General features: G+C 40.5%; 1 protein-coding gene across 1 annotated transcript; it reads right to left on the bottom strand.

The window, feature by feature from the left end:
* Positions 1-49,066: 49,066 nt before the first annotated feature.
* On the bottom strand, positions 49,067-221,573 carry ADAMTS18 (ADAM metallopeptidase with thrombospondin type 1 motif 18). Its single transcript, XM_064273760.1, has 23 exons — positions 221,484-221,573; positions 221,297-221,384; positions 218,156-218,472; positions 129,182-129,464; positions 126,886-127,079; positions 126,523-126,606; positions 124,445-124,604; positions 120,796-120,901; positions 118,381-118,518; positions 115,401-115,554; positions 111,928-112,023; positions 101,642-101,790; positions 92,103-92,275; positions 89,047-89,177; positions 88,125-88,248; positions 86,732-86,976; positions 66,071-66,212; positions 63,444-63,570; positions 60,013-60,217; positions 56,536-56,721; positions 55,740-55,952; positions 52,802-52,949; positions 49,067-49,194 (listed from the first exon to the last, which is right to left on the bottom strand). Exons 1-23 carry the CDS (start codon positions 221,571-221,573, stop codon positions 49,079-49,081), a joined length of 3,669 nt encoding a protein of 1,222 aa, XP_064129830.1. The 3' UTR covers positions 49,067-49,078.
* Between the last annotated feature and the right edge of the window lie 18,077 nt (positions 221,574-239,650).

Genomic DNA, 239,650 nt, shown 5'->3' with positions numbered 1-239,650 from the left:
ACTTGAAGATAAATCACTTGGCACTAATATATTTGAAGAAAAATCAGACAAAAGAATTAAAAAAAAAATGAAGAAACCTTAAGAATCATGTGGGACTCTATCAAGAGAAATAACCTACAAGTGATTGGAGGGAACAGGGAGGGATTACAGAAAATACAGAGAGAATTGTAGATTTGTTGGCAGAAGACTTCCCTGATATCATGAAAGATGAGGAGATATCTATCCAAGATGCTCAACGAACTCCACATAAGGTAGATGTTAAAAGAAAGTCACCAAGACATATTATAATCAAACTTGCCAAAACCAAAGATAAAGAGAGAATTTTAACAGCAGCTAGGAATAAACGAAGTCACCTACAAAGGAGCGTCAATAAGAATAAGCTCAAACTACTTGGCAGAAACCATGTAGGCAAGAAGGCAATGGGATGACATATTTAAAAAATTGAAGGAGAAAAATTGCCCACCAAGAATCATATATCCAGCAAAACTGTCTTAAATATGAAGGTGAAATTAGGACATTTACAGATAAACAGAATATTAGGGAATTCGTAAAAACCAAACCCAAACTACAAGAAATACTAAAGGGAGCTCTTTGGTTAGAAAATCAATAATATCAGGTATCAACCCAAGACTAGAACACTTGGCAGAGCAATCCCAAGTCATCCCAGACAGGGAAATCAAAAAAACAAAGCAAGATTATAAAAAAAAAGCTCAAAACAGGGTAACAGCAATGTTATTATATACAAGAAGACAACATTAAAACAATAAAGAGGAACTAAGAAATGTAATCATAGATCTTCCATATGGAGAAGAAGATAACGGCGATACAAAGAAATAAAAGTTAGTTTTAAATTTAGAAAAATAAAAAAAAAAGAATAAGGTAACCACAAAGGAGACAAACTATCCTACTGATCAAAATAAAATACAAGAAAAAGACACTCAGCAGAAACAAAATCAACAACAATGAATATGAGGACATGACAATATATAAAGATAATCTACTCAGCACATAAAATTAAGTGGGAGAAAGAAACTGTCAACAACACATTAAAAAAGACATCAAAATGATAGCACTAAATTCATGGCAAAAGAATCAGTTGTTCATGGAGGCAATTAGACACACATCCCATTTCCTTCTCCTATTCCTGACTCTCCTTCCTCTGTTGCTCCAGACAAATAGAGACCAATTGTTGTTCCTTGACTGGCTGCTTACAGGCTTCTAAGACTTTAGGCACTGCACAATGAACTAAGAGAACAGAAGCAGTAACACATTATTAGGTCACGTAACTGGGATATCCCAGGAAACCATGACCCTAAACCTGCAAACCAAGGAGTCAAATCCCATGAGGTGTTTGGTTGTATATAAGCAGACTCAGCAGCTCCTCTTTATTTTTTTGTAGTTGTTGTAAATACATCTATCACAAACCTTTTGTCAATTCAACTTTTCGCAGGTATACAACTTACTGACAATTAAAATAATCAACTGTGCAATCCTACCCTTAAACAATGTGATTTTTCCATCACCATTAATTCCCCTTTTCCCCTCCCTTCCACCCCTATTAACCACTAATAAACTTTTTTCTCTGTACATTTGCTTTTTATTGTGAGGTCATACAATATTTGTCCTTTTGTGATTGACTTATTTTGCTTAGCATAGTGTCTTCAAGCTCCATCCATACTGTAGCATGTATCAAGATTTCATGTCTCCTACTGGTTGAGTAGTATTCCATTTTATGTACGTACCTCACTTTGTTTATCCATTCATCTGTTGAAGGGCATTTAGGTTGTTTCCACCTTTGGCTATTTTGAATAGTGCTGCAATGAATGTTGGTATACAAGTCTCTTTTTAAGTCCCTGCTTTTGGGTATATACCCAGGAGTGGAATTGCTGGGTCTTAAGGTAGTTGTATTTATAGTGTTTTGCGAGAAACCACCACACTGTTTTCTACAATGGCTGTACCATTTTACATTCCCACCAGCAATGGATAAGGGTTATAATTTCCCCACATCCTTGCCAGCATTTATGATTATTATTTTTTTAATCTTAGTCATCCTAGTTGAAGTGAAATGGTACCTCATTGTGTTTTGCTTTGCATCTCTCTGATGGCTAATGGCGCTGAACATCTTTCCATGTGTCTGGTGGCCATTTGAATGTCCTCTTTGGTGAAATGTCTGTTCAAGTTCTTTGATCATTTTATGATTAGGTTATTTGTCTTTTTGTTGTTAAGTTGTCAAAGTTTTATATATATATAGGCTATTAGATTCTCATCAGATATGTGGTTTCTGAAGATATACTCCTATTCAGTAACTTACCTTTTTGGTAAAGTCTTTTGATGAACAAAAATTTTTAATTTATACGAGGCCTCATTTATTTATTTTGTCTTTTGCTGTTTGTGCTTTTGTTATTATATTAGGTAATCCACTGTTAAAAGCTAGGCCTGATAGAGTTGCCCCTGTATTTTCTTCTAAGAGTTTTATGGTTTTAGTTTGCTCATTTTGGTCTTAATCCATTTTGAATTTTTTTTTGTTTGTTTTAAGACATGGGCCCTGTTTCATTTTTCTGTATGTGGAAATCCTATTTTCCCAACATCATTCATTGAAGAGATTCTCCTTTCCACATCAGATGGGCTTGGCACCCTTATCAAAAGTCAGCTAACTATAGATGTATGGGTTTATTTCTGGACTCTCAGTTTTATTCTGTTGGTCTATGTGTCTGTTGTTATACCAGTAGCAGGCACTTTTGAGTGCTGTAGCTGTATAGTATGTTTTAAAATCAGGAAATGTGAGTCCTTCTACTTTGTTCTTTCAACACTTCTTTACCTATTTGAGGCCTCTTGCCATTCTGTATAAAGTTGAGGATTAGTTTTTCTATTTCTGTAAAGAGACCGTTGGTCCTCTTTTTTTTTTTTTTTGTTTTTGTTGTTACTGCCTTTTATTATCAGTATCTTTATAAACTGAGTCTTTGTCTTTGGGGGTTGGAAACATTATATATAAACTTATAAATATATTTTAACATTGTATGTAGTATATGTTGCTCTGGTGATGCAGTGATTAAGAGCTTGGCTGCTAACCAAGAGGTCGGCTGCTTGAATCCATGAGCCATTCATTGAAACCCTATGGGGCAGTTTTACTCTGTCCTGTGGGGTTGCTATGAGTTGGAATCGACTCGATGGCAATGGCTTTGGTTTGGTTGGGCTATGTAGTACATGTTACTAATTATAAGATCTACAAAAACAAAAAAAAAACAGATGGTCATAAGTATGGTTTGTCACAACTAGAATACATCGTAAGCTGGGGACTACCTGTATTCACACACAAGACCTGAATAAGCCACACTTGACATCAGATGTCCTTACAAAGAGGTAATAGAATAAATACAGCATGCGCCAGGACAGTGTCAGGCATTTATCTTCAGTGGGAACCTCCTTACAGAAATCCACACAGCCATTCAGAAGAACAGCAATAGGGCATACTCTGGGGTTATTATAGTGGGGTGCCCTTACCACTCCTGGGCTTGAAGAAGGAAAGGGAAGGATTAGGTTTCAGAATCCACATATGGAGGGAGCTATTGGAAAGGACCACATAGAGGAGCGTAGCCTTCAACCAAGGGCTGCAGCTTTGCAAGGAGGAAGCTAGGGGATTCAGTACCCCAACATCAATCTTATCCCTCCTGACCTTTTACTGGCTCCCCATTGGTGGAACCAACCACAAGGAAGAGAGAAAGGGAGACCATTAATGCTAGGTCAGCCTTATCTGCTACAGATCAGGGTAAAGAAGTTGAAGAGGGAATCTGGAGAGTCAAAATGAAGATATCTGGTATAACATAATATATTCACTTCTATTTTCTATCTCCCTAGGCCTTTGGATTCCTTCCTTTGTGTTATACCAGGAAAGCTCTTGCACCTCGACCTTGTTAAATGTAGACAGCACTAAAAGCTGACACTGGGACTGATCTTTCTGACCCTGTTGCCTCACACAGGCGTCTCCTGGTGCCTACTCTTTGCGTGAACCTGGACTATTGCTAGAAGTAGGTAAAGAGGTTTCTCTGTCTCAGGAGAGGGTGGCTCCTAGAAATTGCTACTCGGAGACTCTTTGGAATGAAGGGAATTGTTTCCAGACATATTTTTCCACTTTATTTTTCACCTGGGCACAGCTTTGCAGGTGCATGGACCCAAGGCAGGGAGAGTTCCCAGAGCTCCTTATAAAAGAAATAAAGGCAGTGACAGGAAACAAGCCAGAAGCCTCCCTAGTCACAGTAAGGACACAGGATGATCTCCTAGGACTATAAATGTTGTTATATACCAGCTGTGTGCTTCTGGCACTGCCCTTGTCCTGGACACGGGCCTGACACACACCGTGTAGTATTACATGAGGCAAGGAATGGAGCGAATTAAGCTCTGCACAGATAGTAGATTCTCCCAGCAGAGGGCTGAGGCCGTAGGCCCCACTGCAGCTCTGCCTGCGGTTCAGCACGCCACAGAGGTGACCCTGCTGCAATGCCCCCTCTAATTGTTTTATTTCTATTTCATCAGCTCCCAGTGTCTGTGTGCAGTGAATATGACATCTTCTGCTTCTGGCAGCGAAACCCTGTTTTTATAGGGACAGAGATCTCGCTATTGGTGGGCTCTTCTCCATTTATACACTGGCAAAGGACGATGCAGACTGATGGAAACATTTTAACATAAATCCAAGTGCCAATATTTATTTTGACCAGTAGATTCTTTCTCCTTAAAAATAAATTTTTTTTCCTTGATGATTATTGAAGATGTTCACGGGAGGTGCAGACAGACAAAACCATGAGTACTGAAAGCCTACATTGACTTCCCAGGCCCTGCTGTACCTTTTCTTTCCATCTATGCTCATTGCTTGTTTCCCATCAAAGCAGGAAAAAGAAACTGCCACTTTTCTTCTTCTAGGCCTTGATGTAGAGCCGGAAATAAACATTTTGAAAATTAAAAACGGGCAGTTTGATTCTGATTCACTAAGTTCTCCAGGAACATTGGTGACCTAGTTATCAAAGGCTACTGTCCTTTAATTTTTACATTTTACTTTTTAGACTGTGTTTTTACTTCAAGTGTTAGGTAAACTGTACCCTGGTTTTTTTAAATCACCAAATGCTCATCCATTTCCTGAATTATTATTCTTTTCTTAATGAATTTAAATATCTTCTTTACTATAAATTGTTATTCTGTTATGTCATTGGATAATTTTCTGGATTTCTACTCTATTCCCTTGATTTAACTGTCTAGTCTGATACGGATGCCATATTACTTTATCTATTTTAGCTTATAAATTATTGCCCTTGGTCAGACAGGTCTCACTAATTATCTTTTTAAAATAGTTCCTTTGAGACTTTTTTGGACCTGACATAAAAATAAAAGGCCTCTGATGAGACACTGACTGCACTTTTCTTAAATTTTATAAATACATTTGGAGAAAACCGATAGGTTTACAAAATCCAGCCTTCCTTCACAGCCACACGTAAGGCGTAGCTCTCTCCATCGGTGTGCTGCCTCTTTTGTGTTCAGCAGACGCTTCAGTAGCTTTCTCCAAATAATTCCTACACAACTTCTGTTTAGCTTAGTTATAAACAGTTCATAAGCATTTTTGCTGATGTGAATGCAGTCTTTATTAAGTTTCTTAACCACTAATTGTTGATACATATTTAAAGCCGCTTATGTAATCATATTTACTTATTAAATGGCCCCCTAAACTGAATGCAGTCATTGTTGTGATAGCTTTTTTAGTTGATTTAGGTTGAATTTTTCCTATGATAAGCAAAAGATTATATTTGTTTTCACCTTTATCTTTCTTATGCCTATTAATGTATTTTATAATTTATCGACTAACATTTAGAGTATCGTAAAATTACTAGGGTGAGAGCAGGCATACTTAATTTCTTCCTGATTTTAAAAGAAACACTTCTAGTATAGTAGGTCTCAACATTGTAGAGTTTGATGCTATTGTAAATGGTTCCTATTGTAATTTGCATTTTAATATTTGGTGGAGTGGAGGAATATCCACCAATTGGGTCAAATGCCACACAGTTTTAATTATTGTACCTACGTTTTTACATCTGGTCAAACCAACTCTCCACTCATTTTACTATTTTCATAATTAATTTTCCTATCTACTCATGCTTATTTACTTTTTAATTTAATCTTTAGGATCAGTTTATATAGCTTTTAAAGACCCTGTTGTTATTTTTTTTTAATTGTGGCAAAAATATACATAACAAAATATTTGCCAATTCAACCAATTTTACATGTATAATTCAGTGACACTGATTACAGTCTTCATATTGTACAGCCATTATCACTCTCCTTTTCTGAATCATTCCACCACCATTGAAAGAAACTCCCTGTCCCCTAAGCAGTAATTCTTCTTTTCCTCCTCCCTCCCATCTCTGGTAACCACTAATAAGCTTTGGTTTCTATAAACTTACCTATTTCATATAAGTAAGATCCTGTTATTATTTTAATAGAGATAAAATTTAATACACACATTAGCTTAGAAAGAACTAACTACTGAATCAATGGCATCTAGAACAGTGTCAAGCCCACAGGAGACAATATCAAATATTATTGAATAAATGAATCAATATCTTTAATATCTTGAGTCTTCCTCTGCAGAACATGGTATGACTTCATTGTTTGATTCATTTTTAGTGATTTTCAGGTGATTTTAAATATTTTCTCTTTGTACCTCAGGTATATTTCTTGCTAAGTTTATTCCTATGAACCGTGTCTTTTTTACTGCTTAGCAGTTGATTTAGCCATATTTTTATAATGTGAAATAAAAGCATGAAGAGTAATTTCTAATGTTTGTATTGCTTAGTAGATACTTGATGTCCATACCCTCAGGCATTGATTACATTCATCATTTGCCTCTGCTTCTTTATTTTTATCAAGGATGTCATGGTTGTCCTTTTGTGAGGACCCTGATATCTTTGCTCAGTTTCTCAGTTTCACTGAGACAGCAGAGCCAAAGGCTGAATTAGTCAAGGGTTCAAGCCTCTGAATGCCCAGCCACTACACAAGACTTTTCTCTTAATACATGACCATTCCTTGTACACGCTTTGTACCTTCCTGGTCCTTCATGATCTGTAGGATTGACATTGACATTTCAGCCCCATCTCACCCTCTCCTTTCTCACACTTACCTCCTACAATGTACCAGTAACCAAATGAAGTGGCTTAAGAGTGAAAAATTGGTTCAAAATTATTCTTTGCATCCCCCCTCAACTATAATTTCATTACCCCTTGAACACTAAAATCACCGCTAGTCCCTAAGTTAGGCTTCCTCTACTCACATTAACTCTAAATTCCAAGGTCATGGGAGCCACACACTGACTGAGCCAGCTGGGCCTTACCTTCTCATACGTGACATTTTCGACTTGGTTGAGGCGGTAACCCTGAAGCACAGGGACTGAATCTTATTCCTAACACACTCCCTTCAATACAGGTGGATGTTCAAGCATTACTGGTGTGTTCTGGCCTTTGTGTTTGCCATTGAGGAGATCAACAAAAACTCTCTTTTGTTTGTTACCCATTGTCTCCCTGGGATACTATGTTTACAATGTCTACCACAGTGATCAAAGGACCATGGAGAGTACCCTGATGTGGCTGTCAGGACAGGGACAGACCATTCCTCATTATGCCTGTGACAGGCAGAACAAGTCCAGGCAGTCGTAGCAGGAACCACACCAGCATTTTCCACTCAGATGGAGACATTGCTGGAATTCTGCAAATTCCCACAGGTGAGGCTTAATGTGGGGTGCAGCAGGGATAAAATATTAACTTCTCTACTTCCATGCACTGAGAGTTCAACAGACAAAAGAAAACAGAGACCAATCTTTCCCCAAAGTGTACAACTAGAACACACAGCATTCTTGGAGTGGTATTCGTTGTTTGGGAGGCAGATGAGAGGTAAGGAGAAAGAACAATAAGGTAGATGCATTATTGGCTGAAGAAGATCACTGTAGTTAACAGGAACTGTGCTTTCAGACAATTGTTTCCCAGATATTTTATAAATGATGATTAGAAAAAGAACAGTGAGAAAAATCTGCCTCTTTCACTTCTTCTTGTGGGAAATGATGCTTAACACCCACAGATTCCACCCCCCCACCAGTAACAGAATATTAAAAACATAATGATTCAAGCTTCATAATAATCTTTTCCCTTGTATTGCTTCCACTAACTCAAAATGGACTATTTTTTATCTTACCTTATTCAGATTTCATGTAAACCTTTTGATCTAACCCTGAGTAATATAGGCCAGTTTCCATCTCTATATCAGATGGCCACCAAGGAATTTCCCTTAGCCTTAGGCACTGGTCTCATTGTTGCTGTATTTTGGCTGGATGTGGGTAGGTGTGTTTGTCTCAGATGACATGAAAAATGAGCACTTTCCCTGGGACCTGAAAAAAGAAATGCTTATAAAAGGTGTCTGTGATGGCTTTATGGAGAGGATGCCGGCCACCAAACAATTTCAGTCTATTTTAGGCTGGAATTTCCTCTTGAGGGTTGCAGATTCATCAATAAATGTAAATACTGCTTGTGGTAACACCAGGTCACTTATAACCCTCAGTGTGATCGGATTGAATCTTATAACAATACGGAAGGTGTGGATCACTACATCCCAGGGGATTTCACCATCAGTGGAACCAATTCCACGTTTGACGGTTTCCATGGGACCCTTGCCTTTTCATACCAGATCAGTAAGATTCCTGGTTTAAAGCCTTTTCTCCAAACAGTGAACCCTTCTAAATATTCACATGTTTACCGTAACCATGTATGGCATTCATATTTTGATTACATGCTCTCTGACTTTGACTGCATGACATTGGAGCCATGTCCACCTAACGTTTCCTTAGACTCCTTGCCTCAGCATTATTTTGACATGGTACTGTCAGACTCTATAACAGACATCTATAACACTGTATATGCTCTGGGTCATGCCCTCCATGAAATGCTTCTTATAAGAGCAGAATTGGAATTTATGGGAAATGTAGAAAGACCAGGATTTCACCCGTGGCAGGTAATGATTTTTTCATTATAGAATGACTTCTACTGATTGACCAGGTGGCCTCAGACCTGTAGTTAATTGGCATTCTAGCCATATGTTCAAGGAGGGCTCAAGTGAAATTATTTCTCTTCTACCTTTAACCACCTGCCTCCAAATTAGTGATGCTTATAACTGATGTAGTTTGTAGATACGGGCACAGCAACAGAGCGATTTAAGTGTCACCCATTCACATAGAAATGGTTATCAAGTTAAAAGTGATAGTGGAGAGGGGAAATTCTGTCAGCTTTGAAGTCATGATGAACACTTCACTCCACATAAGGCACTTAAAATTTTTTACCCTTTTTTCTTGCTGTCTAATTTTTCCAGTTCCGTCTTACTTTGTCATAAATTTACAACATGTAAGGACTTATTTCTGTGAGATCTTTCTTTGTAAAATCACTATCTTAAGTAATTCTAAACTCTTATTTAATTTTTCAATATCATTAAGAAATACTGTTCTATAAATTTTAAATAGGAGGAACTTGATGCTTAGAGAGGTTAAGTAAACCATTTGTGATCACAATGCTACAATTAATAAGTCTGGATTTGACTCCAAATTTATCTGAATCCATACCCTATGAGTGGAGTTAGAGCAAGAAACGTTAGCTGTCATGACTGAAACACCCCAAAATCTCAGCAACTTAACGTAAAAATGGTACTCCACCATGGCTCACAGAAACTCAGGCTGCCTTCCTTCATCTGGCAGGTAGGCCATATAGGACACATGCTTTCAAGGCTGCTGTAGCAGGGGATGAGAGAGTTGAGGGCTGGGGAATATTTTTAAGGACCAGATCTAAAAGTAACCTACATCACTTCCACCTACAACTCTCTGTCCTAAACTCAGTCAGATGGACCCGGTCTACGCAGGGGAGGCTGGGGATTGTAAAAAAGCACATGGATGTTTATGAGCAGTAATGTTTTAATCACAAATCCCTTTTCCTTAAGTATCATGAAGTGGGCTTTGGTTCACAATTGAGCACATTAACCACTGCACCACCAGAGATCCTTCACGTTTATATATGTGTGTGTATTTATGTATACATATATATATGCACACACACACAAATAACAGAGAGAGAGAGAGAGAGATTTATATCAAATAAATATCTCATGCAGTTGTGTAGCCTGGAAAGTCCCAAGCCTGTGGGTCAAGGATCAGGCTGGAGGCTTCTCCTGAGTCAAGTAGTTGCAGGGCCTGATGAACCCAAGATTATTAGGTCAGATGGTAGGCTGCTGGTTCACAGGCTGCAGAGGCTGATGAATCCAAGATCGGTAGGTAAGACAGTAGGCTGCTGGCCCAAGTCCCCAGAAACAGAGTTCAGATGATGATGAGCCAAATGCAGGACTCAGAGCATAGCAAAAAGCCAGCAAGCTTTCCCGGAAAGTCCAAATATATTGGATTCAGGCTAGACCCCCAAGGAAACTCCCTTTCAACTGACTGACTACTTATAGCAGATCTCATCATAGAAGTGATTACGTTATATCAGATCTCATCATGGAGGTGATTACATCATTACATAACTGCCAAACTACATCATAATTGCCAAACCACTGAGAATCATGGCCCACCAAGTTAAAACACAACCTTAACCACCACACAGAGAAAATACTGAATTTGTCAAGGTTTTCATTTTACTTGGATCCACAATTAACACCCATGGAAGCAGCAGTCAAGAAATCAAACAAAGTATTGCACTGAGCAAATCTGCTGCAGAAGACTTCTTTGAAGTGTTAAAAAGTAAAAATGTCACTTTGATGACTAGGATGTGCCTGATCCAAGCCATGGTATTTTCAGTCACCTTATATGCGTGCAAACTCTGGGCAATGAATAAGGAAGACTGAAGAAGAATTGAAGCCTTTGAATTACGGTGATGGTGAAAAATATTGAATACATCACAGACTGCCAGAAGAATGAACAAATCTGTCTTGGAAGAAGTACAGCCAGAATGCTCCTTAGAAGTGAAGATGGCGAGACTTCATCTCACGTACATTAGACATGTTATCGGGAAGGACCAGAGCTTGGAGAAGGACATCGTGCTTAGTCAGGTAGAAGGTCATCAAGAAAGAGGAAGACCCTCAATGAGATGGATTGACACAGTAGCTGCAGCAGTGAACTCAAGCACAGCGATGACTGTGAGAATGGCGAAGGACTGGGCAGTGTTTTGTTCTGTTGTACCCTTGATCGCTATTGAGTTAGAACCGATTCTATGGACCTAACAACTAGGAAATACAATATTTGTCCTTTTATGTCTGCCGTATTTTACTTAGTATGTTTTCAAGGTCCATCCATGTCGTAACATGTATCTGAACTTCGTTTCTCTTCATGGCTGAATAATATTCCATTATATGCATATACTATATTTTGGTTAACCCTTCATTCATTGGTGCACACTTGAGTTGTTTCTACCTTTCAGTTATTTGTGAATAGTTCTTGTTATGGATTGAATTGTATCTCCTCAGAATGTGTATCATCTTCATTAGGCCATGATTCTCAATATTGTGTGGTTGTTCACCATTTTGTGATCTGATGTTATTATCCTATGTTTTGTAAATCCTAACCTCTGTGATGTTAATGAGGCAGGACTCAATCGACAGGATTAGGTTGTAACTTGAGTCAATTTTTTTGAGATATGAAAGAGAGAATAGAACAGAGAGGAGAGGGAACTCATACCACCAAGAAAGAAGTGCTAGGAGCAGAGCGTATTGTTTGGACCCAGAGTCCCTGCACTGAGAAGCTCTTAGACCAGGGGAAGACTGAATGACGAGGACCTTCCCCAAGAACTGACAGAGAAAGGCTTTCCTGGGAGCTGGTGCCCTGAATTCAGACTTCTAGCCTCCAAAGCTTCGAGAGAATAAATTGATGTTTTTCAAAGCCATCCATTTATGGTATTTCTGTTATAGCAGCACTAGATAACATTGGCGTACAAGTATTGAGTCTCTGCTTTTATTCTTTTTGGGTATATACCCAGGAGTGGAATTGCTGGGTCTTATGGTAATTTTAAGTTTTACTTTTAGAGGAATCTAATGAAATTTTTTATCCATTAGGAATTTAGGAAATCTTGTATGAATTTTTACTTTTAATTTAGGATTTTTTTTTTTTTTTTTTTTTTGGTGCAAGTTGAACAGATACCTTTGGTTTACTATTTATTTAAATTATAGTTTTATGTGTTTTGAATTTTATAGTTTTGTAATTGTGGATATTGTCAGGAATAGAAAGATAGACTTTTGAAATGACTCCGCATGTGCCTGCAGGTTCTGTGATATTGCAAATTATGTTTGTGACTCAATCTCATTGTGAAATATTTCTAAGATAGTTAAAAAGATGATTTATCCACAGTTCCATATGTACCCTAACATAAATGCAGTTGTAATTTTTCAGAGATTTTAGTTTTTCACTGCATACCTCTTTTTGCCCTGATTTCCAGAGAAACTATACCACTGTTGGCAGCAGCCTGATAGGACCCTGGGGTCACAACAGTAAAGAAAGCTTTATGAAATACTCCAGACACCTGTGTGGCAGATATCCAAACAGCACCTGGAGCACACTGAAGGAGGCGGGTTGTAATAGTTTAATATTTAACTATGTCTTTTGTTGCCCTCTGGTGGCTAACTTTGAGAATACACACTAACGTGAGAAAAAAAACTAAACTCGCTTCCCTGAAATTACAGATTAGAAAGGTGGGGGTAGGAGGGGGGGCAGGTACAGATTACCCAATAAGCAAGGTACACTTGTCCTTACTTGTGCTTACTTACTTACTCACTGAGCTCCTAACTGGGCCAGAGATTTGTTCTGAGGCACCTGACCCTGTCCTCAGAGGCAACTTCCTGAACAGAGTTCAGCCAACCCTTTTGACCTACCTGAACCACGCCGACAGTCCCACGCAGATCCCCAGGATGTTGCTTGGAGGCCACTTCTCCAAGGGGGTTCCAACCAGATAGAGGGAAATTGTAGACCTTCTGGATCTGCTCACCCCACTAGGAAATGAGAAAGGGAATTTACAATTAGATGGCAATAGAAACTCTTATGGAAATTAGTAAGATCGTGAAAGCATAGCCATTACTGTGGAGACAGACGTGTAAATGTTCCACATATATTGATGATATTAAGAGCTCGATTTAATGCTGATGAGGATATAAATACTCAGTAAATGCCGTTATTATTATAAGATAAAGATCCCCAGGAGTGGTAAAACTAAGTGTGTTTATTCATTCTTTACTCAAAAAATTATACACATAACAAACAACTCGAAATATTAGGCATTCCTGATATTGAAAAGGCCACGCTGTCACTGTGGCTTTCTCCTTAATTAGAACACCCAGGTTGAGTTTTATCCTTTTACTTCCTAGTTGTCCTCTGCCTACTCTCTTTCTCCCTCTCCTTGTTTGCTCTTTTCCTTCCAGACTCCCTCTGGTAGCACTAAATACTTTCCACTCTCTCTTAGAGCAATGTAATTCACAACCCCAAACTCACCTCTATTTCTGTTTTTGTATTTTTAAAACCAAACAGAAAGTCACCTGCATTATAATGTCTTTTCATAGTTTCTCTTTTTTTAAATAATACTTTGTTGTGTTTTAGGTGAAAAGTTTGCACAGCAAATTAGGTTTCCCTTTAAAGATTTTTATACAGATTGCTCTGTGCCATCGGTGACAATTTTTACAGGGTGTCAGCATTCTCATTATTCCCATTCTCTTTGTCCTGTTTCCATTGATCTAGCTTTCCTTCCTTTTCTTGCCTACTCACCTTTGCTTTTGGGTAAATGCTGACTGTTTGGTCTCCTATGGTTAATTGTTTAAGGAAATACATTTCTCATGGGTGATATTTTTTATTTTATAACCCAATCTGTTATTCGGCTGAAAGGTAACCTCCAGAAATAATTTCAAATCTAAGTTCAAAGGTTATCTTAGGGGAATAGTCTTGGGAGTTCCTCTAGTCTCTTTTGGTCCAGTAGGTCTGGCCTTTTTAAGGAATTTGAGTTTTGTTCTACATTTTTCTCCCATTCTAATCTGGGACCTTCTATTGTGGCCCTGGCCAGAATGGTTGGTAGTGGTAGTTGGGCACCATCTAGTTCTTCTAGCCTCAGTCTAGAAGAGGCTATGGTTTGCGTGAGATATTAGTTCCATAGACTAGTTTCTTCTTTGAGCCTTTTATTTCCTTCATTCTGTTTTGCGCCACGAGAGGAGACCAATAGTTGTATCTTAGATGGCTGCTTACAAGCTTTTAAGACCCCAGACGCTACTCACCACTCTAGGAGTAGAACATTAAAATTGTGAACTATGTTATGCCAATTGACTAAGTCGTCCCCCAAGACTATGATCCCAAGCGTTCTAACCCCATAAACCAATCCTGCTAGTTGCTTGGATATGTCTAGGAAATCTCTGTAACTGTGTCCCCTATGTGTTTGTTACATACATGGATATATATGTAGCTCACACAAACGTGTATATACATATGCCTACGAAAACAAAAACCGAACTTGTTGCAGTTGAGTTGATTCTGACTTATAGTGACCCTACAGGACAGAGTAGAACTGCCCCACAGGGTTTCCAAGGAGTAGCTGGTGGATTCAAACTGCTGACCTTTTTGTTAGCAACTGAGCTCTTAACTGCTGTGTCACCAGGGCCCCACATATGCCTACAGATCCGCCTATACATGCATGTGTGTTTACTCACTCAACGCCATTCTATACACATATAACGCATCCATATCTACCCACGTAACTGTATGCATGTTTTGGTTGTTTTTACCATTGTTGTGAAATTGTACATATTATAGTATTTCCTAAATTGTCCCTTTTTATGGTGTACTTTTAGTGTATTTACCTTGGTCGGGTTGTGCTGAGTTTACTCATATTTGGTTTTGTCTGTCCCATCACCACAAGTAACAAGTGCCTGCTATCTAGGTAGTGATTTCTCCACCTCCTCCCTTCCATCCCTGATAACCATCCAAGAGCTTTGCTTTCTGCGTGTATATCTATTCTTGATTTTTTATAATAGTGGGACCATAAAATATTTGTATTTTTGTAATTGACTTATTTTACTCAGCATAATATCCTACAGATTCATCCATGTTAAAAGATGTTTCACAGACTTCATTTTTCTTTATAGTTGCATAGTATTCAACCATATGTATTTACCACGGTTTGTTTATCCATTCCTCCACTGATGGGCACTCTAGGTTGTTTCCATCTTTTTGCTATTGTGAATAACGCATTGATGAACATGGGTGTGCCTGTGTCTACTCATATTACTGCTCTTATATCTCTAGGATATATACCTAGGAGTGGAATTGCTGGGTCATGTTTCTATCTCTCATAAAGAGCATTTTAAAAATAAACAGTTTCTCTTTTAACCTTCACACAAATGATGCCTTAAATCAAACACTCAACAGTTTCCCTCATCAGGAGATGCTCAATTCTCATGAATAGCCCAGGCCTACAGCACTTTGAATTTGTGTGGCTCCAGCTCAGTTCCGCCTCTTCTACGTTTTGTCATCCTACTCTTTTACTCTTTTCGTTTGTCATAGTGGTTTACTGCCAGAATATATGTTGCTGGTGCCATGTCTACTCGTATAAAGCAAATGACTTAGTATTAGACCAGTACTCAGAAGACACCAGAAGATCTGATTTCAATGTGTACCTGTTACCAACTGAGCTAACTCCTCTGAGCCTTGATTTCCTCCTCTGTTTAATGGGTACCTACGTAAAAAAAAAGTTTCTTAAACTCATGAGATGTTTCTTGAATGCTTAATATGACAATGTGACAAAACTCAATCTCTGCTTTAAACGATGTAATGATCTAGTATAGGAGAAAAAACATAAGAGGGACAACCAAATACTGCAGTAAGTGCTCTGATAGGGAAAGTAGAGTGCACTCTGAGAGCAGAGATGGAGGTGCTAAGTCATTTTGGGGGGTGGCTGGAGGTGTTAGAAATAGCTTCCCATGGGAATTCAGAAGCAGGAGATAACTAGATCCTTTCTACTCAAAGTGTGACCTGTCACTCCTCTGCAGCACCTTTGGGAAGCTCAGGCTCCACCTTGTTGTTGTCAGGTGCCATCCATAGGGTTTTTAGGCTGTAATCATTACAGGAGCAGATTACCAGGTCGTTTCTCCCTCAGAGCCACTGGGTGTATTTGAATAGTCAGTCATTCAATTAGTAGCTGAGTGCTTAACTATTGCGCCACCAGGGCTCTACCTTAGCGCTAGTGAACCAAAGCCTGCAGTTTATAAGACCCAGAGGTAATTTGTTTGCACATTACGTTTTAAGAAGCACTGACTTGGACAAAGAGGAGAGGAAAATCATATTCACTGAAAACAGAAAAAATAGGCACGAAGGCCTAGAGTTAAGAAAAATTGTGGTTTGAAAACTCACTGTGATACTGGATGTAAAGTCACAATTCAACCATAAAGCTATTTTTGATCAGAGCCCTAGAGTGCACCAAGCCCCTAAAGCTCAGGCATCAAGGGACTAGATTTTCGTACTGGTTTTGCCACTAACTAGCTCTGAGACCATGGGCAAGCCCCTTCCCCTCTCTGAGCTTCGGTCTTCTTACCTGCAAAAGGGAGGAAGCTGCCAAGACCATCTCCAAGGCTCTTTTTCATCCATAGTGGTAAAACGGTTCCACAACTTTCTTCAGTATGGCACAAAGAAACAACTTTTCTCGACAGCGCGCCTTGATACAACTGCTGCTCTTTAACAGTAGCAGCAGCTGCAGCAGGAACCACGTCTGAGGCACCCAGCCTGATGCCTGGCACGTGGTAAGTGCTTTCTATGCACTTGCTCATTAAGCCCCACCATTACCCCACCCATTCTGCATTAAGAAAATCCTTTTACAATAAAGAAAACCACACAGGTGTAAGAGACAGAGCTGACATTCAAACCCAGACAGGTACCACAACAATAGTCTAATAACTTAATCATTGTAGAGTGCTACAGAGCACTGAACTAGCCTCTTAAACCTCCTTTAGTCATAGTGATATCTTACAGATGGCACCGAGAGATGGGACTAACCTAGCTGAATAAACCTCCACCCAGCTCCTGCTTGATCTTAGATTAGCAGTCTCAGGAATCTATCAGCTTCTCCACTACAGTTTGGGAAATCCTGATTTAGTCCAGGATTGGTCTCTGAGTTACTTAAGCAATACCATCAGAAGCCTATATTCAGAGTACCTGCCATAGTCCTTTCCATGAGTCTCTGAGACGGTGCCTCTTTGCTGAAGGTGAAGTGCTCTGGTCTGCAGTTGAATGTAAGCACTTTCATGGAAGCATCAAAATAAAGCTCTCTGTAGGTACCAGCCCCAAGCCTGTGATATTTCAATATTTGTAAAAACACTCAAAATGAAAGAAAAGGGCAATTCCTGACTCCACTGTTAGCTCCTTTCCTGGAATTTTGCTAACATACAGCTCTCTAAATAATCACAGACTAACAGATGGCACTGCAAAGCTATTACTTGTTTGGCTCCACATTTTTCTTAAATTTCTTCACCTTCCAAGATCATGAGATTTCAGTTGTAGACTGTTGAAGGATGCGATTGGCCTGGAGTGGGAAGGAAGCCACAGGCAGCCATGTGAGAGACTGAGCTGGAGATAAAGTGAGGAAGGTCATGATTTCCAGGTTCCCCGGCCCCTTGTTGGTGCTCCCTAGAATAGAAAGGAAGTGGGGCTAGGTCTAGAAAAGCTTATGTTTCCAAGCCTATTCAAAACTCTTCTATTTTCAAAAAAAAAAAAAAAGCCTAGTCATTAGATGGCTAACAAGATTTTATTGTAAAGTACTCTCACTCAGTGTTATGGATGGAATTGTGTCTCCCAAACTTTATGTTAAAGTCCTAGTGCTCCCCCCAGTACCTGTGAATGTGAATTTGTTTGGAAATAGAGTCTTTGAGAATGTTGCAGTTAACTTCAGAGGTCCTGACTGAGTAGGGGGTCCTCATCCAATCTGAGTGGAATCTTACCAAAGAGGAGAAGAGACGTGTAAAGATGAAGCTACAAGCCAAGGAAGGGCAAGGAACTTCTGGGGCTTCTAAAAGCTAGAAGAGACAAGGAAGGCTCTTCCCTAGAGCGGATAAAGAAAGCATGGCATTACTGACAGCCTGAATTTGGACTCTTAGCCCCTGGGTGAATTTGAACCACCAAACTTTCAGTTGGTAGCTGAACACTCAATCATTTGTACCACCCACAAACTCCTCATCTTCTCTTACATATGAAGAAACTGAGGCTCTGAGAAGATTCACAAGTAGCTGAAGTTCTCATAGCTAATAAACCCACTAAATTCAGGTCTGTCAATCTTCACAGCCCATCTCTGTGCCCTCTTCTGAACTCTGTTGCTACAAAAATGCATTTCACGAATGCGTTCTCTTTATGGTCTCTGGCTGAAGTCACCAGCCACTAGTGTGGGCGAGAGCTTGAGCACTTTGCTGCCAACCCTGCTGCCAAACCAACACCCCCTCTACCCCCAGTACACTCAACAGAGTACATCTGAGCTGAAATGCTTACTGACAACTGTGGTGAACATTGTGCTTCACCACTCAGATCCCACTTCAGAAATGAAGGAATTATTCCTCCAGCTGCTGGGGTGGTTGCTGACAAGCTGCCCTCAGCTGTTAGTTCCCTTCAGAGATTTCCCTCAGCAAAAGAGAGTCAACTTAATTAACATCCCACTTCTTCCTTCCTGGGGCAACCCGCATCCAATAACCGATTGACTTGCAAGTACAAAAGCCCATGGGGAATAAAGACCTGTTCACGGTTAGGACAGCTGTGAAAGGTCATCCCATCTTTAGAACGCCCCATGAGGCTGGCAGGTGCTTTCACTGAGACTTCTCTCTCTGCTCAGCCTGGCTTCCTTCCCTTCTCTTCCTTTCCCTGCCATAGGTATTGATCCCAAGAGCAGTCCCTCATACATCCACTATGCTAATCTCCATGCCAGGATCTGCTTCATCAGTCAACTAAAAAATTCTCAGCCTTGCACCTTCCCATGTGGCTTGTGTTCTGTTTCAGGATCTAAATAAATAAAGGATCTAAATAAATAAAGGATCTGGCTACTGAATACTCATTCATTCATTCATAACCCATTGCCATTAAGTCGATTCTGACTCATGGTGGCCCCATATGTTACAGAGTAGAACTGAGCTCCATAGGGGTTTCTTGGCTGTAATCTTTATGGAAGCTGATCTCCAGGCCTTTGTTCCATGGCACTGCTGGGTGAGTTCAAACTGCCAACCTTTCAGTGAGTAGCAAACCTTTTGCACCACCCGGGGACCTAATTCATTCATAGATTCTTTTATCTCCCAAGTGCTTATCAACCCTCCCAATTTGTGCCAGTGAGTGCTCTAGGTACTATTAGGGGTACAGCAGTGCACAAGGATTCTGTCTGAGCCCTCAAAGAACTCTGAGGCTAGTAGAGAAAAAAGCCATTAAATAACTAGTTACGTAATGAATGATGCAGCGACGTTATGGAAGGTGTTTTGGGGAACTTGCAGGGGCACTGCCAGTGCTATTACAGGAGTCTAAGGGAAATCAGTGGAGGTTCTCCTAAGGAAGTGACGTTTAATCTGAAGGCTGAGGGGGATTACTCAGCTGTGGGGTGTGTGTGTGTGTGTGTAGGGCTTGTTGTGTACATGTATGAGTGTGTGTATGGGGAGTAACTGGGGTCATTTTAAAAAGAAGTAACATCATGAGACAGGAAGGGTGTTTGCATATTTGAGAAAAAGAAGCCTGGGTGGCAGAAGCATAGTGAGAAAGGGCAAGAGAAAGGCCAAAAATGAGACTTGGATAGGTATTGTAGGGACTTAAATGTTCATCGGAGCCCTGGTGGCGCAGTGGTTAAGAGCTTGGCTGCTAACTAAAAGGTCGGCAGCTCAAATCCACCAGCCTCTGCTTGGAAACTGTATGGGGCAGTTCTACTCTGTCCTATAGGGTCACTATGAGTCCAAATTGACTAGAAGGCAACAGGTTAGTTATCTGTTCATTACTTTTTTTAAATTACAATTATATATATTATATATGCAGAAAATAGAGCTTTATTATGTGACTTGGAGTGTGATGTTATTTCCATTACTTATTTCAATTAACACTACCAACAGCTTTGTGCATTGCTATTCCCCATTTCCCCATTTTTATAGGTAGGTGTGGATATTGAATTTTTGTGAAATTTGTGCTTTGTCTAAAGTCAGTGAGAAAACTGAGCATAGGCCACTTTGAAAAGTAAAGGCAGAGATTTGTGTAGAGAAGCATGGGCCAGAGTATGTTCTGAGGGCATTAGGGGCTCTGCTGTCAGCTGGCCTACTTTATCTTTGTGTTTTCATGTCTTCCAAAAGCAGAGTCCGGCCTGCCTGGAATCCTTACAAAATGCCGCCTAGAACTTTCTGGGATTGGCTAAATGTGGCTTTAACCAGTAGATGGCAGCATCTACCCACAGATGCTCCAGCCAGCCTTGGCTACCTTTGCATAGCATGGAATACGCTGGAAGAATACTAGAAGACTCCAAGGCCTCAATACCTGTTATAGAGTGGGGCTGGTTTAGGGCTCTCCTTGTAAGGAGCATGACTCCACCCTACAAAACAGATATACACACACTCATTCCTCTAAGCCCACTCACAAGGAGTCCTGTGGCCATTTATACAGGTGTGACTATCACGCACATACATCCCAACCCACCAGATTTCCAAGCTGGGACAAGGCCACCGAGCTACCAAATCTCAAGTTTCACAGGGAGGTTTTGTCAGCACTTTACCTCCTCCTTTAGGCTTCAGCAGTCACAGGGACTGGCCTACATCACAACATGTTTCAGTGGCAGGCCTTACTAGACATCTGAGGTCAACCAGGGCACCAGTTAGGTAAGGGCTGTACTCAGCATATTCAGTACGGAACAACAAGCCAATAAAGAACTAGGGTTAACTGTGAGCTTCTATGTTCTCAACACGGAGCCCTGGTGGCACAGTGGTTAAGTGCTCAGCTGCGAACTGAAAATTCAGCAGTTCGAACCTACTGGCCACTCTGTGGGAGAGATATGTGGCAGTCTGCTTCCATGAAGATTTATGGCCTTGGAAACCCTGTGGAGCAGTTCTACCCTGTCCTATAGGGTCTCTATGAGTTGAATCAACTCGATGGCAATGGGTTTGTGTTTATGTGCCCAGCATGGGGATCATGAATATATCAAATGAGATTATATATATATATATACACACAGACACAGATATATATATATAATTTTATATTGTGGAAGAAATAAACAACTGACAAGTGGCTTAGTCACTTCTCTACTGTCATGTAACTACCTAGTGGTAGAAAAGAGACTCAAATGTAACGTTGCCTGACTCCAAACCCTCTATTCTTCCTACAGCCCTAACTTTCCCTAAAACGCTGGAACAACGAGAGTATCAATTCTCTGAAAGGTATTTAGTGTCACTTGTAACTGTTTTTCCTTTTCCAAATACCATACAGTTGAATAAAACAAAGGATTTTGCCAAGCGCTAAACAGAAACTTTTCTACCAAAGGCAGGTTCTGGTTAAGTGGAAGGCAATGTGAAATTGTAGCTTAATGTGAATTCTCAGGAGTGTTGCATAATACACAGTTTTCTGTAATTACAATTGCGCCTGCCTAGAAAGTCCAATTCCTATGTACATTTTAAAACAAGGGGAAATGGAAATTGCAGTGCTTATTCCTTAAAATGTTAATAAACTACACCTTGAGGTAAAACGTGAATTAATGCTGACCCAGAAGTCTTTTTTACACAGCCAACAGCTGGCTGTAAGATTATAATCAGCAAAACGTGGCTACCCAGTAAATCCATATGAGCTTAAGCAACATTAATAAAGGAATAAAGTTCTAAACAATGGATGTGATAACTCTCCTCTGCTCTACCTTGGTCAGACTACTCCTGGTGATGCTAAGTTCTTGTTATGACATTTTGATTTCGAAGATGGGTTTTGGCAACCAGAAATCATGCAAGAGAAACTGGATGGTCAGATACTACTTGAGGCCAGACATCCCCAGGGCCCTTAGCTCTTATACCACAGGCTGAAGAAGAGATAATTTAAAGGAGAAGATACCACATGTATTCAAATATGGAAAGATGCAGGGGATGTTTTGGTGGCTCTCAGTGAACAGATGTAGGTCTGTGAACAGAATGTATAGAAGTGGAGTATATCTCATTTAAGGAAGAGCTGCCTTACATAGGAATAGGTGGTCTGGTATGGGGATCAAAACAATACATAAGCAGATAATCCCCTTCACATATGCCATGTGCTAGGCCAAATGCTAGGAGTACAATAATGACTGAGGCAGGTTCTATCCCTGCCCTGTTTGAGCTTTAGGTCTGATGGTAAACACAGGCAATATGTACAACTGTGGAGTGTGAAATGTACTGTATTAGGGGAAGGAACAGGGTATTAGGGAGCCCATCAGAGAGATACCTAATCCAGTCTCAGGGGCATTAGAGAAGAATTCCCAAAAAAAGATTGGTTAATTTGAGACCTGAATAGTCAATAAGAGTTGGATAAAGAGAGTTTGAGAAAGAGAATTTTCCCCCTGGGAACAATCCATCTTCCCAAACACAAAGGTTCCTCTGACTTTCTATATATATGTGACCTTTCCAACACACACACACACACACACACACAATTCTATTTATCCATTATCTGTTGCTGCCTAAATCACCCCAAAATGTTGCAGTTTAGAACCATAATCATTTATTTGCTCTTGACTCTGCAGTTTGTTTTGGGCTTAGCTGGGTGGTTCTTCCTTTAGGTTGTCTGGGGTCACTTGTGGGGCCATAATCATCTGTTAGCTCAACTGGGGTGGATGGTTCAGATGGCCTCACATTTCCCGCAGTCGATGCTGGCATTTGCTATTGCACCTTGGTCATGTCCACATGGGCTCTCATTGTCCAACAGGCTAGACAGAGTTTCTTTATATGGTGGTCTCAGGGCAGCATTCTAAGAGGTCAAAGCAGGACATTTCAAAGCATCTTGGACTAGCCCTAAAGCTCACATACAGTCACCTTTGCCACATTCTATTGGTCAAAGCAAGTTCAAGCTAGCCCAGATCTGAAAAAAAAAAAAAAGACTCTTTTTTTCATGGGAGGAGCTGCAAAATATTGTGGCCATCTTTTTTAATCTACTACAACCATGCTGAGAAAACCCAAACTAGAGTCCATTAAAGGAAACTACAGAGAGGTAAAGCTTGAGTTCAGTCTTGAAGGATGAGTAATATTTTATTAATGAAAGCAGTGGAGGGTGCAACCTGGAAGGGAGAGGTTGGAGTGCACAGATGGCCTATTTGGAGAAATTCACGTGGTTTGTATCAAAGGATCATAGAACAAATTGTGGGAAAGGACACAGCAGGAGAGCACCCTCGCACACCTAGCAGTGTCTTATAATGCATTGAGTGGCCTATGAGAGGATCAATAAATATTGATCTTATCCAGACAATCATAAGCTCAAGGAGGGCCTTGGAGGATCAATGTAAGAATTTGGCAAGATAAAATTCATATCAGGAGATTCAGACAATTAATTTTATCTTTAGATATCTGAGCTATTATTTCAAGGACGCTGCCTAAAGAAGCCCCTGAACAATTTCATTTTTATAGATTTCATCAGAACTTGAATTATTGGTTTTGTGTCCCCTGGTTTGATCATCCCTATGAGCTCTGATTCTTTGTTTTGATCGTATTACTTCACTCGCGGTAGAGGAGAGGTGTAATTTTCTCAGGAGGTTGCAGAGTCCCCAGCTGACTTCCTGGTGGACACCAAGACCAGAGACCCCAAGAACCATTATAAGAGCATGTCAACCTCAGCATATGAAGGCAGGAAGCACATAAGCCAACAGACAGGACCCACTGCCAGTTGGATTTTTTTTTTTTTTAATTTATCTTTAATTGTTAAGGAGAAGACATATTATTACTGAAAAGCTGAGAGAGGAAGAACTGAAACAGCAATCAACTTTTTGGCAAAGCCAAGATCGAGGTGACTTAGATCGCCCAGGGTCATTTGATGGCCAAATGATCTCAGCCACTGGGGACAGATAGCAAACATTTCCTCACATATTTGGTTGCTCTGTGGGCAGGAACAAAGCATGCTTTAAAATTAAAGTGCAAACTCTCGCTTTTGAGCAAATCCTTCTGTCATTTTGAGGCGGCTGGCAACCATCTAGCCTTTATGCTCAGAAAGTCTTTTCAAAATCAAGCAGAGACACGTTCTTGAAGCACTAGCAAGCATAACAAGTGTCTTCCGCTTCCTAAGTATATCTCTTTGTTCCTTTATCCCAAAGGAGCATCTGTAGAAATATAAATCAATAACCCAACAACGTTTAATAGTTATCACTTGGAATGTATGTTATTCAGTCACCCTTAATGCTGGCAAAAGCTACTCTTTTGTTTTGCTGTGGGGCGAGGTGGCAGGAAGAAAGACCTGTAGATCCAATGCATTTTGTGTTAGATGAGCTAGGCTCTATGAAATAACATGCCCCTGAGCCTCAGGTTGCCTTTGTTTTGCTAAGATAGGAAGGATTCCCTCAGGGTCAGACAGGCCTGGGGCTCATTATGCTGCAGGGTAAATTCATTACTAAATCTTCTTGCTAACAAAGACAAATTACCTCATGCGTTTTACAAGGCCCTAAAAAATTAGGTGAGTGAATCTAATGTCCAGCCAACACATGAGCCCAGAGTCAGCAAAATGGCACCCGGCCAGAGGGACTCCTCATTGTTGGTTTGCATAGAAGAAAAGAACAGGCAGCAGCATTGGCAGACACACTATGGTCTTATCGGATCTCCCTGCAGTCATTGAGAGGGAGGCATCATTATTACCTTCATTTGCAGACGAGGAAACTGAGGTTCAGAAACCTCAGAATCACAAGGTAGAAAAGCCTGGGTTTTGCAGACCTACAACTCTTAGCTCCAATTCTGTCTCCACCACTCATTTTCCGTGTGACTTTTGGCAGGTTTTTAAACCTCTCTAAACCTCAGTCTCTTCAGCTGTGTAATGGGGATGATAATGCTTACCTCATAGGCTTTTGACAATCAAAGGAGAATTTACTTACACTCTCTCTCTCTCTCTCTCTCACACACACACACACACAATACATGGCACTTGAAAATATTTTTATTTTATCAAGTGGTTATTAAGCAGTGGACTCTAGAGTTAGACTCTTTGAGTTCAATCTCTAGCTCTGATATCTGCCAGAAATCACAACTCAAAGAACTCGTTTAGCCTCTCTGTGCCACATTTCCTTATCTAAAAAAATGAGGACAATAATAGCAGCTTCCCCAATGGTTGGTTGTGCAGTTTAAAGCTGATCGTGGTAGGTAAAGTCAATAATAAGCATTTAACAAATGATGATGGTGATAGTGGTGATTGTCTTATCACTGAAATGATTTGCCCAGGGTCACACAGCACATAAGGGCCAGAGCCAGGGTCCAACTCCAGGTTTCCTAACTATAGATTCTAGTCTTTTTCTACTTTGAGACAGATCCACAGAACTAAAGGGAAGGGTGGGAAATAATTTGAAATCCCAAGAGATCTGTGATGGCAGAAAAGACTTCCACTCTCAAGAGACAATGAACACATGGGAGGGCTGGCTTAATGCCTTCTTTATGCCAGAACAGCAAACTGTCTTCCCATGGATTATTCCTCTGGACATGTAGAACTAGGTGATCTCCTGAGGGCCTTTTCAACTTCGACAGTCTTTTCTCTCTCTACCAACATCACCTATGTTTAGTGCTCATGTCTGTAGTTTCGGCCTTAGGTACAAGCAGGAATGTTCTTCTTGTTGATAGGAGCCACGCCTGTTAATATTAAACCCCATGGCACAGGCAGCTAACGTGTCCATATTTACACAGAGCCACATGGATAAAATCCACACCCATCAGTGAATGCACCAAGAAGATGATAATACGTAAGGTCTAAAAACGCACTTGACAACATTCTTATGCTGCCAATACTCTGCTTTTTCACTGTTCCCTGGGCAGCCTTTTCTTTGCGAATCATATGCCAGTTTTCTCACCCAAATGGAAAGAAAACCTTGGAACCAGAAGTCTGTCCTTGCCTTCTGAGTAGTGGGCCAAATAATAGTGATGGTCTAGAAACCAGAAAGTTTGGATTCTAATTATGCCTGGGCTGTGAACTTGACCTTGATTTGGAGCAAGCCACCTGTCCAATCAAATCCTGCATTTCTCTGTCTGGAAAATGAGGGAGTTCAGCTAGATGCTTCTCTGTGTTCTCCCCCAGCATGAGATATGATTTCTTTTTGGATAAATGACATCCAAAAGCTGCTTCTGATCCAGCAGTTCCATGGTTTGTCGCTACCGCCTCCAGTAGTAGCCATCTGATCCTGCATGGTTTGCATTAGCCTCCTGTACCAACAAGAAGGAGCTGGGGATGGGAATAGCTGAGCCACTGTGATTCTGCTACAGGGGCTGCACCTCACCCCTCATTGTCCATACCCACACCAATTCTCCCTCACTCTTTGGGAAAATGCCCTCTCCTTCTAATGGGACGGCCTGTGTCCACTAGATCAATGGCCTTTCTTTTTTGGGGTTTTCTCTCTTTTTTAAATTTCTTTTGTAAGGGGGAAAAAAAATACCAACAAGAATCCTAATTTAAGTTATGAAAGGTTTTACTTAAATCCACAAAAGCAATGAGAACCAGACCTGGGCCTGCAAGTGGGGCCAGACACAATGGCTTAGATTAAGGCATGAGAATCAGCTTCAATTTTGAGCTTAAAGATTGTTCTTTCTTTTGTGGCTCCGTGAGATCCTTAACATCACTTAAGCATAATTGATTTGGGGAAACTGAATGCTGTGAATGTGTACATTGGCTTCTCTTTTCCCAAAACTATGTTTAAAAAAAAAAAAAAATGTTTTAAAGGAGCTCACAATTCCTTGAACAGTTGAGCACAGAGAATCTCTCCCCAGTAAAAGCCTTGACTTCAGTTTTACTAAGCCTTCTTCCTGGCCCACCTGCAGGGTCAGCTGATTGAGGCCTGCCTGAGGCTTGTTTGGATCACCTCAGTAGCTCCCTGTGGGGGACGGGTTGAAGACTTGCAGGTAGAGGAACATCCAAGACCTGAGCTGTGTCTCTGGTTGGCTTAGTGGCTTTACCATTCTATGACCTTGGGCCAGGTGTTTCACCTCTCTGGGCCCCAGTCAGCTTCCTCCACTGTAAAGTGCAGTTGATAATCCCTGCCATAGCACTCTCGGGACTACTCTGCTGGGATACTTTTTGACCCTCCCTAATTTGTTCTGTCCTATCTGTGGAACACCTATAGCTTTTCTGACTCTCCATTGTTATCTAGTGTCTTTGAGACTTGGCAAGGGCTGCTCTGTCTTCTGCTTGGTGAACTTTTACTCATTATTCCAGACTCAGATCAAGTGTTTTCGCCTCCAGGTAGTTTTTCCTGACATTCTAGGCTCATGTCCCTCTTCTGTGCTCACCTGACACCCTGTATTTACATTCGTGTTGTTATTTTTGTTATTGTTGTTCGGTGCCTTTGAGTATGTTTTTGACCCATAGTGACTCCACTTGACAGAGTAGAACTGCTCCACAGGGTTTTCTAGGCTGTAATCTTTATGGGAGCAGATCTGCCAGGTCTTTCTCCTAAGGAATTGCTGGGTGAGTTTGAACCACCAACCTTTCCATTAGCAGCCAAGAGCTTAACCATTGTGCCACCAGAAAACCCAAAGCCCATACCCTTAAGGTGCTCACAGACTTGTTGCTGATGTGTGATGTTCTTCTGTAATTGTCCGTTTTCAGCACTTCACCCCTACGGTGGTTAACACTGTTGCATGCTTGTTGTCGTTGGTGAGTGAAATCGAAGAATATGTCTTATTTCAACACACTGATGGCAGAGAAGGTCCTACTAGCGAGATAACAAGTGAAGAAAAAAACTTGGTGGTAGCCTATTATGAGTCAGAACACTTTATGTATTTTACTTCAATGAATCTCTTCAAATTCTGATGATGTATATGGTAGTAATGTAATTTGAAAGATGAAGACATTGAATCCGAATGAGTTTAAGTAACTTCCTTTGTCAGCTGGGTCCTTTGGGAAGCAGACACTGAGATGGAGTTAGCAATGCAAGTGGAGTGGAATTATTTTGGGTGTTTATAGTGGCGCCACTTTTGAAAGATAAAAAGGGGAGGAAGAAGAATTCGGCAGGGAACTCCTCAGATTGCAGTGTGGATCTACACCTGTGAAATAAAAGAGGGGAACACACAGGATTTGGCACAAAGATCCACAGCCCACGGTGTAGCTCTGACAAAGTCTTGGCCGATACAACAGGGAGCTCTGGATCAAAGACCGCCCATTGCAGGTATGCCACGTTGGACAGAAACAGCCATGCTGTAATATCCCCAACTGTGCTCAGAAGCTGTGATGGACTCTGAAGAACTGCAGCTGGAAGCTGTCAGCTAACTGCACTCCTTGCTACACTTATTCTAGATGTTCCAGCAAAGCCATAATTTGAAAGTGGGTCAGTCTGACTTTAAAGTCCATTTTTTACTACACTACACTTCTGAAACTTAAGGGGCCTTCTATTACATGTCCTGAAATAAAGCTTCAAAGATCAAATACCAAGCAAGATTAGCATGATAGCAACAGAAATATGACAGGAATGCCTATGGTCCTATGTAAAGCAAGATACAAGATGACCTTCTGGTTCACAGTCTTGCTTCCATTACTCTTTTCCCCTCTCCTGAAACTGTGTGTGGGCAGGACCTACATGGCACATATAGTATACCGAAAGATGAAAACTTATTAAACCCCCCAGATGATTGAGCCGACTGATTGTAAGGAACAATTTTGATGTCCAAATCACCCAACAGGGCTTTGGGGGCCGCCAAGTGTTGTAACCCTGGGCTGGAGAGGCAAGGGATTTATTCAAATAGGATTGCTTCTCATGCTTCTACCAGAGCTTGGGCTGAGCCAAGTCTTGATTAGCCATGACCTCATCTTCATCACAGACAGCCTGGGATTTCAACCTTTCAACTACCTCCATTGAGGACCATCAGAGTAGGATGGGATGGCATGGGATCCATTGCAGTATGAATTTTCTGGACTATTCAGAACTCTAAATCAATACAGTCTCTTCTTTCAATCCAGTGCTTTTCCAAATCCTTAAAATAGCTGCAAATAAGATGTCAAGTAGAGAGATTGAGATGGGTTCAGCCTTTCCCCAGATAATTCTGAAGCACCGTTTTTGTAAACTCAGGCCTATACTTCCTTCTAGGAATGGGAAATGGAGGGAATGAGAAAAGGGATAGAGAGAGAACACGAACTTTTTCAAGCCCGACCTCAAATTTAAGTTGTAATCTTGCTCTGGGTAGCTTTAGAAACCATTGAAAGCTCCTGTCTTATTTCTCTGTGACCTTTACCATCCCAAATCAGTGCAACTGGTTCTCATTGTCAATAATTATGCCAAGTTTAACATGAATTTTAAACGTCCCTGGATGAGGAGAAGGAGAATAAGGGATTCTTGTGTCTTAGTTATCTAGTGTCGCTACAACAAAAATACCACAAATGGGTGTTTTTAACAAACAGAAATTTATACTGTCACAGTTTTGGAGGCTAGAAGCCCAAATTGAGGGTACCTGCTGTAGGGAAAGACTCCCTCTCTCTGTCAGCTCTGGAGGAAGGTCCTTGTGTCTTTGAGCTTTTGCTCCCAGAAGATCTTCATGGGTCTTAGCATCTCTCTTTCCCCATTTTTACTTCTCGCTTACTTAACCTTTTTTATATTTCTAAAGAGATTGATTAAGACTCACCTAATACTGTCTCATTAACATAACAAAGGCAACCCCTTCCCAAATGGGACTATGGCTACAGGCGTAACCCATTGCCATGGAGTCCATTCCAACACATAGCAACCCTGTAGGACTTAGTAGAAATGCCCTACAGAGTTTCCAAGGAGCACCTGGTGGATTCAGACTGTTAACTTTTTGATTAGCAGCCGTAGCACTTAACCATCAACCTACCAGGGTTTCCAACCACAGGTATGAGTGTTAAGATTTACAACACTTATTTTGGGGGGCCCGCAAACAGCCCCATTGTACCAGACCCACCACTAAGCTGTAGGCAGAACATTTACAGCTAACATCATCACAACAGTGACAGACATCTAAAAAGGTTTGGATTGGAGTTTGACAAGCTTCCCGAGGATCACTTCCCCCCATCCTTTTTGTGTCTCATGTCAGTGCAGCAACTAATGCTCAGCACAGATGTTTCCAATCTCTACTTGTTGAACCCACCCAGGGCAGCTAAATAAATTGTTTTGGCAATTGCACTTTCAGGCCACTTACACAATAGGCTGAAGTCATTCTTAGATTTTCAGTAAGAATGGAAACCATCGTAAAATTACAGAAGAAGAGCCCTTAAATGACTCATCTACAGTGTTGTTGGGACAGAATCAGTGGTTCCCAGCCCTGCTGCATATTGGAATAAAAACGAACTTGCAGCTCCACCACAAATCAATGGAAGCAGAATCTGGAGATGGGGCATGGGCATAACATTTTTACACTCTCCACAGGTTATCATAGTGTAAATTCAGGCTGAAGAATCACAAAATCAGATGATATCCACGCTCCAAGAGGGGATGAGATTAAGCCAGGTTCATGCCGAGAATTAGTGCAGAGTGAAGTCTAGACCTCAGGTTTTTTGGTTTCAGTGTGGTCTTCTTCCCACTTCATCATTTTACCTTCTTCTTAGTAATGTCCACTTTATCAATTTAAGGAGACGACAGTATGTCTTAAGGTCTCTTGCCTTTAGGCAAGGATGCTCAATTGCATCCAGGATCCTTTGTCACCAGAATATTGGGCTCCATTTCTTATTGTGGAGAATTGGTGTGAATTTATTCTTTTTGAGATGAAGCAGAGTCCAATGAAAGCACATGGGACTGGAAGTCAAGAAAAACTAGATTCTAATCTCATCTTTGCCATAGACTAACCATGTGACTTAGGTTAAATGGCATGGTTGTCTATCTTGCTTGCACACCAGAATCACTCCTGTAAGTTTAAGAGATACAAAAGCTGGTACCACTCCCGTGTATTTGGAGTTAGGAGATCCACAGTGGCCCAAAACAAAAATCAAAACCCATTGCTGCTGAGTCGATTCAACTCACAGCGACCCTATGGGACAGAGTAGAACTGGCCCATACAGTTATCGAGGAGCGCTTAGTGCATTCGAATTGCCAACCTTTTGGTTAGCAGCCATAGCTCTTAACCACTATGCCACCAGGGTTTCCTACAGTGGCCCAGGAATATGTAGTTTAGAAGATCCTCTTGTGACCCTGATGTCCATCCCTGATTGAAATCCCCTGGACTAGGTGATCTCCAGAGAACTTTTTTTTTAACTAGTTAAACTCTCTGGGCCTGGAGTTGCCTTTGTGGGAAATTTTTTTTTTTTTTTTTAATTGTGCTTTAAATGAAAGTTTACAATTCAAGTCAGTTTCTCATAGAAAAACTTGTACACACATTGTTATATGACCCTAGTTGCTCTCGCTACAATGTGACAGCACACTCCTTCTCTCCACCCTGTATTTCCCGTGTCCTTTTTTTTTTTATTATTCAATCAGCTCCTGTCCCCCTGTCTTCTCATCTCACCTCCAGACAGGAGCGGCGGCACAGCCTTATATGTCCCCTTGAGCTAAGAAGCACACTCCTCATCAGTATCATTTTATGTCTTATAGTCCAGTCTAATCTTTGTCTGAAGGGTTGGCTTCGGGAATGGTTTTAGTTTTGGGCTAACAGAGAGTCCAGGGGCCATGACTCTGGGGTCTCTCTAGTCTCAAACCGTTAAGTCCGGTCTTTTTATTAGAATTTGAGGTCTGCATCCCACTTTCCTCCTGCTCCATCAGGGATTCTATGGGGAAGTTTTTGATAATGAAAATTCAATTTCTTTAAAAGATATAGAGCAATTTAGATTTTTCATTTTATCGTGTAACAATTTTGGTAAGTTCCATTTTTCAAGGAATTTAAAAATTTAACTTGTTAAGCTTTTGGTATAAAGTTATCACAAAATTATCTCACTATCCTTTAATATTCTTTGGGACTGGTAGTGATTATCCCTCCTTTTATTCTTGATATTGGTGAATTATGTTCTTACTCTTTTTTCTTGATTAGTCTGGTTAGGATTTTGTCAATTTTATCGATTCAAAAAAACAACATTTGTCTTTGTTAATTTTCTTTATTGTTTCTTTTCTATGTTGTCGAGTTCTACTCTTTACTTAGTAGTTCATTACTTTTAGTTACTTTGGGATCACTTTGCTCTTCTTTGTCTAGCTTCTTAAAATGGAACCTCTTGATTATGATTTTTATAACTCTCTTATTTTAATATGAGCATTTTATTGCTATTACAAAAAAATCAAACTCATTGCCATCAAGTCGATTCTGACTCATAGCCACCCTATAGGACAGAGTAGAACTGCCTCATAGGGTTCCCAAGGACCAACCGGTAGATTCCAATTGCCAACCTTTTTGATTAGCAGCCATAACTCTTAACCACTGTGCCACCAGGGCTCCTTATTGCTATTAGTTCCCCTTTGAGCAATGCTTTAGCTGTATTTTGCAATATAATTCAGTACAAAATATGTTGTAATTATTCTTGTGATGCTTTCTTTGACCCATGGATTATTTAGAATTGTGTTGTTTAATTTCTAAATATTTGGGTTTTTCATATATACCTTATTATTTATTCTTAATTTACTTCTATTTTGTAAAAGAACATGCTCTGCATGGCTTCAGTTTTTAAATGTATTAAGACTTTTTTATGGCCCGAATATGGTCCACCTTTGTGAATATACCGCGTGCATGTGTAAAAATATGTGCTCTACATTTGCTGAGTGTAGTGTTTTGTAAATATCACTTAGGTCAAAGCTGATAGTGTTGTTTAAATCTTCTATGTTTTTACTGATTATCTGTCTAGTTTTATCAGTTGCTGAGATAGTGGTATTAAAATATTTTGCTATAATTATGTAATTGTTTGTTTCTCTTGTTGCTGTTGTGTGTCTTCAAGTTGATTCCGACTCATAGCAACCTTAAATAAGAGCACTGCTCCATAGGGTTTTCTAAGCTGTAATCTATGAGTTGAAACCGACTCGACACCACCTAACAACAACAACACAACAATCTTTATGGAAGAAGCCCTGATGGTGCAATCGTTAAGCACTCAGCTGCTAATAGGAAGGTCAACAGTTCAAACCCACCAGCTGCTCAGTGGGAGAAAAGACCTGGAGATCCGCTTCTATAAAGATTTTGGCCTAGGAAACCCTATGGGGCAGTTGTATTCTGTTCTACAGGGTCACTATGATTCAGAATTGACTTGACGGCTGTCTTTGTCATCTAGTGCTGCCATCACAGAAATACCACAAGTGGATGGCTTTAACAAAGAGAAATTTATTTCCTCACAGTACAGTAGGCTAAAAGTCCAAATTCAAGGTGTCAGCTCCAGCAGAAGGCTTTCTGTCTCTGTCAGCTCTGGAAGAAGTTCCTTGTCTTCAATCTTCCCATGGTCAAGGAGCTTGTCAGGCGCAGGTACCCTGGGTTTAAAGGATGAAGTCTGCTCCTGGTGCTGCTTTCTTGGTGGTACGAGGTCCTCCATCTCTACGCTTGCTTCTATCTTTTATATCTCAAGAGACTGCCTCAAGACACAATCCAATCCTGTAGGTTGAGTCCTGCCTGACTAACACAACTGCCACCTTTCTTCCCTCATAAACATCATAGAGGCAGGATTTATAACATAGAGGAAACTCACACAATACCGGGAATCACCGCCCAGCCCAACTGATACACACATTTTGGGGGGGGGACATAATTCAGTCCATGACAATGGCACACAACAACAGCCTTTATGGGAGCAGATTGTGAGGTCCTTATTCTGCGGAGTGGCTGGTGCATTCTAACCACCCACCTTTTGGTTAGCAGCCGAGTGCTTGACTGTCGAACCACCAGGGCTCCTTTTTGTCTCTTGAATTCTGTCCATTTTTTGCTTCATGCATTTTGAGGCTCTCTTATTAAGCACATACACATTTATAATTGTTATGTTTTCCTGATACTTTTTCCTTTTTGTCATCATGAAATGAAATTTTTTATCTCTGGTAATGCTCTCTGCTTCGAAGTCTATTTTATATGATAGTAATTCAGCAATTCTCATCTTCTTGTGCTTACCATTCGCATCATTTTTCATCCCTTTAATTTCAACATAACTGTGTTTTTATATTTAAACTGTGTCTACTCTAGAAAGTATATAGCTGGGTCTTGCTTTTCTTAATGCATTCAGTTAATCGCTTTCCCTCCACTTTGTTTTGTCATAGCTGTGTTTTTGTTTAAAGTGTGGCACTTGTAAAAAGTACATAGTTGAGTCTAGCTTTTAAAAAATTTTTAATTTATATATTTTTTATTTATCTCTGTCTTTTAACATTTATGCCAATAAATATTAAATATTGGTCTGTAGGAGGTTTATATCCTTACACTAAAAGCAGAAGTCACAGGGCAATTTTTAAGCAAATCTTATTATTTGTTTATTTTCTTAAAATTGGCTTCTTCTTCCTTAAGTGGAAAGATCTTGTTATATCAAACAGGCCTGTGTTCTACACCCAGTAATGTCATTTGTCGCTGTGTGACTTTAAGTAAGTTATTTACTTTTACCGAGTCTCAATTTACTCATTCTTAAAAGGGAGGAAATAATAAGAGATCTGATGTGAGAATTAAAGGAAAGAATGTAGATAAAGTCCTGAGGAAAGTACTTGACACATAGTAGGGGCTTAGTAAGCATCAGCCCCCTTTTCTCAGGGTAGCAGCAGAGGTGGAAATGAATTGAACTAGATGGTGACTATCTGGCTACTGCGTTTGAAGGCAGTAAAACCAAAGTTTGAATGATCTAGGCTGATAAGATTATCTAGATCACTGCTAAATCTCCCTGCCACTTTGTACTTGGGGATACTGAGACACCAAGCTCCTAAACATAATCTTCCAAAAAGTACCCTTTCCAGGCTGACTCTGAAAGACTCTTTGTTCAAGTAAACAATACGCAGAGTGTGCCTTCCTGATAGACAATCTGGTGCAGCAGCACGTTAATCTCCCCCAAATCCTATTTCACATCTTCCGGACCTTGCAGAGGGGAGATGCGTGGAAACAATCAATCCATTGAGAACCACAGGCTGACCTCCAACTGAGGCCGCTACCTGGGTGAGTAAATTTGGATGGAGAACAAGTGCTTTGGCCCCAGCCAAAGGTTGTTTCCTGTTCCTTGGCTGAGCCTGGCTGCAGTTCAGTTATGGAATCTGCAAAGCACAACTGTGCGGCTGGAAAAGATGTTAAGAGTGCCCACCCGGTCGGGATTTAATTAATAGTCACACAGGAACCCACTTCCTCCCACCCTGGGGGAAGGGGATCTTGGCAGCCAGGCCCTCCCAGGCTGCCAGCTCTCAGCCCTTTGGGGACCTCAGGCACGAACCTGTGCCAGGAGGCTGGCAGCTGAGGTTCACATGATCCTGGGTCCCAAGAAATCTTGGCCATGAATGGCCCTGCTTATCGAGTTATTTCCTGAAAAACTTCAAGATCATGAAACTCTTCTACTACCCTGAAAAATCTTGTTAGCTGTTTTAAGAGCACCTGGTACCTTCTTCACTATTCCGTTCTTTTCCTTGATTGTTAGTTTTATAGCTACCATTTCTTTGTGGTTCAGTAGTAGAAGTCTCACCTTCTTTGTGGGGAAGGAGGCGGCAGGGGAGGGAAGAGCCAGGTTTGATTCCCAGCCAGCGTGCCTCATCACAGCCACCACTTGTCTGTCAGTGAAGGCTTGTGTATTGCCATGATGCTGAACAGGTTTCAGCGGACCTTCCAGACTAAGATGTACCAGGAAGAAAGGCCTGGTGATCTACTTCCAAAAATCAGCCAGTGAAAGCTCCGTAAGTCACAATGGTTTGCTCGGCAACAAGTCACGGAGATGGAATTTCATTCTGTTGTGCATGGTGTCACCATGAGTCAGCGCCAATTCCGTGGCCTCTGACAACAAAAATAGCACTATGTGTCAGGCACTCACCTTTAGTACACAATATCTCCTTGAACATTCAAAACAATTCTAGTTACAGGCATACCTCAGAGATTGCAGGTTCGGTTCCAGACTACCACAATAAAGCGAGTATCACAGTAAAGTGAGTCACACAAATTTTTTGGTTTCCCAGTACATATAAAAGTTATGTTTACATTATATAGTCATCTGGGAGCCCTGGTGGTACCGTGGTTAAGCGTTCAGCTGCTAACCAAAAGGTTGGCAGTTTGAATCCACCAGCTGCTTCTTGGAAACCCTGTGGGGCAGTTCTACTCTGTCCTACAGGGTCACTACGAGTTGGAATAAATTTGACAGCAATGGGTTTGGCCTGCTATACTGTAGTCTATTAAATGTGCAATAATATTATGTATAAAAATACAATGTACATACCTTAATTAAAATATGCCTTATTGTGAAAAAATGCTAACCATCATCTGAGCCTTCACTGAGTCATAATCTTTTTGCTGGTGGAGGGTCTTGCATCAATGTTGATGGCTGCTGACTGATCAGGGTGGTAGTTGCTGAAGGCTGGGGTGGCTGCAGCAATTTCTTAAAATAAGACAACAATGAAGTTTGCCGAATTGATTGATTCAACAATGTCCACAGCATCTTTACCAGGGCTAGTTTCCTTCTCAAGAAACTATTTCTTTTTCTCACCCATAAGAAGCAATTCCTCATCTGTTAAAGTTTTATCATGAGATTACAGCAATTCAGTCACATCTTCAGGCTCCACTTCTAATTCTAGTTCTCTTGCTATTTCTACCACATCTGCGTTTACTTCCTCCACTGAAGTCTTGAATCCCTCAAAGTAATCAATGAGGGTTGAAATCAACTTCTTCTAAATTCCTGTTAATATTGATATTTTGACCTCCTCCCATGAATCATGAATGTTCTTAAAGACATCTAGAATGGTGAATCCTTTCTAGAAGGTTTTCAATTTACTTGGTCCAGATCCATCAGAGGAATCACTACCTATGGCAGCTATAGCTGGATGAAATGTATTTCTTAAATAATGAGACTTGAAAGTTGAAACTACTCCTTGATCCATGGGCTGCAGAATGCATGTTGTGTTAGCAGGCACGAAAACAACATTAATCTCCTTGTACATCTCTGTAAGAGCTCTTGGGTGACCAGGTACACTGTCAATGAGCAGTAATATTTTGAAAGGAATCTTTTTTCTGATCAGCAGGTCTCAACAGTGGGCTTAAAATATTCAGGAAACCATATTGTAAACAGCTATGCACTGATCCAGTCTTGATGTTCCATTAATAGAACATAGGCAGAGTAGATTTTGCATAATTCTTAAGGGCCCTAGGATTTTCAGAATGGTAAGTGAGCATTGACTTCATCTTAAAATCACCAGCAGCAATTAGCTCCTAACAAGAGAATCAGCCTGTCCTTTGGTGCTTTAAAGCCAGGCAACGACTTCTCTCCAGCTATGAAAGTCCTAGATGGCACCTTTTTCCATTATAAGGCTATTTTATGTACACCGAAAATCTGTTGTTTACTGTAGCCACCTTCACCAATTAGCTAGATCTTCTGGATAACTTGCTGCAGTTCTACACCAGCATTTGCTGATGCGCCTTTCACTTTTATGTTGTGGAGACAGCTTCTTTCCTTAAACCTCAGGAGCCAATCTCTGCTAGCTTCAAACTTTTCTTCTGCAGCTTCTTCACCTCTCTCAGCTTTCAGAGAATTGAAGAGAGTTAGGGCCTTGCTCTGGAATAGTCTTTGGATTAAGGGAGTGTTGTGGCTGGTTTGATCTTTCATGCAGACCACTAAAACTTTCTCTATATGAGCAATAGGCTGTTTCACTTTCTTATCTTTCATGTGTACACTGGAGTAGCACTTTTAATTTCCTTCAAGAACTTTTCCTTTGTGTTCACAACTTGGCTAACTGTTTGGTGCAAGAGGCCTAGCTTTCAACCTATCTCAGCTTTCGACATGCCTTCCTCACTAAGCTTAATCATTTCTAACTTTTGATTTAAAGTGAGAGACGTGGGACTCTTCCTTCCACTTGAATCCTTAGAGGCCATTGTAGGGTTATTAACTGGGCTAATTTCTATGTTGTGTCTCGGGGTAGGGAGGCACAAGGGACAGGGATAAGGAGAGAGATGGGGGAACAGCCAGTTGATGAAACACTCAGAATGTATACAACATTTATCGATTAAGTTCACCATCTTGTATGGGTGAGGTTCATGACACCCAAAACCAATTACAATAGTAACATCAAAGATCATTGATCACAGATCACCATAACAGATATAATAATAATGAAAAAGTTTGAAATATTTCAAGAATTATTAAAATGTGACAAAGAGACATGAAGTGAACATACGTTGTTGGAAAAATGGTGCCGACAGACTTGCTTGACCCAGGGTTGCCACAAACTTTCTGTTTATGAAAAATCCAATATCTGCAAAGCACAATAAAGTGAAGTGCCATAAAATGAGGTATGTCTGTATAGAGCTACTCCTGATTTGGTCAGTCACCAATGAATGACATATTGGTTGAGGATCTGCCTAGGCTGGGGTGGAGGAGTACATTCCTACCCTCTTCTGGCTTTCTGGGAGTGAGAACAGGCCTCTGGAGAAGAAATGCAAACGCTGGCTTTGGGAGTAAAATCACACCTCAGACTGGTGTTCAAAAAAATAGCTAAGGAACCCAAGCAGATACAGGTGGAGCACTAACAGCTTCCGCTACAACTGCACATCTTTCCTGCTTATCCTTTGCCACAGTTGTAATTCTATGTTTGTCTGTGAGATACCTTGGTTGACAGCTGTTTGCATTCATGGGTTGTAAGCCCAAGGAAAGCGGAAACCTTATTTATTTCTGCTCACCTTTGTAGTATCTGGAAACCCTGGTGGCATAGTGGTTAAGTGCTATGACTGCTAACCAAAAAGTCAGCAGTTCAAATCCACCAGGAGCTCCTTGGAAACTTGATGGGGCAGTTCTACTCTGTCCTGTAGGGTCACTATGAGTTGGAATCGACTTGACAGCAACAGGTTTGGTTTTTTGGGTTTTGTAGTATCTGCCAGTGGTGCTATCTTGTTGAATAAATGACTAAATGCCTATTCCTAGATGAAGATATTAAAGCTCAAAGAAGTGAAGTCACATGGACATTGACGAGATGTGCTCTTTGAGGAACTCAGGATACAAACTTCCGGTCTGTCTGGATGCACATTCTGTGCTCTTATTGAACATAATAGTGTCTCTATGAATCTAAAGTCATCATATGGAATGTGATGCATATTAAGAAACCTTGGTTTCTTAATATTCAAAATAAGGAGAGTTGATAATGATTACTTTGTTTTTTTTTTAAAGATTCAGTTAATCATGGAAATTCAGATTAATATATGAAAAATACAAAGCATATTCCTTGCACATAGCAGATACACATTAATTTAATTGTCATCATCGTCATTACAGCATCACTGCCTCTTCCCGCTCTGCCCACTCTTAACTGCTAGTGTTCAGGAGCCCTAGCATCTTAATTCATTATTATCCTTAATTTTCTAAATAGGTCCTAGGAAAATTGTATAAAAATAAGCAAAACGTTTAAAATTTCACCAAATGACTCTGAGCACATATAGATTTTTAAAAATCTGTGTCATAAAATGCATAAGCTATTACAGAACACTGTGTCTAAATTACTTTCCCCCAGGTAGACCTCTTTTTGTTTTTTAATGCATGGAATAGAAAGAAGGGAGTAAGACTGAATTCCAGTTTTCCCTAACTTCCACCCTCTCCAGCCCCACCCTCGTCATGAGGTCCTATACATTTCCCTGGGGATGGAAGTGGCTACAAATGCAGATGTAGCTGCGCCTGCCACATGCTTAAAGGGTAGTTTTATCCAAACAGGATAGTTATAATATCAACAGTCATTCCCCATCCTTCTACACATATTCTGCAACCAGAGATCAGAATCTTTACAGTGCTTTCCATCCCACTCTTGTCCAGCAGAAACAGGCTTGCTCCTGACAGGTCTCTATCCTTTAAGGACCAAACCAAAAAAACCAAACCAGTTGCTGTCAAGTTAATTTCGACTCATGGCAACCCCATGTGTCTTAGAGTAGAACTGCACTCCATAGAGTTTTCATGTCTGTGACCTTTTGGAAGTAGGTCACCAGGCTTTTCTTCCGAGGTACCTATGGGCAGATTCCATCTGCCAACCTTTTGGTTAGTAGCCGAATGCTTAACCATTTGCACCACCCAAAACCTGTTGCCATTGAGTTGATTCTGACTCATAGCAACCCTATGAGACAGAGCAGAAATGCCCTATAGAGTTTCCAAGGAGTGCCTGGTGGATTCGAACTGCTGACCTTTTGGATAATAGCCATAGCTCTTAACCACTACACCACCAGGGTTTCCTGCACCACTCAGGGACTCCCAAAAATGAAGTGTTACCCCTCATCTGTTTCATTTCCTCATATGATCCAGTCAGGCACAAGAGGGCTTAATTATCATTGTGCCATTGTTCCATGTCTTCCAAGCGGACAAACTTAGTAAATTGAATTACTCTTCTGAATGGGTATATTTGTCCAGTTCAAACAGATCATAGATTCATGATTTGGGGAGAAAACATGCTTACTCCCTGCACCCTAAACGTAGGTACTATAAATGTTGCTTCCTTTCTAAGAGGTGTAGAGAATCAATTCAGAAAACTTTTGAAACAAATACTAACATCAAGTTTATCATTTTTGTCTCAGTCATCAAATTAAAAAATCACAAAGAGAGCTTAAAAAAGAAATCTCAGTTAGTGCTTCTCTTCTGAGCCCACAGAGTTCTCTGTCATGTTGTTGCTGCCACTGAGTTGATTCCAACTTACGGTGATTTCATTGTGCACAGTAGAACTGCTCCATAGAGTTTCTACGGCTGTGAAATTTGGAAGCAGATTTCCAGGCCCATCTTCCAAGGTGCCTCTGGGTGGGTTTGAACTGCCAACCTTTCGGCCAATAGTCAAGAGCTTAACCATTTATGCTACCCACAGATGCAAAGGAAAGTGAGTCAGACAGTTTTAAAAGTGGCACCTTATGAGGTCACTTTTGCACTACACAGAGGACGGCAACATTCTTCTGCTTCTCCTAGTACCAGAACACTTTTTGTGGGTGGGGAAAGGGAGGGTTAAGTTAATATCGTATTGCCCATATGAACGCAGTCATTTTTTAGTAGGCTTATATTTGAAACTCATTATTCATTAAACTTGTCTTTAAATCCAATAAAATTTTTTGCCAGTCAAATATCAATAACTACTTCCTAATACAGTGAAAAGTGTTCTCGCCTGAAAATCATTCTAACCAGCTCTACATTTGGACTTCCCATTACCTCACTGGGTAATTTAGGAAAGTCTCTACAAGGCTTTGGGTTTCAACTTCGCACATGTGCAACAGGAGAGAGAATGAAATGATCCCTGAAGTCTCTTCCAGTTCTGAATTTCTAGAAATCAGTTTGTATGTGGGCCACTCTGCTTAATGTTAGAGTTTTGTAGTTTTGTTATTTTACATGGGAAGAAACACTTCTGTAGGGTCCTGATTTGCATACATTATGCTGACAATAACACAGACCAAATCCAAGTATTATTGAATGCTGACTATGGAGCCCTCGTGGTGTAGTGGTTAAGAGCTCAGCTGCTAACCAAAAGGTTGGCAGTTTGAATCCACCAGCTGCTCCTTGGAAACCCTATAGAGCATTTCTACTCTGTCCTATAGAGTCACTATGAGTCATAATCGGCTCAAAACCAATGGGTTAAAGGGTATGGTGAATGTAAAAGTGATTTTATTATTCTGAGAACAGAGATGAGGAATTAAAAAAAAAATCTTAGGACTGTATGTCCTTGAATATTGTCTAATTGTTGGATGAAGAGACATCCAATATCTACAAGTATAAGGTCCCTCGGTGGTGCAAACAATTTGTGCTCGGCTACTAACCGAAAGGTTGGCAATTCAGATCCACTCAGCAGTGCTGTGGATAAATGGCCTGGTGATCTAGTTCCATAAGATTACAGCCATTGAATCCCTATGGAATGAAGTTCTATTCTGACACACATGGGCTCAACATAAGTTGGAATCTAGCTGATGGAAATGTTTTTATTTATTTTTATTTTCAAGTGTAAATACCTTGAGTCAGGAGCAAGATCTTTTTCTATGCTTGGCTCTCACATTGCATACAGTGCTTAATAAATGCTTGCTGAAAGAATGAATGTATTTAGTTAGCAAAATGCAGAAACAATTTTTGGGCCAGACAGAGCAAACTGCAAAAAAGTGAGTGTGACTATGTCAAAGGGACTTTTAACATTAAAAAAAAAAAAAAAAAACCCGACCTCTAAGAAAATACGAAATGTCTGTCCCCTTAGGATAACTACCTGCAAAAAATAAAATGTGGGCATCATAAGAAAGGAAGACATTTGCTGAATACAATAACAATTACTCCTTTATTGGCTTAGGACTATGTAGATATATAAATACACAACATGTTAATTTTAAACATCTGGAACCAATTTTTAAAAAGCTGTGAATTAATGAAATCAGCCATTAAACAGAGACATTGGAGGCCTAGAACAGAACAAACCATGAAATTAACTTATTTATACTTCAGCTTGGCCACAAAGCATTATTCTAGAAGCAGGTCTTCCCTATATCTTCAAAGATGTCATTTTTTTTTTTGTCTCCCATTGTACACAAGCTGAAGTCACCGTATTCACTCAGTCAAGTCAACCATTGCATTTCCGGCAATTTATAAGGAAAGTGATAGTTGGCTAAATATATAAAAAGGATTAGTTCACCTCTTGGCACCCAAGACCAGGGAGGGAATAGGGCAGCAGCCTTTATTCTGTCTTGACTCTGGATCTCAGGACCATAACCTGTTTTCAGGGTATCACTGATGCCCTGCCAGTAATTTGCAAAAGGACATGGTCTGATGGGGATTCCACTGGTTCCCCTATTGTATGACCTTTCTTTTTTAAAGTAACATATTACTTTAGCTCCTGGGTATTAAAGTTTGACTGAGGGAAGTGTCTGGTTGCTCCCTACACTGCCTGCTTTACCACCCAAACTCTGGCTGTGTTGTAGAATGAGAAATTGAGATAAAGATGAACAGGATGCTGGGTCCCTGCCTATGAATACTTTCCTTGACCCACATGTACCACCCCAAGAGTTTCCCTGTTGAAAAACACAGGCAGAAGATGGAAATAGGCAAAGGGCCATTTTATCATTAGCTGAGTTTGGCCCCATCCATTGCTGGGCTGCCCAGATGGTGCCAAGGATACTTCTTTGCCTATACCAGGAAGAAAGATCCAAGGCCCTTCCTGTTTTGCCCAAGACCAGGGATTCCAAAACTATGTGTTCCTCAGAGAAACTTGAGTGTTTTTTTTAAAAATGCAAATTCCCAGATCTAACTCCCTGTCTAAATGAATTAAAATTCCTTAAAATATCCTTAAGTGACGATGATATGACTATTTACTTAGAAACCATTGCCCTAGGATTTAGTCTAGATTCAACCTGACTTTCAAAGTAGATGGGGGACGAGGAGAGAGAAATCTTTTTCCAAGAAAGAGGAAACATAGCTGCACTGTATTTGAACAGTTCATCAGGAACAGAGGGGCACACTAAAGAACAGTAGAGCTAGCTAGGCCTTCTGCCAAGAGGGGCTGCCCAGTCCTTCTGTACCCCAGCCACATGAAAGGAGAGCAGCGAGTCAAAGGGAGAAACATGCTTGGGCCTTGTCTTCATCAGGAACAGCCCCTGGCCCTGGTTCACCTTCAAAAGACCATCCTCCAGGGTTCTCTGATTATTAATTTATCACAGTGAAAGCACCTCTCTTTGTACTACACACCAATTAAATCAAATCAATTAGCCATGGATTGGCACAGTGGCTACAACAATGGGCTCAAGCATCACAATGGCGCAGGACTGGGCAGTGTTTCATTCTGTTGTACATAGGGCCACTATGAGTTGGAACTGACTCCATGGCACCTAACAGCAACATTAGCCATGAGGATGGAGGGTTGAGGAGTACTGAGTGCTTCCATCAAGTGTTTTCCATCATGTGGTATGGGCATTGTGGTGCAACACTAGGTGATATCCTGAGCCTTATGGGGAAGAGGCAGCCTAAACCAGGAGGCCGTATAGGGGAAGGAGAGAAAAGCAGGAATAGAAAGAAACAGAGAGGGTAGGGAGAATTGACCTACGGGGCCTTTTTTCCTGGTTTCTGGCTATCGGTGCCTCCTCCTCATTCCAATTAGGATGCTGAGAATAACCCTTGAACCTCACTTGTCCATTTAACCAACCAACAAATTTCCTTTTGTTATTGAATGACTTGATTATGAACTCAAGTGTGTCCTTTGCTTAACATCGTTGAGGAAAACAGTTAGGAATACCTTAAAAGTATCTCTTCATGATATCCAAACAGCATAGTGGTTGTGTGAATGGGTAAGGAAGTATGCCATTACTTTGCAGAAACTGATAACTAGACACATTCGGAACACATTGTGAACATTGCTACTGATGGTTTCTCTACACAAAGATTCGCTGAACAGAATTCACATCTTAATTCTCAATGTCCAACTCTACCGGTAAATGTACAATTAAATGGATGTAATTTTCCCTTTCTAATGTACAAATGTGAATTGGAATTCAGGATAAAAAATAATCTTATTGACAGAAAACTCCATCTTTATCCTAAAGTTAGTGATGCTAAACGGAATATTCCTGATAAATCATGAACAGTTCACTTACTCTCATTAAATTTTTTTTAGATATATACATTTTAAACCAATTATAGTGACTATATTTTATTTTTAATTAAAATAAAAAATTTAAATGTTATTTATCACACTTTTATGCCTATCTTTTACTTAGGGCAAATGATACAGATTTTCCATCTTAAGGAGTTATAAAAAGTTCACTTTTTAAACATTTTCTTTATGTCAAGTCATATTTTTACTTAGATAAATCAGTATTAAAAATTAGTAGAGGTGATACATGCTTATGGGAAAATTCACGATGACAGTGAATGAATGACAGCAGTTTAAGAATCATTCCTCACTGTGGTCCTCTCTGGAGGAGGAAGATACAATCGCCCAGTTTAGGGGTGACTGCCTGTTAAGATCCTTAGCATCAGTGGAGACCATGCTTGTGTTCAAGGTCTTAAGATCTTACGGGAAAGATGAAGTAAGGCAGACAAAACATGGACGCTTACACGTTTTAACATTTTCTAAAACCACATAGCACATAAATAGATGACATTTTACAATCACATTTAGCTACGATGGGCTCTATGCTATTAATTCCATAAACCGTCCTTTGCATGATGGAGACTGTTGTGGGATCATCCTTCCCTATAGTTGGCATGTAGAATCGATGCCAAGAGTGTTTCACTCACTGGCTCTCTCTCTCCATTCTAATGGACTTGGAGTTGTAGGCTTCAAACACTCAGATCCTATCTACTAAAAACACTTATCATTCCAAAGAAGCAGTAATTAGGGAATAGAGACACTTGGATAGGCGATAAGTATTTAAGTATTCTTTATTGAAAAGACTATGCTAAGTGGGAAATTTGTTACCTCCTACACCCAATTCTCAGAAACTCTGGTGGTGTAGTGGTTAAGAGCTATATTTTTTAATCAAAAGGTTGGCAGTTCGAATCCACCATGTGCTCCTTGGATACTCTTTGGGGCATTTCTACTCTGCCCTATAGAGTCACTATGAGTCAGAATGGACTTCATGGCAATGGGTTGTTTTGTTTGTTTACACCCAGTTCTCAAGGTTCCTCGAATGGCACAAATAGTTTGTGCTTGGCTACTACCAGAAAGGTTGGTGGTTCGAATCTACCTAGTGGAGCTGCAAAAGAAAGGCCTGGAGATCTACTCTCATAAGATTACAGCCAATGAACACCCTACGAACAGTAGTTCTACTCTGACACACATGGGGTCACCATAAGTTGGAATTGACTCAATGGCAATGGGTATACCCAATTCTCCATCTTAAATCACCCTAACTCTGACCATAATTCATTGTTAAATCACTTATTGCCAAACCCTCTTCACACGCACCTCAGGGGCCATTAACAGTAGAGTTCTAAGGCTGAGATGTCCTTCAGGTTCTTTTTCTCTCTCCCTTGGCAATGCAACACACTGACCAAGAGAATGGCCATCCAAGTTTGATGGACCTGGGCTTGAGTTCTGACTCCATCACTTGATGTCTGTGTGCCTGTGGGTCAGATATGTAATCTCTCTGAATCCCAGAGTCCTCACGTGCAAAGTAAATATAACAGCAGCATCCTTCTAATTGGCTGTTGCGAGGATTAAATGAGGTAACATATATAAAGGGTCTAGCACCACACGTGGCACCCATTAAACACCTAATATATGAATGTGTTAATAATATTTTATTATCAAAGTCACTTTCTTTTTTCTGCCATGTCTTTAATCTGCCATCCATTCTATTTTCCATTCTTAACTATACTTTCTTCTTTTTTTAAATTAGGTCTGCCAATTATAACTCATAAAATTATCTTAAAATATATTTTAGACATATATGTGCGTAACTATATGTATATATATATACACATATATATATGCATGTAATCACAGATTGAAGGAAAAAATAGTGTATATTCAAGTCAATTGGACGAACTTTGCCCAGATAGTTTTCATTCTTCACTGGTATGATAATTGAAAAGTTAGAAAACCTGAGAGCGATGGCTTTTTAATGTGGTTTTTAGTTTTTTCCTCCTTTTCTTCTTCCAGTCCTGTCCCTCCTTCTCCTCTCCTGTTTGTTTCCTCCTTTCTCTCTTTTTTTACAAAGAAAGTTTACTAGAATATCCTTAGAATAGAAAAAACCCCCCAAAATTACAGTTTTTGTTAGCTGTATGCAACTTAGACAATTTTCGTAAATAAATGTTTGCACGCCTGTTACAGTAGAACAAAGTAAAAACGTCTCCTCAAGACTTTAAATGTGTCGTCTATTTCACTCAAGCACTCTATGCCTTCTGATTGTCTCACGAACAAGAAAAATCATTAATTATTCAATATCTTTCCTCCTCAATGAAGTTAACTCTCTGAGATTCTTAACATTTAAACAGCTAAATTACCTTGGAAATAACTGAATTCCCACCAACTTACTCAAGAACTTACCAAGCTTCAAAGATAAAGAAACAGAATACTTTATTATAGAACTTATAAAATAATTAAATATTACACATATATTTTGACTTTTCTCTATAATCCATAGTTTTATTCAACATTTTCCCTCAGAATTCATTATCACTTACTCAGAGAAGCAAGTGAGAACACATAAGAACAGGCTATTAATTAATAAATTAATTTTTCCATAAAATAATAAAATGATACTTATATAAGGAAACAAATAACTTGCAGTTTTTCAGAAGGCAAGGGTGTGGTGGTGTGGGACCATTTTTTTGTGTGTGTGATGATAAAAATGGCCACCATTCCAAGTCAAGCCACGTAGAATGACAGAAGCTTCTAATCATAATTTCTCTGCAGTTCGAGAAGGTATGATTTTCATTAGAATGGGAACAAAGGGTGCTGCTAAATTTAACTGACCACTGTCTAGATGTTTGCGCTGAGTTGGCTAATCCTTGTTTGAAATGAGACCTTTTAAAGAAGTAAAATTGGGTTATATTCATCAAAGAAGTTGAGGAATAGACTAGAATTATAAAAATATGCCCTTTATAACCACTTCTCAAAAAATGACAGGAGGACATGTAAATTACTTTGGTTTTGGCAAAACAGAATGGTGTTTTTCCAATTGAGAATAATTTAGAACTCATTATTGCCTACCAACTGCTGGCTTTCAAAGACTGAAAATATTATTTGAAAGACTTTTAAATACTTGTATTCATGGATGGGTCTTGGCATATTATGATTTATTAATATTAATGTGGCAGAAGATAGATGAATTTTTTTTATTGCCACTATTTTTTTTTTCTTGTTAATTTTGTTCATGTCAATTGGTAGGAAAAAGCCACAAGTGGTCTTTAATTTTCCAAGTAGTTCTTATAATATGTAGGGAACATTATAAAGGTTGGTCTCTTCTCTTTCAAAACACTGCTATTTAAAATTTAGCTCCTCCTAGGTGTTTACCAGAAAGGAACATCTCATCAATTCTTATTCCCAAACAGCAGACTTTAGGCTCCCATATATATATTCAGCTAGCACCAAAAGTTAAAAGGTTGGTATAATGTGAAGAGTGTCAATATTGGTCTTTCATGAGAGTTTTTTCAGTGTGTGAATTTCAATTAGATGAAGATCTTAAATGGTCCATGTTGCCCTGGGAATACTTTTCAAGTTGTTAATTTTAGTCTTTGAGACTCTCTATGAAAAGAATATACTTACACACGCGCGCGCGCACACACACACACCACACACTAAATAAACATAACATGAAGCTTGCAGTCCAGCAGCAAGCACAATAGTGAGCACCATTTGACTTCTCATACGATTCCTGGTTTGGGGTGTTCAGAGTCATAATCAAACTGTGAACTCCAAGCAACAGTGAGGCAAGGCGTCCCATCCATGTTTGATTGATCCAAGTATCACCAGTCTTTGACCTGAAGGCTTAAAGGGCCTTTTCAAAAGAGCTGTCTTTGCCATTGAACCCTTTGAAGTCCAAAAGGAGATCTGTCGCAAAGTTGACAAGATTTCTCCTTGTCAAAATTAAAATTCAACATATCTCAGTGTGATTCATCACTCCTTTCATGTATCAGTACAAATCATTTTTTTTTCCTTTTGTTTTGTAAGTCAGATTTGTCACTGCTTCCCATCTTCAAGTGCTTCAGAGTACCATGTGCTTTGATGAATTGAATAAGGACGCTGGTGCAACCTGTCTGTCCCTCTGAGCTGGCTCCTCAGATTCTACAGCAGCTCGCAAGTTGTTTGCAGCACTCAGCTTCTGTCTCAGAGTTGGCTGGTGTCTCTGGAGGTTAGAAGGTAAAATCCTGGCCTTACAGTGTTGGGGGAGGGCATCAAGGTCAGCTCTTCCTTGTACAGGACTTGCAGCACTGTTTACCATAAAACTTGTGGTTGCAGACACCATGCTGAGGAACTAGATGACACCAGCTGAAGAAATCTACACAGGATGGATCCTCTGAAATGAGAAAATGCATTTAATACATTGGTCTGGGCTCTCAGCCTTTTTTCTTAAAGCCAATGTCTTGGCAACAAAGACCTTCAGCCCACCTACCATGTGCCTCTGAGTGGTTCTTCCCATTATACATTAGGACTTGATAAGGAATGAAGAGGGAGCAGTGAAGGACACAAAGTAGCTGTTCAATAAATATTTGTTGATTATAGTTATAATAATGATTACTAATAGCTGGCTATTTGAGCTTCTACTACGAGTCAGGTATTTTATTTACATTATTGAGGATGACCTTTGAGTGATCTTGCAGTTCTTTTTCTCACATCCCACGTGCAGACAATGAACAAATCCTGTTGGTTCAATTCCCAAAATATAACCAGCATCCGAGCCCTCCTCACTACCGTGACTGCTCCAATGGAACCACCTCTCATTGGACAGCTGGAATAGCCTCTACCAAGGAGCAGAAAGTCCTTGTTCAACTCTAGACTCCCTATACATCTCTAAGTGTAATTGCCAGCGATGGGCCTGCAAGTCAGATCGTATGCTCCTCTGCTCAGTGTTTTCCATTGGCTTCTATCTCGCTCAGAGTCAAATCTGAAGTCCTTACTTACAAGGCCCCATTCTCCCTTTTAGCTCAACTTCTAACCACTCTCCACCTTGTTCGTTGTACTGTAGCCTCAATGGCCTCCTTGCTATTCCTTGGACAGTTTAGTATATTCCTGCTTCACAGCCTTCACGCTTGTTCTTCCCTCTGCCAGCAACACTCTCCTTCTAGGTATCCAAATGGCTCGCCTTCCTTACATCCTTTAGGTCTGAAGGATTATTAAGTTTATTTTGAGGGTGGGGACTTTGTCTATTTTACTCATTGCTCTATCTACAGTAAGACACTTAGTTTCTGATCCATAGTAAGCACTACATACATAAGTATAAACAGCTAATTACTTTATTTAATTGTCACGCAATCTTTTAAAAGCATTATTTTCCCATTTTATAACTAGCTCAGAAAGATTAAAAAACCTGCCCAGAGCCATACAGCTAGTAAGTGGTGAAATATGGATTCAAATCCATTTTCATGACTTTAGACTCTTGCTCCTTCCGCATTACAATGCTGTTCGTACCCACCCCCTCTCCGCCCCCACATTTGAAGATTGGACTTCCATGAGGAGTAGCTTATTAGTATTGGGTGCTTGGAATTTCCAATTTAATCCTGATTATCTGAAGCCCAGGCAGCTTCCAGACTATATACACAGTTATAATGCAAGTGTGATAGACAAGTTTCCAGTAGTGTCCCTGTTTTCTGAATAGGATTTACACATATAATACATACAATGCCAAATCATAAGGATGGTCCTCCAGGGTGCAGATCCAATCAAGACACTGAGGTAAAGCATCCCGTAGTATAAGATAAATGCTCCTGAAGTGGCTGTCAGCATAGGAGAGGGACTGGGGGACTGCAAATCTGCTTGGCTGTCCTGGAAGATGGGATAGGCCAACCTGGGCAAGAACTGTCTTCTCTAGGGTCTAGTTTGACTATAAGCTCCTTAAGGGGAGGACTGCACCTCTGAAAACCTCACAGAACCTAGCAGAGTATCTGGCCCACAGTGGGGGTCTAGGTGAAGATTCACAGACCAATCTTCTTCCCTATGTCACCATGGGTATGCTCACTGTCCATTAACATTTCCAGAAAATTCACTGCCAGAAAACACACTCAGTGACTCTCACAAATGGCCACTTGGCTAAGTGCTGCAAGGAGGAGGATTGATGGGACTGCAGTCTGGGACTGCCACTCTCCCTACACTTGGGATGGGAATGGGAGAACTAGGAGGACTTCTTAACTGATTGAAATTATAGGCTAAATGTTTGGCCAAGAAGAAACACCTGGGCTGGTATCCTTCATGAGTTGCCTTCCACTCCACTATTCGCTCCTCCAAAAGAGACCTGAAAGACTCACTCAAATCTTCTAAAAAGCCTTCCTTACATCCCCTTGCCCCTGGTCCCAGCAACACAGGTAGGACTGACCACCATTATAACACAGATTACACTCCACTGCTTCTATTTGTTGTTATATCTTCCTGTCCTTTGAGACACTATCTCCTTGTAGTTTGAGAACAAGACTCTGCCTTATTCTTTCATCCCTAGGAGAATGCTAGGGATATATAGTAGATGCTTAGTGAGTTTCTTTTGAATGAAGTAGAGAACCACACTGAACTTTACAAGCCATTTTTCATGTATTCATGCAGTCATGCATTTATTCATTTAGCACATATGGAGCACCTACTGTGTGTCAGGTGTGGTTCTAAGTGTTGAGTGAACAAAGGAAAATAAGACCAATGAGCTCTCTTCCTCACTGACCTTACATGCTTTGTGACACTCCCCACCTCACACTCCTGCCCAGGAGATACTGTGGAGCGATTTTCATGATTGACCATTGTCCTTTGGTCTTTCTGAAAGTGCTAACGGGGCTTGCACTTTGCTGTAGCCTTCTAGACAGTCTTGGATGCTTGGGTTTATCTGTGGCCATCTGACTAAAGGGTGGTAATGATACATCACTGATGGTGAAGAAAGAAAAGAGAGGACCTGGGAGAACATGACCACTTGCTCGAAAATATGTTTCTTCCCCACGAGCCTTCTGCTGAGAAAGGCTGTAGGTTTGCAGAATCCCAGCATTGCCTGGTTTTGAGGAATTGCTATACAACTAGTTTTCCTGTCTCATACAAACCTTGGGAGCACAGAGGAGTGAAAGTTGATGCCCTGAGCCTGGAGCTAAGGCTATAATGAGAAGTAGTGAACAACAATAAGAATTTAGAGATGGGATGTGATGTGGACAGGGGAGAGCAAGTAACAGTCCTGAATGTGATCCACCACCAATGGGCAAAACTGGAGTAAGAAACTGCACAGGTTTGGAAGAGGTGTGATTGGATAAAAAGAAAACCCAGCAGGTACGTGCTGGAAAATAATTGTTAAGCACAAGAAAATCTGATTAGACTGAAAAATATTTTCCAGTGATTATCAGATTACTTTAAAATAAGTCGGGCTAGTAAAGAATGGTACAGTTCAATCAGATAACTGAATTTCCTGTTTTCCAATCAGTACTCACTACACTTCATTTGAACTTCCATTAAAAAAGCATTTAAGGTGTAGTCCTAGGATGATACCTAGTCACTGGGATTGACTGTAGTGTATCTGCCTTAATTAGAATGTGAGCTTTGGTGGGCAATTCCTATGCATTTGCTTTTGCAGTCCCACTGATTATCATAATCCCTGGCACATGGAAGTTACCTGTTTTCATTTGTTTATTAAACTAACCTTTAGTTTAAAAAGGTAGGCTTGCAAGATTGCCATTTCTCATTTCAAACTAAGAATTAATGCCTCAAAAGCCTGATTATAGCATTAAATGTTTCCTGTAGATCAGTGCAGACAAAATGCCTTTGAGCTGAAACTGCTTCAGAAAGTTGTGCCTTGTACACCTCTAGGCAGCACTGTTCAAATAGGCTCTGGTGTGAATGGCGCCCCCCAGAGTTGCACAATGCACAAGCTGCACCACCAAATATGGTGCGTTTTTGACAAACTCTCTGCAGACTAGTAAAATTAACTCGAGCATGGGCTCCTTTACCTCTCTTTTCAGGAGCTGGACAGAAGTTTGTGTTACAGGCTCGCAGCGCCGGAGGCTTCTGATGGAGCAGACAGCTGGAGGAGGGCCGGCCCTGCTGTGTACAGTGTACTGACCGAGTCTGGACCCCTCCTCCACAGGTCACCGTGCACTGCAGGGGAGGGGAGAGAGGACTCAGACATCAGAGAGATGAGACTCCTAAGGATGCCGTTACCAACACGCCTGCGGACAGAACAGGGACTGGCCAGGCCCAGGCAATGTGCTCATGGCCACAGCGTCTATCCTAACACGTGTCACCCGTCTGATCTGATTAAAAGGGTCTTAGGCAAATGCTATAGATCTAGCCCAAGAGTGCGTGTCTCCCAGGCAAGTGGCTCGTGAAAAAGAGAGGTTCCAGAAATACAGGAATTGCCTAAGAATGTAGAAACAAATACAGACACATCTAGGCAATTAATCACAGTAGTTAAAGAATTCCACGCAATCTCTGCAGATGCAATAGGAAGGAAACAGTTCAAAACTAGGACAGAAAGGGAAACGATCACCTGAGACAGCTTTGAAATCCTGTCCTGAGTGCCCAGCTGAGTTCTGGGTTAGCATGGGGGAGAACAGAGCCTCCTGGTGTCAGTGATTCCACTGACCAATTAAAATGAAAAATAAATAGAGGTGGAGCAAGGACTGTCAATTTCCTTAGTTTTTCCAGATACACATATGAAGAGCTAAGAAGAGGATACTTTCATAATATATACATAAAAAAAGAAGGTATTACCACAGGAAAAGATAGCCCTTTAAATTGCTTTTTATTTTGCTTTAACAAATTCACTACATTATCCTTGTTTTTTCCCCTTAGTTTATTGCAACAGGTTAAGTCTTATCTTGCACAAATATCACTATAGGGACTGGTATTTGGGTGGAAAAAATATGTTGGGGTAGAAGGAACATGAGTTGTGGAATTTAGCCCAGCATTCAAACATAGTTGCATGCTTGTCATTGAATCATCTAGACCAGTGGCTGGCCAGCTTCTTCTGTAAAGGGCCAGATGGCAAATATTTTAGGCCATGCGAGCCACACATGGTCTCTGTTGTAAGTACTCAACTCCGCCTTCCAAGTGCGAAAGCAGCTACAGACAATACATAAGCAAATGAGTGTAGCTTGTTCCATAAAACTTTGTTTATGAAAACAGGCAGGGGTGGGAGGAGCAGTTTTGGCCAGCTGGCAATTGTTTGTTAATTCCTGATCTAAACAGTCCTAAGCCAATAAGAATCAATTTCCAAATCTGTTCAATTAGTAAAATAATTAAAAGAAAGAAAGAAATCCAAAGCAATATATATAGCACTTAGAACAGTGCCTAGCCAACTAGAAGGCAACTGATCGTTCTAATTTTCTTTTCTTTCTTCCATGTTTTCATTTCCAAACAAACAAACAAAAAAACTGTTGCTGTCAAGTCGAACCCACCAGCAGCTCCACAAGAGAAAAGCCCTGGCGATCTGCTCCCATAAAGATTAACCCATTGCCATGGTGTCGATTCCGACTCATAGCGACCCTGTAGGACAGAACGGAACTGCCCCAGAGAGTTTCCAAGGAGCAGGTGGTGGATTCAAACTGCAGACATTTTGGTTAGCAGCCAAGCTCTTAACCACTGCGCCACCAGGGCTCCATAAAAATAATATATGTGTACATAACAATGCATATATATAAACATATAAAAACATATACAGACATAGGTTTGTGCTGCCCCCATTCCCCAGCTCCTGGGGTTTAATGGTGAAGTAGGTAGCACCTCTCAAGTCCGTCAGTCCTTTGAACATCTGTTGGTTGGAATGCTTCAAGGACCAACAGATAGCTTTGGATTCCTAAGGATATTATTCTTTTAGGTTTAGCATCACATAACAATTCTAGCCAATAAGAATCAAACTAAAGTGACCAAAGTTTTATCCAAGTCTGCTGAGAAAAAGGGCATCTCTAATATCTGATGCCTGGTGGTATAATGGATAAGAGCTACACCTGCTAACCAAAAGATCAGCAGTTCGAACCCACCAGGCACTCCTTGGATACTCTATGGGGGAGATCTACTCTGTCCTATAGGGTTGCTATAAGTCGGAATCAACTCGACAGCAATGGGTTTGGTTTTTTTTTTTTTTTAATATCTGATGAGCTTAAAAGCTAGTTGTCCTTGGTTGAACTGCTCAACTCTCAGCTTTACTGTCTCATTCACAAAATAGGGACAATCATACCCACAAAGAGGGTTGTTTCAAGGATTCAGTAAGGTAATAAAGAATGCCTGGGAAGTACCATTGCATAACGATGGTCGAACAATGTTAGCTGATACTACATTATTCAGAAATATGATGGAAGCACCAAATGAGTAAAATGACGAGCAGGAAATAGAGACAACTATGGTAGTGGTTTTAGTGGCAGCAGCAACGTCAGCACTATACGACAAACCTGTTGCTTTATATTCGTTATCTCATTTATTCATTAAAAAACCTGCAAGATATTATCATCTCAATTTTCTAGATGTGCAAACTGAGGGTCACAGAGATTTTGTAACCTGCCCAGGGTTACGCATGTGGTGGAGCTGGAGAAAGAACATAAGCCATTGTGCCTCTAGAACTTGAACTCTTTGCCTCTTACGTTTGGATAGGTCTCTAAGAACAACCGTTGCAGTACTGCCTCCTTTTCTGAATCTTAGTCAAATATAGATCTCCTGAATCCACACGTAAGGAGCCCTGGTGGAACAACAGTTAAGTGTTCAGCTGCTAACCAAAAGGTTGGTGGTTCGAACCCAACCAGCAGCTCTGAGAGGGAAAAGACCTGGCGATCTGCTTCTGTAAAGATTACAGCATAGAAAACCCTATGGGGCAGTTCTACTCTGTCACATGCAGTCGCTAGGAGTCAAAAATCAACTTGATGGCACCCAACAACAAAATCCACAGGCACCCACCTGTTGCCATGGTGATGAATACCAGCCAGCTGCCAGATTGTACACTGGGCGGGCTGGACAAGCCCCTCGGTTGCAGGTTTCCTTCAGGTCCAGGTTGGGTTTCTTAATATTGCGGCATCTACGCTCTGGGAAAGTTATCATCTTTCCCTGCAAGACCTTCTCGCTGCACTTCATTTCCCTCTTCCTCACACCTGGACCACAGGTTGTGGAACACTAGGAGCCAAGAAAGAAGGTGTAAGGAGTGCAGAGCTCCATGGTCAAGTCCACTGAGCAAATATGTTCTGACATAAGCTTGTGTCATCCACGTGAAATTCAGGGGTGGATGATGGAAGGTCAACCACACACATGTAGTAAAGAGCTTCAAGCTACAGCAGTCCTTGTGGAAGGTGTGCCGTCTGTCTGGGATAATCTCCCCCATTTCCACCTTCACCTGGTTCCTGTTCATCTTCAGGCTCACACTCCCTAGAAAAGCTTTTTTGGCAAGGATTCCTCCTGAAGTCTGGGTTAGGTGTACCTTGAGGTCTACAGAATTACAGATGTCCATCCTAGCACTTCTATGCCTTACTAGTGTTTCTATACTCTGTGCTTTACGGAGTTTTGTTCCCCCACTGCCCAGGCACAGGTCCAACCAGTGGGATGGGTGCTATATCAAGGTTTGATGACATCAGGAGGGAGGAACACGCAATTAGTAGACAGCTGGTATATGGGTGTTGAATAGAAAGGAGCTTTGGGAATCTGCACGCTGGTGGGTGAGCTGAGCGTTTCAAGAAAACCAGCAGTAAGTCTAAACTCATACCTCACTCCACGAGGAGATGACCCACTGCAGCCGATTGTTTTTGGGGCACCGTCCCAGCACACAGCCCTCCTGTGACTCCGGCTTCGGGATGCTGGCACACAGGCTCTCGGGGAGGTGGTCTGCTGCGGCAGAACTTCTGCACGGGACTTCACGTCTCTTCACCCCTCGCCCACAGGTCTTGGAACACTTGAGAGGACAAAAAATGCCACTTACATGGTAGTCTCAGGTGCTTTTCTTCTGGGTAAATACTGAGAACATATTACTTACTGAAGTGTTTGCAAACATATTTTTCAGCATTTGAACAAAATGCCCAATAAAATCCCTTACAGCCAGAGAGTTCCTCCTGCCAGGGGCCAGGAAATGTCATTACGTGTCTTAAATGCAGGTTAGCCTTCACCTTCAACATTCTAAATGCTGGACTGCCCCTGGTCTGAAGAGTTTTACTGAGAACGGGGCAGAGAGGAGTTCTCTTCACAGCCCACACAGTCACAATCTGGAAAATGGTACATGATCTGGTCATTGATGTTAACTGTGTCTCCCTCCAGCATGAGGCGGAGCTGACGCGGGCACTTGGCTAAAGCGGATGGTTAACTTCTCCGATCAGGAGAATAATGGCAGAAGTACTTGATGTGTATGCATATGGGCAAGGAACCCTGGTGGTGCAGCGCTTAAATGCTTGGCTGCTAACTGAAAGGTCGAAGGTTTGAACCCACCAGCCACTCCGTGGGTGTAAATAAATTTGTACAATGCAAACCTGCATTATGCGCAAGTCACTCTCCCACTCCTACTTTCCCGACTTTCGCAAGAGCTGCAAAATAGATAAGGCAGGAAATAATCTCCTTGCTTTCTGATGAGTCACTAAAAACTTGTCCAAGTTCACTTAGAAGACCTTGGCTTCGGGCCTGGATTCGTCATCCAGGGAGGTGTCCTTTCAGAAGGACTATATGGGATGTGGTCCCTTTTGCCTTTACTACTTGTCAAAGTACAAACAGCTGGGGTACAGTTCCCAAGCCTGTGCAGAGGACCATGTGAATTCTCATTCTTCACATTCTTAAAGGGGATGGAGATAGGAAGATGATGATGACAAGGACAATGATATCATAATTAGCAGGCGACAGCAGCAGGGAGTATTTATTTAATGGCTTGGGTATGATGACGCAGTTTAGCACGTATCCTGGAGCCTATGTCACACAATCCTCTAACAAACCCATGACATAATTTTCTATTATCCCATTTTACAGAAGAGGCAACTGAGAATCAGCAAGCTTAGGTCTCTTGCCCAAGAGCGATCACACGGCTGCTAAGCAGAGATGGGCTTTGAACAATTCTGTCTGATGACAGAGCGTGGATATGACTGACTAAGCACACAGCCACTCGTTCATATTCAAAACTTTCAAAAATGGTTGACTCTTATTCAATAGAATTTTATTTTATATTTGCTTGTTTTCAGAATGGCAAAATTTTTAAATTGCTTTCTAAAGAGTTTCCAGAGACATGGTCAGTAGTGGAATGACAGACTGCAGTAATTAATTATGAAGAACCCTTTTGTATTAGTTATGAACAAGTTCTAAAAAAAACCACATTTGGTTTTAGTAGTCACACAAAAAAAGAAAAGAGAAGGCCAAAAAAAAAAAAAAAGCCTAAAAACGAAAAAGAAATAAACCACACTCTCAAAAAATTTCCTTGTGAAACTTGGGGTAAATTTCATTAACTAAAGCTCTTTCTCATGAGGTCTATTCGAAACTCTGCAGTCCCCCATTTCTCTATATCCACCAGAGGTATGTGGCCAAAATAATCCTTTAAATTCTCCTTTTGTAAATTATAACTCCTAATGACAAAGAAAGAGACCAGACGTAACACTATATACTACTTAGATTTATCCTTTCCTATAAAAAAAAAAAATTTTTTTTTAATAAAGGAATATAGCTGGGCAATGAACAAGGAAGACAGAAGATGAATTGGTGCCCTTGAATTAAGATGTTGGTGAAGGATATTGAATATACCATGAACTGCCAGAAAAATGAACAAATGTGTCTTGGAAGAAGTACAGCCAGAATACTCCTTATAAGCGAGGATGACAAGACTTCATCTCAAATATTTTGGACATGTTATCAGGAGGGGCCAGTCCCTGGAAAGGGACATCATGCTTGGTGAAGTAGAAAAAAAAAAAAAATTTTTTTTTTTTTAAGAGGGTCAGTTGAAAAAAAAAAAAGGAAGACACTCAATGAGATGGATTGACACAGTGGCTGCAATAATGGGCTCAAACAGCAATGACTGTGAGGATGGCACAGAACTGGGCGGTGCTTCCTTCTGTTGTACAGAGTTGCTGTGAGTCAGAACCAACCTGACGGCACCTAACAACAACGTAAATGGATCTATTCTCTTACACTTTAAAGTCCTTCTAAGCTTGCTCAAAGGTATTCTTTCCTACTCCTATCTCCTTATTCCACTAACAGATGTAGTCTACTCTTCCTACCATGTCTTAGTAACAACAACAAATAACCAATCCAAAACCCTTACTCAGACCTCTGCTGGGGACATGATCATGGTTTGCTGAGCTTTCTAGAAACTAACAGCATCCAGGACATGGTTCTCTAAAGGAAGCATGAATATGGTCAGAGGCTGCTGTCTGGCTTCACAGTTCAGGTGATGAAATTCCTGCATTTTCTGGTTCTTTCCTAAGATTAGTTTGCCATCCATGGTCTACCAGAGGCTGAGCTATCATCTGCAGGGGATCCTGTAGAGCAGGGTTTCTCAGCCTCAGGACCACTGATATTTTGGGCTAGATAAATCTTTGTCGTGGGGAGCTGTCCTCTACATTGTAGGATGCTTATCTCCACCCACTAGATGCTAATAGCTACCCTTACTAAGTTGTCATAATCAAAAATGTGTTCAGACATTGCCAAAGGTCCTTTGGGGGACAAAATTATCCTGGCTGAGAACTTCTGCTATAGAGCGAATTTCTGAGTTGTGAACAACAGGTAGTTTATATGCTTCTTCCAACTTTATAATTTTATGCCTTTCAGTGGGAGTTAGTGACAATATCACATTTTATGCCCAACTCCTCTCTGTATTCTTCTAACCCTACCTCTTTCCCATTTAAGGAAGAGTTAAATGTCCTTTATAAAGCTTGTTCTTTGTATTTATTGTCCATTTGCTTTGGAGAATTCAGTAGCCAGTTCTGTCTGCCACACAAACTCTTTTTAGCTGAACTCACTTGTCTAGCCTGGAGGCCCCCACACTCTAACATATGAACCTCTGAGGAGGATTCTAAGCTCTTTGACAGGTCACATAAGAATCACCAGCAACACTAGTTAAAACAAAGATTCTTGGTCACCATCACATTAACTCAGAGTTATTCTTATGAAGGTGTAAACAGTAGAAAGACTTCTCGGGAACAAAGGCACCTTGTAGATTTTTGCCACCTTCTTCTTCCATGGGAAAACAGATAAAGGCCTCCAAGTCTTCCCAAGTTACCTGAGACCAGGGCCCAGGGCTCCATTTTGGAGGGCAGGCCTGGTTGTTGCAGACTTGGACCTGAGTGGGTGTGCTCACTGGGCAGAGAGAGTGCAACACCGCTTCCTCCTTCTGGAAGGGCTTCTTCTGGACACACTGGATCTTCCGGGTCTGCTGGCCCCCCGCACAAGATCTGCTGCACACACTCCATTCACCTGGCATCCAACTTTCAGTGAAAAAAAAAAAAATTACTTTCAATGAAGCTGAGACTTTGGGTAACAACTTCATATGTAGTTACTGTGAAAGATTAACCACTTGATGAAAGCTGTCAATCAACTTTGGAACCAATAAGAGCAATTGGTTCTAATTATTCTTTTGTAGAATTTGAAGCCGATGTGGTCCAGATACAAAGAATCACACTTAATTAACACACAATTGTAGGGCAAAACACATTCCTTCCCCTTGCCTGGGAAGAAATACATGTCATTTTGAATTCTGAGCAATTCATTCATTTATTCAAAGTTATAGGGATCTTAACTATGTTCTAGGGGTTCTCCTAGGCATTATGGATGGAAGGATGAATCAGGCAGCACTCTTTTCATTAAAGAGCCTGTAACACAGTGAAAAAGTGGATATGTGAACAGATAAAATACTTTCTGGTAAGTGCTGCAATAAAATTAATATATCCACTAAATTAATATAAAGAACAATAATAGGACTAATGGAAAAGTGATCAATGAAAAAGGGAGAGGCGAGAAGACAAGAGGAGAGAAGAGGATATTTCTAAGTAAGCAATTACCCTAACTACTTTTCTGGATAGTCTTAAAATTACTGATGGTTAGAGTTATAACCTTGTATTCTTTATTTGAAGATTGCCAGAACATTTTTTTTCCCACAACTATCTGATTCTTGGTGTATATTTGAGTGATGACCAACTGAAACTATTAGTCCTTTTCAACAAATATATTTGATTAATTAAAATTATATGATTTGAAGGCATAGAATAAAGTAGACAAACCAGATATGACTGTTAGACATTTGAGTCATAGCAGCAATGTCTAAAAATGTTCTTGGTTTACAAAAGGTCAAAATATGTTTTTGTTATTCCTTTGCATTTCCGTTGCCTTTCCTAATGTTTCTGTATTTTTTACCTCTGGTTTCCCTCACTGGCCTGATGTGTGCAATTAAAGAACCTTTGGTCTAGAGGATCCAGCACATGAGTTCTAGCATTACAAGAATAATCCATATTATCCTGTTGAGCTAAAGATAATCAAACCAAACCCACTGCCATCGACTCAATTCTGACTCACAGCAACCCTACAGGACAGAGTAGAACTGTCCCATAGGGTTTCCAAGGAGCAGCTGGTAGATTTGAACTGCTGACCTTTTGGTTAGCAGCTGAACTCTTAACCACTATGCCACCAGACCTAAAGATAAAAAAAAGACAAAAAACAAACTCGTTGCCATCGAATGGATTCCAACACATAACGACCCTATAGCTAAAGACAGATGTTAAATAGAAAAGTTCCTCTAATTTGTACAGTGATATGTATCTTACAATAAGATGTAAAGCAAAACATATATATCTGTATCTATCTGTCTATAAATATATATTTTATATAACATTTACATATAATGAAATTATTAGTTTCAATATTTGCCTATAAAAATGGCATTTTTTTAAACCAAATTCAAGTTTCTTGCCTTTACGTGACAACATGATGACTTTGTGAAAGTACTAGAAAGAGCATGACATAACAACTTTTCACGTGACACACCTGGCCTTTCATATTGCAGCCCCAGGCTAACTCTCTTTCTAGCCTCATTCCCCTTACCTTACAGCCAAGACTCTTACACTCTCCTTGGAAGAGTGAAATTCCATAATTTTTCTCCATTAATGTGTTTTGGTATGTAACATTTTGACAGCACATATCACATTGTATCTCAATTATTTACTTCCACATGCATCTCCTCTATGTGGCTGCAGGTTTGCTGACGGCAGGAACTGCATGCTATTCACCCCTGTACCCCAGCTCTCAGCTAAGTGCATATGACATGGTTGTTGCATGAGAAAATGGCAAGGTTACCTCAGATAAATTCCTTTGTCATTATAATTTGAACAGTCTTGGATCCTTCTTTCTAGTATATTCCTAGGGAAGAATAGCCCCTGAAAGGTCCCATTATTCCAACAGAAAATATTGAGATATAAATAATGGGGTGGAGAAGGTAGTAAAGGAGCAGAAGACCCTGCCTATCTCACCACATCTACTCTACAGACTCATAGTAAGAGGCTGCTCTGCTTTAAATAGCCAGAAAATTTGTTGCTACTGCACAAAATATCATTTCTGTATGCAGTCCTCAGGAACGTTTTAGGAAATGGGCATGGCCTAGGCTTTCTGCTGTTTCATGGATACATATCTGGATGGGATCCCTTTCTTTGGTCGGCTGCTGGGATAATGATGTGGAAAGAGGTTCAAAATCAGAAAACATCAGCTTGCCATTTAAGCATAGAAACTATCCCTACACACACAGACACACACACACATACATCCCTTATCTCATAAGGATCAGTAACACTACTCTAGTAATGAGCCACTTGATATTTCTTAGAACCAGGGATACCAGCTGTCTCCTCTTAGTTTTCAGGATATAGCTAGCTCCAGATTCTAAGAACTGAGTTAACTGTTGGGCATTTGGGATTGGTGAACGACAGCTGAAACCCCAAGTGATTAAAACAAATACACTTTTACTTATAAAGAAAAACATACATGTATGTATATATATAAAGGTGGTGCAATATGACATCTCACCACAAACCAAACACTACTCTTTAAGATGAAACATTGGTGAAGACAGCATTGCTTTGGAATAAACTCTGTCAATTCTAGATAAATGTATTTGGCAGAAGATAAACCACATAAGAAGAAGCTTCATTTGGCTGGGAAGATTACTTAAAATTAGTGTTCAAACAATAGTGGGACTAAAATCAGTCCAAAAGTAAACCCACTGAGCTCCCCATAGGGTACCATAATCCAAGAAGAAGCCTCCATTTGGCCTTTATCTCCTTGAGACTTGCTACTGTATAATTTGCATTTTGGGTTTCATGGTCTGTGTGGTATTATGATGTTTAAATTCTTGGATGACTTTCTATAGGATTCTGTACTATTTAAATACTGTTTGATTCAGTTCAAAGAAGAGGGGCCAACATCCAAAGGTAAAAAAAAAAGACACCTTCTTGTCCCGAGATTGGATCTGCATAGCTAAACTGAAGCAAACTTGGGTTTTTCAAGTCATATGTTTTAATTTCAACCATCTTCTTTTTTCCACTACTTCTTATGGGCATGGCATCTACCATTGAGTAGCTTGATCAGAAGAACTGGCAGTGGGTTCTCATACAAATAATAGACATACAAGTACAAATGTGATCAGAAAGACATGTCAAGATAACTTACTAGGCAGGGCAGGAGAAAGTGTTGCACATTTTGGGTTCAGTGGCTGGCTTGGTCCTTGCATTACAGAATGAGGAACTGACTTGAGCATTTTGATCTCTTAAGCAAATGGCCTTTATGCTTATGTAGCCTAATAAGACATGAAAAGTTACAAAGTAAAAATTACAGATAACCAATTTGGTTTGGTTTCCAAGTTTAGCTTGTGATTTACCAAGTTTCTGATATTTTACTTGATATACAGAATCCAGATATTTTGTGAAAACACCTCCTTTTGGCACGATCTGCAACTAATTTAAATTCTTTATTTTCCCTAAGATAACATTTTTCACATTTTAATAGTTTTAATGTGTAGTTCCTTATTTTTCAAGACTGATGTGGATTCTAGAACCACAGAGTTCTAAACACAACCTTTTGAAAACAGAGGCATTGTAAAGGGAAACATCGCACCAAGCCTTTGCTCACACTGCATGCATTCAATGGGAAACGTTCTTCAAAATGGAACCCCTGCTGATATAAATGGGAAAACCATTGGTGGATTATGTGTGGAAACCCTAAGATTCCACTTTGCCATAGTGGAATAAGGGTATGATGCATATGAAAACAAAAAGTTGAACTCACTGAGCTTGTATTTATATCTCTCAGCTCAGTACTCTTGATTTTTTTTCCAGTGGCATTCCTTGTCTTGTTTTCAGTGTTCAATGTTTATGTGTGTGAGAGTAACTGTATTTGTCAGCTACCCAAATACAAACGTTGCTTCCTCTTTGGATTGCGTTTGCTTATATTTACATAGTAATTTTTCTTAGAATAGAATTTGAGGACAATGAAGTCATTCCTGCTGAAAATGATAAGCAGTCAGTACAGATCCTGGTGTTGGAAGCAGATTTGCTTTCAGGAGGCATTTATCAAAACCACATTGGGATTCCCCAGAGTAAACTATTTACTTCTGGAGAACGTATTCATTTGGACTCTTCTTCCCATTAGCCCAGGGCACATCATGGTCTAATAAGAGAGTCATATGAAGGGATTGCTAAATATAGGCAATGGGAGAATCCCATAATGTCCTTCTCCAGCATCCTTCCCTGGGTTGAATTAATTCTCTGTAAATGGAAAATGAATTGAATCTCTCCCCTCCCAAGAGGAGCTCTATTCCTGGCTCCGGTGATCTCCCTGGATACCAGGAAGCTATTAGAAATTCTCCCAGACAACATTTGATATACAAAAAACTGCTCACAGTCTAACACTAAATGAAAAAGAGCAGAGTGGAACAAGACATCTATAGCATGATTTCTGTCTAATAAAAAAAGATGACAAAGTGATACCTGTTGTATGCATCTGAGCATGTCAAACACCCACATGTGTTTATGTGTGCATTGAAAACAGAATAGAATGATGTAGAACAAGGTATTAACATTGGCTATTGCTGATTATAGAATTACAGGGAATTATTTTTATTTTTTATAGCATATTGTCTTTAAAATGTTATTAATAAAATTTTTATAATTATTTAAAATATTTCCTAAACAAAAGTATTTCCTCATAGTTTGTTAATTGGCTTGGTCACATAAAGAAGAGGACTTAATGTACACCAGAATTCTTTGTTTTCTGAGTCTCTACTCCGTTCCTGGTTCCAAGGTGCCCTATTTAGTCAGTGGGATGGACGTAGTAGGGAGATTCACTGTTGCCAAGTACTCTGACTGTAGGAAATGAGAGACCAGCCTTCATGCTTCAGTTTCATGGACCCTTTTGTGGGCTTTCATTCTTCCAGGGGGACAATTGTGACAAAGATGGACTTACACACAAATAAGTGAAATTTTGGCATTTAAACAAAATGCTTTTTCTGCTTGCTGAGTGAATGGTGGTGGTTGTACCTTCCTTGCAAGGACTGTTTCTCAGATTTAATCTACTTCCCTAGTGAGAGAGACTTTGGTCATGGCACCCCTGAGGGGATGAGTGACACGGTGGCCATGTTTCAGGTAGTCATTTTAAGTTTGCCTTGCATGTGTTCTGGGTTGTCTTGACCCCACCGTCTATTATCTCAGTGGGAGGCTTGTAACAACAGAAAAGTCAGGATTCAGAAAAATAAAACATGAACTTAAAATTTAAGCTATCACATATGTATCTCTTATATATAATCTGGATACATAGGTATATCTCATGTGTGTATGTATGTAAGCCAGTTGCCATCAAGTGGACTCCGACCCAGGGTGACGCCATGTGTGTCAGAGTAGAATCGTGCTCCACAGAGTTTCCAATGGCTAATTTTTCAGAAGTAGATCGCCAGGCCTTTCTTCTGGGTAGACTTGAACTGCCAACCCTTTGGTTAGCAATGAGCACATTAACCTTTGCACCACCCAGGGACTTCCGACTGTGTATACACATCCCTTAAACTTTAGATGTGTAACTTTGGAGCCCTGCTTGTGGAAGATTTGAGATTCATGAGACTTAGTTCCTTTCTGTGCAGAAAAATCCTCAGACAGTACAATGATATTTGCATTTTACAGTGAGGGTTCCCATAAAAGACAGTTCTTTTGTTGCTTATTTAAATTTTACAATGTTAAAGTAGCCTGGAGTGAAAGAACATGTTTTAAGAAGAGACAGACTTGGAAGACAGAATTAGCCAAGTCTACTACCTCCACCGCAGGAGACGGAGCAATCTGACTGTACTGTGTTCCAGGCGTAGACGTGTCTTTTTGTGGCTGTCTGAGTTCCATTCATGACCTTCGGAAGTGCATACTTCCAAGCTATCCCTGGATTTTTGCCTTGCATCAGAATCTGGATAGTGTAAGATAAAAATCAGAGATGGAGATGCAGGTCAGACCCTGGAATTCCAGAAATCTCACTGAACATTTCAAAGTTATTTGTATGACATTTTGACCTTAAAGTTGGTTCACTTCATTGTTCCCAAATACGTTATATATTGACTTAAACTTTTCCCATGACACTTTAAAATACATACCTTCATATCTTAGATGAAAAATTGGGAAGCATAACTTGACAGTTGCCTTAAACACACAACCCTCAACTTTAGGTATACCCATTAGCAAAGACAAAAAAACAAAAAAAAATATATCGTATTGTAAGAAGATAGCAAAGAAGGTTATATTGTTGGATATCAACCCTCACATTAAACCTGAAAGCCTAGCATGGTACTAACATGCATTGGTACTCTGCATAGATTCGTTGAAACTCAATCTAAGTAAATACATTTTTATGATATATTCTGGGTCACAAATTTACAATCCTTCTAGAAGCTGGGCACAAGAAAAGCACTCCAAAACCCACAAAATGCCCCACTTGGAGTTGTCTATTTGATCTACAGAATCCAAAAGGGCTTCCAATAGGGTTTCCAAAGAGAATTTGTTAACTGTATCCTAGGATGAAAGCAAGTAAAAAAAAGGGAAATATAATCAGAAGCAGGGATGTTGGGAATATATGAACTGGAGTGGATTTAACCTCAGAAGGGACCAGTCTCAGGATAAATCTGACCCTTTAATGTCTGACCACTAACATAAGAGCAACCACTTACTTGGCATTTCCAAGGACCTAGGTTGGTGCTTTCGACGCATTATCTCAAAAAATCTTACTGTATAAGGTAGCTGTCTGTTTTTTCATTGGAAAACACAGAGAGGAGAGAATTTTTTAACTTGTGCACGGTCACCCAGTTGATTAGGAAATGAGCTTTAAACAGAATTCAGGACCTCTGACAAGAATGTTTCTAAATGCTGTAGTGTATCACATTGTTATTGGTGTGGGCAAACCCCTATTATTTGCCTCCCTTCCTGATCCTCTCCTTTCTTAACTACCCCTCTTTCTTTCCCCCCAAGCTCACAGCATGAATATAAATAGCTAATTCTCTCCCTCTCCATGAGTCTTGTGGAAAATTCATCACCACCAAAACTGGGCATTCATGCCCAAGAAGCAAAGCAGATTTCCAGTTAAAAATAGGAACCCCTGGCTCTATCTCCGTCTGGTGGGATCCCACCTCAATTAAAGTTGGGTGGGTTACAGCTGACCAAGGACCTCCCATTATGCCAGACCACTCCTTAAGATGCTACAAAATGGTTTCCACTTTGCTTTTAGCTTAAATGTCTCCGGGAGCACCACGGTTTACCCTTAAGATTTCATGATGTGGACATTAGTTTGTTATACCAGGAAACAGATATTGGTGCCTCCCAGAAACAACCATAATGTTAATAGATGTGTTTGTGTTCCCTCCACCCTATCTAAAAAAACGAGAAAAGAAAAAAAAAAAAAACGAAAAGAGCAGGTAGTACCATACAAATGCCAATTTCTCATTAGTCAGCAATGAACACCTTCTAAAAATCAAGGTCCTATGGCTCTTTTGGGTAGCGGTGGGGGAGACCCACGTTGAATTCCTGCCAGTGCGCCTCATATACAGACACCACTTATCTGTTAGTGGAGGCTTGCATGATGCTTTGATGCTCAACAGGTTTCAACAGAGCTTCCAGGCTAAGATGAACTAGGAAGAAAGGCCTTGAGATCTACTGCTGAAAATCAGCCACTGAAAACCCCATGGAGGACAATTCTACTCTGACACACACAGGGTCACCATGAGTCAGAACTGACTTGACAGCAACTAGTATTTTCTTTTTTTTGCCATTCAACATATCTCAAATCTGACCACCTCTGACCACTTCTCTACTCCTGCCATCCTGGTCCAAGCTAACATCATCTCTTTTCCGATTTCCATAGCCAAGGTACTGAAAAGGACACTCGAGGGAGGAGGAAAAGTCATATTCTCCAGTGGAGGAGATCAGACAGGTTCCACACATAAAAATAATACAATGGTGGTTACTTACAAGGTCAAAAACAAAGTACCCTAGAATGTGCAAAGGGAAAACAAATCCACTGTGAAACTGGGGAAAAAAGCCTCATGAGCACCTACAGAAGCTCTGTGCTATCATTTAATTAATCAAATATTTGAGTGATGATTTCACTAAAGAAGCCACAAAACAACAAAAGAGAACTTTAAGTTTGCTTTGAGGATTTCTATTCTCTCTAAAGTGACACACCCCAACTCCTCTTCCCCCATAATTTAAATGAAAAATATGTAAAGGTCAGGAACCCAGGTGGCACAGCAGCTAAGAGCTCAGGCTGCTAACCAGAAGGTCGGCAGTTCGAATCCACCAGCTGCTCTTTGGAAACCTATGGGGCAGGTCTACTCTGTCCTGTAGGGTCACTATGACTTGGAATTGACTTGAGGGTACACAACAACAGTAACATGTAAAGATCACAGGAAAATAAAATCCTGGAGCCAAAAGTAAGAATAGCACTAAACAGAATATTTAAGAACAATAATGGAACTAATCCATTTTGTATTATAAAGATAATGAGAAATTGACTTATTCTGGAAAAAGCACGAAGAGAAATAACTTACACAATTTACTGTAAATGTTCACAGGAACATGCAACTTTAATTACTAACTCATAAAATATATGTTTTTGTGTGTGTGTGTGTGTGTTGCTATTGCAGTTTTATAGCCAGTGGCTTCTAGGGCATATTTATGTTTTATTCGTGGAACACATTAATGGATTCAATGACTGCATAAATGAATAAAAACCTCTCAACTTAAAAAAAAATGACTCAAAACTATGTCTGTGTGGCTATAAGTTTGCAAGGAGAGTTGTATGTGTGATCAAATAGGCTGAAAGACAGTATTTGTATTAACCAGCAGAGAGCTGACTTAAGAATTTACTTTAACATCAGTTCATAAAGTCCTCTTAAAGACTGTAAGTTTTTAAATAGGCATCAGGACTGAATGTATAAAAGATGAGTATGTGCTGTGGTGAAGCGCTTGGCTGCTAACCCAAACCATTGGCAGTTTAAACCCACCAGCCACTCCATGGGAGAATGACGTGGCAGTCTGCTTACGTAAAGGTTTACAGCCTTGAAAATCCCATGGGACAGTTCTACTCTGCCCTCCTGGGTCGCTGTGAGTCAGAATTGACTCAACGGCAGTGGGTTTGGTTTTGGTTTGGTATATTTCAATTATATTATTTGCTTCTAGACGATAATTAAGGTATCTTTTGCCTCTTTTTTCATCCTGTATCAAGGAAAAAAAGTGATCAACAACAGAATTCGCAGCAGTGGACTTCTCTTCCTTACTTTTTGGTGCTTGCAAATAGAATCTCTGTGGGTCTTTCCTTTCTCCTTGTTCTCAAAGAGATTCAATTTTGTCAAATAAATCAATCCCACCTACAGGAAAGTTTACATAATTTTTGGGTCCCAGTATAAATGAAAATGCAAGGACCCTTGCTGAAAAAATTAAGAATTTCAAGGTGGTAACAGAAAAGCCTTAAACCAAATGCAGAGACCTTATGAACACAAAGCCCTGTGCAGCTCTGCAGGTCTCTCACCTATGAAGTCAGCCCTGCCCAAACTTAAGGTCTATGTTTGTTTATTTGGACGAATTTTAAGACATGGTTTAAAAAATTTTTAATTCCAAATAACCCTGTGGTCTAACAATGGCTTCTTCCTCTCTTCCTGTCTGAAGACTAGAGCCCCCAATATGGTGGTCTTCTTCACACCTGAATATCTCAGTGTAACCTTGACCATCACCTTAACCACCCATAATCTCTGCCACCTGAAGTCAGAAGCAGGAGGCCCTTGGGGAAATGTTCGTACAACCATTTCGCTAAGATACTCACTGCCCCATGAGTATTGGAAAACACATTTGGGATAATGCGTAATTTGCAAGTGATAATTCCCATCAGTCATATCTCTTTTAAAACAATTTCAGGGACTTTGACAAGCATAGTAAACTGCTTTTTCAGCACTAGTGAAGAACACAAACTCTCCCAGGCCACAAGAATGCCACAACTCCCTCACATAATTACAAAACATCACAATAAAGCTGTTTCTGAACCACCGCATGCTGCATGTCAGACTGTATAGCTGAGCTGTTAAACGCACAAATTTGGATAAGACCGCCAGTGATTCAGTCTACTTAACTGGACTTGCTCCAGAGAATTTTCCAGCCAACTGGCACTGGTCTCTAATTTACAGCTGGCAAGCAACCTCCTTAAATGCTTCCAGGTCCTCGGTAGAGCTGTTTAATGTCTACCTTTAACACACTAACCACCTGACTTCAGATGCAACACTCAGCAGCTCTGACCGCAGGGTGCAGAGTTATAAAATTTACAGCTTCTTAAGGTTGAAAACCACAGACTGGGCTGGAATCTACCAACTGCCTTCAGAAGGAGGGGGAATAAGGCCTCTGCTCAGGGCATGCAAAGTTAAAACTAAGAACAAATTGAATACCCTTGGGTCAACAGTGTTCTATCTTTTGCTCCCACTTTTTATTTTTTAAGGTTAAAGCTATAAATTCCCTCAACCAGCCTTGAGCTTACTTTATTATTTAAGGCTTTTTTTTTTTCTTTCTTTTAAAGAACGTATCCTAATTTTCCCATGGAAACCAAAGAGTTAGGGATAGGTTTTAAAGACTGACTTTTTATTTAATGCATGCTAGGAAACTGGTTTCTTGTCCTCAATAATATATTTGATGGCTTTAAAAATAATAATAGCAACACTTACTGATGACTTATTGTTTGCCAGGCAGAGCATTTTATATGCATCTCATTAAAATTCGATAATAACATTATAAAGCCTTTACAGTGTTATTAACATGCCAATACTATAGATGAGTAAACGCACAAGGTCACACAGCTAGTAGGTGGAAGGTCTGGGTCCCCAGACTCTGGCATAGTCTGATGCTAAAACCTGAGCTCTCAACCTCTTGCAATACTTCTTTCAATTTCTGAAACAAAATGTCCAGGATTCTAATTTGACAGTTTAAAAATTGTATTGACTGCTGAAGAGATCTTATCACTGGGACTCAATAGCTTGCGACAACATTTACTTATCACGTGCACGAGAAATGTGATAATATTACAATGCAATAACATTGCTACCAGGTTTAAATCTGAACATTTTATTTCCGACATGCTAGTATCTGACTGAAGCATCTATGATTTTTAACCCCCTCAATCTATTTTCCCCTGTGTTTGTTTAAATGTTTCATTTGACCATGGTCTTAACAACTGAAATATACTACATTTTATAGATTGGTTCTTCCCAATAAATCATAAATTGCTTGATACATTATCCATCAACCAACGCTTCAGAAAGGGGCGATTTTGTGGTGCAGATTCATATTGTTGGAAGTTCATGTCATTTTTGGCAGTCCTTGTGTTGTTAACATTCAGCCAGTATTCTCTGCCTTCTTGTTTGCTTCACAGCTTGAAGAACATGACCAGGTATTGTTGCTGCTATTATGTGTGAGTGAGTTGGATTTGACAAGAGACAGTAACCCAAACACCCTCAGCAGGGATTTGGAAACGCATCTGTAAGTCAGCTTCAAAGGTGTGGGCTGACACATTCGACCTCGACTACAGGTCTAATTCAACTCATCAACATTCCTCAGAGTTTAGAGAAGAGAAATATACAGTGTTCTCTGACCTGTCACCAAAGTATTTGCCACGAATGAAGGGGAAGCCCCCTCTTCAAAAAGCACATGGCAAGCTCTAGACAAATGACATGCATTGCCAAAGTACCTCCGAATTGTGCTCTGAGTCTGATTTTTCTACCATCTGTTCTGAATTAATCCTACATCCCTCTTTTGCCCCTTTTGTGTGTTGTGTGCTCACTTGGTTCATGCTACTTGGCGAATCTCCTTTCCCTTACACTGACTTTGTCCTGAAGCACATCTTTACTCATTCCACCCCTTTCTCTCGGGCGAGAGGGGTTGGGGGGCGGACTCAGCCAGCAGGGTCAAAGGAAAGAATGAGACAAGAAGGTAATACTTTGTCAGCAATGCTCACACCCTGTCATCTCGTTGATCAATATACCCATCCACCTGGTCCCCCACCACCCCACCATCTCCTTTTGCCAGTGAGTGGAGGAAGTTGTTTATTATAGTAATTTTCTTTAGATGTCTTTTCCTGCCTTGCAACTGGCCCGTGGTTAACCTATTTCTCACTCACTATCTGTTTCGAGATTCTCCCTCAGTACACCATTAAATGGGAACAGGCTTCCAAAGAGTTAAACATCCCCTTTTGCCACTTAACAGAAGAAAAAACTTAACATAAATAGCTTTTTTATTTTAAAGACTTAAAAAAAAAAAAAAAAAGGACTGCTGTAAAAACACAGGGGATCGGATTTCAGGCATAGAGGAGCAATCTGTGTTATCATGCCATCCTCAATCACTGTGTTTATCAGGCAGCGATGGAGTTACTTTATAATGAAACACTCAGGATGAATTTCCTCACCTCTGCTCCAACTGCAGAGATGTTTGATAGAGAATATGACCCATTCATTGTTGTGTGGAGGGGTGTGTTTACGAGTGTGAGAGACAGAGAAACAGAGAGACAGAACGAGATACAGACAGACAGTGACAGAAACAGAGACACACACAGATAGAGACAAAGACAGAGAGAGACAGAGGCAGACAGAAACAGAGAGACTGAGAGATACAGAGGGAGAGATCAAGAAATTTCATCTTAAATCACTTCTAAAGAATGTGTTACCTCTAAGTGGATACTTAAGCTAATCATGAGAAAAAAAAAGAATCTTTGTATTTTTAAACTTTATTGCCATAATCTCCTAAAATTATATATTATACAGGCCTTTTCCACAGTGCTTAAACAAAGAACAAGGTCAGTGACCCTAAATTACCTACACCTAAACCTCAAAAGGAAACCCTGGTGGTGTAGTGGTTAAGAGCCACAACTGCTAACCAAAAGGTCGGCGGTTTGAATCCACCAGGCACTCCTTGGGCAGTTCTACTCTGTCCTATAGGGTCGCTGTGAGTTGAAATCAACTCGACGGCAGCGGGTTTTTTTTTTTTTTTTTGGTAAACCTCAAAATGAAAAAGCGTTAAGTTTTCAGTCCTACTCGAAAAGCCGAGCATAGGTCTCCTTCAGATGAAATGAATGCTTTCCACCAGAGCCCTGTGACTCTTGGTTTTCACATCTCTGTCACTTCAAAATTTAATTTCTAACCATACACACAATCACACACACACAGACACTTTAAATTCCCCTTTTTGGAACGCAGGATTAATATAGATTTTAGCTTTTCTTCGTGTTCCCAAACCCAATAAAACAAGAATACTGCAGTGGCCCATACATCATTTCCTAAAGACTACTGAAATATAAGCCTTGAATTTTAAATCTCTCAGATGACACACGAGTACACTAGTTCCATGAGAGATTCCTTAGCTGTCAGGCCAGGCCTGGGATGTAGGGAATGAGCGGAACAAAATAAATATATGGAAATTATCTAGCTTTATAATAACTGCATCTGTAGTGATCTCAGAAAGTGTATGATTGCCAAATCAATATTTATTTCTCTTCATGCTGGGGTGTGAGTGTGTGAGTAGTCTTTTTCCAGGCAATGCAAGAAATACAACCCAGGGTCATGAAAACACTTTTCCCCAAGTCATTTGCATGCACATATGTGTATGTATTTCAAAATAAAAACTTGATTGATGAACTCAAATAATGCTTTAAAAATTTAAGGCCTCAGACTATGATATAAATCCTTGATTACCCTGGGGAATTTCCCTTGGCCACCAAGGAAATCAGCGGGGACCAGCGTTGTTTAAATTGACATCCACCTGTTGCAAATGCTGAAACCATCCAGAGTTAAGACTCCATGGAGAATGAATGTATGTAACAGAGTCTGCATTTTAAAATTGGGCTGGCACGTGACTCAGTGATAAAAGTGAAGGTCTGTTTTCCATTTAGTTTAAACTTTGAGCTTCCCTATGAAGACATTCTATAAACTTTTGACATATAAAAATAACCAGAAGCAGAAGACGTTTTTATTTGGTGTTGGGCCATGCACTTATTTCTTGGGGTTAACTGACAACAGTAAAATATTCCCAGGATTGCATTACCCTTTTCCGTGCTAGAAAACACCCAGAAGTAAGTGGAAAGATCTGGTAAACCCACCACTCTGGGGGGGGCAATTTGCTACTCTCCCAGATCGAGGTGAGTGTATTGCGAGGTAACTGGTCAGTGACTTCCTCTGTGCAAACTATTCACTTTGGGAAAGGAGAGCATGTTAGGAGGCACACTGATCCCTCAGATGCAATTTTGGAGATCACATTTCAACACTCTAAATGCTATTCACTGTGCCTAACTTTAAACTGTTGAGTTCTGAGGCCAGTCCTAAGAGATGATTACATCCAGTGGTTTTCTAAAATGTGTACAGCAGAAGGCTAGTGCTGTTCAGAGAACGTCAGATCATGGCTGTGGTTTGGGGCCAATTGCGGCTGAGTTGCTGCTGACTCATGGGGACCCCATGTGTGTCAGAGTAGAACTGTGCTCCATAAGGTTTTTTAATGGCTGATTTTTCAGAAGTAGGTCACCAGACCTTTCTCCTAAGGCACTTCTGGGTGGACCTGAACTGCCAATGTGTTGGTTAGCATCTGAACTCATTAGCCATTTGCACCACCCAAGGACTAAGGGCTGAAATGGGATAAAAAGAGGCCGACTTCTGGGCCCTTTGCTCCCGACTTCTCCTTTCATCATTTTATTTATCACCTCCATGAAAGATTTTCCATTTGAAAAGAAGATTCCACATTAAAAATGAATGAATTTTATTATTGGGTGCCACTCACTAAACAAATTTTTTTGAGCACCTGCCATGTTCCAGATACTATTACACCAGTTATGGAAGACACAAAGAGGAATAAGTCACAGCTCTGATGACTCGGGGTTTCAAGTGCTATAAGAAGTGCTTCAGGACAGTGCTAACAGACATAGAAGACATCAGTCTAACCTGGGAAAATCATTTCCCCAATGAGGAAAGCGGAAGCCAGATAGTTTAAGTGACTTGTCCAAAGTTACTTATTTTGATATAGCAGAGTAAACCATATCTCCAACTATTTATACATAAGCCCCTGTTCTAACTCATGTTGTCTCCAAAATGAAAGGGATCCACATACCAAAACTCACTCTTTACAGTTTTTAAAGACCTGAGATTATAAAGTTTGGGAGGCATGGTTTATGTCTTAATCATTGGTGTAACTCCACTATCTAACACAGGGCCTAGCAATGAATGGACACACAGTGAATGTTTGCTGACTTTTTTATCAGACGTTCAGAGGATGTGAACAGAAAACAATTGCTTGGAAGGCAGTCACCCAAATCAATACGTACCATGGGAGTTGAAGACGGGAATTACCGGAAGGATCTGATGCAATAAATGAGAGAAAAAGAGGGACATTATCCTTATAATGTCATCCTTGTGAGTTTTGGCAAACATACCCTTCTGCAGAATTTTACACCGTAATAAGAACTTAGTGAACATAGTTTTAAGTGGCCAAAAAAGAAAGCACTTTCTGTTATAGACTTATACTTCCTCTGAATGGAGTAGAGTTTTTCATTCTGATACGTTCCCACACTTTGATTTTAGCATCCCACAGGACTGTAAAACACATTCAATATTTTTACATTGGAGTTAACATATTTTTGGCTCCAAAAGTATTCATTTTGTTTCAATTCATACTTGTATGGACAGCCATTATGAACTTTAACTTCAAAAACAAACAAACAAACAATGGACTACTTGGATACTAATAGTCTAGTTTGAAAAAAAAAAGTAATTTAAGTTTTTAAAATCACTGTATTCCAACAATTTTTGGAGAGGTATGAATACATGATAAAAAATAGCCAGAAATTTGAGGATGTTCTCCTGAGAACAATAATGTGTAATGTAAATATTAAAGTCATTAACCCAAATTCTTTTAAAAGATAAAAGACATAATCCTAAATTACTCCATTTTATTTTAGCCCCAAACATATTTGTAAGTTTTGAATGAAACCATAACCTCTCCTGTAAAAATACAAGCAACGAATGTCCAAGTAACATACAGGTTTCCGTCTAGATTGTTTTCAGGCAGGTCACATTCCCAGGAGATTAATTCAAGCTTTCATAGAATCTTTAAGCAGAATGACTACACACAGACTTTGAAAAACAATAGCCAAGCAAATGTGAGTTTACTGTAGTGAAACTACAATTTTGTACTACTAGAGATATTTTTATAGTTCTTATTCTATTGCGCAGTAGTAAAACAAAATTAGGGGCAGCGGTAGAATTCTCGCCTTCCATGTGGGAGACCTGGATTTGATTCCCACTTCATATGCAGCCACCACTCATTAGTCAGTGGGGGCTTGCATGTTGCTATGATGCTAAACAGGTTTATCCAGACTAAAATGAACTAGGAAGCACAGCCTGGTGATATACTCCAAAAACTAGCCAATGAAAACCCTAGGGATCACAGTAGTCTGACCCTTTTGTGCTTGGGGTTACCATCAGTCGGGGGCCAACTCAATGGCAGCTAACAACAACAACAAAATAAAATTATTTTTAAAAACACATTACACATATCCAATATTTCCCATTTTACTTTTTTCCTTCAAGGAACTGTCTGTATTTATAAGCAGATCGATTGGTGAACATAACTAATTAAAGAAATTCATCACCAGTGACGAATCTTTCTTTAATATATTGAGACTAACCTTCCATTTCTCAAAAATACCTTCTAATCATCAGGAAAATTTTGTACCTGGTGAAAATCCAAAGGTTTGTTTTAGTCAGGGTTAAATAATATAGATGAATGAGATACAGAGCTATAAAAAAATATAGATGAATGAGATACAGAGCTATGCTTACGTTAAAAAAAATACACAAAGTCTCAGCTTGAGGCTGGTACACTGTTCACCGACAACACTGGCAATTATCTGGTTAATTTGATCAACACAGACAACGCCAGGGTAGATTTCAGGCTCTAAAGACAAAAGGAAGAAGGAATTCTATCATTCTGCTTTGCACTTTCCATCATTTCTTGTCTTTTTCTTTGTTGTGGTTTTTGTAGACAATATGTGTTTAAGGGAAAAGCTTAAATTGCAAAGAAAACTGTGAAAATCTACTGGAACTACTTTCTGTTTTTAAACAAATTTCAAGAGAGAAATATTGACAACAACAAAAAAGTTTGCTTGTTTTGAAGTAGTAAAAATCATATTTTGCAGCATGAATGGTTTGTACTTTGTTCTGATTGCTCATGGCAGCAGCAATGAGAGGCATCTAGCCCCACTTCCATACTTGGGTTATTTTCAGCAGCCACAGAACTTAGTTTCTGTACATCTGTTTACAGATGGATCAAAGGCATCCTGGCAAAACTAACAAAGCCATGTTGCTCTAAAACTGATAGCTTGCAAGTATACCCCTCTAAAGAAAACGAAAAGAGGTTTGCTGCTCAGATGTTTGATAGAAAAGAATCAAACAGAGCAAACAAAAGCATCTAGAAAAAAAAAAAAAAGATTGGAAAACATAGACAAAAGAAAAATCTTTAACCAGAGAGCCCAATTCCTAGGACTTAAGTTTAATTCTCCCATATGTCTGTCAGTTTGTCGTATTGTGGGGGCTTGCATGTTGCTGTGATGCTGGAAGCTATGCCACTGGTATTCAAAAACCAGGAGGGTCACTCATGGAGGACAGCTTTCAGACTAAGACAGACTAGGAAGAATGACCCAACAGATTTTTTCTGAAAAGAATTAGCCAGTGAAAACCTTATGAATAGCAGTGGAACACTGTCTGATACAGTGCCAGAAGATGAGCCCCTCAGGTTGGAAGGCACTCAAAATACGACTGGGGAAGAGCTGCCTCCTCAAATTAGAGTCAACCTTAATGAAGTGGATGGAGTCAAGCTTTTGGGACCTTCATTTGCTGATGTGGCACAACTCAAAATAAGAAGTCACAGCTGCAAACATCCATTAATAACTGGAACATGGAATGTATGAAATATGAATCTAGGACAACAGAAAATTGTCAAAAATGAAATGGAACCAATAAACATTGATATCCTAGGCATTAGTGAGTTGAAATGGACTGGTACAAGCCATTTTGAATTGGACAATCATACAGTCTACTACACCAGGAATGAGAAATTGAAGAGCAATGGCATTGCATTCATTGTCAAAAAGCACATTTCAAGATCTATGCTGAAGTACAACACTGTCAGTGATAGGGTCATATCCATATGCCTATAAGGAATACCAGTTAATACGACTATTATTCAAATTTAGGCACCAACCACTAAGGCCAAAGATGAAGCAACTGAAGATTTTTTACCAACTTTTGCAGTTTGAAATTGATGGAACATGCAATCAGGATGCATTGATAATTACTGGTGATTGGAACACAAAAGTTGGAAACAAAGAAGGATCGGTAGTTGGAAAATATGGCCTTGGTAATAGAAATGATGCTGGAGATCGCATGATTGAATTTTGCAAGGCCAATGACTTCTTCGTTGCAAGTACCTTTTTTTCACCAACATAAATGGTGACTATACACGTGAATCTCGCCAGATGGAATACATAGGAATCAAACTGACTACATCTGTGGAAAGACAATGGAAAAGCTCAATATCATCAGTCAGAACAAGGCCAGGGGCCAACTACGGAACAGACCATCAATTGCTCATATGTAAGTTCAAGTTGAAACTGAAGAAAATTAAAACAAGTCCATGACAGCCAAAGTATGACCTTGAATATATCCCAACTGAATTTAGAGACCATCTAAAGAACAGATTTGACGTGTTGAACACTAATGACCAAAGACCAAATGAGTTGTGGAAGGACATCATACATGAATAAAGCAAGAGGTCATTAAAAATAGTAAAGAAAGAAAAGCCCAAATGGATGTCAGAAGAGGCCCTGAAACTTGCTTTTGAATGTCGAGTAGCTAAAGTGAAAGGAAGAAATCATGAAGTAAAAAAGCTAAACGGATTACAAAGAGTGGCTCAAGAAAACAAAGTGAGTATTATAATGACATGTGCAAAGACCTGGAGATAGAAAATCAAAAGGGAAGAACATGCTCGGCATTTCTCAAGCTGAAGGAACTGAAGAAAAAATTCAAGCCTCAAGTTGCAATATTGAAGGATTCTTCAGGAAAAATATTAAACCGTGCAGGAAGTATCAAAAGAAGACGGAAGGCATACACAGAGTCACTATAGCAAAAAGAATTGATTGACATTCAACCATTTCAGAAGGTAGCATATGATCCAGAACCGACGGTACTGAAGGAAGACGTCCAAGCTGCACTGAAGGCACTTGCAAAAAACAAGGCTTCAGGAATTGGCAGAGTACCAACTGAGATGTTTCAACAAATGGATGCAGTGCTGGAAGTGCCCATTCATCTATAACAAGAAATTTTGAAAGAAAACTACCTGGCCAACTGACTGGAAGAGATCCATATTTATGCCTATTCCTAAGAAAGGTGATCCAACCGAATGTGGAAATTATTGAACAATATCATTTTTTTTTTTTAATATTACATGTAAGTAAAATTTTGCTGAAGATCATTCAAAAGCAGCTGCAGCAGTACATTGACAGGGAACTGCCAGAAATTCAAGCTAGATTCACAAGAGGACAAAAACCAGGGATATCATAGCTGATGTCAGATGGATCCTGGCTGAAAGCAGAAAATACCAAAAGGCGTTTACTTGTGTTTTATTGACTACGCAAAGGCATTTGACTGTGTGGATCATAACAAATTATGGATAAAACTCCAAAGAATGGGAATTTCAGAACACTTAATTATGCTCATGAGGAACCTTTACATAGATCAAGAGGCAGTCATTTGAACAGAACAAGGGGATACTTCGTGGTTTAAAGTCAGGAAAAGTATGTGTCAGGGTTGTATTCCTTCACCATACCTATTCAATCTGTATGCCGAGCAAATAATCCAAGAAGCTGGACTATATAAAGAAGAACGGCACATCAGGATTGGAGGAAGACTCGTTAACAACCTGCATTTTGCAGATGATACAACCTTGCTCACTGAAAGTGAAGAGGACTTGAAGCACTTGCTGTTGAAGATCAAAGACCACAGCCTTCAGTATGGATTGCACTTCAATATAAAGAAAACAAAAATCCTCACAACTGGACCAATAAGCAACATCATGATAAATGGAGGAATGACTGAAGTTGTCAAGGATTTCATTTTACTTGGCTCTACAATCAACACCCCTGGAAGCAGCAGTCAAGAAATCAAATGACACATTGCATTGGGCAAATCTGCTGCAAAAGACCTCTTTAGTGTTAAAAAGCAAAGATGTCACCTCGAAGACTAAGGTGCACCTGACCCAAGCTGTGGTGTTTTCAATAGCCTTATATGCTGTGAAAGCTGGAAATAAGGAAGACCAAAGAAGAACTGACACTTTTGAATTGTGATGCTGGCAAAGAATATGAATATACCATGGACTGCTAAAAGAATGAACAAATTTGTCTTGGAAGAAATACAACAAGAATGCTCTTCAAAGCAAGGATGGAGAGGCTATGTCTCATACTTTGGACATGTTATCAGGAGGAATCAGTCCCTGGAGAAGGACATCATGCTTGGTGAAGTAAAGGGTCAGCGAAAAAGACGAAGACCCTCAAGGAGATGTATTGACACACTGGCTGCAACAACGGGCTCAAGCATAGTAACGACTGTGCAGATGGCACAGGACTGGGCAGTGTTTCGTTCCATTGTACATAGGGTTGCTATGAGTAAGAACTGACTTGATGGCACCAAACAACATTTAGGAATGAAGTCCTGGTGACCTACTTGTGAAAAAATCAGCCAAAGAAAACCCCATGGATCACAACAGTCCGATCTCTTTCTACATGGGAGCACCATGAGTTGGGGACCAACTCAAAGGCAGCTAACTACAACAACAAAGTTTAATTAAAGTGTAATTTGCAAGTTAGATTCATTGTTGAGGTCCAAATTTAGTCCAATTTGTAATAGATTTCTTACTCTCTTCCTCTAAAATAAAAAGCTGAAAGTGTTGAAAGAACATTTCCTAATAGACTCTCTGTCTCTCTGCATAAGGAGCGTTGTGAGATCTTCAAGGGGTCTTCCATCCATGGACAGAGGTAATGGGACCTCATATCACAAGTCTGGAAGATGATGGGAAGATGAAAGATAACTCGTGGTCAAAATCTATAGCCCAAGTTGCCAACTCAAATATTTATTGGGGCCAAAAGTTTCTTTTTCTTAAGAGAATTTAAAAATCCCTGTTTTTATAAGAAACCACCCACTATTAAAGCATTGACCCATTTTTTAAAAATACTATGCATATTTGGGAGTTCTATTTGTCCTGTGGTCTCTAGTTTGCTAATTTTGGTCTGAAGTTTAGATTAAAAAAATATATATGATATGCTCAGACGGTAAAATGATTGTGATGGTAACAAACAATACAAGCACTTTCTAGACATTGCACTTACGTTATCTTAAATTATCCACACATAGTCTTCATAGTTAGCTAATATTATTTCACAGACATAGATTATTACATGAAGTTATAGAGAGGAAAAGAAACTTGCCCTAGTTACGTAGCTAGTTAAAAGTCTCTACTGTTGGTCATATTATGCAGAGAACATCATCTGACTCAGACACCAAAATTACATGTGCTTTTTAAAAACTGTCTCCTACTTGTAGTCCTTAGTAAATGTCTAAGGACAATGCTACTCAGTAACTGCTACGTGGAGAGTGACCCTTCATTTTGTACCACCACAGGTTGGCCTAAAAAAGAATGTCTATCATCTATAACTAGTCCTTTGACATCGCAGGAAATGTCGTGCTTCTGAAATCTAAAGAATGGACTGCATGGTCTTGAAACTGTGTAGCTAACACTTGGCAGATTTTTCTGCTCGCCTCTACAGATGGTATTGAATTTCATCATGGAAATATTTGCCAAGTATATGAAACAGAATTTGCATAGCTTTCGAGTACGGAATTCAGACACAGTTTTAAATAGCTTAAGACCTGGACGAAATCTATACAGTTGGAGCAATTGTGGAAAGGACAGCTTGGATGCCATCTTCTCTGGCCATGGAGAAAGATATTTCCATTCTCATGTCTGTGAGTATGCAGGTGCAGGGCAAAACCACACGACAAAATGGCAGGGTGATGAAAGGTGTGCATGTACGTACAGAATCCCAAGACACCTGGGGGGTCACATTTCCAGACATGACCAAGCCTCTCCGTGCCAGCTGTGTGTTCCTCTTTTGGGCGGTGTCAGCAGGGTTCAATAGTTTCTTTGCAAGGCATATTCTTGATGTGACATTTATTTGGCTACTCCCAAGAGGCAGTTTATCAAAGAATACTTAGATCTAAGCACTGTCCTCAGTTACATGTTTCGAGCAACTGATTTATATCTTCATTCCAAGGCTCTTTTTTCTCTTAATTTTAATTTTGTTGTTGTTGTTGAGAATATACACAGCAGAACATACACCAATTCAACAGTTTCTACATGTACAATTTAGTGACATAGATTACATTCTTCAAGTTGTGCAACCATTCTCATCCCCCTTTTCTGAGTTATTCATTCACCATTAACATAAACTCACAGCTCCCTAAGGTTCCTATCCAGTCTTTTGAGTTGCTGTTGTCACTTCGATGGCATATAATTCTTAAAACAGCATAATGCTCAAGGCAGACTTTTTCTTTTTTTTTTTTACTAGTGAAGATAAACTATTGTTTGGTTTTTAAGAAGACTTCAGGGGATATTTTTGGTTTAAGTTTTAAAGATTATCTCAGCCCAAAAGTTTCAGGAGTTCATCCATCCCCCTTGGCTTCAGAAAATCTGGAGTCCATGAGAATTTGAAATTCTGTTTTGTATTTTCCCCTTTTTGATCAGGATTCTTCTATGGAATCTTTGATCAAAAATTTCAGTAACGATAGCCAAGTACCATCCAGCTCTTCCATCATGGCAAAGAAGCAGCTGCTCATGGAGACAATTAGCCGCACATTCCATACCCTCCTCCTATTCCTAATTGTCCTTCTTCCTCTGTTGCTCCAGGCAAATAAAGACCAATTGTCATGCCAGGGCTCTTTTTGATGCATTCTAAACACAACTCAACTGCTTGATAGTTACTGTTGAATGCCTCAGAGGCACCTCAAACATAAGATGGCTAAAATGGGTTTTCCTCCCCATTTCTAAACCTGTGTCCAGTTATCCCCAAGTCAGTTATAGCGGCAAGAGCACCACCATCCACCGAACGCTCAAGGTAGAAACCTGGGACTTTCTCCGTGCATCCTTCCTCGAAGTCCGTATCTGATACCTCCCTCTCTCTCTAGTAAGTTTTCTAACAACTTTCAACCCTCAATTCACAACATAACGCAAGCATATCCACTTTCCTCCATCTTCACAGCCACCATCTCTGTTTCAGGTTCCATCCCGTCATATCTGGAATTCTAGACTAGCCATTATCCTATTTCTTCTATTCAATTCTTGCCCCTCCAATCACTTATCTATATAGCAGCCAGAGTGAACTTTAAAAACATAAAGTCCTGGCATTGCTCTTAGAATGAAATTCAAATTCCTCATCAGGATTTATAAATGTTCTCTGTGGACTGTTCCCTCCACTATACCCATCTCACACCCTAATGCTATCTTTTCTCACCACAATGTAGCTAGTCCAGGAGCCCTGGTGGCTTAACGGTTAAGTGCTCAGTTGCTAACCAAAAGGTTGGCGGTTCAAACCCGCCCAGCGGCTCCATGGGAAAAAGGCCTGGCGACCTGCTTCCACAAAGATTACAATGTAGAAAATCCTGTGGGGTAGTTCTACTCTGTTACACGGGGTTGCTGTTAGTAGGAATTGACCCAATGGCAAACCACAATATAGTTAAACTAGACTTTTTTAAGTTCTTCTAAAGCATTAAGTTCACTCTCAGTATGGGGTTTGACATTACTGTTTCCTCTGCCTAAATTTTCTCTACTCTTCACCTGGATGCTGCTTCTTATCCATTACAATTTCACCTTATATGACATTTTCCAGAGATGTCTTCACCAACCCCGTAGTCTGAAGAGAGCCTTCCTCTGTTTTCTTTGCTTACATTTATTTTCTTCCAATGAACTTACCAGAGCCTATAACCATGTGCTCATTTAGGTATTTATTTGTATCATACTGTAAGTTTCATGATAGCAGGGAATTTTTTTTTTTTTTAATTCGCCGCTATAGCCCCAGTTTTCCCTTAGAATGGGACACAATAAGAGGTCAGGGCATGGAACAAAGCAGAAGCTCAATGGCTTTATTTAACATGTGAGTGCTTTTCTTCTTTCTAAAGTTGTGGCAAAAATTACAGAATTCACTTGAAAAATGTCAAGACATATCTAAAATTCACTCAAAATGACACGCATGTCCACTTAGGGGGTCAGAGAAACTAGTTTTGCCTTCAGCACTGAACTGTCATGAACAGCAAAGGGTCATCACCACTTTCATGATAGCATGGTATTTATTCAAAGAGTATTCAGTTATACATACATAGACTTGAGAAAGATCATTGAATGCTTCCTTTTTGGACAGAGACAGTATTTGTCTCTGAAGACTGCTTTATTTATCAATCACATCTGTCTCAAATACCTGCAGTGAGTGGGGACACGACATGCTGAAAGCCCCCTGAGAACAGTCACTATACCCATATCCTCAGTACCAAGTACATGCTAAGTGTAAATAGTTTTAAATGAATTAATTAATACGCACAAGACAGAAATAAAGACTTCTAAGTAAAAATCATCGAACAAGCTTCTGATAGCAATCTTCTTAGTATTTCATTTTCAGATCAACTCTCTGGTTTCCACAGATTCATGTTTTTTATTGAGTAAGATAAATATATGTGTCCTCACTCAGGAATTCCTACCTGGAAGGCACACATTTCCAAGCAGCATGCACTGTCTCTTCCCCACCTCTCATGTACCTACATACCATCTGCAGAGACAACCCCACCAGTTTCATATCAAGGGAAAACTTTACAATGCTGAATGACCAAACCTTTCCAGGATCTGTGGTACAAGGCAATGCTCAGAAAGACTGGTTCAAACCTCAGTCTTGCCATTTATTTATTAGATGGCTTTAGACATGTAATCCAATCCCTTTGAGACATAGTTTTCTCATCTGTAAAATGGGGATTCAATCACATCTATAAAGTTGTGGGCTCCAATAACTAATTATGAAACTGATTAATATGGTGCCTGAACATAGGAAGACTTGGTATATTATGTTGTTGTAGTTACCTTCAAGTCGATTTTCAACTCATAGCGACCCCAGGTGAGAGATTAGAACTGCCCCGTAGGGTTTCCTGGTCTGTAATCTTTACGGAAGCAGATTGCCAAACCTTTGCCCCACAGAGTCACTGGGTGGGTTTGAACCATTGACCTTTCGGTTGGCAGTAAAGCCTGTAACCATTTATACCACCAGGGCTCCTTTAGTATATCATAGCCTCAGTAACGATAATGATGATGACAACGACAACGACAACGACGATGATGGCAGTTGCATTAACCTTATGTTCCCTTCATTTGAGAAGAGAAGGGCAGTATGACTGGACTGAACGTAGACATGATCCTCCTGGATGAGAAAGATTCGGGCTCTAGCTCGGCTCTGCTGTTTCCTAGCTGTGTAAATTAGGCAAGTCTTTTAACTTCCCTTCACACCTGATTGCTTAGTCCTCTGGCTAGTCAGTGAGGTAGGTTTTCTATCCCACATTTGTAGATGAGAAATTAAAGCCCAAAATGACTGACACACATGTCTGGTTATTTAAGTTCTTAGTACATGGTAGCTGGTATTGTTTCTACATGATCTGAAACAAATCACTTCACCCTAAGAACAATCTGTCCCATTATACAAACAGGAAAACCAAACTCAGAGACATTATGAGAACTAAAGAAAATGTGCATACTACTATTGCCTGGCAGAGTCAACTGCAGAGAGGTTAGCTGTTCTTATTATTGGTATTGTTACTTTTCTTTTTTTTTTTTCTTATCTCTAAGGAAAGCATAACCTGGAGCAGTAAGGTGGTTTGGCATGACTAAAACTCTCTTGATGTTCACGCAAGTTATCTTTTCTACCACCACTCTGCCTCATAGGCTAGTTGGACCTACATAACGAACAGCTACAATGGACTATCCAAATGGCAGACACACTGACACCGGAACTAATCTAAATAGTACTCCCACTACATTATTTGTTGATTGTGAGGGTTAAGTGTAACGGTAAAGGTTGGGATCTCAATGTAAAAATTGCTGAGAGACCCATTGCGTTCCTTCCCTTTCCCAAAAATGGAGTTGCATTCCGTCTTCTCCCCTTTGCACTCTGAAATTAAGCTGCTAGGAAACAAATCTGAATGGAAAGGACTGGCGTTCTTTAAGCTAGCTTAAAGTGGAATCATCACTATAGCTTTAGCAAGAGGTACTGAACAAAAAGAAGGGGCTTACTTCGAAGACCAGCGTCTCGTTTGTGGGCCCTGGCGCATACAGACGTTCTGGGTGGTTAAAGGGGCGCTGGTACTCAAACGTGGTCCCGGCAAAGGTGAACTCCCCAGGCCAGTCGATGCTCCAGCCCCCCGTGAGGTAATACTTCTGACTGAGGTTGCGAACTGCGAGGTAACTGGAGGAGAGCTGCAGCTCCTGGATTTCGATGCTTCGGGCCCCAGCTGGAATGGTGACCACTGGATAATATTCTATAAGGAAAGAATTGAACAGTTCTGTTTCCCACGTTGTGTGTTGGAGACGGTGACCAGAAGTGCCCAGAGATGTGCTGTGTCCATTTCTATAGGGTTTGAGTTTCTGAATCATTAACTTTGACTCATTCCTACTCTATGAAGTAAAAATGAGCAATTACTTCATTTTCTAAGTGAAAGGAACACCAGAAAGAGAAAATGTATGTGACATTTCCAAAGTCTTACCAAGATATGTATCAAGACACACTCGTCTCCTTTCCAGATGAACAAAGGCCACAAAGCTGAGGAATTTTATACAGGTAGTCCCCAACTTACGACGGGGTTCTGTTCCTATGGCTCTGTCATAAGTCAGTTCTGACGTAAGTCAAATACCTCATTTTTTTTTTTTTTTTTGGTTTTCATGATTATTGTCTATTATTATCAGTATCTTTATAAATCTGATCTTTATTTGTCTTTAGGGATTGGCATGAGAATGATAACATCAGAAAATTACACACTACAACTCTATGTAGTACATATTACTAACAATAAGATGTAAACAAAAAAATGGATTGTCATTAAGTGTGGCTCGTTGTAACTCAGACATGTTGCAAGTCAGGGACTACCTGCATATATATATATATGTGTATGCGTATATGTGTATATATGTATATATACATGATTTGTGTGTATATGTATATATATGTGTGTGAGAGTATATATATGTATGTGTGTATTTTTTTTTAATTTACTAGAGGAAACTTAGAGCCATGTATCCTCAACAGGCATATTCAGAAAACATGGCTCAGAAGTTCAGTTTTACTCAAATAATTGCCTCCAATATTCAACATTGTGAGTATGGACCATCTAGGTTTCATAACAAACTCACTGTTTGACAAGTGTTTACAGGGCATCTGACAGCATGGTCAGCAAAAACCATAAAGTAGAAAGGCATTTTTTTAAATACATTTCTGAGATGCTAAGGTATTGATAGAACCCTTCATACTAAAACCCTTCTCTCCACCTTCCTTGCTATTACACAAGGGACAAGAGACACTCTTACCAGTGTCAGGTGGCTAGTGAAAGGCTCACCATATGTAGCTCAAACTTTTTCCACAGCAAAGGATGAGCCCCACCAACGATAGCAAGGAAAAAGCAGCATCTCTCACCATTTGCTTTATGCTGGTTGAGGTACAGGCCTTTATAAAACTTGCAAGTTGAATTATCACCTTTGCAAATACCACATGCATCCAAAACCGCTTTAGAACCAAGTTCATGATCACATCCCACTGGCTATGAAAAAAAAAAAAAAGTGAGAAAATCCAAGACCACAGAAACCAGTGGCTAAGAATAGCTAGTAGGCACATGGTTTTCTGCATTTCCAGAACATTGGGGAGACAATGCAGCCTTATGGGTAAAGCACAGTCTCAGGTTTGACTGACTCGTAGTTCAAATCCTTCCCCTGCTATGACTAGATGCATAATTGGGCAAGTTGCATAACTTATCTAAGACTTCAACTCTTCATCTATAAAATGGAGATAAACAGTCACTGTATCTACTAAAGGCAAGCACACTTATTCAAGCCAGCCAGGCCACTGAAAACATAAACACAAACACACACAGCCTTAAAAGATCATAGAGCTTACAATCAAGCTAAAACAAAAGAGAAAGTGGGTACCCAAAGAGAAGGGAAAAATAAATCAGAAATAAATAGTAGTGCTATTTCAAATTCCATTTGCAAGTTTCAAATCATATAGTAAATATGCTTAGTAAACACGAAATAAATGTCTACTACTAGTATTTAAATTTTAATTTTTACAACTACTATGTAGACTAGGATAGATCATCATCTCCATTCTATATATGTGGACATGGAGTGAAAAGGGGAACTAAAAACCAGACAGGGGTCATGCAGAAAGTGAGAGGGGATTTGGAGATGGTGCTCACATCCTAGTTGCAAAATTTGCTTTTTCCCTATGCCACCTGCTTTTCTAGAGATGCGGAATCTTTTACAATGCTTCTCAAGCTATACATTTGATGTGACTTAGCACAAGCATGATAATATACCCCCAAACAGAAATGTTCTCTTACTTCACAAATTCCATCAATACAAACATCATTTTTGTTCGGGGAACAAGGAGTTCCATCTTTCACCTTGCCAGACATTGCAAAAAAAAACTCAAAGTTCTCAGCTTTGCAGTAGAGTTTACATCGATCTTCCTCTAGAAGAGATCAAGATAGGACATGGTCAAGGGGAAATCATAAGGAACATGACCAAATTCACCAAAAAGATGAATTAAGTTTACTTAGAAAGCTATCACGATCAAAATGGAAAACAGTATGCAAAGTTTTATATGGGGGTGTGTGTGTCCATGTGTGCATGCATGTATGTGTGTGGTTTCTAAAAATATAAAGCCAGTTTAGTGACCCATATAAAACTTCTCCAAAATTGATACATAAGATTTTCATTTTTCTAATCCTTCATAATAGCCACCACACACATGACTGTGGGTTGTGTAGCTAGCCTACTTGGAAAGTAAATAACTTAGGCTTTGCAGGCCCTATGGTCAGCCATTGACAATAAATGAAGGAGTATAGCTATATTCCAATAAAAGTTTTTTTTTGTTTGTTTTTTTTAAGCCAGATTTGGCCTGTAGACCATAGTTTGCTGACCCTGATTTAGGACAAGGATTACTTTAGATATTTATGCAGAATGTTAAGGGGAATAGGACGTGCACCGTTTCAGATATTTATGCAGGATGTTAAGAGAAAAAGTTTTAGGCATTTTGAAAAAATTGCACATGGTCAATCATATAGAGGAAAAAAATATGAAAAATAAAAGGAAGCAAATAAGCTAAATCTGAAGGCTAAAAAACAACCTTTATTGACCATTAAATCACAGAAATTTCTGGTATTGCAGGCAAAAAGAAAAAATATATATTATAGAGCTCTTGTTATCAGAAAGGAGTTATTATGCCAATTCTCATATAACAAGAGTTCTTCCCAGCCAAAAATTCCAGATGACGTTTCTCACATGAGACCTTACATGGGTGACGTGGAACCATATCCTCAACAACAGTATTACAACAAATGTGTAAACAGTTTGCAAAGGTGTACTTCATAAAATCCTTCAGTAAAAGACAAAGTCAAAATGTAAATGTAAGAGAAGTTAGATTATTATAGTTCAAATATGCAGGTGTGTGGACGAATGTTTCTCTCTCACCTAGGAACTTTTTTAAAGAAGGCTGATGTGATGCCTTCTAATTTTTGCATACGATATCAGGGAGTTGGAAGATATATATGTATGTATGTATATGTGTATGTATGGACCCCTGCGGTGGTTAAGCATTTAGCTGCTAACTGAAGGGTCAGCAGTTCGAACTCACCAGCTGCTCAGCAGAAGAAAGACATGGCAGTTATTATTTATTTATTCATTCGTGCATTCATTCAGCAAGTTATAGGCATTAAATAAATACGCATCAAGTGCCATTCTTAGATGCTGGGGATACAAGCATGCTCAAGATGGACAAAGGCTTTTCCTTGTGGTACCTGTATTCTTGTCAGGGAGAAATATAAATAAACGGCTAACTACGCTGTAGACGTTCACACAGTCGTAAGAGCTATGAAGAACAAAGCAGGATAAAGGGTGCAGAGAATGACATGACGGAAGGATCTTTTAGATGGAAAGGACAAGAAAGGTGTCTTTGAGGAGGTGATATGGCTCAGTTTTTTGCCCTTCACTGAATTCTGTTCTCTGAAACCATTTCAAATAAATCTAAACCCTATTCTATTCAATATTGCTTCAAATTTTTGAAGTTAACTAGTTTCTTTAGTACTCAGGGAATGTTTGTAGGTCCCTTGTTAGTTCCTCCTAAGGCATGGTTTTCACAACTCTGATGTCTGTCCGTACCCATGCTTCTGGGCAAATGACCGTAAACCAGACCAGAAGCAACAATCCTAAAATGGTCTGGCCCACTCTCAGGAAAGCCGAATGGCCCTCTCTTTTAATTTGGAAGCTCTACTTGTTATAATGACATTTCTAATGACATTAGCTTCCTTTTTGGCACTTGCTAACATTGGTTCATTTTTGAGCTTTTGCATAAGAACAGCCCTCAGTCTTATTTCACATGAATTGTCAATAAACTAAGTCTCCTCCCACCTCACACTTGTGCAGCTGGGGCCTCATATGGATCCTTTCACAAGGGAACAGAGATGAGTTTCCATAAATCAAATGAATGGAAATAAATGGTTAAAATTTTTATAAAGGAAGCTAAACCAGAATAGTAACAGTTTAATAGAAAGTATATAAATTTTTTTTATATTAAATTTGCATGCTGTAACTTAAAGAAACGTTTTGGTATTTAACCAAAACAGAAACAAATTAATTTAAAAAGTAAATTACAAGCCAGAGCTTTAAGTCATAATAAGCATTAAGAACCTAGGGGTGGCCCCATATGTGTGTCAGAGTAGAACTGTGCTCCATAAGGCTTTCAGTTCATGATTTTTCAGAAGTAGATTGCCGGACCTTTCTTACAAGGTGCATCTGGGTGGAGTCAAACTGCCAACTTTTCAGTTAGCGCCAGAGTGAATCAACCGTGTGCACCATCCAGGGACTCCTAAGAGTCTGAATCAACTTGACAGCAATTGGTTTAAGAAGCTACCATAGAGACACCTCTTATGTACGTTTTGATATGTGTGTGTAGTGCGCATGTGTGTTCATTTTACAAACGGGTCTTCTCATGCTTGTGATCATCTGACATGTCAGTTACGGAGTATGGTATCTCTATTGGACATATGTGGTTTTATGAGTTTTTGGCCTGGACAATCCATACCGATTGCAATCAACATCCCCAGGAAACTAAATTGCTGAAATGTCAAAGGTAAGTTCAGAAACATAAGAACATACCAAACACATGAACACCTTAGCTTATAGCTGTGGGAGACAAGGGGTATCTTGTGAAGAAAAAAGGTGTGGAAAATTAAACAAAACCAAGGGAACTCAGTGAGAAACTGGGCCAGGACAGGTGTGAGGAATGAAAGGTAAACGCTGAGACTGTTATATAGGCAGTGATTTCGCCTGTGCTATTCATTTCCATTACCGTTCACAGAGCACTGCATTTATTTGAGTGTCACAGAGACTGAGTTACCTTCCACTTTTGTATAAGGTTTCCACCGGTAGAACCACCCACGGAAAGGCTTGCTGTTATATTCTGCACACTGCTGGGCTCGAAAATCCAAGCTATTTTCATGACAAGGGCTAATGTTGCACAGCTGATAAATACGGCTAGAACCTGGGCAGAACTTGCCACCATACTGAGGCCTAAAAACAAAATTAAAGAACATTAATGCTAGCAGTTGAAGGGCTCACTATTAGTTACAGACATTAATATGGGGGGAGGGTTGCAAAGAAGATGACCTTTGCCACCGTGCATGCTAACTGGTCTATTAAACCCACCCATTTGGTCTATTAGAGGGATGGAAATATTTAGCTTACATCTTGCTTTGTCCCTTCTTACATCCAAAGCAGAACTAACTAATGGATCAGGGAAATACCTTTTTTTTTAACAGAAGGTCAACTATGCCTCAAAATCCTTCACAGCATAGCCCTCAGGCAGCCGCTATCACTGCTCATTTACTGGAATTTCCATGTTAGATCAAACATATTTGCCACCCCTGGCCCAATTTTTAGGTTCTGGCAATGTTCTTAAAGACTGTCTCATGGAAGGATATTCTTGACACTCATGATACCACCTCAGTGTTAAGCAAAAATGTACATACATCTGTTATTAATGTATATGTGTTCATGTATGCTACACACATGTCCTTTATGTTGGCATCAAAAGCTCTTTAAAAAGCTAGCCCAGCTCGCATTTCCAGCCTTTTCCCAACTTCCAAACACTCTCATCATCTTCCTATACTTTGTCCTGCACCTGCTGCTGCATAGAAGGTCCAGTCACTGGGAGAAGGAGCGGGAAGTCCCATTTGTCCAGGTGTCCAAGTTACATTCTCCAATCTAGCTTTATCAGTCATTGAGCTGATATTTTGATTATTGTCTGACTCTCGTGCATTCTATTCAGTTGATTCTAAATTTCAAGGAAAGACATTGCCTTGTTTTCATATGCACAGTCATTCTTTATGAGCCCTGGTACAACTCTACCAACCAAAAGGTTGGCTGGCAGTTTGAGCGTCCCTGCTCCTCCCCCGCCCCCCACTGGCTCTGTGGGAGAAAGACCTGGAGATCTGCTTCTGTAAAGATTATAGTCAAAAAAAACCCTATGAGGCACTTCTACTCTGGTACATGAGGTCACTATGAGTTGGAATTGACTTGACAGCACCCAACAACAGTCATTCTTTAACTTTGCTGGTGGCCTAGCCCTTTCCTGCCAAGCACACTGGAAAATGAATTTCCAGGGTAAGCGATCCCATCAGAACATAAGTAATTATGTTCTAATGCCAAGCCCTTTAAGATCTTAGTAGGCAAACTCCAATCTGCAAAAGTTGGAAAGGAAAATAAAGAAAAAAGGAGCAGAAACAAAACTGAAAAAGACAAACTGCATCTTATCCAGCTCACCCCTTGTACAATGCAATTGCTTCTTTCCATGCTTCCCTTTGGTACTTTTCTCTGAAGGCTAAAACCCAACTACAGATCATCTCATATAAAAGTTCAATGCCAACATGTAACATGAAAGGAGGCTCCAGGTTAATAAATTTATGTGATTAAAATTCCTTGTCTCTTTAGGAAGCACAAGTATGCTATAAAATACCCCGGGATTTGCTTCAGCATATTTTATCAAATCCTCCTATAACTGCATGCTAAAATGGATTCAACAGAAACGGGAAGTCTCACAGTGCCAGAACGAGATTTTTATGCTATTTAAAAACATTCTGGAGCAACTACTTAAACATGCAGCAGCTGCTGTGCCGGATCAAATCCCTGAAGATTTCTTAAATCATTATCTAAAAAGCATTTAGGAAAACCTTAAAGTGCCATATCATAGTCCCAATACTCCTGGCCATCCTTACAAGGCTTATTTATAACTACATTCTCAGTTTAAGACTTTCTGTCTGAGATTTCACAAATAACCCTCATTTGGACTGTTCATAGTCCATGAAGTGAAAGATGACCACATGTGTTACTCTTTCAACTTAAAGAAACTGTAACCTGGAAGAGACCTCAAAATCTCATACAGCCAACCCCTCACTTTATAGATGAAGTGAAAAAAGGCTTATAGAGCTCACAAAAGTTGCTGAATGAAGGTCACACAGCTAGAGAGAGAGAGAGCAGGGCTGAAACTCAAACCTTTGGACTCTGTCCAAGATTCTTCTCCCAGTCCACTTGGCCTGCACTTTACTGAATTAGGAGATGGGGCCAGGCACAGGAAGAGGAAGAAAGAGACCATAACCCACAATGGTTAGGGGGTTGGCCTTTTATAATGAGGAAGACCTGGATCTAAATATTCTCTCTGCTCTTCTAAGCTTGACTTCAGGCAATTTTATTTAACCTCCTCATCTGTAAAATGGTGACAGTTAAGATGATTGAGTTAATGCTTGTAAAGTATGTAGGGTAGTGCCTAGGGCAGAGTTAGCATAAATAAATTGTAGCTATTAAAATGCAATTATACTTACTAGGTACCCACACTATGCTGGTACTATATGCTATACTTTTTTATATATATATATATTTATATATTTCCCTTTTTTTTCTTTGACAGGATAGGGTCAAAGTTAGCAAACTAATGACTGCCAAGAATTTGGACTGCTTCACCAAACTCAAATACAAGTACGTTTTTCTGCTACTTTAAACAAGAGTGTCAGGATAAATTAAAAGAAAATTCTACCATGATACCTGTGATGGTTAAGGTTGTATGTCAACTTGGCTGGGCCATGATTCTCAGTGATTCGGCAGTAATATGATGGATAGTGTGATCACGTCCATGGTGAGATTTGATACAATGTGATTACCTCCAGGAAGTGCTCTGCTGTGAGTGGCAAGTCACTTGAAAGGGAGCTTCCTTGGGTGTGTAGACTGCATTGAATATGAATGGATATCCTGGCAAGGCTCAGGAGCTTTCGCTAGCTCTAGATCCTACAGCTGGCTCCTGTTTGTCTGACCTCTGGTTTTTGGGACTTGAGCTAACAGCTTACCTTTGGTCTTGCCTGCTGACCTAGGGATTCGTTGATCTTTGCAGCTTGTGAGCAAGAGCCCGCTCTCTGACCTGCCCATCTTGGGTTTGCCAGCCCCTACAGCTACATGAATCAGGAGAAGCCTCTATCCTGACCCACAGACTTCGAACGTTTCAGCCTCTACAACCTCGTGAGCCACTTCCTTGATATAAATCTCTCTCTGTATATTTGGAGCCCTGGTAGCATACTGGTTAAGAGCTTGGCTGCTAACTAAGAGGTCAGCAGTTCGAATCTACCAGCTGCTCCTCAGAAACCCTATAGGGAAGTTCTACTCTGTCCTATAGGGTCACTATGAGTCAGAATCGACTCAACAGCAGTGGGTTTTTTTTTTTTTTTGGCTTATACATATATATATTTATACACTTTACTGGTTTTGCTTCTCTAGAGAACTCAGCCTAAGACAACATCCCTTGGTGTAATGAGTTCTCTAAGATTAAAAATAAAAATTGAAAAAAAAAAATTTCCTGGCATGTGTTTTTATCTTTACATTAGGCTACTATAGAGTATGTCCACATTTGCTTCTGCATAATTTATCAGGTCCTTAAATAGTTATGATGTTGGCTGGTTGGATGATCATTAAATTAGGTAATCAACTTGAGGAACTCTGCTAAAAATATATATATAAATATATATATATATACACACATAGTTATATACATATATACGTGTATATATAACATACAATTTATTTGTGCTAATTCTGCTCCAGACATTACCCTAAATTCTTTATAAGCATTATCTCAGTTAATTGTCACAACTGTCCCCATTTTACATATGAGGAAGCTAAATAAAATTGCCTAAAGTCAAGCTGAGAAGAGGCAGAGGATATTTAAATCCAAGCCTTCCCCATTATAAAAGGCAGACTCCCTAACCATTGTGGAGGATACAAATACACACACATACACACACACACAGAGGGAGTGGGAGAGATTGAGATTTTGAGATACCTCTTACTTTCTCAGCAAGACTACATGATGGCAAAGATGCAGAAATCTAGTTTCTAAAGCACCCCAGGTGATTCTGATAACCAGCTGAGCCTGGGAATTATTGGCTGGAAAATGGGCCATAGATTTGATTCAATTATATTCTGGAGCCGTGACTTCACTCAGAGCTGCACCTGCTTAATTGCATTACAGTTAGTGGTTAATGCAATTTAGTAATTCTTTCTAAAATAGACTCACTTTTTAGACATGTTCTAGAATGTCTTAGAATGTCACTATTAATTTTTTTAAACAGATTTTATAGGAAATTCATTAGGCTCTCCTACAGTACAATTTAATAGTCAAAGGACCAAAAAAAAAAAAAAATAGAAAGGACCAAGCCTGTGGGGTGTTGGTCTGAGTCTACCAGTACCAGTTTGGTGACCTGGGCAAGTACTGTTTCTCTGACTGGGACTTTCTACCTCTCCTGGCTGCATGTCTGTAAAACAATTGGACTGACAATAGGTTTCAACTCATGTGTCAGTTCCAACCTGATCGGTAGCAAATGCCTGGAGAAGTGTTTTGGGAAGGTTGCTGAGGCATAGTAGGACTCAGTAGAAAATAAGGCCTTGATCAATTGAAAAAGTCTACCATGGACATGAGGAGTCCCTGGGTGGTACAGACGGTTAAGTGCTCGGCTTCTAATTGAAAGGTTGGTGGTTTGAATCTACTCAGAAGCACATTGGAACAAAGGCCTGGTGGCCTACTTCCAAAAAATCACAGCCATGGAGAACCATATGGAGCACATTCTACTTTGAAACACATGGGGTCGCCATGATTTGGAATTGACTTGTTGGCAACTGGCTTTTTTTTTTTTTTTTTTACCATCGACATGGGAAAAAGGAGGGTCACATGTGTCTGGGATTGATGATTCCAGAACTAGATAACCTTTAAACTCTTTTGAAGCTCAAAAAAATTTGACAGATCCATGAATCACCTGGAAGAAATAATTTTATATGAAATGAAATATTTTCTGGAAAAATCATCATTGTATAAAACAAAGCTCACACTGCTAATCACAGGAGAAAAAGAAAATGGCTAGGCTGAATGACGGGAACAAAACCAAGTGTTTAAACTGAAGCAAGAAAGAAATCGGTGTTTTGAAACAGAGGGAAAAACAGCTCTATACAACAAAGTGAAATAAGAACAGAGAACATTTAATTCAATTGTCCCGGGATAGCTGATCATCTACTCCTTTTATTTGTGACTTCATGCATAGTTAAACAACGCCCTGATTAGCCTTAATCTTCTTTAAAATGATAAAACTGTACCGAGTGGAACTACTTTAGTGATTAATTATTTTATTAAGTATCTCTAAAATTACAATATGATAGTTCCATGAGCAATGTTATAATGAGAGTTCTCAATCTCGCAGATATGAGAGAGGTTTTAATTTAAATCTCAGGGGCATCATTTATGTACTTTACCAGCACAGCTATTAATTTAGGTAATCTATTTCTTTCTTGGGAAAATATCTAGATTGTAAAATGTTGAGATGTATGAAAACCAGATCCATGAAATACCCTGCAAAAATGTAAAGTAATATAACGATCCTAACAATTGCAGCCAAGACCCAGGCTACAAAGTATCAGGAGTGTGGTTTTAATAATCTGGTAAAAGTTGTAAAAACATAGCAAGCCTCTCACCACCATACCCAGTTACTGGGTCTGACTGCACCACTGGTTCTCAATCCAGGGTTATTCTTCCCCGCTACCCCTACCCCAGGGAAATTTGGCAAAGTTTGGAGACATTGTAAGTTGTCCCAACTGGGAGGGGGGCACTAGTGGGTAGAAGCCAGGGAGGCTGCTAAACACTCTGCAAAGCCCAGGACAGCCCCCAAAACAACAAATTATCAGCCCCAAACGTCAATAATGCAGAGGCTGAGAAACCCTGGACTAGACTGAGATAGCCCAAACAGCATCTAACAAACCATGGTCAAACTATCTAGAAACCTCCCTGGTATTTTGGAACAAATTAGCCCTTTTTTCCAGTTCAGACTGCTGACTCAATAGAAGTACTATTTTTCTCTTTTAAAATTTCCTTTTGCTTTAGTTTCATGACTTATTTTAATACTCAATTTACCAAACATTTATACAATGCTCACGACATGCCAGGCACTTCTCTAAAGCACTTTACAAATATTAACTCAGCTGATGTAGGTGCTATTGTTATCTCATTTTGACAAACGAGGAATCTGGGGCAGGGAAACAAGTTACATATGGCCACACAGCTAAGAAACGGCAGGGCCAAGATGCAAACCCGAGTTGTTGGTGTCAGTCTGTGTTAACCTCCATGCTACGTTGTTGCTGTTAGCTACTATGGAGTTGGCCCCGACTCACGCCAACCCCACGCACATGGAAGAAACTGCTGCCTGATCCTGTGCCAGTCTCATGATTGGTTGGGGATTAGACCATTGAGATCCACAGGGTTTTCGCTGGCTAATTTTTGGAAGTAAATCACCAGGCATTTCCTTCTAGTCTATCTTAGTCTAAAAGCTCTGCTGAAGCCTTTTCAGCACCACACGATCCATCACTAATAGACAGGTGTTGGCTGAACATGAAGTGCACTGGCCAGGAATCAGACCTTGGTCACCTACATAAAAGCAAGTATTCTACCACTGAACCACCAAGGAGCGGCTCAGTAGTGCAAACGGTTAAAGCACTCAGCTGCTAACCAAAAGGCTGGTGGTTCAAGTCTACCCAGAAGCACCTCAGAAGAAAGGCCTGGCAATCTACTGAAACATTAGTCACTGAAAACCCTAATGGAGCACAGGTCTACTCTGACACACATGTGGTTATCATAAGGCAGAGTCAACATGCTATACTACTGCTCAAATCTTGTTATAAAATTAAACCCACTATTTACCAAGGTCTGATCACATTTTTCTCATTCTGTGACCATCAATAATTCTCCCAAGTCTACTTTCATCAGTGAGACCTTTCCCCACTGCTTCTGAGGGCTAACTGCCTGGTACCTGGTGAGCTTGGGGATGAGGACGATGAAAACCATGTGGGCCTCAGAATCTTTTTGTTGAATGTCCGTTGGATGCTCCCCAGTGTGTCAAGCATTCTGCAGATGCAATTTCTAGTCCTCCCCAAACTTTCTAAAGTGGGTATTATTATCTCCACTTTATTCAGAAACTCAAGCTCAGAGTTCAAGTGAGTTTCCTAAAGCCACACCATTAATAAGCCGCAGTAACGGGATTTGGAATCTCAGTCTACTTCACCACGCCATCGGGAAATACATTTCTCACATGTTTCATGTAGGAGTTAGAGTATATAAAAGTAACATAAAACCACCTTTGTTTTTACAAACACAGGCTGCAGCTCAGTGGCCCAGCATGATTAGGTCAGAGGGCATATGCAGATGACCATGGATGGGCCAGTTCCCATCTATAGAAAGTTTGATTTGTTTTTGGAGCAATTTTTTTTTTTTTAATTGAATTCATTGTCACTGTTTTCGAAAACTGGGAAATTTCACACAAGACTTTTTTTGGATTTCTGGTTTCTCTTGAAAAGTCAGGCAGATCTGTCAACACATGTTGATGCACATTCCTGCACGGCAAAAATCAGCATTCTTTCTCCAGCTCGCCAGTCTGAGAACACACACGCGTTCCACCAGCCAAGCTGCTCCGTGTATAGAATCACAGGCGCTGGACTGTGTAGCCCTAGTTCACATTAAGAAAGTAGCTCAGACAATGATCGGAGTCTTTGATCATAATATTCAGACAGAGAATAATTCCTTTGTGGTATTTTCAGTTTCTACCCCTTATTTCCTGGCCCCCAATGCATCTGGCATTTACATACAAACAGCAAAACCCTAATTGATTACTATTAACCAGAGGCAAGAAAAACACACTTAAAAATGGTGCTTAAGGGGCACTGAGTTTCCATTAAGGGTGACAAAAAAAATTGGAAATATATAGTGGTGACGGTTGCACAACACGGGAAAGGTAACTAAATATCACGTAACAATGGTTTATTACAACAACAATAGAAAAAAATGTAGCTTGCCAAGGCTGCTTACATACAACCAAAAACCTCACGGGATTTGGTTCCTTGGTTTGGAGGTTTAGGGTCATGGTTTCATGGGACATCCCAGTTAATTGGCCTAATAACATGTTTAGTGCTTCTATTCTACCTCCTAGTTTGTTGAGCAGTGCCTGAGGTCTTAAAAGTTCACAGTTGGCCATCCAAGACTCGACAATTGGTCTCTATCCACCAGAGCAACAGAGGAAGAAGGAGTGTCAGGAATAGGAGGATATGGAATGTGTAGCTAACTGCCTCCATAAACAACTCCCTCGTTTGCCATGAAACCAGAAGAACTCAGTGGTGCCTAGCTACTATTACTGAATATTTTGATCAAAGATTTCATAGGTGAATCCTGATCAAAAGGGGGGAAATGCAGCAAAGAATTTCAAATTCTCATGGACTCCAGGCTTTCTGGAGCCAAGAGGACTAAATGAACCCCTGAAACTACTGCCCTGAGATATCTTCAATATCAAAAAAAGTAAACAAAACTTTGCCATCGAGTCCATTTTGACTCATACCGACCCTACAGGACAGAGTGGAACTGTTCCATAGGGTTTCCAAGGAGCATCTTGTTGACCTTTTGGTTAGCCGCCCTATCTCTCAACCACTATGCCACCAGAGTTTCCAGTATCTTCAATACCTAACAAAAAATACCCCCTGAAGTCTTCTTAAAACCAAACAATTTAATATTAAAGAAGTATTTAAATATTAAATATATTTAATATCAAATAGTTAAATAGTTTAATATTCAACCAAACAACAGCTTAATTAATAAAAAATGTCTGCCTTGAGCATTATGCTCTTTTAAGAACTATCTATGTGAGATCAAAATGACAACCAAACCCATTAAACCCATTGCCACTGGGTCGATTCTGACTCATAGTGACCTTACAGGACAGAGTAGAACTGCTCCACAGGGTTTCCAAGGAGCAGCTGGTGGATTCAAACTGCCAACCTTCTGGTTAGCAGCCATAGCTCTTAACCACTACACCACCAGGGTTTCCAAAGTGACAACAGCAACTCAAAAGATCAGATAGGGACCTTAGGGGGCCGTGAGTTTATGTTAATGGAGAAGAACAACTCAGAAAAGGAGGGTGAGAATGGTCACACAACTGGAAGAATATAATCAATGTCACTGAATGGTACACGTAGAAATGATTGAATTGGTTGTTTTGCTGCATATATTCTCCACAGCAACAACAAATTACAATTTTTACAAACTGATTGAAATGGCAAATGCATTCTTATATATATTTCCCCACATAGACAAAAAACAAAACACCTGATTTCAAAGGAGTGATATGCTTTTCTTAAAAATAAATTTTAGCAAAAATGAATTAATATAAAGGAATATTTCAAATAAGCAAAAGTGTAAGTGTGATGTTAATCACTGAGATGGTGCAAGGCAGCTGGGAAAAAAACAAAAGACAGTGTGTTATATGCTAAAAGCTAATCTCTTAAAAATACGGACTTTTTCCCTTGGAGGCTTACTTGGGATTATTGCATTGTCTCTCTTGGTACCTCACTCCTCCACCACATGTTCGGGAACATTCTGACCACTTCGACCAGGAGGACCATTGGCCGTGGACAGGCCTGGGCCCATGTTCCCCAAACTTTACACACTGGCCTCGCCGACACCACTGTGAAGAGAACAGACAACATGCTTTCTGTCAGAAACCACCTGGGAGAGCACAGGGAGATGCAGCAAACACATGAAGGATAATAGGAAAAACGAGTCTGTTGGCAAACAGGAAATGCATGACAACTTGAGAGAATTCATCTGCTTGCCGTGCTTTATAAATACCCAAGTTTCCACCACTCGTCTGTCAGTCTGTCATACTGTGGTGGCTCGTGTGTTGACATGATGCTAGAAGCTATGCCACCGGTATTTCAAATACCAGCAGAGTCACCCATGGTAGACAGGTTTCAGTGGAGCTTCCAGACTAAGACAGACTAGAAAGAAGGACTTGGCAGTCTACTTCTAAAAATACTGGCCACTGAAAACCTTATGAATAGCCCCAGAACACTGTCTGATATTGTGCTGGAAGATAGGTCCCTCAGGTTGGACGCACTCAAAATATGACTGGGGAAGAGCTGCCTCCTTAGAGTCGACCTTAATGAAGTGGATGTAGTCAAGCTTTCAGGACCTTCATTTGCTGATGTGAAAACTCAGAATGAGAAGAAACAGCTGCAAACATCTATTAATAATCAGAATGTGGAAGGTACAAATATGAATCTAGGAAAATTGGAAGTCGTCAAAAAATGAAATGGAACTCATAAACATTAATATCCTAGGCATTAGTGAGCTGAAATGGACTGGTATTGGCCATTTTGAATCAATCATATGATCTACTGCGATAGGAATGACAAATAGAAGAGCAATGGCATCACTCTCATCGTCAAAAAAATATTTCAAGATCTATCCTGAAGTACAATGCCGTCAGTGATAGATAATATCCATATACCTACAAGGAAGACCAGTTAAAACGACTACTATTCGAATTTACACACCAACCACTAAAGCCAAAGATGAAGAAATTGAATATTTTTACCAAATTCCACAGTCCGAAACTGATTAAACATGCAATCAAGATGCATTGATAATTACTGTGATTAGAATGCAAAAGTTGGAAACAAAGAAGGATTGGTAGTTGGGAAATATGACCTTGGTAAATGACACTGGAAATCACACATAGAATTTTGCAAGACCAATGACTTATGCACTGCAAATATATTTTTTTCAACAACATAAATGGTGACTATACACGTGGACCTTGCCAGATGGAATGCAAAGGAACCAAATTGACTACATCTGTGGAAAGAGACGATGGAGAAGCTCAATATCATCAGTCGGAACAAGGCCAGGGGCCAACTTCGGAACAGGCCATCAATTGTTCGTATGGAAGTTCAAGTTGAAGGTAAAAAAACATTAAAACAAGTCCAAGAGAGCCAAAGCACTATCTTAAGTAAATCCCACCTGAATTTAGAGACCATCTCAAGAACAGATTTGACGTGATGAACACTAAAGACCGAAGACCAGACAAGTTGTGATATGACATGAAGTATACCATACATGAAGAAAGCAAGAGATCATTACAAAGACAGGAAAATAAAACCAAAATGGATGTCAGAAGAAACTCTGAAACTTGCTCTTGAACATAGAGTAGCCAAAGCAAAAGGAAGAAAAGATCAGGTAAATGAGCTGAACAAAAGATTTCAAAGGGTGGCTGGAGAAGAAAAAGTAAAGTATCATAATGAAATGTGCAAAGACCTGAGTTAGAAAACCAAAAGTGAAAACAGCCAGCATTTCTCAAGCTGAAAGAACTGAAGAAAAAATTAAAGCTTCGACTTTCAATATTGGAGGATTCTTTGGGCAAAAAATTGAACAGCATAGGAAGCATCAAAAGAAGATGGAGGGAACACACAGTCATATCAAAAGAATTGGTCGATGTTCAACCATTTCAGGGGGTAGCATATGATCAATTACAAATGGTACTGAAGGAAGAAGTCCAAGCTGCACTGAAGGCACTGGTGAAAAACCAGGCTCCAGGAGTTGATGGAATACCAACCGAAATGTTTCAACAAATGGATGCAATGCTGGAAGTGCTCACTTGTCTATGCCAAGAAATTTGTAAGACAGCTGGCCAGATGACTGGAAGAGATCCATATTCTTACCCATTCCAGATAAAGACGATCCAACAGAATGCGGAAATTATCAAACAATATCACTAATGTCTCATGCACGTTCAATTATGCCGAAGGTCATTCAAAAACTGTTGCAGCAGTACATCGGCAGGAAACTGCCAGAAGTTCAAACTGGATTCAGAAGAGTTCACGGGATGAGGGATATCATTGCTCATGTCAGATGGGTCTTGGCTGAAAGATCTAACAAATTATGGATAACATTGTGAAGACTGGGAATTCCAGAACATTTAATTGTGCTCATGCAAAACCTGTGCATGGACCAAGAGGCAGTCGTTTGAACAGAACAAGGGGATATTGTGTGATTTAAAATCAGGAGAAGTATGCATCAGGGCTGTATCCTTTCACCAAACTTATTTAATCTGTATGCTGAGCAAATAATCCAAGAAGCTGGACTATATGAAGAACAACGGGGCATCAGGATTGGAGGAAGACTCGTTAACAACCTGCGCTATGCAGATGACATGACCTTGCTTGCTGAAAGTGAAGACGACTTGAAGCACTTACTGATGAAGATCAGAGACTAAAGACTTCAGCATGGATTACATTTCAACATAAAGAAAATAAAAATCCTCACAACTGGACCAATAAGCAACATCGTGATAAATGGAGAAAACACTCAAGCTGTCAAGGATTTCATTTCACTTGGATCCGCAATCAATGCCCATGGAAGCAGCAGTCAGGAAATCAAGTGACATATTGCATTAGGCAAATCTGCTGCAAAAGACCTCTTTTAAAGTATTCAAAAGCAAAGATGTCATTTTGAGGACTAAGGTACCCTTGATCGAAGCTGTAGTATTTCCAACCTTCTCATATGCATGTGAAGGCTAGACAATGAAGAAGGAAGATTGAAGGAGAATTAATGTTTTTGAATTACGGTGTTCGCAAAGAATATTGAATATACTACAGACTGTCAAAAGAACAAACAAATCTGTCTTGGAAGAAGTACAGACAGAATGCTCCTTAGAAGCAAGGATGGCAAGACTTTGTCTCAGGTACTTTGGGCATGTTATGAGGAGGGACCAATCCCTGGAGAAGGACATCATGCTTGGTAAAGTAGAGGGTCAGCAAACAAGAGGAAGACCCTCAATGAGATGGACAGACACAGTGGCTATGGCAATGGGCTGAAGCACAGCAATGGTTGTGAGGATGGTGCAGGACTGGGCAGTGTTTTGTTCTGTTGTAAATAGGGTCTGTATGCGTCGCAACTGACTTGATGGCACCTAACAACAACTCCATGTTTACCTCATGCATAGACTTCCTTGGCTTGCTGTGCTTTAGAAACACCTGGTTACTCCATGTTTACCTCATGCATTTTGAAACTCTGACATCTAGAGAGAAGGGACATCTGTCGCCAACGGGCTCAGGATTATATGCTTTGAGAGCTCTCCACGTGAAATGTTCAGATAAGATTCCATGGCCAGCAAAGGTCATCAATGCAGACAAAATTACAAAGGAACCTCCCTTACCTTTTACAAACCCCGCTACTTAAAGAGCAATTTGCATCATTCACTCAAGGAAAAATAGTTTTTAAGACATTAACACAGACTTTATAATTTTCAATGAGTATAAAACAGATCTGACGATGCACACATTATAGCTTAGTTTTGGAGGCCCTGGGTGGTGCAAATGGTTAATGTGCTTAGCTGCTAACCGAAAGGTTGGAAGTTCAAGTCCACTCAGAGATCTACTCCCAAAAACAAAACAAAAATAACAACAAAAAAAAACAGCCACTGAAAACTCTATGGAGCACAATTCTACTATGACACACATGGGGTCACCATGAGTTTGAATTGATTCAAAGGCAATTGGTTACTAGTTATATCTTTTTTATTCCAAATCATCCCCATGGGACATTTTTTTTTTTAATGAAATGGAATAATTTTCCATCTGCACAAATTCAGCTCTTCTGATATTTTTTATCCTTTTGTCTCATATTAAAAGTCCTCATTTCAGACACCCCGATGAAGCTGCGCTCTCTGAGTGCCCTTGATGAATTTGCCCTGGGCCTTTATTTGGAATGCTGGGATCAAGCTGGAGCGAGAGCTGTTTTCTCTGCTAACCTTTACGTTTTAGCTCTCTTTTGTAATTTTTTTTTTTTGTAATACATCCCATGCTTTGTTGCTCATCTCTCTCCTCGGAGGTTGCATTCACCCCTGGTAGTGGTGTTTTTTTCTGTGGTGCTTTTATTACGAGCAAGTTCTGCATGACTTAGCGTAACTGCACACTTTCCTAAAAGCCTCTGCAATTAGATCCAAAGGACTGGAGTCTGGACCTGGCCAGGTTTCACCAAGGACTGGGGCTTCAGTTACAGAATTATGGAGAGCTTGTTTGACTTTAAAATCTTCACTTTTCCCCTGTGATAAATTTGGCTTTGTCGCTGATTACTGTGTGGTTTGGTTGCTAGCACACTTTGTCTAGTTTAAGATATTACTTCCTTTCTTCACAGTCCTGTCACGTGTTGATCAATTCTTCCGTTTGCAACTTTTTTTCCTCTGGGTTAATTGCCATTTCAGACTTTGCGTGGAATCCCATCACTTTTGGGGGAAAGCGAACAGCCATTTGAAGATTTTGTCTACCATAGCATTTATCTATCCATGCGTATACCTTTTTAGTGCTGCTTCTAATTTCAAATTGAATGAACATGACTTAGGCAAATATCTCAGCTGACCACAACAAAGCAGCAGCAACAGTAACTACAGTAACTAAGGTTTATGAAGTTGCATCTATGTGCTAGAAATGTTGTAGAGAACTTCACACGCAGTATCTCTCATAATCCTTGCAAAACACTTAAGGGTTAAAAACTATTCTCCAGATGAGAGAAATTTAGCAAAGAAATACCAAGTAACTTGCTCAGAGTCACACAGCTACACAAATACTTACAGTAGTAGCTAAGACAGGATGTAAAACCAGTAGCCAAAGCTGACCTAAGGAGCCCTGGTGGTACAGTAGTTAAGTGTTTGGCTGCTAACCTAAAGATTGGTTCAAACCTGCCATCTGCTCTGAAGGAGAAGGATGTACCGGTATCCTTTCATAAAGATTACAGCCTAGAAACAACGCTATGGCAATGGGTTTGGTTTTTTTTAGCCAAAGTTGCTAAACAGGACACCTCAGGGACAAATTATTGACCAATATATCTTAACTCTAATCATATTTCTTTTTTAAACAATGGGCTTTCTCACTGTTTCCATCATTCAATTAATTTGACTTTCTTTTATTTTATTATTCACCCTAATATTGGGTAGGCTGCTGAGAGATTGTCTATTTCTGGCTTTTCAATCAGTACAGAAAACAGGAATATATCGGAATACACACACAGATATATGTTGTTGTTAGGTGTCATCGAGTCAGTTCTGACTCATAGTGACCCTATGCACAACAGAACGAAACACTGCCCCGTCCTGAGCCATCCTCACAATCGTTACTATGTTTGAGCTCATTGTTGCAGCCACTGTGTCAATCTACCTCGATGAGGGTCTTCCTCTTTTCTTCTGACCCTGTACTCTGCCAAGCATGATATCCTTCCCCAGGGACTGATCCCTACTGAAAACATGTCCAAAGTATGTAAGACACAGTCTCACCATCCTTGCTTCTAAGGAGCATTCTGGTTTTACTTCTCTTGCAAGAGAGATTTGTTCATTCTTTTGGCAGTCCATGGTATATTCAATATTCTTTGTCAACACCACAATTCAAAGGCGTCAATTCTTCTTTGGTCTTCCTTATTCATTGTCCATCGTTAACATGTGTATGATGCAATTGAAAATACCATGGCTTGGGTCAGGCACACCTTAGTCTTCAAGGAGGCATCTTTGCTCTTCAACACTTTAAAGGGGTCCTTTGCAGCAGATTTACCCAGTGCAATGCGTCTTTTGATTTCTTGACTGCTGCTTCCATGGCTGTTGATTGTGGATCCAAGTAAAATGAAATCCTTGACAACTTCAATCTTCTCTCCATTTATCATGATGTTGCTCATTGGTCCAGCTGTGAGGATTTTTGTTTTCTTTATGTTGAGGTGCAATCACTACTGAAGGCTGTGGTCTTTGATCTTTATTACTAAGTACTTCAAGTCCTCTTCACTTTCAGGAAGCAAGGTTGTGTCATCTGCATAACGCAGGTTGTTAATGAGTCTTCCTCCCATCCTGATTCCCCATTCTTCTTCATATAGTCCAGCTTCTTGGACTATTTGCTCAGCATACATATTGAATAGGTATGGTGAAAGAATACAACCCTGATGCACACCGTTCCTGACTTTAAACCAGTCAGTATCTCCTTGTTCTGTCCAAACAACTGCCTCTTGATCTATGCAAAGGTTCCTCATGAGCACAATTAAGTGTTTTGGAATTTCCATTCTTCGCAATGGTATCCATAATTTGTTATGACCCACACATTCGAATGCCTTTGCATCGTCAATAAAACGCAGGTAAACATCCTTCTGGTATTCTCTACTTTCAGCTAGGATCCATCTGACATCAGCAATGATATCTCTGGTTCCATGTCCTCTTCTGAAACAGGCCTGAATTTCTGACAGTTCCCTGTCGATATACTGCTGCAGCTGTTTTTGAACGATCTTCAGCAAAATTTTGCTTGCATATGATATTAATGATATTGTTCTATAATTTCCACATTCGGTTGGATCACCTTTCTTGGGGATAGGCATAAATATGGATCTCTTCCAGTCAGCTGGCCAGGAAGCTGTCTTCCATATTTCTTGGCATAGACAAGTGAGCGCCTCCAGCACTGCATCTGTTTGTTGAAACATTGCAATTGATGTTTCATCAATTCCTGGAGCCTTGTTTTTCACCAATGCCTTCAGAGCAGTTTGGACTTCTTCCTTCAGTATCATCAGTTCCTGATCAACTGCCACCTCTTGAAATGGTTGAACATTGACTAATCCTTTTTGGTATAATGACCCTGTGTATTCCTTCCATCTTCTTTTGATGCTTCCTGCATCGTTTAATATTTCCGCTATAGAATCCTTCACTATTGCAATTCGAGGCTTAAATTTTTTCTTCAGTTCTTTCAGCTTGAGAAACACTGAGTGTGTTCTTCCCTTTTGGTTTTCCATCTCCAGCTCTTTGCACATGTCATCATAATACTTTACTTTGTCTTCTCGAGCCACCCTTTGAAATCTTCCGTTCAGTTCTTTTACTTCATCAATTCTTCCTTTTGCTTTAGCTGTTCGATGTTTGAGAGCAAGTTTCAGAGTCTCCTCTGACATCCATCTTGGTCTCTTCTTTCTTTCCTGTCTTTTCAATGATCTTTGCTTTCTTCATGGATGATGTCCTTGATGTCATTCCACAACTCGTCTGGTCTTTGGTCACTAGTGTTCAATGTATCAAATCTATTCTTTAGATGGTCTCTAAATTCAGGTGGGATATTCTCAAGGTCATATTTTGGATCTTGTGGACTTGCTCTGATTTTCTTCAGTTTCAGCTACAGATACATATTAATGTAAAATTTTACATGTGATATGTAGAATATAAAAATACATATACACATACAGTTTTATTTATCTATCCATACGTATAAGGAGCCCTGGAAGTACAGTGGTTAACCTCTCAGCTGCTAACTGAAAGGCAGATGGTTAGAATCCACTGGCAGCTCTGCAAGAGAAGGATGTGGCAGTCTGCTCCCAGGAAGATTTACAGCCTTGGAAACCCTATGGCGCAGTTCTACTCTGTCCTATAGGGTCGCTATGAGTCGGAATCCACTAGGCAGCAATGGATTTGGTTTTTTTAATCTGTACATATGTATTTCTAGTGTTGTTTCTAATTTCAGATTGAATGGGCATGACTTAGGCAAAGATCTTTTATGAAAGACAGAAAGCACAAACCTTTTCCTCCTTGCATATATAACTCTAGATAACAGCATGTGGCTCTCACACCATCACAGGTTTACTGTGTGTTCATGGTACAAATATTACTGATGGGCTAAGGACAGGAGAGGATATGGGAAAAATGCAGTTGGATTCTAGTTACAAACCAACCAACAAAGCATTGAGCAGGTGCTACTCTGTGCTACACACTTGCTATAAGACATGAGTAAGATGTGGTCCTGGACCTTGTGGAGTTTATAGTCTAGTGAACAGACACTTAGGGAAGTGAAGAAGAATCAGAGAGAATGCAGTAATATCTGCACTGGAGTGGTGATGGATGGCATTTATCAGGATGTTTCTGCTAGGCTGATCTTACAGTTGAGGACTTTCCCCCAGGATTTTACTATAGTCCTGGTATCTTAAAATACAGGGAGCAGAGGTGGTATTAAGACATCAATTTTCTAATTTTTGGCCTAATTTATCTCATACTACATAAACTAAAATCTAACCCAAGGGCACTGCAGTCCCCATAGAACATAAGCCCCTGATGTATTTAAGTAGTAAACTTTAGACCTATGCCATTTATCTCTTATTTGCCTCATTTGTTAATTTTTTGTATACCCCCTCTTATGTTTCATGCTCTTGACTTTTTAATGAAAAAAATGCCTATTAATCCTAGAGTGGCAAGTTGTAATGTTTGATGCTTTAAAAATAAAACTGACTTGAGCAGTACTTATATTTTCAGTGATTCAGTGAATTCATTGTTTTGTGTGGTCACAATAAAAACATTCTTATTAACATTTTCAATGAGAACTCTTATTGGGAGACCAGTACATTTGATTAAAAATTGCCTGTAACTCCAATGGCAGGTCATTTTCTTTATATAATGGGATTATTTCGAAAGAGAAAGGTGAAGAAGCATTAAAAAATGAAGATAATAACCATTAGACTAAAAAAAAAAATTGCCTGTAGCTCTTCTGTTTTTTTAATGTTGATTTTCTTTAAAATAAAAAAGTTAAAAAGCATAAATCTTTCATGAAATTTTGAATAAACTCCTTAACAAATATCAGAAAGCATTTGCTGAACACTGGTTCCTTTTCATGTGTCTTTGTCTTTATTGTCTTTCCTTTCTCTCATCTAACTGGAGAATTTCAATTCAAACTCCAAGGCCTATGTCAGTGTGCCCTCTCATTGTAGTTTTTCCTAAATGCATACCTGGTCCTGAGCAAGATGCATTTCTCATTCATCTGGGCCTCAATAGCAACTAAGTGCTTTAGAGAAGGTGTGTTTAAAAAGATGGCATTATTGACTTCTGCACAGGTCACCCCCATGGACTGTGAACTCCTGAAGGTATAAGACTGAGTCTTATTCATCTCTGTGTCCCCAGGGTCTCCAGCCACCGATATCCAGTAGTCAATAACTTATTGTGGAATTGAATTCACTCTAAATGACCGATTCTTCTATACGAGCGTGCACTGCCTGGAGAGATCCAATAAGAGATTAACAAGTTTGTGACGCCCTATCCTCTCTCATCATCTACAGTTCCTATATCACGGTCTTGAGCTCCTCAAGTCTGGATCATTTACTGGCATCTCAAATGTACCTTTCCCTCCAGACTCTACTAGGAAAGGGAAAGAACAATAGAAACTAATACATGAGGGTTCTTCACTCAAAACTCAGAAACCTCCCAAAATGGAGATGGTTCTGTGTGTGGAGCCTTTGGGTTGAAGACGGTCTCTACCAAAAGATATTCTGGTATGACATCAATGGAGATATCGCCTGTCCTTCAGTAAGAAGCTCTCCATAATGATGGGGCTCTACCAGGTAAGTCAGAAACTCAGTAACAGGTCCCTGAGGCAACGTGAGTGGCAGAGGCCATGCTGGGGAGGGACACACAGTTCTCTGGCATTAAATAGGATCCTGCTCTCTGAGGCTTTTACAGACTGCATCAAGTTTAAAAGGCAAACAATAGACAGTGAAACCTACTGGCTCACTGAAATAGAAACATCTTGATCTAAGCCTCCCTCTATAAAATGAAAACAAAGACAAAAAGGAAAAAAAAAATCATACTCAATTGAGCTAACTAGGTTGTGTTAGCATTAACTTTTATAATAGCTGCAAAATCATACTGGCTAATCTAAAGAAAAGTCAGAAAATACATGCAGTGAAGTCATTCCATTTTAAGGTCAGAGAACAAATAGTTTAGGTTCTATGCCTTGTCAAGTTTCTAGAACTAAAAACTAACAAGTATTCAGTTTACCATACTCAAGCCACAAACGGTCCCTTCCGCTGCAGGCATAAACTTGGTCTCACACCTGTGGCCCACTCGATGGCACCAAAGTGATTTGCAAATGTCCTGAAAGGAAAGAAGGGACTGGTAAGGGTGATGATCCAATAAAAATATTCAATACTTTTGTATGCAATATATTTTGACATGGCTCAACAAAGTCAGACAAATTATCCAGAAATTACAGGTGAGTGGTAAAGTTGTAGAAGCAAGGTAAGTAAGCAGTAATATGTTCTAGCAACTATATAAGCAGGACGTTTCTATACTTCCTATGTATACATCTATGTGCATTTAGTAAACTTTGAGAGGTAATATCAGTTATTTTAGAGAACATTGTGCTGGGAACTAAGAGACCTGGTTTCTAATGATAATAATAACCAGTACATCAGAATAGGCCAAGCAAGCTTGATTCAAATCCTTGTCCTGAATTCCAGGTTTCATGTTCTATGCACATGTTATAGAAGCCCTTTTAGTTGCAGTTTCCTCATCTGCAAAATAGTCATAAAATGAGTACTTGTCTCCAGAGGGCTGATCTGAAGGATAAATGAGGAAGTATACATGAAATGGTTAGTTGGCCTGGCACACAGTTCTCCAAAATATTAGCTATCATCGTTATTATCATTTTTATTGCAATTTTTATGCATTTAGATAACTTAATTCTCACAACAGACCTATGAAATAATTTAATTCTTATACTAGATGCAGTGGGCAGAATAGTGCCTCCGCCCCCAAGATGCCCTAATCCATAGAACCTGTGATTATTTTAGGTTACATGGCAGAGGGGAATTAAGGCTGCAGATGGAAGTAAGGTTGCTAATCAGCTGACCTTAAAATGGGGAGATTACCCTGGATTTCCTAGGTGGACCCAATGTAATCACAAGGGTCCTTAAATGGGGGAGTGGGAGGCGGAAGAGAACCAGAGAAATGGCAGCATGAAAGGACTGGCTGAATGTTGCTGGCTTTGAAAATGGAGGAAGGGGCCACAAGCCAAGGAATATGGGTGGTCTCTAGAAGCTGGAAAAGGCAAGGAAACATATTTTCCCCTAGAGTCTCCAGAAAGAACACAGTCCTGCTGACACTTTGATTTTAGTCTGTTGAGGCCCAATTTGGACTCCTGAACTCCAAAATATAAGACAACATGTTTGTGTTGTTTTAAGTTACTAAGTTTATCACTGTTTATTACAGCAGCAATGGTAAACTAATACTGTTACTAACATCATTTTACAGATGAGGAAACTGAGTAATTATGGACACTTTCAAATCCATAAAGTCACACAGCTAGCAAGTGGTAAAAGCAGGGCTCAAACTGGCCTGGTTCCAGAGTCCAGGTTCTTAATCACTACTCTGGACTTGGATTTGTCATTAGTGAGTGTTGGAAAGCTCTCAACTTCTCCAGCCCTCAGTTCTCCATCTATAAAGTAAGGAGACTGAACCAGATTCCTTCCAGCTCAAACATCTGATGCTACTGTCCAGAATTATGTCACTAATGGAATGTTAGAATCATGAAACATCAAAGTGATTCCATCATGTTTGCCACATTCTATTTACTAAGGTAGAAACGAACACATACATTTTGGGGTAAATATTAACAACCAGAGAGGAAACAATGATTTTTGTGGTCACTTGTTGAAACCCTAAAAATTCAATTAACCAGGCACAGAATTCCCCAAGCATTCTAGTCACATAGATTTTATGGCTAGAAAATATGGCAAGAACGTGTTTAAAAATATTTCACAGAAAAGTTTTCCACAGGACTAAGAAAAGAAAACACAGGGAAACCAGAGATATGTGCAGCAAGACTGGTCTTTCAGACATAAAAATCTTTCCCCCAAATGAGAATGGAATGATATTTAGAACACCACGTGGAAACACCACCACTACCACCAGCAACTCCAGACACACACATGCATGCACATACACACCATTTCCAAAGCTCAAAACAGCTCATAAGACAGAATGTATGAATGTTTCCCACGGAAATGAGACCTACCACAAAATATTAGTAGGAAGCATAATGAAGCATTCCAACAAACTAAGTCAGGGTCATCATCTCTGTGTGTTCCCATATCCAGTCCCCCTGGGTCTGAGGGGAACGAATTAAAGTGGAAAAAGGAACAATCTACGTCAAAATGGAGGAATGAGAGGTAGCAGTGAAACAAGTAAAGCCGCAGATAGAAAGGTTTTCAGATTTAAATTGCTTTTCTTCTTATAGACAGGATAAAGCCATAACCCACTCTGTAGCCTCTGTGGCAGGCCACAGGGCTAACTTCTTTACAGGCAGGAAGGGGCAACTGGAATGGACCGAGAAAACACAACAAATAAAAAAAAAATACAGGGATTCCACAGTGTAATAAGACAGACTGTAGGAACATGTTATTTATTCTGTGGTGAAGTGCAAAAGTCAAACATAATTATAACCAACTACATGCTTTGACAACCATGAAAGCCCTCTGAGCAAGCTCCCTTTCAAAGCAAACAGAAATGCGAGTTCACACTTTCCTGTTTGTTCCTCCCCACCATTTCCCTGGCGCATTCAACTAACTCTTCCTTATCTATAATTCCCAGGATGTAAGTCATAATTCAAGGAGGAAAAATAACCACAGAGACTCCAAGGTCTCCTGTTACCTGATAGGGTTTTTCTGAACTAGACAACATTTATAAGGAACCTCAATGCTGTACAGTATTCTGTCCTGTCACTAGCTGGCCATGTTCTCCAGCTGTGTTCCATAGGACGTATGTCCCTTCAAGTGAAACCTGACATGCTGAAAATGTTAATGATTTTCGCAAGTCAAATTTTAAAAAGTGTCTCAAGCTTAACACATCTAAAACAAAACTCTTCACGTCTCCAAAACCTATTCCATGTTCAATCTTCCCCATCTCACTTCATTACACCTCCATACTTCCTTCGGAGCCCTGGTTGCTGAGTAGTTAAGAGCTTGGCTACTAACCAAAAGGTGAGCAGTTCGAATCTATCAGTTGCTCCTTGGAAACTCCATGGGGCAGTTCTACTCTGTCCTATAGAGTCGCTATAAGTTGAAATCAACAGCTATGGGTTTGGGTTTTTTTTTTTTTTTGGTAATAATTTTAAATGTATTGCATTAAAAGGGAGTATGAAGACAAAGATAACAAAAATAGCGATTACCAGTAGGTAAAAGCTATTGTTCCCAGACTTACTGCTAGTGGTAAAACCTTCCTCTAAGGAAAAGGAATTTAATTCCAAAGAAGCAGTCAAATGGTGTTTAAAGGAGGCATGGTCTATGGGGGATAAACAGGATAATTCATTGACAATCAAATTGCCACTTAATTATCATGCCAAACAACTGACATTTTAGAGATAACCCAGACTCTAACCCTTGGCCTTACTAAACCAAATGTTTATATTTCTGTTCAGTACACAGACACATCGCAGAATCTTAATGTAAGTTTGAAATCACAAGCAAACATACCTTTGCAAAACCAAGGCTGCATAACTTGGCTTTTGCTCCAAATTGCCACTTGCACTGTGTGTCGGCGTCATAAATCTGTCCTGGTAGTTTGTCCGGATATTTATACTGTCCTGTTTGCTTGGGCTCATCTACCAGACACCCAGCCTGAGGTGTACTGTAGAGATAACACATCCTTATTAATTACTGCGACTCTCTGTGATCCTTCCATTTACAACAACGTACCTCGGAACGCACTCGTGCAAATGAGAATAAAACGTGTTTCAAGAAATAGGTATACATTTAACATATGTGTTTATTCCAACAGGTGAGTCCTGTTTAAGAGGATGGACTTCACATAACCACAGAGGGTTCTGCATGGTCCTGGAAGTTACAGACACCCAAGGGATTCTGTTTGATGGGATATGGGAAAGGTCAATATATTTGAAAATTCCCCTCATCAGTCTCATTCAACAATATTCAACACGTGATTGAGTGCCTGTTCTGTGGCAAACATTATGCTAAGCACTAAAGGTATAACATAAACCAGACAGAGACAGTACCTGTCCTCACAGAGTTTAAAGTCATGCTGCACTTTTTTACAGATGTTAGGGCAGAGGTCAGAGATATACTCTACCTTAAATAATCTTTACAAGCAAAGAAGGAGTAAGGCTATTGAAAGAAACCAGGAGGAAAGGCACTTTGGGACTTTAGGCAGAAAAATTCCCTTGAGAGGTGTTTAACAGGGACGTGTTGAGAAAAATAATCAGTCTTGATGACATGGATATTCTTAGAAGGTACCTGATCTTCATTTACTTAAATAATTAATCTGTGGAATCACTGAGAGGTAACACAGCATGGTGGTTAAAGTGTAATTTTAAAATCAGACAGATGGGGGTTCTGGTCATCATTTGGTTAGGCATCCTGGTTATGCTTTGGGCATCATTTGGTTAGGCATCCTGGTTATGCTTTGGGCATCATTTGGTTAGGCATCCTTGTATTTAATCAGCCTTGCCTGTGTATATTGCTAATTCTCCAAACATTTGCAAAAAAAAAAAAAATATGCACTGGGACGTGTAAAAAGTATCAAGAATATCAATTCCCAAAGAGACTTTAGTTCCCCTAGTACCTGATCAAAGGAAGATGCCCTGTAGTGGGTCAACGTAAATTAAAAGGATATCCCTACGTACATGTAAAAGGGTATACGTACACACACACATACACATATATATACGGACGTATGTATTTAACAACAACTGTGGTCCCAATACTCCCCAGTGTGTTTTCTCCTTTTTCAAAATGGGTGACTGAGAGCTTGACCAACGCCATGATGAACCTATGGGTTTTTCTCCTTCCTCTGCCTGCCTCCTCCTTTGCATACCTCTGTCAACTCAATGGCAGTGTGTTGGATGGGTTAATAACTCTGTTTCGGCCTAATGTTAATGACTTTGTTCTCTGTTTGATCTGACACAAATAATTTCATTTTGTTCTGTCTGACCACCTGTGACTTAAAACCCCTCAACAGGAAAATCAGAGCCCAAGTGTCTGATATGTATATCTTTAGTCTGATAAAGAGTTTTTTGTCACTATCTTATAATGAATAACTCCTCAGGCCAGGCCATTTGCAGACTACAAAGACACTTCTAACCCCTGTAAGATTCTACATAAGCTGTAAAGTAAAATTGCTCTTTGGGACTCCATAGAGACAGTCTGTGTTGCTGCCAGGTCCCCAGTGATGTATACATCTCCTTGATAAACTTTCTTACTCTTTCTGACTTGGAGTAGTTTCATTGGCTCGACTGCTCTAGGGCACAGACACTAATCAGGTACCACAACTATGTTGTTGTTGTTATGTGCCATAAAGTCGGTTTAGATTCATAGTGACCCTAAGTACAATGGCTACCCAGTCCTGTGCCATCCTCACAATCGTTGTTATGCTTAAGTCCATTGTTGCAGCCACTGTGCCAACCCATCTCATTGAAGGTCTTCCTCTTTCTCGTTGACCATATACCTTACCAAACATCATGTCCTTCTAACAACAACTATAGTGTTGTTACAATGATCAAATGGTCAAATACATAACTACATTCAATTAATGGAAATTTCAGAGAGTTACCATCTTGGGTTCATCTTTTAATATGAATCAAATAGTGCTACATTCCTATCTCCCATTTTTACCTATGCAATCTAGGAGTTTTGAGTTATGAAAAAATTTCACATAGCTGCCCTCACCTTTGGATGTCTTTTGGACATAGATCTAGCTCATGGCCATTTCAAACTAAATAGCCAGTCAAGACAATGCTCTATCCATTACAAAAACAGGCACATGGCTTGAACTTTTTTTAATATGCTCATGACCAAATTGACTGATCACAGTAAAATAATCAGTTACAATAAAAAAGACAATATATCTAGCAGTCTCTGGAAGTCAGAGAAGAGAGGTAGTTAAGGGCACAGATGCTGGAATTGGAAGAGATCTAAAGTATGAATCCTATGTCTGCAACTCACCAGCTGTAGGACCTTAGGTGATATAATTAACCTACAACTCAATTTCCTCAACTCTAAAATGAGGATGGAGCCCTGGTGGCGCAGTGGTTAATTAAGCGTTTGGTTACTGACCGAAAGGTCAGCATTTCAAATCCACCAGCTGCTTCTTGGAAACTCTATGGGCAGTTCTACTCTGCCTTATAGGGTCGCTATGAGTTGGAATCAACTTGATGGCAGCGTTTTTTGTTTTTTTAATGAGAATAATAACAGTATTGTTGTGAGGATTGAACGAGGCAATATGTAGAGAGCATTTCACACGATATTAGTCACTCAGTCTATTTTTTCAGCAACAACACAATAATGATAATACCGTCATCATCAGGGGTATTTGCCAGCCTTTCTGCTCATTGACAGGTCAAAAGATCTTTCCCCTGAGCGTTCGTCTTCACATCTATTGATCATTGTTCCCTGTTACCACCCCAACCTTGGCCCTACTCTTGGCTTTGGCCTGTCTTACCTAAGAAATTTCTTGAGATATTGTCGGCTGCAGGAAGACCAGGAAAACACCCCGTTGTTTCCCATCAGTGTGGGAGACATGATGTTGCCTTCAGCCTTTCTGCAGGGATTGCCTTCTCCATCATGAATCATGCCAAAGCTGGAACAGAACGAGGGGGAGAAAATTCTTCTGTGAATCCATTTTCCAAATTACAACCAGAGGAAGAACGAGATGCATTGATAATCAACAAACTCAAGTGAGGATTAGTTTTTGAAATTGTAAGAAGAACAAAAATGAGTTGTTGTATTAAGTACTGTAAAATTCACATTGAAAATGGTAAAGAATGTTAAGGGCTTTGTTATGTATTGGCCAAAAAACCCCTAAAGAATGGTGTACTTGTTATACGCTTTAAGGGCTAGAAAATTCCTGCCAGGCTTTCTAAGCTAAGCTAAAGTGATGGGATAGTCATTCTTTTATTTCAAATAGCAAAATCTTTCTCTTGCCACTCACTTACCATGGAAGTTCAGAGTGAATAGAAGGTACATATAGAAAAGCTGATTATAAGTTGTTTAAGGACTATTAAGGTTACTGTGACATAAAATCCTCTCTCCAAAATGACTCATTTACTAACTGAAATCATAAACTCTGCTTATAAATAAATTCTATTATAGTCATAAATATCATAAAATGGTTGAACTTATCTACTCAAAGCATAGGAAGGACTTCTTTTAATTTTTTTTAATTAAGAAATTTTATTGAGGTATATTTTAAATACAGTGATTCACACAGATCTTAAATAGACAGTTTGGTGAATTTGACGTGTAACTAATGCCCCAGTCAAGACAGAGAATATTTCCATTACCACAAAAGTTCTCCCATGTCCTTTTCCAGTCAACCAATCTCCAGAGGAAGCACTCTTTTGGATTTTTATAACCAGAGATTAGTTTTGATTGTTACAGAACTTTATACAAATGTAACCATGCCTTCAATACTATCGGTTCTAGATCATATGCTCCCTGCTGAAATGGCTGAACGTCGACCAATTCTTTTTGGTACAGTGACTCTATGTATTCCTTCCATCTTCTTTTTTAAAATTTTTTATTGTACTTTAGAAGAAAGTTTACAGAACAAGTTTCTCATTAAACAATTAATATACATACTGTTTTGTGACATTTGGCTGCCAACCCCACGATATGTCAACACTCTCCCCTTCTCGACCTTGGATTCCCCATTATCAGCTTTCCTGTCTCTTCCTGCCTCCTTATCCTTGCCTCTGGGCTGGTGTGCCCCTTTAGACTTGTTTTGTTTTATGGGCCTGTCTAATCTTTGGCTGAAGGGTGAACCTCAGGAGTGACTTCGTTACTGAGCTAAAACGGTGCCTGGGGCCATACTCTTGGAGATTCTCCAGTCTCCGTTGGGCCAGTAAGTCTGGTCTTTTTTTGTGAATTAGAATTTCATTCTACATTTTTCTCCAGCTCTGTCTGGGACTCTCTATTGTGATCCCTGTCAGAGCAGTCAGTGGTTGTAGCCGGGCACCATCTAGTTGTGCTAGACTCAGTCTGGTGGAGGCTGTGGTAGTTGTGGTCCATTAGTCCTTTGGAATAATCTTTCCCTGTGTCTTTGGTTTTCTTCTTTTTCCCTTGCTCCAGACAGGGTGGGACCAGTGGAATATTTTAGATAGCTGCTTACAACTTTTAAGACCCCAGATGCTACTCACCAAAGTAGAATGTAGGACATTTTCTTTATAAACTATGTTATGCCAATTGAGCTAGTTGTTCCCTGAGACCATGGTCTCAAGAGCCCTCAGCCCAGTAATTTGGTCCAGGAAGGACTTCTTTTGAATGCATTACATGAGAACACTTTCATTTGTGCCATTTCACCACGGAAGGTTCTGGCAATTGGAGAGTAAAAACAACTTTAGGTGGTTTACTCCCTAGAAATCATACACATTATAACTAAATTATTCCCAAATTCCCTTACATCAACAACGATTGGCATTTATTGAAGGCTTCTTATATGTCGGAGTCCCTGGGTGGTACAAATGGCAAATGTGTTCAGTTCAGCTGCTAACTAAACTGTTAGAATTCTAGTTCACTTAGAGGCACCTCAAAAAAAAAAAAAAAAGTCCTGGCGATCTACTTCCGAAAAACCAGCCATTGAAAATGCTGTGGAGCACAGTTCTACTCTAGCACACGTGGGGTCACCATTAGGTGGAATTGAATTAATGGCAACTGGTTTTTCTTATATATCAGACACTATTCTACAGGGTCACTATGACTCAGAATCAACTCAACAGAAACATTTTTTTTTTTATTCTAAGAGTTACACAAGATTGATTCTATTTATTCTATCTAGATTAATAATAATCATTAGAAGAATGTCATTTAATTGTCACGTCAGCTTTCATGTAAACTATCAAGTCAAGGGACCACTTACTTGTGCCCTGATTCATGAGCAATGGTGAAGGCAAGGCCGAGCCCTGTATCCTCATTGATGGTACAACTTCGGTACTTACTGCACATTCCACTGATGGGGGCAAAACCTATTGAAAAATCAATTTCAGATGTGAATCCAAAAGGGCACAGACAAATACACAATCATTTCTCATGTTCCCAAGATGTTCTACATAGTTTTAGTTTAATAGGTTAATGCATTTCCTTTTTTTTTTTAAGGAAAATATTAATCAGTTAACTGCTAAAGGTATGTAGTTGTCTGAACTGTTGAATGATAATATAAAAATGCAGTCTTGCAGAGTTTCTTGCTTTTTTAGATATTGCCATCAATTTGTCCCCTCAATTACTCTGCGAAGTCAGCATGAGTATTATAATTCCCATTTTATATAATAAGACTCAGGAAATTTATACAGCATGTCCACGTGTATTATTTGGGTTAGAGCAACTGCTAAAATATCTTCTAAACCAATGCAAAATATTCACTTAACAGTGGCATGGGCATCAAAGCTCAGGATATATTTTCTAAGGGAAAACACAGATCCTAGCCTTTTTTAGAGCAGAAAACATGGAAACGCCTAAGCAATGGGTCCAGATTAAACTCATGTTTTCCTGGCCATTGAAACATGATGAATGTTCTTGTTCCCAAAGAGTTAGGCCCTTACTATGGTTGGCCAAACCACCTCTTTCCAAGACCAATTTTAAAACCATTCAAGGCAACCCTCGATTCTATCTTGAACTACATTATATCGTATGAATGTCTTTCTTCCCTGTGTTGGGTCCTCAATAACTGGTAGAACAAGGTTATGTGTGCAGTTAGTGCTAAATGCATGCTTGTGAAGTGACTGGACTCAACACACTGTGATGTGAGAGCCATCATCTGGGAAACCTAACGTAAAGGCACATGTCATGGATGGCATCATCATTACCACCAACATCAACTCTATCACTAAATAAAGGCCGCTAAATACCAGGCACTGTGCTATATACCTAGTATATGTCTGTATCTGTGTATATAATTGTAGAGGAGGAAACTGAGGTTCAGAAAGGTGAATCAAACACAGGCCTATCTGAGGTCAAAGCCCATACTCTTTGAGTAAGTGGGTTATAAATCAGTTGTTGGGATTCCTGGAATTACATTTGTTTTTTTCCAAGCCCTTCCTTATACTTTGGTCTTTGGTCATCTAATAAAAATAAAACTGCCTTCTTATTAGAATCCCTCTTCAAAGAAAACAATGCCTTGGGTTATCAGATGTCACTTTGCAAATTTCAAACTCAGAATATGAGTATATACATTTCTCATCATAAAAACCCTTCCCACGGAATTAATGCCCCAAATGGTTAACTCTTAGTCATATACTGTTATTTGAAAAAGACTGTGATGAATGGAGAAACTCTGGTGGCATAGTGGTTAAGCACAATGGCTGCTAACCAAAAGGGTGGTAGTTCAAATCTGCCAGGCACTCCTTGTAAACTCTATTGGGTGGTTCTACTCTGCCCTATAGGGTCGCTATGAGTCAGAATAGACTCGATGGAGTGGGTTTGGGATTTTTTTTTTTTTTTTTTTTTGGTTTTGTGATGAATGGCCAATTCTTAAGCTTGTTTTTTAATAGGACATTATAGAGAACTTGAAAAATGTAAAAAAATAAAAATTTTGTAAAATCCAATTGACCCTTTCTCTAATACAAAAAAAAAAAAAAGATATGGGGTAAATCCTATAATCTTTTCTCAATTCCCCAAAATTTTACCATCATTCTAGACTATCAATTGTGTCAGCTAACTATGGGTCCCAGGCCAAATCTGGCCCATAGATTGTTTTTGTAAATGAAGTTTTATTGGAACACCAAAAAACCAAATTAAACCCGTTGTCATCGAGTCCATTCCAACTCACTGCGATCCTGTAGGACAGGGTAGACCTGCTCCATAGGGTTTCCAAGGAACGCCTGGTGGGTTCAAACTGCCAACCTTTTGGTTAGCAGCTGAACTCTTAACCACTATGCCACCAGGGTTCCGTACATAGCCACATCCATTTGTTTATATGTTGTCTGTGGCTGTTTCTGTGCTAAAACTTCAGAGCTGAGTAGTTGTGACAAGAGACATACAGCCCACAAAGCCTAACATATTTACTATCTGGCCCTTTACAGAAAAAGTTTTCTAACCCATGGTCTTAACAATCATCAATTCATCAAAAAAAAAAAAAAAAATGAATTCCTACTATGTTCGACACAACAATGTGCAATAGAGTATACTAGAAAACACAGAAGACTTATAGATGTAAGAGATATAGTCCTCCTACACACCTATTTGAATGGCTAAAATCTAAAACATTAAGAACACCAATTGCTGGTTAGGATGTGGAGCAACAGGAACGCTCATTCATTGCTGGTGGAAGTGCAAATGGTACAACCACTTCGGAAGGCAGTCTGGCAGTTTCTTACAAAGCTAAACATAGGTTTACCATATAATTCAGCAATCTTGCCCCTAGGTATATACCTAAATGAGTTGAAAATGTATGTCTGCATAAAAACCTGCTCATGGATGTTTATGGCAGTCATAATTGCCAAAAAATGTGAAGCAATCAAGATACCCTTCCATAGGTGACTGGATGAACAACTCAGGTACATTCACACAATGGAGTATTACTCAGTGATAAAAAGAAATGAGCCACCAAGCTACAAAAAGACATAGAGGAACCTTAAGTGCATATTGCTAAGTAGAAGAAGCCAGTCCAAAAAGGCTACATATTATATGATTCCAATTATATGACATTCTGCAAAAGGCAAAACTATAGACCCAGTAAAAAGATAAGTGTTTGCCAGGGATTCAAGGAGAGTAAGGGTGCTATAAAACGGTGGAGCATTGGGCATTTTTAGGGCAGTGAAACTATTCAGTATGACACTGTAATTGTGGACACATGACATTGTGCATTCGTCAAAGCCCACAGGACTTTACAACACAAAGTCAATCCTAACGTAAACTATGAATTCTAGTTAATAGTAATGTATTGATATTGGCTCATCAATTTTAACAAATATACCACACTAATACAAGACGTTAGTAGGAGAAACAGCATGCAAGGGGGAAAGGAGGTATAGAGGAACTCTGTACTGTCCGCACAATTTTTCTGTAAATCTAAAACTGCTCTAAAAATGATGTCTATTTAAATATTAAAAAGAAAAGATATCACCCTTCCTATCACTGTATTTTACAAACATGGAAGAATTGAGCACTTCCAAAGGTCAAATAACTTTTCAAAGGAGGCACTGCTACCTCGTGGCACAATTAAGTACCATGAAAACCAATTTGATTGCCTTCAGTTACCTGGTTCTGCAATCATGATGCTTATGGAATAACCCACAACCTGTCTAGTTAAACAGTGATATATCTTTTGTCTCATTTTTCACCAATAGGGTAAATAAATAAAAATCCAAGGAATAAAGTAAATGGGTTCCCCTGCTCCACAATGAATTCAATTAAGAACAATATTCACCAGAGGGTACAATGAAGATGCTTCATAATTTAAATATTCTGTCTCCTTATTAAACATCATAAGGGCCACTTGCCCAATAGAGACATGTCTATACTTCTGCTTTCAGCTAACATGGATATGCATGACATATTGGTTTGTACCATACCTAGAGTGTCACATGGTTCATTCTTCCAGGAACAAATATCAAATCCTGTCAGTAAGATGGCGTGATCATGTCTCTTGCCATTCTTTCCAACGAGAGCAGACTGCCATTGACAAAAACTATTCAGAGACTGGTCTGCATGATGATTGATCAATAATCCTCCCTATGGGAAACCCACACAAATCAGAGTGTGAATTTGTCACAGAGATGAGAATGCTGAATCATCCCATTTGTACAGGCAAACACAGAAACGTCATGTTTCTGGGGAGAAAGGTCAGTGGAGGAAAACATTTGAGCTAAGGTTGGAAACAGTTAGTAAAAAGTTCCGTTTTAGGTAGATGCTCATAATATTCAAATCAACTACAAAGTACCAGTAGCATAGTTCATGAGCAATTATATTTCTATAACAAATAGACATTACTATATTTTTTTGCAAATAATGTGTCCACATGTGTAATACACATACATAATGCTTATGAAATAATGTGTCGGGGTGGGGGGATTATGTAGTTGGCAAAAAACATACAGCATGCACATTATTTACGTAAAAACATGGTAAGTTAAGAACACCTTTGTTTATTTCATACTGGCATCACCTATATAAAATGCTCATAACTTTTAGAACATAATAAATTGATTGTGATAAAGCCCAATAGCTTCTTCAATAGAACATAAATTTCAGGAAAGCAGAAACCATAGCTTTTTACATCTATATCACAATTGCCAGCACACGCCTGACATATCATAGATTTGAATCAATCAATCAATAAAACACAAGCTCACTGAATGGAATAAAAGGATAGTTGTAAGACTCTAAAGGTAGGATAGATCCTACCCTTAAAATAATCATTTATCAAAATGTTTACTTAAAACTATTGACTTTGGTCAAGTTGAGAGTTTCTAGATGAGATCTTTAGTTATCAGTGAATTAGGACGGCACTGGCTTTGATGTCCTTGGGCAATATGTAAGTGGTAGGTTAAAGGCAAAAGTGTCTCCCAACCAGCACACACCCTATCTTTCTAAAATTCCAAGAATAATTTGACAAGCTGTTACCCTCTGTACCCTACACACCTGGACAATTAGATTAATTTTGTCTTGTCTTTGACTCCTTTCTTTGTACATCCTTCTTTGGGGTTACAGATGAACAGGAAAAGCCTCAGGGGACTTAAAAAAAAAGTTTGATTGGTAATCCCCACCTCACGAAAATACAGTTTCAACATCAAAACACTACAAAGAAGTGAGCACCAAGCAATTCAACACTTTATTATATGTTCTTGTTTTATAATTTGCCCTGCACTTACATCTTGAACCTCACTGTAATCAATTCAAGGGCAGTTAAATAGTCTTTGTTTATTCTCTGGAGTACCTAAAATGGTTCTGGGGATACAGCAGGGTTTACAACAAGAATTTGCTGATGACTTATTTCAGTATATTTTCAAAATATCTTTCTGCATTGACCTGCAATTACCCAGCAGAGCCAACTTGAAAAATCCAACTAACCCTTAAATCTATGGCCAAATGCATTTTCTTTATGAAGACTACATAATATTTATACTTTCCTTTTATCATGTACTATTTATATTTGCATTTATATTATATACACGCATTTAGTTTTATGCATAAATAGGTATGCATATGTATGTATGTTTTTGTGTGTGTGTTTTTTATACATATTGGAGCCCTGGTGGTGTAGTGGTAAAGAGCTACAGCAGTTCGAATCCACCAGTCACTCCTTGGAAACCTTGTAGGGCAGTTCTACTCTGTCCTGTAGGGTCACTATGAGTAGGAATCAACTCAACAGCAACGGGTTTTATTTATATATATATATGTGTGTGTGTGTGTGTGTGTGTGTGTGTGTGTATGCATATATATGTATATATACAGCCATAATTATTTTGTAGTGTTTCAGTTATTTGTTTACACAGCTCTATTAGGTTGTATTTTCCTTGAGGCCAGAGTTCGAATATTTTCAGATTTGAATTTCTAATGACTACTATAGGGACTGACACATAGTAGGTGCTCAATAAATGCATCCTGAATGACAGAATAAATGAAGAAATAAATGAAGTTCGCCACCTACAGGTTCTTGTTCCAGAAGAATGAGGCTCACCACAACAATATTTATGTCACTTCCAATGGTCCCATCTTTAAATAGGCTGGAAACCTGTTAAGACAATTAAAAGTAAAATAAAATGAACAGACTCTCAGATTTTCCAAAACTATGTAGAGGGAATCAATCAGACATATTTACAGGTACGTGGGCTTCAATTTCACCAAATACATGTATATATGGCACCAATTTCCTTAAAACTCAACTTTTTTTTCTCTTTCTTCCCAATAACATCATGTGGCTATACTTGCTATTCAATCCGTGTAAGGGGATTCTATGATTTTAGCTCCTTTGGAGAGCCAGAAAGATGGTAGTAATGACAATCTCCCTTACCATGTTCATTACTGTGAGAATGTACGTGGTTACATTTCCTTTGCCGTGCTTATCCACCATTTTCTTGTCTGCTACCACTAGAGTTTCCACATTTAGGCCCTTCTGCGACTTTCCAGCTGATCGTCTGGGCCGCCCTGAGCTCCCGTATTCATCAAACCGGAGATAGGTGTCCTCTGTGGGAGGCTTAGGAGCGTCTGCAATGAACACAAGAGCATTTGGAAAGGATATCAGTAGACAACACCTGAGTGAGATAGACTGAGAGAGAAACTGAAAGAAGGGGAGGAGAGAAACTATGTAACAAACACTTAATTAATCCATTGGCAAGTGACATCCTCAGTGCCTGCCATCATGCTTTGTACATAGTAGGGTCAAGAAAGATTTATTCAGTGGTTGGATGGATGGATGAATGAACGAACAGGGATGTATGTATGGGTAGATAGATTCAATAACTCAAAAAATGCTCTAAAGAGCAAAAGAAAACAAGCTATAAGCAACAATTCTAGTTGGTACAGCTTGTAAACAAATATCAATTTTTGTGGAAAGAGTTTTTAAAACTAGAAAAGCTAATTTTATGTTAAAAAAAAGTTAGTGCCCCCAAATTGGGCAAATAGATATAATATGAAACTGAATTCATGATAACACTTTACATATTATTTTCTAAATAAAACGTAAGCTCCTATAAAACATTGCCCATGCCTTATACTTTTGCTTTATCTACTACAAACTTTAATAGCATGCGGTAAGTGGTCATTAAAGACTCTTTGACCCTAATAGTGATTTAGTTACTGGGGAAACAGCATATTTAGGGGTGATATTAAAATTATATTAAACATTTTTTTATAACCAGTAAGTCATAGGCACCAATCTAACTGAGTGATACTGGCCACAGTCCCTATGCAGATACCTGGAGGTGCTTGTTGGGCCAAGCATGACCCCTTTAGTTAATGGATAGTGACAAGCCCCAGGCTTCCTGGGAAAGGACTGGAGGCAACAGTGAATGGGGCATTTGGGAAACTCAGAACAGTAACAATTTAATAACTAGTATAGAAATAGTCAATACTTTAACAGTTGGTACAGCTGTAACAGTGAAGTCAGCCCTGCACTGAGTGAAATTACATGATCAAATCATAGAGTTAGATTCAAAAACTCAGGTTGGCCACTTCTCAGCTCTGTGACTCAGTCTCAGTTGCCTCATCCATAAAAAGGGCATAATATCCACTAATAAGGTTGTGCTAAGAACAGCTTTGATATCCCGTATCAAATGCATATCATTACCACTATGAATATCATTACTTATTATTACTATCATATTATGTAGCTAAAGTATAACTTATATAGATATATGCTAAATGGATGTTCCTTAAAGAGGATTATTTCAATAACATATAATACAAACCCCAAAACAATTAAAAATGGTAGAAACATTATTTTTCATTATTGTTCCTAATTAATAGTTCAATGATGCTGGCTCCTCTTCTCCACAGGTAAAAGTATCACCTGGCTGCACTGTCCAATATGGTAGCCACTTGCCACACATGGCTATTAGGCTGTTAAAATGTGGTTAGAGCAACTGAGGAACAGAATTTTTAATTTTACTTCATTTCAATTCATTTAAATTTAAAAACCAATACCTGATTCAGTTATTGAAAAAGCTTTTTAAAGCATGTTTGGAGCAACTTGCGTGTGTAAATCTACTTTCTCAACCATAAATTTTATGAAACCTAAATACAGATCAAGTATTCACAATGAAAATTTAGCATCTAACGGAAATGCGCTGGAAGTGTAAAATAAATCCTGGATTTTAGAAACTTGGTATGAAAAAATAATGTAAAATATTGTGTTAATAATTCATTACATTGATTACATGTTGAAAGAATAATATTTTGGATATGAAAATGTATTATTAAAATTAATTTCATTTTTTAAAAGCTTTTTTTTTAATGTAGCTACTAAAAAATTTAAAATTCCTGCTAGAAATTTCAAATTCCATGTGGGACTCATTTTATATTCCTATTGGACATTGCTGGTCTTAAAAATGTAGAAATTGTGTCCAGGTCACAAATTATGTCCCAGGGTCCCTGTGTATCACCCTCGCCTCTCCTCAGGTGCCTACGTTGTTTCATGGGAAGCTTCTCCTTTACATCCTCAGAAGGAACACCCAACCACACCTAGGATTTTACCTCTGATTTTCTTTCATCAGAAGTAAATGGATTGGAAGAGTGGGCACTTTTTTTTCAAGGGCACAACAGCACTCAAGAAAACCTGAAAGAACAGAAGAAAAAGTTTCCTTACATACATTTCTTGCGTCGTCCACAAAAGTGCTGCTTTTGCAACCTTCGATGGTGATAATCTCTTTCTTGTCCCTGAGGCGCATAGGGAGTGCGACTTGTGGGGTGACCAGGATAATTCTGACTGGAGCTGGGGTAGATGTGGTACCCCCGCACCTTCTCCTCTGCCGTCCTTTTGTAGAGAACATGAGGATGGTGGCCGGAGGGTGAGCCGTAGTTGTGTTCCTGGGCCAGTAGTTGAGGTAACGGTGAGATGAGAAATTCACTTTTTCCTGTCCTTATGAAACCTGACTAAAAAGCCAAATAAAGAAAACATTAATTATTTCATGCATCTCTTTTATATGTGTTAATTTCCAACAACCGTTTATTGAACATTTTCTATGTGCAGGCACTGTGCTAACTACTGGGCATGTGTCATCTCATTTTACCTGCCCAATTAGAAATTGCTGCTATTGTAACTCCCATTTCACAGATGAGAAAACTGAGACTAAGACAGTAAATGGAAAAGCTAGAATTGGCACCCAGGGCTCTCAATCTTCAGAGGCAATGCTCTTAACCATAGTTCTGGACTGTCATCTTGATGTTTATGGCTGGAAGGACTGAGCCAAGTGACACCCTGAGTCCCTCTGTATCTGTAATGAGGCAGGCACCGTGGTAAGCACTAGACAGTGATGAATATAAAAACAGGCCCATCCTTGAGGAGCCAATATTGTAGGTAGGTAAAAACAAAGATATTCCATCAAATCAGCCATTGAAAACCCTATGGAGTAGAGGTCTACTTCGACACACATGGGGACCCCATGAGTCAGAATCTACTCAATGGCAACTGGGTGGGTTTTTTTGTTTTGGAGGGGTGGTGTTAACCTCAAGTCCAAACCACTCTTCCTAGCCTACAAACCCCAACACAATCTTCCCATTCTCTTCATCCCCTTCACTCCATTTTAAACAGGATGCTTCTTTCAATTCTTGAACCTAGTGAGTCCTTTCACACTTCAGGGTATTTGCCCACATTTTTCCTTGCACCTGAAATCTTCTCTCATCTACTTCTTGGCTTGCGGGTGTTCATCATTTACATCCCTGCTTAGACTCAGTGTCCTCAGAGAAGCCATACTCACCACCCTATTTAAAATAATCTCAATCCACAGTTTATTTGGTTTATGTCCATCTGTTATGAAGAAACAAACATCAAATGTATTAAATGCATCAAGTGCTTTATCTGTCATCCCTCTCCATCACCCCTCCATACAAATACGAGGTATACTCTGTGACAGCAGGAGAGCATGTGTACCCATGATGTCTGGCACATGGTATCACCAGATGAATATTTATTTCTACATATATTTATAAATAAATGAACTGAAGAATCTTAGAGGGGAGGGCATGCTAATACACCCTCCCTTGACAGTGGGAGAAACCAGAGCTGGGAAGTGATGAGTTTCAGACCGTAAAAAAAAAAAAAAAAAAAAACCTCGTAGGGACCATGGTCTTGGGAAACATCTAGCTCAGTTGGCATAACATGATTTATAAAGAAAATGTTCTACATTCTACTTTGGTGAGTAGCATCTGGAGTCATAAAAGCCTGTGAGCAGCCATCTAGGATACTCCATTGGTCTTAACACATCAGGAGCAAGGGAGAATGAAGAAAACCAAAGACACAAGGGGAAGATTTGTCCAAAGGACTGATGGACCACAACTACCACAGCCTTCACCAGACTGAGTCCAGCACAACTAGATGGTGCCTGGCTACCACCACTGACTGCTCTGACAGGGATCACAAGAGAGGGTCCCAGACAGAGCTGGAGAAAAATGTAGAACAAAATTCTAACTCACAAAAAAAGATCAGACTTACTGGCCTGACAGAGACTGCAGAAACACTGAGAGTATGGCCCCCCAGACACCCTTTTAGCTCAGTAATGAAGTCACTCCGGAGGTTCACCCTTCAGCGAAAGACTGGACAGGCCCATAAAATAAAACGAGACTAAAGGAGCATACCAGCCCAGGGGCAAGAACTAGGAGGCAGGATGGGACAGGAAAGCTAGTGATTGGGAACCCAAAGTCGAGAAAGGAGACTATTGATATGTCATGGGGTTGGTAACCAGTATCACAAAACAACATGTATACTAATTGTTTAATGGAAAGCTAGTTTTGTTTGTTTGTTTTTGGTAAACCTTCATCTAAAGTACAATTTAAGAAAAAAACTAACTTTTTTTTATGTTTCAAGTGTGAAATGCTTTATAACTACCCTGTGAACAAAATTCCAATTGGAAGCACAGATAAAATTCAATCCCACACTTCCCGACCAGGGCCCTCTAGTCTAAGCCCCTGCCTCCCCAGTATCCTCACTGTGTCCAAGTGCCATTCAGACAAAGAACACCATTTAGAGTCTCCAGTGGGCAGAGTGAACAGTTAAAGGGGGAGAAAATAGTGAATTATTCATTAAAGCCCTCCAGCCTAACTTCCTTACTGGGTTCAACTAATATCAAAGGCTTAAGCCACTTAAGTGCTTTAACTGGACTGACCGGTTTGGAAGCTTTCTCTTTTCTCCCTATTTCATGAAAACTGTAGGCAACTCAAAGGCACGATGAAAAGTTCTGTATTGAAAAAGCAATAAAAATAATTGTCATCCTATGTTAAGACAAGGGCATTGGGCTCACACACACCCCTATTTTTCAGTTCAGAGTAACAAGGACAAAAATTTAGAATAAGTCTTTGTAATAAAACAAGAATTTACAGTGATAAACGTTAAGGAAAAAATATTCTTTTATGTTTTAATTTGGTGGAGAGCATTGGAAACTAGCCAAATGAATTTATTTCATAGTTCCAAAATATAAGCCCAGTGCATCCAAAAGAAGCTATCACTTTATTTATTTGTAGAGCGTGTGAAACATTTTGAGTTACTAAACACATGCAATGTTCTGGCTAAATAGTGATGAAGAAGACAGATCTGTGGTCTCATGTGGCTTCTCCTCAAATGGAGGAAGCAAGAACTAAACAAGTAAATATCACAAAGAGGAATAAAATATTCCTTTGTGTAGGTAGGAAGAAAAGTAATTAGATTTTATAAGAGAAAATAACAGAAACGGTGAGGAAATGGGGAAACTAATTCTAGAGTGGGTGTTCATAAATCTCCTTTGGGAGGATGGGGATTTTCATTGAGAGGAGAAGCCCTTTCTCAGTTCATGCCAGTGAAGCTTTGATGGAACGAAGAGACTAACCACTCAGGCCTAAAACCAAATCCACCAAACCCAGTGCCCTCGCATCAATTCCAACTAATAATGACCCTATAGGACAGAGTAGAACTGCCCCATAGAGTTTCCAAGGAGCACCTGGCGGATTTGAACTGCGGACCCTTTGGTTAGCAGCCATAGCACTTAACCGCTACGCCACCAGGGTTTCCTAAACAAACAAAACAAACAAACCTGTTGCCATGGAGTTGATTCCAGCTCAGACCTAAGGAGGGAAAAAGCTAATGAGGGCAGAGTGTAGAGCAAAGAGATCTAGTGGCCTGTTAAGAAGGGGATGAAGTGTGGCTGTGGCTGTGGCTTAGGTTAAAGCCCCCCCCCCGGGATAGAGGACAGGAAAGGCCTCAAGTGTACTGAGGGATGGGTGCAATAAACTGAATAATGGTGAATGAGCTGCCCCAACTCTCCACCCAGGGAAACTCCTTTGCCTCCATAGACAAAGGAAGCAAGAGCTAAAGAGCTGGGCAGTGCCCCCTCCTGGACTGTGTGTGCTGAAGGGTGTTGTTGTTATTGTTAGGTGCCACTGAGTTGTTTCCAACTCATAGCAACCCTATGCACAACAGAACCAAACACTGCCTGGTCCTGTGCCACCCTCACAATTGTTGCTATGCTTGAGCTCGTTGTTGCAGCCACTGTGTTTATCCATCTCATTGAGGGTCGTCCTCTTTTCTGCTGATCCTCTGCTTTACCAAGCATGATGCCGTTCTCCAGGGACTGATACTCCCTGACAACATGTCCAAAGTACATGAGACACAGTCTCACCATCCTAGCTTCTGAAGACCATTCTGGTTATACTTGTTCCAAGAGAGATTTCTTCATTCTTTTGGCAGTCCATGGTATATTCAATATTCTTTACCAGAACCACAATTCAAAGGTGTCAATTCTTCTTTGGTCTTCCTTATTCATTGTCCAGCTTTCACATACACATGAGATGACTGAAAACACCATGGCTTGGGTCAGGCACACCTTAGTCCTCAAGGTGATATCTCTGATCTTCAACACTTTAAAGGGGTCCTTTGCAGCAGATTTACCCAATGCAATGCATCTTTTGATTTCTCGACTGCTGCTTCCATGGCTGTTGATTGTGGATCCAAGTAAAATGAAATCTTTGACAACTTCGATCTTTTCTCCATTTATCATGATGGTGTTCATTGGTCCAATTGTGAGGATTTTTGTTTTCTTTATGTTGAGATGCAATTCATACTGAAGGCTGTGGTTTTTGATCTTCATTAGTAAGTACTTCAAGTCCTCTTCACTTTCAGCAAGCAAGGTTATGTCATCTGCATAACACAGGTTGTTAATGAGTCTTCCTCCAATCCTGATGCTCCGTTCTTCTTCATACAGTCCAGCTCCTTGGATTATTTGCTTAGCATACAGATTGAATAGGTATGGTGAAAAACACAACCCTGACGCACACCTTTTCTGACTTTAAACCATGCAGTATCCCCTTGTTCTGTTCAAACAACTGCCTCTTGATCTACATACAGATTCCTCATGAGCACAATTAAGTGTTCCAGAATGCCCATTCCTGCAATGTTACCCATAATTTGTTCCAATCCACACAGTTGAATGCCTTAGCAGAGTCAATAAAACAAGAGGTATAAAGCTGGGCAGTGCCCCCTACTGGACTGTGTGCACTAAAGGATAGGCTCTCAGTGATTCTTCCCACATTATTAGTATTGCCTCCATATTTTCCGATTTGAAAAATATAGAAACACAGTCATCCAATTTATATTCTAAGTTTAAAAATTAATGAACACTGACCAAGAGTCGATATTCTGTCTGGATCATATTTCATCATTTTATGTTTAAAAGAAGAAGCCGTATTCACTAGCCTATTTAAAATTATCCCTCTACTTTCGAATAATCTCAAACCACAGTTTATTTGCTTTATGTCCATCTGTTTTGAAGGAAACAAACATGAAATATAAAAGACTGTAAGTTTTACATATTGGCAGTTGTTTGTTTCCTATTTTAGATTTCAATGTCTAAAATAATTCTCAAAGGACTCACCTCAGGTATAAATCACACTTCATGAAATTTGCCTCATTTTCCTTTAAAAAGCCCTCACTAACGGTCATATTTCAATTCCAATTTTAGAGTTAACAGAAAAGTGGAGACTGAATATGCCAGAAATATTTGATGAATTAAGTGCTAGTATGTGTACACACCACCACCTGTCAGTTTGTCGTACTGTGGTGGCTTGCATGTTGCTATAATGCTGGGGTATGCCACTGGTATTTCAAATATAAGTAGGGCCACGCATGGTGGACAGGTTTTAGCAGAGCTTCCAGGCTTACACTAGGAAGAAAGGTCTGGAGATCTATTTCTGAAAATCAGCCACTGAGAACCCTATGGATCACAATAGAATACTGTCCAATACAGTGCTGGAAGATGAGCCCCCTTGGTTAGAAGGTCAAAATACACAGTGGCCACAACAATGCACTTGAGCATACTAGCAATTGTGAAGATAGCATAGGACTAGACAATGTTTTGCTGTTGTGTATGGGGTTGCCATGAGTCCCAGTCAACTCAATGGTAACTAACTACAATGTGTGCATAACTCATCTTTAATAGTTCAGTGTGAACAGTCTCAAAAAACAATGAAAACCAGGAGGCCATAAGTTCCTTGAAAGCAAGGACCTTATTTTAAGTGACTTGTATCCCAGTACGTATACTTATTGAATAATAATAAATGAAACACGTAATGGATTAATGATGTTTTCTGTAACCAAACCAGAGCCTCAAATAGAAAAATACAAGTCAATCTTAAAGAAGTGTCTTGAAATTATATATATATATATACATATATTTTAAAGAAAACTGCGGGCAGTATCATTAATTATCTTATTTCTATTTTTAGGGAAGATTGGCTGATTGATACAACAATGTGGCCCCCATTAGGCTGGCTGGAAAAATATTGACAAGGACATACATTGTGGTTAGCAACAATCCTATTACTTTTCATATTTTTTTAAACCTATCTCCATAACTAAAAAAAGAAAGAAAAAATCCGTTACTTCAGTAAAGCTGTCACATTATTTTTAAAAATAATGTTTATTTTGTCCAAACAACACTAAAGAATGAATAACTGATTTGTTGCCCAACACGTATGAGGACATCTCAGAAGAGAAATTTCAGTCTATAATAACTGAAAAGCTTCAGAAAGTGAAGTCAGTGTGAAACACAAGTCAGTGGTCCAGAGGCTGGGGGAGGAGAGAAAGAAGTATCAGAGAAAGGAAAGACTATAAAGAAGTAAAGAAAGGCTAAGAAAAGCTTTAATTAAGAAAAAGGCAACAATGTGAATTTATTTTAGCGTTTTGTGAAGAAGCAACCAAAGTTGCTAACAGAAATAAAACGGAATGACCAAAAGACAAAGAGCCAAAGGAAAGGCTCAACATAAAAATGGAACAGCATAATGGTAAAAGTTAAGCACTAATGCTTGCTAGCTGGGCTCAAGCACTCTGAACTTCTGTTTGTTCTTTCCATCTGTGAAATGGAAACAGTATTCCTAACTCTGGGTTTTTCAATGATCAAATAAGTTTAATATTTATTATGCACAGTGCAAGTGGTGAACTGTTCAGTAAATATTAACATAAAAAATAATCCTGGTAGCTTTTAAAAAGAAAATTAGGGTCTTGGGAATATATCACAAAATTGTTCACCAGGTCTTTCATGAGAGTAGAAGGAACTATTTAGACCCATAAGAGCAGATGGAACTATCTGGACCACTGACCATGCTAAGGAGAAAACTCTAATGTTACTATGCCAAGACAGCAAAACAACTCTGATAACATCCTCGACTCTCTATAACATACATTATGTCCAGAGAGCAGACTAACACTGATAACATCCTCAGTTTTCTATAACATACATGATTCTAAGAACTGAGTTTTGCTACGTTGAAGTTTATCAGTAGCACATGTAGAGATGGTTTAGTAGACAAATGGACAGGCCCTTAAACATGGACATATACTTTGAAAAGGAATGTGTATTCAGGATTCATGTTCCTGTCAAAGGAAAAACTTTGGGGGAAAAACAAAAATGTATATTTCAGCAAAGACCTGGCATTTTCCACCCACTCATTGATACCAACATTACTATCAATGGGACTCAAAATAAACACATGATTTAAAAGGGGATTTATGTTTTCCAGGTTTATATACACACTGATATATTTTTTAAAAACTGTTAATGCACTCAATCCAAAAATAATCAGAGATATTGTCAATATTTCCAAGTTGCTCACAGCCTGGTGAGAGAGAGGAACATGAAGCTAATATAAGTCACAACATGTTTTCAATTCTGCAATGGCTGGGTGCTCCTTCTATGCCTCTGATACTCAGCTCCCTGATCTGTAAAATGGGAATAATAAGAGCACCTCCCCTAGAGAATTGTTAGAGAATTACATGAGTTAATACTTCTAAAGCACGAAGAACAGTGCTCGGCAAACACAAAACACCAGATACATGCTTATTATTGTTCTAATTATTGTATTTGATTATTTTAGGAAACAAAGAAAAGAGGCTGAGAAAGGACAGAGAAGTCAGGCCTTTTACTAATAGTGTTTTTGATTAAAATTTTTAATTATACCTAAAATTCTAGAAAGTAGCATATGTGTTCTTTCAGTTTACTGAGGAAAATAACCAGGACAGTAAACTAGGCTATAAGACTTGAAAAGATACGATTCATGAATTTCTTGCACATGTAATAAAAGATATTTGAGGACAGGAGGTGGAGCCAACATGGTGCTATAGACAGAAGCACCATGCCATCCTTCTGCATCAAAGACCTGAAAAGCTAAGTAAAACAGATAAAAAAAAAAAAAAATACAATCCTGGAAATCAAAGCATCAAAAAAAGGGGCAAAGAACTAGATCAAGCACCAAATGGAAGAAGAAACTGACAAAGAACAGAGAATGAGGAGAGCTATGGAGTAGAAGTGCTCTGCCAGCTAACGTGGCACAGCTTTGCCTTCTTGGAGCACAGCCAGTAATGACCCTTGACAAGGGAGTATGGGAAGGCAACTTCACAGAGCTCCCAACAGGAGACAGAGCACTCAGTAATGAGAGATACACGCTTTCCCACCCCTCACCCTTCTTCCTTGTACTCCGCCTCTGCAGCTCTCCAATGGGCCACAGTCACTCGAATGGAGAGACACTGGCTCACTGCTGCCCCAGGTCTTCCCTGTCCCTGCCAGCTGGCTACCGCAGTGCCATCTGTTTTTTTTTTCCTCTTTCCCTTTCTCTCTTTTCCATCTCCCTCCCACCTAGCCCTTTGTGCTACCTCCACCCCTTCCTAACAGGCTGCACCATGCTGCCTGGTAAGAGAGACAACAGCTTACCACCACCCCGATTCCACCCTGCCCCCAATGGCCAGTTCCCTCAATGCCATATTTTTGTTTCTTCTTTCTTTCCCTTCCTTCCTTTCCTTTCTCTGCCCACCTAGCCCCATATGTCGCTTCCACACCTTCTCAACAGGCCATGGCACATTGCTTGCCTAGAGAGCCACTGGCACACGGCTTCCCCAGGTCTGTCCTACCCCAATCAGCCGGATTCTACCATGCCACCATATTTCTGCTTTTGTTCCTGCCCTTTTTTTCTCCCTCCCACCTGGTTCTGCACATCACAACCTTTCCCTTCCCTTGTAACTCTGTGTACTGCCTGATGAGCACCATGTCTGAGCAACACCAGCATGGACCTCTGGACCTGCAGATCCTGCCCAGTGCTGCCATCTGGCCCTGTGTCACCAACCACCACGCCCCTGTGTGGGACCAGTGCAGACCTCTGGACCCCTGACCCCGCCTCACTGCGCCACCCCCAGATCTGTCTCACCAGCCCCAGTTCATGCTGCAAACAAATGACCCATCCCTGCCCCTCCCCCCACTGGACCTACACTGCTACACCACAGCTGAGTGACTGGTTCTGCCCACCTGGACATGGTGGTGAGAAATATCACTCCCAAAGACAAGCAAGCAACAAAATATGCCCAGGTCACCTGCCCAGACATAACCAAATAAAACAAAAAAGCAGGACAAAACAAACAAACCTACCATAAATAAAGAAAGAAAATAATTCCAAAAGTCCTGGAGACAGAGAACAATATCAAAACACATTTAAAAACATTACAGGATGGCTCCAGTAAGCGACCAAAATAAAACACCAAATGACTTTCCAGTAGAAGAAAGAGCTCTGGAACTACCCAATAGGGAATTCAAAAGCTGGTATTCAGCTATCTCCAAAAGACTAGGAAAGAGACGAAGGAAAACACAGAAAAAACTAAATAAAGAAAACAGACAAAATCACGGAAAATACAGACAAAATCAGGGAAAACAGAGATGAAGGAATGGAAGAATTTAGGAAAATAATACAAGAACAAAATGTCAAAATAAATTAGCAAAATCATATAAAAACAGCAATTAGAAATCCAAAAGATAAACAAATTTCAAATATGGGCAATGCAATAGAAAGTCTTAGGAGCAAACTTGAAACAACGGAAGATAGGATAAGCGAAATTGAAGACAAACCCATGGATACCACTTTGAGGAAAAATCAGAGAAAAAAATGAAGAAAACCTAAGAACAAAATAGGGTACAATCAAGAGCAAAAATTTGTGTGACTGGAGTTCCAGAACGGGAAGAAAATGGAAAATACAGAGAGGATCATTGAAGATTTGCTGACAGAAAACTTCCCTAATATTATGAAAGGTGAAGAGGTGACCATCCAAGAAGCTCAACAAACAGCAAATAGGATAGACTTCCAAAGAAAATCACCAAGACATATAATCACACTTGCCAAAACCAAAGACAAAGGAAGAATCTTGAGAGCAGCTCAAGAAAAACAAAAAGTCACATATAAAGGGAAAATGATAAGACTAAACTCTGATTACTCATCAGAAACCATGCAGGCAAGAAGGCAATGGAATGACATTAACAAAATCGTGAAAGAAAAAAATTGCCATCTAAGAAGAATAATATATCCTGCAAATTATTCCTCAGATACAAGGACAAAATTAGGACAATTCCCGATAAGCAGAAATTAAGAAAATATATAAAAACCAAACCAAACTTACAAGAATTATTAATGGGAGTCCTTCAGTTAGAGAACCAGAAACACCAGACAACCTGAATCTAGGATGCAGGACAGCATCAGCCAGATGCCATCCTAAGTAATGAACTCCCAAGGACAAAACAAAAGATTTACAACAGGGAACCAGAAACATCTATCTATAAACAACAACAATGTGAGAAAAATATAAAGGGGAATAAATAACGACACAGGTATAAAACTTTCAAATGCAGGGGAAGTCAAGGTGATATCAAGTAACAAAAGACTAGTTCAAACTTAGGAACATAGGGGTAAATTTCTGGGTAACCACAAAGAAAGTTAACAAATCTACTTGTTATGGATTGAATTGTGTCCCCCCAAAATGTGTGTCAACATGCCTAGGCCATGAATCCCAGTATTGTGTGACTGTCCACTATTGTGCCATCTGAAGTGATTTTCCTGTGTGTTGTAAACCCTACCTCTATGATGTTCATGAGGTGGGATCAGCGACAGTTATGTTAATGAGGGAGGACTCACTCTACAAGATTAGGTTGTGTTTTAAGCCGATTTCTTTTGAGATATAAAAAGGGAAGCAAGCAGAGACAGGGAACTTCATACCATCAAGAAAGCAATTTTGGGAGTAGAGCACATCCTTTAGACCTGAGATTCCTGTGCTGAGAAGCTCCTCGACAGGGGAAGACTGACAACAAGGACCTTCCCCCAGAACCGACAGAGAACAAAAGCCTTCCTCTAAGGCTGGCACCCTGAATTTGGACTTTAGCCTTCTAAACTGTGAGAAAATACATTTCTCTTTGTTAAAGCCATCCACTTTTGGTATCTGTTACAGCAGCACTAGATAACCAAGACAGAATTTGGTACCAGGAGTAGGGTTTGAACCCACAGGGACATATGTACAGATAGCAGTGCTGGTAGCAGAGCACATACTTTGGACCCAGGGTTCCTGCATGGAGAAGCACTTACACCAAAGGGAGATTGATTACAAGGACCTTCCTCCAGAGTTGACAGAGAAAGCATTCCCCTGGAGCTGGCACCCTAAATTTGGACTTCTAGCCTCCTGGAATGTGAAAGAATAAATTTCTGTTTGATAAAGCCAACCACTTGTGGTACTTATGTTACAACACACTAGATAACTAAGATACTACCCATCAAAATAAAAAAGAGGGGGGCCAAGATGGCAGGGTAGCCAGATGCTTCCAGTGATCCCTCTTACAACAAAAACCCAAAAAAACACGTGAAACAATTATATTTATGACAAGCTAGAAGCCCTGAACATCAAAGGCAAAGTTAGAAAGCAGACTGAATGAGAGGGGGAGGGAGAGACAGTTCAGAAGCAGAGAGGAGTTGCCAGACCTGAATCGCCAAGATCCCACAGGCACCATTCCCAGGAGTGACTGGGGCAGACAGGTAGTAGCATTTGGCCACGGTTTCCTCAGGGAGAAACAGCCAGCTGCACAGCCTACTCACACCTCCAGAACCAGAGAACTGCGCTCTCGGCAAAAGCTAAGTACTTGCATATATTTTACCATGCCTCCCAGCCCCAAGCCAGCTTCAGTGGCTGTTGATTTCCCTGGGCCTAAGATAGGCCCTGGAAACCCTGGTGGCGTAGTGGTTAAGTGCTATGGCTGCTAACGCAAGGGTCGGCAGTTTGAATCCTCCAGATGCTCCTTGGAAACTCTATGGGGCAGTTCTACTCTGTCCTATAGGGTCGCTATGAGTCGGAATCGACTCAACAGCACTGGGTTTGGTGTTGGTTTTTGGAGATAGGTTCTGCTGAGCATTCTGAGCCATTCTCCTGACCTTAGAGAAAGAATAAATTCACAACTGGCGGAAAAGATAATTTTCCAGCTCCACTAACCTGGGGAGCTCAGGACAGAAGTGGCTCCTGTCCAGGCATAAACAGTCTGTGGACTCTGAATACCTTTCCCCACTGCATGGAGCTGTGTGGGCTTATTTCAGGACAATAGGCCCTTGCTGGCAGACTAAAACTGTTTCAGCTGTGTGGTGGAGAGGTGGGTGTTTGATGTTTGACACTGCTTTGCCTATTAAACAGGGTCCTCACCTCCCCACATCAGGGGCCTAAAGACTGGTGGCTCCACTTAAGTCACCAAGCCACCCGTGACAGGAGCCCAAGGATAACTGGTACCTCTCAGTCCTTACATCCAAAAGCACTGGGTGCCCATGGTCTGTCTGCAGAACCCTTCCACCTGTGCACTCCAGGGAACAGGGATGGGCTTTCCTCAAACACACTTGGGGGACAGTTGTCAGCCCTGTGCCTTGTTCAGGGAATGACCCCCTGCTGCAACCAGACACCAGCACCTACACCAATCACTCCTGCCCCTCTAAGACTGAAGGAAAAAGCCTGTACCACACACCTGATGACCAGCTACCTAGACACCTGAGCTGAACCCATACAAGAAAAGTGAATGAACTCCTAGGCTGATACACCCAATAACAGCTCTAGCCATCTGGTGACAGGATGCCAGAGCATCAAAGGTGAAAATAATCAAGCCAGCTCACTCAACTGACCTATTTGGGCATATCAAAACAAAACAAAGCAAAAAGCTAGGATATAGTAAGCAAATATAAAATAAACTAATATGATAACTTATAAATGGCTCGGAGACAAGAGTCAATATTAAATCACATAAAGAAGCAGACCATGATCACTTCAACAAGCCCTCAAAACAAAGAATAAATGGGATCTTCTGGATGAAGATCTGGAATTGCCAGATGCAGAATACAAAAGATTAATATACAGAGCAGCGCTCAGAGGTTCAATTTATATCAATAAATGCACATATACAAAAAGAAGAAAGCGCCCAAATCAAAGAATTTTCCCTACAACTTGAACAAATAGAACAAATAGAGAATAACAAAAGAAAACCTCAGGCACCAGAAGAAAGCAAATAATAAAAATTAGAGCAGAATTAAATGAAATACAAAACAGAAAAACAATTGAAACAGTTAACAAGACCAAAAGCTTGTTCTTTGAAAAGATCAACAAAATCAATAAAACATTGGCCAAACTGACAGAAGAAAAACGGAGGGAGAAGCAAATAACCTGATAAGAAATGAGATGGGCGATATTACAACAGATCCAACTGAAGCTAAAATAACCATATCAGATTACTACAAAAAATTATACTCTAACAAATTTGAAAACCTAGAAGAAATGGATGAATTCCTAGAAACACGCTACCTACCTAGACTAACACAAACAGAGGTAGAACACCTAAATAAACCTATAACAAAAGAAGAGATTGAAAAGGTAAGCAATAAACTCCCCCCCCCCCAAAAAAAATAAGCCCTGTTTCGGACAGCTTCACTTCAGAGTTCCACCAAACTTTCAGAGAAGAGTTAACACCACTACTACTAAAGGTATTTCAGAGCATAGAAAAGGATGGAATACTCCCAAACTCATTCTATGAAGCCACCATATCCCTGATACTAAAACCAAGTAAACACTACAAAAAAAGAAATTAACAGACCTATATCCTTCATGAACTTAGATGTAAAAGTCCTCAACAAAATTCTAGCCAATAGAATTCAACAACATATCAAAAAAATAATTCACCATGACCAAGTGGGATTCATACCAGGTATGCAGGGATGGTTCGACATTAGAAAAAAAATTAATGCAATCCATCATACAAATAACAGACAAGAACCACATGATCTTATCAATTGATGCAGAAAAGGCACGTGACAAAGTTCAACACCCGTTCATGATAAAAACTCTCAGCAAAATAGGAATAAAGGGAAAATTCCTCAACATAATAAAGGGCTTTTATATAAAGCCAACAGACAACATCATCATAAGTGGAGAGAATCTAAAAGCATGCCACTTGAGATCGGGAACCAGACAAGATGGCCTTTATCACCGCCCTTATTCAGCATTGTGCTGGAGGTCCTAGCCAGAGCAATTAGGCTAGATAAAGAAATAAAGGGCATCCAGATTGGTAAGGAAGAAGTAAAAGTATCTCTGTTTGCAGATGACATGATTTTATACACAGAAAACCCTAAGGAATCCTCAAGTAAACTACTGAAACTAATAGAAAAGTTCAGCAGAGTATCAGGATACAGGATAAATATACAAAAATCAGTTGGACTTTTCTATACCAACAAAAAGAACATCGAAGAGGAAATCACCAAATCAATACCATTTACAGTAGCATCCAAGAAGATAAAATACTTGGGAATAAATCTTACAAAAGAAATAAAAGATCTATACAGAGAAAACTATAAGACACTACTGGAAGAAACCAAAAGAGAGCTACATAAGTGGAAAAACATACCTTGCTCATGGATAGGAAGACTTAACATTGTAAAAATGTCTATTCTACCAAAAGCGACCTATAGGTACAAGGCAATTCCAATTTAAATTCCAACGACATTTTTTAATGAGATGAAACAAATCACCAACTTCATATGGAAAGGAAAGAGGCCCCGGATAAGTAAAGCATTATTGAAAAAGAAGAACAAAGTGGGAGGCCTCACACTACCTGATTTTAGAACCTATTATACCGCCACAGTAGTCAAAACAGCCTGGTACTGGTACAACAACAGATACATAGACCAATGGAACAGAATTGAGAATTTGGACATAAATCCATCCACATATGAGCAGTTGATATTTAACAAAAGCCAAAAGTCAGTTAAATGGGAAAAGACAGCCTCTTTAACAAATGGTGCTAGCATAACTGGATATCCATCTGCAAAAAAATGAAAAAGACCCATACCTCACACCGCACACAAAAACTAACTCAAAATGGATCAAAGACCTAAATATAAAATCTAAAATGATAAAGATCATGGAAGAAAAAATATGGACTATGCTAGGAGCCCGAATACATGGCATAAAGAGAATACTAAACATTTCTAACAATGCAGAAGAGAAACTAGACAACTGGGAGCTCCTAAAAATGAAACATCTATGCTCATCCAAAGACTTCACCAAAAGAGTAAAAAGATTACCTACAGATTGGGAAAAAGTTTTTAGCTATGACATTTCCAGTCAGCGCCTGATCTCTAAAATCTACATGATGCTGCAAAAACTCAATTACTGAAAGACAAATAATCCAATTAAAAAATGGGCAAAGGATATGAACAGAAACTTCACTAAAGAAGATATTCAGGCTGCTAACAGATACATGAGGAAATGCTCATCATCATTAGAGAAAAGCAAATCAAAACTACAATGAGATTCCACCTCACTCCAATAAGTCTGGCATTAATCCAAAGAACACAAAATAATAAATGTTGGAGAGGCTGTGGAGAGAACGCAACACTTATACACTGCTGGTGGGAATGTAAAATGCTACAACCACTTTGCAAATTGATTTGGCACTTCCTTAAGAAGCTAGAAATAGAACTACCATATGATCCAGCAATCCCACTACTTGGAATATATCCCAGAGAAATACGACCCTTTACACAAACAGATATATGCACACCCATATTCATTGCAGCACTGTTTTTACAATAGCAAAAAGATGGAAGCAACCAACGTACCCATCAACGGATGAATGGATAAATAAATTATGGTATGTTCATACAATGGAATACTAAGCATCAATAAAGAACAATGATGAATCCATGAAACATTTCATAACATGGAGGAACCTCGAAGGCATTATGCTGAGTGAATTAGTCAGTTGCAAAAGGACAAATATTGTATGAGACCATTATTATAAGAATTCAAAAGGGTTATAAAATGAGAGCAATAAACACACATATCAATAATCACACTGAACGTAAATGGCTTAAATGCACCCATAAACAGTGACAGAATGGAGAAAAAATCAGGACCCATCAATGTGCTGTCTATAAGAGATGTACCTTAGAAACAAAGACATAAAAGATATGTACCTTAGAAACAAAGACATAAATATATTAAAAATCAAAGGATGGGAAAAAAACACATCAAGCAAACAGCAACCAAAACAAGAGCTGAACTGGCAATAGTAATCTCAGATAAAATAGACTTTAAAACAAAATCCACTATAAAAGACAAGGAAGAATATTATACATTGATGAAAGGGACAATCCACCACGAGGACATTACAATAATAAATGTCTACACGCCTAACAGCAGGGCTCTAAAATACATAAACTCTAACAGCACTTAAAAGAGAAATTGAGAATTCCCCAATAATATTAGGACACTTCAACGCGCTACTCTCGGTAAAAGACAGAATATCCAGAAAGAAATTCAACAAAGACACAGAAGATCTAAAGGTCACAGTCAACCAACCTGACCTCATACACATATATAGAACACTTTGCCAAACAACAGCAAAGTATATATTCTTTTCTAATGCACATGGAACATTCTCTAGAATGGACACATCTTAGGCCACTAAGCAACCCTCGACAAAATCCAAAACACTGATGATGCAAAGCATCTTCTCTGATTGTAACATTATAAAGGTAGAAATTAATAACAGGAAGAGCAATGAAAAAAAAAAATCAAATACATTGAAACTGAACAACACCTTGCTTAAAAAACACCAGGCAATAGAAGAAATCAAAGATGGAATCAAAAGAGTCCTAGAATCAAATAAGAATGAAAACATATCATACAAAAACCTTTGAGACACAGCAAAGGCTGTGCTCAGAGGTCAATTTATAGCAATAGATGCATACATCAAAAAAGAAAAAAGGGATAAAATCAAAACATTAGCCCTATAACTCAAACGAATAGAAAGAGAACAGCAAAAGAAGCCCACAGCCACCAGAAGAAAGGAAATAATAATTAGAGCAGAAATAAATGAAATAGAAAACAATAGAAAGAACCAACGAAACCAAAAGTTGGTTCTTTGAAAAGATCAATAAAATCAACAAACAATTGGCCAAAGCGACAAAAGAAAAGCAGAAAGGAAGAAAATAACCCAACTAAGAAATGAAATGGGGACATCACAACAGACCCAACTGAAATAAAAGGGATCAGAACAGAGTACTATGAAAAACTATACTCCAAAAAATTTGAAAACCTAGAGGAAATAGACAAATTTATAGAAACTCACTACCTACCTAATATGAACTGAGGTCAAAAATCTGAACAGACTATAACAAGAGAAGAGATTGAAAAGCTAATAAAAAAAAAACTCCCAACAAAAAAAATCCTGGCCCAGATGGCTTCATGGAGAATTCCACCAAACATTCAGAGAAAAGCTCACACCAGTACTACTCAAACTATTTCAGAACATAGGAAAGGAAGAGATACTTCCCAACCTGTTCCATGAAGCCAGCATAACCCTGATACTAAAACCTGGCAAAAGATGCCAGAAAAAAGAAAATTATAGACTGATATCTCTCATGAATATATAGATGCAAAAATTCTCAACAGAATACTAGCCAATAGAATTCAGCGTCATTTACCAAAAAAACAAACAAAAAAAAAAAAAACACACCATGACCAAGTAGATTCATACCAGGTATGCAAGGATGGATCAACATTAGAAAATCAATCAGCACAAACCACTAGAGAAATAAAACAAAAGAACAGAATCACATGATAATCTCAACCACTGCAGAAAAGGCATTCAACAAAGCCCAACACCTATTCCTGATAAAAACTCTCAGTAAAATGGGAATAGAGGGAAATTCCTCAGCATAATAAAAGGGCATCTGTACAAAACCAACAGCCAGCATCATTCTCAATGGAAAGAGGCTGAAAACATTCGCCCTGAGAATGGAAACACAAGGAAACCCTTAATCACCACCCCTATTTAACACTGTGCTGGAAGTCCTAGTTAGAGCAATAAGGCAAGAAAAAGAAGTAAAGGACATCTAAATTGGTAAGGAAGAAGTAAAACTATCCCTATTCATGGATGATATGACACTATACACAGAGAACCCTAAAGACTTCACAAGAACACTAGTGGAACTAATAGACTCAGGAAAGTAGCAGGATACAAAATAAACATACAAAAATCAGTTGAATTCCTATACGCAAAGGAAATCAGGAAAGCAATATGATTTATAATAGCCCCTAAAAAAATAATATACTTAGGAATAAATCTAACCAGAACATGAAAGACCTATAGAAAGAAAACTACAAAAAAACAAAAAAGACCTACAAAAACGGAAAACCATACCATACTTATAGACAGGTAAACTCAACATTGTGAAAATGTCAATTCCACTCAAAGCAATCTACAATTACAATCCAATCCTGATCCAATTACCAAAAACATTCTTTAAAGAGATGGAAAAACTAATCATTAATTTAATATGGAAAAGAAAGAGGCCCTGAATAAGTAAACCATCATTAAAGTAAGAGGCCTCGTACTACCTGACCTCAGAACCTACTCTACAGCTACGGTAGTCAAAACAGCCTGGTGCTGGTACAACGACAGATGTTGACCAATGGAACAGAATTGAGAACCCAGATGTAAATCCATCGACCTACGGCCACCTGATCTTTGACAAAGGCCCAAAGTTCATCAAATGAGGAAAAGGCAGTCTTTTTAACAAATGATGCTGGCATAACTGGATGTCCATCTGTAAAAAACATGAAACAGGACCCATACCTCACACCATACACAAAAGAAACTAATTCAAAATGGGTCAAAGAGCTAAATATAATACCAAAAACTATAAAAATTGTGGAAGAAAAAATAGGGTCAACTTTAGGGGCCCCAAGATATGGCATAAATATGATAGAAACCATAACTAACAATATGCAAACACCAGAAGATATGCTAGAATACTGGGATCTTCTAAAAATTAAACACTTATGCTCATCAAAAGAATCCACCAAAAGGGTAAAAGGAAAACCTACAGACTGGGAAAAGAATTTTGACTACTACATATCCAACAAAGGCCTAATATTTAAAATCTATAGAAAAATCCAACACCTTTACAACAAAAAGACAAATAACCCAATTAAAAACAGGAAAAGGATTGGACACTTCACCAAAGAAGACATTCAGGCAGCTAATAGACACATGAGGAAATGCTCACCATCGCTAGCCTCTCCAACATTTATTATCTTCTGTTTTTTTGATCAGTGCCAGTAATGTCAGGGTGAGATGATACCCTATTTATGGTTTGTATCCTATTTATGCCATATATTAGGGCTGCTGACATTGATATCTCACCCTGACATTACTGGCACTGATCAAAAAACAGAAAATAATAAATGTTGGAGAGGCTGCGGGGAGACTGGAACTCTTACACACTGCTGGTGGGAATGCAAAATGGTACAACCATTTTGGAAAGTGATATGGTGTGTCCTTAAAAAGCTAGAAATAGAAATACGATATGACCCAGCAATCCCACTCCTAGGAATATATCCTAACGAAATAAGAGACATCAAGTCACTCCAATAGACATATGCACACCCATGTTCATTGCAGCGTTATTCACAATAGCAAAAAGATGTAAACAACCTAGATGCCCTCCAGCAGATGAGTGGATAAACAAACTATGGTACATACACATGATGCAATACTATGCAATGATAAAGAACAATGATAAATATGTGAAACATCTCACAACATGGATGAATCTGGAGGGTATTATGCTGAGTGAAGTAAGTCAATCACAAAAGGACAAATACTATATGAGACCACTATTATAAAAACACATGAAAATGTTGCCACACAGAAAGAAGCAATCTTTGATGGTTACAAAGGAAGAAAGGGTTGGGGAGGGAAAAAACACTAACTAGACAATAGATAAGTCTAACTTTGGTGAAGGTAAGACACTACATGAAATTGTAGAAGTCAATACAACTTGACCTAGGCAAAGTTACAGCTTCATAGACACATCCAAACTCCTTGAGAGATGGACTTACTGGGCTGAGGGCTGGGGACCACAGTCTTGGGAGACATCTAGCTCAATTAGCATAAAAAAGTTTATAAGGAAAATATTCTATATCCTACTTTTGTAAGTAGTGTCTAGGGTCTTAAAAGCTTATGAGTGGCCATCTAAGATACATCTACTGATTCCACCTCGTCTGGAGCAAAGGAGAATGAAGAAAACCAAAGATACAAGGGAAAGACTAGTCCAAAAGACTAACAGACAACAAGTACCACAGCCTCCACCAGACTGAGTCCAGCACAACTAGATGGTGCCTGGCTACCATCACCGACTGCTCCAACAGTGATTACAATAGAGGGTTCTAGATAGAGAGGGAGAAAAATGTAGAACAAAATTCTAACTCACAAAAAAGACCTAAGTCTGGTCTGACAGGGACTGGAGAAACCTTGAGAGTATGGCCCCCAGACACCCTTTTAACTCAGTATGAAGTCACTCCTGAAGTTCATCTTTTCAGCCAAAGATTAGACAGGCCTACAAAACAAACAATAACACACCTAGTTTCACCATGTATAGGAGATTAAATGGGCATACTAGCCCAAAACAAAGATGAGAAGGCAGGAAGGGACACAAAAACTGGATGAATAGAAATGGGTAACCCAAAGTAGAGAGGAGGACAATGCTGACACATCGCGGAGTTGGCAACCAATGCCACAAAACAATTTGTATATTACTTGTTTAATAAGAAACTAATTTGTTCCATAAACTTTCATGGAAAGCACACATATACAAACACATAAGATATTCAAGGACAGAAGAGATACTATGAATTCTCCTACCTTGAAGAGTTGTAATTTTTTTTTTGTTTTGGCGGGGGGTGAGAAAGAAAGGTGGCAGGAGGAAAAGAAATCTCTAGAGAGACATCAATGGCTGCTCCTCTTATTTCCCCTTTTTGGGCCCATTAACTTCACATCTATAATGTTCATGGGTTTAAATGTTTAATCCAGCCTTTGTCCATTCTGAAGACCCTATCTCCCATCCTCCTGCCCCCTGGTGAAAAGAGGCAGCATTGCTCTTTTTGGTCTGGATATCATCATGGGGAGAGGAATGCTTTCAACTGGCTTTAAAGAATAAATGGAGAGTTGTTGCTGAGACAAAGGGACATGGACTTTCTAGAGAAAATGGCAGAATGGACCATGACCATGGACTACAGTTCTCAAGTTACACCCTGGCCATTTGCTTACATGAGACAGGTAACAGTCCACCATTCCAAGTGCACACCTGAGCAGATGGCTCAAAGCCATTTAACAGATATTCACTGAGTCCCCTCTTTGTTTACATGCAGCTGCACAGCCAGACAAAGGTGATTTATCCAGGTGTCTCCAGACCTCAGGTAGGCAGGTATAGTCTCCAAGCCCTCTCAGGTTCTATGTCTTTATAAGACACACTGATAATGATGGATTAGAAAAAAAGGTCTAAAAATCCTGCTGCAGAAGTCCTTAGAAATGTCTGACTTTCTTCTCTTCCCTAGTTTGGAATGTTGAGCTGTTTCTTTAAATACTCTAATAGGCTCAGAATGAATTATCCTCTTCGTTTGCTTACATTAACCAAATTTGGCTCTGATGTTTGCAACCAAAACAATATTAACTAGTATGGCTTTGACCGTATGCAACGGTTTATGCTACTGACACAAAGATGAATAGGCTCAGTCTCTTTCTTCAAAGCACTTAAACTATAACTGTTCTGGTATAAATATGCCACTCTAGTGGTTTTTAATAGATTATTAATAACATATTGATAAAATGAATTTATTTAGCTAACTGACAATCTTTTTTTATCTGATGTAAACAATGAATTCAACAGCCCAAAGCCCATGAAACCACAATACAGTGGTTCACAACTCAACATTGGTTTGGGGGGTGAAGATTCTGTCTAAGTTTACCTCATGTCCATTCTCAGAAGAGCATATACCTCTAGGAAATTCTTAATTTTTTAAGCAATGTATTAATATCTGACTTAGAAAATAATATTGGAATCATTATTCCCTGTCCTTGAGCATAGAAACTCAAAAGGACATATCAACTGGGTCCTGAGATAAACACAATAGATGGGATCATCTTGGAAATTATCTTTTAGGAAAGAAAACTATCTTTTAGGGAACTTTTCACATAAAGCCAATCAAACAGAACACAAAAGACTTTCCACTTTTACCTTTTTCTGTTAACATTTAGAGAGCAGAAATTTGTTGGACCAACGAAGACCCTCCTGACTGTCAGTTACTGAAACCTGTACCAACGATTGTTAAGAAAGACGATTCAAAGTGTAGGATCACAGTTTCTAGCCAATCTGTGAAAAGGTGGAAGCTTTCAATGGTTTTGCCCATTTGTAATGTTAATATATCCTGATGACTCTGTAACCTTCCTTGGACTCGGACAGACAAGGCTGTGGCAGCATGCTTGTTCGTTTTCCCATTCTTGCCTATTCTGTAATATTCTCTGGGCTTGGAGAGACATGGCTGTGGTAGCATGCTTGTCCACTTCCCACTTCTGTCTTTTTGAATATACTCCAGATAAAACTTTCTTTTTGCTTTACTAAATTTTGTGATGCTTTTTACCCTACAACATATCAAAAGGGGTTACATGTCTACCCATTTTACATATTGCAGAAATTTTAATGTTAATTAAAAAATTAAATACACAAATACTCGTAAACACATAAATTTTTATAAGCAGTCAAAATCTATGTTTCAATATTTATAAATTAATCCAAGTGGCTAAATTCTAATAATAGATGTGGAGTCTCTTTCCCCCTCTGACACCTTCCTTTACTGTCCCACCTGGAAGAATAGTCCAGTGTTTCCTGTGTACCAGGCACTGTGCAAAGCATCTTATCTGCAAAATCTCAGCTGCCTCTCACAGTAGCTCTATTTGGTAGGTTATTTTTATTAAGCTCTTATATCTCAGGGCTGTTTGAATGCACTGTCTTCTCTCACTCTTAGACATATAACCTATTAAATTCAGGAAAGGTTCTAGAGAGGATATAGCTTTTGGGGGGATGGGGGGAGGGAAGCACACAGCCCAAATACCTGACCACAGTGGTCTGACTCTTTAATAATAAACCACTCCTGGGCTGGCATAATTCCTAGCTTCTTGTCAACTACCTTTCACTGCCACTTCAGATGAACCAGCAAGACACAGAGAGACACACAAACTCAGGTCTTTCTTAGGAATGAAGGCTGAAGTCAAGTGGTATTAAAATCAGAGGATCACCCTTTTGGTTTCCCCTCTCAATTTTCACACCAAAAAAGTGAGTTCAAAGGTATCATTGAGAAAGCTTCTCCATGGATCCAGAGATAACTGGCTCTATTATTCTCTGGAATGTGGATTTCCTGGTAATTATTATTCTAATTCGGATTTCACCGTGCAATACTCTTGTCTTCTCGCTTTGAGTGTATTGTAGTCTTTTCAGGGCAAGGGTGGGCCTACTTTCCTTTGCAACAGCCACACCATGTCCTATATGTCACAGGTATTCTACCTGTCTTTGGGAGAGATATACACGACTTAATAAGGAATAAAAACAAATCTTCCTGGTCCACAAGAGAGCCGAATATACACTGACAATCAATAAGTGTGACAGATATCAAAGTTGCACAACGCTTACAACTAGTTTAGTCACGAAGGCTTTCTCCGCGAGGGAAGAGTAAGAAAGGAGTCATTTGACAGTGGCCACCCTTGTGCCATAGAGCCCTCTTCTCTCTGCCCTTTTCTTAAAAGTCGGATCAAAAGAAGCTGAAGGATATCATTTGGGAAACACGTGACTTTCGTAATGGCTGTTGGCTAATTTTTAGTGACCAATGAGACAGCTAGTATGCCTGGATTTAATGGAAATCAGACTTTCCATGAATATCACATGGAATCATGTGACCAGCCTTTCTCCCTGGATCATCGCAAGCCCTGCTGCTGTGTCCGCTAACAGTCCTCTTCTGGGAGGAGATGGTCATAACTCATATCTGTCTAAGTTGTGAGTTTTTAAACATGAATTTTAGCACCCAAATTTGTACCCCCAACCTCTAATTTCTATTTTCTCCAAACAACATCCTACTGAATGCTTCACTATGTGGTTAAGAATACTGACAAACTTCAACACACAATTTCTGTCTTGAGCTCTAATTCTGCCCTCACCTGTGTCCATTGCAGTTCAGCCATTTATTAACCCAGGCCCAGAACAAATCAGTGGTCTCCTATCTCATCTCCCTGTTGGTAATCTCTACCCTCTCTCACTCCAGAGTTATTTTCTTTTTATTATTATTATTATTGTGCTTTAAGTGAAAGTTTACAATTCAAGTCAGTTTCTTGTACAAAAACTTAGACACACATTGTTATGTGACCCTAGCTGCTCTCCCTATAATGTGACAGCACACTCCTCCTCTCCATCCTATACTTCCCGTGTCCATTCAACCAGCTCCTGTCCACCTCTGCCTTCTCACCTTGCCTCCGAACAGAAGCTGTCCACATAGTCTCGTGTGTCTACTTGAGCTAAGAAGCACATCCCTTATCAGTATCATTTTATGCCTTATAGTCCAATCTAATCTTTGTCTAAAGAGTTGGCTTCAGGTTAGTTTTGGGCTAACAGAGAGTATGAGGGCCATGTCCTCTGGGGTCCTTCCAGTCTCAGTCTGACCATTAAGTCTGGTCTTTTTACTAGAATATGAGTTCTGCATCCCGCTTTTCTCCTGCTTCATTGGGGATTCTCTGCTGTGCTCTCTGTCAGGGCAGTCATTGGTGGTGGCCAGGCAACATCTAGTTCTTCCAGTCTCAGGCTAATGGAGCCTCTACCTTATGTGGCCCTTTCAGTCTCTTGGGCTTGTTATTTTCCTTGTGTCTTTGGTCTTCTTCATTCTCCTTTGCTCCCTGTGGGTTGAGATCAATTGATGCATCTTAGATGGCCACTTACTAGCTTTTAAGACCCCAGACGCCACTCACCAAAGTGGGATGCAGGACATTTTTTAATATACTTTGTTATGCCAATTGACCTAGATACCCCCTGAAACCATGGCCCCCAGACACCCGCCCCTGCTATTCTGTCCCTCAAAGTATTTTGTTGTATTCAGGAAACTTCTTAGCTTTTGGTTTAGTCTAGTTATGCCGGTTTCCCCTGTATTGTGTGTTGTCCTTCCCTTCACCTAAAATAATTCTTGTCTATTGTCTAGTTAGTGAATATCCCTCTTCCTCCCTCTCCACCCTCATAACCATCAAAGAATGTTCTCTTCTGTGTTTAAACACTTTCTTGAGTTCTTATAATAGTGGTCTTATACAATATTTGTCCTTTTGCAATTGACTAATTTCACTGAGCATAATGCCTTCCAGATTCTTCCATGTTATGTTTCACATATTCATCACTGTTCTTTATGGCTGCGTAGTAGACCATTGCATGAATATACATAATTTGATTATATATTCTTCTGTTGATAGGCACCTGGGTTGTTTCCATCTTTTTGCTACGGTAGACAGCGCCACAGTGAACTTAGATGTGCATATATCTATTTGTGTGAGAACTCTTATTTCTCTAGGATATACCCCAAGGAGTTGGATTGCTGAATCATATGGTACTTCTATTTCTAGCTTCTTAAGGAAGTGCCAAATCAATTTCCAAATGGCTGTATCATTTTACATTCCCACCAGCAGTGTAAAAGTGCTGAGTTTCTCCACAACCTCTCCAATATTTATTATTTTGTGTTCTTTGGATTAATGCTAGTTATGTTGGGGTGAAATGGTATCTCATTATAGTTTTGATTTGCATTTCTCTAACTGCTAATGATCACGAGCATTTCCTCATGTATCTGTCAGCTGCTTGAAAGTCTTCTTTGGTGAAGTGCCTATTCATGCCCTTCGCCCAATTTTTATTTGGATAATATGCTTTTTTGTTGTGAGGTTTTGCAGTATCTTGTAGATTTTTAGAGATTGGGCACTGACTGGATTTGTTGTAGCCAAAAAATTTTTCCCAATCTCCAGGTTGTATTTTTACTCTTTTGGTGAAGTCTTTGGATGAGCATAAGTGTTTGATATTTAGGAGCCCCCACTTATCTAGCCCCACGTGTCTGTCAGTTTGTTGTACTGTGGGGGCTTGTGTGTTGCTTTGATGCTGGAAGCTATGCCACTGGTATTCAGATACCAGTGGGGTCACCCATGGAGGACAGGTTTCAACTGAGCTTCCAGACTAAGACAGACTAGGAAGAAGGACCTAGCAGTCTACTTCTGAAAAGCATTAGCCAGTGAAAATCTTATGAATACCAGTGGAACACTGACTGATATAGTGCTGGAAGATGAGCCCACCAGGTTGGAAGGAACTCAAAAGATGACTGGGGAAGAGCTGCCTCCTCAAAGTAGAGTCGACCTTAATTATGTGGATGGAGTAAAGCTTTCAGAACCTTCATTTGCTGATGCGGTGGGACTCAAAATGAGAAGAAACAGCTGCAAACATCCATTAATAATCGGAACCTGGAATGCATGAAGTATGAATCTGGGAAAATTGGAAATTGTCAAAAATGAAATGGAATGCATACACATCGATAACCTAGGCATTAATGACCTGAAATGGACTGGTATTGGCCATTTTGAATCGGACAATCATATAGTCTACTATGCTGGGAATGACAACTCGAAGAGGAATGGTGCTGCATTCATCGTCAAAAAGAACATTTCCAGATCTATCCTGAAGTACAACGTTGTCAGTGATAGGATAATATCCACACACCTACAAGGAAGACCAGTTAATACGACTATTATTCAAATTTATGCACCAACCACTAGGGCTGAAGATGAAGAAATAGAAGATTTTTATTGGCTGCTGCAATCTGAAATTGATCAAATGTGCAATCAAGATGCATTGATAATTACTGGTGATTGGAATGCGAAAGTTGGAAACAAAAAAGAAGGATCAGTAGTTGGAAAATATGGCCTTGGTGATAGAAACAATGCCGGAAATTGAATGACAGAATTTTGCAAGACCAATGACTTCTTCATTGCAAACACCTTCTTTCACCAACATAAATGGCGACTATACACATGGATCTCGCCAAATGGAACACACAGAAATCAAATCGATTACATCTGTGGAAAGAGATGATGGAAAAGCTCAACATCATCAGTCAGAACAAGGCCAGGGTCCGACTGTGCAACAGACCATCAGTTGCTCATACGCAAGTACAGGCAGAAACCAAAGAAAATCAGACCAAGTCTAGAGAGCCAAAGCATGACCTTAAGTATATCCCACCTGAATTTAGAGACCATCTGAAGAAGAGATTTGACGCATTGAACACTAGTGACCGAAGACGAGTTGTTGAAGGGCATCAAGGACACCATACGTGAAGAAACCAAGAGGTCACTGAAAAGACAGGAAAGGAAGAAAAGACCAAGATGGATGTCAGAGAAGTCTCTGAAACTTGCTCTCGAATGTCAAGCAGCTAAAGCAAAAGGAAGAATCGATGAAGTAAAAGAACTGAACAGAAGATTTCAAAGGGTGGCTCGAGAAGACAAAGTAAAGTATTATAATGACATGTGCAAACAGCTGCAGATAGAAAACCAAAAGGGAAGAACACGCTCATCATTTCTCAAGCTGAAAGAACTGAAGAAAAAATTCAAGCCTCAAGGTGCAGTAGTAAAGGATTCTATGGGGAAAATATTAAAAAACACAGGAAGCATCAAAAGAAGATGCAAGCTCTTTACAACAAAGACCCGAAAAAGCAAGTGAAATGAGTATATTTGTGACAAGCTGGGAGCCCTGAGCATCAAAGGTAAGCTTAGACAACGAACTGAGGGGCAGGGGAAGGAAGAGACCGTTCAGGAGCAGGGAGGAGTTACCAGACCTGAATCGCAGGGAGCCCTCAGGCACCATTCCCGTGGCGGCAGCAGCGGTGGCGACGGGCTGGTCCTAGCATTCAGCCGCAGTTTCCTCTGGGGGAAGCAGCCAGCCACACAGCCCACTTGCACCTCCAGAATCTGAGGAGAAGGGCGCTCTGGGCAAAAGCTAAGTACTTGAGTATATTTTACCGTGCCCCACCCCACCCAAGCCAGTTTCAGCGGCTGAATCCCTGAGCCTGAGATAGACCCTGGTAAGAACCTGGAGCCATCCTCCCAGCTGGGGAAAGGAAAAAATTTGCAACTGGGGGGAAAAGATAATTTGCTAGCTCCATTAACTGGGGGAGCTCAGGACAGAAGCAGCTCCTATCAAGGCATAAACCGTCTGTGGACCTTGAGCACTTTTCCCTTCTGCATGGACCTGTGTGGGCCTATTTTGGGAGAATAGGCCCTTGTTGGCAAACTCCACCCATTTCAGAGGTGCAGTGGAGAGGTGGGTGTTTGACATTTGACACTGCTTTGCCTATTAAACAACGTCCTCACCTACTCACAACAGGGACCTAAGGACTGGTGGCTCCACTTGGGTCGCCCAGCCACCCGCGACAGCGGTTCAGGGATAACCGGTACCTCCCAGTCCTTACAGCAAAAAACTTTGGGTGCCCATGGTCCCTCTTCAGAGCCCACCCACCAGCACGCTCTAGGGAACAGAGATGTGTTTTCCTCAGAGACACTTAGGGGTCGGTTCTCAGCCCCCTGCCTTGTTCAGAGCATGACCCCCTGATGCAATCAGATAACGGTATATACGCCAACCACCCCTGCCCCTCTAAGACTGTAGGACAGAGCCTGTACCACACACTTGATATCGGCTACCTGGAAACCTAAGCTGAATTCATACAAGAAAACTGAATGGACTCCTAGACTGATATACCTGATAACAGTTCTAGTCAGCTGGGGACAGGACACCAGAGCTCCAAAGGCAAAAATAATCAAGCTAGCTCACTCAAGCAACCCATAGGGGTATACCAAAACAAAACAAAGCAAGCAGCTACAACACAGTAAGCAAACATAAACTAATACAATAACTTATAGATGGCTCAGAGACAACAGTCAATATCAAGTCACATAAAGAAACAGGCCATGATCACCTCAACAGGCTCTCAAAACAAAGAATCCAGGGATCTTTTAGGTGCAAGTGCATTCCTGGAATTACTAGATGCAGAATACAAAAGTTTAATATACAGAACTCTTCAAGACATCAGGAAGAAAATGCAGAACAAGCCAAGGAACACACAGATAAAGCAACTGAAGAAATCAGAAAGATTATTCAGGAACATAATGAAAAGTTTAATAAGCTGGAAAAATCCACAGACAGACAGCAATCAGAAATTCAGAAGATTAACAATAAAATTACAGAATTAGATAACTCAATAGAAAGTCAGAAGAGGAGAATTGAGCAACTAGAAGCTAGAATTTCTGAACTCAAAGATAAATCACTTGGCACTAATATATTTGAAGAAAAATCAGATAAAAGAATTCTAAAAAATGAAGAAACCTTAAGAATCATGTGGGATTCTATCAAGAGAAATAACCTACGAGTGACTGGAGTACCAGAACAGGGAGGGATAACAGAAAATACAGAGAAAATTGTTGAGGATTTGTGGGCAGAAAACTTCCCTGATATTCTGAAAGATGAGAAGATATCTATCCAAGATGCTCATTGAACTCCACATAAGGTAGATCTTAAAAGAAAGTCACCAAGACATATTACAATCAAGCTTGCCAAAACCAAAGATAAAGAGAGAATTATAAAAGCAGCGAGGGATAAAAGAAAAGTCACCTACAAGGGAGAACCAAAAAGAATAAGCTCGGACTACTCAGCCAGAAACCATGCAGGCAAGAAGGCAATGGGATGACATATTTGAAAAACTGAAGGAAAAAAATTGCCTGCCAAGAATCATATATCCATCAAAACTGTCTCTTAAATATGAAGGTGAAATTAAGACATTTCCAGATAAACACAAGTTAAGGTAATTCGTAAAAACCAAACCAAAACTACAAGAAATACTGAAGGGAGTTCTTTGGTTAGAAAATCAATAATATCAGGTATCAACCCAAGACTAGAACACTGGGTAGAGCAACCAGAAGTCAACCCAGACAGGGAAATCCAAAAAAAAAGCAAGATTTTTTTAAAAAGCCCAACACAGGGTAATGGCGATGTTATTATATAAAAGAAGACAACGTTAAAATAATAAAGAAGGACTAAGAAATGTAATCATACACGTTCCATAAGGAGATGAAGATACGGTGAAGAACATACCTTGCTCATGGATAGGAAGACGTAACATTTATAAAAATGTCTATTCTACCGAAAGCGATCTATACATCTAATGCAATTCCAATCCAAATCCCAACAACATTCTTTAATGAGATGGAGAAACAAATCACCAATTTCATATGGAAGGGAGAGAGGCCCCGGATAAATGAAGCATTACTGAAAAAGAGAACAAAGTGGGAGGCCTTACTTTACCTGATTTTAGAACGTATTATACCGTCACAGTAGTCAAAACAGCCTGGTACTGGTACAACAACAGATACATGGACCAATGGAACAGAATTGAGAATCCAGACATAAATCCATCCACATATGAGCAGTTGATATTTGACAAAGGCCCCAAAACAGTTAAATGCGGAAAAGACAGTCTTTTTAACAAATGGTACTGGCATAACTGGATGTCCATCTGCAAAAAAATGAAACAAGACCCATACCTCACTCCATGCACAAAAACTAACTCAAAATGGATCAAAGACCTAAATATAAAATCTAAAATGATAAAGATCATGGAAGAAAAAATAGGGACGTTAGGAGCCCTAATACATGGCATAAATGGTATACAAAACATTATAAAGAATGTAGAAGAAAAACTAGATAACTGGAAACTCTGAAAAATCAAACACCTATGCTCATCCAGAGACTTCACCAGAAGAGTAAAAAGACTACCCACAGACTGGGAAAAAGTTTTTAGCTATGACATTTCTGATCAGCGCCTGATCTCTAAAACCTACATGATACTGCAAAAACTCAACCGCAAAAAGTCAAACAACCCAATTAAAAAATGGGCAAAAGATATGAATAGACACTTCACTAAAGAAGACATTCAGGTAGCTAACAGATACATGCGGAAATGTTCACAATCATTAGCCATTAGAGAAATGCAGGTCAAAACTACAATGAGATTTCCTCTCACTCCAACAAGGCTGGCATTAATCCAAAAAACACAAAATAATAAATGTTGGAGAGGCTGTGGAGAGATTGAACACTTATACACTGCTGGTGGGAATGTCAAATGGTACAACCACTTTGGAAATCAATTTAGCACTTCCTTTAAATGTTAGAAATAGAACTACCATACGATCCAGCAATCCCACTTCTTGGAATATATCCTAGAGAAATAAGAGCCTTTACACAAACAGATATATGCACACCCGTGTTTACTGCAGCACCGTTTACAGTAGCAAAAACATGGAAGCAACCAAGGTGCCCATCAATGGATGAATGGATAAATAAATTATGGTATATTCACACAATGGAATACTACGCATCATTAAAGAACAGTGAGGAATCTGTGAAACATTTCATAACACGGAGGAACCTGGAAGGCATTATGCTGAGTGAAATTAGTCAGTTGCAAAAGTACTAATATTGTATAAGACCACTATTATAAGAACTTGAGAAATAGGTTAAACTGAGAAGAAAACATTCTTTTGTGGTTACGAGAGGGGGGAGGGAAGGAGGGTGGGAGAGGGGTATTCACTAATTAGACAGTAAATAAGAACTACTTTAGGTGAAGGGAAAGACAGCACACAATACAGGGGAGGTCCGCACAATTGAACTAAATCAAAAGCAAAGAAGTTTCATGAATAAACTGAATGCTTCGAAGGCCAGCATAGCAGGGACGGGGGTCTGGTGACCATGGTTTCAGGGGACATCTAAGTCAATTGGCATAATAAAATCTATTAACAAAACATTCTACATCCCACTTTGAAGAGTGGCGTCTGGGGTCTGAAATGCTAGCAAGCAGCCATCTAAGATGCATCAATTGGTCTCAACCCACCTGGATCAAAGGAAAATGAAGAACACCAAGGACACAAGGTGATTATGAGTCCAAGAGACAGAAAGGGCCACATGAACCAGCGACTACATCATCCTGAGACCAGAAGAACTAGATGGTGCCCGGCTACAACCGATGACTGCCCTGAGAGGGAACACAACAGAGAACCCCTGAGGGGACAGGAGAGCAGTGGGATGCAGACCCCAAATTCTCATAAGACCAGACTTAATGGTCTGAGACTGGAAGGACCCCAGTGGTCATGGCCCCCAGACCTTCTGTTGGCCCAGGACAGGAACCACTCCCGAAGCCAACTCTTCAGACATGGACTGGACTGAACAATGGGTTGGAGAGGGATGCTGGTGAGGAGTGAGCTTCTTGAATCAGGTGGACACTTGAGACTATGATGGCATCTCCTGCCTGGAGGGGAGATGAGAGGGTTAGAAGCTTTCGAAAAGGTCACGAAAAGAGAGAGTGAGGGAGAGAGCAGGCTGTCTCATTGGGGGAAATTAATTGGGAGTGTGTAACAAGGTGTATATGGGTTTTTGTGTGAGAGACTGACTTGATTTGTAAACTTTCACTTAAAGCACAATAAAATTAAAAAAAAAGAAGAAGATGGAAGGTATACACAGAGTCATTATACCAAAAAGAATTAGTCGACGTTCAAACATTTCAAGAGGTGGCATATGATCAGGAACCGATGGTACTGAAGGAAGAAGTGCAAGCTACTCCGAAGGCATTGGCAAAAAACAAAGCTCGAGGAACTGATGGAACATCAATTGAGGTGTTTCAACAAACAGATGCAGTGCTGGAGGTACTCACTCGTCTATGCCAAGAAATATGGAAGACAGCTTTCTGGCCAACTGACTGGAAGAGATCCATATTTATGCCTATTTCCAAGAAAGGTGATCCAACCGAATGTGGAAATTATAGAACAATATCACTAATATCACACGCAAGCAAAATTTTTCTGAAGATCATTCAAAAATAGCTGCAGCAGTATATCAACAGGGACCTGTCAGAAATTCAGGCCGGTTTCAGACGAGGACATGGAACCAGAGATATCATTGCTGACGTCAGATGGATCCTGGCTGAAAGCAGAAAATAGCAGAAGGATGTTTACCTGAGTTTTATTGATTATGCAAAGGCAGTTGACTGTGTGGATCATAACAAATTATGGATACCATTGTGAAGAATGGGAATTCCAGAACACTTAAGTGTGCTCATGAGGGACCTTTACATAGATCAAGAGGCAATTGTTTAGACAGAACAAGGGGATACTGATTGGTTTAAAGTCAGGAAAGGTGTGTGTCAGGGTTGTATTCTTTCAGCATACCTATTTAATCTGTATACTGAGCAAATAATCCAAGAAGCTGGAGTATATGAAGAAGAATGGGGCATCAGGATGGGAAGAAGACTCATTAACAACCTGCGTTATGCAGATGACACAACCCTGCTTGCTGAAAGTGAAGAGGACTTGTAGCACTTACTAATAAAGATCAAAGACCACAGCCTTCAGTATAGATTGCACCCCAACATAAAGAAGACAAAAATCCTCACAACTGGACCAATGAGCAATGTCATGATAAATGGAGAAAAGACTGAAGTTGTCAAGGATTTCATTTTACTTGGATTCACAATCAACAGCCATGGAAGCAGCAGTCAAGAAATCAAAAGATGCATTGCATTAGGTAAATCTGCTGCAAAGGACTTCTTTAAAATGTTGAAGAGCAAAGACGTCACCTTGAAGACTAAGGTGGGCCTGACCCAAGCCATGGTATTTTCAATCACGTCATATGCATGTGAAAGCTGGACAATGAATAAGGAAGACCGAAGAAGAGTTGATGCCTTTGAATTGTGGTGTTGGCGAAGAATATTGACTATACCATGGGCTGCCAAAAGAACAAACCAATCTGTCTTAGAAGAAGTACAACCAGAATGCTCCTTAGAAGCAAGGATGGTGAGACTGCATCTTACATACTTTGGACATGTTGTCAGGAGGGATCAGTCCCTGGAGAAGGACACCATGCTTGGCGGAGTATAGGATCAGTGGAAAAGAGGAAGACCCTCCACAAGGTGGATTGACCCAGTGACTTGCAACAATGAGCTCAAGCAGAACAATGATTGTAAGGATGGCTCAGGACGGGGCAGCTTTTCGTTCTGTTGTGCACAGAGTCGCTATGAGTTGGAACCAACTGGACGGGACCTAACAACAACAACTTATCTAGTTTCTCTTCTGGTGTTTCTGCATTGTTAGTAATGTTTTGTATACTGCTTATGCCATGTATTAGGGCTCCCAGCACTGTCCCCATTTTTTCTTCCATGATCTTTATCATTTTAGATTTTATATTTAGGTCTTCGATCCATTTTGGATTAGTTTTTGTGCTTGGTGTGAGGTATGGGTCTTATTTCATTTTTTTGCAGATGGATATCCAGTTATGCCAGCACCATTTGTTAAAAAGACTGTCTTTTCCCGCAATTAATAGACTTTGGGAATTTGTCAAATATCATCTGCTCATAAGTGAATGAATTTACATCTGGATTCTCTCTTCCATTGGTCTATGTATCTGCTGTTTTACCAGTTTCAGGCTGTCCTGACAACCATGGCTGTATAATAGGTTCTAAAATCAGGTAGAACGAGGCCTCCGATTTTGTTCTTCTTTGTCACTAATGCTTCACTTATTTGGGGCCTCTCCTTTTCCATACGAAGCTGGTGATTTGTTTCTCCATCTCATTAAATGCCGTTGGAATTTGGTTCAGGATTGCACCGTATCTATAGATCGCTTTGGATACAATAGACATTTTCACAATGTTGAGTCTTCCTATCCATGACTGAGGTGTTTTTCCACTTACATAGGTCTCTTTTGGCTTCTTGCAGTAGTGTCTTGTAGTTTTCTTTTATGTCTCTGGTCAGATGTATTCCTAATTATCTTCTTTGGGGCTAGTGTAAACGGTATTGATTTGGTGATTTTCTCTTCAACGTTCTCTTTGTTGGTGTAGAGGAATCCAACTGATTTTTGTAAGTCTATCTTGTATCCTGATACTTCGCTGAACTCATTTATTAGTTCCAGTAGGTTTGTTTTGTGTGTGTGTGTCTTCTTTTGGGTTTTCTGTATATAAGATCATATCATCTGCAAATAGAGATACTTCTTCCTTACAAATTTGGATGCCCTTTCTTTCTTGCTCTGGCTAGGACCTCCAGCATAATGTTGAATAAGAGAGGTGATTAAAGGCATCCTTGTCTGGTTCCCTATCTCAAGTGGAGTGCTTTCAGACTCTCTCCACGAGAACGATGTTGGCTGTTGGCTTTGTATAAATGCCCTTTATCACGTTGAGGAATCTCCCTTCTATTCCTACTTTGCTGAGAGTTTTTATTATCATAAATGGTGTTGGACTTTGTCAAATGCCTTTTCTGCATCAACTGATAAGATCACGTGGTTCTCGTCTTTTGTATTATTTATCTGATGGATTACACTGATTGTTTTTCTAGTGTTAAACCACCCCTGCATACTAAATAGGTATAAATCCTACTTGGTCATGGTGAATTACGTTTTTGATATGTTGTTGGATTCTGTTGGATAGAATTGTTTTGAGGATTTTTGCGTCTAAGTTCAGGAGGGATGTTGGTCTGTAATTCTCTTTTTTGGTGGTGTCTTTACCTGATTTTGGTATCAGGGTTATGCTGGCTTCACAGAATGAGTTTAGGAGTATTCCATTCTTTTCTATGCTCTGAAACACCTTTAGTAGTAGTGGTGGAATTCTCCAGTGAAGCCGTCAGGGCCAGGGTGTTTTTTGTTGGGAGTTTTTAAATTACCTTTTCAATCTCTTCTTTTGTTATAGATTTAGGTGTTCTACCTCTGTTTGTGTTAGTTTAGGTAGGTAGTGTGTTTCTAGGAATTCATCCATTTCTTCTAGGTTTTCAAATTTGTTGGAGCACAGTTTTTCTTGGTATTCTGTTATGATTCTTTTCCATTAGGTCTGTTGTGATATCGCCCATCTCATTTCTTATTCGGGTTATTTGCTTCCCTTCCTGTTTTTCTTTTGTCAGCTTGTCCAATGGTTTATCAATTTTGTTGGTCTTTTCAAAGAACAAGCTTTTGGTCTTGTTACCTCTTTCAATTGTTTCTCCGTTCTCTATTTCATTTAATTCTGCTCTAATTTTTGTTAGTTGCTTTCTTCTGGTGCCCATGGGCTTCTTTTGCTCCTCTCTATTTGTTCAAGTTGTAGGGTTAATTCTTTGATTTTAGTCCTTTCTTCTTTTTTGGATGTGTGCTTGTAGGGAGTGTTTTCATTCTCATTGGATTCTATGAATTTCTTTATTCCATGCTTAATTTCTTCTATAACCCAGTAGTTTTTGAGCAAGGTGTTATTCAGTTTCTATGTGTTTGATTTTTTTTTTTTTCCTTGCTTCTTCTGTTATTGATTTCTATTTTTATGGCTTTATGGTCAGAAAAGATGCTTCGTAATATTTCATTGTTTTGGATTCTGTTAAGGCTTGCTTTATGGCCTAATATGTCGTATATTCTGGAGAATGTTCCATGTGCATTGGAAAAGAAACTATACTTGGCTGCTGTTGGGGGGAAGTGTTCTGTATATTTCTATGAGGTCAAATTGGTTGACTGTGGCATTTAGATCTTCCGTGTCTTTATTGAGCTTCTTTCTGGATGTTCTGTCCTTCACTGAAAATGGTGTGTTGAAGTCTCCTACTATTATGGTGGAGTTGTCTATCTCACTTTTCAGTACTGTTAAAGTTTGTTATGTGTTTTGGAAGCCTGTTGTTGGGTGTGTAAATATTGTGGTTATATCCTCCTGCTGTATTGACCCTTTAATCATTACATAGTGTCCTTCCTTATCCTTTGTCGTCTATTTTACTTTAAAATTTATTTTGTCAGAAATACTGCCAACTCCTGACCTGTTTTTATTGTTGTTTGCTTGACATATTTTTTTCCATCCTTTGAGTTTTAGTTTGTGTTTTTAAGTCTAAGGCGTGTCTCTTATAGGCAGCATGTAGACGGATCGTGTCTTTTAATCCATCCTTTATTGCTGCATTTAGTCCATTTACTTTCAATGTAATTATTGATAGGTATGAGTTTTAGTGCTGTCATTTTGGTGTCTTTTTTTGTGTGTGCTGTTGAGTTTCTTTTTTCCACTTAATTTTCTGTGCTGAGTCGTTTTTCTTTGTACATTTTCTTTTCCTCTTTTTCATTGTTGTTGCTTTTGTATTTGCTGAGTATTTGTTTCCATGTCTTTTATTTTGATGTGTAGGATTATTAGTGTCCTTTCTGGTTTTTTTGTTTTCTCGTTACCTCAATATTTACCCCTATTTTTCTAAGTTTAAATCAATCTTTTATTTCTTTATATCACCTTGACTTCCTCTCCATAAGAAAGATCTGTAACTACATTTCCTAGTCCTTTTTTGTTTTAATGTCGTCATCTTTTACTTAATGACGTCTATTTCCCTGTTTTGCGCATTTTAGCTTTCATTTATTTTTATGATTTTCCTATCTGGATTGATATCTGGTGGCTCTGTCCTGTGTTGTAGTCTTGGGTTGTTATCTGATGTTATTGATTTTCTAACCGGAGGACTCCCTTTAGTATTTCTTTTAGTTTTGGTTTGGTTTTTGCAAATTCCCTAAACTTTTGTTTGTCTGGAAATGTCCTAATTTTGCCTTCATATTTGAGAGACAATTTTGTTGGATATATAATTCTTGCTTGGCAATTTTTTTCCTTCAATGTCTTATATATGTCATCCTATTGCCTTCTTGCCTGCATGGTTTCTGCTGGGTAGTCTAAGCTTAGTCTTACTGACTCTCCTTTGTAGGTGACTTTTCACTTATCCCTAGCCACTCTTAAAATTCTCTCTTTATCTTTGGTTTTGGCAAGTTTGATTATAATACATCTTGGTGAATTTCTTTTGGGATCTACCTTACATGCAGTTAAATGAGTATCTTGGTTAGCTATCTTCTCATCTTTCGTTATATCAGGGAAGTTTTCTGCCAACAAGCCTTCAACAATTCTCTCCGTATTTTCTGTCATGTCCCCTGTTCTTGTACTCCAATCACTCGTAGGTTATTTCTCTTGATAGAGTTCCACATAATTCTTAGGGTTCCTTCATTTTTTTTAATTCTTTTATCTGATTTTTCCTCAAATACGTTGGTGTCAGGAAACACTGGTGGTGTAGTGGTTAAGTGCTATGGCTGCTAACCAAAAAGTCAGCAGCTTGAATCCGCCAGGTGCTCCTTGGAAACTCTATGGGGCAGTTCTACTCTGCCCTATAGGGTCACGATGAGTCAGAATTGACTTGACGGCAGTGGGTCGGCAGGATGTTGGTGTCAAGTGCTTTATCTTCAATCTCACTAATTCTGACTTCCGTTTCATCAATTCTGCTCCTATGACTTTCTAATGAATTGTCTAATTCTGAAGTTTTATTGTTAATCTTCTGATTTCTATTTGCTGTCTCTCTGTGGATTCTCTCAGCCTATTAAATTTGTTATTATGCTCTTCTCTAATCTTCTTAAGTTCTTCTAATGCTTTGCCTGTGTGTTCCTTGGTCTGTTGTGCATTTTGCTTGATCTCCTTCCCGATCTCTTGAAGAGTCCTGTATATTAATCTTTTGTATTCTACCTCTGGTAATTCCAGGAAGTTTTCTTTATCCAGAAGGTTTCCTGATTCCTTGTTTGTGATCTTGCTGAAGCCATCATTGTCTGCCTCTTTATGTGATTTGATATTGATTGTTGTCTCCAAGCTATCAATAAGTTATTGTATATATTTATTTTATGTTTGCATACTGTGTCCTAGCTTCTTGTTTTGTTTTGTTTTGATATGCCCAAACAGGCTGCTCAAGTGAGCTAGTTTGATTATTGGCACCTTCAAAGCTCTAATGTCCTGTTACCAGGTGTTTAGAACTGTTATTAGGTATATGAGCTCAAGAGTCCACTTACTTTTCTTGTATGGATTCAGCTCAAGTATCCAGGTAATCAGTCACCAAGTCTGTTGTGCAGGCTGTCACCTACAGTCTTAGATGAGCATGGGTGATTGGTGTAGTGTCATGGATTGAATTATGTTCCCCCCAAAATGTGTGTATCAACTTAGTTAGGCCATGATTCCCAGTATTCTGTGGTGGTCCTCCATTTTGTTATTGTAGTTTTATGTTAAGAGGATTAGGGTGGGACTGTAACACCACCCTTACTCAGGTCACCTTGCTGATCCAATGCGGAGGGAGTTTCCCTGGTGTGTGGCCTGTACCACCTTTTATCTCTTAAGGGATAAAAGGAAAGGAAAGCAAGCAGAGAGTTGGAGACCTCATACCACCAAGAAAGCAGTGCCAGGAGCAGAGCACATCCTTTGGACTCAGGGTCTCTGCGCAGAGAAGCTCCTAGTCTGGGGGAAGATTGATGAGAAGGCCGACAGAGAGAGAAAACTTTCCCCTAGAGATGATACCCTGAATTTGGACTTTTAGCCTACTTTACTGTGAGAAAATAAACTTCTCTTTCTTAAAGTCATCCACTTGTGGTATTTCTGTTATAGCAGCACTACATGACTAAGATGTGTAGACACAGCTATCTGGTTGCAGTAGGGTGTCATGCACTGAGCAAGGTGGGAGGCTGACAACCGCCTGAGTGCCTGTGAGGGAAGCATGTCCCTGTTCCCTACAGTGCATAGGTGGGTGGGTTTTGCCGCCAGACTACGGGCACCCATCGCTGTTTGCTGTAAGGACTCAGAGGCAACACTTATCCTTGGACCTCTGTCACAGGTGGGTAGGTGGCCTGGGTGGAGCCACCAGTCCTCAAGTTCCTGAAGTGGGTAAGTGAGGACCCTGCTTAATAGGCAGAGTGGTATTAAACATCACGAACTTGTCTCTCCACCATATAGCTGAAACAGCTGATGTTAGACTTCAGGTATACATCCTGTTGTACTGTGCTAATGAAGGCCTACACTGTTGAGATGGGACCATACAGGTCTATGCAGGGGTGAAAGACATTCAAAGTCCATGGAACCCTTATGCCTATGCTTAGCCAAAAGAGCTCTTTCTGCCCTGAGGTCTCAGCTTAAGGGAGCCAGCAGATTATTTTTTCCCTGTTTGTTAATTTGTTCCTTCTCCAAGGCCGGGAGAATGCTAAGGTCCTACTTTCAGGACCCCAGGCAGAGCAGGTAAATGGTAAAGAGTTTTTTCCCTAAGGGTGTTTTTTGATCCATGCAGTAGATTAGATGCAAGTACTTATCTTTTGCTGATTGAGCACCGTTTTTCGCTGATTCTGGAAGCATGAGTGGACTCTCTCCCGATGCTGAAAACGCATCCTAAAATGCCACTGATTGCCTCACACTGAGGTTACGCCAGTGGATCCAGACTGCGGGGTGCTGGTTCCTGCGAGGTCAGGTCTGGCAACTCTTCGCTGCTTCTGAGGTATCTCTCCCTCCCCCTGTCACTCAGTCTGATTCCTCAACTTTGCCTTTGATGTTCAGGGCTCTTAAGTTGTCATATATAATTGATTCACTTGTTTTTTCAGGTCTTTGTTGTAAGAGGGACCACAGGAAGTGTCTGACTACTCCTCGATCTTGGTCCTGTCTCCCAGAGCTTTTTTTCTAAAGTATTGCTTTGAGCAGGTCATGTTTATGCTTTATTATTATAAGATGACTGCCAGACCTAGAAATACGACTTTCAAGCCACTTTGCAGTCCAGTTCAAAATAAGTCCAACCTCTGGTTGCCTCTCTACCCATTTCCTACCTCTCTCACTCTTTTTTGCTGCACACCAGTTATACTGGCTTCGTGACTTCTAGAAACAGGGCAGCCAACTTCCATCTTAGGACCTTTGCATTTTCTGCTCCCTATGCTTAGAATTAGGGCCCCTGGTGGTGAAGTGGTTAAGCGCTTGGCTGCTAAGTGGAAGGTTAGTATTTCCAACTCTCCAGTCATTCCACAGGAGAAAGACGTGGTAGTCTACTTGCATAAAGATTACAGCCTTGAAAATCCTATGGGGATTTCCTGTCGTATAGTGTTGTTATGAGTCAGACAGCAATGGGTTTGGTTTTTGGTGCTTAGAATGCTCTTCCTGAAGATACTTCACCTCTTCCCTTCCTTTAGGACTCTGCCCAAAGGTCATCCGTTCAAAAGGGCATTTTCCAACCACTCTATTGAAACAAAGCAAACCTGGTCATTCTCCACCTCCATCAGCTTTTCTTTTCTGTCTATCCCTTATCATTACTTGATGGCCCATCGTGTAGTTGTTTGCTTATATTTACTATCTGTTGCTCCTATTGTCTCCAGGAAGCCTGGGACTTGTGTCTATTTTGTTCACTTTTGTATCCTCAGCATCTATTTCATTGTGTGCCACATGGTAGGTACCCCATAAAGATTTGTGGAATTAACTAATGAACTGCAAATAAGGCCACATGCTTGGTGCTAAAGGAGACATAAAAACAAGCAAGATATTGATGCCTGCATGTGAGGAACCCCTCTATTAGAGGAGACAGACATATAACCGATCAATCAGAGACATTCTATCCCTTCCATAACCCATCATTCTGATTTACATGCCCTTCCCCGGGGCTCCCATATCACTGCACATATCTTTATCACAGCACTTATCACAAGGGGGCTATTATACTCTCATTTCTCTTTCTCTCCCTATAATGTAAAGCACTATGAAGCAGAGATGATGTTGTACTTGACTTTGTACCCTTGAAGCCCAGATGACACTGGCATGACACTCAAATCACGCCAAATGAATGAGGGGATGTACACAATCCTGTGAAGTACAAAGTCGAGGAAGACCACCTCTGAGGATAACATTCGAACTCTTGTATAGTGAAGAACAGTTCAAGGTTTTAAAAATAAAAGCCATCAGAACAGATCTATGTTTTAGAAAATTCCAGCTGGCATCCAAGTTATAGGGGCTCTCTGTACTAATTTGACATTTTATATTCTGCCTGGCATTATTTTGAGATATGTAAAAATTTAGACAATAACGGAAAATTCTATAATGAGCACACATTACCTAACATTCCAAAATTCCATTTAACAATTCTTCTTAGTTTGCCTTCTTTGCTTCAGCTTTCTTTTTTAAAGAACTTATATGTTATAACTATAGGTATTCAAGTACTGAACTCTTGATATCCAAACTACCAATATCTAAATCAATTCAGATAAATAATTTTATATAAGGTTAGTGTCCCTTGGTATTAGAACCCTAACTCCCTGCTATTTGAAAATCAGCAATCAGTAGATTATTATTATCTTTTGCTATTTAAATTCTCACTATTCAAACTTATTTGGTTTATGAATTTGAATAGTAAGGAATTCATATAGTTGATTCTCAATACATGTTTGCTGAATATAATGATTTTCTAAGAACGAATAGTTGACATAGGGCCTGTAACTCAGCTGGAGCTTCATAAAGAGTATCTGCTAGATTCGCAAGACATTGGAGCTATCATTTTTGGAATAAAGGATGCTCCTCCATTTCCAAAGGCTGCTGCCTGAGGATATGTTCCACCAGAAAGACATATGTTTTTACTTGTTTCTCCAGTGATGATGGGTTATGTCAAGCTCTCCACTCCACCCTGCCCTGGCTCCCTTGGAACTGACAGCACTTGTTTGTTAAACAGACAGCTGGAGCTGGAAGCCATGCCAGTAACCAACTATAAGAGATGTGATGTCATGTGGCATCAACCCATTGGGTAGCTGCAAGAAGGGACTGAATGATTGACTGGACTTCCCATGCTGTCCTAGGAGTGGTGTGGAATAGCTGAGACAAATGCCACCTTGGAAATGGCTGGTCCCAGTTTTTCTCAGTTGTTTATCTTCTCTTGTCCCACTACCCACCCCCCCACCCCCGCTCCCTGCCACCCCGCCACTGCCTTAAGGTAAAACCAAGGAAAACAAGCACAGGATTATGGTATGTTAGCAACTGTGTAGTTCATCCCCCTGATTTTACAGAGGAAGGAAATGGGATCTAGGGAGAACAAAGAAATTGTCCAGTCTCACAACTAATTGGTAGATTACTTTTTGCCTAAGGTTCAGTTTTCTTACCTACTTTATAAAGAGATTGGATTTCATGATTTAAGCACCCTCTACACCTGATATTTTCTTAATTTTCACTTGGGATGCCATACAGGTAACTCACCAAGATGCAAAAATAATTTCTCCATAAGACAGCTAGGTCCCGTGAGGCCCTGGCACACAATACACAAAAGTTTCTGTCGATGTTAAGAGCCTTAGAGTCCATCTTCAACTCTCTGAACACCAGGCTTAAAGATGCAGATACCTATACTCAACCCAGACCTTCAGAGTCCAAATTTACAGGGTTGGGAAACCAACCATCCAGAGCAGAGACTGCAAATCAATGCTGCAGGTCCAACTCGGCCCTTGGTGTGTTTTCTTCAGTCCAATCTGTGTTATTTCTCCATGTAGGAATTTGAACCGAATATTGTCATTCCATCGAATTTTTCGAGAGAAGCCAGAAATTCTGTTTTGTAAGTATAGCTACCGGGCAGCAGCTAAGGAGTGGCTGTTCATCACAGTTCCACATTACTAGCCTTGTGATACAGAAATTTGACTTTATGATTGCTGCCCTAATTCAGCTCTATACAGTCAGCCCTCCATATCTTTGGGTTGTGCATCCGCAGATTCAACCAACCGCAGATTGAAAATATTCGAGAAAAAAAAAAAAAAGTTCCACAAAGCAAAACTTGAACTTGCCATGAAATGATGTGAGGTACCCCCTGCTGTAGCTGCTTGTCATTTCACAGAGCCTTACTCAGTCTCTCTCCAGCACTCATTGTTGGAGCATCGTTCATCTCACATCTTGTTCTTTTGCTACTTGTGTTGCATGCACCCTTTGTTTCTGTGAAAAAATGACTCCTAAAAAGCAATGAAGTGGTCAAATCCTCCCTCAAAGGCTAAGTATGAGGAGGTTGAGGAGAGTGAGAGGAAGGAGTTGAAGGATAGTAAGGGATGTCTTGGTAGCTCTATTAAACACTACAGCCTCAAGAACTTCAAGATCAGGGGCAAATTGCATGGGCTAATTGCCCAGGCAGCATCAGCATTTCCAGAAGAGCTCAAGAAACTCAGAGACAAGAAAGGTTACCTTTCAGAACAAGTCTTCAATTGTAATGAAACAACTGTTTACGTAGCATTTACATGGTATTAGGTATTGTGAGTAATCTGGGGGTGATTTAAAGTATACAGGAGGATGCGCGTAGGTTATACACACATACATCATTTCACATAACGGACTTGAGCATCCCCAGATTTTGGTATCTGTGAGGGTCCTGGAACCAATCCTCCTGGGATACTGAGTGACGAATGAAGTTGATACATTTCTTATGTAAGAGTCATGCCTCGTTAGCTCAGACATTGCTTTTCCCTTGTTTTATATTTGCCAGATCACGTAGCACAATGCTAACCCCACCACTTTGTTACATGCAAATATAATTATTGAGGAAAAAGAATCTGGGGGTATGTATAATGGGTCTATACTGAGCAGACGGAGAAATAACTGAGATTTGGAGTCTGAATCTACACTCAAGTTCTGGCTCCAGTCTTTAAAAGCTTTGCAATCTTGGACCATTTGCATAACCTCTTAGTCTTAATTTCCTCCTCTGTAAAATGAGAATAACATAGAATTCTATCTTCAAGCATTGCTTGGGATTATACAAGGTGATGTCTGTTTTAAGACACATTGCTTGGTGATGGACAGTCATTAAAAGATCGATGAATAGTTCTGTTAGCATGAGGCAGGTAGATAAACACAGCTTTCTTAGAAGGCTGGACTAGAAGCCAAATTTACTTAACCTTGTGAAGCCTGTGAGTTTGCAAATACTTGGTGCCTTCATGCAGAAACAAACTACAGAAGCCTGCAAATGGGTAAATAAACATTTCTGTTCTGTGAACCATGTTTGTCTTCTGTAACATCCAAATTGCCACTCCAAACAGATGCTGGGGATGGAGGAAGGAAGCTTGGGAGCAAAAATAGCAAAGGGCCATTTACACTAAATTAAGCTAAAACCATCTCTCCAGATTCGGCTTCAAAAAGACAGAAATAAGATAGGATGTGAGGCAAACACATATGCTGTTAACTCACTAACACACAACCAAGGAATTAATTGAATCTGTGCAGGGATTTCCAAGTTTTTCCCCACGCTCACTCTCAGAGATTTCCTTCGCCATCCAACTGTCGTGCAAATTTCTCTTCCTGTTACAGACACACCATGGCAGGAAGACAAGATGTGGCTTTCTTGCCAAACTTTGGCTCATTTCCATCTGATGTTGATAAAAGATCTGCCCCAGGTCATGGGCAATTTACAGAGTTGTTCAACACATCGATGGCTCAAGCCACCCTTGTTCTAGGAGAAATTGTCTTCCAATAAGCCAAGTATACCTAGGCTTCTGGATTGCCAGTAAAAATGGACAGGTCTTGAAATCAGTCTCAAAATGGGCTACTGGAGAGTGTACACACAAAGGCAGCTCTATCATAGCTTGGTCGCTCATGCCTCGTAGGCTACAATTTACTTCGTATACTATCTTTGATTTTAACGTAAAGCATTTCAACATGAATTGCTTCCACTGGCACGTCTCTCCTTTAAGGGGGGATTACAGGCTGCATGTCAGTGGCTTACCAAGATCACATTAAGAAAATCAACAGCAGAATGCTGAGTTCTTTAGCTTCTGCCAAAATAAAATAAAATAAGTTTTATTTGATTCTCCATCCAGAATATGTGAGTTCGTATTACAACCCATATCTTCTATTCGTCTATCAACAACCAAGACTGTCAGTAAACTGTGCCTTTTCTCTCCCAGTGGTTTGTTATTTAACTGATGGCTGCTCCCTACACAGCTTGAGTGAGAAAACACTTGCTCTTCTGTTCTCTCTGGCTTTATGTCTTACCTCGTGCCCCCATCCATCCTTTACTACTTCTCAGGCATGCCAGTCTTCCTTCCTGCTGCTCCTTAAACTTGCTAAACCTACTCCTGTCTCAGGGCCTTAACCCGCAGTTTTCTCCAGTAGTGCTGTAAACCCCAGGAGTTCTGCATGGCTGGATTCACCTTCTCAGAAAACCCCCGATCATCTAATCAAAAGCACACCTCGCTACTGCAGGCAGTATTGTGGTTATGCCATAGACAGTAGCTAGATGTCTGGGTTCAAGTTCTGACTCCACTTCTTACACGGTTTGTGATCTTGGGTAAGTTACTTGACCCTTTGTGCCTCAGTTTTCTCAACATAAAGTGAGGATAAGTGAAGGAGATGGGTTTGCTCTGAGCACTGAAGACTTTAACATATGCAAACCACTTAGAATACTGCCTGCCACATAGTGAGTGCCCAGATGGCTTATTTCATTTGCTGCTTTGCTGTCTGAAAGTATGGTGTTTCTTGACCGGCTGGTTGTTTATCTTCCGCCTGAGCATGCGGGGTGCTGGTGAGGAGGGACCTCGTAGGATCTTGTCCAGTTTTTATTTCCAGATTCCCAGCACCGAGAACAGTATCTGATGCATAACAGATTCTGTGTAACCATTTGTTGACTGTTGACTGAATGAAAGATGTCCAAGATGATTTTTGTGACAAGATGTTGTTGTTTTGTTAGGTGCCATCGAGTTGGTTCCGACTCATCGCAACCCTATGTACAACAGAAACACTGCCCAGTCCTGTGCCTTGCCCACAATTGTTGTTATGCTTGAGCCCATTGTTGCAGCTACTATGTCAATCCATCTCTTTGAGGGTCTTCCTCTCTTTCACTGACCCTGTACTTCACCAAGCATTATGTCCTTCTCCAGGGACTGATCTCTCCAGACAACATGCCCAAAGCGTGTAAGAGGTAGTCTCGCCATCCTTGTTTCTAGGAAGCATCCTGGTTGTACCTTCTCCAAAACAGATTTGTTCTTTTGATAGGACATGGTATAGTCAATACTCTTTGCCAACACGTCAATTCAAAGGCATCAATTCCTCTTTGGTCTTCCTTATTCGTTGCCCAGCTTTCACATGCACATGATGTGATTGAAAATACCATGTCTTGGGTCAGGCGCACCTTAGTCATCAAGGTAACATCTTTGCTTTTCAACAGTTTAAAGAGGTCTTTTGCAGTAGATTTGCCCAATGCAATGCATCTTTTGATTTCTTGGCTGTTGCTTCCACGGCTGTTGATTGTGGATCCAAGTAAAATGAAATCATTGACAACTTCAATCTTTTCTCCATTTATCACGACGTTGCTTATCGGTCCAGCTGTGAGGATTTTTGTTTTCTTTACGTTGAATACTTCCAGTGCTGCTTCCATCTGTCGAAACATCTCAATTGATATTTCATTCATTCCTGGAGCCCTGTTTTTTGCCAAAGCATTCAGCACAGCTTGGACTTCTTCCTTCAGTACCATTGGTTCCTGATCATATGCTACCTCTTGAAATGGCTGAATGTTGACTAATACTTTTTGATATAATGTCTCCGTGTATTCCTTCCACCTTCTTTTGATGCTTCCTGCGTCATTTAATATTTTCCCCATAGAATCCTTCGTTATTGCAGCTTGAGGCTTGAATTTTTCCTTCAGTGCTTTCAGCTTGAGAAACGCCAAGCATATTCTTCCCTTTTGATTTTCATCTCCAGCTCTTTGCACATGTCATTATAATGCTTTATTTTGTCTTCTTGAATCACCCTTTGAAATCTGCTGTTCAGTTCTTTTACTTCATCATTTCTTCCTTTTTGCTTTAGCTATTCAATGCTCAAGAGCAAGTTTCAGAGTCTTTTCTGACATCCAGTGTGGTCTTTTCTTTCTTTCTTTCTTGTCTTTTTAACAACCTCTTGCTTTCTTCATGTATGATGTCCTTAATGTCATTCCACAACTTGTCTGGTCTTCAGTCATTAGGGTTCAACGTGTCAAATCTATTCTTGAGATCGTCTGTAAATTCAGGTGGGATATACTCAAGGTCTTACTTTGGCTCTCGTGGATCTGTTCGAATTGTGTTCAGTTTCATCTTGAACTTGCATACGAGCAACTGATGGTCTGTTCCGCATTTAGTCATTGGACTTGTTATGACTGATGACATTGGGCTTTTCCATCATCTCTTTCCACAGACGTAGTCGATTTGACTTCTGTGTATTCCATCTGGTGAGGTCCACGTGTATAGTCGCCCTTTATGTTGATGAAAAAATGTATTTGCAGTGAAGAAGTCACTGGTCTTGCAAAATTCTATCATGTGATCTCCAGCATCTTTTCTATCACCAAGGCCATATTTTCCAACTACCGATCTTTCTTCTTTGTTTCCAACTTTCTCATTCCAGTCACCAGTAATTATCAATGAATCCTAATTGCATGTTCGATCAATTTCAGACTGCAGAAGCTGGTAAAAATCTTCGATTTCTTCATTTTGGGCCTTAGCAATTGGTGAGTAAATTTGAATAATAGTCATATTAACTGGTCTTTCTTATAAAAAAAAAAAGGGGGGGGTATGGATATTATCCTATCACCGACAGTGTTGTATTTCAGGATAGATCTTGAAGTGTGTATTCATCATTTGATGATGAATACAAAGCCATTCCTCTTCAAGTTGTCATTCCCAACATAGTAGACCATACAAGTCTCTAATTCAAAATGATCAATACCAGTCCATTTCAGCTCACAAATGCCTAGGATACTGATGCTTATGCATTCCATTTCATTTTTGACAGTTTCCAATTTTCCTAGATTCATACTTAGTACATTCCACATTCCGGTTATTTACGGATGTTTGCAGCTGTTTCTTCTCATTTTGAGGCCCACCACATCAGCAAATGAAGGTTCCAAAAGCTTTACTCCATGTCATTAAGGTCGGCTCTACTTTGAGGAGGCAGCTCTTCCCCAGTCATCTTTTGAGTGCCTTCCAACCTGAGGGCTCATCTTCCAGCACTGTATCAGACAATGTTCTGCTGCTATTCATAAGGTTTTCACTTGTTAATTCTTTTCAGAAGTAGACTGCCGGGTCCTTCTTACTAATCTGTCTTAGCCTAGAAGCTCAGCTGAAACCTGTCCACCATGGGTGACCCTGCTGGTATCTGAATACCAGTGGCATAGTTTTCAGCATTTCAGCAACATGCAAGCCCCCATACTATGATAAACTGGCAGACGTGGGGGTATGACAAGATAAACAAAAGCACCAAGATAGCAGAGTCTAATGAAGCTAGCAGCAATCAACTAAGGAATGAGACTTCAGGTGGAGAACCAGAAATGTGATTAGATGATAAATAAAAAGAATAATGTAACCTTTGCATTATCTGATTTCACAAAAATGTATATAAGATGGTGCCTATATGAGGGGTTTGGTTTTATTTTGTTTGTTATTGTTGGAAGAGGGGATCTGGAAAACTCGCCTCATGGCAGCATGTAACTGTCAGATTCATTCATACAAGAAATATCGACTATTTATAATGGGACAGGCACTGACCTAGGCCCTGAGATAAGCAATTACGCAGCCCTGGTCCCTGTACTCAGGGTGCTCAGGTTCAGACCAGGAGGGACCCAAGGGCTAAAGAGACATTACAGCAAAGTCCCCCCACATCAAGGAATGTTGGGAGATCATTAAAAAGTCACCTAAAAAATTCTTGTAAAGGTTTCTTAGAAGAGGTATTATCTAAGTTTAGACCTTAACGATGCTAGAGTTAGCCAGGTGAACTAGGAGCAGGGGAGGGAGAGGGGAAAACTCCGGAGGAGGGCACAGAAGTGTAAAGAGAGAACTGCTCAGTTCCCTGGGGCTATTTGATTTGTCAGGCATAGAAGAGATACGTGCACTGGCATGTATATATTATGAGGGGTTGAAAGAGGTAGTTTTTTTAGAAGCCCCAAACACTAAAAATAAACTTTGTGCCTCTATGGAATTCACATTAAAAATAATTAGTGAGACTTACATAGAACTGATGTTGAAATAGCCAGAATTTTATAACTGAGGAAAAAACAAAAACAAAACTTAGCCATTATGTTCATTAAACTTAAGGACTTGGAGGTTTATTCTGAGAAAAAAAAAAAAATAGAGTCATCAGGGATTTCAAAGAAGTGCATGGTTATGGCTGCAATGTTGAGGATGGACTGAAATTCCATGAAACTATTGCCTGGGTTTCTGCAAGAGATGGTGGCGATGGAAACCAAGTTGGTTATGACAAAGATGGAGTAAGGATGAAAAAGAATTTTTTTTAAGTTAAGAAGGCAGAATTATAAGGGCTTAATTCTTGAGAATGGCTGGTGAAGAGAATTTAAGCATTGTATTCAGGTTTTTTTTTATTCAGATCTCTTTTGTGGGCAACTAGGTAGATCAAAGAAGAAAAGGGTGTGTTAGGTCTTGTTTTTTTATCATCTATATAGAATAATCCAGCTCTACTGGCCTCCTACAGACAACTCCATCAATTAATCATGCCTGTGCAGTCCAAATACAGTAGCCAGGATCAAATGTGGCTATTTAAATTTAAATTAATTAAAATTAAATTAAAAATTCAGCTCCTCGATCACACTAGCCACATTTTAAGTGCTCAGTAGACACATGTGGCTAGTGGCTACCATATTCAATAGCACAGAAAGTTCTACTGGTCAGTGATTCACCAAACCATCACCAAACATGGTGGTCACACCGCCATACACAACACCATCCTTCTGTCAACCTTATCCAATACATTGTCCAATGATTTCACAAATATATTTTTTTCTTTTTTAATCTAAAGACTTCAAGGCAATTCTAAAAACAGAGATCTCTACTTACAAAGCATGAATTAAATGCCACTGCACAAGTGCATATAGAAGAGAAATTTGGTAGGATTAGAAAATAAGTATTCATGATTCTTTATAGTCTTAGAGAAGGCTAAAAGAGGTTTGCTGCAAACAAGCTAGGGTCTAGTAATGTCAAAGGAGCCCTAATGGCGAAACAGTTAAATGCTCAGCTGCTAACTGAAAGGTTGGCGGTTCCAACCCACCCAGGCGCTCTGCAGGAAAAAAGACCTGGAGACCTGTTTCTGTAAAGATTTTTGTGTTGTTGTTGTTAGATGCTGTCAAGTTGGTTCTGACTCATAGCGACCCTGTGTACAAAAGAACTAACCACTGCCCAGTTCTGCACCATCACCACAGTCGTTGTTATGCTTGAGTCCGTTGCTGCAAGCACTGTGTCAATCCATCTCGTTGAGGGTCTTCCTCTTTTTCACTGACCCTCTAACCAAGCATGATATCCTTCTCCAGGGACTGGTCCCTCCTGATAACATGTCCAAAGTACTTGAGATAAAGTCTCACCATCCATGCTTCTAAGGAGCATTCTGGGTGTACTTCTTCCAAGATAGATTTGTTCTTCTGGCAGTCCATGATATATTCAATATTATTCACCAGTATCATAATTCAAAGGCATCAATATTTTGGTGCTCCTTATTCATCATTCAGTTTTCCCATGCCTAGAAAATGCTATGGGGCAGTTCTACTCTGTCACTTGGGGTCACTAGGAGTCAAAATCGACTCAATGGCACCTAACAACAACCAAATCAAGCCTGCTCCTGTTGAGTCAATTCTAACTCATAGTGACCCTTTAGGACACAGTAGAACCACCCATAGAGTTTCCAAGGAGCAGCTGGTGGATTCGAACTGCCGACCTTTTGGTTAGTAGCTGAGCTCTTAACCACTGTGCCATCAGGGCTCCACCTAACAACAACGGTAATGTCAAATGACAAGTAATTATTTGGGTATCCCTGAAATAGCATCAACGGCCAGGGCTAGGAGGAGAAGTCAACTTAATGAGATTCAATTAGTCTTCTTTTTAGTAGCTGCAGAGACTTTATGAACAGCCCAGAATCTACTTGCATTAGAAATAATGGTGTTATATTAATGCAATAACAAAACCCACAATAACTGCATCTAGTTTCAAGTTGAATAGAAAGATATTGTTTTCTTCATGCAAAGGGCAAGCAAAAACATCCAAGAGTTCATTTCAAATCAACTGCTACTTTACTTTCTGAGATTCCCAGTGAGACTTTCAAAAGGACCCATCCACATCGTGAAAGAAACTGGCTTGGTGAATCAGACGAAGTGGCCCTGACTTTGAAACATGTAACCCATACTGCTATCAACAAAAGGAAATGTATTCCACTGAATACCTCTGTTCACAGAAACTTCAGTATCAGAAAAACAGTCCTTCCCACAAGGTGATGCCCAATGATTACACAGGAAATTGAACAAAAATGATGAAAATCATTCAATCAAATTATTGACCACATACTATGTGTCAGGCACAACTGGCAATGTTATGATGAAGGAAACAATCAAGGCCAAGCTATTTTACATCATTCCTCTACTCAAAACCTTCCTCCAGTTTCCATCCCTTGCAGAGTAAAAGCCAAAGTGCTCATCATGGCCCACATGGGGGTGTCATGCTGATTCCACAATTCCATGGTCTGACTGCATCCCTTCTTAGGCATCATTTTCTAATGCTCATCCCTCACTACCAAGCACCTGCCACCCTGGTGTGATTATTGATCCTGAAATCTGCCAAGTACGATGCTCCTGTGTGGAGCCTCTGCACTTCCTGTTTTATCTGCCCAGCACACCCTCTCCATGTGAGCCATTTGGCTCACACCATCATTTCCTTCCTCTGCATATGTCAGTTTCAGCAAACCTTCCCTGACTACCCAGGATAAAATCCCCACCCCAGCACTCCCCATGTCACTTTCCCTGCCATACTTTTCTCCAAAAGGCTTCACTCTCTGGCAGATTATAAATGCATTTGCCTGTGGTCCGTTTCCTCCCACTAGGCTGTATGTAGGCTCCATGAGGGCAGGCACTTTGTTTTTTTAACTACTCTATTCCCAGTAACACAGTTCCTGACATAGAGTGAAAAACAGACTCATGATGACCCCGTGTGTCAGAGTAGAACTATACTCCATAGGGTTTTCAATGGCTGATTTTTCTGAAGTAGACTGCCAGGCCTCTCTCTTCCAAGGTACCTATGGGTAGACTGGAACCTCCAACCTTCCAGTTAATAGCCAAGCACACTAACCATTTGTACCACCCAGGGTTTCCAGCACAGAATAGGCACAATAAATATTTGTTGATTGAATGAGTTTCCTTGTCCTTATGGAATTTACATTCTAAATGGCAGATCCTCATACAAAACAAATCATCAAATGCAAAAGGTACATCCTTTCGATATATAATAATGTATTGCAGTTACTATTAAGTTTACCTAAGTATTAAATCAAAAGTATAAATGGCTACTATCAAATCTTTTTCCATGCTGATTGACTTAGATAATGTGGAGAGTTCATGGTATCTAAAATGGAAGGGGAAAAGTAGCCATTAAAGAAGTAAAAAGATCCAGGAACAGGAAGCAATGGATCTCATAAAACGGGTAATGTGCTAATTTCACCCTTTCCCCAAAAGTCAGCTACATTTTCCTGAATAGTATTTAAAGCACTATAAAACCGGAAGGGCTCTCAGTGGCCATCTGGTCACCAGGGAGGTGCAAACAGATATCCAGAGGAGGACATGGCTTATGCAAGATCATAGAATGGCCACGCTCAGTCCAGAACCCAGTGTGTAGCCCTCCCAAGTCAGCCACCCAGCTAAGTGCAGTCCCTCTTGTACCAAACACCTAATGCAGTGTCTCAAACTGAAGGGCTCTTTGGGGGTGTGCAGTTTGCCTAAAATGGGGACCTAGTCAGGTCTGAGCCATCCGGGACTGGGATGCTCGCACTTAAACTGTGCGTAACCAAACCCTGAGCTAGCATAAAAATCCAACAAACAAAAGACTCCATGGGCCAGGCTGTTACCTTCTACAAGGTACCAATGTGGCTCTCACTCCAACTCCACTGTTTCTTCCAATATCCTCTGACAAATGTAACCTGGGCAGGGGATCATATCCATCCTGTAGGATTCATTTAGCCTGGGTTTGCATCATTTTCCACTGGTCCTGGCTATAAACCAGGCATGTAGCCCAATGGGATAATCACTGCTGAGACATTTGAGTCAAGTTAACAGGGCTTTGCATGATTAATGATGATCCTGTGTTTATTTTTCAAGGCCATCAACTTTCTTATAAAGGAGATTTATCCCACAGAATCCATTAAACTTTATAGCACTGTATATTAAAACATAACTTTAGTAGCCATTGTGTGGGGTGGAAGTGGGGAGGATAATGATCCCACTTCCAAAGGATACTTTGCTTTGCAGATAGGGCCCTATCCATGCAAGTGTTTGCTTATAGACTAGTCATTGTTTTGTGTCTGGAGACAGCCGTGGTCATAGAATAATCAAGGAGCTAGTTAGACCTAGTTTTTTTGTTTGTTCGTTTTTAATGGCTGAATATTCTTTATTAATTCACTGAATAGGGGAAAATATTTTTATCTGTGCTAGACTATTAGACTACATCCCTAAAACTGGATATAGTTCTCATTATAGCTCTATTTGTCCCACATTTTCCAAGAATCACGTGGATTCTTACGCCCAAGCACTGAAGGCTTGAACCTAAAGGTAGATTAAGTCCTCTCCTCTCTCTTAGGTAACTATCATGCTGGCTGTCTGGCTCTATCCTGATATCAACTTCTCCTACGGTATCACAATCAAGAGGCAAATAGGGTGAAAAGTAAAAGTCAAAACGTATCATGTTAATCTATAGGCAGTCTTGCTTACCACAGTTTGAGTGTTGGGTCTGCAGTTCACATCCTACTTCTTCCTTCTAGAGACTGTGCTAAATCAAAAGTTTCTCCTTATTTTATCTTTTCTTGTTCCCTATAAGTTTTGAACCCTTATTTTGTATTGAGTGCATGTTTATGTTAGAGAGTTTCCACGAAGCAACCTCCACCAGTTGCTGTCAAGTTGATCCCGACTCATGGTGGCCCACGTGTGTCAGACTTAGCTTTAATTCCTGGCTTTGCCACTTACAAACTAAGCGACCTTTGCCAGGTTTTTTAACTTCTCTGAACTTTGTTACTCTCATCTAAATGATGAAAAGATAATAGCTTTATTTGGGGGCGATGTGAGGATTAAATATTTGTTGAGAGCCTGCTATAGAGAAAAATAGTTATTAGTGTTACTTGAAGAAGAAAGTTTGAGGGGAAAAAATGAGAAGCTATCAAAAATAACTTAGACCTTAGGAATTAGAGTCAAAAGGGATTGATGAGTGCTATAAAATACCTTAATAAACAAAAAAGCAGAGGAAAAAAGATTGACCAGACATTACGATAAACTGCCTTTGAACTTACCTTATGAATAAGAATAAAATAATATCCCCACCCTAAACGTGATTTACAGAGAAAATTTCAAGAAAACACCTAAAACACATAAAAAGCAGGAATTCTTTCTTTTGGAATACGTGAATCTGAGGAGAAAAACTGAATGTGATTAATAGTAACATAGGGCTTCCGTCTTTATTTTTCCTAAGAAAAAACACTACAAAGCCAAAAACTACCATCTTCTATCACACCATTTCATAAAAACTAGAACATTGTACCATCAATAGGTGAAGAAAGAATAGGTATATATGCATACATTTAAGAGATAAATTCATGTTTATTTCATTTAAGAAAATTTTATTGTGGTAAGTATTATGTAACAAAATAAGTGGCATTTCAACAATCTTCACATTTCACAGTTCAGTGACATTAATTATGTTGTTTAACCATCACCCTTATTCATTCCCAAATTATACCATCACCCTTAACAGCTCATGCTTCTCTTTTCAATGAAAACCAAACTTACAAAACTTATTTGTCTTTTGAGAATTAATAATATAATAGAGATTCCTTGCTTAGGTACAGTTGTGACTCTGGAAAGCTGATGATATAAGGCAGAGTGCCTCAGACTCATTGGGGAGATAAACGTTGGTCCACACATCCCACACAACAGTCTGTGATTCATCCGGTCTGGAATGGTCCTTAGGCATCTGTGCTTTTATAAGCACTGTAGGTGAACCAACTCAGTAGCTCTAAGACAGCAAGGTCATCTGCACATAGATTATAAACCCATGTTCCTTCCATGTGTTCAGCTGAGCTCTTGACCACGCAAGAAATCACAGGCACATGAAGCTGAGTCTAACTGCCAACACGAGCGTGGTTCATCTTCCCTCATCAGCATAGCTCACAGCAATCTTATTTCTGGTCCACACAGAGTCAGAGGAAGGCTCTAGCCACAGTACCAAAAGAGACCTAAGGAAGGCTGGTGAAATGTATCATCAGAGAAACTAGAAATCATACTCAAGTATTCCTTCTGAATCAATCATCAGCTAGTAAATGTGATTTAAGATGGGGTTTGATGGGAGGTAGGGAGAGCGTGTGACTCTTGGTAAGCCCAGTAAGGCCCGGGGGATCTGGGCCCTGCCTATCTTGCGGCCTCACTGAGGAGCTGCTCCTCCAGCTGCCCACCCAAGGTGGCTTCACCACACCAGCTTCCATGTGCCTCCTCAATCCAGCCCTGTGCCCTCCTCCTACGGCGCATCTGCACAGCCATTCCCTTTGCCTGGAGTGATTGTGAGGTGCCCTCTTCATCTGGCTAAGTATCTTCCCGCCATCTCTCAGCCTCATCACTATTTTCTTCAGGGCTATCTCCTCTTCACCCCCCTCCACAAAGCATGCCTTCCTAGCACCATGTACCTTTCTTCCGAAGCACTGGTCACAGATGTGACTGGATATTTCTACCATCCTTTAAGGAAGAATCCCCCCCAACAAGGCTGTAAGCTGTAAATTCCACGAGGACAGGGACATGCCATTTAAAAAGGCAATCATTCTACCTCCATTGCTACCAAAGGCCCTGACGCCATAGGAGTTTAAAAAAACAAACAAACAAAAAAATGAATGAAAGGATGGAATGGACAATAGCAACAGACTCTGGATAAGCCTGAACTGGCAAAGCCTTCTGGCATTTTTAGATCCACTTTAGGAAATGTGGTGGATATGATTACTGCGATTACTACCACTATTACTGCAAGTAGCAGTGGGAGTAATGGTACTATTTAACATTTATGAAGCACTTACCACTAGGTACCAGGCAGGGTAACAAGATACTTGATCTCATTTAGCTCTCCTAATGACCTCTACCATTTGCCATTGAGGTGATGCCGACTCATGGTGACTTCATCTGCATCAGAGTAGAACTGTACTCTAGAGTGTTTTCAATGGTTGATTTTTTGGAAGTAGATGGCCAGGACTTTCTTCCAAGGTGTCTCTGTGCAGACTTGAACCTCCAAACTTTTAGTTAGCTAGGTGTTTGTAGATGAGGAAACAGCCTCAAAAAAAGTTAAGTAACTTACCCAAGGCCACCCAGCTTGTATAGGAAAGCCAGAATTTTCATTAGTCAGTCAACTACTGAACTCCAGATCTAAGCAATAACAATCTATAACTCCCCACCATACTCCACCCAAGTTTTATCTGTAGTTAAAAAATTTTTAAAGTCTAGACATTCCAAACAAGTAAATAAAGCCATTGCCACTTGGCAGCTAGGGGAGTCAAGAGGTTAATAGACTTACTGTGTTTGCCATAAAGGGAGGTTTGAAATATCAGCAGAAAAAAAAAAAAAAAAATCAATATGGCTTCAAACTGCTGCAAATTAAAAACAGATCGTAGCCTTTCTACAAAAATATGATTACACTTCGGCATACAGTCATTTAAAGATAACTATTTCCAGACGCCATATGGGCTATACACCAGTTTCACATGATTAGTATAATTTCTGAAGGAAGCTGTTATCAGAACTACAAGGTTGAAAAATTATTTTAGACCAAAAATGCAGGAAATATTCAAAGGTAAAAATCTTAATCTGAAAACAAATGTTGAAGGCAAGACAACTGGTCAAGAGAAAACCTGCAAAGAGGAAATTCTAAACTCCGGCACACTGGGGGAATCTAGATTCCAAGAGAGCTTGTCCAAGAAAGGGGGATTGGTTTATTTTGAAAACCAGTCAGAGGCCAGGTCAATTCCAAAAGCATCGTTGTTTTCAGAGATGCACATTAAAGCATATCCCAACTTCGTCCATAAACACGTGCCAATCTGCACTGCTTTCTAAGGTACCGGTTGTTCCAAATCTAACACTATTACTTCCACAAGTAAAGACGAAGAATAGTTTCAGAATCTGTTTTAGGCATAGGAAAGAAGGAAAATCAACTGTGTAGAAAAGAGAGAACTTTGTGCCTTTATTTATACCTATTTGAGTGAAATATATACAAAAGAAGGGACAGGTCCTAATTTTTCCAGTTTTCAAAGTACAGATATGAGAGGATGTCAGACATCCCAAACGCCTGTGGCTATGTTATATCATGCTAACTCTTCTTCTCTGCAGTCATATTCATCATCGTCATCAAGCCTACACTAGGTTTTAAAAAAAGATGATTAACTCTTCTCTTTGACATGCTTAATGGGTTCATCTTGGCTAGATATGTAGACCTAGTTAGAATTTGGAGTTATTAGCATATTGAGGTTAATCTATTACAAGGAACTGGATATTTGCCCATTGTATAGAGCATGACAAGAAAGTAAAGTTTATAAAAAAAAAATCCCAAGATGGGCTAATATTGAAGGCAGAGGTTGGTGCAAAATGGTAACCGAGACATGTTTTGTTTTATCCATACCCAAACCAAACCAAACCCAGTGCCATCAAGTCGATTCCAACTCATAGCAACCCTACAGGACAGAGTAGAACTGCCCCATAGAGTTTCCAAGGAGCGCCTGGCGGATTCGAACTGCAGACCCTTTGGTTAGCATCTGTAGCACTTAACCACTACGCCACCAGGGTTTCATTTTATCCATACAGGGCTTATAAAAATGTTTAATTAAGTTGCCCACATTAAACATAGGGTGATTGTATAATATTAAGATGTATGGTGTGGTGGCTAATTTTATGTGTCAACTTGGCTAGGCTATGGTGCCCAGTTGTTTGGTTAAACACTAGTCTAGATGTTGCTGTGAAGCTATTACATGTGATTAACATATAAACCAGTTGACCTTAAGTAGAGCAGATCAATCTCCATAAATGTGGGTGGGTCTCCTGCAGTCAGTTGAAGGCCTTAAAAGCAAAAACTGAGGTTTCCAGGAGAAGGATCTGCCTCAAGACTGTAAATGGGTATCCTGCTGGAATTTCCAACCTACCACCTGGCCTCCTGATTTTGGACACAAGATTGCAGGAGTTTCCAGTTTGTCACCTGACGTACGGATTTTGGGCATGTCAGCCCCCACAATCACATGAGCCAGTTCCTTAGAATCCATCTCTCTCTCTTTATGTATGTACGTATGTATGTTATTGGTTCTTTTTCTCTGGAGAACCCTAAGACACATGGATTGTCTGGAATGCTCAGAGAAGCTGGCACCCTGTGTCTTGTTCTTGAGAAACGATCAATTGGAGGTGATGAGTTGCTTCCCTCCCTAGACGAGGCTTCCTGCCCCTATTGGCACAGCTCCACTGTGCCCTCTTATGTGCATCGAGATTGGATTATTTCTTTGCATGTCCTGCCTGGCTCCTGGGTTTCAATTCAGGGCACCTGATATAAGGGATGATAAGAGTAAGAAACCAGAAAGGAGAAGTCAGAAGAACAGAAGGAAACTCAGGAGAGACAGAACAACCACATATACCAGGGAAAGGAAGGGTTTCAAGAAGATGGCGATCCAAATTGCTGAATGCTTTTTGGTTTTTTAGAAAGGCCAGACCTGAGTGACAGAGAGACCGCATCCTGATGACATTGTTTAGCACTTCCTTTTTCACTTATGTTGGGTGAGTGAAGATTTTCTCTCTTTAAATGAAAGCTACAAGGAGGCTAAAGAAGTTTTGGGGGTTTTCTTTTTGTCCCCTAAAAGAAGATTAAACTGAGTGATGTCTGCTGTTTCTTCTAACTCTAAGAGCCTCTACTACTTGCTGGTGCTACAACCAAAACCAAACCCATTGCTGCTGAGTTGATTCTGACTCATTGTGACCCTACATGACAGAGTTGAACTGCCCCCAAGGGCTTCCAAGGCTGTCATCTTGAAGGAAGCAGACTACCACATTTTTCTCCTATGGAGCAGCTGGTGGGTTTGAACCATCGACCTTTCAGTTAGCAGCTGAGCACTTAAGCACTGCACCACCAGGGCTCTTTCCACTTGCTGGTGTTAGGACTCTGGAAACTTAATCTCCTTGACTTTCATTTGCTTCAGTCATGAAATGGGGAAGATAGTTCCAAGGAGTTGATTTGGGCTGCAAATAAGATAATGCTGCTGCGAAACACATAGTGTAACGTCTGGATTATACCAAGCGCTCAATACATGTCAATGGTTACTCTTCAGTATGCTGTCGTGACTTGGTTGCTGCTGTTGCTGCTAATATTACTACTAATTATAATAAATACAACAACAGCAACTCTAATGTCCCTAAAGAATTTTCTCTCTTACATAAATTAAGTGCAGATAATTTCGCAGTCTGCAGTCTAGAATCCCATACGATCACCTCTAAGAAGACAGTGGCTTACACAGACATCTGGCCAGGTACGTCTCTCTTTAAAATTAGCAAAAAGACCTTCTGGGACCAAAAAGTTTATTGTGGCATGGGCTAAAGTGACTTGATGTCCCGTGGCCTGACCTCTCAAGCTGATAAAATTTTAAATGGACTCTCAGACCCTTCATAGCTGAATGGCCACCCCCCAAATTTGGGGGTCTACAGATGGCCTCTTTGTTACCCTACATCCCATCCCCTACAGCCCTCTCTGAGGTCAGCTCCCACTGCAGTGAACGGTTCAGGGAGAGCTCAGACTTGCCTCCAGCTGACTGCATCCCACTTCAAGCCAGCGTTATGTATCTTCGCACATCTTCCCCAAGCTTTACTGATTTCAGAGGCCATCCAACCTGGACCCCAGAGTGGGTGTGAGCTGAGATAAACCCCACAGGGCAACCCTCAACTAATGGAGAATGTAGGCTGTCCTTCAGGGGAATTCTGGGAGGCCTTCTGTGTGCTTCTAGAAAGATTTTGGAAGAATTGAGCTCACAGTGTCCCCAGCAGAATCCTCAAGAAAGCACCCTAACACTGTTTTTCTTTCTTTCTTTTTTTTTTTCTTTCCTTTCTTATCTCTTTCTCCCTGCTATCTCACCTCCCAAATAAACTACCTGCACCCAAACCCTTTTTCTCAGGCTGTTTTGGGTAGAACCAAGTGAAGACAGAGTCAAGGCATAATAAAATAATAATATCGAACACATGTACTAGGTACCAGGTGATATTTTCAGAGCTTTAGTTAAATCAATGCATTAGTCCTTTGAAAAAGGTGGTATTATTAAACCCACTTTATAGATGTGGAAACCGAGGTACAGAACATTCAAGCAAATTTGTCCAACTCCCACAGACACCAAATGGTAGAGCCAAGATGTGAACCCAGTCTGGCTCCAGAGCCTTAATCCTTGCACTACACTGCCTTGACAAACACTAGAATTCACAAGCTGTCTCTTTCTGGAACAGGGGAACACAAGTAAAGAAGGACTTCAGTTATATAATGAGGTACTCCATTTCCTAAGTTTCCTGTTGCCAGCACAAAACATGACCCATCACTTGCTTCCTGCTCAAAGAGAGAGCTATTCCACTGGGTGATGTCAAGTCTCTCTACCTCTGATCAACCTTCAGAGCCTGTCCTCTCAGAACTGAGGCCCTGGGGCCAGCAATGTTCATTATTCTGACAGCCTTGGGACCACCTTTCTAAACACAGAGATTCTAACAAAGAGGAGGCTTTTCCTGCAAATCCCTGAGTGTGGCCTGGAGCCTTCTAGCACAAGAAGTGGAGAACTGAACCCGCTTCTGAGTGTTGGCTGAGATTACTAATGGGACTTTAAACCCTGAGAGTAAGATTTAAGTCCCAGATTTAAGCAGAATGTAAACAACTTTTAAAATCGACGTTAAGTAGGAGAATGTTTATATCCCTTCTCTGGGATATGTGAATACACATTTGATCAACATGGATCATTAATCCAGCAATACAGAATACATTTTTACAAAACAAAGAAAGTAAGGCTGGATTAGCAAGTGCTGAGCCAAAAAAAAAAAAAGTTCCAACTTCCCAGTTTTTATTCTTACAAAATTATCCTAACTCTTGGCAGTTTTAAGAGACGCCTGGCTCAAGACCAGGTACTCTAGCCATAGTTCTATGCCCTGAATTCTTTACCTCCTGGGAAATGCCTCATGATGCCAGAGAAACACAGTCTCAATCAAATACATATGAAGCACTTCCTGGGCAGTAATTACATGGTAATACATTAATAACATAATTATTATAGTATAATATCATCATATATAGTATATTATTATGGGACAATTATTATAATAGTTATCAAATATATAAAATACATAGAGCATATTCATTTATAACAAATAAATCATGACAAATAGTAGCTGCTATGTTGATTGCTTATCATTTGCCAAGCATTTTTTTAAGTTCTACCCATGCATTAACTTAATCTCATGTTTACTGTAACTATGAGATAGACACCGATAACGCCAACTTTAAGGTTAAGGCAACCAATGCACAAAGAAGTTAGGTAACTTCTCCACGGTCACATAGTTGATAAGTGGGAAAGAGGAATTTATCATTAATAGGTGTTGGTGCCATTAGGAGGACCCTGAGGCTTAATCTTAATACAACTGCAGAGTGATAAATAATATAACCCCACAGAGACCTTACCCCAAGGCTCAGATTTCAAATTGTTATTGATAATAATATTCAGCATTTATTGAGCACGCTTCAAGTTGTCTGATTTAATTTACATATTGGCCTTCTGAGGTATGAAGTATTTTCTCCATATTTTGGGGGGATGAGGAAAAGAAGGTTTGGCAACTTGTCCAATGTCACAACCGTACTAGGTGGCAGAGTCGGAATTTGAACTCAAGGCTGTCAAGCTTCTGAGCCTGTGCTTTCAACCCAGTACATCATACTACTACAGGACATGTACCCTCCAGATCACACTACTACAGGACATGTGCCCTCCTGATCACAATACTATGGGATATGGGCCCTCCAGATCACATTACTAAGGGACAGATACCCTCCAGATCATACTACTATGGGCCATGTACCCTCCAGATCACACTACTGTAGGACATGTGAGGCTGGGACATGGAAGATGGACATAGGCACCCATGTGGTTTAAAGTCAACAGTCCCTTTGCCGCTGGATATCTTGGCCCCTCTGCCTGGAATACAGCCTGCTGTTGTCTGACTCAGGTCTTCTGAACAACACCTAAGTGGCCTCCAAGTCTCAGATAGCTTATTATCTACTAGAGGAGGAACAATCATTCATTCATTAAGAAAATATGAGTACTTGTATATATCAGATATTGTGAGCAAAGCCAGACACAGCCAGACATAGTCCTGCTTCACAGATCTTACAGTTTCATGGGATAGACAAACGATAACCAAAGAAGCACAAAATTAAGTATAAAATTATAAATGGAGGTAACACTTTGAAAGGAAGAGATACCAAACTGTGAAACTGTAAGACAAAGGGACTTGAACGAACTTAGTTTGGGAAGAGGGACTTTCCTAAGAGTGATATTTGAGCAGAGATCTGAAGGACAACTGTAGTTAAATTTGTGACTCTTTCTTCAGGGTGCAGCCTCAAAAAATTCTTTAGACGCTGGTTCTTGTGAATCAAAAGCCTTGGTCTTTAAGACTGCTGTGTCTGCTAGGAAGAGGAGGAGGAGGAAGTGGAGGAGGAAAAATATGAATGAATGAATCAAGAGCTTGAACTGAGTTTTGCATTCCTGCTATACCAGTCATAAAACCTGATGAGGCAAGGGATGCCTATGACAAAAAGGAAAAGGGTGCTTCTCAGAGCAATAAGAAAATAGAATTGGGGGATAACTTCTCAGGCCCAGAAGAAATTGGGGTTTGGGAGGAAATGAATTTTGAGTGTGAACCTCAATTCCATTGTATTATATTATCGTATGGACAAAAGCTCCTGTACAAATTAGGGACAGAACCAGTGACAGTAATACAGTCACAAGGAAAGAAGAAATAAAACCATACAAAATTCACTATAAACTCGTGGATAAATATTGTTTAAAACTCAGCAATGGAAACAACAGTAAACACGGTTTTACTCTCAAATATGTAGTAGATGAGGTAGTTAACAATTCTCGGTTTTTTGTTTGCTTATTCTGTTTGTATAATTAAAGATTATAAACTCCCAAAGCCCAGTCCAGATCACTCCGTTCATCTACTTTTCTAATGTATTTCTCACACAGTCCACTGTGTGACCCTTTGCATCTAATGTGGCTGATTCTGTGCCAGGCTCTGAGGCTGCAAAGATGATCATGATCTGGGTCCTGTCCTCGAGGTCTCTATCTGATGGGGGAGATGGCCAAGTAAACGGGCAATTGCAATGCGGTTTGGAGTCTCTGGGTGGTGCAAGCTGTCAAGCACTCAACAAATAGCTGAAAGCCTGGTGGTTCGAACCCACCCAGCAGTGCCACGAAAGGCAGTCCTGGTTATCTGCTTCGGAAAGGTCGCAGCCTAGAAAACCCTATGGAACAGGTCTACTCTGTACACATGGGGTCACCATGAATCAGAATCTACTCAATAGCAACTAACAACAATGACAGGACGATAAAGGTAAATCCCCAGAACACAAAGCAGGAGCCCTTGGCTTGGTCTGGGAGGCATCAGAGATTTCCCGGTAAAAAGGATGTTTGAACAGAGTCTTAAAGAAAGAGCAAGGCCAGAGGCCCCAGAAAAATGTTTTTAGCACTGCTGTTAATTACCTTAATCTTTCATGAAGAAAAGGAGAAAAATCATATGATCTGAACACATGTGGAAAAAATCATTTTCATGATGAAAATTACTAGCAAACTACAAATAAGAGAATACTGTTAATCTGATAGAGTATCTACAAAAAGCCAACAGCTAACACAACGTGACAACAGCTAACATAAGTCAATGGTGAAATATTAAACTGCTGTCCCCAAGATCAGGACAGAAACAAACACGTATACTATCATTTCAATTCAACATTATATTTGAAGTCCTTGATAGTTCAGTGGGCAAGGAAATGAAATAAAAACATAAGAACTGGAAATAAATAAAACAGTTGTTATTCATAGAAGGCTTGATTGCATATAGAAAATTCAAAAGAACTTATAAAGTTTTAAAATTAATAAGTGAATTAAACAAGGGTTTTTATAAAAGAATTCATATGAAAATCATTTTCATGTCTACATATCAGTGGCAAAAAAATTAAAAATGGAATAAACACAACTATTCCATTTTAAATAGCATCAAAAACATCAAATATCCAGGAAAAATAATCTAACAAAGGATGCGCAAGACTCTATAAAGAAAACTATGAAACAATACTGAAAGAATTTAAAGACTTGAATAAATGAAGAGATATACCATGTACATAGATTGGAAGTCAACATTGTAAAGATTAACCTATAAATTCAATGCAATCCAAATAAATATCCCAGCAGGATTTTTGTGGAAATTGCAAACTGATTATAAAAAGTAAAAATGCAAAAGACCCAATATATACGCGGCAATAATCCTGAAATAGTAAGATGGAGGACTTATATTACTAAAGATCAAGACATATTACAAAGCAGCAGTAATTAAGAAGGTGTGGTATTAGCGTAAAGACAAATAGATAAAATGGAATAAAACAGAGAACCCAGAAACAGACCAACTAATACACTATCACCTGGTTTATGACAAAGATAACATTTCAGGGTAGTGTGCTTTAAAGAATGATCTTTCCAGTAATTGGTGCTATGTCAACTGGAAAGCTAATTGAGACAAAAAGAATCTTGACCCACTCCTCACGCCATTCATAAAAATAAATGTTGAAGGTAAATAAATTGCCTCGAATTTTATATTGGAAAGCATCTTCATAACCTTGGATTAGGAAAGGGTTTTAATATTGGACCCCCAAAATTGACGTATTGAGAGACAATAAAACTAAGAATTTTATTTATCAAAAGAAACCAATGAAAGTGGGAATAGGCAAGCCAGAGAATGGAAGAAAATACATTTTTCCCAAAGAGATTAAGTATCTAAGTAAACAAAAAAAAAAAATTGGAAACCCCCCCACGAAAAAAAAACTTAGACACTTCATAAAAGAGATGCCCAAATGTCCAATGAACATGTGATAATTGCTCATTTCTGAGGTAATCAGGGAAACATAAAATCACAGTATGAGACATTATGTACAAACCATATTGATTAAAATGAAAAAAGACCAAAAACATAGTAAGTGTTGGCAAAGATGACAAATGAAATTCAGACACAGCTTGTGAGAATGTCAACTGGTAGAACCACTTTGGAAAACTGTTTCACAATTCCTTCTAATGCTGAATTTGCACATGCCTTATGATCCCGAAATTACACTTCAGGATAAATACACCCAACAGAAATGAGTACACATTGGAACCATGAGACATGTAAAAGGATATTCACAGGTGCTTTATCTGTAACAGCCAAAATCCAGAAACAACCCAAATGCTCATCAACTATGGTGTTGTTGTCAGGTGCCTTCGAGTCAGTTCTGGCTCACAGCGACTCTACGTACCACAGAACGCAACACTGCCTAGTGCTGTGCCATCCTCACAATTGTTGCTATGTTTGAACCCATTGTTGCAGCCACTGTGCCAATCCATCTTGTCGAGCGAGGGTTTTCCTCTTTTTCGCTGACCCTCTCTTTTACCAAGCACGATGTACTTCTCCAGGGACTGGTTGCTCCATCAACTCCATCAACTATACAATGGATAAATAAACTGTGGCTATGTGTACAATGGAACACTTTGTTGTTAGTTGCCATCGAGTCAGCTTGGGAATGAAACGTTGCTTGCTCCTCTGCCATCTTCACAATTGTTGGTATGCTTGAGTCCACTGAGGTGACCAGTGCGTATCATGAGTGACTTCTAAATAGGGAAATCATCTTCTACCACTATCTTGGACAATATTCTCCTGTGATTCATAGGGTTTTCATTGGCTAATTTTTGGAAATATATTGCCAGACCTTTCCTTCTAGTCTCTCTTAATCTGGAAGCTCTGCTGAAACCTGTCCACCATGGGTGAACCTGCTGGTATTTGAAATACCCGTGGTATACATGAATAGATATATGTACGTCCATGTTCATAGCAGCATAGCAAAAAGATGGAAACACCCTAAATGCCCATCAACAGATGAATGGATAAACAAACTGTAGTACACACACACAATGGAGTATTATGCAACGATAAAGAACAATGATGAATCTGTGAAGCATCTCATAACACGGAGGAATCTGGAGGGCGTTATGCTAAGTGAAATAAGTCAATCACAGAAGGACAAATATTGTATGAGACCACTACTGTAAAAACTCATAAAAAATTTTACGCACAAAAAGAAACAACCTTTGATGGTTATGAGGGAGGGGAGGGGTAGGATGAAAGAAAAAAAAAAAGAAATATAGTATAGCCTCCAGCTTCACAGTGTGATAGTTTGTGTGTTGTTCATAGCAATGAACAGACAGGTGGTAGATGGAATACTTTAGAGCAATGAAAATGAATGAATTTTAGCTACACATTCTAACATGGATGGATATCATACATATACTGTTGTTGAGCACAAGTAGGCAAAAAGAACATCTGATTGGTTGCATTGGTTAAAAAAAAGTTCAAAAACAGGCGAAACCAATCTATGGTGACAGTACTCATGATAGTGGTTATATCTGGGGAGTGGGGCACTCAGGAACTAAGAGGAGACATGAGAAGGGCTTCTGAGGTGCTGACCTGGTGGGTATAACTGTTACAAAGTGTGACCACTTTGTACAAATCAGTTCAGCAGAATGTTCATTGTTCGTGCACCTTTCTGTATACATGTTATTTCAATTATATTTTTTTAAGTCAGAAATTGAAACATTCTTTAAAGGGAGAAGTGGCATGCAGGATTTCAGAACACCTTGTAACTTGAGCGACCACGTTTTAGTGAAACACTTCACACTAAAGCTTCACTGCCTGAAGCCCTGTGCCACTGACACAGATGTTGAAGAGAGTAGAGATAAGAAACTGCATTAGAGTCAAAAGTAGTATTTAACAGGGGACTGGTTTATTCCACGGAGAGTAACAGAAAACTGCTCTTCTAAGCTGATATGACAGGATAAATAGTATCACAGACATTCTGCTCTCAGTAGCTGACTCAACAGCCGAGGCTGACAGATTTACAATGGAGGGCTGAATTCTCGGATCAAAATCCATGTGCTCTGTTTGGTGCTTGATGACCTACAGTATACACTGAAACCCTTAAATCAACAGGTTTATGGCATTTATGGTGACGCTCCCTGACAGGTCTGCTTTGTCAAACAAGCCTTGTCTTGAATCTGAGCTTGGCTATGAGCTGGGCTATCGAAGGCAAGCATTTGCTAACATGGGAGGGAAAATGCTCCATTTCTGCTGAAATACTTAATGGAAATCTTTCTGGCGCTTTTGGAGTAAAGAAAAAAAATGGCACAAATGTATAGAGAGGTACATAATCTTTAAAACCTATCAGTGAGTGCTAGAAAAGACTTATTTATTCAATGACCCCATAGCTCCTCCTAATGTTACCAGGGTACAATGCTCAGTATTTATTTGGGTGAGCTCTAAGTGACTTGCATAATACCACTTCTTTCAGGGATGATTACACAGACAACCTTGCATAGCCATTAAGCATGGATGCTCTATAATAATGTCTCTTAAACCATTTTGACTAAAAGCCATGACAAAAAAAAATAGTATACACACCCACACACATTTTATAACATGGCCCAGTAAGCACACAGATACACACACCCACGCTACAACATGACATGAAATACCCTTATTAGATACACATAAGCTGACGTTGTCTAGTCTGCTCTAGTTTATACTATTCTATAATATTTCCTTTCTTAATAATATTGGTTATAAAGGACTAAATGGATTCACAACTCACTAATTAGTTGCAACCCAAAGTTTGTTTTCTCCTCTATAAAAAATTAGATTAAAAAATATATGTGAGCCACACTACTTTTCTTTTAGTTCATTAATTTTCATACTTTGGTGAGCATAAGAATTCTCCAGGGCACTTATCTAAAGTGCAGATTCCAAGGTTCCCAATCCCAGAGATTCTAATTTAAGAGTCTAGATTTGGGTCTAGATTCTAGCTCTGGATTCCAGATCTGGGTGGAGTGGGGCCCAGAAATATAAATATTTATCATGCAGTCATAATGGTGCCTACGCAGGTACACAATACCTTTTCAGATGGGGAAACTGAGGCCCAGAGAAGGGAAATGATTTGCATGAGGTCACAGCCTAGTAAGCCTAGTAAGAGCCCTGGGACTAGAACCAAGTTTTCTTGACTCCCAGATCATGCCAGCAGATGGCCAATGTCTTTTCGCCCTTGTTTTAACTCCTGCTGAGGAAGTGTGTTGCACACAATAGAACTGAGTACTGGTGAGGAGGAGGAACAGCTGTAACACTGGAGGTCCTTTGGCAGAAATGAGTTAGCACCACACGCAGGCAGGACTGGGTAGGGAAGAAGCAGAGAACACCTTCTTCCTTCCTTTCTGTACGGCAACAGAATGCATTCAGCATAATGAATCTTCCTTTTCATGCTCAAACATCATAGAGCAGTTGGCAATGTAATATTCTGGCCTTTCAGATACTCCCTGTTTGTCCGGTGATTTTGGAAGGCCCTCACACCATTTCAAGCTGGCTCATTTATTCCAAAGAAACCCCGTTTTCCTGCAAAGTGCTAATGAAGCACGATACCCACCATCTACCTGTTTCAGGTGATGAGTGAAGGGAGTGGTGACAGCAATAATTTGTTGTGGTGATGGTTGTTCCCTGAGTATTGAGGGTTCCTGGGACACACCAAGCCATTCCCACTGCAGGACATTCACTCCCACTGCCTTGCCTCCTGAGGTGCTCTTCCCCAGGACAGCTATACTGCTTGCACTCTTCCTTGCATCTCTGCCCAACTGTCAATTCATCAGTGAGGCCCTTCTTAAACACCCAACATAAAAGAGCAATGCTCCTGCCTTGTCCTTCCGCCCCCTGCATTCCCTGTCTCCCTTAGCCCACTTCCTAGTGCTCTGACCTTCTGCCATGCTATAGATTTACCTGTGTGTGCGTTTATTAGTGCAGGAAGGAGATGTTATTCAAATAATCACGTTACTAAGTATAATGCACAACTGGGGTGCGTTATGAGAAGAGGCACAAAGTCAACCTGCAGAAGGATGGTGAGAAGGCCCATTGGTGCCCAGCCTAGAAGGAGGAAGTGGTATACCTGAAAAGGACCCACTGCCCTTTCCCTGGTTTGAGAACTTTTCTTCTCTTTCTGTAGAATGAAGGCCGCCTGTTCCTGATTTCGGATGTTCCAGAGAAAACTCCATTCTACTTTTCTGACCGAAGAAAGCCAGTACTCAGCAAGGGAATATAACATTAGAGTCAAAATCTGGCTCTAACTCTCCAGCTATGGAAGAAGCCATTTCTGGAGTAAGACACGGGGCTGTTCGCTTTCTCCTGGCTCTCTGTGGAAGTTGCCTGCTTTAGTTGGTATTGCCATCAGTAAGGAACATTTGCTCAAATATCCACATAAGCAAATTAAAAAAAGAAAAAAAACTAAATTTTCTGATACATTTAACATGATCCATTTTTGAATGTCCACTGGTCTGGACTATTTATGCCACCAAACCCCTCTATTTTAAAAAAAAAAAAAAAAAAAAAAGCCTGCCATTGAGTCAATCCTGACTCATAGTGACCCTACAGGACAGAGTAGAACTGCCCCCACAGGGTTGCCTAGGCTGTAAATCTTTATGGATGCAGACTGTCAAATCTTTCTCCCATGCAGCAGCTGGTGGGTTCAAATGGCAACCTTTTAGTTAGCAGCCCAGCACTTAACCACCACGCCACCAGGGCTCCTTTTCTTATACCCCTTTATTAGGGACGAAAAGCCCTGGTGGGGCAGTGGTTAAGTGCTGGGCTGCTAATCAAAAGTTGGTATTTCAAATCTATCAGCCACTCCTTGGAAACCCTGTGGGGCAGTTCTACTCTGTCCTATAGGGCCACTATGAGTCAGAATCGACTTGATGGCAATGGGTTTGGTTTTTTTGGTATTGGAGGGGAGACTTATAATAGCGCGACATTAGCTTATAATTTCCCAATCACCAATCTTTTGCTGTTGTTGCTGTAAAAATTTATATAACACATTTGCCAATCTAACATTTTTCACATGTACAATTTAATGGCATCAATTACATTAACTGATCATGAATTTTTTAAAAAAATGATATTTTAAATTTCTTTTTAAACACATTAACTACTGTAACTATTAAAGTTATGAAGGTAAATCAGAAGGCCGAGATTAATAAAAAGGTTCTATTCAAAAAACAATGCAAAAATTAATTAGCAAGTTTTGATCAAATCTAATTAAAACGAAGTCTATGTATGAATTCTGAAAATTTTCAAAAGAAAATCCTTCCCTTATCTGCAAAACAAACAAACAAACCAAACCCGTTACCATCAAGTTGATTCCAACTCGCAGCGACCCTACAGGACAGAGTAGAGCTGCCCCATAGGGTTTCCAAGGAGCCGCTGGTAGATTCAAACTGCCAACTTTTTGGTTAGCAGCCTGAGTTCTTAGCCACTGTGCCACCAGGGCTCCTATCTGCAAGAGAAATGTTTAATTGAGCATGCTTATTTAAAATCTGATTTCCATCATCAGAATTGTACAGTTTTCTGTGTGACTGTATAATGACCAAGTGCCTCCACACCAAAATACCAACCTACCCATGTTGGCAAGGGTTCAGCTCAAAACTGCGATGCTTGTGGAAGTACTGTTTGGAAGACAAGCACTTGCAGTAAACTAGTCAGTTAAAAAACAACAGGGCAGTGGAGGTTCAGTGGTAGAATTATCACCTTCCATGCCGGAGACCCAAGTTCTGCCAACGCACCACGTGTGCAGCCACCACGGGTCTGTCGGTGGAGGCTTGCATGTTGTTATAATACCGAACAGGTTCAGTGAAGCTTCCAGACTCAGACTAGGAAGAAAGGCTTGGTGATCTCCTTCCAAAAATCAGCCAATGAAAACCCGATGGATCACAACACTGTGATCTGCAGCTGATCACAAGGATGGCACAGGACCAGGCAGCGTTCTGTTCAGGGGTGCATGGGCTCGCCACGAGTGGGGCTAACTCCATGGGGGCTGACAAAAGTCAGTGAAAAAGGAACTTTTTCTGCTTGTTTGCTTCCACTGTCCATGTTAAGAAACTTCAAGTTAGGAGAGGTCAAGACCTGTGCTGTACAATACAGTAGCCACAAGAGGCTACGGAGCACTTGAAATGTGCCTGCCCTTGGAATATGTCTAAACTGAGATGTGCTGGAAGTGGAAAATACACACCAGATTTTGGAGATGTGTGCAAAAATAATGTAAATTGTCTCATCAATAACATTCATATTGATTCTATGCTAAAATAATAAAATTTTGCATATAATGGATTAAATAAAATATATTAATAGCATGAATTCCACCTGTTTCTTTTTTCTTTTATAGAAAAATTACATATGTGGCTTGCATTATATTTCTAAAGGAGAGTGCTGCTCTAGAATAAAAAGGAGATGGAGTTCTGTGCACCATAAAAAAGAAATAGAGGATTTCATGGAAAAAACCTGCTGTCATTATTTAAAAATAAAAATCCACTGCACACTAAAATTAGATTTGTTAAAATAAACTTCTTCAAAGACACAAATGAACTGCATATGAATGCTGAGCAACGCAATCCATCAATAGGCATTCTTGGTTTACAACATTACCCCACATGTCATCGTCCAAACAAATCAAAGAAATCAATTAAAAGTGGTTATGGAGTGTGAAGTCATCCTCTAAGACAACCATGAAGTCTCCATCGCCCTCCAACTGCTCACTGTCAGGCACAGAATGTGCTTGCTTGTATTTGCCACTTTAAAGCCATCTGCAGATATTGTTGGCAGACGTGGAAAGGCGTGCAATAACGAGACAACTGACAGATGAAGTGGCCAATCAGCAAGGCAGATGATGTATCCAAGATGCACGGTTAGGGACAAATATTGGCAATGCTGGATGCAGTAATCCTCTGTGCGGTTGCCATTACACCCAATGAATGCTGATTCATGAAGCATGTGGGCAAATTGCCCATTACATGCACCTGTGGGACACTCTGTCTGATGCCCTTGTTGCACTGTGCCTGTGAGCTCCTTACCGAAAGTGTCTGTGACTTGTTCATTGCTCACAGTTTAGGCTTTCAGCTGGAAGTGACAGCAACTAAAGTTCAACTTGCTTAACCACAAAGGAGATTTTATGGTTTCTATGCATGAAAAGCCCAAAGGACTTTAACTTCAAGCCCAGCTGGACACAGGACTCAGATGATATCATCAGGCCTGTGAAGACCCCATTTGGAGGTGACAAGATGGTTGCCAGTAACTCTGGGCTTACATTCCTTCCTCTTTGCTACCCCAAGGTGTCCCAGAATTTGACTTGAATTACATGTTTATCCCTGAACCAATCACTGTAGCCAAGGGTGTCTGATGGTCTGATTGGACATTCTGGAAAACATGTCACTTCCACCCAAATCCCATGGATATGAAGAAGAGGAAAATAGCAATGTTTTATCAAACATGGAAAAACTCTAGAACTTAGGAACCACTTTTCAATAATTATTTTTATGTTCCCATATAAGCACTATGAACTATTTTTTGTACTTCCATAATCTGTCATGGTACTAAGGCATGCAGTAGGCTGGGAATAAGTGCATTGGGCTAGAAGGATAAAAGGATGGATGGGTGGGTGGGAGAGAGGAAGGAACAGAAGGAAAAGAAAGAAGAAAGGTCAAGAGATTAGTTAACGACAGCGAGGAATACAAGCCTAAAATGGCCTTTGCTTTGCTTGTCTGGTGTATTTATAAAGAGGTTGAGCAAGTTAAAGGATGCTGCTAATGATATAAATATTATATTACTGTCACTCTTAGATAATGCGTCTATTCCAGGACAGGATGATAGATTTAGGTTAAGAGAATTAGGTTCCTTGTTCTGCATTCCAATTAAAACAGAGCTCTTTGCCTCAACCACAGCAACTATTTTAAAAGTAATAAATGGTATATGGCTCAACTACAAGTAGTAGGTCCAAAAATCGAATACACCTCTTAGAAGGCTCTCAAGCTGAAGCACACATTCACAAAACACAGAGAACATTCCTTATTTCATTCCCAGAATTACCCGTTTGCCCGTTCTTATAAGTCAAGAGAAACAGAGTACATTTAATGTTTATATAAGGTCAACTGAAAACCCAAAACAGGATCCGCATTTAAGTGACGTCACTGGTGAGAACATAAGAGTGAGAAGGTAGATTTTATTATAAATGTATCTTTGTTTCTTTAGAGATTTGGTTATTTTGAGCAGCCTGGGTTGAGCTGCTGTGAAACTCAAAAGCAAATACACAGCTTTTAAAGTATTTCCAAATGGTTTTCCTGCTTCCACCTCATCTAGCTAGCCACTGGCCCATGCACAATTTCACTAAGTTCTTCAAAGGATGATGTGGCGCCTGAAATCATTCTTCTTAATGGTACTGAAATCAACAACTTCTAAACTCTGAAAAAAGTGAACTTAGATAATGGCATGCTGTTAAAGCAGCCAGTTTGTGCTGCACTCTACCACTGGTCCTCAGGCAGGGTGATTGTGGCCCCCGGGGACACATGGCAATCTCTGGAGTCATTTTTGGTTGACACAGCTAGGGGAGGAGTACTGGCACCTAGAGTAGAGATCAGGGATGCTGCTAGACATTCTACAGTGCACAGGACAGCTCCTCACAACAAAGAATTGCTCGTCCAAAATGCCAACAGTGCCACCGTTGGACACCCTGTTCAAAAATACACTTTCCTGGACTGGACAATGGGTTGGAGAGAGATGCTGATGAAGAGTGAGCTACTTGTATCAGGTGGACACTTGAGACTGTGTTGGCATCTCCTGTCTGGAGGGGAGATGGGAGGGTAGAGAGGGTTAGAAACTGGCAAAACCGTCACGAAAGGAGAGACTGGAAGGAGGGAGCAGGCTGACTCATTAGGGGGAGAGTAAGTGGGAGTATGGAGTAAGGTATATATAAGCTTATATGTGACAGACTGATTTGATTTGTAAACTTTCACTTAAAGCACAATAAAAATTATTTTTTAAAAATACACTTTCCTAAGAAATATTAAACAGTGCATATCTAAGGAAACTTGCTGCTTCTCCTTGGACCCACTGTCTCACCTGCCCCATGAGGAAGGATGAGTGGTAGACCTGATACTTTAAGATGATTATGATTCTGGCAAGGAAGGGAAGGGGCTCATTACGATTGCATACCTGCTACACAATAAACACTATGAAAACTTCTGTATTAGTCTTGCTGAGGAACAGACTATAGTAGTTATCTTTTCTTTTTTATCTCTACAGATGAGGAAACTATAGATTCTCAGATAGTTTAATAATTCCTCAAATCTGGGTGAAAGGGACTCAGGAATTCTCTGTATTAGTTTTGCAACTTCTTGGAGGTGTAAAATTATATCAAAATAAAATCTTTTTAAAAAGAATAAGTTCCTCAAGATCACCGAAACAGTAAGTGAGAGACGGGAATTTTAACATACCATCCTGCCCTTCTTACACTACTTGTACAAGGTATTTCTAAGAAGATTGTATCTCTAAAGCCCCTGACATTTATCTAGACCAGGGGTTCTCAGTCTTGACTGTGCATTAGAACCACCTGGAGAGTCTTAAAAAGATACAGATGGGCCCCATCCCCAGACATTCTGCTTTAATTGGTCTGGGGGTGGGGTGTGGGAATTCAGGTTTTTTATAGCTCCCTGAGCTAAGAATCACTGATCTAGACTTTTTAGTCACAAATTACAGTGTTAAATTGTAATGCTATACAGAGATTAGAATCAATAAAATAGACACACCTTTAGCTAGACTGACAAAGGAAAAAACAGATGCAAATAACTGTAAGAAGAAACTAAAGTGGAGATATTACAACCGACCCAACAGAACTAAAAAGGATCATAACAGAATACTGCACTCATAAACTGGGTAACTTAGATGAAATGGGCAAATTCTTACAAACACATAATCTATCCTAATCAACTTGAGAAGCCAGAAAAGTCTAAATGGAGATTATAATTTGCATTATGCACAAAAGGAAATCCTTTAAAAGAATGAAATGCATCTTTCGTCAATGCATTTCACTGGGAAACAATGACTACAAGACCCTAAGATAAGAGGTAGAGAAGTACATTAGCATATTTTAAGTGCCCATTAACTATGATTCAATTTCCATCATGTTTCTGTGCTGCATAAAACACTCAGCCTCAGTAATCAAGGTTAAAAAAAAATGCGTTCACTATGTATCCACAGAGCAAATAATTTTGTATTACTCTTCATTTGCCTCCTGGAAGTAGCAGTCAAGTATGAAAGAGGGATCAGGAATTGTAAAATCACAGGATGAACCCGCAGACACTGAAGAGCACTCTGCTGCAGGGGAACTCGGTAAATCAGTGGCGAGATAAGCCCTTTTTACTAGTTTCACTCAATCCCTTTCAAGTGCCGACTCTAAAATCAGGGTGTGCACACAGCTGACTTCTAGTAAATGAGTGATGTGTGCTACATAGTTTATATTAGAAAGCATGCCCCCTTGACGTGCAGTGGTAATAAGGGCAGATAAAATATTCCAAAGCTCCACGGCATGAATAAGCAATCAAAAGAACTCAGCTGAAAATAAAATCCTTAGAAGCATCAAAGGCATCCCTTCAGGAGAGGTGAGTATGCCCTCCAGACAGAACCCGCTCACCAGACTTGGATGATGGTATTTGAGGGAAGTCTTCCCTGTAATTGGACAGAGAGGCCGTGGGAACAGGGTTGCATGGGAATAACTTGGTTGTAGCTGCAGAGGAACTCCTGGGTTTGTGGAGAGGGATGTGTATAAAGTCCAGGCAAATGGTTTTAGTCGTGAAAGCAGTGCTATTCTAAGGCCTGTTTACATTTGGAGGGGTTGTTTTTTTTTTTTTTTTTTTTTAGTGTATGTAGTTATAAGGAAAGAATTCTAAGACATACATTATTTTTAAGCATTCCCCCCTCCCCCACCACCTCACCAAAAAACAAACCACTATGCTTTGGGAAAAGTACTGCCTAATACAATTTGTGTACTACACTTTAAACACACACACGTATATACATACAACCAAAAAACAAACAAAAAACCTCCATCAGGTCGATTGCCATCAAGTCGATTCTGACTCGAAGTTACTCGACAGGAGAACTGCCCCATAGGGTTTCCAAGGCTATAAATCTTTGTGGAAGCAGGCTGCCACATCTTTTTCCTGAGAGGCTGGTGGGTTCGAACCATCGATCCTCCAGTTAGCAGCCAAGCACTTAGCCACTGCATCACCAGGACTCCTTCAATAAATATTAGCCATTATTATTACCTAGGCTAAAACTCTTTCCTGCCTGTGGGTGGTAAGGAGGATTGGCATGAGCCAATTTTAAAAGCCCCATTTTGGGAGAAGATCTGCAATAATGGTAATTATTACTACATTATTGTTACCATCATCAGTATTATTACTATGTGCCAAGAACTGTTTAAGTATTGGACATAGAGTACTTTTCTTTCAATTAAGCATCCATAAACCCATGAGGAAGGTACTACCATTATTCTCATTTTACCAATGAAGAAACAGGGACAGTAAGTAATTTGTCCTAGGTCACAGAGCAAAGTCTAGAGCTGGGCCTCACATTTCTGACACTGGAGTCTGAGCTTAGAACCACTACCCTACGCTGTTTTATCATAACATGAATTGATCCAAATCCTACCTATTTGTTGATCCTCCCTTTTTGATCCTTTATCTTTCTCTCATCTTATTTCTTCATAGTTGTTGCTTTCCCCCACAAAAATCCCCAGATGTCCTCACCAAGATGATTTCCAATACCCAAGAGCTTTTGTCCTGCTCTGACAGGCTGAGAAGTTAACGAGAAGGGGGCTTGGATTAAAGTATGGTGCTCCTACTGTGTACCAGGCTACGGTAGAAGATGCATCACGATTCATCTTATGAGAGCATGAGTTATCCTGCCACTTCACAGATGAGAACACTGAAGTGTAGAGACCTGAAGAAAGCCGCAGACTTACAACCTAGGACCTCAGGGAGTTTGCACCTCAACTGCCAACCCCAAGCAGGCAGAGAGCAAGAAGGAGAAGAATCAACCTCTCAGTCTCCCACGAGTACCCCTCAAATTGGCCTTTGTCACTTAGGGGATCAGCTATCTGGCAAGAGCCTTGGCTTTTTTTTTTTTAATTCCCTGCCTTGGCTAGTTGTTGTTTTCTTTTTTAAGAAGAGTTTGGCCTGGCATTTTGCTAGAAGTGTCGCTATGAGCAAAACAAATAATTTTCTCCACAAGCCACATCTGAAAAGGCAATACAAGACAGAGGAAAAAAGAAGAAAAAGGAAAAAAAAAATGTCTTTTTACCCTTGATGAATCAAGTAATGGCCTAAGAAAACAGCCCTGGTTAAGCAACTAAGTTTAGCCTGTACTCAAAAAAAACACATAAATACAACCTGGCCTAATCCTTAATTTCACGTGACTCTCTTAAGTGACCAAGTGACAGAAGAGTTCCAAGGGGGTAAATGTAATTCCACAAACCCCTGCCAGCTAACAAGGCCATACAGAGCAGCTGAGTATTGTTTTCTTTCTGCCATGGACCACGGTCATTTAACTTCAGCCCTTTCACAAATGGAAATTGGTTTTCTAAAGACTGCTCGGCAGATAGTGACCAGCAACAGACAACTCAATGACTGAGACTTCTGAGACATAAAACACTTCTGAAAAGGGGACATCAAAGCATCTCTGTTGCCTGTGGAAATCCAATTGCTTCCAAAGCTCCTTGCGGGGACCCAGCACTCCAGAGAATGGGTCACTGGAGTGGCCGTCTGAAAAGGCCACCACGAAAGAAAGCTACAATGGGGACATTAGGGCAGCCAGCCATGGAGGAGAATCGCCACTTTCGGTTTAATTGTTGGGAACAAAGAAAAGAGAAATGAAGGGGAGCCAAGTTAACAAAATTGGATGGTGCCTTGAGAGCCTACAGTGGAGAGGATTCTCCTGGCAGCCTTGGTCACAGCACACAGTCTACTCTGGGCCGTTACAAGGCGCTGCGGCCAGACTGTAAGGCGAGATTGGGCCTTTTTTGTTACAGCAGAAAGCATAGCAGTCTACCACCTTCACCAGCTGGGCCTTTCCTGAAAGGCAGACATACAAGGCATTCCAGATCTGGGTGGAAATAAGGTCGCCATATGGGTAACAGTTTCTGCATAGCTTTCCATTTGATCTTGCCACTAATAACGGAGCTTGGTTTTAGAGTTTAAGCAAGGGGTGCCTTTCCCCAGCTGAACAACATAGGGTCATTAGACAGGCCAGGTACCAATAAAGTGCAGATCATCTTAGACCTGTTGTTGTTGTTAGGTACCGTTGAGTCAGTTCTGACTATAGCGACTCTCTCTACAACAGAAAGAAACACTGCCTGGTCCTGTGGCATCCTCACAGTCATTGTTATATTTGAGCCCATTGTTGCAGCCACTGTGTTAATCTATCTTGTTGCGGGTCTTCCTCTTTTTCAGTGACCCTCTACTTTACCGAGATTGATGTCCTTCTCCAGTGACTGGTCCCTCCTGATAACATGTCCTAAGCATGTGTCATGGATTGAATTGTGTCCCCTCCAAAATATGTGTCCGCTTGGTTAGACCATGATTCCCAGTATTGTGTAGTTGTCCTCCATTTTGTGATTGTAATTTTATGTTAAAGAGGACTAGGGTGGGATTGTAACACCTGACCCAATGTACAGGGAGTTTCCCTGGGGCGTGGCCTGCACCACCTTTTATCTCTCAAGAGATAAAAGGAAAGGGAAGCAAGCAGAGAGCTGGGGACCTCATACCACCAAGAAAGCAGTGCCAGGAGCAGAGGTTATCCTTTGGACCTGGGGTCCTTGTGCAGAGAAGCTCCTAGTCTGGGGAAGATTGATGAGAAGGCCAACAGAGAAAGAAAGCCTTCCCCTGGAGCTGACACCCTGAACTTCGACTTTTAGCCTACTTTACTGTGAGGAAATAAACTTCTTTGTTAAAGCCATCCACTTGTGGTATTTCTGTTATAGCAGCACTAGATAATTAAGATAGTAGATAAGACGAAGTCTCTCCATCTTTGCTTCTAAGGAGCATTCTGGTTATATTTCTCCCAAGACAGATTTGTCTGTTCTTCTGGCAACACCATAATTTGAAGGCGTCAACGCTTCTTCAGTCTTCTTTATCCACTGACCAGCTTTCACATGCATTCCAGGCGACTGAAAATACCACGGCCCGGGTCAGGCGCACCTTAGTCCTTAAAGTGACATCTTTGATTTTTAACACTTTAAAGAGGTCCTTTGCAGCAGATTTGCCCAATGCAATGCGTCATTTGATTTCTTGACTGCTGCTTCCATGGGTGTTGATTGTGAATCCAAGTAAAATGAAATCCTTGACAACTTCAATCTTTTCTCCATTTATCATGATGCTGCTAACTGGCCCAGTTGTCAGGAATTTTGTTTTATTTACATCGAGGGGCAATCCATACTGAAGGCTGTTGTCTTCAATCTTCATCAGTATCTTCTGGCACTATATCAGACAGTGTTCCACGGCTACTCATAAGATTTTCACTGGCCAATTTTTTCAAAAATAGACTGCCAGGTCCTTCTTCCTAGCCTGGCTTAGTCTGGAAGCTCTACCGAAATCTTTCCACCCTCCTGCTAAGTGAGGCATAGCTTCCAGCATCACAGCAACACACAAGCCACCACAATATGACAAACTGACAGATGAGTGGTGGATCTCAGGCCTAGGAATGGCTATTTTATTGTGAACCACGAAGCCCCGGTATAGGGAGTTGATAGTGGTTTAAAAGGAGGGGTATGGTTAAATTCGTGTCGAAACTCTACCTCCTGGAGCTTCCTAATGCACGTTAGCACAGCAAAGCATTTTGAAGGGTCTGATATGTACTACACTAAAGACGTCTTTAAACCTAAAGTTTCCCAAATTTTATGAACATGTGACCTTTTTTATTCCCAGAACATCTCTTAATAGTCAGAAATCAATACATAATATTATAGTGTTTCTTTTGGGGATCTATGACTTGATGATTTTCTTGTCACTACCAAATGATGAAGAGATGCTCTCAGGAAAAAAAAAAGTTTGCATGGCCAAATAAATTAGGGAAATTCTAGGTTTCAACAGAGTTAAACGTCTTTAATGTAGGACATCTCTGACTTGTTAATATGCTAATATTAATACACCACCAGTCCGTCAGTTTGTCATACGAAGGTGGTTCATGTGTTGCTATAACGCTAGAAGTTATGCCACCAGTATTTCACATAGCGGTAGGATCAGCCATGGTGGACAGGTTTCAGCATAGCTCCAGACTAAGAATAGGAAGAAAGGGCTGGTGATTACTCCCAAAAATTAGCCAACAAAAACCTTATGGATCACAAAAGATTATTGTCCAATTCAGTGCCCAAAGATGAGCCCCCTAAGTTAGAAGACACTGCACAATAACCAGAGCAATGAACTCTAGCATAGCAACGACCGTGAAGAGGGCACAGAACTGGGCAATGTTTCATTCTGTTATACAGAAGGTTGCCATGAGTCAGAGATGACTTGACAACAACGAACAACAATATGCTAATATTCCCTGTAAAGCTCCAAGAGGTGGCATTTTGACACTCATTTGACCATGGTCCACCCATTCTAAAGCCGTATGTTCATGAACTCATACCAAGGTTCTGCTGAATTACAGCTTGGTTCATAATAAAATAGCAATTCCTAGGCGTGGAATTACCGTTCCATCTTCTCCCGGAGGATGTAAGCCCTATGACCTTGAGGATGGCATCGATTTTGTACACGATTCTGCCCTGAACACTCCCTGGCATTACAACAATGGTAAAAACAAAACCCATTGCTGTCAAGTCGATTCTGACTCATGGCAATCCCGTGTGTTACAGAGTAGAACTGCTCCACAGGGTTTTCCTGGCTGTAATCTTTACAGAAGTAGACAGCCAGCGTTTTCTTCCATAGTACTGCTGAGCGGGTTCAAACAGCCAACCTTAGGTTAGGAGATGTGCGCAAACTATTTGTGCCATCTACAGGCTCCTAAGTCATTGGCGAATGACAGAATGATCATTCAATGTTGCTTTCCAGTCAGTTCCTAAAGGACATTTCCACTAAGTATCAGAAATGGAATCAATCTGTCCAATCGACACCAACTATTTAAACAATTTATCTCCACGTTCGACCCCTTAATCTGGTGGTTCTCAGATGCTGGTATGCATCAGAATGATTAGGACAGCTAAAAATACTTATTCCTCAGCCTAGCCTCCTTGAGCTTCTATTTTGGGTAAAGGAATCTGTATTTTCAACAGACACCCCAAGTGAATCTAATGCAGTTAATCACACCTTGAAAAACTGTCTGAATAAAAAGAATCACACAGGTGCAATGCTTTGGGGCCATAAATGTCTTTTAGATCTCCTAGTATGTGGGAAGAAAGGTTTGTTCTATCATCCCAGAAAGCCAAATTAAGAAACACTGGTAAAAATTACAAAAAGATAGGTTGTAGTTCAATGTCAGGGTAAAGAGTCGCATGGGCTCTCTGGAAATATAATGACCTTGGTATTCAAGATGACGCTGGATATGATAGAAAGGACATAAGTGGCAGATAGTGATTCAAAAAAAAAAAAAACCTGTTGCCGTCGAGTCCATTCTGACTTGTAGCAACCCTATAGAACAGAGTAGAACTGCCCCATAGAGTTTCCAAGGAGCACCTGGTAGATTCAAACCATTGACTTTTTGGTTAGCAGCCATAGCACTTAACCACTACACCACCAGGGTTTCCAGATAGTGATTAAAAAACCCAGTGCCGTCATTAGGTTAATTTGCAACTCTGAGATTTCTGGGACAAAGACTACAAATACCTTCAGGCAGTGTAAGGCAGCCAGGCATAGGGGGCAGTTATGAGTTAGAGAGGGCATGCTCCTGTCTACAGTCTTTCAAATCTTTAAAAATAATAACCCCAAACTTAACTGTAGGTATGATTCACTCAGGGCAGATAACTTGCAACTCCTGTTTCATGAATTATTCCAAGTAGATAACAGCCTACTTAAAAAAAAAAAACCTCCTGAATAAAGTAAGAAATCCTATGGGGCAGTTCTACTCTGTCCTATAGGGGCATTATGAGTCAGAATCGACTTGACAGAAATGGGTATGTGGTGTGTGAGTCTTTTGTGAAGGAGCCCTAGTTGTGCAGTGGTTAAGCACTAAGCTGCTGAAAGGCCAGTGTTTTGAACCTACCAGCAGCTCTGCAGGAAAAAAGCCCTGGCAATCTGCTCCCGTAAAGATTAACCCATTGCCATCAAGTCGATTACAACTCATAGCAACCCTATAGGACTGAGTAGAACTGTCCCATAGGGTTTCCAAGGAGCTGCTGGTGGATTCGAACTGCTGACCTTTTGGTTAGCTGCCAAGCTCTTAACCATTGCAACACCAGGGCTCCCCCTTAAAGATTACAGCCTGGGAAACCCTAAGGGGCAGCTCTACTCTGACCTATAGGGTTGTTATGAGTCATAATTGATGCAATTGCACACAACAACAATAGCAGCATTTATTAAAATACATCAGATATTCTAAGCAAAGGATAATTCTGAATTATTAAGGGAAATGCCCTGCCAGAACAATTTAAGCTGGAATATCTACTTATTTGTATGTTTTACTAGCCCTTCTACCCTTTCTCGCTTTCTCCTGGGGCTTTCCTAGTGGTCAAGATAATGGTAAGATTTCCTACTGGTACTTTGTCAAGCCATCTAAAGGTGGCTTATTACTTTCCTAACACACTATGTGCAAACTAGGAGATTACTATCATTTGTAAAGGGATTCTGACACCAGGGGTACCTTCCACTCTTGGTATAGAGGCTTCAGGTAGAAGTAGTTTCATCTCACAGTCTCTTTCATCCCATGTTGTCTCTATTATGGAAGGAGAATTGCCCATCTGCTTTGGCATGTTAACTTTGATGAGTCCCTCCAACAAGGAGGTTATATTTGTGTTCCTTTGCTGACTCATGAATCATCTACTGTACTGAATCCATGGCAGCAGTTGCTGGAAACAGGAGGTACAGTTGACTTTAGAGGAGTTACAGAGCCCTTGCTAAACCCAAAAAGCTAAGGAATGTTTCTGGGTTCTAGGTAGCTAGAAGAATGAAGAAATTCTTCCTCCTGACACAGTTATTTCTCTTCCATCCCCACCTGTCAATGTCCATAGTGAAGCGTTCCCTCAATGTGATACCTCAAGTGATCTCACAGGACCCATTAATATCATTTAATAGTTTTTATAAGCCATTAGCCCACTGTTAGAGATTCATAGGTGTAGTAACAACAGGTTAAGTTGCTGAAGGCATTTCCACTCAGAATTCTTGTGTCTGTTTATAGAGAAAAAAACCACTTCTTTTCCATATATACCATAAAACCAAAACCAAACCCAGTGCTGTCGAGTCAATTCCGACTCATAGCGACCCTATAGGGCAGAGTATAACTGCCCTGTAGAGTTTCCAAGGAGCGCCTGGAGGATTCGCACTGCTGACCTTTTGGTTCGCAGCCATAGCACTTAACCACTACGCCACCATGGTTTCCATATGAAGAAAAAAATACGCCACAGAAAATCAAAAAAGATATCAACGGCCAATAAGCAAAAGAAAAGGTACTAAACTTCATTAACCATCAGGACAATGCAAACTAAACCCATAATGGGGTACCAGTTCACATCTAGCATTCAGGGTGGCTAAGGAAAGAAAAAAACCAAGTGTTGGTTAAAATGTGGAGCAACTGGAACTCTCATATGCTGCGGATGGGAGTATAAATCAGCTTGGCAGTATCTATTAAGGGTGAACACGTATATACTCTATGACCCAACAATTTCTTTCTTAGGTATGTATCCAGCATAATGTGTCCATAAATTCACCAAAAGGCATACACGAGAATGTTCAGCAGTACTCTTCATAATAGCCTCAAAGGGGAAACAATTTGAATGTCTGTCAACAATTGGATGGAAACATTGTGGAATATTCACATAGAAGAATATTATGTAGCTATAAGGACAAACTAACAATGTGCCAATGTGCATGAATCTCACAATCACAATATTGTATGAAATAAGCCAGACATAAAGTTCATACTATATGATTCTCCTTATATAAAATTCAAAAATAGGCAAAGTTCAATTATGTCAAAAGCTAGGAGAGTAGGTATTTGTGATGGGTAGTGACTGGAGAGGCTACAAGAGGGTCTTCTGGGGACACTGGTAATGTCCTGGGTCTTGATCTGGCTGTCTGTTACATGGGTGTGAACTTTGAGGAAGTCATTCAACCTATACACTTATGACTTATACATTTTTCTTTTATACTTCAAGAACAGGGTTATAAAAATTAGCACAGAGCAGTCTTAGCTTCTCCGTTCCAAATCTGTCCTCTTGTTTTTTTCTATTGTTTTATTGAGAATGACCGAGTGTGTGTGTGTGTGTGCGTGTGTGTGTGTGTGTGTGTTGTTACATAAATCAGCCAAAGATGGCCCTAGGTTGTTTATTTCTTTCTAACAGACTAGGCATATCAGCCCAAAAAGCCCTCTGGCTCTAAACTCAAAGTTGTACATATCCAACAATTTTAAAAATCACCCAAATAAGCAGATTTTTTAGCTACTTAGAGTCTGCCTGTGCAACTGCACCCAACATCTGCTAGTCCTAGATAAGACAAAACTCTATAGTTATAAGAAATCAAACCGCTACTGTCCTTCAGAGCTCTTTGACCTAGAGATTCCTCACCTCGCAGTGGAAGGATATACCCTAGATACACAGAAGCCCCCCTCCCACTTTCTCCCTGTCCCTGGGAACTTCCTTGCCCTCTTCCCCTTTTGGTGGCTCCCTGTACCACATGCCTCTGGAAGACCTCCTGCAGTGGGGGACCATCCCCCGTGTGGGCTATCAATGCATCTTCCCCAATAAATACCTTGTGCAATGCTGCTATCTCATGGTCAGATCTTTTTTCTTGAACTCAAACTCACTTCAGTGTTTCATACAGTTGGTTAAGAGCCAGGTAGGGCAAATAATGGAATGAGGATAAGACTGATGACTCTCTCCCTATCCTGGGTATACCAAAGTGTGCTCTTCCAGGGGCAACAAACTGGATAAATCAAAGTCCAATGCCTAGAGTTGGCAGTGGTTTTAGAAATCATTTTCCATAGTTCAGGAGAAGAAACTGAGGCCTACAGATGTGAAGTTAATTAACTCAGAACACACATCTTGTTTTGCAAAGTAGGCATCAAACCTGAGTCTCCTGATCCCACTTTGTTGTTGTTGTGTACCAATGAGTTGATTCTGACTCATAGCAACTGTATGTGACAGAGTAGAACTGCCCCATAGGGTTCCCTAGGCTGTAATCTTCATGGGAGCAAACTGGCAGGTCTTTTCTGCCATGGAGCTGCTGGTGGGTTCAAACTGTCATCTTTTCAGTTCCCAGCTTACGTCAGCCTTATACACTGGCAGGTCAGTGTGCCAACTATTTCTTTCACACCTATCACAAAGATGGAATTTTTAATTTACCTCATTCTTATGGGTTGAAAGATAATTTGCTCCCTGTTCAAAAGTGAATCTCTTCCTTTGGAGAAGTGACCCAACATCCGTTAATAAGAGACAATTTATCAGTTTTCCTGTCACTCACAGAGAATGAAATCCTGAAAGGGCTCAACACACTAAAGCTAATTTTGACTGAAAATAAAACAACCCTACAGCAGTGACTCCCTCTCCCTGCCAGGCATGGGTAGCACTTTACATGCAAGAAGTCATAACTTATTCTTGGTCCTACTAGTTAGTAAGTGCTAGTGTGAGAATTAGAATCTTGGCAAACTGCTCTTAACCAGTATGGTATGTAGAATGAGGTAGTTTAAGCTACTATGGACAGGGAAATATGAGAGGATTCCAAGAAAGGGCAGGAGATCAAAAACAAATATGTGTGTGCATATTCATGTTATAATATACAGGTATCATGGACTGAATTACATCCCCCCAAAACTGTGTGTACCAAGTTGGTTAGGTCATGATTCCCAGTATTGTGTGGTTTTCCTCCATTCTGTGATTGTAATTTTACAGTAAGAGGATTAGGGTGGGGTTGTAACACCACCCTTACTCAGGTCACCTCCCTGATCAATGTAAAGCGAGTTTCCCTGGGGTGTGGCCTGCACCACCTTTCATCTCTTAATAGATGAAAAAGAAGCAAGCAGAGAATGGGGGGCCTCATACCACCAAGAAAGCAGTGTCGGGAGCAGAGCGCCTCCTTTGGACCCAGGGTCCCTGTGCCTGAGAAGTTCCTTGACCATGGGAAGATTGAGAACAAAGACCTTCCTCCAGAACTGACAGAGAGAAAACCTTCCCCTGGAGCTGAACCTGCTTTACTCTGAGGAATTAAATTTCTCTTTGTTAAAGCCATCCACTTGTGGTATTTCTGTTATAGCAGCACTAGATGACTAAGACGATAGGTCATGATTGAGACATATTGTTCGTTGAGATGGATCAAGCTTAGTTGGGAATTGTTAAATCTTTGATTTACTTTATATTTTAAAGACCGTACCAAAGAATATAACTCTGGTTCTGATGGAAGGTTTTAAGCTAAATATTAGGTCACAACACACACAAAAAAGAGTAACACACAACTGAAAGTTTCAACCAGCAGCAAACATGAGGGGTGATAGAAAAACTTGGCAATGGATAATGGTCATGGCTGGACAACATGATAAACATTATTAATGTCATTGAATTCTACACATGAAGAATGTTGAAACGGCAAATGTTTTGTTACATATATATTCAGCACAATAAAAAAGAAAGAGGGGTTCTAATTCACCAGGTTCTAAGCCACCACCTCTTTCTTTGTGGCTTAACTCATATATACATTACCAAATCCGAGTCCTCAACTTGGCCTCCTCAATTTTCTTTCATCCAACCAAGCCAGAGCATTATCATCACGTGTCTAAACACAGACAAGCTCTTCTGTCGGCTCATGACATTTCTCCATTGTAACACAGAATAAAAGCAACCTCAAATGCCATTTTCTGGCTCATATATGACTGGACCCTGATAGAAGCAACCTTTACACCAATATTCTCAGCCTGGTGCTCAACAGACTAGGATTACACAGAGAGGAAATAGCACTTGTCCCAAATTCTTTTTTTAAGCACAGTAGTTAAGAGCTTGACTGCTAACCAAAAGGTTGGCAGTTCGAATCTACCAGCTGCTCCTTGAAAACCCTATGGGGCAGTTTTACTGTTCTATAGGGTTGCTACAAGTCGGAATCGACTCAGTGGCAATGGGTTTAGTTTGTTTTTTTGCTTCTCTGGACGTCATACCTAATCCTACCAGCTCCTGAGTACATCACACCACATTCCACAAGGGTGTCTTGTGTGAGCAGGACAACACAAACAGATTAGTTAAAAGAAAACAAAAGACCTCCCTTCAGTAAAATGAAGGTTGGGCTTAACTGGGCTGCTGAATACAATTTGGTATTGAAATACAGTTTTCCCATTTCAAAGCATGTAGAGGCATGCAGCTTGTTAGATTTATATAATGCCTGGTCTCCCAAGACTTTACAAAGGGAATGGCATCCATCAAATTAATTTCCTTAGGGATTGTCTCAAACATGAAGAATAAAAAGGCCCAGACCATTAAACATCAAAAGCATGAGCTAAATGGTACTTAAAGTTCTATTATATTTTCTTTTTCTGGGAGCAGATTAGATTAATTCAATTGAGGATATTAGAAGTATCCAAGCTGACGGTGCAAATGTGTCGAGTTTGCTAGAAGGGCAGTTAATATTGCAGTCATCAGTTGATTCAAGTTATACAAACCACAGGAAAGGGGGAATCTGATTTAGAGTGAGACACACTTACCAAGCCGGCACACGTAGACACAGCGACGGAGGAGGAGCTGTCATTTCTGATAAATCCCTGATAGAAACATCGCTGCACTGCAGGTTCCTGATTCTCTGAAGCACCATCTTTTCCAAGTACCTGGACAATAAAGTGACTGCTCAAAATCGCCGAAGGCTTCAGCTCTAAGTGGAGTTCCTGTCCAAATGCTGAAAATCGGTAGTGCAGTGAGCTCCTGGCACTCTGTGCAGATCGCTTTTTCCTGCCGTTGTGCAAAATGTCGTGTGAAATATATGACCCGCCCTCGTCCACTTCCACCGGTGTGACAAAGACATAGTCTGCAACGGAAAAAGTTGAGCCGTCAGCACCCAGAGCCAACAATGCCGAATGGTCACTTTCTACCAAGCTGGCAAAGAGCAACCCACAGCTCAAAGATAGCTTTGTGCCTGTTGCCACGTGCCGAGATTAAATATAATTCAGAGACTCTTGTGAAGATGAGGACCCCAGAGTCTCTACAACTAGCTCGGCCACAGTAATTCCTACAGAAATCAAAGGCAAACACAATTTTCATGAATTTCAAGAATGTTTTTGGAAAATGTCACAGCTCTCCTGGTTTGGAGATAGATAGGCTTTTCATCTCTTAGCCATGGAGGTATCTCTATAATTTATTTGGAGGAGGCAAAATAGAAAACTGTAAAAGTAAATAAGTGGAATTTTCTTCAAGGAGACTGATTCAGATCTTTACGTTTAAAATGAATCGGGAGTTTTTTTTTTTTTTGCAGTTTAAATTTCAAATGACAACTCACAGCCTTGGATAATGTGAGATAATACCACAAGTAATTAACAAGTAACGGGCAGTGTCCTATTTACAATATTATTTATGCATGATAATACAACTCTCGCACTTGGATGGCCCTTAATATTTTACCACGCACTTTCAGAGGGATGATCCTATTTAATGGCAAAAGAATAAAATATGCATGTATAAAATGCCTCAGTATTGTCAGAACTTTCCTATATAGGCTGATGTTTCAAACTGCTCAAACATGTTGGCGGGGGAGTGTCAGAGCAGGGACACCTGGAAAGGCCTGTTCAAAAATACCTTTCCTACTGCTCCCTAGAGCAGGACTAATTGCTGCCTGTTCCAGTGAGGAGGGGCTAGAAAACAATTTGCTGTTTGAAAAATGAAGCCAGCACACTGTTTCTTTCACAAAACATTGAAATTGAATAGTATCATCCCACAAAATGATCTGAAATATGCCCACTGAACATTCAAAACCCTCTGCATTTCTACTTTCTAGGCACAGAATGGGAAACTAATTTGGAAAGTGTTTTAAAAGATTCCGAAAAACTGAGAGGCATGTTTGAGTCACTTGGGTCCTTGGTTACTGGAGGAGGGCAAAAAAAAAGAGGAATTTCCCTTTTCCCAAAACAGTTAACAAAAAAAGGCTTAAGGAATGAACAGAAGCCCTGTCCCTAGCAAGATCAAGGAGTGATATTCTAATTAGGCCCATGCTTGCTAAAAAAAGAAATTAAAAAAATCCAATATGACGATGATTTCCAACTGTTTTTTCTCTGGGTATGAACCATCTGTGATCCTTCTATTGTTGGGCAATTCTTATTCCTATGTTCTTTATGTCCTGCCTCTCCCATTTTCTCCTGGACTCTCCTTAAACTAGAAATAGTATGTAACCGTCATGCTGATTTTTTTTTAAAAAAGTAATTGAAGAGATTTTTTTTCCCTTTTCTTAACCTGAAAATATACAGTATTTAAGTGTCTTAAATATCTCCAATATGCTGCTTTACAGGTATGTGTTTCTTGATCCAACGCAACTTTTTCTTAGAGATAAATCACTCCCTTCCCCCACCAAACTAAAACCTCATTGACAACCATGCCTGAGTCTCTACAATCAGTTGTTTCTTACCTCCTTGTGCAAAGCCATTTTTGAAACTCTGCCTGTCCTTAGTTGGGAAGCTATGTGGGAGCTTTATCCAGCCAGCTTTCTAAGGATCAGCCAGCAAAGTCCCCCCTGCCCCCAACCCCCCAGACACTTGTTACAGGCTTGTTTCCAGGGGAAGAATTAGCAGGCTGATGGTTACATTCAGTGGTTGGTGGGAGAAGAGATGGTCAGTGCTCCCTGCCAACAACGATCTGATCAATTGATTTAGGGGCTAACTAAAGATGAACTCCTTATAGGTGGTGGCTGGGACTCCAGCCATTTGACTCTGATGGAACAATGAAGGGCTGTTTTAGAAGCTGCAACCTTTCTGGTTGGACAAAAGGTGAATTTCTCCCCAAGAGCTAATTCCTGATCCCCCCCCCCACCCCTCACTCACCACTCCCTGGCATAGCCTTTCTTCATAACTCCACCATCGCCCCAGTCCCCAATATGCACCCTTGTCTCCTGACAGGAGAGAGAGAACCCTGCAAGGAGAGAAATTATAGAGTCCCAAAGAATCCAAGTTGGACAAGGTCTTGCTAGTCACAGCATAAACTTGTTCTCCGGTAGCTGGTGGAAACAACGAAAACAAGGATTTTCCTTCTGGGCAAAGGTGGGAAGTTAATAAATGACAGAAATGAGGGTGTTCTGGAGGTTTGTGGCTGGAGGACCTCAGAACAGATAGAAAAAGGACCCACAGACTTCAGCTACCTGCTTTCCTTTCTCTAAGAGCGGTCTTTGGGAATCCATGACTCAGGTGGGTGAAGAGAAGGAAGGAAAGGAAGAAGGGGACAGAGGAGAGTGAGGAGGAAAGATAGGGAGGGAAAGTGCTCTAGACCTTTCAGTTCCTGCCGGCTTTCCCAGGAGAAGGGCAGGAGAAAGGGGCCCTTTGTGCCGCCTTGTCCAAGTCCACTTCCTTTGTAAAGTCTCAGGGCAATAAGCGTTTCTTTTTGTTTTTGTTTTTAAACAATCCATCTGTGAAGGGCGAAAGTATTGTTTTCTTATTTACGTGACTTGAAGCCTGAGCCACTGATTCTTCTGATAAGCCCAGAGCCCTTGCCACACCCCCCCTCTCCAAATAGGAACCATTTCCAGGACGCACACACACCTGACAGGTTGGGGCGGGGGGGGGGGCGGCTTTCCAATCTTATATCTCTTTTACGGGGGAGGAAGGGACAAAGTGCCCGGAAAGGCCCTTCTAGGGGTGAGGAAAAATACGAACCATCATTTAATCCGCTGCTACCGCCGCTGCTGTCACTGGCTAAGGCTGCGGCAACCGACACGCAGCAGAGGCAGCACAGCTGGAGCGCCTGCAAGAGAAAAGGTGACATCGTTTGTGAGGGGCGCGGCAGGCTTGCGCCTGGCGCCCCCTGACCCCCGCTCATAGCCCGCCCCTTGGCGGCACCTGCCTTGGCTACGTGCCCCAGTCTCGCGTGGCCCCACGGCGGGCCCGAGCCGGCTGCCGGGAGGGCGCACGCAAGCAGAACGGCGCACTCCATGGTTAGGTGCGGGCGCGGCGGCTGCAGACGGCCGGGCGCGGCGGGCGGAGCGCACGGGCGGCGCGCATTCTCCCAGCGTCCGGCTGCCTCGGAGCGCGGCGCCCCAGGTGCGGCACCAGGTGGGAGCCGCCGCCGCTCACATGGAGGGACAGGCGCGCCGGGGCCTCCCCTCCTCGAGCCGCCCGCGCGCCCTCCCTTTTGCCGGCACTGGCCTGCGGAGCTGCTGCCTGCGGCTCTCAGGGGGTGCAGGGGGCTCCCTAGGTCGGGGCTGGCGCGCCCCTCGGAGCGTAGACAGCTGGGGAACCCTGTCTGTGCCTGCCCGCCCGTCTGTGCGTCTGTGTCTGTGGGAGCGTCTGGGGCTCCCGGGGAAGGCAGCGCCAGCTGGCTCCCCCGTCGTTGTAGCCGAGCGCCCGCCTCTCCACCGCGCGGTGATTGGCGACCAGCGGCTCCCGGACTCGTCCGAGCCCCCGGGCTGGTGCAAGGGCGTGGGATTCCAGGCTCCGGCTCCGAAGGAGGGGGCTAAGGGGGCGGGGAAGCTGAGTGGGAGTGAGAGGGAGGGACAGACCGTCTGCCGAGAGAGGGAGGGGAGCGCCCTGGGAAAGACGTGGAAAACGTAATTTAAGCGCATCGAGGGATGAGCTGAGAAGGGAGAAGGCCCAGGTAAAGGGCGCGACTTCTTTCGCTGCCTGTGCAGACTTCACATTTACAAGTTTCCCAGCTAGAGAGCCAAGACAGCGTTCCCAGCACCAACTAAATGCCAGGTGCTATCCCCTGCTTTATATCATTTATCCTATGACCTGTCCTTGCAAAGTAGGAATTATTAACCACTTGATAGAGGTGAAGAAACTGAGGCTCCAACTGGCTCAAGATACCTCAGCTACCCAGTGAATCATCTAGTAACTTACAAATCTAGGGCAGCGGGGGAAGCTGGAACAATGAGCCTTGTCCTGTCTGCAGTATGTGAGAGAGCATGGCCAGCGGTGGCTTCCCCTCTCCTCCCGGATCTTTCTCTCCTCTCCAAGTGAGGATGCTTCCAACTCTTCAAGACTGAATGCTGGCCCCAGACACCAAACCTGCAGAAATCAGCCATAACAAACAGTGTTCACCATCACCACGAATGTGCATCCAATTTGCTGAGTGCCTGTTCATTTACTCAACACATTTGTTTGATCTTTTGATCCCTTCTGTTTGCATTCTCCCCACAGGCCAGTGGGAAAGACTCTCATTGGAAAACACAACAGCATTGAGAACAAAACGATCACAAACACTGTAAAGGAAAAGAATAGGCTCCTAAATTGGAAACAATAACAGCAGAATCTATTTTAGATTGAGGGGATAAGAATGTGTGTGTATGTGTGTGTGTGTGTGTGTGTGTGTGTGTAAGGCTTCTCTAGGAGATGACATTTAAAATAAGACCAAAGGGAAAAGAAGGAGAGGGTCAGTTTTATAGAGGGGCACGGAGGAGTTGGATCCTACATGTTAAGCAGAGGGACCATAGCATAAGTGGTAGCCTTGAAGTAGTAAAAGTGTTTGGCATGATGGAAGAGTAGAGTACAGGTCAGAGGGAGAGAGGGAGGGGTAGAAACATCCGCTGGCCAGGTCAGCAGGACCTAGTACACTGGGGTGAAGCAGGCTGGGAAACTGTTAACAGAACTTTAAGAAGGTATTAGAGAGTGTGTATACAGGAGGCAACATCGGCTTGAATAAAAAACAACATGGATCATTTGTGGAAATGGATTGAAGATGCTGAGATAGGGCCAAAGAGGAACAAGTTAGAAAGCTCTTGCTAGAATCAGGGTGAGTGATGACAATGGCTTGGACCAGGGTGGTGGCAGTGGAGGTGGACATGTTACCCTGCTCAGGCTTAGAGGTACTGAGTTGATTAAGTGAGGTCTCACAGCTTAAGACAAGTGACAGCTCAGTATTTATAGATTGTTTTCATGAAAACAACAGTTAAAAGGTAAATCCAGGACTGTAGAAGCAGAGAAGATGGCACAACTTACTGCCTAGAGCAGTCAGGGAAGGTCTCACAGGGAGAAAATCTGGGTTAAACAAATCTCTTAGTTTCCTTAAATAAACTGTTCAAGCTCTTGGGGCCTCCATTTTATAATCTGTAAAACAGGAATAATTGCAATACACAGAAAGACATTCCAAGGCTTAAGTGAATATACTTTTTTGAGTATGGGTGAGCTGTAAAAGAAAAGATGATATCCCATATTACTATCATATCATATATCCTTTAATCTTTAATCTGTATCAGAATCACTTGTGATGCTGGCTTAAAATGCAGATTCCCAGGCCCCTGGCTGTATAATTCTGTTTTAGTAGATTTGGTCTAGGGCTCAAATGTGCCCCCTGTGAGAACCTAGAGAACAGTATAGAGTCTAATCCTATCCTGTGACATTTTTCTCCATCAACATGAGGACTCATAGTCTCTCATTTGACTGGATAAATATTTGTTGAGCGCCCACATATTGAGGGACTGGTGACCTCCACTTAAACCTCAAGTAAAAGCCTGGTCCCCCACTGGTTTTTCCAGTTCTCCCCAGTAAATCTTTGCAGCCCTCCATTATTTTGGTACAGAAACCAAGACACAGTTCTCGCATATTCACAGATCTAGAGGCCAAAACTTCCAACTTCATTCATTTGCAGATGACCACAACCCATCTCTTCTGTAGGGCCCGTAGACAAACACTGCAAAGCCATCATCTCTGAGATTATTTTATGCATTCAATTCTCCAGGAAATGGCCCTGCAATATGCATGAACTGTCACTAGAGGGTGAGATACCCAGTCAATAAGTCCAGCCTTTAGTACCTGGAAAGTAGCACTCACTTCCAAGTTACTTGGTGTGGGCTTTACACTAACTTTACCTAAAGTAATCTGGTCTTTGTCCTTAGCTCCTGAGAGATCACTCTGAACTCTTGGAACTTCCTGAGTAATTTAGATGCCTTCATTATCTATAGGATCCCTGGTGGCACTATGGTTAAAGCGCTTAGCTGCCAACTGGGAGGTCGGTGGTTGGAACTCACCAGCTGCTCCATGGGAGAAAGATGTGGCAGTAGGCTTCTGTAAAGATTACAGCCTAGGAACCCTATGGGCCAGTTTTATTCTGTCCTATGGGATTTGCTATGAGTCTGGGTTTGTGGTTTGGTGTTATCTATAGGAGTCCTTGGGTTGTCTATAGGTCTCCAGACCACACCTGAGAGTTTATTACTCAGGTGGGGACTAGCCAGGCCAGAAAGACCATCTCATGGTATCAGCTGACCTCGAGAGGGGTCAACTGATTCAATCAATAGTGTCTACTTAATAAGGCCTAATAAAGACTCTCGACATGGAAGTTCCATGGGCTTTCATTGATGTGAAAGACATTGATGGCCATGGCCATGGGAGGGTAGCACATCCTTCTTTGGGACATGGAAGCTTTGCAATAATAAAAAAATTTTTTTGTTCTAGACCTTTTTTTTTTTTTTGCATCTCTTCATTTGTATCCTTTTTTTTTTTCCCATAATGTAACTGTAAGTTTAAAAGTTTTGTGAGTCATTTTAGTGAATTATCAAATCAAAGGGAGCAGTGCAAGCCAGCAGATCAGAGTGAGGGGAGCTAAGCACCTTTGAGATTTCAGCTGATATCCTGAGGGGGTAGTGGGAAGCCCCTGATTTGTAGCCAGAAGTAAGGGTGTCATGGGGCCTCCCAAGCTCTTAGCTTAACAACTAGTTTTGTAAATTGTCATCAGACGCAATCTATTCTTCCTTGCCTTGACCACTACAAATGGAATTATTTTTGGTCTTTCATTCCACCTCCTTAGGGCACTGACATTGATTTCTTCTCATGCAATCCCCCCTTTAAATTGGCCTGTGTTAGATCTTTATCCCTTTTAATCAAACTAGTCTTGGTACTTTTGCTATGTGACTTTGGACACACAGCTTTAATGTGCTCATCTCAAACAGAAGTAGCAATCCCTACCTCAAACCTTTTTATTCATATAAGGGTTGAATGAAACAACATATATTAAGTACCTGATGCACAACCCAGAACCACTGGTGCTCAATGAATAGAAACTATCTTCCCCTTTCTTGATCTTCTTTTTCCCTTTCTCTAGAGCCAATACATTTCCTGAAGCTATGAAATCTTGTGTAGCGATAGATGCCATTTGAATGTTCTCCCACCAAACAGCAGTCTGGGCCCTGATTTTTCCTACCTGATTTCAGGGTTGCAGCTACCCAACACAGTACCTTGGTGTGCATAAGAAAATGCTGTTCCATTCTGGAAAGGCACACAAAAGTGGCTAGAAGTTGGGGGGTGTGCAAATTAGGGAAAAAAAAACACGCCCCCTCTGGGCTAATGATGCCTTGTGGGCTTGGTAGCAGAGGATCAAATGGATTTCAGTTCAGCTCACTGACAGGCAGGACACAGTAATTCACAAGCCCAACACGGGTTACAATCACCTCTTAGGTCTTTTCTTATCTTGGATTGGGTAGCTGACTAGGAGCAAGATTCGTTCAATTGAAATCTCACTGCCCAGAAGGACAATACCCAGACTGCTGAAACACACACTTCATACCATCTCCTCATCCAGCAAAGTACCTTATTTTACTGCAGACTGTGAGGGACAAATTCCACAAACTAACACGTTTCCACACTTGCCTGTGAACTATGTTCAGCTATTTTTGTTTGTACTCTCTCCCTTCCTGCTCAATATGCTCTCCTTTTTATTCCCTCCCTCACCCTGTACCACACAGTTATCTTCCCTTTCCTCCTTCCCTTCCTAACTAAACCCTACACTTTGTTGTTCACACAAGTGTGCTTATCACCTTTGCCATATCATTTCCTACCTCTTTTAATTAAACCAGCATTGCTGAGGCTTACCAGGTACCCAACTACCTTTCCATCTGATTGCCCACTCTTCAGGTTCTAAATCTAATATTGCTTCCTCAAAGAAGCCTTCCTTGTCCCCAGAATTTCTCCAACCAAACCCAAACCCATTGCCATCAAGTTGATTCCAACTCATAGCAACCCTGTAGGACAAAGTAGAACTGTCCCATAGGGTTTCCAAGGAGTGCCTGGTAGATTCAAACTGCCTTCAAAGCACTTACTAAATTCATTTGTTGTTAGTTGTTGGTGGCGGCCATCAAGTCAGCTCCAACTCATGGTGACCCTACATACAACAGAATAAAACATTGCCCAGTACTGCACCACCTTCATGATCGTTGGTATGCTAAAGTCCACTTTTGTGGCCACTATGTATCTTGAGGAAACCCTGGTGCCATAGTGGTTAAGTGCTACGGCTGCCAACCAAAAGATCAGCAGTTCGGATCCACCAGGCACTCGTTGGAAACTCTATGGGGCAGTTCTACTCTGTCCTAGAGAGTCGCTATGAGTTGAAGTCGACTCGACGGCAGTGGGTTTGGTTTTGGTATGTATCTTGAGTGCCTTCCAAACCAGGGTGCTCATCTTCCAGCACTATATCAGACAATATTCTGTTGTCATCCATAAGGTTTTCATTGGCTAATTTTCAGAAGTAGATTGCCATGCTTTTCTTCCTAGTCTGTCTTAGTCTGGAAGCTCTGCTGAAACTTGTTCACCATGGGTGACACTGCTGGTATTTGAAATACTGGTGGTATAACTTCCAGCATCATAGTAATATGCAAGCTACCACAGTATGACAAACTGACAGACAAGTGGTAGACTAAATTACTGTTTATTAGTTCTGTAGTTATTTGCTTGACAATACACAGGGACCCTGTGTATCATTTGGCTTACGGTTTATCTTAGCATTCAGCACTCTGCCTGGAACAGAAGGGGCTTCAAGGCATGTGAATGATTGAATGGATACATGAGTGAATGGCTGCACAAGAAAATGGCTAATGCCCCTTCCTCTTTGGACATTTCTTGGATTTCTGTCTGCTCTGTCAGAATAGCAGGCTCCAGAAGAGAGATTATCAACCGCAGTGCACACTGGCCAAGTTCCACCCCCAGGGATTCTGATTTCATGGGTCTAAATGCATACTGGATTGTTTTTAAAGTCCCCTGATTCCAGCTGAGTCTAACAGGAAGCCAGTTAAGAACCATTATCTAGAGCCTCCAAGTGTAATCCACAAACCAGCAGCATCTGGGACCTTGCTACACCTACAGCGACTCAGGCCCTAGCCCTGCCCTGCTGATTTAGAACCTGCATTAGATCAAGCTCTCCCACCTCCAGTGTGATTGGAATGCACAGCAGAGTTTGAGAAGCACTGCTATAGAACCAAACAGACTGGCCTTCAACACTAACTAGGTACACCTGGTTAGTCTCCTGGTGTTTACAGGACTCAGTTTCCCCACCTTCAAGAAGATAATAATAATAGTGACATCACAGGGATGTAGATACTACATGAGTGATCACCATGATGGTCAGGCACAGGTCCTGGAATAGGGCCTAGAATAAGCCCTTGATACAGGGTAGCCTCGTTATGGCACAATGGTTAAGCACTTCTAGCAGGTGTGCAGGAGAACGACCTGGCAATCTACTTCTGTAAAGATTACAGCCTAGAAAACTATGGGGCCATTCTACTCCATGACATGGGATTGCTATGAGTCACAACCGACTTGGTGGCACACAAAAACAACAACAAGCCTCATTATCACTCTTTCTCATCCCTCTGCCTGCTACTGGGGGTGGGAGCTGAAAAGGAAGTGTCCTCTTTATTTCCAGGCCACTGGCTGTGTTATCCTGGAAGCACTGCCAACAGGAGGCTTGCAGACACCATGTTTACCTCCAAAATAAACACTTCCAATTTTAAGCATGGAAACAGGTCGCGGCCGTGTTGACTTATCTGCATCACCCAAAACACCCACAATGATCTGGCGTTCCAGACACCCTGTCTACTCAGTTACACAATCACCACCCTGCTGAGAAGGCTGTATAGGGGCTGTGCCCCATTACACAGGCAATTTGTTTCCAGAAGCGAGGTAGCAACTTGCCCCCACCACACTTGAGGCGTGGTGTTTCCCTAAGACTGCAAGGCAAGGCTTCAGAAAGCAGATCATTTAAAACCAATTATTGGAATTCAACTGGCTTTTTTTTTGCTAGGAATTAATTTAAGAGATCTAAGGTGCCGGCAGGACAATGGTAGAAAGAATGGGGAGGAGGTATGGTGAAATGAGATTCTTTATGTGGCCTTTTGCCTTGGTTCTGTGAAAAAGAGAGAAAAAGAAAACAGTTGGGAGTTTTTTTTTTCCCTGAGCCCTGAGTTGTTACAGTTGCTCAAGGAAGAAGCCAGTCCCTGCTGATAGAAAATGTCAGTTTTTATGCAAACAGATAGAGCTGCTTGAGAGGGGATTGGTCAGTTTAGACCAGAGAGGGGATAGTTCAGTTATTATGCAAATAGGATATGTAAAATCTGTCCATTAGGATTGAGCCACTTGCCTATATAAGCACCCATCGCACAGAGGTTGAGGGGGACGTCACTATCACCAAGAAGAGGAGCCTGGAGTGGAGTGCATCCTGCGAACCCAGTGCTGAGTATCTCCTAGACCCAGGAGACAGAGATGTATACACTGGAGCAGAGGCAGCAGAACCAGGAGATGGGCAGGAGATGGCATGGTGGGCTTCTTGGCGGACAGTGTGAGGCAGCTACAGTGGGCTTGGTGACCCGAGGAGTAAGAGAGCTGAGGGCCTTCGGGCAGGAGGCTTGCTGGCAGAGTGGGTGCCTCTGGGCACTTGTTGGTGGAGCTAAAAAGCTGTAACACTTGTCCAAGCAGAGTGGAGGCCAGGCCTGAGCGGGGTGGAGGCCAGGGCCTAGCAGAGACCTAGGTCAGGTGAGAGAGGAGGCTGACAGGAGGCCTGTTCTGAGGTGGCCTAGAAAAGACCTGCACAGCTGGCCAAGGAGAGAGAAAGCCAGCTGTCCTACACTAAAGAAGGGAGGCATGTGCTCTTCACTTTAGGAGAGCCTCCCAGACCTTGCCTATGTGCCTCCTTGACATTGATCCTCTTACTTCCAAGATAATCCTGATTCCATGTTGCTTCCCCAAAAAACCATATATATGTGAGTATGGTCTGTGAGTTCTGTGTGGCCATTGCAACAAATTACTGAACCCAGCAGAGAAATAAAGAGTGCCTTGAGAGGGACAGCTGGTGTCAGAACTGGTCAAAATGTTGGAGACTGGAGGTATGTCTGACCTCCACCTCACAGGAATCAGCTTTGGGCTGATGCTGGTGCTGACTCTCATTCTCCCTGAAGTTAGACAAGGTCCGGCACTATTGCTACCTCTTTACAGGGGGGGTATTTATTTTAAATGCTGTCTGGAATCTATTCAGACAGGTCCCAACAACAGGGGCTGTGTCCAGACAGCAACCTAATACTTTATACCGCTCTCTTTCTGTAGAGTTCTAGCGTCCCCGGTGATCAGATGGAAACTCCCTGATTTCACACTGTTGGTGGAAGGAGGGGAGCTTTGGAAGTGTCTGCACAGCCAGCCTTTAACTGGGACAGAATGCAGCTTCAGGACATCAGAGCCCACTTGTGCCTGCGCTGCAGTGTTGGACATTTTTCTGTGTGTTATGTTGAAAGCTTCCATCTCTCTGGACAAAGGGGGAAAGCACTTCCATAGTGGGTGGCCCCAATTAAACCGAATGCCTAGTGAGTTTCCACGAAGGATGACTGGAAGCCAGCCAGGGCTGATTAGAGCAGGTACCTCCATGGCTCAGCACTGCCATCATGAAAAAGCCCTGGAAAACTGCTCAATGAAGAAAATCATTGCAATTGGAATGCCCCTCCTGCTCCCTCCCCCACGCTAAAACACTTCTTCAGAACTGCCTAAATGCTACGTTGCCCAATGGGCCAATTGCACAGTAAATGAAAGATCTTTTACATGTATGCTGCCTGGCTTTCCAAGCTTGAACACACTGCTCTGATTATGGACTTTTATTTCATTTAAGAGCAGGTTTTTTTTTTTTTTTTTAAAGATGGTTAGGGGACACTGAGCTTCTGTTAAGGGTGATGGAAAAATTAGGAAACAGATAATGGCAACGATTGAACACAATAAACATAACTAATGTCACTGAATTATACATGTGAAGAATGTTGAAAAGGCAAACAAGTTTGTACATATACATTCACCACAAAAAAGAGAAAGAAACAGGTAAAGTAAAAGGAGGCATCCAAAAAACGAAACAAAGCCAAACCCCCAAAATGAGCAGATAAATGACACACACACGATAGAACCAACTAGCCCTAATATAGAAATGAGGGTTTGCAGGTATTACTTAATTAAAAAATAGTAACAACCATTTGTTTTTTAGGATGACAAAGCTTTTATTAAAGCTGGTTTTTGAAAACTAAAGAATAAGAATAATTAATCACACTGCCCCTCACGGATAGCTACAGTTAACATGGCACCATGTTGCTGTGTGTCTTCCTTCTGTAAGCACTGTCTTTATGTAGTAGAGATTACATTGTATATACTTTTTGTACCCTGCTTTGTCTACTATTATGCACAGTGGTTAAGCGCTAAGCTGCTAACTGAAAGGTTGATGGTTGGAACCTACCAGCAGCTCTGCAGGAACAAGATGTGGCAGTCTGCTTCCATAAAGATTTAGAGCCTTGGTAACCCTATGGGGCACTTCTACTCTGTTGTATGGTGTAGCTATAACTCGGAAACAACTTGAAAGCAATGTATGGGGTTTTATATGCTGTAGGTATTAAAATTCTCTGCACTGTCATTGTTACCAAACCAAACCCAGTGCCGTCGAGTCGATTCTGACTCAGTGACCCTATAAGAGGCAGTAGAACTGCCCCATAGAGTTTCCAAGGAGCGCCTGGCAGATTTGAACTGCCGACCCTTTGGTTAGCAGCCGTAGCACTTAACCACTACGCCACCAGGGTTTCCCCATCATTGTTAGTGGCTGGGAAATAATCCATCCAATGGGCGTGACATAACTCACTCAGCAAAAACTTGGAAGCCCCCTTGCTGTGGAGAGCTGAGCTATGACAAACCATCACAGCAGCGGCAGGAACACCTGCACCACTGCTCCCAGAGTGGGAAGAGGGTGGAGACCAACACCCTGGGAGTGAGTCTGCGCCAAATACTGTACCAGCAACGATGCTTTGTCTCGTTGAATCTCTAAAACAACACTGTGAAGGGGTTCTTGCTAATCCCTTTTATCAGACAAGGAAAGTGGGGTTTCATGGATGCATAAGGTCACTAGCCAAGGTCACAGAGCCAGTACGGAAGAGCCAGGAGGAAGACTGAGGTCTGTCAGATTCTCTATTAATTCTGACTTCTCACCCCATTTGCAGAGACAAAGCGGTGTGGTCAAAAGAGCATGGGTTTGGAGTCCAAGTGTTATTTGCCTTGAAATTGGTTAAAAAAAAAAACCAAACCCATTGGCATCGAGTCAACTCTGACTCACAGGGATACATAGGACAGAGTAGAATTGCCCCATAGGGTTTCCAAGGAGCGCTGGTGAATTCGAATTACTGACCTTTTGGTTAGCAGCCAAGCTCTTTCACCACTGCACCACCAGGGCTCTGCAAATTCGATAGATCTTCCTTTTATCCTACATTAAATGTCATCATATTAAGTATCATAGACCTAGTGATAGCACTCACAAACTGTTAGATTCACAAGGCCATATCTTTTCACAAGACCTACAATTTAAAATTCAGTTTTAAATATGAAAAATATTGTTAATAACACATCTGGCTTGGAAAAAGTACAGCCAGAGTGCTCCTTAGAAGCAGTACCCACCCAGTGCCTTCAAGTCAACTCTGACTCATAGTGACCCTATAGGACAGAGTAGAACTGCCCCATAGAGTTTCCAAGGAGCCCCTGGGGGATTCAAACTGCTGATCCTTTGGTTAGCAGCCATAGCACTTAACCATTACGCCACCAGGGTTCAGAAGCAGTAGAGAATTTAATTTGATTGAGAAATGAAGGCCAGTAATAACAATGGCATCCCTAGGTGGTGCAATGGTTATGCACTCAACTACTAACCAAAGGGTTGGTGGTTCAAACCCATTCAGAGACACCTCGAAAGAAAGGCCTTCTAAAAGGTCACAGCCTTGAAAACCTTATGAAGCACAGTTCTACTTTGTAACACAAGGGCCACCATGAGTTGGAAGCAACTTGATGGTGATTTTTTTTACTGGTTAATAATAACAACATCAATAAAGTTTACTCCCAGTAATTGAATGCTTCCTTGGTGCTATGACCATTTAAAGAAAATAAGCATTAACATACCTCTGCAAAACCGTTTCCTATTCTGGAAAATGGAAATAATGTCTCATGCTCAAAGAAGTTATTTCCAGCTAAGATGCTCTGGATAAGTGGCAGTGGTAGAATTTCAATCCAGATTGCAGAAATACATGTGAGATCCATCTCACCATCCCTCTTCACCGAGCATCTTGGTGTATTGGACCAGAGGGTACTGGCCACCCCCAATCATGCCAGCCATAGGGTCAGGTTTTTAGGATGTCATGGTGTGGGAAGAGAAGGCCCTTGTACTCCTGCAGTCCACCAGCAGAAGATGTCTGCGTGGCCATCCCTGAAGGCTTGGCCATGTGGTACTCAGTCAGAGGAGACCTCAGCTGGGAATGGGCAGACGTGCTTTGAATGTACCCCTAACTTTCAGCATCACACACACAGCCTGTCCTTGGGTGTCTAGCCACTCTCCTAGATGAGTCACAGGCCTGAACCAAGATGCCATATATATGCTTAAATTATAGGGGAAAGGAGTCAAGAGAATTCTAGGGAACAGGAGTTGACAAAGCAAAACCCAGGACATGCTGTACAGAAGAGGAATTTTAGCAGAAAAAAAACCAAGAGAACAAAAATCAAAGATAAACCCCATCAAATGGATGTAACATAATGTAGAAACAAGCAAATAATTTAATAAATGCAGAGATAGGGGATAGTGTGTGAAAAAAGAATCAGCTAATAAGAATTATGATATATTAAAGTAGTAAAGCTATCTAACTCTTTTGGCCCTTACAACTGCCCTGTGAGACAGGTAAATATCAATAGTTAAACTCTACGCTAGAGCATAGATTACTAGCCTTTTTGAAACTCTTTTACTCCACCCTCATGTAACTCAGATGATAGCCGAGGTCACCCTATTCCTTAAAATATGAATGCAATCAATGTGATCCCTAAATCCCACACACTATAGCAGTACCTGGGTGGTGCAAATAGTTAATGTACTCAGCGGCTAACTGAAAGGTTGGAGGTTCAAGTTCACCCCGAGGTGCCTCAGAAGAAAGGCCTGGTAATCTATTTCTGAAAAATCAGCCACTGAAAACCATATGAAGCACAGCTCTACTCTGACAAACGTGGGGTTGCCATGAGTCGGAATCAATTCTGCAGCGGCTGGTAGAGAAGCCTAAGAGACTTTGCTGGGATTTGAGGACCCAGAGAGCTGCTTCTTCACATTTCTCATGATTCCCACTGAGCTCTCAATGTCACACAGTCGTACTTCTTCCGCAGTTCTCTCTGTTCTGCATCACCCACACATACAATGGAAGGTCCCAAACCATTCAAGGGAGGCGTGTGTGAGTGTAGCAGCTGTTACTAAAAGTTTGGGGAATCCACTGGTTACTTTTTTTTATTTGGTAAAATACATATAAAATAAAGTTTACCATCTTGACCATTTAAAAGTGCACAATTCAGTGGCATTAAGTACATTCACAAGGCTGTGCAACCATCACCGCCATCAAACAGGCTTCACGTTACAGAGCTCAAGACCAACTTAAATTGGGTATCAGATATCCCTTTTCCTACCAGTCATGTGGCCACTGTGTTGCTTGAGTCCTCACACCCCCAAAACTGCCCTTCCTCTCCTTCTCTCTCATTCTTTTGGGCAGCACAATTTAGCCTCTACCGCCTCTTCAGCTCCAGGCGTCTCTTAGCATAGAGGATACCTCAATATGCTCTGTAGGAACAGAAGGTTGTATATTCCTTGCCTCACTCTTTGGCAGGACGGAATAACTGGCAGAGGAGCTGAGGTTTCAGACCCTCTTTCTGCTCCCCCAGTCTCCACAACTGAAAAGACGCTGGAGATTCCTTTCTTCATAGCTGTGGATTATGCCATTTCCCTTAGAAGATAGAATCATTGGTTTAGGTTTAAAAGAAAAAAAAAAATGTTGTTGGTGTCGTCAATTTATAACATATAGGAAGTTGGAGCTGGGAGTGAAAACAAGTCAGGTCTTCTGATTATCAATTCCAATCGAACTTAGGTTTCCATTCATAAAGACAACCAATGGAAGGCCAATCCTTTTTAAAATAGGCCACCCAGTTATATGATTATAATAGAAGCACCCAATTTGACATCAGTCAGAACTTGGATTTCTCCATAGGAAGGCTTTCACACTGTCCCCAATCACTCCAGTAGGGGCTGTTGTCCCTTCTCTGTGCTCTTCAAACACCCAGTGTTTCCCTCTGTCATATGACACAGCAAATTAAACCAAGAATGAAAATAAAGTGGAACAATGTCCCTACTGGACTGAGAGACCCTGTAATCCACAAGCTTTGTTCTTTTTATCTTCAACAGTGGTTCTCAACTGGGGGCACTTCCCCACCAGGAGACATTTGGCAATATTTTGGTTGTCACAGCTGGAGAGGGGGTTACAACTGGCTTCTGGAGTGTAGAGGCCAGGGATGCTGCTGAACATCCTATGTTGCACAGAACAGCCTCCCACCACAAGCAATTATCTGGCCCAAAATGCCAGTATAGCTCAGGTTGAGAAACCTGATTTTAAAGGTTATTCATTTAGCAAATACTTATTAAATAGTATCTATGTATCAAACGTTGTGGTAAGTGTTAAAAATACCTTGTGCCCACTTCCTACCGTAACTATGTTTGTGATAATAATAGTAAACACCCAGTGAGCATTAAAGGGTATAGGGTCCTATGTTAACTCCTTCACACATACAATATTATCTTATGTAATCTTCATAATACCTCTGTAATATTACTATAGCTCCCTCCCTCTCTCTCCTCCTGCTTTTTCAAACAAATGATAAAGTCGAGGCTCAGAGAGGTTAAGTAACTTACCCAAGGTCGCAGAGCATCCCTTATGGTTGCCTGACTCATAACCACCACACACAACTGCTTACCAGCCAAAAAACAATTAGTGGTCATAGTACTTCATCACTGGAATGTTACAGAGATTCCTTATATTATCTTGTTTCATGTATTTAATGCCCCACCATTATGGTATGCTTTCTGGATAGAATCTTGAGAATGATTTTTGCTGTGGTGAGTGGTTTTGGAGAAGCTCACTTGTCACTGGAGGTGAAAGAGGAGGCAGCAGTCTAAAAATGGATCGTTATTGTAGAGGTCTTGGATGTCAAATTATTCCCCAGGAATGATGAACTTTCTTGAAGACCTTCTGCAGGGGTATAAGTGTATGTGTGTGTCTGTGTGTGTGTATACATGTTGGGGAGAGGGGTACTTACAGGATGGCAGAAAACAGAGAGAATCCTGGTTGATGACAAGAGCTTGAACCAACTGACAAAAAAAAGTATCTTCATTTCTTAGAATCTTAACCTATTCCATTTAGGTAAATGTTTCTGTTTCTACATATAGTCAAAGAATGTTCTCTGCCCTCTCATTTTACCAGGATCCTCTGAGAAGCAGGTCCCAAGACAGGATTAAACATGCAAAGATTTTATTAGGGGAAACATCTGGGGGAAGAAATGGGGAGGGCACTGGGAAACCTACCAGATCAGGGTACAGATCTGACCCCAAGTGAAGGAGAAAGAGATGGTTGGGTGGAAGCATTTTAGACTGCTTTGCAGTCTAAGGAAGGCTCTAGAAGACTGTTAAGGAGGCCTCAAACCAAAGTCAACCATCAGAAGAGTGCCATGTCTTCTAGGAACTGGTTGGTCTGTTTTAGCATCTCTGCTACACTCACTGGTTGGCTGGGAACAGCCCCAGGAACTGTGGCATCAGCACAAATGAACCCTTGCTCAATTACTCTCCTTGTGGCTGGGGAGCTTCAAGGCACGTTCTCAGGGCTGCCATACCAGGTACTCAAACATTTGTTAATAAACATGTACAAATCCTCTGCCTTCAATTCATCTCGAGATGCATGCTCTCAAACACATGCCTTTGGGTAAACAGCATGTCACCTGCCAGCCCTTGAATTGCACTTGAGCCGTCAATCTGTGGAGCTAATTTGAAACCAGTGAGCTCATGTGCTTCCAGGACATGTTATAAAAGCTTCTCTCTGTACAGTTGACCTTATCCCATGCCACCCCTCCTCCCCGCAAAAAGTCCTGTTATTTTGCTTTGTGTCATATTAAAACCTGTATCTCAGCTTTGATTGTCTGGTCCTACTGTTTCTTTTTGCAGCCACCAGGCCCAGGGTAATAAGCTATAAACACCATAATCAGGTGCAAACAATGCCTTTCTGAGGTGTGCTCCAAGCAAAGGAAGCAGTTCACTAGCCATTCCTTTTCCTGCCAGGCCTGCAGATCCTCTTCTCAGCTGCATGGGTGTTGTGAGACCAAGCCTGAGCTTTTGGATCCCAGCCAGCCAGCTGGGAGTCTTTTGGTGGGGCCAGAAATAGTCATCAAGCAGGGCAGATAGAGGTGAAGGGCTTCCAGGATAATACTTGAGTGCTGGGTAGGTAGCCACAGGGCACCTGACTCAGATCCAAGGGAGGCACCTGGCTCCAGGCTGGCACAGTGCCAGTTTCAGAGGGTAAACTCACCCTGAATGATGGTGTCTGGGCCCACTTCACGCTTTATTGTGGTGTGTATCTTTAAAACTAATTCCTCTGTGAAAGATGTCTGAAATCTAAGCCTCCCCATCCTCCCTCCCCAAGTTATTTTGAGTTGTAGGCACTTGCCGCTGTTGAAAACCAGGAGAGTCCTGCTAGTAAGCAAATCTCTGCTGGAAATTGAATCCCTGAGCAGCACTAGGCACCACGGTTGAAATACTGAAGCTTTCCTCAGGTCTAGAAATGACTAAACCCCGTTGCCGTCGAGTCAATTCCGACTCATATGGCACTATAGGACAGAGTAGAACTGCCCCCAAAGAGTTCCCAAGGAGCAGCTGGTAGATTCAAACTGCTGACCTTTTGGCTAGCAGCTTGAGTTCTTAACCATTGTGCCACCAGGGCTCCAGCAGAAATGATTACGGAAAGAGAAAAATGGTCCATCACCCACAGCACCCAAGCCTGTGCCTAGTGCAATAAACAAAAAAAACAAATGATTCCTTGAATATGTTTGGAACACAGTGATAAAAGAACTGTCTTCCAATAATGTACATGGGCCAGGGCAGTGGTTCTCAAAATGTGTTCCCCAGACCAGCAGAATCAATGTCATCAGAAAACACATTAGAACTGCAAATTTGGGGCCACACCCATGCTGCTAAATCAGAAACTCTGGGACCCAGAGACCCAGACCTCTGGTTTAACACGCTTCCCAGGTGGTTCTGATCACAGCCAAAATTTGAAAACCCTTGCTCCAGAGACAGGACTGTTACACAAGCAATAACTAGAAAACAAGAGAGTTTAATTATAAAATAACTCTATCATATGTTATTACAGTGTACTGTATTTGTTCAAATAGGAGAATGAACAAATCAATCTTAGAAAAAATATAACCAGAACGCTCCTTAAAAGCGAGGATGGGGAGACTTCATCTTGCTGGCTTTGGACACATCATCAGGAAAGACCAATTGCTAGAAAAGGAGATGACGTTTCATGAAGTGGAAGGTCGGCAGAAACAAGGGAAACCGTCAGTAAGATGGATTGACACAATAGCCGTAACAATAAACCCAAGCATGCCAACAATCATGAAGATGGCACAGGACTGGGTGACATTTTGTTCTCTTATACCTAAGGTCATATGAGTCAGAGCTAATTTAACTGTTGTGAAATATGAAAACCTTATAATAATCAGTTGTTGTGTGCCACTGAATCAATTCCGACTCATAGTGACCCTATAGGACAGAGTAGACCTGCCCCATAGTGTTTCTAGGCTATAGTCTTTACGGAAGCAGACTGACACATCTATCTCCTGCAAGGTGGCTGGTGAGTTATAACAGTGGACCTTTTGGTTAGCAGCCAAGCACTTAACCACTGCACCATCAGGGCTCCTTTAATAATTACCAATTATTTAAGGTGCTTTGAATAAAATACGCAAAATCCCTTATTATATACCAGAAGACCTGACCCAGCCTAGAGGCTTAAGAAAACTTTCAGTGAGGAAGTAACTTTAAGTGGAGATGTAAAGGAAGCATACAAATTACATTGGTAAAGTTGAGAATTGGGGTGCTTCCCAGGCAAAGATAACAGCAGGTGCCAGGGCCCTACATCTGGATGGAGGCAGCTCATTTAAGAAACTGATAGATCAGAGGTGCCAAAATGCAGAGTTCAAAGAGCCAAAACAAACCCAGTGCCACTGAGTCGATTCTGACTCATAGCGACCCTATAGGACAGAGTAGAACTGCCCCATAGAGTTTCCAAGGAGCACCTGGTGGATTCGAACTGCTGCCTCTTTGGTTAGCAGCCATAGCACTTAACCACTACGCCACCAGTGTTTCCAATCAAAGAGCAGAGAGGTATATAAAGAGAGACATGGAGCCATGTTAAAATTTTTGGTCTTTATTATAAAATCTGTGGTCTCCATTGAAGAGTTTGAAGATAGGGCACGGAAACATGATCCAATCAACAGTGGAAAAATCCCAATATGGCTGATGGCTAGAGAATGGATTGGAGAGAAACAAGCGTGGTTCTGGCATGGACAATTAGGAGGTCATTCCAGTCAGCCAGGCCAGAAACCATACAGGGGAAACGTGGCAGAGATGGAGATTTAGAGATGTGGAATGAATTGAGTGCTAATGACAAGGGTCTATCACAAATCCTGGAGACTATCAATATTGAGGGTGAGGAAAACAATGGTATCAAGGATGAATCTCTTTCTGGCTCACGTATGATTTGGAGGGACAACATCTCTAAGAAGCATCAGGTTTAGGACAGGTTTGAGGGTGAGGCACAGAGAGTTGCGCTTTAAAATGTTGAGCTTTGGCTGCCTTTGAGACTTACAGGTACGAGTCTGGAATAGGGTCTCAGAAAAAGGTTTGGGCTG

The sequence above is a fragment of the Loxodonta africana genome, chromosome 21 (assembly GCF_030014295.1).
Source record: "Loxodonta africana isolate mLoxAfr1 chromosome 21, mLoxAfr1.hap2, whole genome shotgun sequence".
Lineage (NCBI taxonomy): Eukaryota > Metazoa > Chordata > Mammalia > Proboscidea > Elephantidae > Loxodonta > Loxodonta africana.
Note: the sequence above shows the minus strand (reverse complement) of the source record. Positions and strands in the feature narration are given on the sequence as shown.

What these genes read in the sequence shown, in the direction of transcription:
- ADAMTS18 (XM_064273760.1), bottom strand. Translation starts at nt 221,573, where the DNA reads ATGGAGTGCGCCGTTCTGCTTGCGTGCGCCCTCCCGGCAGCCGGCTCG. An exon ending in GCTCATGAATCAGGGCACAA is followed by an intron (nt 118,519 to 120,795) that starts GTAAGTGGTCCC and finishes GTTCTGTTCCAG; the next exon opens with CTTTGGCATGATTCATGATG. An exon ending in CAACCAGCATAAAGCAAATG is followed by an intron (nt 86,977 to 88,124) that starts GTGAGAGATGCT and finishes CTTTCCTTATAG; the next exon opens with AATATTATCCAGTGGTCACC.